This window comes from Temnothorax americanus, unplaced genomic scaffold (genome assembly GCF_048541705.1).
Source record: "Temnothorax americanus isolate GAGA-0224 unplaced genomic scaffold, ASM4854170v1 Scaffold8, whole genome shotgun sequence".
NCBI lineage: Eukaryota > Metazoa > Arthropoda > Insecta > Hymenoptera > Formicidae > Temnothorax > Temnothorax americanus.
This window is the reverse complement of record NW_027509802.1, coordinates 348,520-622,760: the sequence shown is the minus strand read 5'-3', so window position 1 is coordinate 622,760 and position 274,241 is coordinate 348,520. Positions and strand designations below refer to the sequence as shown.

The 274,241-nt window shown below is 39.8% G+C and overlaps 10 protein-coding genes across 18 annotated transcripts; 6 read left to right on the top strand and 4 right to left on the bottom strand.

Annotated features, from left to right (window-relative positions):
- Nucleotides 1-54,622: 54,622 nt before the first annotated feature.
- LOC143907359 (uncharacterized) lies at nucleotides 54,623-64,334 on the top strand. Its single transcript, XM_077424091.1, has 3 exons — nucleotides 54,623-54,815; nucleotides 54,922-54,987; nucleotides 63,704-64,334. Exons 1-3 carry the CDS (start codon nucleotides 54,720-54,722, stop codon nucleotides 63,794-63,796), a joined length of 255 nt encoding a protein of 84 aa, XP_077280217.1. The 5' UTR covers nucleotides 54,623-54,719; the 3' UTR covers nucleotides 63,797-64,334.
- On the bottom strand, nucleotides 54,995-58,446 carry LOC143907358 (uncharacterized). Its single transcript, XM_077424090.1, has 3 exons — nucleotides 56,312-58,446; nucleotides 55,575-55,786; nucleotides 54,995-55,475 (listed from the first exon to the last, which is right to left on the bottom strand). Exons 1-3 carry the CDS (start codon nucleotides 56,321-56,323, stop codon nucleotides 55,364-55,366), a joined length of 336 nt encoding a protein of 111 aa, XP_077280216.1. The 5' UTR covers nucleotides 56,324-58,446; the 3' UTR covers nucleotides 54,995-55,363.
- On the top strand, nucleotides 58,595-63,693 carry LOC143907353 (uncharacterized). The gene has a single exon (XM_077424080.1). The coding sequence runs from the start codon at nucleotides 59,703-59,705 to the stop codon at nucleotides 62,832-62,834; it is 3,132 nt and encodes a 1,043-aa protein (XP_077280206.1). The 5' UTR covers nucleotides 58,595-59,702; the 3' UTR covers nucleotides 62,835-63,693.
- A 656-nt stretch (nucleotides 64,335-64,990) lies between the features above and the next one.
- On the top strand, nucleotides 64,991-66,516 carry L(2)k10201 (zinc finger protein 511 lethal (2) k10201). 2 transcript variants are annotated; one of them, XM_077424088.1, is made up of 3 exons: nucleotides 64,991-65,278; nucleotides 65,575-65,782; nucleotides 65,847-66,516. In XM_077424088.1, exons 1-3 carry the CDS (start codon nucleotides 65,139-65,141, stop codon nucleotides 66,285-66,287), a joined length of 789 nt encoding a protein of 262 aa, XP_077280214.1. In that variant the 5' UTR covers nucleotides 64,991-65,138; the 3' UTR covers nucleotides 66,288-66,516. The 2 variants fall into 2 exon arrangements, with proteins under 2 accessions (XP_077280214.1, XP_077280215.1); XM_077424089.1 differs by having other exon boundaries at nucleotides 64,995-65,278; nucleotides 65,575-65,776.
- A 62-nt stretch (nucleotides 66,517-66,578) lies between these two features.
- LOC143907356 (small ribosomal subunit protein uS12m-like) lies at nucleotides 66,579-83,036 on the bottom strand. Of its 3 annotated transcripts, XR_013259834.1 has the most exons (7): nucleotides 82,879-83,036; nucleotides 82,644-82,685; nucleotides 82,534-82,581; nucleotides 78,118-78,342; nucleotides 77,821-77,994; nucleotides 75,067-75,326; nucleotides 71,239-73,354 (listed from the first exon to the last, which is right to left on the bottom strand). XR_013259834.1 is itself a non-coding variant. In XM_077424087.1 (6 exons), exons 1-5 carry the CDS (start codon nucleotides 82,940-82,942, stop codon nucleotides 77,870-77,872), a joined length of 504 nt encoding a protein of 167 aa, XP_077280213.1. In that variant the 5' UTR covers nucleotides 82,943-83,036; the 3' UTR covers nucleotides 71,239-73,354; nucleotides 77,821-77,869. The 3 variants fall into 3 exon arrangements, 2 of the variants coding, with proteins under 2 accessions (XP_077280212.1, XP_077280213.1); XM_077424087.1 differs by lacking the exon at nucleotides 75,067-75,326; XM_077424086.1 differs by lacking the exons at nucleotides 77,821-77,994; nucleotides 78,118-78,342; nucleotides 82,534-82,581; nucleotides 82,644-82,685; nucleotides 82,879-83,036 and adding an exon at nucleotides 66,579-68,374 and having other exon boundaries at nucleotides 69,782-72,987; nucleotides 73,184-73,354.
- Nucleotides 83,037-83,948: 912 nt separating this feature from the next.
- LOC143907153 (uncharacterized) lies at nucleotides 83,949-147,783 on the bottom strand. Of its 2 annotated transcripts, XM_077423704.1 has the most exons (6): nucleotides 147,655-147,783; nucleotides 146,855-146,956; nucleotides 137,805-137,891; nucleotides 115,657-115,942; nucleotides 84,555-84,705; nucleotides 83,949-84,465 (listed from the first exon to the last, which is right to left on the bottom strand). In XM_077423704.1, exons 4-6 carry the CDS (start codon nucleotides 115,906-115,908, stop codon nucleotides 84,104-84,106), a joined length of 765 nt encoding a protein of 254 aa, XP_077279830.1. In that variant the 5' UTR covers nucleotides 115,909-115,942; nucleotides 137,805-137,891; nucleotides 146,855-146,956; nucleotides 147,655-147,783; the 3' UTR covers nucleotides 83,949-84,103. The 2 variants fall into 2 exon arrangements, with proteins under 2 accessions (XP_077279830.1, XP_077279832.1); XM_077423706.1 differs by lacking the exons at nucleotides 115,657-115,942; nucleotides 137,805-137,891; nucleotides 146,855-146,956; nucleotides 147,655-147,783 and adding an exon at nucleotides 85,177-85,313.
- Nucleotides 88,774-94,899, top strand: LOC143907094 (mitochondrial genome maintenance exonuclease 1). Its single transcript, XM_077423615.1, has 5 exons — nucleotides 88,774-89,020; nucleotides 89,300-90,178; nucleotides 90,266-90,473; nucleotides 91,381-91,513; nucleotides 91,766-94,899. The coding sequence occupies exons 2-5, from the start codon at nucleotides 89,383-89,385 to the stop codon at nucleotides 91,943-91,945; spliced, it is 1,317 nt and encodes a 438-aa protein (XP_077279741.1). The 5' UTR covers nucleotides 88,774-89,020; nucleotides 89,300-89,382; the 3' UTR covers nucleotides 91,946-94,899.
- A 121-nt stretch (nucleotides 147,784-147,904) lies between the features above and the next one.
- Fas2 (neural cell adhesion molecule fasciclin 2) lies at nucleotides 147,905-238,858 on the top strand. 3 transcript variants are annotated; one of them, XM_077424196.1, is made up of 10 exons: nucleotides 147,906-148,247; nucleotides 214,860-215,031; nucleotides 217,993-218,162; nucleotides 218,641-218,906; nucleotides 219,257-220,322; nucleotides 220,725-221,177; nucleotides 231,422-231,553; nucleotides 232,055-232,124; nucleotides 232,670-232,795; nucleotides 234,774-238,858. In XM_077424196.1, exons 1-10 carry the CDS (start codon nucleotides 148,187-148,189, stop codon nucleotides 234,913-234,915), a joined length of 2,658 nt encoding a protein of 885 aa, XP_077280322.1. In that variant the 5' UTR covers nucleotides 147,906-148,186; the 3' UTR covers nucleotides 234,916-238,858. The 3 variants fall into 3 exon arrangements, with proteins under 3 accessions (XP_077280324.1, XP_077280322.1, XP_077280323.1); XM_077424197.1 differs by lacking the exon at nucleotides 232,670-232,795; XM_077424198.1 differs by lacking the exons at nucleotides 231,422-231,553; nucleotides 232,055-232,124; nucleotides 232,670-232,795; nucleotides 234,774-238,858 and adding an exon at nucleotides 222,082-229,810 and having other exon boundaries at nucleotides 147,905-148,247.
- A 657-nt stretch (nucleotides 238,859-239,515) lies between these two features.
- Nucleotides 239,516-241,954, bottom strand: Glcat-i (Glucuronyltransferase I). The gene is made up of 4 exons (XM_077424199.1): nucleotides 241,781-241,954; nucleotides 240,324-240,850; nucleotides 239,693-239,989; nucleotides 239,516-239,615 (listed from the first exon to the last, which is right to left on the bottom strand). Exons 1-4 carry the CDS (start codon nucleotides 241,905-241,907, stop codon nucleotides 239,517-239,519), a joined length of 1,050 nt encoding a protein of 349 aa, XP_077280325.1. The 5' UTR covers nucleotides 241,908-241,954; the 3' UTR covers nucleotide 239,516.
- A 1,012-nt stretch (nucleotides 241,955-242,966) lies between these two features.
- Nucleotides 242,967-269,760, top strand: LOC143907039 (protein FAM135A). Of its 3 annotated transcripts, XM_077423531.1 has the most exons (18): nucleotides 242,967-244,002; nucleotides 260,272-260,528; nucleotides 260,656-260,732; nucleotides 261,198-261,411; nucleotides 262,037-262,171; nucleotides 262,312-262,341; nucleotides 262,750-262,834; nucleotides 263,230-263,424; nucleotides 263,511-263,645; nucleotides 263,783-264,023; nucleotides 264,249-264,480; nucleotides 264,562-264,923; nucleotides 265,039-265,997; nucleotides 266,098-266,894; nucleotides 267,383-267,704; nucleotides 267,939-268,188; nucleotides 268,282-268,509; nucleotides 268,650-269,760. In XM_077423531.1, exons 2-18 carry the CDS (start codon nucleotides 260,452-260,454, stop codon nucleotides 268,853-268,855), a joined length of 4,545 nt encoding a protein of 1,514 aa, XP_077279657.1. In that variant the 5' UTR covers nucleotides 242,967-244,002; nucleotides 260,272-260,451; the 3' UTR covers nucleotides 268,856-269,760. The 3 variants fall into 3 exon arrangements, with proteins under 3 accessions (XP_077279657.1, XP_077279656.1, XP_077279658.1); XM_077423530.1 differs by having other exon boundaries at nucleotides 264,249-264,923; XM_077423532.1 differs by having other exon boundaries at nucleotides 242,968-244,002; nucleotides 264,249-264,923; nucleotides 267,503-267,704.
- Nucleotides 269,761-274,241: the final 4,481 nt, after the last annotated feature.

Here is a 274,241-nt window from a genome sequence, read left to right as displayed (position 1 = left end):
ATTGCATAATGTGTTTCGCAACAGTTTAAAGCTCGATTAAAATAAATTCGTCTCATCCGTGCTTGAAATTAAAAGTATTCGGGCATTTTTTATTTGTCACTACCACATAAATATAATTTAAATGTCCTAACATAGTAAGTCTACGCAGTGTGATCTGCAGTTTTTTTAGTTGGTCTCTTGATTTAAAATTTATAACAAATTCGCGATAAAAATAAAATGGACAGAAAATATAAATGTGACCACCCACATATTCATTAGCTGCAGTTTATTTATACCGTCGTTATTTCAGCCGTCGCTGAAAATCGTGTAACTGTTTAATAAGGAATCAATTGTGCCATCTAGCGTGGAACTGTAACGATGCAAACGAAATCTCAGGTGAGGACAATCATGCTGCATCTAAACGGGATGCTCTTGTATACCGGGTTGCTCGCACAAAGGCTCGCTTATAAGGGTAGTTCGCTTATATTTTACTCGTTTATTTGACTTAAAAAAAGTATAATAATACTTTGAAAATATTCTTCCTCTTCTCTTTTACTTTAATTTTATTATCAATAAAATTATTGTATAATTTATGGATTAATAATATTTCTTATGTATCTCTGCAATAGATAATTGCGATGTATATAATATCAAACAGAAAATTTTAATAAATGTCACACAAGAGAAAATTGATTAATTTCATAAAGTATACACAACATACTTAAAGACATTAGCATTAAGTTATTTTGTATGTACAAAATTGATTTGTAACTTCCGGAATTAAGTTCTTTTTTTCCAGTTTTTTTACTGAGAAAAAGAAAACATTTAATTTTCTTAAATTAATTTGTTAAATCATGTATTACACATTACTTCTTGAGTAAGAATAAGAAAACAAATTATTTAATAACACTTTTGTCTGTCAAATATAATCGTTTGTATCAATGTTTAATTTGAGGAAATCTTGAACAAAAGGAAATCTGAAAAAGCTTTTTTTATATTAACTTCTCATTTAAAAATAAGATAAAGAATCACTATCGCAATGTCTTCCATCCCCATTCATCCCCATTTCGCAGATAACATAAACTATGAAATATGCACATCGACTCAACATTATCGCTGTTTCTTATATTCCATCTTACTTTCGCCTGCTTCGCTTTCGCATTGAGATCGTTCCGCGAATTCCTCGAAAACCTCAAGCGAAATATAGATCACGAAGTCCGGGATCCACCGTCAACATCAGATTAATCTGCGCTCGGTAATCGAGAGAAAGAGAGAGGGAGGTGGAGGTGGAGAAGGAGGAGAAGGAGGAACAGCTTTCAAAGCTTTCTCGGTACACGTCTGCCGGTCTCAGTCCTTGTTTCGTGGCAATCGACTCGGCGGGAGCAAACAGCGGCATCCGAATGCAAAGTTAGGACAATGCCGTTAATTTTTGGTCGGCCCCCATTGTTCCCCGGGCATATTCATCTGTCAACTGGCGAACCGACTTCTGACACGTTCTGCAGTCGACGCATTCGCGCGATCGAGCCAGGAGGATGTTCCGCTCTAGCCGATCCCCGATTCCTGCTGCGAAACGTCCTCACTCATCTCGGTAATATCGGAAATTCCGCGTGCGCGAATGCGTATAAAAAGAAAAAAAAATCACGTTAATCTCAGGCGAGCCGAGAAACTCGACGGATTTTCACAGATGATCGCGGTCAATAGTTTCGCCGGGCTCTCCTCCGGGCCGTCTGAATGCGTGTTAACTATGGTGACGTCACTACAATGGCGGACACTAATCTGCACGTCAGAAACAGAGGTGCCCCTGCATTCACTCCCTTTGCCAACCCTTTCCCCCGCCGCTTTCGTCCCTGATCTGTCGGTTTCCCGGACAAAATATGTCAAACACTTACACCACCCCCCCGGAATTCCGTCACGACCATTTCCGCGTCGTAAATAGCAGGAAGTTATTCTTATCCTTGCGACTATCTTCTGCCTCGATAATAAACAAGTAGCAAAGGGTTGCCATCGTCTATCTCCACAAACAAATATTTCCACGAAAAAAAATATAAGAAATATTACTTATCAATATATTTTTGTACTCTCGTCTAATTGTAAGTGCAATTGTAAATCAGAGTATTTATAAACAAAAAAATTGCAATTGCAGAGAATTTATCACACCATTAGCAAGATAAGACCATTATGTTATTTAATATTATTAATTTGTATCAAAAGATTTGATATCACAATTATTAAAAGAATTCTTCACAAGCATAAAAGAATTCTCAAATATACTGCACTTTTCTATCTCTTTGTCAAAATATTTATTATCACATTTTATCATGCATATTAAAAAACCATGATGAAAAATTTAAATATAAATATTTGACGAAGATTATTTAGAAGATATGTTCTTATATCGTTCTTATATCTTCTTAGCTACTCGGAATTTAGTAGACAATTAAAACAGTTTTAAAGCAACGTAAAATGTTATTAATCATAAAAGATATCAATTATAAAAATTGTTCTGTCGCATCAGTGATTGTGAATACGTTTACGTTTACGAGACAGTTCCATCGATACGAATAATTTCTGATTCACGCGACAATACGTTATTGCTTGTGGTACCTCGCCATTCCTGTTTCTCGCACCCGAAGTACCCGAACTCGAAAAGCACCGGTGCAATACACGGTTGCCTGCTAATAGGAGGTACAGGGTACAGTCCAGTCAGTAAAACTATTTGCTGCAGCGAGCTTAGGGCAGGGTTGCTATACACCCTGCAGCGGAAGAGACCTTCAAGTGTCAGCGCTGAGGGTTACAACCCTGGCCTGCAACCACTGCACGCTGGATAATAACCGCTCGTCACGCACACTATACTTTTTACTACTACTATTGCTTACGACACGGAGTTAAATTTTTCTTTGCTTCGCATCCACGTACTAAAATTGTGTTAACGAGGCACAATGCATATTAAAATATTATTTCTAAAATTTTCAAAAGCATTTTATGTAAATTATATATGCAAATATAATTAAGGTAATGGGAAAAATTGTGTCATTTCTAAAAAGAAAGAGAACTTAATGAAATTTATGAATTTACCAATTACTCTTACAATTAAACCAATCTTTTTATGGTAATGCAAATTTGTTCTTATAGATACGGTTTAATTTCAACTTGGTGAAAAATTTAATTAAACATTTTTTATAAAAAATTTAATTTAATGTTAAATAACTGCTGTTTTATTTATTGCAACATTTTTTGTTGAGGAAATCTACACCGAAAGATATCTTAAATAAACAAATGAGTAATTAGACAGTTTATAGAATACTAAGATAATTTCATTAAACATAATGGCCCTTTATCGCGTGTTGCCGTGGTTGCGTTGTTACCTCGGTGTCCCCGTGTTGTTATCTCGTGGAATTTACAATTTTAATTCAGCAAGTCGCTCGCAGCTCGACAAAAAACTCACGGTAACGGAGGTTAAGTGCCTAGGGAGACCATGAAGCTCGAAGTTTGTTAGATCGCGGAATTAGTCGGCTGTTAAGCCAGATAAGCAGTCAACATGGACGAAAACAATTGCGCCGGATTAGCCAGGATACTCCAACGACGACGGCACCTCGTCCTCGGTCAAAAGATTAAGTAATGATCATTCATCTTCCGGTTAAAGAGGTCGTGTGCTTCGTGTATATCGCCTGGGTGGGGGGAGGAGGAGAAAAAGAAGCAGAAGAGAGCGAGACGAGAAGCCGTTTTATCTCGCGAGGCCCCGGCGAGATCTCGCGGAGTTACTCGAGCAAATTTGTCGAATTATCTTATCGTTGAACATCTCGTCGTGTCTCGGCACCGCGATGTCGAATTAATTTCAATCTCATTACGGCCGATACTCCACTCGCGATTCCGTCCCACTCGGTTTCCCGATAAAGAACCGGCGGGGAAGTATTGTCGAGCGGGATTCCCGATCTCGCGGCTTCTCTTGAATTGAACGGATTAAATTCCTAGATCAATTACACTCGGATATTCCTGGACGCGCGTTGCTTGCGATTGGGAAAATTTGGTCGTCGCGAACGTGGGATAATACTGTAATAATTGCCGTTATTACCGCTCAAATCGAATCGATAGTATTGAATTTATTTTACAACTATACACGTACATTCCACTGTTACAATTATTTGGACCTTTTCGATCGATTTTACACATTTCTCCAACGTAACATTGAACACTGCACCTTCCGGTGAAACGCAAAGACTGCGCTACAATTCTTCCGACGCACTATTTGCGTGGTTTATGAGTGTCACGTGCGATTCGCAGTCACGCGGGTAAATATTTTCAAACGACGCCAACGCGCCATGTGTTGCGTTGTTTTCCTTATTTTACTGCACAAGAGAGAGAGAGAGAGAGAGAGAGAGAGAGAGAGAGAGAGAGAGAGAGAGAGAGAGAGAGAGAGAGAGAGAGAGAAAGAGAGCTATATAATTCAATTCCCGCGAGTGTGCATCCTGTTAAGGTACAGATCAGCGATATTTCCTGACGACAGAACCACCCCCGAAGGGTCAGCATTCGTCTGAGAGAAGGGTGGATTTGACCAATCGGACGCGTGGGTTGGCCACCCCTCTACACTGACCAATCGAGATTCTGTACGACGTGCCTATTCGCACGGTTCATTCGCGCGTGCATGCTCTAACGAACTAACACCGCGACGACTTAAAAAAAGAAACCTGTACTTTAGGCTACGGGTGATTAGAAAAAAAAAAAATTTATCGTAGAAAAGCGAGACGAAATTGCGCTACAACGTCGAACAAACGTTATCCAACATTCGATATTTATGGAGATTCACGTAATGGATCTCTTCAAATATATATACCGTAAATGGGAATTTGATATTTAATATTCGCTAATTATTTGTTTTAAGATCAAACTCGATTCTTTCGGAATTAATAAGATCTTATTAAAATCATCGTTTTAAGAGTTCTGAATTTCGACGTGCTAGAAATACATATATTCTCACCCCTCTACGGAATTATATAAATACCTTTAATGTACATATGTCTATACTTAGGGTGAGTTACTAGATATTATTAACAGTAATTAAACGGCATCTTATATATATGCTGATGTGTGTGTGGGATTGATAGCAATCTCAATTAACCCTTGCTTTTGGAAATTTAATTAACAGTTACAATTAAATTTAGAAATCATAATTATCGCGATGGAGTCAGCGTAATCACAATAACAAAAATGGAACTAAATCGCGCTTCAAAAGTGGATGAGTAATTAACTGCAGTGCATACACTATTAACCAAAATTCTCTCGAATTTCCGTTTCAGTATTATCGTTAAAGGTGCGGGTGCCGTGCGGCTTTTGCAAAATTCAGACTCGGCGGTAGGAAGGTAGGTACACCAGGCCGGCGAGATAATAATGATGAAGTTCGGTGTCCGTGTAGCCGAGTGGCTGGCGCGACCGAGGAGGGTTGATGCTGGCGGAAGGAGAAAGGCAACTCCGTCCGGAGGGGGAGGAGGGGGGCGGCGGTGGGTTATACATTTGAGTACATAAATGTATGTAACTCCGAGTTTGTGTTGGAGTGGGCGTCGGCCATCTTGTCCGGTGGGTATTGACCGAGGCGACCGCCAGGCAGAGAGAGAGACATGCCATGGCGGACAAACCACCCTCTAGCTACTACCTCCGGCATTAATTGCTCTTATTAGTTAAATCCGCGCGCGTAGTCATCATTGTCGTCGTCGTCGTCGTCGTCGGTGCGGCGCGGCGCGGCAACATGCGACGGAAAAAATATCAGTCCCGTCAGAGGATTGTTCCTTGTCTGATACTCCTCGCGTGTGTTAATATTGGCGCGCGCGCGCGCGCGTGGCGAAGCCGGAAGGGTAGTTGAGGGCGATGTAAACACGTGTTATTTACGATGCAAAATTCATACGAGCGAAAGAATTGCTTTCGCTTACGAGAAAGGCGCGTGTACGTCGCGGCCGCGGAAGTACAGTTTGCCGCGTTCATTTTCTGAAGTCCTCGAGCTAAGTATAAAGAACCATTACCTATTATCGAAAGACTGGAAGCTATATTAAACTACAATTGTACGTCTTGGTTCAAGCGCCGTTGAAAGTATTAAAGCGACTATATATTGAAAATTTTATTACTGCTGTTCTTGTGGAAAATTTAACGGTATTACTTGAACTATCAATTTAGTATTTTCAATAATAATCTCGTTATGGCAATAACTTGGTAATAAATATATTATTTGCTGCATAAAATTGTGTTAGAGAAAATCTTTAAATTAATATTATAAAGAAAAAATATACGGTTATATCTCGTTATATTACGTAACTACGACTTTTATTCCTATGGATTATCAAGAGCGATAATAATCTGTCGCGTCGTGTTCAAATTTAGATTCCACTGTGATACCAAAAGTGGAGTTGTCCATCTCTCGAGCAGCGGCGATAAATACGAGATGAACACCGAGGATATTAGGTTCAAAATCTCCTTTATAAGGTGCAATTATTATACGAAATTAGCCGGGGTTAAACTCGCCGGCAACAAAACGCCTGACATGCCCCCGCAGCTGCATCCTTAAATAAAAGTTTTGCCCGTCGGAACTTTACCGATATAACGCTCAACCTTTCGCTCAACGTAATTTATCCTACCGTTGCGATTTTAAGGATGTGCTTATTAAAATGCTTAGTAAATTGCCAACTATAATTTAAAAATTACCTGTGTTCAGATATCCAATTGTTGATAATAAAACTGAGCAAGATTCCGTGAAGTTAATTCGTAATTAGAAAAAGTCAATATCTTATAATCAGTATATGTAAATTGATAGTAGTATACGTCTCTTTCTCTAAGATATACATATATAATAATTATGTAATATTATTTTTGCAGTAGATTAGCTGCAACGAGACACTTAATAGATTCTCTTAAACATTCATATACTAATTGCTATCAGTATTTCATCTATGTTATTTCTATTGGAGAAACCATTCGCCGACGATTATTGTATTTTCGATTTAACCTATATATTCCGGCCAAATCTCAATGCTTATCGGTCTTATGTTCTTGGAGACGTGTTAAAATTCACGGTACATCCTCGATTTCCACCGTGATCTATTCGTTTCGCCGCCTCTGATGTTTTTTTCTTTTTTTACGCCCCCGCGAATCGAGCGACGGCTAGATGTCTCTATATTTCTCGTTGAGAAAAATATTTTACAGCGCGAATGCAATGAAATTAGAATGCAATGAATTTAGAAACTCGATGTACTAAACAAGATGTTTAGTACATAGCAGAAATTTTGCTTTCCGTTCGAATTTAAATTTAACTCCTATTTGCATCTATGCTATTCGCGGCATCCTGATTGTATCTCCACTTGCAAGTCCTTTGCCTGGGTAAAAGATCTTAACATCGTGAAACTTCTCACGTCCGACTGACTTACGTCTTTTGAGTGTCCTGCTTCTCTCTCGTTTATTTTCAAGCAGGATTTCTAGACGGCTATTTATTCGTGGTGAACAGTGAAATTCGAAATCGCGAGATTTCATAATTATTTTCATGATCAACTGGCAATGTATTATCGTGTATTACCGCCGGGATGCAATAATGACCCTATTTTACACAATTTCTTATCGATTCATTAGTAGTTTTATATGCGTTTCAATTTTATATCAATAGATCGCACACGAATAGTGTAAAGATTTTCTATTACTTTAGATCATGTTACTCCCGACTAAAAATATTTTTGAAAGCGTGAAAGAGAGAAAGTAAAAACACCACAAAAAAAAACACCGCGTGATTTAAGAAACGAACTTGTACGCAACTTTTATGTAAAGCAAAAACAGAATTGCGTGTTAGCGAATTAAAAGTTGAGCCCGACGACAGCATCGGAAAGTCTCATTTAATCATCCCTTCCGTAATGACCGTCATGTCGCTCATCATCACATAACAACGCGATCGTCGAAATTCGGACCGGTACGTAACTGAGAGAAACAACGGGCCTTGCTTCGCGGCTTGCGAAAACTCCGAAGGTAAGTACGTCCCGTTCGTCCGTCGTTCACCTCGTCTCGCCTCGCCTCGCCTGGCCGCGTCTCGCATCGCTTCGCTTCGCCACGCCGGCGAAGAGAAAGCGTGTATACGCAGAAGCTCTAATTCACGCCCGGCATTTCGCGCGGCGTGTATTTTAAGGCTGGTCCCGGCTCTAAAATTCCACCCTTGCCCCTATCGCTCGTTCGCTTAACCCTCTCGCTCTCTCTGTCCCTTTCAACCTCTATCCTTCCTCTTCTCCTCGCTCCTCGTCGCTGTCGCGATCTCCGTTTCTCTCAAATGATCGCTCTCTTTGTCTCGCCCATGCTTTCTCACGGCATCACGTTCGTCTTTCTCTGTTCGTTCTGCTCGCTCACCCCTATATGTTCCGTACCTCCGTTTCTCTCCTTATCTTTCTCTTTCTCTCTCTCGCTCGATCGTTTCCCTCCCTTGTACGCGAGAATAACCCAAGCTAGGTAGTATGTACGTACTCGGTACTCGTCCGTAGTGGTAGGTATAGCGGCTGTGGATATAAAGGTTGTTCAGCGCCAAGGCACAGGCAGAGCGACTAGAGGGTGAGGTGACGGGACAGAGGAGGACGAGAGCGAGACAAATCGAGAGTCAGAGCGAGCGTGGAAAGCGCGACAGAGAGACAGTGTGTAGTGGCGAATGCGAACGGAAGGAGAGAGAATAACTGGGAGAAAAAGAGAGAGAGGTAGAGAGTGAGAGAGAGAGAGAGAGAAAGCCGGGGTTCTTGGACTCTGTGTAGTGGTGCAAGGGTTCGTTCGACCCTTAAGGGGTTGTGGCTAGCGTCAGTCCCCCGCTGCCCCGACGCTCAGCCACCACTGCGTCCCCTTTACCTACCGCTACCTCCACCTCTTCCTTCTCCTCCTCCTCCTCCGTCTCCTGCACCACCACTATCCCCTGCCCCCTTCCCATCTCCTCTTCTACCGCCACTCGTCGACCACCCAGTTAGCCACCCTCGTAGCCACCCTCCGGCGAGCAAAACTACCCTACCGCCGGCGGCCATTTTACTCTCCCCTCGCCCTGGACTCGCCAAATTGTAATCCGAGTCCCTGGAATTCCGGGCAGAGCAACCGTGGTCCGGCCTCAAAGGAGGCTTCCTTCGCCCTCTCGACATACCCCAGGATAATGATTAACGGAGTACTCCTCTTTCTAGCCCTCGCGACTCCACACTTCGTAGAACAAACAGAGACGTAGCCGCGTTGCCAAATAATGGCAGCGAGACGCGCGAAAATCCTTCATTTACCTCCGACACCGAGTCAAGGCGAATTCACGAGCCACGTTTTTACAAATACTAGCTTTGACATCGGAGAATTATGCGGTGCGAATTGTTATGTAAACTTCAAACTGCGTGTTTTTCTGTATCTTTGCATAAATATTAATAAAAGAGAAAGCTCGTGTTAATGGAACGGAAATTCTTTCAACGCGGTAAATTTTTTTTATACAAATTGCAAGTATTTATGTCCTGATATTCTGGTCATTCTTTTTTATGGTTAATTTATTTAGACGGTTGTGTGTGTGTGTGTGTGTGTGTGATTCTTTTCGGATATGTTATTTTTGTACTTCATTAATATGATTTGTTTAATTATGACTTTGTACTTCATTAATATGATTTGTTTTAATTATAATTTTGTACTTCATCATTAATATGCTTTGCTTCTTTTAGTGTTATTCCAAAGTTAGAGCATAATAAAGTCCACTTAAATTGATTGAATAATGAATTTAGCTTCTCGAAAACAGTTAATTCCCCAAAAATTAATTATTTTTCAGTGTAAGCGCCAGCTATAACACCCAACTTTCTGTCTAGACCACTCGCCAATCTGATCGCGCCAATCTGCCCTTAATTAACACTTATATTATAACATCCCGGCGTTATACGAGCCGAGAAATGCGAGGACAATAATTTCGTATCTCCACGTTCCGTCTTATCTGATTGGGCGAACGGGTATCGGCGGGAAATTCACGATTATCTGTTTATGGGACGGTTAACGAGGATCGTGCCAAGTCGCAACAGCTCGGGCTTCGCGTCTGCCCGACGTCGGCCAATAATATCGCACGTACTTACCTGACGGCGCCGCGGCGCACCTGCAGCTCGCTGCATGAAATTAATGTCCGAGGAAGCAGAAGGTAGGACGGAGCAACATGGGAGCGCGGGATGGGGCCGGAACGATTCCTGGGTGGGGCGTTCTCTCTCTCTTGTACGTTTATTTATCTCGCAACTCTCTGGGATTTGAGATTTGTGCATTCAAAATTTATAATCGTTATTCGCCATTGTGATTATGCGAAAATTTCGCGCCGAGATCAAATCGATCGACTATCTCATAGATTGTATAATTAATTAAATCTCGCATAACTTCGAATATCTTGATCGACGGAGAATTCTTTCTTCTTGACGAATCTTCTCGACGAATCGCCCAAACATTCATCGCTCGATTCTGCAACATAAAAGAGAAAAAAAATGTGAGATACAGTGAATTCGGTTAAGTTTGGTTCGTATCCGGAGCTTTGTACGGCGGCGTGTACGAAAAATTCTGGATGTAGGATAAACGAAACGGTTCTGTCACGGACTTATAAACGACGTGTCGCCTTCGAGCACTATTTATCTAAGTCCGAGGATAGATTTTATCGCCCTGGATATAATTTGTTGTGCAGCAACATTGGTGGTCGGCACAGCATTTGTCATTCCGTGCGCGCGCCTCTGTGTTGACAGCGCTCGCCTCGTTCCCGGGGTGAAGTTCACCGAAGAAACCGGAATAAAACTGGATCAACCGGTAGTCTGGAACACCCTGTGCAGATTGACCACAATCGCCCGTGTAGACAAATTTACGGCAGTGGTGATCAATTTGTTGAAGTCTTCACATGTATCATTCGCGTTCAATATTATATAATAATAATTACATTTACGTACACGCGTTTTATACGTATTGTTTCACATGGCAATGGAAACATATATTAGATAAAAATATTGTCTTTTTCATATCAGCTTCATCCTGTTTGAATCAATAGATATATTGATTTTAAGATTTCTGTCGAAACAAGAGAAGATTAAAACAAATAATTACGTTTCGTCGTGACAACTACAATTGGCAAATTCCGCAAATAAAATTAATCCTTTTAATCATAATCACGCACACACGTTCTGTAACTTTTACTTGAACCTCTTCATAATTTGATTCATATTCTATGATCTGACAATGACGAATGTTCTATGTACGTTCTATATTTAAAGAGAATAAGGCAATTCTATTCTCTCGCGTCTCAGTATTTATACATTTGCCAAAATGTATATGTATGCTTTTATAATGGAAGTGGAAAGACATTTTGTTAATAAAAGTATCGTACACTTCGTCGTCGCGAGCCACTCGAAATGTTTTACATCGCTTTTGCAACTATCGACCCGACCCCCGATTTATGGGATTCCAGCTGATCGTTCATTTGAAGAACGCTCGTCGGCAACAGTAGACGCGATCGCTCCGTCCAATTTTCCGGATTTCTCGTGCACGAACTTCCGCTCTAAAAACGAATGCGAATAGACGAGAAAGAGGAACATGCTCTCACGAAGGGAGGAAGGAAGCCGCTTCTCCCGTCGACGGCTTGCTCTCGAATACACGCGTGCACATATCAATATCGGCCATGCATGACAAGACGCCCGACTGGACACGCCGATAAAAACGAAGAGAAACTCCTCTCGCATTCTAACCGTGCCATTTTCAGATCCAAACCCGAAACCCAGACAAAGTCGTGCAATACTGCACACTTCTGTTCAACTTTGTACACAAATTAAAAAGAAAGATTTACTTGAAAGAAATTGCGACAAATAGTATGTTCCATTAAGACGATATAAATTAGTAATTTTTGTATTGATCAACGTAGAAAATTGCAGTAATAATTCTCTCTGATGTTAAGAGTAACAAAATCAATTACAATTAATATTTTTCTCATTAGTTTTAAATTGCTTTTTGATAAAAATTTAAAAGTAAATAATCCAACATTGATATATTGTTTCCATTAATGTTATTATGTCGAATAGTTTGGCTACATTTTCGACACTGTAATGGCAAATATAATCCCAAAGATATATAAGTAAGCCGCGAATATATGTAAACCGATTTTCGTATCGATACAAAGAGGGAGGGCTGCAGGGGTTGCGATTTTCATCTCGATTCGGTCTCCGTCGGCCTTTCGCGTCCGCCCGGCACCTCGGTAAGAAGGAAAAACGAGCCACCTTCTCTGGATACTGCGCCTCGTAAAGGAGGATAGTAATCGAAGCGCAGAAAAATGCAGACTCTGTATATGGACTCGTATGCGTTACGAGGGTTCGTGCCATGCGTTTCTTCTTTCAAGAACTCGGATCGATGCATCTTTATCAACGACAATACAGAGATCCAGCCATCCTTCCTCTTTCGGCATTCCATTACCTTTGCATTTTACTTGGTACTCGTTTGGCGCATTGGCGATTCTCGTAGAAATTTACAATCAATGAGTAATTGCATGATCGTTGAATACCGATCAAGATGTGAAAAACGTTTCATATATGTCAAGGGGGTAAGTAAACAATAACAATCATTATACTAGGGGCGTATTTCACGCTGCAATTTTTAACAACGTTTTGAACGACACTTTGGTTTTCCGTTTGGTGTTCGTCTATTTGCAGATAGCAGCATCGCTAGCTATCGATTCGCGTATAGTATCGCGCTAGCAAAGCCGCAGTTCTCGCGGGCGCGAAAATTCCCGCGGCGCGGCGATGCCGCGACGTGACTGTGCACTGTCGTGCTGTGTCGCGTTGACTCTCCTCGTGGAACGTCAAAGACGAAGGCGCTCACTGCGAAATTTGAAAACGAGCGCGAAAATCCGGCGAATTTCCAGAACAGTGCGTCGTATCGATTCGAGTTTCCGTGGGCGTTGCTATGAGATGGACCCTTGTACAACTCCGAGAGCAAGGTGGAGAGAAAGCAAGAGAGAGAGAGAGAGGAGAGAAAGAGAGAGAGAGAGAGAGAGAGAGAGAGAGAAAGAGAGAGAAGAGAGAAGACTTGAGTGTCGCCAAGCTACCCTCCACCTCCTTCACCTCTTCACCTTCGCGACGACTCACCACCCCCAGGGAGAGCCGCCCACCTTCGGTATCCCTCCGTGGAGAGGCCACCTCGTCCTCTACGCCCGTTATTACTTCTACAAATATACAAGATATCGTATTTCGTGATCGAACTCTCGAGGTCGTGGAAAACGCAAATTCGATGGAATCGCCCAGCTAATACCGTTTCAAAGAAGCAGCGCCGTCGTTCACCTTTGAGACCCGCGATCTCTCGCGAGGATCAGAGCCTCCCCTCCCCCCGCGAGTCCCTCTTTAACCGTCTTCGCCGGACCCTTATCTTCCCTTGGGCCTTCCACCTCTTGATCCTGGTTCCGCCTGCTTTGTTTCCTTTCATGTTGCGTGCTTGCGTGTCTCAAGTAGGAAATATAATGTGAAAGATCGGGGGAGGTACGCGAAGTGCGCGAGGATCGCCCGTATGGAAAACTGCCGTTCTCGCAACCTTTCGCAACTTGCTCCTGAAGGAGCCTCGAATCTGCCAAGACAAGGATATACGCCGTGCGAGATTTGGAGACGATCCAAAGGAATAATGATCCGCACGAGGCTTTTCTTCTGTTGCGAATCGCGAGTCTACGGGCGGTTGGCAGACGCGATCGAGATAGCGATGTACGCGGAAAACGTGAAACTTTGTTAAACGCGGATCTTGTATCGGAAGCGTCTTTATTAATGATCACCCGCGGCGTCAAGCGTTATTCGTAAGATTAACGACGCGAGTTCCTCGGACCCGTCGTGGTGAAGTACATAGCTTAATTAATGATGGAATTAAAATTTCCTTTAGTTTGACGAAGTAATATTTGTTGATAAAATTTGTGCAAATTTTGCATGTATAATATTTTATGTAAGTAAACTAATATATTTGTATCAAATTTTTTGATTAATCTTTATAGTAATGTTTCAAAACTGTCATTTTGGAGTTATTGTTGCGTTTGTATTAATAAAAGCTGCGAAGAATTTTTTTAATTTTATAGCTCAACAATAAAACCTTATCTGTCTGATTGCATGAATCTGAATATAATCTTCAACAAAATATTAATTGAAATTTTAATTACAGAAAAAAATCACCATAATAAATATTAAAATATAATAACGTAAATGTTTTTGTTAAAATTTAAAGAAAGTCTTATATATAATTGTCATTTAACAGCAATGTATTTTATAATAAATTTACTAAAGCGTATAATTTTATAACGGTTTTTGTTGGAAAATAAAAATATATCTTGAATGAGATACAAATAGGGCACCTGTTTTGTACATGGAATAAGAGGAGGTCCAGCATCCAGTCAGGTGAGATCAAAGATCATGGGTTAATCTGTGAGCATCTCGCCCATCCAGTTATGGACCAGACGTGTTCCATTCAGAGAAATGGTCGTGACTCCTACAGTAGCCGGTATCGCCGAGTAATAAATTAATTATCTAATTAAACTCGTATAACTACTGCATATAATATTATAATTTATCTATTCAGAAAATTAAATATAAAATATAGATAAATTTTAAGCATATTTTTCTCCCGACTGCTGCCAACCTTCAGTTGGCGAAGACGAGGGAGTATTTAATTTTCTCGACTCTATAAATGCTTACACGATAATACAAAATAATTTTACTACATGGCGAATGTATTAGATTACTATGCTACCTACATGTATATACGCAGTGTCTTTTTCGAGACCTAATTTTTTACCGGATATAAAATATTAACACAGTTAATTTTAACTATTTATAATTTTCTCAATGGTCCGCCAATTTTGTTTTCGAGTAGAATGGAAAAGATTAACGAGATCTGAACGCGGGGGCTTCTGTTAAAGAAGAAAGGGTGCGTACTGTGTACGGACTCCTACGGCCCTCTGAAAGGACTCAGGCGCGGTCCTTGGTCTTCTTCTTTCCGCCTCTTACGGTTTCCATGACGCGCGTACATCACGCTAGCCCAGACTCACTTAATTGGGTCCGCCATTTTCAGTGGCTCGACCCTTCGAAAAGCCTCGCCGCTTCTTCCCTCCAACCATCCCACCCCCTAGTCTTCCTCGTAAGGGAGAATTCAGAAGGGTTGCCCACCTACCCGGACCCAGCGAAGCCTTCGAACACGAGCCGAGTGGCTTTTGTTTTCACCCCCGGAGGAACCGCCATTTTGAATTTATGATACCGGGAGTCTACGGTGCTCGGACACTGAAAAACTTCGGTCGTTAGTGAAAGTTAAGGGCGGCCCTTGCCCGTCGGTGGCGGAGCATGCGGAGTCATTTTCCCTAATAAGCGATGGATATGCTCTTCGCGAATAGTCGCTTGACAAATGGTTATCAGGTATGATAAAACACGTGTGCCACGTAGCTATTTATTAGTATCGCAATGTGTAAATATATATTTAAACTTTAGATTAAAAGCTAGTATGAAACAGAAACGGATAAAATGCAATATAAATGAAAATTTCGATCAATTACAACTCAATAAATAAAATAGAAAAATTTCAATTCCTATTTTAAATAACACAACCTAAAGAAAATTTATTTTTCTACACCAAGATAAATAGGACAAAATTTTCACATATAACAAAAGTACAAAAAATATTTTTATTTTACACATATTTGTATATTTAATTATGTGTATATAATATTATATACCTATAATAGAAAATTCTTAACAACAGAACTATTTTAAAATAAAATCATCTGTGGAGGAAATAGCTGTATAAGATATAAATTAATCAATGTCTTAATTTTTAATATGAAATTCTGTTTTTTTTTATGTTATATAGATCTTCTAAATGTGCTGCATTTGTCAAAGGTTGCTCACATACAAACACCAAACGTTCAATTATGATAAATCTGATTTCCGACCGAAGATCGAGAGGAGGAGCCCGTCCTGTAGGCGGGAGCTTTTTCGATAGGCCGATAATCTGATATTCCGGTCGGCAGATAGTTTAGTTCAAATTCGATGTCCGGAGGAGAGAGAATGAGAGAGATAGAGACGGAGAGCGGTACACGGAAACAGTTCGGCGGAGATGTCGACTTAAAACAATTGAGGGTGCCGTAGCGGCATGCAATATCCTGACTCCTCTAATTCGATTAGGGAACTAGCTATGCAGCCCAGGAACCTGGAATTCCTTTAACCAGCCCGGAGACTTCCAGGTACGGATACAGCCGACTCGCGAGGAACGCGGACGAATTGCAGGGTGGATACAACCTTACAGATATACCGTGGGTAGAAGTAGTCACCGAATTATCGGACTCGATGGAAGAACCGGCTCAATTTACCAAATTAATCCGGCGTGCCTTTGGCAGCCAGTCTGCCAACCGAAGTTACGATATCGAACTTTTCAGCATAATGTTTGCCGAGTAAACATATAACTCAAACGCGAAACGAAAAAGTACAATTTTCAGGGAAAAATAATTTCTGTAGACGCACCTTCCGGTCTCTTGCAATTGTAATTATCAATCAAAAATATTTCAGAAACAAACATAAATAAACATAAATAACAAATATATAGGACATAAAGTAATTAATTAAAAAGTTCCTCTACTCAAGTAAGAATATAGTAAAAATAATGGTCATCGATACGTAAGAAATATATTTGTATATTTAAAATTCCGGTTGTAAAAATAATTATATATATTTTTTGAAATAGTCGCTAATAAAAGAATATAAGAGTATTAGAAAATTAGTTAACGATGTCTTTTAAGACGACTGCAGTTTCCAAATTAGTCAATCGAATATTTATATAATCTTATTTTCGAGGAGAGTAAATTCTAGCTGAATAAAAAATGAACCGAGAAACGTTGATGTCTTCTGAAATAAAAATCTGCAACTCCAAGAATATTTTTACAAGAAATGTAATTCTCGTTAAATAACAGATCACTAACAGAATGTTTTAGAAGTGCGGCTATTGTTAGTTTCAAAATTTACTCAACTTATAAGATCAAATTATTTTATGGCTGTATATTTTATTAGCGTGACTTTTCCAGAAATAAGTGTCTTTACAGTTTTGCTCTGATTAATACACCTTTCTATGAAATATGAAAATGCATATATGTATTTGACAAGATTAAATGCTTAAGCTAATTCATTATTTGCGTTCATTATTCTTTAATAAAAAAAACTTGATAAATTCAACATCCATGTATTTCTTCGATAAAAACAATTTTAAAATTTTATTAGAGTTGAAGTACGTATCAATAAGAGATCCATATTATTACTACACTCCCTACACTCTTTTATGGCTCTAAGTTGCCCCCTTAGCACCCCTAGATCAAACGTCCCTTTTCAAGAAGAGGGAGGCCCAAACTTTAGGCAACCCTCTACCCAAGGGTCCCCCCTCAAATAGAAACTAGATCTGGGAACTAGATTGGTCTATATTACCGACTATTCAGGAAGTCCTCAGACGTGTCTAGTTTGGCCAGGAACCATCGGCAGATGTCGGTACTGCTAGTTTAGTTACCCCTACAGCACCGTATACCGTCCAACACGGCCGTTTTACACTTGATAAACTCGGAAAATTCTGCCGAGGAAAGACCGCGCACGCATACATTACACCAGTCGAGATTTAAAAAAAAATTTATAAACTTTCCCACATCATTCGGACATTTATTTATATTCAACATTTAATTCTTGTCGCGACCACGACTCTATTTACCTACTACCCGATTTGCGCAATTAGTGACCTGTACGGGATAATTCAGAAACACGGGCTGGTGTGACCCGATTATAAATCCTTGATGATGCTTTCAGCGCGAGCAGCACGTCACATCAATTGATTCGGGCCGACGGAAATACGTGCGCGCCGAATTCGTTTGCCTGACAGGGTGGATGGGCAAGTTGGTCGGTCGGTCGGTCGGTCGGTCGATCGGCTGGCTGGTTACTTTAAGGGGTCGATTTAATTCTTACACGCTGTTCCGTCAGTAGAAATTTACACGGCGCATCGCGCGGAACGTACGGATCGACGGTGTGTACACAATGCGAGGAATATTTCGGCTCCGCTTGCTCGGCGCGGATCTGCCACGCCGGGAAAACGTGCCGGATTCTCGAAAACCACGTATAACGACATACGCGTGGCATACGCGTGGCAGCGATTGTTCGCCAGTAGACGAATGTTACTTCCGGCGTACATCTCACGCCCGGCCTGGCTCTTCTCGCCTCGCCCCGCCTCGCCCCGCCTCGCCGCGAAAAGGAAAGCGCGAAAGCTTGAGCCGTGAATGGTCTGACGTATCGCCGGCGCGTCTGTGTCTGACACCTCGGATTTTTCCATTAAATTTTCCCGACGCGAGAATCTATCACCGGTTACACCTCCCGGAAAAACTCGCTCCTCGCACTGCTCCACGAAGCGATTCCCATTACGATCGCCTCGAGATTCTGCGAAACGCGTATCGAACGGCGCGATAATGTTCGGTTGATATCTTTCTGGGTCAACAAATAAAACGACTGATCTGTTTTGATATACTTATTACATGAAAATTCTCCCCCGGCGAAAAAAAACAGAATAATATTCAAGAAAAAGACTTATGTAACGATAATGTGTAAAAAATAAGTGGCTATAAAAAGTTTTAACGAGTATCTATAATGTTTTAGAAATAATGAAATAAAATATACGCAGTATACATGCTAGCTGGTAGTTACACACTGTCTAAAAATATCTATTCGGGAAACTATTATTATGCTCGACGTCCAAATTAATATTCTAACGCTTACAGTTCACATCGATCCGATTTTACGATGACCGGATCAGCAGCGAATAAACAACAAGTAGCAAACAAGGGTAATAAAACAGATCGACTTCATATTTCTCGTGTGTGTCCAAGTTCTTAGTCCTTTGTATTGCGAGCCGCGTATAAGTCTTGGACCAATAGAGTGGCGTCGGCTTTGCGTAAATACGGATTTCGCGCGCCTCGTTCAAACAACGAACCTCTCAAATACAGATGGAGATCCCAGTATATTTGCCTTGGTAACGAGATTGATTAACTTATCAAGAAAAGAGATGTCCGATTCTTTATCTCCAAAGATCATCTCAAAAGTTTGCTGATGGAAACCGCGTTTCTCAAGCATTCGCTAAATGAATTCAATCAAGTCAGTCAGAGATCAATAATCATTGATAACTTTGATAAATTTCAATTTTAATAATAAATTGCTTCATAAATATAAAATCAATTTTTTTCGAAGAAATTTCTTTGCTTTGACGAAAACAATATCTTCGACAAAACAGAGATCCCAAACTCAAGATCTATACGAGTAACAGATATATAATTTCGCTACAATTTCTCGGAAAATGGGACAAGACGATCTTTCGTGAAACGTACTCCGGAAAACGGGATGGGGAAAAAAGTTCAGGAGCTTGTCCTAATACCACGTAGGGTATCTCACGAAAGGGACGCTCCAAGACGGGCAGCTTCATTTTTCACGGAATCTGCGGGAAAATGCAAATGCGCGGGGCATCTGGCAACAATGGCCGTGGTCTGCGGCCCCTATTTTAAGGGTTGGTTTTTCGGTCGAGGGAGAGAGGGCGGCTCGGCGAGGGTCGCGGCCAGGGGAGGTAGGGGGGCGAGGGATGGCGAGCTTTGCCGGCCATGCAAAGCAGCCAGAAGTACAGCAGTAGCAGCAGCGGCAACCCCCACGACCGACCTCGGCTATATACCGGCTCTCCCAACCCCCTGATAAGGGTGGACAGCCACGATCGATTAGAGGGCTACCCACCCACCAACCCACCTCTGCTCATCCATTCCCCTCCCTTCGGGGCCACCCACAACTCACCCATTCTCAACGGCGTCCTCGACGAGGAGCTCCTGGCCCGCACTTTGATTCGCAACATGCCTGACTAACGATCTCCGGCTTAAAAATGACGGTTTTTCTCCTAGCTTTTTTGTCCTCGATTCTCTCCGTTGTGCTCTTATTCTCGCTTAATTATAATCTCGGCGCGACGATCTACTTTCGCTCATTAGCTTTCTTCCACGGTCGGACGAGCGCTGGAGGATCTTGGAATCTTTCAACGGCGGGACTGAGGTCGCCGCTTTTACCCCGTTTCCACGCTTTTTATCCACGGCCGCGAAGCCTCGAGAGATACACCGCGACTCGCGACTCGACTGATTAACGATCCTTCGCGCAAAAAGCCTCGAGTTTTTACCGCGCTCTTTCTACCCTCGTCCCGCCAATTTCCAATTTCGATCTCTTGTCGTTGGGTCATTGCTATTTCTCTTTGCGTTTCGGTCTTGCTTTTTATTCATGAGCTGATCTCTGCTCTGTTACATTGTACCATCACATTTAAAGCACTTTGCAGAAATTTATCCTATGATAACTAAAACCTTTAATACATTTAGCGAAGTATCTGAGGTATATTACTGCTTACAACATATTATTTTTTTGACAGTAGTGATATTTCGACGGCGTTTTCTCTCAAACGGTCTCCTCAGAGCGGGACATTTCATCACAAATCGCGAATTTAATCCGCGGCGGCGTCGCATCGCAAAGTTAACACGTTTACCGTCGTGGTTGCCGTTGTCCAACGAAAGGCTAACAATAAGGAACGATCTTCAACTAGTTAAGTTAAGTTCCAGCTCGCTCGTTCTGCCGAAACTTCGTCGGCTGGTCGTTGTACTTCCGCAGGTACGTCGCACTCGCGCATATCGCACCGCTGAGTTCTAAAGTGCCTAAACTGCTAATACCCTGCTTTCCGGTAAATAGCATGCGAGACGCTGTTTTTCGCACGCCACTTCCGAACGTTTTCGAAGCACTTCAACGACAGATTTGTAGATGAAGAAACGCAATGTGCCTTGATCGCAATAAGGCATTCCATTGCCATCAGTATGAATAAATATCAAGAGAAAATGTATAGACCTTCCTTAAATGTCATGAATTGATTAATGCATTTATCTTATAAATTTTTATCATGTTTTTTTATAACTGTATTTTCATAATATTTTGGTATCCTTTATACCGTATTATAATTCCTGTAAAAATCATTTCGTTAAAAATAATACTTTTTATCAACACTAATTTTCGTTCTAAAAGTATAGCGTAAAAACAAAAATCGAAAAGGTAATTTCAATGTTGGCCATTCAATTGAAAGCCTGCGATTCCTATTAACCGAGTTTCAGTTATAGCTCGATTTAAAATACGCCAAGGTCAATGGTGTCGAAAGTTATTACTTTCTTCATGGACCAGCCTGACTTGAGAACTTTCCCAAACTTCTTCGTCCTTCTGTATCCAATTATCCTTCATCGTGCGAAATGTTTGCACTCGACGTACTTTTTGTACGCTCTACGCTGTCAAACGAATGTTCCGCCGCCGAATTGGAAATAAATCTAAAGCCTTTTTAGAGAAATTGCCAATAAATTCTCGCGTTAGTTCGGTCCGGTGGGCATTGCGAGCACCCCTCAATTTTAAAATTTCCTAATTCCCGGCAAAAAGGGGTGATGCTAGGAGCACGCCGTCCCTACGATGTGTCACAAGTTTCCTGGCAGACTCGAATGTTCGCGTTAGAATCGATACCGCGCGCGCGATGATATCATCCATTAGACATTTATACATTTCTGACAATTTCATTTTCTGATTTTATAACCACTGAAAAAATAACTAAATTATTTTTACAAACTATAAGTATTTTCTGTGAATTAAATATTTGCAAATTTGGTCGTTTTACAAAAATTAGAAATATTTTAAGAGAATAAATTTTGCGATAATTTTCGAATCACCGATTTTTCAACGTGGTAAAATCAACAATAAATATATTCACATTAGAAAATCTGTTCTTAAAATATTTCTCTGTAGGTCTCGGACACTATATTTTTAGTAGCAACGTATATTTATCGCAATCGATTTGTGCCCGTAGCATCTCCCTTTAATTATTGCATGATCCACGCTACAACGCGTGAGACTACAATAAATATCGCTGGTCGGAGCACGTCGGAGGCGGACGAGCACGTTCCAAGCTCTTGTCGCGAGATCAATATCTTTTAACCTTATTTGTCTGTTGGCGGCGGGTCTTGCCAAACAATAAGAGCACCCGGTAGAGAGTCTGTCGCCGTAAAGATGAAGATGCGCAGAGATGGAGGTGGAGAAGGCGAAGAGAACCGCGATATACGCGAAGCAAATGCAGAGGAAGGAGTGAAGAAAACAGACGTCGGAGGAAGCTGATATCCTTGGAATTTTCATATCGACACACAGAATGACAGTTTTTTAATATTAAATTCTTCCCGACCTTTTGATTTCCTTTTTTGCCCGCCGACAACGACGGCGCCCTCGACGAACTAACTTCGCGACCGTTCAACGAGCGAAAGGGAAACGGGAAAAGAGCAGGGAAAGCGGGCCGGCGAGACACGGAGTAAACGCTAATTTTCATTTCTTATTCATATAATTCTGCGAGTTTTCGATCACTACTATTATACTGACTACTATTCCGGCCATTAGCCAAATTTGCGGAGTCGTTTCGGGTGTACAAATCGATTAACGTTTGACATCGACAACATTTAATCGTATAAAGCAGTTTTTAAATACGTCGTTAATTTAATCGAGATACTTTGAAAATTAGCCATTAGCCAAAAACTAGCCGTTAGAAGAAAGAACAGAAGTATGAAGTATGAGATAACAATCCGATTAAACAATTAATAAATGCTATCCTTACCAAGAGAGTTTATGCTTTTATTTTTACTCTAGCAACGTAAATATGAATTGTACAAATTCTCATATATTTGAAATATAATTTTCTGAAATAATTATTTCATTGTTTATAATCTCCATTCTATCTCATATATCTATCCTTTCTTGCAATTGTTCAATTTCAATTTTTGAAGGCAAGATGTTACATAAAGGCACTATGAATTAACCCGATAAATCCGCTGTGCTGTAATAAATACAGAAGAAATGCGGGGGACGAAACAAGTATCGTGCGACAGCAATTACGCGGCCGGAACGGAACGGGACGAGACAATCTTCCCTTCCGGCTGTGCAAAACCGAAGCGCAGTAAATATCTAATAAATTTCTAGCCGGGTGGTCGCCGGAGTCACGTTTTCCCCGTTCCCCCGGCCGAGCCAGAAAGAAGAACGAGAAGCGGGAACGCGAGTAAAAAAAAGTGCCCCGAGATAAAAGGATGGTCGCGCTACAAAACCCAAAACAGTTTTCGGGACGATTGTCATTTATTTTGTTATTTATTTCCCAGTGAGAAGTGATGGATACAGAAACGGTAGGGGAAAGGGATGCAAGAAGCAGAAACGAGACAAACGTATTACGGTGTTATTGGGACACCATCCTTCTCGCTCGTTTTCATTCTTCTCATCTTCTTTTTTTTTTTTGGTAACGTATTGTCGAGTCGAGTGCAATTTTTTAACCCTTAAAATTTCGGGTTGGGGCGCACCGACCTTTCGGAGACAGACGGGGTGCAGAAGTCGACGCGAGCGCTCTGAGGGTTGGATGATGCGTAAAATGAAAGAGAGCGAGAGTGAGAGAGAAAAAGGGAGAAACAGAAAGAGAAAAAGAATGTACGCTCGTGTATGTGTGGGGCAAGCGAACGAGAGCGAAAAAAAAATCGCGGGCTGAAAGGAAGGATTACATCAGGGATTTTGGTTTGCGCGTTTCATCTGGACGAAAAGCCGATTTCCCGATTTTCCATCTTTCCCGCGACGAGGACCGGCACTCGAATTAGATGTCTATTGTGCGAGTACCAGAGACGAGAGCAAGAGAGATCGGTCCTACCTCCTCTCCCCCCCCCGGACTTCGTGACGTCGCATATTAAGTCGCGTTCGACCCTTTAATAGAGTCTACTGCCGATCCCCGAAATACGGGCGCGTTCCAATATTCCTGATAATATTCTTTCGCGTGACATCTTGGAATTTTGCTGAATTTTAAATACGACGGATAAAATTTGTTCTGGTCAGCTAAGTAGGGTACTATGCCATACACACACACACACACACACACAAATATAAAGTATTCCAAAATATCTCTCATAATTAAAATTAAAATTGAGGGATTCTATATAAATCGAACGTATCAACAAGCAAAGCGTATTAAAAGAAACTATACCATCTATAAATTGAATAAATGCATCTCGACGTTTCATTTTGCGCGAAATTTGGAAATAATTAAAAATATTTTAATTCGACTTTTTCCCTTCCCCTAGTTTTAGTTAACTCATCCTTTTGTCTCATAAAAATACAAAACTCATCTATATAACGATAGTCACGCGTTACGAGAAACTCGCATCGCAGTCATCTGTCGTCACGTTGCACAACCCATTTTCACCGTGAGTGCGCGAAACTGTCGCGCGATTCCTAAGTCACGCGCGATGGATATGTCCACGGGTGTGTTTGTTTGGACAACGACTTTTCTCGTGTCACCCGTTCGTTTCCGCCTCGTGGGAAAGCCGGGAGACACGATTCTCTTTCTCTCCGAGCTACGGTAGGTATCGATCAAAAATATATTAGTCCCCGATATGACAGTGCGGAGTGTTTTCTTTTCCGGGGTCGGGCGCAAGGAGGGGCGACGTAACGGGGTAGAAAGTAGCGGCGTTCTTTTTTTCTCTTATACACACTCTGAGAGGACGCACAAAAGGGGTGGTATACCTGCTCGGGAGAAAGGGGTTTCGTCTACCTGCGAAAAAAAAACCGGCCGGCCAAATTAATGATTTAGTGTCAGTTCCGATATCCGGGGTGACGGTTCTCCTCCTTTTTTTTACCGTCATCTCGATCGACGATCCCCTTTCCCTCCCCAACGCTACTCGATGTCTCTCGCAAACGGGGATCGCATAGCTGCGTTTTTTTCGCAACGGTTTTTTCTCCCCAGGCGAGGGAAGATATCCTGAGAGAGGAAGGACGACTTCTTCCTTGGGAAAACCCTTCCGCCAGGCGGATCGGAACGAGAGTAAAAGACGGATCGCATGCAGGGTCGCAGGACTTGCCGCCAGGCATCGGGATTTACGAGTGGTAGGAGAAGATGAAGAGACACGAGCGATATTATTCGAACTGAATGGAGAACGCCATTTTCGATAATTTGTTCATCGAGAGCAATGACGAAGACGGTTGAAAGATCAGGATGCTCATAGAGTCGTGCGAAGTTTTACGTTCGTTGTATCCGGATACATTTAGCGAGATTGCAATTTCCGACTACTATAGATAAAAGATTTTTACTACCGTTGCGGGAAAGCATGATTTTACAGCCTCGAGTCCTTGATTACTTATATGCACTATTTAAATCAAAAAGAATATCGTAAAAAAGTTATCGCGCGGCGTGTAACATATTTAGACAAACTGTCGCTAAACTGTCCTCTTGGCGACGATTCTTGTAAAATTATAGAATATTGTTAATAAATAGATATTATTTTTATATAATTTATATCTTAAATATTTGTTTTTTGCACTAGGAAAATTATTCACTTTTAAAATGCACATATCACTAACATATCTCATACGCGAAAAAGCAATAAATGTTATTTTATTTAGTTTAACAACGTTGACAAATCATAAGAGATAGAGATATAATAATTTTCCTAAAAACATCTGCATCGAAGATGTTTGTATCACTTAAACTTGAGATGCCCGGCTTAACTCCATCATGATTATTTCACACCGATCGTCGTCGATAGATAGAATATACACATGGCTCGCCCGTAAATAACTCGAAAATGGCGACCTATAGCGATGTACCTTTACGGGAGTTATTTGGAGTTTACCGTTCTGGGATAGAGTCGCCGTTACTCCGGATACATATATATACATGTATATACATATATATACATACGCGCCACGGGGAAAGTCTTCGCGTCGACGTCCCGCGGGATCTGTCTCCGGCCGATCCTGTTCAAAAATTGAAGAACGGCGAGACCGAAAACTGCATCCGACGGCTGACCAGGGCCGTCCCCCGGGGGTTTCCCGGGAGACGGGGACGTCACGTCAAAATTCGAAATTTAAATTCAAACACACACGCGACGTTCTCTCTTTCTTTTTGTCTGATCTCGCGCCCGCGTCATGAAATTGGTACATCGTTTTGATCTACGACGAGGTTGGCGCGCGGACAAACTCGCCGACGCCATGCCGATCTATATACGTGTGCGCGTGTATGTAGATGACCATGTGGAGAGAGAGTATAGTTATATATATTCGCCCCCGCCCTCGTATGATACGAAATTTCTATCAAATATAGAGAAAAAGAGAAAGAAAATAAAAGAGAAAAAAGTATATGAATTGGTTATCTTTTAAATGATTATGCAAGTATCTATCTATTTCATGTGTAACTGAATCATTGTTTTTATTGAATTACTCGTCTCTTAATTTGGAACTAATCGTTATGGATAAAAAGTACTATTGTTAAAAGACATCACGTTTCTTTGCTTAGTATATTCCAACAAAAATTCAATACCTATGATTAGAATCTATAAGCATGCGTTTATAAATTAATTTAAATATTGCAACACATCAATTAAAAAATAATTTAAAATTGCTTTAGAAGTTATCTCTTTTTATAATGAATATAGTTATCCTACTCGTTGGCCTGCATTGTAACTTCTCTATGTTACTTCAATCCCTTTTCCAAAGTTTCTTTATACGCGTACCAATGTCCGTGCTTTATTACCGAATCTTTTTTATGTAGCCGAGATCTGACCGAGTTGCCAAAGTACGAATTTATATTATGTGATCATTCTACACAAGTCGTGTTTAAGAACTTTACATGTTATTTTCATCTAATCAATTACTTACAAGAGATTTAGGGCGAATTGTGCAGTATCTTGTTTTATGATTCGAAGGGCAAGAAACTGATAAATTTAAAATGCATCGAACTCGATGTTATATTATCTTCGAGAGAGAGGGAGAAAAGTGTCCTTTCCAGGAGCGTCTTGTCAAGATGTGGACCAAATATACATTTTCAAAAGGGCTTTTGCGCGGATACCCGCAGCGGTAAGAGGTGGATGAGAAAGAGAAGACGCTCGCGTATCGATGTATCTGCGAGCCCTGATGTAGGTGCGAAAAGAAGGTCGTGTGTACATGTATAAGATCTGCCGCCGCGCGTCAGTGGAGGCTCCATTAGCGTGTTTGCGCTACGGGAGACGGGTTCCTCTAAGTGATGTTTTGTGCCGCACTATTTGAATCGTCCTTTATATACCGGGATCGTCCCTCGGACGGCGGGGGTGTGGGAACAAGAGAAAAAAAATTGAGAGGAGATTCACGCGAAGGTGCTACTATAACGACTCGCCTGTTCCTTTCGCTTTGGACCTCTCGTTATTCCTTTAGCGAGAAACTGTGTTATTCTTACTGGGAAACGTAAATCTCTATTTAGCTCTTTCATATCAAAATGCTGAGTCGTCGACATGCATATAAAAGAAAATCAAATTTTAATTGAGATGTTGCGTAGATGGTTCTCAAAATCTATCATGCAATAATTTTTCTCAATACATTCATTAAATGCGTTATACTAAAAGATATAAAAAACAATTATTTATTCACTACTAATAGTAATCATCTATATATTAAGCATTATTTACTATCTAAATAATTTTCTTCACATTCGCCACTCAGTCATGGATTCTGTTAAACATATCTTTATAATTTAGATGCTTGAGATTTTTTGAAAAACCGCACATATTTTAATAATCTTCTGCGTTAACGCTAAACAACCAATACATAGAAATGCAGAAGATATAGGAAGGAACGTTGGATTATTTTTCTAGCCACACAGTATGTTTCCAATGTATGCTCAAAGCAGGATAAGTCGGCACGTCGGAAGAAGGCGTTGGCACGTGGTCAAGAGACGTCAAAACTCGTTTCTCTGCCGCTTTTAAGGCACGTCTAAGGGGCTCTTAGAGGTCTACGGAGGTCAGCGCTGCCTTCGTGTTCGGCTTCCGGGTCAGAAACCGGACGGCACACGCCATTGCTACGGATGAAACTCGCGTGACTGAAGGCACGTGTTACTATATAAACGTCACAATGGAATTCCACTCTAATCGTGAAAATAAAATAGTAGAAATATTGAACAAAAATGACTAAATTAATTAAACTCTTACAATTTGAGAAGCTGTATTGTAAATACAGATCACAAATCTATTAAAAAAATTGTCTTTGTATAGGAAAAAGCTTTATATATAGGTATATAGATAGTAAACAATTGTAAAGACGCGGTTTATAAAATTACTTATATATAATTATATCTGTATAAATGGCAAATATATAGCGACAAGTATTTATTCTTGCATATGTCAGAAAGCTTAAAAAAGTAACTTGTCGTCAAATTTTGGCGCGCGCCCGCGCGCGTATTTGACAAATGCACTTTCTCTTATAATAAGTCTTTGATTAAATGGTAGATTAGAATCCCTTTGAGACCAGTTCACTTGAATCTCTCCCTTGATCTCTTCAAATCCGCCGTTACTTCGCTAACGAACGAATTTTCTCGGAATGGCCATCCACGCCTAAGAGAGCTGCTTGATTCTTTTTTTAGAACAAAGTTCCATTCGAATGCCAGCCACGAGCTCGGGGGAGAAGCGATAATCCGCGCGCGACTTTCGGAGGTTACTTTCGTTATTGGACTCTCATTTCACTAGAGAGTCGGTCGATCCATGCGCTCTCGGGCATGAATCGAAGACTTCGACCGGAAATAACGATGGCAGATAATACGGAGTGTCCCGCTATCTACAGAATCAAATCACCTTAAGGTTACCTCAACACCGGAACCTCTTACCCTAACAATTTCTATCTTTATCTATCTCCACCGTTCCTCGGGAATGCCCCGATGCTCGGCAACCGATCGCGGATAGGTCGATCAAAGAATCTCGCCGTCTCATCTCGTCCTGTGGATGAATCTCCTAGTTCCAGTACTTTATTTTTGCCCGAGCTATATACGACCCCTCGGCTGGCGGGAGTAGTCATGTAAATTCACTCAGGCAGGGAAAAATTCCGACCCCGACCGCGACACGTTTTGTCATTCGACGATGTCGACGATGTTGTTATTTAAGAATTTTATGAAACTTTTTAATACATTTTTCAAACGATCGGAGAGCTTGAAGAAGTTTACGGGAAATATGTAACGTCAACGTAGTGGGTTCACAAACATAGAATTAAGAATCTCTGTTGCGATATATTATATAAAAAAAGCAAGAACTGCACGTAAAAGATACACATAAAAAAATATTCTTCCAAAAAAAGCTTCAGCTTTGTTACATCGTATACCGTTTTATTACCATTGCTTCGGAAATAGCACTTTTTATAGTCGAAAACAGCCGACGCGCTCGCTTTATCCACCATTTTATTTCATCCCTCTTTGGTCCAAACTCCCCCAACCACCGTCGTACCGATGAAAAAGATTCTGCCTCGCCATTGGCTCGCTGGACCATAGGGTGACCTCACCCCTTGAGTGCTGACCAAGCACAAGCACCCACTAGAATCGCCCTTTCATGCGTATATGTTTGCGAACGTATATGTAAGATCGCGCGCACGTATCTGAACTGAGGCAAACGAGCATATACCCTCGACATTTTTTTCTCTCGTCGTGTTCTCTCTCTCTCTCTCTCTCTCTCTCTCTCTCTCTCTTGGTTTCTCGTGTCGCTTACTCGGCGCTCGTTGAATATTGATCAGCGTGGACGACATTTTGCATTGGGAGCAAACGGTCAATTAGTCGAACCGAGAGCTACGCCGGGAAGAGGTGGGCCGTTAATTAGACTCTCGTCAATCGTTGCATCAATATGTTTGATCACGTGTTCGCGCGGGTCACGGGGCTGTGTTGATTTCCGTTCGATCAAACGTCCCGCCGCAATTTCATTTCCGGCGAGAAGGCGACGGTTTCATTCGCGACGAAAATTCGCGCAAAGCCACCGGAAAATATAACCCATTTAATTTATTTCGTCATTTTTTAACATTTTACTCGGATGCCGTGCGGCAACTAAATGAATAAACCTAATTATCTAAATGCGTACTACTACCGCAATAATGGCCACGAGATTCGATTGCGTGAATAATACGATTGTTTTCCTAACTAACTTATTATACCATTTTATCCACTGCAGTTTTGCTGTTATTAATTTCTATACACTTTACTGCACAAGTTTCTACGTCGCACAACTCTATTACGAGAATTATAAGAGACGATAATATAATCGTTGCCGTTATATTGCACTTAGAAGTTATGCTTCGTAAGTTGCCACGAAATATAGCTATCGATGACATAGCACTTACCGCGTTCTCTCAACTGAAGCACCAGGCGATGATTCCACGATTAAGTGATGATCACATTTAAAAGAAAATGAATAATAAGTATCCGAAGATACGCCGTGAATGGTTCACTGCAGATCTTCAGATTGCATTATATAATATCGTTATGTGATCCGATGATCCGAGCTTCAACGTCAGATATATAATGATTTAAAATTAGAACTTCAAGAATATCGCTTCGTCTTTATGAACAAAGTATTATGAAATTTATATACCATCGAAATTATAGGTGACAAAAGTTGCCAATAGAATGAAAATTGATTTTCCATTTCCCGTTATATATGTACAAGAAAAAAAAATATCTGTGAAAATATTCAAAAAATAATATTTATACATGTATTGCTTAAAATGTAAATTCGCTATTAGGGAGAAAATTTGAATAATCAATGAAGCCAATTAATACTAAATAACATAAATCCAAATACGACTTCCGATAAAATGTGGATACAAGTTGATATGATTATTTTAATATACACTATCAAAATAAACAACTCAAATTTCCACAAAATGTTACGACAAAAAATCACGCGATAAAGTCATATCAAAAGACTTCCGATCGCAGAAGATCGCTTCTTCGCGGATCACAGGCGATCCCGTCGTGCGTGAGCTCGAAACGTGACTGGGCCCATCGAGAAGACCCGCGTATCTCGCAAGAGGTGTGATAGGACCCGAAAAATCTTACCTGAGGCAAGCTATACGTTTGGAGAGGGGATCAGGTAGTAAAAGGGTTTCGTGGTAGGACGCACCATTATGCAACAGCATTTTTTTCTCTCTTTTCTTTGCGCACGTGATCCATTCACGGATCCTGGATACACACACGCGTGTGTGCGTGAGGCTACCTGGGATGCAAATGTTAGCGAGACGCGCACGTGGGTTCGGATTATTACGTGCATATGTGCGACTACCTGGAAATGCAAATACGTCGAAGGTATATGCTCGCTATTGCGTGTGTAACAAGGGACTCACATGCGCGAGAGTCTGTCCGAGTCGAAAATTTGTCGCGCGCACTTTTATTTCATAATATAACATATATAATGTCCTTATGTTTTGCTACTACGTTATATTTAGAAAACCTCATCCATTTATGTATTTTTTATGCATTACAACATATAACGTAGAAAATTTTCTGAATTTTCCTCCTCTCCTATATTTAAATAATGACATATATTATTATAGGCTCTAAGCGCGTTGCGTAACGATATTTAAAAAAAATATTACAAATTATATTATTAATAATATAACAAAACAAACACAAGTTAGACGTATATATGAAAGCAGGCACAGCGACCGATTCTACATTAAGAAAAATTAATTTAATTCCACCCTGCTGCGAGGGTTTATAGAGGTACCGTTGACGCCATTTACGAACGGGCAGAGTAAAGGGTTGCGAGTAGCTCTCTCTCTCTCTCTCTCTCTCTCTCTCTCTCTCTCTCTCTCTCTCTCTCTCTCTCTCTCTCTCTCTCTCTCTCTCGGGTACCAGATGACGCTTTTTCCAATTTCCTGAGTGAAAAGCAAAATTGAACCACGTCGTTTCGTCACCTGGTACATTTTCTTTTTTCTCTTCTTTTTTTGAGACAATCTGTATAGCGTTGAGAAATGAGCGATCGCTAGGATCAGAACAGACGGAATTTGGAAGCGTCTCCCTTCTTTTATTTTTCATCCTTCATTCTTTGATCATTCATTCTCGCTATTACGCGGCTTCATGGGCATAATAGATAAGTAGATAGGACGAAAGATAAGCCTACCCCTAGTCTGCCAATAAACATTAATATTCGCAAGATACAAGTTATACTTGCAATTATGCAAAGCATAACGATCTCATAACGGCAATAAACGTAATTAAATTTTTTAGTTGAAACTTATCATTAAAAATAATTGCATCAGGCACGAATTATTACAATTGAATCTATCTGTATTTCGGCTATTATTCCCCCTATTTATAGAAAAATTCAGCAAGCGCACTTGATTTTCAAGTGCACCGCATTACAAGAGATTTATATTTTATTTGTGGAAGCGCTCACACATGTACCTGCAGTAACCAACCTGCCCTACGACAACAACGCTAAAGTCGAAATGCTCGAATCGTCCCCTCGTGCCGGATTACGCGCTTTTGAAAAAAAAAAGAAAGCGCGAGAGAGTGTCGAACGTACAATAGCTCAAGGGTGGTTTTGGGCGAAAAAACGTGAAAACCGACACCCAAAACAGGGCGGGAAGCGAGAAATTGACGACAAAGAGCTCAAATAATACCGCTAATGTAGAGATATCTGATGCGGAATCCATCCCGGACACGTAGAATTTTTTTCCGACACGTCAGGTTCAATCCGATTTTAATCGAACGATCCTTCAAACGCATGCGGATACAGGTTGTGCATTTATCAAGTGCTAATCTAACCCGTGGAATCGGAAAAAGAAGAACATTGTAATAGACATTTCCCTGATGCGTATATCATTAGTATGATAATTAATCTGAATTATATGTCCGCCTTTTGTAATAAATTTTACCAGTATTATTCCAATATTTATAAATAAAAGAATAATATAAATCGTTTTTATTTCGAAATATTGTGGTAGATGCATTCAGAAAGAATACTTCTAAAACAAATATAACAATGAATCCTGAAACAATTTCCCGTAACGCTTTAATAAACCTCCGTGTGAGATTTCATACCTATATACGTTCGCACATGCACGCGGCGAAGGATAACACGCACCCTTAAATACCCGAAACGCTTTGAATATCTTATCTCGGGCATCTCTAGAACCCTCGAGTCCGGTCGGACGCGTTCAAGAATTATCCAAAATCTCCAGCGCGATGCGTAATCGAGTCCGCGAAAGAGTGTTCTTGTAACCGATCGCAATCTTCATTGCAAGCGAAGAATCGGTGGATTTCTTTCGGGTTGACACACTTCGAGAGGGATAGCGAAATTGTTTCGAGTAGCATCATGTGGCATTTTATGGATGTCTCGAGAGGCGACCCTTATCAAACACTTAAAAAATTGTGACCGTTGGCCATTTCATCTGTTTTTTTTTTTATCTTAATAATAATTTGTCATTCCAGCCAATAATGGCAACAAAAATTTATTGTACAATTATCTGTCCATGATTTTCTTAATTTTTTCTTCGTCGTCTTTACTAAATTGTCTTTAGATCGAAATTAAATAACTTTCAAATATTATTTTTTGGACGTTGCGTCAAAGACTAATTCGTTGATCAAACACTAATCAATTGAAAACAGAATACAAAAGAATTTCGATTAAAATAGCTTATAATGATCCTTGTCCAAAACCTTCAGTTTATCGATTAGTCTGCGGTTTCTCCAAAGCGAACGTGGAAGAAAGGAAAGAAAGAGAGAGAGGGAGAAATAGAAAATAGTCTAGAGAAGAGGACAAGGGTGGCGCGGGGTCGTCGGCTTTAACCGAAATGAAAATGCAGAACCTATCGGCGCTCGCTCGCGTGTTCGACGCAAAATCGATAATGTAGTTCGGCGCATCCCTAATCCTCTTCACCGATTTTTTAACCCCATCTGTCGTTCTTTCGCTGCGCGCATCCCTACGGAGAGCACTGCGTGCGAACCGTTCGCGGCAATTCGACCTACTTCTACGAGGCAAAGGATTGAAAAGCTGCATAGAGGGAGAAAGAGAGAAAGAAAGAGAAAGAAAAAAAAGGATCCCGGCATAGGGTGTCCCTCCGGCGCGCGATCTACCTGGAAAACCGTACCACCCTTTAAGGATAATCCATTAACATAATTTTACATGGAGTGCGATAGAATGAGAGAGGTAGAGAGAGAAAAGGAGAAAGAACGGTGCGATGAGTTTTATATCTTGGCGCGAGGGAAACATTATATCGATGGATATACGCCAGATGCAAAGAAGGACGACCGAATAAAATAATGGCAGCCCGCAGGGCCCAGGTATATACGGTCTCGGGTAGACCTCGAACCCTGAAAGGGGTTAATTCAAATATTTAAAAATTCTCTCCCACTGATTTTTCGCGTATAACGGCTTCCGTTCCGCTGCTCCCTTCATACATCCCAAGCACGGCCCTCCCGGTCGTCTACCTGGAACTGGTAACTCTAGCGGGTGCCGATGAAATAGTAGCGCGACCCCCGACGACCTCGGAGTTCCGCTCGTCCTGCACTCGACGACGACAACCTCAAAGGGTTGGCATTATCGTCATGTAACCGAGACCGAAGTACTCGACGGATCGTGAATGCAATGCAGCGACTAACGAGCAGATTCTTTCTTTTTCATATGATAAACGAACTATCCACGGAATCGGAGCTTGCAAGTATATATCGGCGTACATATTATGCGTGCGAAAATTAGATAGTGAAGGTATAAAATTAATCTTGCGCAGAAATATAGATCTTAAAAGAAATATACGCTGTCGCGATTTGTAATCGCAGGACGATAATTGGCGCAGTTAGACTGCGAGGTTTCCAAAGAGATCAGGCCAGCGTGTAAAATTCAATAGCTTTGATATTTTCCGATATTTCCTCAATGTACAGAAATAAATAGCTAAATAAATTTAGTCTATTCAGATAATGATCATCAATCCATTCGAAGAATAACTAGATATTATAAATTATGACAATCTAATTATAAAATAAAATTGATAAAATTTAGCAATAATATCTTCTAAATATGTAATAGAGGTAGTATTTAAATGAGAAAAAATGTTCCTCGCGCATCGCAATTTGTACAAATAAAATAAAATAATATATATATACAACCAAAATGTAATAGCACACACACACACACACACACACACACACACACACACACACACACACACACACACACACACACACACACACACACACATGAAATATTTCACTGTAGTCAGCAAGATAGTTGCGCAACGCAATAACGGAATTCGCCACCAGATATTACACTTTCTGCTGCTACACGCTTCAGTAGGCTGTAGCAGCGCCACATTTTCAATTGCACTGACACTTTTTCAGAATTCTTGACGTGGTATTTAGATTTCTGATGCGTTACACACTTTCTGATTCTTTCAAAATCATGCTACTGATTTTCATTGCAAAAAAATTGTTAATGTAGTTAAATAGAGAAATATTATGTATCAGATATATATATATTCTTCTGGAGCTCAAAACTTATATTTTTCTGAATTTCTACATAGTCAATTACTTGTAACTGAAAAACTAAGGACGTCATTGTTTAGAAGTAACATTATAATTGTAAATTAATCGAAAAAGGAAAAATAAAAAGGTTTCTCCCTCTCAATGTAGTATAAGCTATACGTTTATAGATACTTTAATTATTAATCTTAAGTCGTCATTTCAATTTAAAGGATTTTTCTTACTCGGTTTTCCCGAGAAATGCGCGATGGTTAAGCGGATTATTCGTTTCGCGGCAAAACGAGAAGTCAAAACCGTAGCACGACGCCCTTGGTCCTTCTTGATCCTGAGCCTTGATTTACGAGAATCGTGACGGGCCATTTGTCGAGGAGCCCCTCGGACAACGCGATGCGTCCTCCTTATCAGCTCGCGGCAGCGGCCATTTTCAAAAGCGGCTGACTTTCCCACCTCCCCGCACAATGTGGTGTCGCACAATCAACCAACCTAATATGGAACGAGGGGGATCACAAGTTAAGGAAATGGAAAAAGCTACAGTCTTTATATAGATCTTTATATCCCTCCCGTTTCCGCCTCGACCACGATGAGACTCGTTTGTTACGCACAATTTTTATTTCTTCTTCTCAACGTTAAAATTTCCGTTCTTCGGAAATACCGTGGAGTTTAACGTGTTGAACAATCGCATAATAAAATTTAAAAACATATCACTTCCGTTCTCTCGTTCTCTATGTCTAAAATTCTTATTAACTTAATTAGGTAATAGTGAAATAAACAAAAGAATAATGATTCTCAAATGATAGAAAGGTAGTATTTGTTAAAATATTATTAAAAATAATATGTATTGATATAATAATCACACGTAACAAAAGGTAATTAAAAAATGACATTCATTAATTTTATGTTTGCAATGATCTTAAAATAAATTTAAAAGTCACCTGATTTGCGTAAACTACGCAATTACATCAAGTAAATTTTCATCAGCAATGCGCGTTATCAAATTTTCGACCAAATAAACCTAATGTACATCAACATCCTCACCTGTTCTCGACCGGTTGAAAAATTCAGGATTGCCCTTTGACGTGCAACTTTCGGTTCCTCGGACGGATGCCAAAAGAGTAGCGTCGAAAAAAAGAAACCCTGAAGTCAAAGGTCGCCAAGATACTCGGCTCTCTCTGGAAAGGACTGAATTCGACGCGAAATTAAGCCAACCCGAGCGACCAACTTCCTTTCGTCCACGAGGGAGAACGGAAAAAAGGGCGAGCGAGGAGAAAAGGAGGCAGAACGCGACACACGCGAGAGGGCGACGAAGGGATCGATATCGGCAACGGCGGCGGCTACATTTTTCAGAACATTGGGTACCTTCGTGGTAAGCCGGTCGTATGTATTCTTATGGACCGCCCTGTTTATGGCGCGCAATTTATTTCGAAATCGAAGGTAATGGCCGCCGGTTTACACCCGGTGGTGTTTCCTCCACCCTCCTGGTCCTCGACCACCCTCGACCGCCCTCAGCCGTACAGCCAAGTCCCGCGACCACATTAAAATTTCAAACGAATACAAAAATGGCCGGGTCCGACCCGGACATGTATTGCCCCCATTTTCCAGTATTCTCCGAACAATAAAAGAAGCGAAAGACATAACATCGTATATCAACTTCGTACGCTTCGATCAATAACGCGAAGATCTATTCTTCAAAAATGTCTGATTTCCAAATATAATAATTTTGACAATATAATAAAAAAATTAAAAGCCTTTCATCGCGACAGTTGTCTTTCGTTTTGCAGATAAAGATTTTAATTCTGATGAAATAAACGAAAAATAATCTTTATATAAATAGTATAAATTATCAATAAATTATATTTTACATCATGTCGATACTCGTGAAATGTTTTATCACAGATTATGCTATTTCTTTATGTTGGCGCACCGACGATAGGCGGGATAGACGACAAAACTTTCTCACCGCTCGTAGTGATATCATACACGGCATGGATTTGGAGAGGCTTTGCGGGTCTTTGGAAAATATTTCCCGTACGTTGCAAAGGAAATTTCCGCGTCCAGGTAAGTTTCCGCGCCGTCTCCGCCATAGTTGTTAGGATAAGAGAACCGGAGAAAGAGAGAGAGAGAAAGAGGATGCCTCGAATTTTTTTCCGCGTCGAGAGCGCCCGACGCAACGACGACGACGACGACGACGACGGCTCCTCGCGGAATAGAACGTACGGACATATTCGTTCGCGATGAATCATAATACCGGAACATCGTTGAAAATGGATTCCTCTGATATTAAATTCCCGTAGCGATGGATATTATTCACCGGTACACTCGTGTCGTCCCGCGAATCATAAGACCGTATAATAATTATTTCGCAAAGTCGCGAAATATTTTTATTAGCGATATAATAAAGCGATACAGAATGTCTCATCTCAAAGCTCTAATATCTTGGACAATTTTAACAGCGGCAACCAAAAAAATGCAAAATAAAGATTTGCTGGCCAGAAAAATACATTAAAGTATTAAAGAATATCAAGTCGATTAAACTCTATACCTCAGCACGAGAAACGAAGTAACTACGTTTGAGCATTTAAAGAATTGGTTGAGAACAATGAACATTATATGGTTTAGGAACATTAAGAGCGACCATTAAAAACCGGTCATGACTCACCCGGGAGCTCCATCCAGAAACGAACACGCGTGCGAGGCTCGATCCGCGAGAAAATCGTCGGGCCGACCCTATCTCGCGCTTTTTAGCCGCCGGATCATTTTTTGATCGGTCGCCGATGACTTGCCAGCTCGCCCTCTCTTTCTCGCCCTCTTATTCCTCGTCGCCTCGCCTCGCTCTAAGCCCGTCGTGCGCGTGTTATCGTCGGGATGGCGAAGGGGATGGACGAGGGACGAGTTTCCTCGCACGGTGTTATCCGAGGGATTTAAGGGACGAACGAAAATTCGGGCTCTTATTCCACGACGACGTGGCACGGGCATGGGCAGAAAGGGGACGCCTCCAGTCAATTTTTATCATATATCTGAGAGTTTCGTAGGATTGGCTTCTGCCTGACCTATGCCCAATGGGCCGCGCGAATTCTCGCGCTATCGCGCATGGCTATCGTCTCTCTTCGACCGAATCTTTTCCTATCCGAATCCCGAATTTCAAGGCGGGTTTTCTATCCAACTAACCATCCCACCTCCGAGACTTTTTTTCATCCCGATCACGTCGAACTGCCATATCGCCGGAAACGGGGAATCGTACCTTGTGCGATCGCAACGCGAAATTTCACGTTCGAGGTATACACGGATTTCCGATGTTATACCGAGAGAGCACAAAAACATATAAAGTCGGTGCTACACGGCGCTACCGAAAAGAGACGAGCTATAAATGAGAAAACTATATCGCAGAAAATATGTAAGAGATACTCTCTCTCTCTCTCTCTCTCTCTCTCTCTCTCTCTCTCTCTGAACTTAAATTCAACTTATCGTTAATGAATTAAAGCAATTAAAACTCTAAGTATATCAAATGTGATCGGAAAATTTCATTCACTATTAAATAGTACAAACCGCTATGTTGGATAGCACAAATATGAACGTAGAAATTATATATTCAGCGAAATAACGTTGCTCGGTCCCGCGCACAACGTAATCGATCGGAAAGCAATATCAAGATTTATCCTAAACTTACGGCTGCATTACAACGTTGTCGCTGGTATGCGAAGCTACAACTATTGTAACACTAACAGGCAAGCGGGAAGGGTACGGGGAGCGAGGAGGGGAAGTTGCATATACCTGGTGTTGTGCTTCCCGTGCGCACACGGACGCCACACGCACACAACGCGAGCCCTAACTTGCAACCGCGGAAAAGGCTTACCCCTTTCCTCCCCGGCGATGGGGTGCCAGTTTTGGACCAGACTTCGCACGCGGCGCATCAGGTAAGAGGCCTTTGTGTAATCTGATTTCGTTGCCCTCTCAGCACTTCACGCCGATCGATACAGATTCGGCGGCACTTTCCCTCGTTACTGCCTTTCAAGCACGTCATTCGCCTTCTCCTCTCCGCCTCTCTAAAGACGCGTTTCTTCCACAAATATTGAGCACCGTTTAGATTCCACTATATTTTCGACATCGTGTATAGAGTGTCAAAGCTATTGTTTTTCCAAACGCGTTTCTCTCTACATGTATTAAATGATAAATTTAGAAAAATGACGATTGTTGGAACGTTAAGATATATAGTTACGAAGATTTATTCGACACTGTTTTAATCTTGATGGTTTTTTCCGACGTCTTTATAGTTCTGGCGACTTGTTTGTTAGAAAAATATATCTTCGTATATAAACTCATCTTTCGATATATATATACATTACTATAAAGCTCATCTTTTATGCTACTGCGTAACGGCTCTGTGGTGTGTATCGTTGATCAAATCGTTGTGGCAAGTGTGGCGCGAGGATTCGTCAAATTTCCAACATCTATGACTGGCTTATCCACGTCTTGCCGGTGTTTCCAACTTCGGGGATATTTGAGAGTGTAGACGCCGAAGATATATATATATATATATATATATATATATATATATATATATATATATATAGAGAGAGAGAGAGAGGGGAGAGGAAGAGAGAACAGGAGAAAGAGGTGGACGGGCGTTCTGGAAGGTTTCCGAACAACCGAAGTCTGTGGAATAGTATCGATCTGGCTTGATATATTACTACGAAGGTCCACCCTGCCGCAGCCCCGGCAGGACCTCGAAATATGTTTTTTATGCGCCGCCTTCCTGCGGTGGATGTGCCCGCGTCTCGACACAAATACCACCCTCGAGTCGATGCTGAATTTCTTAGTTCAGGATGACGCCGGCTGGCGAGAAGCATTCGTTTCCACATAATGGTTCTGCTAGCGCCGCAACAAAAGATCCGTGTGCGAGCTGTCGTTTTCCCCCTTTATGAATTCTTTAACTCTGCACGGACCACAAGACGGAACGTGGCTCGCATGAAATCACGTTAATTAAATTCCCTCTCGCACCGTAAAATGTAGATTCCTTTTCTTCAAAGGAAAACACGTTACTTAAAGGGTATAATAAATGAATTCTTGTCGCCACGTCGCATCTTTGTATTTTCGTAATTATAAATCTAAATCTCTCTCCCTTATAAACTCATCCTATATACAAAATGTGTTGAAAAAAAGATCACGTATTACAACAAGTTAAATAACCTGCACAGTTCTCATGAATATCTCTCAAAGACCAGTCTGCTGTAGAACCAATAACTTGCGTGGAAAGTACCGTGCGTACCCGAGACTCTCCTGGAGAAAGAGAGACTCACGCGAGTCCGATTTCTGCATAACGTCCTAATTTTCCAAGTGGATGAAAACATATGAAAATCTGCGAGGCAAACGAGCAGACGTTATAGGGGGCGCCAAGTCAAAGCCAATAAAATTCTCTTTTCTCCCCCTTGACTCGCTCTTATTCTCTTCACCGCCCTTTTACTTCCTGCCAGCCAGCCGCTTTATCCGTTTCTGCCGCGCGAGATCTCGCGGGTGTACGTCTCCATATTTATATGTTCCCTTATCGCAACGCGAAAGAAAAAAAATCAGAGACGCGAGAAAAATTCTCAAGTGCTGCCAGTAGAAGTTTCGATCGTCGGAACGAACTCGGGTGGAGAGATTATTAGAAATCGGCGGACGTATAGATTTCGCGGCTTGTTTGCATTTCAATTGGCAGACAGTTGCTCGGAAGAGACATTAATCGGTAACCAAGAAGCTGGGAAAAATAATGAAATTATCGCGAATCAATATGCGGCACGGGGACCCACCTCGTCTTCGTGAAGCAAAGTGGACGTTCAACGCTAGGTACAGTTGCCCTCAAGACTTCGATCGTCTACAAATTTCGTATAGGAATATTATTCCGTCGAGTCCTGAACAGCCGACATATATAGACATATCGTCTTGATAAGTGTCATTTAAAATTCATAATCGGTTAATGCTACGTGATGGAGCAATACTTGTTAAAGTAAATATTTCTAAATAAATTGATCTAATAACAACTGAGACAACTTTTAAAAAAATGTATATATAGTATTTAATATTTAACAATTACTTTATTGCAAAAAGAAATACAAAACAATATCATTAACAGATGGTGTTGATAAGGTTATGCTGAACTACTGTAAACGTTAAGAAACCAAATATATGTGTAAGAATTTTCCGAGGCAAATATTAAATCGAAGTGTACATAGAGAAAGTGACATATTGCGGGGAAAAAATGATGCGCGAAGGGAGGAACGGCAACCTGCTTCCGTGTAAGGAAACACGTAAAATGACCCTATATTGTTCAGCGGTTGGTGCCTGGCCCCTTGGACAAACAGAAATATATGTCGGGAAAAGATGTCTTTCCACCCTAGAACTCCAGGCGTTCCTTTTTTAAACGACGGAACAGTTGCGACCACGAATCGATGGTAACTACGCCGACCGGACTACAGTACAGTCCGGCAAGAACGCAAACGTCGTTTCGCGAGTTTACATTAGCATACGGAAACCGGGACGACTCCTCTGACGAAAGCGTTTCATTGATATCGATTTTTCGAGGATGTCCGATGACGTCCCGGTTGACGATCCCTTGTGACAGCCGGTGACGTCAATCTCGGAAGAAATACTCGGGAGATCGTCGGAACGAAGGGGCAACTTTTCTCCGCGGGATGTACCGTGTTAGGATGCGCGGGGTGCTCCGGTCTTTTGCATACATTTTGAAACGTAGAACCTCCACCGCGCCGAATATGCTGGCCCAGCGAGAAAAAAAAAGAGAAAGAGAAAGAAAGAGGGAGAAAAAACGAAGGGAAACAAAAATACCTGTCTTTTTCTTTTACTCCAACGGAGGGAGAGAGAGAGAGAGGAAAAGAAGGGAAAAATGGATGGGTAAACGAGAAACACGGAAAATCAAGAGACGCGCGGAGAATGTCGAAATATACTGTGTATTAAAATCCCTTTGCCCTTTGAGTTCTCGAAATGTAATTTTGTTCCGCCGAGAGCTCACCTGTGCTGATTATTTTATTTAAAGTATGCTAAATTTTATTAGAGTTGTGATATCACTTACACACACAATATATCGATAATGTTAAATATATTAATTGTAAATAACAGATAAGTGGTTTATTATAAGATATAATACATACGTGATTAAATAACTTTTTAATATAGCAATATTTGAAAGTTGTCAAAAGTTACACGCAAAAATATGGAATCAGAAATAAAGAATATGGTTATCATTGTTGCGTTATTGTATTGTATGTTGCAGCGCATACAATCTTTCTTTCGTTTTTTACATATTATATATGTTATATATATATAATTATATAAATATTATATAGATTATATATTTTTTTATATTATAATCAATATAAAATTTCTACAGCAATATAAACATTTTTTAACTGCACTTCTCACAGTCTAGCAATATAACAAAATAGATATACAATTTGCTCGTGATACGACATTTGACGGTTTAAAATGCGGCTAAAATTCAAAATTGTGCAGTCGGGAAAAGAGGTAACAAAGGAGTCCGACGATGTGCCAAGGATTCGTACTTCGACTGGCGCGGTGGGTTATTTCAGCGCTATCGGAAAAATGTTATTTACGCAGGACAGCACCAAGCTACAGAAGCTCTGTCCTTATTTACATGTGGTAAGTCTCCTACGGGACCAAATCCCGGGCCGCGCTTGGAACCCTGATAATTCTTCCTTTGATCCCGTTCCCGTGGGCTCAACCACTCGCCCCTCCCGACCCTCCTATCCCCTGACCCTGTCTGCGTCAGAGAACGAGTGAGGACCGCCGGGAGGAGAAAAAAAAATAACCGGCGGAATACCTGTCGTGCTAAAAAAAATCGTGGCTTCCCTGCCGGGTGAATTGTGATTCCCGTTTCGGCAAAAAGAAGTCGTCATAAAAAATGTCTTTATCGCGGGAGAATGTATTTCGCTATATACGCTTGAGATAGGGTTTATCGATCACTATATACCATGTAAATACTTATACAGGGTGTTTGTCAATTGACGGTATACAAATAAACGCTTTATGATTTCGCAGTTGTAATTTTTTCTATAAACTTTAAATTTACAATCTGTACAGCTGCAATCTAGATCTAATCGAGATCGATAAAAGCGCGAGGACAGTTACCGCGGTGTTGCAAATATTTGAAAGAGAAGGCTATTAGCTATGCAACGATTTCCCTCCCTATATACACTGGCGTAGGAAGACGCGACTGAGCAGCGTAATAGCGAAGTTAGAAATCGAACCGAATTAACTCGCGATTTCATTTCCAACGGCCGTCAATGGCGGTCCGAAATTTCCGGCGGAGATGTCTCGCCGCGTCCGTTGATGGCCGGAGACGTTGCGGTCGCGAACTTTAAGGTGTCTTTAAGTTACCGGTCTTGATCGGTGTCTCGGTGACGTAGTCTCAAGTCACATCTGCTTTAGCAACGACGAAATCTAACAAAAAGCACGGGAGAACGACCGATATCATCTCAAGCAAACTAACGGTAGGACGACCGGCGCGCTGCTGGACGGATACGGGGTGTCCCATTATTACGCTGATAACATTGGTAAACACGCCGACGTACGTTTGCATCGACGACGGTATCCCGGCGTGACGGTTTCTATCCCGTGACGCGTCTAGCGGGTGACGCGGGAGGAAATGCCGAACTCTTCGAAAACGGACGTATCGCGATCTTCGCTTTCCCGCCGACGAGAAAATGAAAGCCTTTTCCGTTGCCCGATAAAATGTATCGCAAGTCGGGTAAAGATATTACTCCGGACGTTTATGCCGCGCGTATATGCGCCCACCACTTCGGAATGGATACTTTTAATATACTTTTTCGTGCTAATGTAATATAGCGATAAATATTTCTCGCTACTTAAACATTGGCAAAGCAGGTCGTATATTCGTTTGCCGATTTAAATGCTAATTGTTGTTATAAAATTATGGAGAGAGTCAACAACGTATATAAATTTCTATATTTCAAATAAACATTTCATTCGTAATTTTTACAAATCGACAAATTAAGATCAAAACGGGTCAACTACTTTCCCGTAAATATCCCGGGAATCAATTGCCACGAGGTTTCAATTTTCCACGCTATTCCGGCAAGCGCGAGAATAAACGGTACAGTATCCGAGACAGTAAATTCATTCTAATCCCTCATCAGAAATTCCTTTGCCGGATGAGACTGGGCGGTGAATTCCGAGGGCAGAAAATATCTCCGCGGAATCTCCGATATCGAGGGCACACCCGGTACGTAATCTCTCTCTCTCCTCTCCGGTTAGTTAGCGGATCTCGAGAAGATCCGGGGCCGAGAGCGAGAGAGTATCCTCGCCGGATAGAGTATCCCTCGGGAGGTTTTCGTCCAATCGCCTGGCTGGTCAGCCAGGGCGAATAGTGGGGGCCGGAGGCCGACCATTGGTCAGTCGAGGGGCGGCCTGGTATTGAGCGAGTCGCTCCGGGGGTTGAAAAAACCGCCCCGAACTGACCTCAAACGTCCTACCCTCGTCTCGTCGGGAAACCCAGCCTAATGTCGTCCCCTACCCCCCTTTACTCCGTTCGGTTTTGCAGCCCCCCCTCTCTCTCTCTCTCTCTTCTGCTGCCCTCTGCTTGCCCCATCGGCTACGTTTACCACTCAAGTACGTTTTCCCCTTATTACCGCGACCCCTTATTTCACTCACACGCCGGTACGACTTTCCTTCGGCTGCCTTCCGCGACGAGTGCGACGAGTCGTGTAACGTATGGAAATGTAAGCGTTAAGTAATAGCCAAGTAATAAGTACTGATTATTGATTGCTAAAAAATGGCTTAGTTATCAGGCGTTTTTATATATAATTATCGCAATAAATTTAATATTTTATAGCTACACAAAAAAATTATGTAACTTAGTTTTATCTAAATACAATAATTCTGGGACTAATTTTACTATTCAAATACAAAATCGTTTTCTAATTTATATAAAATTTAATTTTGTTACAAAGATAAAGATTCACCAGGATTTAATGATCACATAGCAATCAACTAAATTTAATCAAAACAGCTGTGTATGACAATTGAAAATGTGTTCGTAATTAGCCAAATGCGTTACGTTTCGCAACATCTCGGGAAGGGATACCTCATTGCGGCGTAAGGACTTTGTCTCACGAACGGCGACGTAAAACGAGCTGCGGTTCCCGATGATGGAATTTTTTAAGAGCGCGTGCACACGGAAGCGTTTGCTCGCTCCCTCGGAAAATACGACGGCAGTCTAAACTCGTGCCGCGCCAGCTCTAAAGTATATTCAGTCAGTCTAAGTCCAAAGGCTATTTGCATAGGCGATATTATACCTTCGACCCACCCTCACTTCGTACACTCTCTTTCTCCCTTGCCACCACCCTATGCCACCACCACTCTCTCCTTCGTCTATCCGCAGAGCGTCCCGACGGCTCTTTCTCTCGACCACCCCTCGGCCACCTCTCGCACACCCTGCACACCCTCGATTCACCTCGGAACGTCTCGAGATCTCTGGAATTGGATTAGTAGTGGTTCACCCGAGTAAGACTTGGACTATACTCAATTTGAACTAAGATCGCGCCGCCCGGGAATGGGCGAATTGCTAAATCAGTTTTACGTGATCACCTATTCAGAAAGTTGTCCGCGATCGAACGCGGATATCCCGCAACCTCGAAGGTGGACCGGCTAGTATAGCGAATTTAACAACGGTAGGAGGGAACGAAGTGCCCGCGTTTTGCTCGCCGTAGATTAATAGAGAATCCGATTAAAAATAACGATCTGGTCGATAATTTCTCGGAATAGAATTCGATCAATGCAGAAAACTGTTCTCTTATTGTGAACGCATTTTATTACTATCTAAATAACATAAATGATAAATTAAGTAAAATCCTAATGCAAACGTTTCTGTTGCGAAAAGTACGCTACTTTTGTATCATAAAAAGATCAGATATATTTATATTAATAGACGAAATAAATTATGTCACGTAACGTGTAATTAATATTTGCAGTTTTAAGGTTTGCCGTTGTGGCTTTTCGTAGTCGGTAAGAGTAAACCCATTTTTTCAGGTCTGGTACTTCGTCAACTCATAGTAAACGCTTTTACTCTCGGTCGCGCGCGGTGCTTCATCTCCTTCTCTTTAAAGAGTCTCGAACAAAGATTTTACAAGCATTAGTGATTCGATTAAGAAGCCGTCTCAGACGCTCGGCTTTAAAGTCTCGCCGCGTAAAACTTTCTTAGAGAAATCGTTACTTAAGTTTCCCGCGTTATGCACTTTCGCCTCTTTTCAAATAGTTCGCAAAGAAATTACTCCCATCCTAAAACACTCGTGTGCCATTAATAATTACCATAAACACCGCACGCGCGTTCAACTCTTCAAAATATAAAAAAAAACAAGTTATTTATAATTATATACTAGCAATAATTATTAATTGTTAGTTATAATAAATTTAACATATGTGTACATTTTTAATTTTCATCATTCCTCTTTTATTTTCATTTATCTTCCTTATTAATTCCATTAAATTAACCTAATTCTTAATCGTAATCAATTGTGACGACAATGATTTAGGATAAATCATCAAAGCGCAAAAACACGGAATTCGCCGAATGTAATACCGCCGTAAATCTGCCCGACGCACGTCTCCTATGGGGGGAATTACACGTGGTAAGTGGAGGAAAATGCGATGAAAAAAAAATCGAGGGTGAGGAACGACGATCGTTTCCGTCGCGAGATCCAGCGTAAAATGGCCGGTCGTAGGTCGAGGAAAGCGTAAAGAATTCCGGGGCCCCGGTCTAACGCAGTTAATTTAGCGAATGGGGCTGTCCCTCCACCCTGAACATGGCCACTGCCTTCGCATATACGAGCTCGTCCTACGTGTAACACGCGCGTACATTTATACACATACACAGAGGACACAAGCCTGCATACGCGCGCGCGATCGGGTATACCGGGTGATCCTGGCGGAGTCTAATAAAAAGCATCCCCGTGCGCTATGGGATGGTGGGGTCAGAAGTCCATTCGGAAAATGGAGGGACCCGCTCGTCCAACTAAATCTACCCGATAACGGACACCAATTGTCCGCGCTAGAAACGCTTCGAAAATTCATTCTGTCCATGTCGTATCGATTTAAGACACAAAATTCAGGACGTTGATCTGAGACGTCGTAATAGAAAACACGCCGTACAGAAGCGCTCGCTAAGTCGACGGGTAAATTTTACAGGATTTTTTTGGTCTCAGTTTCGACGACCAAACCTCTTCGGTCTGTTAGCAAGACGTATGGTAGACGGCTAGTCCTGGACAGGGTTCGGCTCGACTTCCGACTTTCCCTGCAGAAAACATTGAGTCTGAGGGGCGGCTCTGCCTCATCCTACCCACCCCCTTTCTATCCCGGTCCCATCGCAAAGACGCTATAAATTCTGGCCATCTCGACCCCCTCCTACCCTAGCGAGCACCCCCTTGTCGACGTCGCAGAATAGCGGCCGAAAGTAAGAAGTGTGGGTCTACCGATAGCCTAATTTACAATTCCCGTCCTTCGATAAGGAACGAGTCTTGTCAGCGCTCGCGCGCGTCGAGTCTCGTCGAAGATCAAATTAATCGTTCCGAATTAATCATTCATTCGACCAATTCGTTTTGACCTAGTTGTAGAAAACGGAGTGCCCGTTACATTATAGATGATTGTTATATAGGTTATTTGAGTATATTAAGAATTGAATTTTTAATCAAAGATACAAAAATACAAGTACTTTGCTTTGTACGTTACAAAAATTTATATAATGTTCTAAGTTTCTCATATTTTCCTTCTATCTATTATTTCAGCCACGATTCATATTTAATTTTTATATGTTTTATTATTACAATTTATAATAAAACTGTTCAAGCATTTGTTGTATCTTAACAGTAATTAAAAATATCATATTTTTAGACAAAACATATCGTTTTATTTAACTCTGAGTTTGATAAAATTTAATAATTTAATAAAATTTTATTTTTAGAGTAATTTCGAAATATATTTAAATGTTAAAAAAATGTAACAATGAATTATAACAGATATAATAATCGGTACGAAAGTATAAAATGTATATATGCTAATGTCATTTCGATTATTTTAAAGATAAATATAGTAAAATGTAAGAATAGGTGCGTAACTTTATAAATCAATTATTGAATCTTTTCCAAATCAATCAGTTATATACTTAGACATACTCTGCAACGCAAAATGATTTTACACGTCACGAGACAGTTATTTTTGTATTTCGCTGTGACTCTCTCCTCGACGACGAGTTCTATCCATGAATATTTCGGTTTCGATTCTCTGATTCAATCCCTAACTCGCGAGGCCACCTAGCAATAATTAACGAGTTTTACACGATTATCCGGTCAAAGACCACATCTTATATCAAAAATTTGAAATTCGCATTAGACCCGCGAATAGGGGATACTGTCTCATCTGACTTAACGTTAAATAAGTTATTAAATCATATTCAGCAATTAAAACTTTTAAAATCAAATTTCTCGTTAATATTTTTTTGCATAAGATATGATATTAATATTAAATTATTTTATAAGTCAAAAGCTAGATTTTTTTTATATTATACTATAATGCGATGTTTTCTTATATATTGCATTAATAACTGCACAAATAAATATAATTTTTATTGTCGGTAAATATTAATTACATCTAATATGACTCAAATATTATTAACCTACAGTAATTAATCAATAATGTGATATCATAAAGTTAGTATTATTATATTAAATTGTTGAAGCAGATTTTATATATTGCAGAATGTATAATATTTAAAACATCACATGTATTAAATATTATATATTCTCCAATATATAAAATCTGCTTCATAATCTGCTTTATAATATCACAGTATTAATTAATTACTATAGGTTAATAATATTTGAGTCTAGATGTAATTAATACTTACCGACAATAAAAATTATATTTATTTGTGCAGTTATTATTGGTTTACGAAGAAAATATATATCTGACTTGATCTGAGGATTGGCAGAGCGTGAAAAATCAGTAAAAAAAGCGTCAGCCCGATAGAAAATCGTGAACAAACCCGTCTTATCGATTCTTCCGGACAGGAAATCTGTGCCCGTCGCAAAACGCCGACCAATCGAATCTCACAGGGAATTTAACACCCTCCCGTGGACGGAAAAAAGGCAAAATTTCCAATTTAAACGAATCTCCGGTCGCTTGTCCTTTAAACAAATATTATTGCGGATTCGATCTGATCGGTTAGAAGTCCAAAACAATTCGCTTCGCGTCTCCTTACACACCGCTCTATCCGTTTAAAATTAGCACTACAAACAGTCACACGTCGTATATATACATATATATATATATATATATATATATATATTACTTTTTAATAAATAAATATAACAGGACGATATTGGCTCTCAATAAATGATAAAAGAAATTTTTATTTGGGCACCTCTCGAGACATCACGGATCGCGCTTTATTATGCAAGAAGCGGTTAAATCTACGCGATTCTTCCACGATTTTTTGCCAGAAATGTTATTGATCGTGGAGCGCCGATCAATATCATTTCTGACAGAAAATCGTGAAAGAATGGCTGGCAATTTCTCGAGTCCAACGCGATCGCGCCTCGTTGACGAATCGACACCTCGCTCCTACCCATTCTCGTTAACGACGAACGACGTAAGACGAACTCCGCTCTGACATTTCGTCGCGTCCTATCGACACGCGAGAATCGACGAGAACGGAGTAAGAAGAAGTGGGGAGAGCGCTGGATGAAGAAGATCCATCGGTGCAGGCTTGGCATCTGCGTGAACGACCTTATCGGAAAGACATAAACGCCTGAAATCCCGGCCGTAAATTAGGATCGGCATCAGAAATCGCCGGACTCTTCCTTTTGCTCCGTTTCTCTCGTCTTGCCGAGATAGTCTAAAGTCCGCAGTGTGACGACTGCGTGTGTCTGCACGACAATGTGCCGTTATCGAGAAATCAGACGCCCGCGCCGACCGAGATGACTCGAGGAGAGCCGATCGACCATTAAAGGAGATAACAATTTTACGAGGTAGAATAGTGAAAAGGAATGTTGCTTGTGGCTGTCAAGGGATTTAAAAGTACGCAGAATTGTCTAAAAAATAAAGAGTAAACATTACTTTTTTAAACAATCATACTAATAAAAAAGATATTGTAATAATGACGATAATTGAACTATATGCTATAATTGTATCTAAATCAAGTATAGTGTAACAATTACTATAATAAATAAATATATTTTCCAGTGATTTATTTTAGTACCGCAATTAGATTAGAAGGACTATTTTATTAGAGTAGCGAGTGCAGTGAGTTTTTCTTCACGAATCAGAAGAAGAATATCCCACTGTCTTTGCAGAAACATACTTCGTGTCCATTGCAGGGGTTAAAAATTTTTATAGTCTCATCGAAGAAAGGGATGAAGACAATCTTCCCGTTTTAATGCTGATCCTGACAGCGGCAAAGACTGTAAGATTAATGACGCGGTCTCAACGACTTTTTCTTATTAACGATTACAACGCCAAGTGCGAAAATGTATCTCTTAGATCTCCAGGTTTTTCGAAATAGATCTATTATCGTCATTATGTTATTATAACGTAGGAAGTGTTATAAAAGTTTACAGCTAGTTTTTGAAAATAATAAAAGATCTGTATACCTTAGTCTTAATATTTATTATTATAACCAAGTATCTTGTTGCAACGTATTCAGCAAACTTCGGCGAACACAGATGGATGTTTCTCGATTTCATAAACATCTTGTAAAGTATGTTTTGTATAGCGTACTTATATGCATATTGTAGAGACTACTACAGGAGTTAAGAATTTTTTACGATCGCGCGGGGGAGGACGCGGGGTGGCGGATCGACGACGATCCTTCTTATGATGGTTGCGGCGACGAGGAAAAGAGCCGGGTTTGATGGCGAGGTGAAGGAGCGAAGGGAACGACGGTGGAGAGTCTATGCCGTAACAAGGGTGGCACGATTTCAAGAATGCGGAGCACGTTCTCAACCAATGCCGGCAGCCAGGCAGTAAAACAAATACGCCCTCCCTATATACGGGGTGTCCCGGTAATACTACGCGCGCATCTATGACCCCCTCACCCTCCCCCCCCTTGTCCCGGAGGAAGAGTGCTATACGGAGTAAAGTCGACCTCGTTACCGATACGAATGGAGGTAATGTGCTGTGTAGGTAGCGAGACCCTTTCATGACCCCCCGCGGGAAACAGGTTCTCGTAGCCGAAGCTGAAATTAACTCGACAGAGAAAGTTTCCTTCGCTATTCTTTCTACCGCTCATATTTACCAGCCTCTCCTCCAACATCCCTCATTAAAACATGTCGCCATGTCAAACTTACGCATTCTTCAAATTCGTTCACCAACAAAAGCATTCATAGCTAAGCAAAAATGTGCAATGTTATATATTAAAATTAAAGTTTTTAAATCAATATAGTAAGTTATAAAGTATGTAATCTCTCTCTCTCTCTCTCTCGTTTAAATTGTAACAAATTGACTTTAATAAAGAGACTAGAGACCGGATATTTTTTGTCTCCAGTGTAATTTTTAATGCCCATCTTTTAATATTTCCACAAAAATTAAAATATCAATTGCTGCAGGTTGATAACGCGAAGACCGATTACAACCGAAGGTACAGCGGTGCAATTATTTCGTCTCCCACGTCAGATATGCATTCCCTACGACCGAACGCACGGTCGCCAATGAAGCGAACTGCCAACGGAGAAAAGCATGAAACGGCCGATAAAGGCGTACAATGGCTGGTACGAGCGCGGAAACGCAAATGTCCTCTTTCAGAAGCGTCCTCTTTAGAGGACAGGGAGTGATGGACAGATGAAAGAAGTGGCCAATGTGGGCTGGTTTCGACGTCTCATGTGACACACGCGTCATCGGCCTTTGTTTTCGCGTCCTTTTGATTGAGTGCTGCGTGTTCTTTGTCCCCAGACAAAGTACAATCCCTTTTATCGTATTCTTCATTTGACGCAGTGCTCTCTCTTCAAAAAATATAATACAAGATTCCGCGATGGCGGCTGCCATTAATATACGCAGGCCGTAAAAATTAGCGGTTCTGTCAGTAGTTACGTTTTTTTCAAAATTACGAGTTTATAAATTACTATTTAATTATTTATTAAAATGTATAAAAACGCTTTATATATTATTATCATTATTATTCCATTATTGTTGTAAACACGCGATTTTACTTTTATTCAATATAGTTAAATATATTTGTACGTTTATACGCGTTAAAATAAAGCGTTTAAGTAATTTAAATAATACGGTCATGGCACAATATAACGCTTTGCAAAAAAACATATTTTAATTAAATTTTCTAATTTAATTTACTCCTCTTTCAAAGTAAATAATATGTATTCAATAAGTAATTGTACGTTTTTTGCACTTCGTATTTTTATATGCCATTTAAATATCAATAAACGCAAGTTTGCGCACCGCCAAATCGATTACTTTCTAGCAAGTCTATTACATTAAGGTAAACAAGAAATCTTCCCGTACCACGTTTTCGCAGATCTAAATATTCCACCTGCTCTACATTTCCGATGCGCGGTTGAAGATCGTGATCCCGTTTATTCAGTGGAACCTGTTCCCATTCTCGTATTTGAAGCTCGTGGCTTTTCTTGAGAGTCTGATCTCTGATCTCGGCCAGATCGCACGTGGACGACACCGAGCTGCTGAACTGGGGACCCGAACTATATGGACCAGTTTACACTTGATACAGATCACGAGCTGTCTTTCCCCGACAAGCTGCGCTTCGTGGCCGCCCCGTTCGACGAAACCTGTTCGTTCGCGTAACGAGAGGTCCTGTTTCGGGTTATTCTGGCTCATCATCGCGGGCTCGTGCCCGTTCAGAAAACTGGTCCATCATCCGACGAGGGATGCTGCCCCCGGAACAATGACCACTGTCCACTCAAACGTATACAAACACCGTGCCACAAAACGCACCCAGTTAGCCTTTGACTCTTATTTTCGGATTTTTTACGGTCAGTTGCGGAGAATGAAAAACTGATCCATCCGGATGAGGGAGATGCTGCCGCTCTTCCCTCTTTCTGTCACTGTCCACAATGGAGCTAATAAACGCGCAACCGCAAAATATGCATCCAGTTGATCTTTGACTTTCGCGCGGTGAAGTTTGACTACGATCCCCTTTACTTTATAATATTTTAAAAGTGCAAACTGGCATTTTAAACAAGAGTATTATAACTAACTTGTTCTGAACAGATATTGATTTCCATTCTGACAAAGATTCGCTAGATATAACTGTTGTTAATAAAAAAAGATCTTGATTGTTTTTGTGTAATGCATCCTAACTCACATTTTTATCATGAGCAATTAAATTAAGTCATTATCAGTTTGAATATCTGTAATTGAATATTATGTTTGCGACATTTATATTATATCATTGCACCGGTGGCAGAATCATTTTTTAAATTAAGGAACACAAATAAAACTATCTTTCTTGACTCTTGTTATATTTTGCTAATTATATTAAATATGTATATAATCTTATTTTTATTATTCTTATTCTTTTTATATTTTTCTTAGCTTAGATTATATCTTGCTTCCATTTTTTTCTCGAATGTCTATAGCATTATTACTCAAAAGTGTATATACATATAAGTGTAAACGTATGTAAGTATTCGCAATATATCGAGGCTCGGGTCCGTGGGTTCGCTATAAGCCCAAATGACTGCGCGGATCAGTCATCCCTGCGGGAAAGTGGCAGAATCGATTTTATATAAGTTCTGGCTGCCCTCTAACAAAGAACAGAGAGACAAGTAGTAAGATGGATAACGCAGGAATCTATCATTGCGGTATTAGGCAAACTTTATAAATAAAATATTTTATTCATACAAATTTATTATTTATTCATATTTCGAACGTATATTCCTCCTCTCTTATCTTATTAAAAATCATAAAAATATAGCATATATTCGGATAAAATAAAGTACGGAAGAGAGATAACTTATCCACCGGGTAGAGTCAAGGGAATGTCAATACTCTCTCCCTGTAGATATAGATAATAACTGTGTAGATGGAAACTCTTAAATCGGTTGATGATATTTAATCGAATTATAAGTCAAAAAATAAATTAAAAAATTACAATTGTCGGACGCACGTAATAAAATTATTATTCGTCAGAATATAGAATGAGAAATTAAAATGTTAAATGTTCAATATTTTAATTGAAAACCGATAAGATATTTGTTGCTGTCTCGTTTCTAAGCAACCCTAGCTCTGCGTAGCTTGCGCACGAGGACACGTCCGTAGTATACTGCAGCAAACGAGTGACATGGACTTCTAAAACCATTAGCACCGTCAGACTGCCTGTCTCGCATCTTGAAATGTACGAATCTCACCGAATGTGCAACGTTCCACGGACCATCAATCAAGAGCAAGTCAAATTACAAAAGATTAAAGAATTGACGAACATATTAAAGGTCTATAGCGCAACAAATGTCTTGAAATTTTACTTTTCTTTGTTGCTTGTGAAACAAATGACCTTTTGACGATTTTAAGAAAGACTTTGTTTTTGATTTATTACAGGACACAGACAAGAATCTCACCATATGCGAAGAAATACTGGCGACTTATATAGAAAAACGACTAAAGGTATGCGTAAATTAACTTGGCCTTCTCTCTACGTGAGAATTCTTTATTTAGTTTCAATGTTTCCATCTTTTATGTGTGAGTGCGATCGAGTGTCTTATAATTAACACAAGATTATAACTAATTGGCACCACGAATATATAAAATTTTCATAACCACCTACTAACAATTATTATAAAATATAAATTTAAAATAAATGTAGATACGTGTCCTCTGTCACGTTGCTTTCTCCGACGTATTCACAAATAACTCAACAAAATATTATACGAATCATGCGATAACCGTGACATTTATAAGTTATCGAATGTTAAAAAAAGGTGCCAAGAAATCGATGCGTATATACTTTCCTAGCGACAGTCGCATACTTCAATCTCGAAATTTACCACCCTTTATACCAACCACCGCGCAAGTCACCGTACGACAACGGCCAGCCGCCCGGATTCCCACCGTAGCCGTACAATCCGTAGCTACTCAATCCGCCCAATCGATACCTGAGAAATCGAACGTATAAATCAACTGTCAGCGCCAAATTGCTGTCTCGAGATTTTTACATTCGCGCCGTTGACAAGATATTTATCTGTGCTATTTACCACGGCAACACGGGACCGTAAGTGCGTATGTAAGGCACGGAAAGCAAACTGTAGCTTCTCTTCCCCAGTTTCTTTTCCCCTATGACTTCCTGAGCGCTCGGTTGAGCTTGAAGAACAGTGGTCACTTGCGGCGATACGTCATTGCCGTCGGCTGTACTTTCGGCGAAGAGACTCTCGTCTCCGGAGACCAGAATGATCAACGACAACAAAAGCTAAAAACAATTACCGATAATCGTCGACAATGCGAATGTGAATCACCATAATTAGCGAACGACTGCGCGAGATATTCCAAACTGGACGATCGTTTCGTTAATTAAAACGTATCGCAATCAGTAATACAATAAATATAATGACATGACATGAACAATTCAAGCAAAGATATATAATATTTTCAACGTGATCGAAATTTCGTTAAAACTTGTTAAGAAGCAGATTTTCGAAATTAATTATAACGCACTATCTTTTGATAACACACAATGCAATTGCGCTCTTTGTAAATTTATATTTATATATCTAAGTACATGTAATAATCTCCGAAATATGCACATTTTAGTCATGTTTTTATATCTAAAAAAAGATATTTAAAAAAAAGATCTTCTCCGAGTACATAAAAAAAAGACCGATGACGGGATTGAGATAATATGATTAATTGAAGATGTTATCTCGCGCACAATCGAATTAACAAAAATTCACTAACTTTCAACCGTATATTGTACACGAATTCTTAAATGGCTTACCAGCAGCTTCATGTTAAGAATGTTGCGCACTAACTGATAGCGCTAAGGGGTTGACACTTCTTTTATAGGTACTAGATTTCTCACACAAGTCGTTTGCTAAATTTATGGTGAATTCTAGATCCACCGGTATGCGCGCACTACAACTAGCATCCCGACTAACAACTCGGCAAGACCACTCCCATCTAAGAATCGTTAAACGACGTAACGATTGCACGAAACAGTATCATACGATTTATTTCTTCAAATATACGATGTATGCAGGATAAAGCAGAAATTAGAGTATTATTTTGCCGCTTGTTTCTTACGATATAGAGAATATATTACAAAAAATATCCAAATATAATGCAAATAAAATTATGAGATAAAATTGCACGAATTATACTATTCTAAATACGATGTTGAAAGAGAGAATGTCCTCTTAATTATTGAAGTAAGGAATAAAAATGTTATACTTTCACACAACAACAAAGAATCGAGCAAAAAATATTGACGAGCTGTCACCGTTATATTGTGATCGTTCACTTTCGCGAGACGATCTCTGTGAAAAAAAAATAATACTGCAGAAAATTATGGTAAGATGAGATTTTAACGAAAATTTAAGAGAATTTTGCTTCGAAATCTTTTACAATATTACTCTTTAAGTAAAGAACATATTCATTATAGTAAAAGTTCCACATTTTTTAATTTACTTTTTATATAAATTCAGAATAAAATTAGTTAAAATCTATCACGAGAGATTTTAGAAAAATTCAATATGCAATTTTTTCAATTCATTATTAAAAATCAATATGCAACCGATATCATATAATGAATTGAATGAAAGCGTGCCGCCACGTAGTAAGATTACGATATAATGCCGTGAAATTTTTGCTTCATATGCAATATTCGCCTTCGCGATTGTTCGTGACCGTACTAATCGATTTCATTCAGCAACAGCTGAGTTTTCGCCACGTTGCCATATTAATTTATAACGTAATAGGTAAGAGTTACGAAAATAAGTGCATTCTCAATTTCACGCTTGAATATTTAAGAATTAAATGTCATTAAACGAGATAAATTAGCCGCGTCGCTCGCATTGCTGTTCAATTAAAGTAGCACTGCCCCGTTCGCATTGCATCGTTCATGAAGTATTCCGAGTCCATCCGAAGTCACGTAATATCGAGCGCGCTAAGAACGTTATGCAATCGCGCGAGCCCTTCCTTAAACGCGCGGCGCGAGTTTTTTATTTCTATCCCTCCCTCGCGGATCGTCGTCCTATAACGCGGTTTTGTCGTCACCACGTTAGGAAACGGCGACTTTCTCTGGTCAAGAAAACAGGTTGTATACTCCTGCCTACTTGCGAAAGCCTAAGATAGGAAACGTCCGACAAACGCAACGCGTTGTCATCCTCGTGAGTCGGTCATGTCGACGTTGACTGGACGCGACAAACGATACCTCGAATTGATATTTACTGTCATCAACCTTTCGCAATACCGTTGTAAATTCCCGTCTTTTTACTGTCACACAGTCGACTGTAGTCGCATGCAACGTCATTATTTTTGTGGAAATGCTCGCGTGAGTGAACACGCATATTTTATGTAATGTTCTGCTTATACGGATATTCATATTTAAATAAATTCTTTATTATAAAGATCAAATAGGTATCAAAAATTTTTGTTTAGATAAATACATCGCGTTCACATCGATACAAATTAATTTCTATAATATTATAAAACAGTTGAGGTTAAAATACAAGAACTTGCACGAATTCATACCCTTTTTCGAAGATAGATTATGTTGTGTGCGGAGACCACAGACTTTTGTATAACGCATAATGCGTATAAGCATAAGAAAATTGATTGATCCATATACATGTGCATAAGAAAATAGACCAACCAGTCTTCTTATGCTTATGCATTATGCGTTATGCAAAAGTCTGAGTTCTCCGTTTTACACTTCATTATTATTATTCCACAAGTTTAAAATGCAGAGAGCTCACTTCTTTCAAAATGTATAGTACTTTTAAAACAGAAAGCTCATATAAATTATATATATATGCATTGGCAAGTAAATTTTTAATTCATAGAAATCAATATCGGTTCTCTACCGATTAAATTCGAATAACGGTGGTGTTGCTTTTAATAATATTCGCTTTTTGTTTTAGATTCTAAAATTATAAGGTCGTCGACCTGGATGTAAAAAAGTTTGTTACGAGAACAATTATTTTTCTTCACATTGGCGATTCCCGACGAAACAAATAGGGATATTTTTGCATTTATTAGACAAGCTATCGTAAGTTGAGAATCCAAGATGCCGGTAGCAAATACAAATTAATTTTACGCTTGTACCACGCACCGGTGAATCTCCTTTCACTTAGGAAGCTATTATAATAAAAAAAATGCACAGATGAAAGCACGCACGACAAGTCTGTCATAATTTTAATAGTTGGTTTAGTCAGTTCAAACTTTCTTCTGGGGCATTATAAATAAAAAAAATATTCTTTATTTTTATGAACCAAATGTAATATTCATCCGTAGAATTAAAAACACCAGAATAGTAAACACGTGTCTCCTTAATAAGAAACTAAGAATAATAATTCGTTGCATCTCGCTACGGCTATTTCCAGAATAATAATTACATTATTAAGTAATTCGCTCCCCTTCCATTTCTTTTTGCAAACCAAACATAATTACCGATGGAAAGTTACGAGTCCAGTTTAGCCGTGCTGTTCTTTTGAAAATTGTGGAATGTTGCAACAGACGTATATCACGTCTCAGCGTGCAATTAAACCACGAGAAAATTTATCTGGAATCGCATGAGCGCGTCTACTTTTTTTGCGTTTATTTCTTTTCGCGACGGCGACACCAAAACTTATTCGCGCGCGATCCCGTACCTCGCTCGTTCCCGCGCGCTCATTGCGTTGTACCGCTTCAGTTGTCGCAAATCAACGAGTGGGCCCGTGCAATTCAAGAGAAACTCGGCATTTCTTTCCGATATTATGCAAAAATTTATCCCCGCCCGTCAAATCATTGTTTAATGACAGCTACGCAGCCGCAATCGGCCGGCAGTCCTCGTGGAGTTCTGGGACACGAAGGTTTAGTGCGATCTCTCTGGCTGCGCCATCGCGCAATAATCTTTTTCATGACCGAACTTTAAGTCATTTGTCTATGTAACTAATTATCGCTCATTTCCAAGTAAAAACAATATAATAGTGATTCGTAACGTAAGGCACTGTAAAATATAAATAGCGTATGTGAATTTTTCAAATTAAGACTCTGATTTTAAAAGAAGCTCATTTAATAAGTAAAGTGCGTCCGTTTTCATCGTTGAAAGTTGAAAGTGACTTAACACATAGCTTGATCTAATGTGCGATATGCGATTGTTTTCGAACGTCAACTAGGTGTCTTCCACAATGGATTATGCAAGAATATTTATCTTATGTCTACTGTGCGTCGCGCGCGCGTCCGAGATGCCACCGGAGGAAATCGCCGAATTAACAGCGGAACCCTTGACATACGAAGATCTATCGAGAATCTCTGTACAGGAAACCGATGGAATCGACGAACAATCCACGGAGAATCCTCGCGACAAGAGGGCTCTCGGTCTTCTGCTATCAGGACTGGCTCAGATTTTTGGATACACGGTGACTCCAATTCAATTCGCCTCACTGCCAAACCCGAACGTGACGAGTCCCGCCGCAATGTCCAATTCGTCCAAGACGAATGTCAATGTAAAACAGCAAACTGCACCTTCTCGGCCCGCGAAGAACACCACAATGCCGAAGCAGCAAGAAACCATCAGGTTCACCGGCGTGCTGAATTTCGGCAATAATTCGAACATCATAGGACATCTTCAGCGATACGAGCAGATCTTTCACGGTCGTGGAAATAGTACAGCGCCGACTATGATGACGACGCCGCGACCCCCGACGGCTCCTACAAAGATTCCGTTGGACCCGAGGACGAACACGCAGACGAGGCCGCCTCTGCTAGCGCCGTTCTTCGTCAAGATCCCGTTGCCGATCGCGCCCGAACTTCTGCCAGTCGGAACGCCTCTCGCCGAGGATCTCGGGTTATCACATCCCTCCCCGACGGTCTCCGTCACGAGCGGCACAAACGAGAATACAGAAACACCGGTTCGAAAAGAGCAAGAGACGGTATACAGGAATAATGAGAACACAGAACGATACACGGTGGAGGAAAAAGATATTTACGACGAGAAGGACGTGAAGAAACCGGTGGACAAACATAGTCATCAACTATTCGTCGATGAGCCCCGGCGGAACAAGCAGCAGAACGACAGGCGCAACGAACTGCAACGCAAACAAGAAGAGCGCGTCAAAAAGCTGGAGCAGCAGGAGGAAAAAAGAAATCGCGATAAAGCTGCTCACTACGACGAGGAAGAAATGAACGAGAGATACAGGAACCGCGAGCAGGCAATCGCTGGTCGAAATCGAGAGTACGCTCCTAAGCGTGTGTCAACGGAGGAGAGAAAACCAGCGCGTGACGAAGAGGAGGATGAAGGCTCCGCGGAGTATACCAGTCGGGAGAATCTCTCAAACGAGTCCTCGAAGCAATCGTCAAATGAGCAGAAAGAGAAAGAACAGAACGAGGACTATCCGAATTACGACGATCATTCCAACAGACACGTATACAAGCAACCTGAAGATATCGACAAATACCCGGAAGTGAGGTACAATCAGCAGTTGCCCATCGGCGACTACTTCCACGAAAATAATCCCGAAGTGATCCGCGACAGCTACGGTGAGGTGCTGGACAACAAGAAGCTGGAAGACGACAGAATCGCCGGTTACATAAGTATGTTCAAGCATCCGTACGTTCAAGCTGACGCGTACGATTCGCGAAGAGCTCACCCCGAGGACGCGTCGAGGGAAGAAAATGAGAGAGAGACATCTGCCGAGGATGGTTACGACGAGCACTTGACCAGGCTGCAAAAGCTCAGGGAGGAATACGCCCTGCCGGAGAATAAACACGAAGAATACGACTTGAATGACGAGGGTGAGGCGGACAGAAACGACAGAGAGAGCGAGAGAATCCAAAATCGTACGTCGACAAGATCGAGAGGACCTAAAACGGGACGGCTCCGCGATAAGGAAGATAATCGCGCGAGACGACCGACCGGACCGAATCGCGATGTCGCGAGATTAGAAAATGCAAAGTCGCGGGAAGAGGTCGATTTCGCGAGATACGTGCCTCTAGTCGTGCCCGTGCGCTACATCGACGCGAACGACAAGGCGCAGCAAGCAACCGCGCGACAGCTGAACTACAAAGAGGCGGATAAATCGACGGACAGCCGGTTTAGCGAAGATAACGTGGGTCCCACGCGAACGGTTCTCAAAGAGGACCTGACTCCGCAGATCGGTTTGCCCGAGAGACCACGGCAGTTGCACGAGGGCGAGCGCAAGGAGCTGCACGTGTGGCCGCCGCCTTTCGACTACGCCTTCGACAACACGGAACCCGCGAACGCTATCATCCCGCCAAATCCACGGAACTATTATCCACAGAACTACGCCCCGAATTATTACCAACGTGTCGCGAACCAGGTCGCGACGCAAGACGCGAACGACAAGTCTTCGGAGCAACCTTCCGGTTACATCGTAGTCGTTGGTAATCCGGCATATCCGTATCGATATCCCTACAATATTTATTATTTCTCCAACGAAGCTGTAAACTCGCGAAATCAAATTCCTCATCCGAACGCCGAGGTTACGCATCCGCGAAATCAAATCTACATTGCTCGGCAAAGCGCCAGTCGACAGATTATCCAAACGAAGCCTAATGTCACTGAATACAATCTGAACGAGACCACGAATAGCCCTCGCGACTATTACTATCAGCCTCGGGAAGTTCCAGCGAGCGTTCTCGATCGTTACAGATACATTTCGGGAGAACGCGCTTCTCAAGTCAAAGAACCGTTTAATATTGAGATAAGAAGTCAAATTCCTAACGTGGAAAACTGGTCGAACAGAATATATCGGCCGCAGGTGCCGAGTAACACGGCCGAGGAAGCTCCTCGACCGGTCTACGTACATTCGCAGAGTATTGCGTCTGCAAATCGAAACGCGCAAAGCGGACCGTCGGAAAGGCCGCGTCATTCACGACTGCTGAGGAAACGAAGGAGTGTGCGACCGCAGAACCGTCGCAAGGAAGATGAGAAGGCAACGACTCCGCAACCGAAGAACGAGCCTGAAGAATTCCCGAAGAGCAAACCGTTCGACGATCCCCAGAGCGCGCACGATTTCTTCGGCTTCGGCAAGGACGATTACAGCTTCGGAAGCGAAAGCAGCGATGCGACGAAAGTTGTCGAGGAGAATGGCAAAATTGCGGAGGAACCGCCGATCGCTTATCATCACGATGACGAAAGTATCGCGAAAGACGCCGATGCCGATGATCCGGAAAATAATCCGGAGAAAGCCAAAGTCACGGAATACCGGAACAAAGTGACGACCTTGAGGGTGTCGGAACGGAGGCAATTAATGCCAAACGGGCCGATCCACTACGTGGACTTTATACGCAAGCTCTGATTGTAATATGTTAGCTAATGTAGAAATAATTCGAGTAAATTATTGGTGTGCGACGAAACGTTGTTGATTTGTTAATTCGCGCAACTAATAAAACCTGTTTCACGGCACGGAAAATTCGTCACATATGTTTCATATAGCATCTGTTGCTGGCACGAAAATCTCGAGTTGTAGCTGACTTTAATTTTAACTTTTAACACAGTTCTCTTCTATTCTGTCATTCTCTTTCATAAGAATCACGTAAAATGTGTAATACAGAAAAGGAAGAAATGTATAATTCATTAAAATTGAGATATTATAAGTAAGCTTGTCATAATATAATATTAACAGTCTGTGCAGACTATTAGTGAAATAAAATCACGCACACAAATACACGCAAGCGAGTCTTTTTTATTTAAAAAAATAATAAAAAGATTTTTCGAGATTCGATACTTCGAACATTCTACATTTTAAATCATATAAATAATAAAAAGATTTTTTAAACTCAATATTTCAAATATTCTATAATTATCTCAAATTATTTATATCATAGAATAAACTTTAGATATTTCAATACACAACCAGAAATAATTGAATTTTATTTTAGAAACGCTCTTCAAAATATTTCTCACGAAATCGAATCTTCAGTCTAATTATTTAATATCATTTTTTTTTTAATCAAGATAAAAGTATGGTACGTGTGTGTGTGTGTGTGTGTGTGTGTGTGTGTGTGTGTGTGTGTGTGTGTGTGTGTGTGTGTCTAAAATAAAATATTTATTAAAAAATAATTCATAACCTCTCTAAAAAGATTTCTTGTAAGATTAAAAAATATTTTACGTCGCTCAACTCTTGTTTATACGTCAAAATATTCTTTCTCCGTACGTGTGTTACAGGAGAAAAGAGAAGAGATACAAAAAAGGAACGACCTAGAGAACAGGATGGCCGAAATATTGGAAAACCTGAAGACGCGATTATTGGTCGAATAATCAACAAGGAATTAATTTGGAGATTCGCGAATATGCATATTATTCACGACCTACGTATTTACGTATATCGACGTGTTTATCATTACGTCCTGTGGGGTTTCGTAACGAAATAAAAATTATAATGATGCCGGCGCAGCGCTTATTCGTCAATCTCTATATCGAACAATCGATAATGTTCGTATTCGAGTGTCTATTACGCGCAATAATGAACCTTAAGCTCATTCGCGAATAAGATTTTTTATCAAGTTTTTTTTCTTCGTACAAATATGGCATCGGGAATTAAAATTTTCGAAATTGCGTTGGTCTCAGGGGTGAAGGAGGAGCTACTTGACTCAGAAAATAAAGCAAAAGGTCGAAAAACCTTCCCCTGAAAATTGAAAAATACCCCCCTTCCATCTTGAAAATTTTATCAATTTTTTTTTTAACTGACTCAAATAGCCTTTATTACTTCCTACTGTCTGTATCTACGTCCAGTGTCGCTCGCAATTTACGCCCAACGCTGTATCCATATGCTAATAAAGTTATACATTACATCATACATTGAATAATTCGTTTCACCTACCTTGTCAGCCAATCTGCACGTCGAGACTCCGGCCCCGCTCCAGTCCCTCCGAATATCCAGAAGACACACCTCAGGATCGCACCTCGAATGATCATCCAAACGTCCAAACACACACACACATACACGCGCACGAATACTTTAGACGATACGCGGACGACGCGCGGACGCGAGGTACATAAGTGCACATCTTCGATCGCGATCGAAGCACGGCCATGATGGACCACCCCCTTGGATTCCGAAGGGTCATGCACAATTCGGAGCCGTCTTTGCCACCATGTCCGCGCGAGCGGCGAGCCACGACCGGCTGATGGAGTTCGTTGTCGCCGCCCGACACGCGTTACCGATTCTCACTCGCGGATGCGAACACGTTCCCGCGAAATTCCCTCGCGAAACATCGCGGACGTCGCGGAACGTAACACCGGGATCTCGTCACTCTCGTCATTTTTACGGCGGCGGGCGGAGGCGATTGCTCCGGCTCCGCGTTCAAATTTCGATTATCGAAAGTGGTGCCACCGAACGGGTAGCCAATCAAAGTCGAGGGATCGCGCCACGGCCCGCGAACGTCGTGAATGCAGCCGCACTTCGCTACGCGCTACACGCGGCGCCAGTGGCGCCACTCGGTGTGCGGTGTCAGCGGTGTGCATCGTTATAGGAATAATAAACATCGATTCGATATCTCGTGAACGTAATATAATAATTAATTAGATATAATTGCATCGGGTCCTCAAGGAAAACTCGCGCTGCATTTATCGTCTGTACGGTGTCTAATTTGTACGCGCTATGGAAGAGGTTCTCCAGCAGCTGGGGGTCGGAATTCGTCCTGTGAACGATCCCTTCTTCGAGGATTCCTACAAGGTCTGCAAGGTCTTCCGGAGAAAGGGCGTCACGATCGACGACGACGAGGAGCTCTGTCACGAAGCGTAAGTACGGACTTTTCTTCAAAAAGGTAGTGCCGACATAACCTCAAAGCTTATTTTCGTCCCGTAAACACCACATCTTCCACGCTTGCACGACGACTTCTCTTCTAAAGAATTCTACAAAGCCTACAAAGTATTGGAGACTTCGAGGAGACATTAAGAAGCTTTTAGTTATTTTTCTCTCGACTAAAAATTAATCTGAAAATTGTTTGATTTCTATTGCAATGGAAGAGGAGTGGTCGCGTGCGTATCCACTTGATTTAGAGCAGTGAAAAATAAAGTTGACATCTCGTTTCCAGGATCAAGGAATTCCCGTGTTACGTCCCAGGATGCGGGAACACTTTTCAAACGCTGCTCGATTACGAAATGCATTACGATAGCTCGCATCGATACGCTTGTACAGAGTGCAAGGTGTCCAGGCCGAATCCACGGCTGTTGGAGATTCATATTCAGGAGACGCACGATGCCTTCTTCAAAGTCTTGTCGGAGAAGCAAGCCATGGTACTTGTAAGATCTATCCTTCTGCGTGAGAATCAGTGTTATAACTGTATTTAATGTAATATTTTTTCAGTATCAATGTTATGACTCCGAATGTGACGTAAAATTCAACAATCCTATGGAAAGGAAGGAACATTGTATTAGAGTACATAAATTTCCAAAGAAATATCGATTTGACGATACGCCGTGTTGCAGCAAGGAAGATGAATCAAATAAAATGGATCTCGATATTGTTGGTAATAAAGGAAAGAAAAAATCTACTAAGGTAATCCTGAATAAAAATCAGAAAAGCAGAATGTTCGCGAAAAATACCACCGGTGCGGTCTGTAAAAATAATGATAGCGTAGAAACAATTTCATCATCTACTGTCAAAACTAAAACAACACCGTTAGCTTTTATTCCTAGGCAAGTACAAAAATCCTTTTCGAAGGTACTTACAAATGATCAAAGTAGGGAAAAGAATGTTCTCGAATCAGACACCATGATGGAACTTGCAGATACATTGCCTAATTGACGCTATACGAGATCTAATTTTTAATTTTATTGGCGAAATGTTCCGAAAAAATTTGTATGTAACTATTCTAAGAATTTTTATTTTATGGATAAATTAGGGAAATACTGCCTTATAACATATTTTAAATTATATTTGTAGGATATATATAAGAAAAAATTTTTGTACAAAGAAAATTATGCAAATTATATGTAATACAAATATATATTTTTAATATTTTAGTGTTACAAAACAGTAATTATACATATAAGACAAAATTTTTTTTTTTATGTAATATGTATAATACGTGTATAATAATGTTTACAAATTTCTTAACTCTTATTAAAGTACTAAACTTTGGTTAAAACTTATTTTAAGTCGATACACATTATTTAGCACATTTCAAATACTTTTGTTTGTACAAATAAATTGTTCTGGTAATTTTATATATTGTGAAAAAATTTTAATGTTTAAATTATATTGCAAAAGTAGGACGAAATTATATTTATATTTTTTATTAATATTGCGCGTTTTAATATTGCTCAAAATAGGGTCGATTATATAAATAAAGCATATATAAATTATCGCATAACTCCATACACATTCTCAGTTTTAATTTCTTATATGACGCAACTTATATTTTTTTATATCAGGACATCACATATGGTCGTATAGAGTTTACATGTAATAATTTTTATGAATACTTTAAATTAGTTTTTAAAGAAAAATATTGAAAGATATATTTACGCGAGAAATGAATAATCTGTCAAAAATTTCTTTTGTGAATATTTTCACGATACGGCGAAGAATTATGTTGGATAATAGCAATATACATACTCGTATGCATAACATTATACCACATATGCAGTACATATAAAATATAGTATCCGTACATACATACTATATATATAAAAAAACATATATATGTATGTACAAACTATATTTTATATAGTTTATAGTTACGTGCTAAATGTTAGATAAATATACAAAATATATATATACATGATATATTTATACTAAGCATTTAAATATATTCCTTGCAATCGAAAACCGTATCGTGATAAATTATGATATCATTGTCAGAGCTAAATTAAAATTAAATTATCGACAAACTATTATACAAATGTTTATACATAAGCTGGAGATTCTCCAGCTCGCGCCTCAGCTGCTGGTTCTCGTGTTCGAGGAAAGCCGCTCGGATTGCGAGGTCGTCCTCCTTGGCTCTCCGAGCCTCCCTGGAACGCTTCGCTGCTTCATTATTTTTCCTTCGCCTTTCCCAATATGCAGCGTCTTTCTCATCGACGGTACTAGTAGGCAATCCAGGACTCTTGGACACTTTGCGCGCTTTAGAATTCGACGGATTCGTTTGCATGCTCTCGAGCATTTTCTTACGGAACATCGCGTACCTCTCATCCGAGTTATGATCGTAGGGAAGGCGCGCGATGTGCGTTAAGTTCTTCTGATAGGCCTTGAAAGGTCTCGGCGCTTTCTTCCCCTGCGATGATGTTATCAATGCCACATCCGTAGACGTCGAGCACTCTGTGTGTGTTGGTGTGTGTGCTGGCAACGAAATTGTTCTTTCGGCTTCATTGTGCATCAGAAGTGGCACATACATTGGCATCGCTATTGGAATTTTCGCGGTTTCGTTCGGAAGTACAGGTTGCGATAGCTGCTGAAGTGTCGTCATCGTTACGCCCGGGGTATCGCACATATTTGTTAATGTCGCGTTATGTTTCAATTGGATACTATTTTCGTAGTAGTCCACAGATTCAGTCTTCGGAGAATTTGACTCGGAATATGGCGACAACATGCTACTACTACCACCCTCGACGGACAGTCCATCTCCTTCGTCTCTCTCACCCTGTTCATCCCTCTCCTTGACATTTATTTCGTCACATCGCAGTTTTTTATTTCTAGCCTGCGATAAGTCAATAGTTTGGTTCATTATTTCGCGTATGTCAGACGACACACGATTCACGTCGTTCTTCTTGCGTAGATCCATAGCAAACATGGTTAAGTCTAAGCCGTCCTTTTGCTCAGTCGAGTATGGATGCTTTCCGCAGTCTTGTTTATAATTGGTCATAATACCGTGAATCATTGTTTGTAATTAGCTACAAAAAGATTAGAAATTATTAATTATTAGTTCAGGTATTGCGTATATGTGTGCCGAATGAGAAAATTGTAAAAAATTGAAGGATGTACACTAAAAAATATTTGAAACTTTAAATGATCTGTTATATTAACATAAAGCTTGTCAAGCCATTTTCAATAAAATCCTAATCATTTCCGTAGTCATTCAAGTGCCAAATACAAATGCAACTGCTAATGCAAATAAAAAGAGTAATAATATATTTTATTCCACTGATGTATTCTTCATATTTCGCCAGCATAATAAAGTACAAATTATGCAACACTAAATATAAAAGCAGTTCAAACTATTAATTTTGTTCATACTTATTCGAAAATCCATACTGTTCAAATAATTCGAGAGAGAATTCTTTCTTTATATTTAAGATATAATAAAAATTAATGAATCGTCTGAGTAACTATTACCAATATAATTCCATGATTATAAATTTTCCGTGCAATATCTATTTATTAATTTTATTTTATTTACACGATATACACCGGTAAATTTATTGCTCGGAAATCTTGCGCGTGCCACGTATTGATGCGGCGTTTACACTCGACTTTTGTCGTCCTTCTTTAACGCCTCCTCGTCAAGTTGACCAATGATTCGAGGCCGTTTAAGAAGAAGGCGTGGCGGAGACTTGTGGAAGGGAATTCTTATCAAAATGCGTGCGACAGCGTCCCAGACATTGATAAATGACTGAACTTCTTCTCTTTTAATAAAGCTTTCGATCTATTCGTTACACGTGAAAAAAAAACCCTCGGAAATGTCTAAATAATTCACTAAATTCACGTTTCCCATATACTTATTCATAAAATGATATTAACGTGAGAGAATGCAGTCCAGATATGTATGACTTAAAAATGTACGAGCGATAACGAGAAAGCATATGTTGTAGATCACACACATAATTGTAAAGCATAATTAGGTCCGTTAGACAAGTTATTCCGTGTCAAATAAATTTATGTAAGATACTTTTTATTTTTTTCTTACATTATTAGAGACAGATTCGACTTACGACCGAAATGATTAGAATTCTATTGACTGCGGTTTAACACGTGAAGAAAGTACATCTCCTTCGAAAGAACAATTTAAAATAATATAAACGATTGAGAGAGTTATGTATAAAATATCAAAACCGTTTTTATTTATATATACACATTACATATCGTCGAATTTAACCATCAAACTGTGTTGAAAAAGATCTGTTGAAAAGTTAGAAACGATTTTGATATTTTATATACATAACTCTCTCAATTGTTTAAATTTTTTGATATACATATATATACATAAATAAGATCTTTGAAAATTCTATTTTTAAAGTTTAAAAAAGTGCAAAATTAATATCATTCGATGGAATTCCATTGCAATTTGTAAATACGCCTACCTAATAATCCAAGTTTAATCCAAGGTTACCACTGGTAGCACAACACTACCATAATGCCAATACGTTCGTTTCCTTATTGTTATACTCGATTATCGCGATCACGATTACTTTAATGTGAAACTTAGGAAAAGCGACGGGATTTTGAACCTCGACGTAAGATGTTTGCTAGGCAAATCTCTAACTCCGTCTAGTGTCGGTCGGGGTTGGAGAAGCTTTATATAGCTCACCCCTTGAGGCCCTAAGCGTGCTTCTTAGGAAAAGTAGTGGGGAAACTATACAACCTGTTGGTTAAATGTCACGTGCCTATTCTATCATAGGCAATTTCCAAAACGTTTGAAATAACACACGATAACGCTTACGAAGGGGCATTTCCACAGTCTTATTTTGCAATATGATTTATTTTATTTCCTAATATTTTCTTATATTTATAACACATATATTTATTTTGCAAAACCTATTAAAAATTTATATACTGAAAGAAAAGATTCCCTTCTGTCTTTGCTAGAGACAAATAAGTGTGTGTGCTGTTTTCTTATTTTCTTTTTTATAAATTATAAATATATAATATAATATAATAGATTATAATTAAAAAATCTAGTACCGCACACTTATGTTGTCCGCATGATTTGCTGCGTATACTATACCATGAAATATTAATGCGCGCAGAGGATTATCGATATTATATTTGGAAATCGATTAGACGATGCAACATGTTTATCAGAAACAATTGATTCAAGATGATAGCGACAATTGAAAGAAAATACTTCGAGAGAGAAACGAATGGAAGTTTATAATTAACTTCAAATTAAATTAAATATCCAGTCTAAGAAAAGAAAAAAATATATTATCTAAAAATATTAAATCTTTATAACTTGCTAAATAAAAATAAATTAATGTCATCTCCAGCGTGGAATTCACCGCAAAGTTGTTGAACACGGGCAACAAGACCCGGAGCACGTTCAGTCGCGGTCTTCACGGCGCACCGCCGTGGTGCGCCGTGGAATCGGAGATCGACGCGGCGACCGCGGCATGGAACGTGCACGCGACGAGGACGACGAGCAACATGGCTCTCCAAAGTGTCGTAGACCCGACATATTGTCGCACGTGTTGGTGGTGTGTATTCGCGCGATTTCGAACCCCCCAATTCCTCCTGAACTGTTTCAAACGTATATTAAAGAATATTATGTATCTTGTGTATATTTTGATTAATCTAATCGCACGACTTAGCTATGGCTAATGGAAACTAACGCATAAATTAAGCTTTTCAAGATATTAGCGTTTCTGAACATCGTATATCTGAACATCTAGATCTGAAGATAAGTATTCTTATCTAATATCTTTCCGTTCTTCTCTCTCTTCCCGAATTTCACACAAGAGTAGCGAGAGTTCACTATTATTTATATATCGTATATAACATCAGCTCTCTCCGATAAAATTAGTAAGAGTTTTTCTAAATATTCATTTTAAACTTGACGTTTTATTACAAATATTTCCGCAAAATATCGATACATTCAAATGTATTGGAGAATCGACACATATTTAAAAATATAAACATCCAGTTAAGAAGAAAGCTACCAGAGCTAAGGGAGCTTACGCAATATTTATTAAATTGAATTAGAAATACGTGGTTTGCTAAGGCAAAGAATTGTACCTAACAAAATTCACACGAATAATGTTATTAGTCAACTAAGTTCCAGTCCCCTGACCGTTTAACGGCGTTTTGCTTAATTTCATTGTATTTCATATACGGTCGTATCTCACTTATTTTTATATATTTTGTAGAAATATTTTTTTAAATATAAGTAAAAGTATATATTTTTTACCAGAGCTTGAAACAATATTCAGTTTTAATAAAATACGTAATTCAAGATATTTAATACATGCAATTTTCTCATGTTTCTGTTTGTCACGTGCATATGTAAATATTGTTTAAAATAACATTATAAAAATTTACATAGAATTAGCACATGTAGTACGCAAAAATAATGTTGCAAAATGATATAAAGTACAAGATGAAGATTTTGATTATTCTGAAACCAACATGATTTATGACCAAAAGAATTTCTGCTTGTCAACGTGATTGATGACCTGAAGGATTAACTTTGTGTATTTTACGCAAAAATTATCAAAGTTGACAAATAGGGTCGGCAGAGCTCAAAGGAAACTTTCAAAGGAAATTTTGAAATTTTTTCCCAAGGGAGCTATGAAAACGTAATTTCGTTATTATAGGTATTTTTCGTGAAAAAATTGTTTTGTTTCGTAATATCAAGTCCGTTTTTCATAGGATCTATTTTTCATAATTCTTTTACATTTTATGGATCGTAAATCATCACATTAGAAATTGATCCCTTTTACGTCCATAAACAACACGTCAATGTCAGAATATTTCAGAATATATTAAGAGAGAAGTAAATCACAGATCACAATGAAAGAAAAAATAAATTAGATAAAAAAAATTCTTTCATTTTGAAACATATTCTATCTAATACTGATTAGAACAAACAAGAATAACTACTTAAGAGACATTTTCAACATTAATAATAAGCAGTAAATTGAACCGAACAAAAATCAATAAAAGTTTCAAGTTGACAGCGCATATTCACATATCTCTCTCGTTGCAAGAAACAATCGCAGTTTCGTATTATAAAGTTAATGGTTTTAACACATCTATATATCGTTGATCTTTTATCCGCGATTTTCATTAATGTTAAAAAAAGAGGATTGATAGACAAATAAGAAAATGATAAATAAAAATCCTCAGTGAAGGAATACAGTTATTCTCAATACGACGACGGCGACGTCTCATTATGTCGATGTCTTGCGATCACGCCAAATTTAGTCGTCCATTCTAGGCTCCAGTCGAAGCTTGTCATTCTTATAAAGGCACCCCCGCGTTCAATTCACCGCACCGCCTCCTTTCTTATGTATACAAATTTTTGCTCTTTTGGCTGCATAACCCACATTTCTATGGTGCCCGTGAAACGGCCGCAACCCGTTATTTGCGATTTTTCCCGTGATCGCCGGTCCCGGCGACGGATGAATGCGTTCACCATTTGCATCTGTCGCACGCTTACAGGCGTACAGGCAAACGTAACGGTATCGGATGGACGCCGCATATCCATCCCATCGCTTTCCTCGAAACGTCTGGGTCGTGAATAGCCAGATGCACCGTTGACGCCGGTTGATAGTTTTCTCAGGATATCTTGCTGAAATGGACATCATACTTTCTTAGATCTTTTAATGCTGACGATGCTATCGCTAGCAAATAAATTGCGTCTATAAAAATACTTCAGCAATCTATGATGCATTAGATTTAGGCATTTTTATTCTTAATACTTTCAAGATAATCCGATAATTCTCGAATATTATAATGTACGTTGTATTGTATACTATATACTATACGTCGTATGTTATATTGTAACCAAATACAAATTCCATAAGATAACTGCGTGCTTCAGTCACGTAATGTTTACGTGATCCGTCGTTATCACTCGTTCATGGGCTGATCGACGCAATCGTGGCTCGCGATGTTGACTCATTTGTGTGTGATCCATTGTTGACTTTCTAATTAATCTGTAATATTATTTGACAGAAATGAATGACAGATCAAAATTTCAACCCAATATTCACATTTTTTAATTTGCATTCTATTTATCTTTTTAATCGAAGTTTTAAAATATAAATATTAATAAAAATTTACGTTGACACAAAAGACTTGTCTTTCTAATTCGTATCCAAATGATCAAAACTAAATAAGAGGCTTATATATCACATGTAGAGCGAGAAAATTATACAATACAAATTATATCTCTTTGTGCTTCGCACAAACATTCAACGTTGAAAGGGCTATCTACAGTTTTATCGGCCTTTTAATGCTAGTAAAGTGATTATCTTTGAGCTTGAATCGGTTCTTACGTAAAAGTAAAAATTAGATGTATCTCCATGTTTGCTTTTTTGATAATCTGAATTGTTTATATTTCAAGAGAAAAGTCGAACAAAAAATTTATACAATTAATTAGAGAAGATGCCATTTCCAGTCGAACTGGATCTTGGTAGCCTAATAATAATATTTTTGTGTGAAAATTTGTATAGAAGAGACGTGGGCTATATGGCTCTATAGGGATATATTGCTCATGTGCATTTTCTGGTATTTATCTTGAGAAGAATGATAGATAAAAAATCGCGAACTGATATTTTTAGAATCTAAAAGAACCATTTCGAGTTATTTTATCCACTAATCCTTTCAAAATAACCTTTTTCCAACTCGGTAAATTGCGTGCCGATTGTTGGTCTTAAAATTCAGTTTTTGTTGGAATACTAAATCCTAAGCTTAAATAAATAATCGATTTAATGAGGCATGCGAGACACATGCCTCAGTGGTCGAATTGATAAAGATGCTTATCACGAATTGTGGCGAGATGCCCATTCGAACCCTGGCTGGAATATTTTTCGCAATAAATTCTTTACAGTAAAGTAATTTAATTTAAGAAGGATACTTATACCAACATAAAAAATTAAATCGATTATCGATTTATGTGGATTTACGAAAACTACAGTGTTTAAAGACCGACAAATAATCTGCACGCAGTTTGCTGAGATGAAAAGAATTAACGAAATTTTAATATTTAGCTACCAAGATCTAGCCCGATCAAAAATGGCAACTTCTCTAATTCAAAATTCATATCGGTCCAGTTTCACTTATTAAAAAATTTATAATTTATAAATTCAATTTCTCAAATACAAATTAAGTCAAATTTGAAATGAATTATAGATTTACTACATTTTTTCCCTATATATCTTTCATTTATACGAATATTATTTATACGAATCTTGTTTATAATGATCACATAATTATCGTCGTTAATAAGTATAATGTTATACCAAAGCGCGAATATATAATTTTTGTTGTACTACTTCCTGTTTAATATTATTTATACGCAATATTTTGTTAAATTATTTTACTTAAAAGTAATTAAATTAGCGAGAACATTATATAGAAGTAACAATTTGTAACAATAATGCATACAATGCAAAAATACATTAATCGTTGAAGGCGTGGTCTCTCAGGTTGGTCATTATCCTCGCAGACTACTCTATCCTTTAGTGACCTTTAATATTTTTTTCTTTCATATTTAAATTAGTTTGTTTTTCGACTTTTCGGAACTTTTGAAAGAAGGAAACTGGCTCATTATCACAAAGAGTCACAGAAGGGGAAGGGGTGAATAGGTTATTTATTTTTTCGATTTATCTTTCTTGCTACCAAAACTTAGTTATTCAAGATTTACCTTACTTTCTCTCAATGGTGCTTTCATGCGTTTATTTTCCGAAAATTCTTTCGTTACTCATTTTCTTATTACATCTGGCGACACGCCCTTGCACTTTGAAGATGGACTTTACTTCTAAACATGCTCTTTGTTCGGTCGATGAAGATGGATCTCCGCGGCATGTGAATATTGGGCGTACCCGAAACGTTATACTCTCTTTAAGATGTACTTCGCGATATATTAGCACATATTGAGAATATTATTTACGTTGAGAGACCTGCCTAGAAATTTAAAGACTTATAAAAATTATTATACAATAACAGCGAATTTCATTTAATGCTTAATATAATTGATTTTACGATTTTTATATTGTCATCCATATTTTCATAAGCATGCCCGCAAAATTAAACTCGCCAATATTGATAGAAGTATTAATTTATGAATTAAATAATTTGACCAAAAATTATATGTATAAAATAGCGGGGCACAGCTGGGCATATGTGACATAAAAAGAAATACTTTTGATGTGAGGAAAAGGAAATAGTCGAATTGCAGAATTTTCGGAGGGCAAAGATTACCCGGTGTCAGGTTACTAAGCCGCGCGGCAAAGAGTTAAGGCACAATCGTACGACAGCATGGAAAATGTTTACTCCATTTGTTTGAGAGGCTTTTGAAAGCATCGTTGGTTATTTGAGGACTCGTGCATTATAAATTTTCTTTCGATTTTGTTGGATCAACACGACGATTTATCTCAAAGATTCTTTGTGCGCGCCCTTATTTGAAACATTTTCGTATTTCAAGGAGAACTTTTATCTCGAATACACACTCGCGCATTTATTTAGGATGCCTGTCTAATTATGCAGCATTTCGGATCTATTGTCACTAAATTCTAAATGAATCGCATTTTTCGATTCACATCAGTGATGAATATTGACCGACAGTGCTCGGAACAATAACGCAATTTTACTTGGTTGTGTGTAAATAGTTAAAAGTATTGCTAAGAAGTTAACTATTGTTAACAATCATTAATCACAGGTGACCATGTAATTTAGTCTTTTAAATATGTTCGTAAAATATCCAAATATCTTGTGCGATACTTAAACCTCAAGGGCAGTTATGAACTATTCTTAATAATGTATCGAAAGCCATTAAAAATGTATTAAAAATGTTTTAATTATACATGTATAATAATAATGCTCAGATTTTATATTCTTTTTCTTACTTTTACTATCATTATCTGCTGTTTAAATGTTTAAATTGACCAAGCGGCGTTTGTAGCCCTCAAATGTCAAAAGAAAAAAAGGAGTTCGCACATTTACTATTTGCGAATATGCACCGTCAGCAAATATTTAATTTGGCTGATTTTTACCTGACGATTCGATACACGTAAAAAGAGAATTATTATTATTATTATTTTTTTTTTCCCCAAAAGAAAGAAGTCGTTAGAATTCAGGCCAAAGTTAACGTTAGTTAGTGTAACTTGTAGTGCAACTAAAATATGTAAAGAACGTTTCAAACAATTTCGACAGTAAAAAAGGGATAATTAATAATACTGAATAGAAACCTTTTTTTATGCTGATATAAACTATAATAAAATATGAATAAAAAAAATATAAAGGGCTTGAGAAATGATTTTCATGATTAATTTAAAAAAATTGCGTTAGTTCAACGAATTCCTGCATAAATAACACACACACAATGACGTCAACTGTATTTTCCGCAAAATAGAAAGAACAGATATTACGGAAATGTAATGAAACATTCTGGTATATGTATGTCTCGTGGCGCTATTATTATCCCCTGGGATAGCCTCTCTTGGGATATTCTACAACAGGTTCTCATTTTCACATAATATATCTGATTAAAAATATCCCAATTAAAAGAAGAACGAATATAAAGAAAAATTTCTTTCAGACATTTTCTTTTAAATAATATCGATATTTAATATTATAGAAAAATCTGCGCATTTACAATACAAGAATTATTTTATGTATCTTTAAGTGTAATGTAAATTCGATTGGACGATCAAAATGCAACTTTCATGCATAGTACTTTAAACAAAATTTCTAAAGGTTTCAGGTTGAGAGCCGATCTTTTCCAAATATCAAGATATTGGTCAGCATGTCATATGGTTGTTGGTCGATGGCCGCGTGGGCGAAGGTTGCAGATGCGCGACGGCCAACCCCTCCGTAATAATGTTGGAAAAGCGGATGCTGTGTCACAACCCTTTTCTCATTCCCCATCCCGATAGCGGAGCCATTGTCCATCCACCGTTACAATAACGAGCCAGGTAACGGTAAATGCGCAGTGGGACTCCGAAAGTGTGTCAAAGGACCGCAATTTTCAGCACTAATCTCTAAACCGTGACGTCCCGAAAATTGCTTTCGACGTCGCGCTCACGCGGGTGACCTATGTTGATCGATTGTGCAAAATCGAAACATCTTGATCATCACACTCTCAACGATATCTTTAATACGCATTAAAAATTCGTACTTAAGATTCAGAAAATTCTCGTAAATATTATAGTCATTCCTTGATATACGATCAACATAATGCATTCCCATAAATTTATTATTAAATGTCAAATTTTCTAAATCGTAAAATTTTCAAGGAATAAGATAACTTCATATCGTATCTTATCAGGGATATACCCCGTCATTTCCGTGGCTGTTCAATGATTACGCAACGACGCATTTTCAAAATTAGAAACGCGGTTTTTGTGTCTGAAACTGATTTTTATGGTACAGTTGATGTATTTTTCTTTACAGAAATTACCTCAATTTTGCTAAACACAGTCAGACGCAGTGTTGGTGACAATTAATAATTATTTAGATACATGTGGCAAATCGTATTTTCCACGCACGCATTTTATCTTAACGCCAGGTGTATCTCGCAGTCGTCCATTCCTGCAGAGCACTATATTATGTTCCTGTAGATTGTGGCCCATTCCTGAAATAATTTAATCCATGTAAACTTTTTAACGCGAACTACGCGACGCCCCAAGTTTCTAAACGGTAATAACTCGCTTATATCGAATGCAGTATTGTTGCAAGCACGAATTATGAATCTTACCGGGAACATATGCCGTCATTTCTTTGCCGTTCGATAATCTCACAACGACGCATTTTCGATTTGCGGAGTTAGGCTTCTTTGGCTTTTTAATGACGGTTTTTAAAACTACGCCCTTCATAAATGGTTGGCCATCGAAAGGATTCTTCGACGGTTTGCGAGGTTTGTACGACCTACCTCTCCTATGCATTTGCCATAATGTGCTTCCAAATCTGATCTGTCCCAATCCTGTGGATCAGTATAAATAATCAACGCAATCGTAATCGGAGAGATGAAATATATAATTTAGGCAAAAAATAGACCGTATTGTGACTATCGAAAAATACTTCTACAATTGTTTTATGTCTGTTTTCATTTTCAAATATAAGCAATACTGATTTTAATAATTATTTCGCACAAATTTCCACAATTTTGAAATCATACAAAAACAGCACCGATTATTAATATATTGTTAGAAATGTAGATCAGTGATCACGCAGATTTTCGTGTCAATGACCCGTCGTTGTTAAGACGTGAGCGGCAAGGAGAGAATAACAGGCGTCGACACGAAAATCTGACCGAAAACTGCATCTGATGCCAACTTCCAATCTAGAAATCTAGATGATAAGCATAACTGTTTTCCCTTTGGAGAAATATTACGAGATGAATAAAATAATAATTAAATAACATCGAGAAATATTTCAGGTAGAACGATGCAACGAATTGCGAAATATCCAGATATTTTTTTAGAGTTATTATGAACAAAAAGATGAAAAAATGGAATTGGCAGTGGAATGCTAGAGAACCTAAACTTTTGCAAACAATCTAAGAACATGAGAAAGGAACAAAAAAGCCTTTTCTCTGATTACACTAAGAAATAATGAAGAATGAATATGCAATTATTTTCAATGGAACAGCTTTCTTTCAAACGTGCACACATGAAATAATATGATTATCTATATGGCAAATAGAAATCAGAAGGGACACAATTATCTTGACGTCTTTTATCATTTGTCACATTTTACAAAATTCGCTAAATAGCAAGATGCCAGTAAAAAATATCAGTAAAAATAAAAATAAAATTACTCGTGTATCATTATATAATTTTAATAACACTGTTATGTCAATTAAAGTCATGACAAATTTATTCGTGGTTCATAGTTGTTCTAATATAATTCTTGCAAATTTAATCCATGTGATTTTAAAAATTGATTTAACTTTCCAAAAAATGTGCATCAGGTTAACTTGAAAAACTTTATACAGAATATAATGAATCTTTAACTTTTATATAATCATATATAAACATATTTTTTTATAATTATTGATCTTTTTTTCATCGTTTTTTCTTTAATAAATTTAAGACATTTGCTTTTAGCGCGCAACATCATCGGTATGTTTGGACAAAATAAAATACCTTCGGAGAAAGAATATCGTGATATTTGTCAAATTCTCACGTATTCAAAAGATTACCTAAAACGAGTATCGTATGACAGCACACTTTGCAACAGGGATGCTCGTTACGAAGTGATCAGTTTTCGAAGATGAAAGCTCCGGAGGTGACGTGACAATTTTAGAGTTGCATTTACGGAGCCGTGACATCCCGCGATTAACCAAGGCCGAAAGAATGTTACCATTGTTGATCACTTCGACTGACCACCGTCCGTCAATACGACAGATGTCCGGCAGTCCATAGTGACTAATCCGTCCTAACTCCTCCTACGTTAGGAAAGGCTATTATGTTCGAAAGGCAAACCCTTTTCTCATAGATGAATGCGCAAGATTATATTGCGAAAGTTTTGGACGTCGGTTGCACTTTGTTGCATCGTTATAATGTCGCAAATCCTTCTCTTTTCCCCAAAAGATTGTCTTCTTACGATTTTGCGACTAAAGAAATGCGGACGGACACAAGAATTCGTCTCTTCATCTCTAGACGTAAGAATTATATCATAAAATTTGGAACTAATAATTAATATTTGTGGTACGGTGAATTAGTATTTGTTACATCAAATTAATTCGAATTGCGTTTGAAACCCAAAATTTGAATGCAAAGTATCTGTAAGGTCAACATAGGCGACATGCGACTTGAATTCTTCATTAAAAATTAATCTACCTCACGCAGTTTGAAGAAGAAAATATATATTATTTTTCTTTTTATTTGTGTAATTTCCTTTCTGCAAGATGTTTGTATACGATTAAGCATGAAATAATTCAATAGCACGAATAAAAAGTTGAGAAATAGAGAAAAATATTAAAAATAGTTGATTTTCGTAATGCAAAAGCTTCAAATGATTAAATTAACGAAACGCAGGATCTTTAATTCTGATAAGGCGTTGTTTGCGAACGCTCTCTCACGAATGCTCTCATGAATGGGTCATGGACCTAACTCGCCATTTGTAGGGTTGCGAGAAAAGCGGAAAGGGGGAAACCAGGCGAGCATCGGGTCCCACAGTGACAACTGGTCAACCGCAAATGGACACGTCACACCCCTCAATTCCCAGCGATTCTCGCTAGTGGTCACAAGGGCATCGTCTTTACGCAGCGCGAGCCCTTTCTTGCCAAGTGGACGAATAGAATCCCTTTTGGTATTTTGGAGATCTCTGTCCACGGGGATCAAAGAGGTGAGGGCTGCGCGTATTTTCGCAGCGCAGAAGAATGCCAGACGCGATGGGAAATCTAGCCAACTTCCTCGATATTCGACCACTTCTTTTGCAGAATCCAGATCCAAGCAGAAAATCGCGGAGATACGTATCTATAGGCGATTATAGATGGTTCGGAGAGGACCAATCTAGTCATAACGCATAAGAAATATATATACCTCTAACGTTTCACTCAATTTCACGTAAATAAGTCATCAAACTACTAATCTTGATTTTTATTTTCACGTCTTTTATGTGGATTAAGAGATTCAGGCGCGTTTAATTTAAATTCATACTTTTCATATAATTCAAAGCATACGTATTTAGTTTAACAAATAAAATACTAATTAATCTACTATGATAAACATTTAAAATATTACACATGATTTAAAAAAATCATAATTAGAAAAAATTTAAACAGATAGATATATCTTGTAATTATTCGAACAATAATTTTAAATAATCAAAAATAACGAATGTAATACTAAAACTAAATTTTTATGGAAAACGTTGTTGCAAAGTATTATCTAAAAACAAGAACGTGTGTTGTATACGCAGAAAAAAGAATATTCTTGATTTGAAAATATCTTTAGTTTCTGAAAAGTATATGAATGAGGTCATTTATATAGTTCAACCAAGAAGAAAATGTTGAAATAAAAAGTTGAAATTCTTATAAGAAGATTATAGATTGTTTCGTGTATAAGCAAGAGCACTGTAATCTTCTTATGAGAATTTCAGCATTTTTTCTTGGTTGAACTATATAAATGACTTTATTCAAGCAAGTTTTCTTCGTTTAACGCAATATAATTACATTTCAAGATTTCTACATTGAAACTGAAGATAATTTGAAATCAAGAATACTCTTTTTTTCTATATAGGCATAAAATAAACATTACATTTAGGGATGAGATTAGTAAAAAAAATGTTTAACATATGAAGAGTACAGGGGAAAACCAATCCAAGTCCTCTTTTTGTCGAAATCATGTTATCTTGTGGCATTTTCAAAGAACATGCCATGTGGCACTTTCATAATTCTCATCTGTTTAAACCACGAACAGTTACAATTTATCGGAAATAAGGCTGAAACATGTGCTGGGAAAAACGATTATAATCCACTCGCTTATGAGGAAGAGCCATAATATTAAACATACATTATAAACACTAATTGTAAGTAAACACCACACACATGCTGATATTCACTGCCACAGTATTATTTTTCAATTATCATTATTCAATAACTCCCCAGATTATATCTGGGGATATCAGATATCAGAAGATATCTGAGGCCCTGAAACTTAAAAAATTGCGTTTTTCTCAAATTACTCCAGATGGATATCGGTTGTTTTTCCCCTTGTACTCTTCATATAAGGGTCTTCATGCTTAACCCTACAAATGCTTTAAAGCATTCCTCTTCTCTTATCTTTCAGTGAAGAACGCTTTAAAGCATTTATAGTACAAATGGACTACAGCCATAACATATTTCTCTTTGACTACGGTCAACGTGACGCTACAAATGCTTCGAAGCATTCCTCTTCTCTCTTCCTTCAATGAAGAAAGAAAGAGAAGAAGAACGCTCCGTAGCCTCTGTCAACTGTCTTACAATTAAAGCTATTATTTCTCTCAATGTTAAACAATTTCCAGTAACACCAGAAGATGAAATAACAGTAAAAATTGACTGTTTATAATCAAAATATGTGAACATTGAAGTTACATTGAAAATACTTTCTGCTTAGAAGAGTTGAATTCCGTTATAAAATGAAAAACTATGATTATGACATACCTACATATTTAAAAATGTTATTACCTTGCAGCGCTGTGCTCAGACATGTCGTCGTGGCCCTAAGTACGTTTCCTGTTAATAGCAAGTAGATTTCAATTTATTGTTAAATAAACCGACATTATATGCAAGATTACCTTGGCTGTAGCTGTTCTCACAAAGCTTTGTTAGGCTACCACCTACAATTAATGAATAAAATGATCAGATTATATATAGCTAAAACTGAAACTGAAACGCTCTGATTATATATAAATAAAACTGAAAAATTTGAAAAAGATCCATTGCAACACAGTAACCCTCCTTTATTCAAAGTTTAAATTGGAGGTTAAGTAATCAAAGAAATGATTATATTGTATCGTGTAGTGATCATACCTTGGATGGAACTCGCTATGCAAGTCCTTGCTAGATTAATTACGCTCCTGGCTAGGAAATTCATGCCTAATGTAATAAATACACTTTTCCTACAGCAACTTAACCTCTGACCGAGTGTTGTTTAATCTATCTTTAACATACGATGATTCGCTATCGCCCTCTAGTGGCGAGGAAGCAACTATTACGTGAGCGAAAGTGTACATAAAGTAGGAATTTTATTTACCGATTTCAGATACATATTATGTATATGTAATTTTTTATTTTCACTTCTCGTTTCTGATATTTAATTCCATCTTATTTTGTTATATAAAAATATATTCTTTAACTGAATATTTATTTTTCCATATTACATGCTTGGATTCAAAAACTTTTATTAAAGCATTTATTTTTATAGTTTAATCATAACAAAAGATGCTTGATCGTTCGACAGAATTGATATTAGTCACTAGAATTGCCCGCATGTTGGACTTTGATCATAACATATACGCAAAAATATTATTAGGCATAAATAAAATATTATTATTAAAGGTCTAGTCCAACTGTTAAAAGGCGCATGTCACTATTTGTGTTATTTCATTTCACAAACGATCGAATTCCCAGACAGCACGCATGTCCAAAAGCGAGACATAAGACGTTTAAAAAACATCTTTTAAATGTTTTACGAAAAGAGGGCTAAAAGACGTCTTATGTCCCGATTTTGGGCATAATGCTGTCTGGGTTAGCTTATATCATACATTTATTATAAAAGCAAAAGTCTAAAAGAAAAAGAAGAAGAAAAATACGAAAATTTGATATTTTATTGTTATTGACGAAAAGACACATTTGACATAATAGTCATATATAGGTATAGAATTTTTCAGAAGCCAAAACAATCAATTTCATTTTTTTTTAATTTCTTAATTTTAGTATCTTAATTTGTTATTAATTTTAGAGCGCACAATTAGTTCATAATTCCGTTAATTTTATGTGCTTTTTATTTTACAAGTTGATTGATTTAATTTCCGAGAGGCTCACAGTTCACTCTCACTGTAATGAGAGAAAGGGAAGAGGTAAAAAAGGCACTGCGCGGGTTACTAAAAAATATAAAGTTTATTTAAAAGTCGCACGATATAAAGCTTGAGGGCGAGCCAATGTTCAGGGTAGGGCCAAGGTTGATAGAGGAAACTGAAGAATCATCGACGTTTTACGACGTCGCGTGCGTCGGGGTAATTGATCAGCCACGTCTTCACAATCCGTGGCCGTAACCGGCGCCGAGACCGGCGCCGAGACCGTGTCCTAGTCCTGCGCCGTATCCCAGACCAGCGCCGGCGCCGTAGCCGATTCCCGCACCGAGACCGCGGGCGCCGTATCCCGATCCGATACCGTAGGCTGGTCCTCCAACGGCTGCAACGCCGCCGTGTCCGAGTCCTCCCAGACTCGCGCCACCGTGTCCCAGACCGCCGGAGTAACCGATACGGTACAGAGGTGCGCTGGCGTATCCGTGGGACGCTACGGGCACGCTGTAGCCGTAGGCAGGTGCGGAAATGCCGTGGCCGTGACCCGAGGAGTAGGCCGGGGCAACGCCACCGAGATAACTCTGTCCGTAGCCTGAAATCGAAAGGGGCGTCTCGCGGGTGATCTCTGACAGAGATAAAATTATTCGCGCAGATCATCGAGCATCGGAAACCGATAGATACCTCCATAAGCCGGTCCCGCAATCAGAGCGTTTCCTAATCCTCCGTATCCTCCGTAACCCAGACCCAGCACGCCCCTCTTCTCCTGTTTCTTCTCTACCTGTGTCTCCTCACAATAAATTGGCATTGCCAGGCCGACAATGGCTAATACAAGCTGTAACGAATTCAAACACTGTATTAGGACGCAACGTTAAATACGCATTGTATTACACAGGTTTTATATTCTCTCACTATGTGGTCACGATTTCTTTCGGACGTAATCCGAAAAGAAAATATTTTCTTGTCCTCGGTTACCAACCTCTTATTATATATATATATATCTTTTAAAAGATATGAAAGATATAATATTTTTAAAAATATGCAAGACATAATGCACATGTAAAAAACCGTTGTACAATTTTGTCTACAATTCTGATGTCACACATCGTAGGGGAATTAACAAGCCGTATCAGAAATATATCTTGCAATCAATTCTATATCCGCGGGGCGCGTAATTAGAATCCGCCAATTACTCTTCCGAGGATATTCGGATACGTCTATATACAAGGTAGATCGGTACGAAACCCCTTTCGCGGACGTAACGTGACGATTCCGGTTACTCGGGGGAAAAATTAAAATTACTCACTATAGCGTTCATGGTGGCGATAATGATGTGGCGATGCGGAGATCACTACTAAAACTGATGCGGACCTCACGAGACACACCCCCTTTTATACCGGTGAAGTCTTTTCTCACAGCATTGCATCTCACCGAGACGAATTACACGTGTGTATCTTACATCTATACACGATACCCCGCTCACTCACACACATACGCACGTAAATAGAGATGTAGGATGTATAGGAGCAGTTAGCGGCGCAATAGTACCGCCGGCAAGAAGGTAGAGGTATACGCTATACGCGTGGCTAATACGCCTTTCTAAAACGATTTTTCTAGCGCACTCGTCACGAAAATTCTTTGTTAGAACCGCGCGATCGACTTGCGTCGGTGGGAATTAAAAATCGACCGATCAATCCCCCGAAGGAGGATCAATGCCGTTAGTCTGGATGTGATGTTTGCATTAACGTATAACCCCAAGAACGAGACGTTAGAGAGTTATCAGATTTCTCATAGAATTTCTTTCGTTGGATTGAATTAGAAGGGTTGAGAATTACAAGTAAGATAAGATCAAGCGAGCGATTTAATTATACTCAGTTTTCTAATTTCTTTTAATTCGTAGTACTGGATTCTTTCAGCAAAATAAAGTGGAAACTGGCATAAGTTTCATGATTTTCTCCGTATTAAGAAACTTAATCTTGTCATTTCTTTTTTTTTCAACTGGAAACTTTCGGCGAGTTTAATGAATTTTTACCGCATTGAAGATAATTAATCTTGTCATTTTAAAACTTCGAGATTTCATAAATCTTGGGACTTTCAAAGCGATCACCTTGATCACTTTGAAGGCAAAGCCAAGGTCAAATTTCTTGCTTGGTCAAATCCTTTTACTCCATTATGGACAAAATGATATTTCAAAAGAACAAGGAGTTACTTAACGCAGAACTCGAAGCCGAACTCGATACAATTAAACCCCATATGAATGCGAAAGAGATATTACATGACATCGCCGACATAACTATATTACTATATAATATGTATCTCTGGCGTATCTATTACATACATAGTATATAGGTATGTACATACTGTATATATAATTGTAATTTTCTCATTTTAAATATACGTATAACAATGTACGATCCATTAGTCTTCATTTTGACCCATTGCTACGATATGGCAACGTGCTTTTTCTGATCATCTTAAATTTCATACATGGCGAAACTTTCACCGTCGCACGACTCTGCGACGACGGTTTTCGGTTGCAGCGTTACGCAAAAACGTGGAGACATTTTTTCCGTCCAGTTCACCTCTTGCTGCAGTTCCTTTCTATGGCAACCTATATCGTATGTCACGTGATTGACGAAACAGGAAGAAGAGAGGGACGGGACGAGCAAAAAAAGTAACAAGGAAATTAGAACCGACCTTTGTTCTCAATTTAGAATCGACCTTTTTTGTCAGATTAAACAAAACATTGTCGAGAGATGAAAATAATATGAATGATATATTTCAATTATAATTATCTGCCTCTTTTAAGTCGTATAATATTGTTCGAAACAAATGACAAAAATTCCTTTTTGCGAGTAAATGGTGAAAAAAAAGAATTAATTGCTAAATAAACGGCGCCATACATCACTGTCCGCTGCAAGCGTTATCTTCCTGTTACTTCGACGGCACTTCGGATAATCGCCGTTTTACAAATGGTCTGCCATGAACTCGATTCGACAGCAGACCGTTATTAAATTAGCAGAAAAATTCTCGTTAATCATCATGGGAAATAGGGCAGGAAGTACACCCTCGAGCCTTCGAAAGGGCCATAAGTCCGGTAAGATCTTACGTCAGCGCGCACGATACCGCTCAGCGGGTTCGACGCACGTCATACAATAAAGCACGTCATATCGTTAATTTTCTACGGGGGGAGGAGAAGGGAGAAAGTTTGTACCGCATCAAAGGTCGCATGTGAACGATTGTTGCGTAAGCTAAGCACTATGAGAGGGTTGCACCGACACACCCCGTTTGACCAACGCTGGCCAGGCGAGAAATCGCGGCCATTGCGTCGGCAAGCCAGAGTTGGTCGGATCTGCACACAATGTATGTGCACTAGATGTAGGTGCTGATATTGATAAAAGTTTTGAATATATCTCTTGTTCTCTCCGCGCGTGCAACACCATATATCTGTTTTTTTTTTCTATGTTATGTTCTTGGATTTATAATGCCGTTGACTCAATTAATTCAATATCGCCTAAATGATGAAACATATTCTATTTTGTACAATACACCTCAACCGGAACCAATAAGAATTTCTAAATATACTAGCTAAGGAGCAAGAATATTTCTTGCTAAAAAAGATTGCGGATATTTTCTGTACATATTACATGACAAAAAATAATATTTTATTTTTTATAAAAGGCCCGAAATGCCCGCATTCTTCTTATCTATAAATTTTGATCGATTTACAGTATTCTCTCAGTGATATAGTTTGACGATTGCGTGTATCACATGATTCGCATATGAAAAGAGTGAACAGCGATTTCCTTAGAGAGTATACGAATGTTAGAATCCAATATCAATAAAAGATAAACTAAAACTTCTTTCAATAGTTACAAGATTCGAAGCAATAAAATGAAACGTACGGCCGAACGGCTGTTTCGGACTCAGAGAGAAACAGTCTTTTGCAGATTCTTATTGCGAAATGCACTCGGATCGCGTAATACCGATCGCGCGAATGCCGATAATGCGAAAATATGTCGACGATACAATATAAACGCGATGGCTGATAGTATATCAATGCATCTTATTACTACTCGCAACGGTAGTGTAAAATTAGATTTAATTGTTGGATATAAAAGGGCAATCAATGATCAGATCGTACAAAGTCCGGAATTTTTCATTCAGCAAAACCAACTGGGTGATTTGTTCATAGCAAGCGTGACTGACGTAATTTTCTGGTATTTATCAATAACATATATCTGCAACGCATTCATATATTGTATATGTGTGTACGTATAGTATACATATATTGCGTTACATTAATATTCATATATATTTACCAATTTCGAAAATATATTATAATATTATGTTATATTTCATAATTAACTACATTTAATTATTAATTAAATATATTAAATATAATTATATATGGTAATTAGTAAAAATAACACAAAATAATAGATAAAATGTAGTAACGCCATGTACCAAAAAATTCGATATTATATTCTTATCTTATCGAACAAAACAAAACACCAATAAAAATCAATTGGAAAAACCTGCAACTAATTGTATTAAAAATGTTATTTATAGAGTAATTAATTAATTTCTTATTATTACAATTACTATTTAAATATTATTTAGTTTACTATTTAATATAATGTTGTGTAGATAAGATTTTGCTTATTAGCGTTATAATAGCAAAAAAATCTGTCGTAATAATTCTTTCGTAATTAAACACTTTTTAAATTTTCTCTAAAATAATAAGTAATAATTTAACAAATATAAGCGATTGATAATTGAAAAGAAAAAAAAAATATATATGACATTTATACCAAATGTTGATAACAAAACGACATAGAAAGATTATGTAAGATTCATTTGTAGATGGCAGTAAAATGCCCCTGTGGTTGTTGGGTAAAGTTTATCACGTGTTGTATGTACATAACACATAACCTCTTTGATTGTTTTTGAACTATTATAGAGCACATTATATATTTTCTTAAATAGAATTTATCGATCAAACAAACATTAATTCCGTCGGTTTTCCAGTAATATCCTATCTGTAATTTATCGTCTTTTATTTTTATAATTAATTAAGTTTTTCTATACGGATAAATCATTTCACGAAGTACAAAATCTGTGCTAAGGATAAGAGGTTTTTTCCTCCGGTAAGTTTAGTTTTCATTTAGTTTTCATAATTAGATTCATAATTTTATCGTAATCGAAAGATTAAATATGCATTTGTATAAAATACTTTAAGGAATTTTTTCTGTACTGATATCTCTATGCAAAATCTTATATAAAGTACCCAAGTTATGATTTATTAAACATCAGTGTCTCTTAATATTTTAAAGAGAAACATTAGATATCAATATTTGTTAAAGTATTTTACAGAAAAAACAGAATATTATTGATTACTTATGGTATATTTAATTATTTGTTAATAGAACTGAAATCAGAGGGGAGTCTAGTTTACATAAAACAAGTAATACGCAGCTATACATTTTAATCTATAGCTAAAAATACAACTATGTTGGTTACTTCCAAATATGTTCTACATGTATCTTCTAATATACAAAGTATGTGTCGACCATTCATTAAAAAGTACTCCTCAAAGTCGGACAAAATTAAAAGATTGATGAAAGAATATAAATTGATATTCGGTCCGTTAGTTGAAACAAAATCCCAAAAGAAAAAAAGATTGAAATTAGAGAAGAAAGGGAGTATCCCCCGTGAAAAAACAAATATGATACATACAGAATTCTTGTGGGTTATGGAAAATGCTCGTGATAAGCTCACAAAGATTACAAAGCCTCAAAACGAGCAGTCAAATGATACAGATCAGAGTTCTATAAGAAAATTTAGCGAGATGGAATTTGATGGTTCAACTGATCAAAATACAAAAAATCTTTTACATTCCGAATCCAGTCAGACTGCTCAGGAAATAGACCTTAGATCTGACACCACATCTAATTTGTCAGCGAAGAATAGTAATAATCACGAAGTTGCATCGTCCAATTCAAATGTATCTGATAATGAAAATACAGTCACAAAATGTGTGTCTTCTAATTTTGAAAGATTGCCTGACATTATTATAAAAAATTTCCCAACTTTTCCAATTATGGGCAGCAAACAAGAACTTCCCACACAGTCAACAGAAATATTGTCTATATCTGTTAGAGATGATCTTGAAACAATAAGATTTCCCAGCGTAACTAAGATTCTTACACAAACCATGTCACCAGAGTCGAAGCTGGCTCTAGAGGCATGGAAGGAAAGAATGATAAAAAAGCTCGGGCAAGAAGGATTTGAAATGCATCAGAAAGGTATTTGATAGCTATTTGATGAACTGTTCCACGAGAAAGAGAAACTTTAATAAGCTCAATAAATAAATCTATTTGTTCCTGATACAGCATTGTTAGAGGATGGAGCATCTTTGCATTCGTGCATAGCACAGGACCTGCTCGGGAAAGAGTATGAGGTTCCTTCGAAGATCGAGCCAGTTTTTAAAAGTGTCCAGGGTGTTTTGAAGGACGTGCACCACGTGAGAGCGATCGAGACACACGTAGCTCACCCGAAATTGCGTTACAAAGGAGTAGTCGACTGTATAGCCTCTTATAGGTAAAACAGAGATTTTGCTTCACCATCACCAGGAAACTCTATTTCGAAACGAAACAGGCAAAACCAGAGGTCACTGCCTGGTTTCTAGTCAATTTTATATTTTATAATTTCCATTGTATAAAATAGCTGTAAGCTCTAAATATGGTTGGCCAATAAACTGATTTAACTAACTACCTTAATGTATAGTTTAAGTAAATGGAGCTTGATAATTTTAGGCTAATGATAATTTCAGTCTCTTTTATACTTTTTTACTAATAAATTATACTTAATAATTTAAAATAATTTTGTAATTAAAATTATTCAACATTTAAAAATTATTAATTTAAATTATATTTTAAAGTTGTACTTTATAATTTTACAGAAAATTGAAATTATTATCTCTCTTCTTTAAAGCCTGATATAAATAATAGAGAAATATAAATTTTAGAGATGTTTTTCCAAATGTTATATATTTATTAAAAGAAAAATGTTGAAAAAGGGTTATATCTTATTCACAATAAATCTTTTTCATAAAGATATGTTTCCCAATACTTTTCGCCTTGGTATATTTTTAACTTGTTTTTTTTTTGTTTTTCAATAAAGAGCTATTTTTGAGGATACAGCAATTATGATTTATGTAAAATCTTCGATTGAAATAATGAGTTATTGATAATATTATTGGACTTTTTCAGATATGGTCTGTTTATTAAATTATTTATTGTTTTTATACCCACGAATACTCAGGTTTCATTAATTGATCTGATTTTCTCTGTTGATCCATATCCGAAATAGTTTCCTGAAATTTTTATATATTTTTTGCTACAGAATGATTTTAAATTATATCGATCTTTATTTCTTCGAGTGATAAAGTTTAAAATCGTCCTGTATATAATCAGGATAGTCTTACACGTACGCACTATACTCGCAGGGGCGAAAACTACGTAATCGATTGGAAGAAATCAGACAGAAAGAAATTGGACTTGAAGGGAACATATGACGCGCCTGTACAACTCGCCGCGTACATCGGAGCTATCAATTTTTCCAATTTATATCCCTTTGTGGTAAATAACTCATCGTAATAAAAATCTAATTTAAAAGAGATACGCAAAGAAGTTTGTATTTCATTATGGAAAGTGATTCGTTTTCGATTACTGTCATTTTATTTGCTACAATTTGTTCGTCAAATACCGCGTGTAATAAAGAAAGCTATTATAATAAAGCAACTTTCTAAAAGTTGTTAATATTTTCTAAAAATAAAATTGGCAAGAGGTGCAGCCACTTTCCTAAAATGTCCGTGTTTCTCGATTCTACAGATAAAACGGGGATTACTCGTGATTGCTTACACGTGCGGCGCACCAGCAACCGTGTACGAAGTGTCCGACAACACGGTGCAGCAATACTGGACAGCATGGCTGCGCCGCCTGCAGAAATACTATGTCGAAACGACGAGCAGCGATGGCAACGAAAACATTTATGCCCCAATAAAGCGTTAATGTACCGCGTCGCATATATTCATTAACAGTTCCGCACGCAAAGCCAATTAAATGCTTATCCGTCAACCACAGGTAACTCCCGGCAGGAGTCGGCGGGAGAAGTTTTTAATTCCATCCTTTGCGCGTCAGAAGTTGCAATAATCTATAGTCTTCGGGGAGTAGTTGGGAAAAGCCCTCCCAGAGTCCGTAGGAAACCAGAGGACGCGGGATACAGCGAAAGAGAGAGAGAGAGAGGGGGGGGGAAACCGCGTCGATACGCCGACTTATTAAGCCCTGCGGTGGACTCGGCATTTATGATTTATAACAAACCTATTCGCATTTTCCGCGAGCAGCGCTCGGAGTAACGGTTATTAAGAAAATACGCAAACTTACTATCGCGACACTGTAATTTTGTATATACGATACATTTACGTTGTTATTAAAAGTATCGCAATTTATGTGAGCTGTATTTTTCTAAAGTTCATAAAACCTCAGAACTGGCGAAGATTAATGTTCCCTGATCGAGTTTGGAAAGTTCAACGATTAAAGCTTTTTCCGAAGAAGATACGTTTTTATACAAGTTCACAGATTCGAAGTAAACATATTAATTTTTATGCTTACATTATATCGTTATATCGCTCTTATCAAGATAATAAAGTGTTCCATTTTAGATTTTAATTTTAGATGCAATTTGATAATCAATACCGAGTTTGTTGAGAATTTGTTTCGCTTTTAAAAATAAACCTTTGACTTCACAGTCCCATATCGCAGGTGAATAATACTGTAATATTAAAAACGTAATGGTCGTGCCGGAAAAACGCGGTCATCCCGGTCGTCGAGTTAACGTACTACAATTATAACTTTCGCCGGCAGAACAGAGAAAGCCTGAAGGGGGTGCTACGTTACGCGGTTCCCCGTTACAGGACCTTATAAACATTGCGACCCCTCGTGCGCCCTTGGGGATCGTAAACTAATGGTGAAGCGGTGTAGCAGAATTATATCGTTCGTTGTTTCCGCATACCTGGCTCGCACACAGAAACCGGGAGTATCGCGTTAGGATATCAGATATTACGAACCGCATCCTTTACGTCCAAACGGTCTGGGACCATACATGGCAGTATCAAGTCGTAATAACATTGTCAGATATATTACCGTCATCATACAGCGCAATGTGTTAGATATTTTCACATTTTTGTTTTATATATATTTTTTTTTCATCACATTTCTTGTTGGCGAAAATACTTACGTGCCGTGAAATGTTCACCACTTCTTACTATATTTATATTTGGATACTAAATTTTGAATATAGATTCATGTTAGGATGTTTCGAGTAAATAAGTTTTGAGTAAATAAGAAAACAGCATATTAAAAAAAAAAGATAATGGAGCGTCCATATTTCTTTGCTTTTTGGTATATATTGTTAGATACAGGAGAAACATCACGTGATATTTAATATTAAAATCCAATTTTCTTTTCATCTGTTTATTACGTTACACAATGAACCGAAAGATGAAAAAGGCTATTTAATAGATAATTACGATGACAAAGGAAATCATGAAAATTCTAAATAAATCCTTAAAATATTGTGTGAAAAAATCTAGTTACGCTACTGAAATGTCAACTCGTTATTTCACTCGAGGCTTTCTTTTTCTTTTAGATATGTTTATTTCCGGTTATCCTATATTCCGCTAACAATACTTTCATACGCTCTCCTATGATATTCAGCTTTACAAGCCTCTGCAAGTGGGATGCGATTTCACATCAAAGAATTCTTTCATTAAAGTGCAAAGCAACTACGCAGTTACTGATCTTTTCGTTTTTTCGAGAAGCAGATATCGTTTGCGAAACAAATGTTGCAACATCTTGAAGCACCAGAAAAATAATAGCAGCAGTTTATCGTCTGTTTGTGCTGTTTTCATAATAACTAATTAAAAATTCCTTGAGAACGTTAATTCACTGATACATATTCCACTCGATTCAGTACATTTGTGTGTAATAATAAAATATTAAAGATCAAATAATAAAATATTAAAGATCATTTTGAGTGCAATGGGCTTTAAACATTAGTAAGAAAAGTTCAGCGATGACACAAACGCAAGCAATCGTGAGGTAATCGCAGAGTCATACCGCGGTAAAACAACGTTGACTCGGTGCAAGCACCGTTATGACACATTTCTTTCATTTCCTCGCCAAGGATTGCGGATCAAAAGAGGGAGAATCTACTATACCGCAATCCGTTTTACGTAATACAGTGCTAACGTTGCAAAGTGATATTTACTGCAAGGCCGCGGATTTATCCGCTGAGAATTCCGTTGTTCGCGCGCACGACATCCTGAGCAAAGACAACCATATTTCCGGATTAGACATTTAGCGAGCCCCCAGCCCCCATCAAATGAACCTAAATCTCCCGGCTAATCCCCGCTAATCCTCTCGTAACAGCGGCATATTTTCATCGGCCGGCCGCCGGTCCAGCCCCTTTGAGCGCGACGAGTTATGAAAAACGATAACTTCAACTCGCCGGACGAACCCTCGCTTCCTTCGGCCTCTGGCCCTCTTGGTCCCTCTTCACCCCTCGGACGCGCGAGAAAACTCGAGAAAATGTGCCGCTGGAACTATTGAGCTCGCAATTTATCGAAGACCCCTGAGCAGTGTGCCCTCCGAACGATTTCTTATATTGCTCGCCTTTAATGCAGCTACGAATAGCAGCGGATTTTTATTAAGTCCACTCTGCGATTCGATAAACCCCAGAAATTTCTCATTCTACCACAAATATTATACGAAAGCTCTCTTAACGTTCAATTATATTTTTTATCTCAAAACACGTTTCAAAAACTACAGAACAATTGCAAATACTAGATCTAAAATGTGATATTTTAATAAAGAAATGTTTAACATGAGGACTAAGACATGTAACAATTTCTTAATACGATTAATGATCATTTTAAAACTGTGTGCTATTAAAAAGGATAAAACTATATTTTTATGTATGTAATATTTAAAAAAATATATGGTATTTTTTGCATCATATAAAATATTATAAGCATATGCAGTCTATTCTTGAGACTATTGCTCCTTATTTTTTTACAGCTTTATATTTTTTACTGGAGTTGTAAAATTTGTCCAACCACGCCAGACGGCGCTATCGGGAGCATGCAATCGCGAAATTATTCTCCGCGATAGAATCGTATTTCTCTTATTAATATAGTCGGTCGCTCGAAGTACGCCGCACAAAACTTTTCGTCTCGACGCGTAACAGTCCCCGGGAGCGTGAGCGCGCGTCTGCAAGGGATCGCAATAGCTCGGTTAAAGTCATCAACGGGCAAACTGGAGCACGTCCGAAATTACCAAGTTTTCATCGTCCTGCCAACGTCGAGAAATCTCTCGACGTCAATATCCTTCAGTGAAGTTCTACCTGGCGGCGGCGTTGTCCGCGTCGCTCTTCCATCTAACCGTGGCGAGTGCTTCCAATAGCGAAAAGTTTATAAATACGAGGGGGTTTGACGCTCCGGCCGAGAGAAAATCGACGATCACGAAGGCACGGTGATAAAGGCAGAAGAGCGCCGTCGTCCGTCCGGAGTCTCGCTTGCCCGAATTAATCCTCTTCGGGTGCACGACGCGACGCGCGGCTCGTCGTGCATGAATTATCGATCGTTGCCGCGCGCAACGGTCACGCTACATTTGCCTTCCAATAATAATTAATAATCAAGCGAAGCGGAGCGCGCCAGGGCCAATCTACAAAGGACCGGATTACACGCGAGACGGAAAACGGCCACGCTGGTTAGCCGGTCTGAGCATAATATAGGATGCACCCTGCGCGACTTTACGCCGCGCCGTAACTTTGAGATCTGACTCCTGCATACTGCTCGAGAGAAATCAATAAATAATTGTTTACAATAAGTGAAATCTGTATTTTTTTTTCTTTTAGAAAAAGCTTGTGAACCAATGTAACGTATACCTATAATGTGTAGACGTTGCATTACTAAAATATATATACTAGATTTAGTTTTTTATACTAGATTTTAGACTAATATGTTGTACTATATCTAGTTTTTGATACTAGCGCGTGTAATACACTGTATGTAGTATAATACATGCATGCACACACATTTTTTGGAGATAAATATGATATTTATCTGCTCCTTCATTATTGACCAATTATAAACTAAATTGTTACCGGTGTCAGTCTATTTGACCTTTTAACTTTAAAAGGTATATTTATTTCACCGGTAAAAAGCGCCCTTCGTGGTAAAATCAAGTAAAATAAAGTGTCTTTATACGCTGTTATACGTACTAACAAGGGCAACTCTGTCGCTTCTATAAAATGATCGTCGTTTCGTAAACACTGCGCCAGCCGGCTTATGTGCACTTATACTGCACATTTCGCAACGTGGTTTCTCCTGGAGGACCTGCTCAGGTGCACACCTGTGGCCAATTAGCGAGCGCACATTAAAAGCTATTCAAACTGCGTTCTGAAGCGAACGTCGTGTAATTGTGTCCCGCTATTGTTGGCCTTTCCTGACCGCGGCGCGTGTGCGTATTACAATAATACGGCCGGCAACTTGCCGAAATCAATAAGATTCGTTCACTAGGTTTCGTTCGCGTGGCGCGTGCTCTTAATGAAATTAGTTTCATTTAAAACAGCTGCGATAATCACCGAGTTGCCTTGAAGTTCTTTATATATGTGTACTCAAAAATATAATATCATTTTTCACAGAATATCCTTTAATCTATGTAATCAAATAATTAATTTTCTTCTTAAATTAATTAGCGATTCCTGAAGAATCGCTTACAAAAAGGTAAAGAAACATGGATCTTGCCTGTTTTTGAAGAATTAATTTTTCGTGAGAAAAATCCGTCGAAAACTCTGGTCGTTAAAAAACAGCGGGCCGATTTAGCGAAATATTCTCTGCAGTATAACCAAAAAAGGGAACATAATTTTTTCGGTTTTTTTTTTTTAGAAACTAAATGCTGACTTTAGTACAATTCCGAAAAGCGCCGATTAAATACCGGAGCAAGCGGGGGATCAGGGAGCAAGTAGTTTTCCTCTATGTTGTCAAATTCGCATACCGTAGTGCTTTCGCAACCGGCTGGCTCGTATTGCAGAACTCTCGCTTATATACCCGGTGTGTTCGTCGTTGCGCAATACGTCATCGAGCCGCTCGCGAGCAATTTCACGGGGTGCTATATCTCACCGGGGGGAAAACTCCCCGGCTGTATATTGCGAAATCGGCGAGAGATCTGCCGCAAGCTTGAAAATATAACTCCGCGGCTATGTAGCGAGAGGACCGTACTCTCAGTTTCCCGATGCTCCTATTTCTCGGGTTCGCGCGCGCCAGATTTCAGTCGAAAACAACGCGAGGAATCAAATTGTCTCTTCCTCGTATATACGGCATGCTTTAGATGCACCAAAATAAATTTCCTGCCAGCGATCAGGTAATTATTTACCGTAACTTTTCAACGTTAAGTTTCTCGGCAACTAAAACTTAGATTAAATTTCTGTTGAAATTGTATTGAAACATTCAGCTGAAATTAATTTAATCTTCGTCGTTGAGTTGACCGATTTGAACTTCTAAGACATTAAATGATTTAAACTTCTAGTCTTTAAAATCTATTTAAATATTCTCAATAATTAAAATATTTCAAGATCTTTTATATCTTTATCTTTACTATATAATTATTTATAAACTACTTATAAATTATTGATTTATAATTATTTATTGGGATTTTATTTGTAGAACCCAATAACTGCTATATAAGAGCAGCCGCTATTATTAATTGCTCTTGAATATCCAGTGTTATAAAGAGCTCATGATAAATCTAAGCCATTTTCTTCGTGTCTTTAACTTAATAAATTCAAGTGTTCCGCGGGATGCTGCGAGTTTACGAGATGTTTGAAAATATTTCAATTTTCTTCGTCTCAACTTTTATGTTATGTTGGCATAAGCGTAACATAAAACGCAAGTAAAATGCGAGAGTTATGCATCCGTATTACATGCGCATAGAACGTCGCCGAATATTCTTCGAGTTTTAAAAAATGGCATAATTGTGCGAGGAGAGGAAGGCTCAATTTCCTGAAAGATAAACGAAGGGAAGCCGTGGAAGAGAGAGTCATGGCTACGGATTTTCAAGCGCGGCGTTCTGTTGGATAAATTTCCGCATTTTTCAAGCTTCTCTCCGAGTTGTCATTGAAAAGAACCGGGTCTGGGGAGGTTTCTTTGTCGACAAGTTATGGCCGATGGGTGGCACTTAGTCTTCTCGCAAAGAAAAATTCCGGGGAAACTCGGCGTCGCGCAGCACGGCAGCACCGACACCGCGAGTGCAATGCCGGAAGTGCATTACTTAATTAAACTTTAGCCGCGAAGTTATGCTGGCCGTAAAAAAGAGCCGCGGTATTTTCCGGATATAGAAATCATCCGGGTTACTCGAAGGAAGATTAAGAGCAACGACTCTGAGTTCGGCGGGGTTTTTCTTCTCTCTCTCTCTCTCTCTCTCTCTCTCTCTCTCTCTCTCTCTCTCTCTCTCTCTTTTTTCAAGCACGTAGTTAAGCAAACCGGGTCAACGAGATTTTGTACTCGCCGGAGTTATTTGCGCGAGTTAACGACAATTCTCGGCGAGTTCTGATTGTTGATTAGCATCCTCAAGAAGTCAAAGGATATACATCGTAGAATAAAGTTACATTTGCACTAGTAATTTCACACAAAGAAAGTTACGGCAAACATTCGGCGTTCAAAAACTCATTGTTTTTATTACAATAATGCTGGAATTAAATTATTTCTGTCCTTATGGCACGCCGTTTTGCTATTTAATACTATCATAAAAATTCTACAAATTAAATTGATACTCAAAGAAAAAAAATTATTTTATGTTTCGACATATTTATAATTCATCGAATTATTATTAAGCTAACATAATTGAAAATGCAGAATTAAAATTATGTCTAGACAAAATATTAGTTCTGAATTTATTTTTTGTTAATAACATAAAATTTTTTCGGGAATTAAAATTATGCACATAATTAACCACACACATATGTCCTTTTATAAAAGTCTCCAAATGATTAATCGTTTTCTAAATTAATTGTCCTTGACGAAGACGAAAGTTCAAGATTTATGTTGGTTCCGTTAGAACTGTTCCAATTAAGTTTTTGTAGAAAGCAGTCGAAAATGCCGAAAACTAAAGTTCAACAGGCAACAAAAAGCTGTCCAAGTCGACCTAACAAAAGATACAAAATTAATCGTCTATTGATAGATAGGTACTTGGCGATCCTTCAAGGATTGTCTAGGTAGTGTGACAAAAAGAACATTCTCTCTCAATCTCTATTCTTCGATCTTAAATGTCATTTACTTTATAGTAAAAAAAAAATCCAGTCTTTCTTTCACGGCAGAAAAAGGAGGTCAGCTGCAAATGCAAGACGAAATGCAGTTTGTAGCGACGCGGTCAGAATTGATGTTTCTCGCTCGAGTTCCATGCTGTGTCGATTGGGATGCCTGAGGAACCAAACCGAATTCCACAAGCGGCTTGGGGAGACGTAGTAGTTCGAGTGCGTCCGCAATTCCGCGGAAGAGGAGACCGGCGCGACGAAAGAGAAAGAAACGGGGAAAACGCTCGATTTCACAGCCATTGGCTCGAGAAAATGCGACTATATACGGGGTAGTCATGTGCGCCGGAACGTGCATACGCGCGGAAGCGCGGTCGGCGACGGTGGCAGAAGTGCCCCGTTACGTGTGCAAGGACATGCTGAATGCGGACACGTACGTGGGGTAAAGTTGCTAGGCGAAACGACGACGCGCCTGGTTTTCGCACGTGTACGCCGACGTGTGCGTGTGCTGCCATGCAAGAGCATCGCACAAGAATATACGAACGTTCGTATATTCTTCTTCCATCTCGTGGATACATATAGTTGCGCGTCTTGCGGCGGGAAGAAAAAAGAAATTACTATTTTTGTGTGACCTATCCAATTCTAGGGCTAAATTCTAAATTTGAAAAATAGTTCGTTTTCACGCACAAAGAACGTTTGATTGTATCGGGACATCTCGTTTTACAATCAATTTCGTTCTTTATCTCGATTGGAAATTTCATCACGAAAAAAAAGAAGAGAGTTGATTTTAAAATAAAAGCTGCGCTTTCGAAGTATAATAGCGCGTATTATTTTGCGGAACGTTGCACGTCCCTCGTTTTCATCCTACTGCTTTCGGGAATTTCCTAAATCTGCCGACCGTCAGAAAACGAACGTGGAAGAACGCGAAACGATTTTCGCCGTCCAACTTTCGGTCGAGTCCGGATCTTAAGCGTTCCTAGACTATATATAGCAGCCTATAGCATCCCCAAGGAGCTCGAAGGTGAAACTTGGAGCGGTTTGCGGCATCGGAGGGGTGGCAAAACCGCACGAAAAGGACAAGAAGACGAAGGGCGGGAGTATCGCACGCACAACGTGGCAGGAGCCTCCTCGGTTAAACGAGGCTAACTCTCCCTCCCTCTCTCGCCCTCTATTTCTCTCTCGTCCTTCGCCTCCTGCCGCCCCTTTTATCCCGTCATTCTCTCCCTCGCAGCCTCCTTTCCTACCCTCTCGCTCGAAGTCGAACTCTCGCCGTGTCGAGCTCACTGGGCGCGGCCCCGCACCGACCGAAATCGATTTTGGGAAGACGAAGAGAGCAAGGGGACGATGGTTGTGTAAAGGAGAAAGATGTGATACAGATTACGGACCAGCCGAGCTTCCCTCTGATCTCCTCTGTATGTGTATCGGGAGAGAGTTCCCTCTTTCTTTACTGTATAGGAGGTCGCGACTGGTATAAGCAGCTCTTCTCCCTAGCCAACTCCCCGGTCCATAGGAGGACCGCGCCAAGCCGCCAAAGCGCATTCTCGATGTGTCACGCACAACGATTTCCTAGCTCTCGACTTGTCCAAAACTGGGATCATAGGAATATCATAGTTCTTTTTTTTGACAGAGCGCGCATCAGAGAGGCGAGAGAGGGAAAGAGATAGAAATAGACCCGAGGATATATAAGGCGTCGCAGGAGTCATTTTCGCTTTGCGGACGTTGTCATCCGCAGCGATGACTACCCGTCGCGGTGTGTGACACCGTCCGTCACAAAACTAACTCCGCTGGCCTCTCGGTATACGGCGTGCGGAGAAAGCACTAAGAATAAGTGAAAAAATGTGTGTCTCCGTGCGCCGTGCACAGTGGTCTCCTGACTCGCATCAGGATCGCTTGAAATGGAAATGATAGAAATATACTCACTTACGTTATAGCTCCTTTAACAAATGCGCGTGAGATATCGGCGTATAGGAGAGGAACGGAAATGGAGGAAGCCAGTAGAGAAAAGAGTAATAAAGAAAAGAAAAATGAAACCAATTGTGGAAGGTCGATATCGGCAGAAAAGGGCAGAGTGGACGAAAGTATAAAAAGGAACAGGTAACAAAGACACGTGAATAGATAAAAAAGCATCCACGTGTTCTAGGAATTACAAATTGAGATGAAAACTGTCGACGGTTTGAACTGTTTAAAGAAGATGAAGGATATATATAAAGCGTTATAGGAATAATTTTTGCTTCATGATCATAGTGTAGAGGAAGTTACTTACAACCAGTGAAAGAATGCGCGTGTAACAAGCCAGAGACACCGGTGGTAGAAATTTCGCGAATAAAAGTCGCGTGTAAAACTGGGTAAACTGAGTTTGTGGAGATACACAAAAACCGAGATTTTGTTAAAGCGCAGCTCTCCCCATAACTGTGAATTTTTATCTTATAAAGTTACAGATTGTTGCATTCGTCTTGTACATGCACTTTTATTTTAATAATATACTCGTCGAATTTATAACCGATCAATTTTTAAATAAATTATTTTTGTACTATATAAAAAATTTAGTTATTAAATCTGATATTAATATCTCTCAAAAACTTATAAAGACATCAAAAGTGCAAATTTTATGCTATATCTTGCATTCTATTGATTGACTTGTTACCGTCGCATGTTTTCCTTCGTACAATTTCGGGAGAGGCATAGAGTTTTCGAAAGAGTGGCTTTTCGTTAACGAGATCATCAACTTCAATGTTGCGCGATCGCGATGATAGAAAAGACGTGATTCCATCGATTACGCCAGGGTACACGATGCAGATCACGCAGGATGTCGCACACTCCCGGATTTTTCCTGATCTGACATATCGAGAGGGTCGTACGGAGGGCTTGACCCTTCTCTCTCCTCTTTCGATAGAACGAGCTTAAGCCCATGATATACAGAACTCGTTTTACTGTTTCGCAAGTTGTCTCAAAACCTATCCTATGCGTACAAGCAAACTATGTGCAAGGCATGTGTTTAGAGCTTACAAAAAATTGTTTTTATTTGTTCCACGTCTCACATCAGTCTATTTTATCAATCTTACATATAGGTATACTATGGATTTTACAACAATTGTTATAAATTTAACGTAAAATTCAAAAAGTTATTAACAAAAATTTTCGTTTTTATTATTAATTTGTATATTTAAATATATGCTATACCGTGCGTCACAAACACTATATATTCGTATCGAGAAAGCACAGCATCTGTACATACATACTCGTATAACGAGCGTTGCTCGATGAGCGTTATGAGCGAGATGGGCCAATTGAATTTTACCCAGAAGGGTCCAGCCTGCGTTTGAAAATTAGATTTTAAGCTGGCGCTCGCATGTATCCGGTTATCGAACATTGAATTTTCCTCCCGCGGGGTGGCCGGATTTTTTTCTCCTTTGACGCAGATTCGCATTGAAGAGTGCGCGGCGTGTAACCGCCATCCAGGATTTTGATACAAACGATATTAATCAATGGAAAGTGAAATTGATTATTGCAATCGTTTGCATGATATTATTTGCTACGATTTACAACGTAACGATTTGTAACAGTATACATTTATGTCCAACAGTCTTTGTATAATAGTATATAAGTGTATTAAAGAAATTTGAGAAAATAAAGAATATGTTTGCGAAAATATATATAATCCTACATTTTCAATTATTTAAAGCTTGAAAGCGGGTTGTTCATTAAAGAGAAGAAATATAAATTTTAAATTGACACGAGGATGCCATTAAAATTGTCGAAGAAATATTATCTATAAGTAACGACTTATTGTTGACGTGAGATCGATAAGTACTTTCGCGCGAATATTGACGGGGAAAAAGAAGCTTAACGATCAGCTTCTTACGATCGCCGTTTGCCAGTGTTTTCCTTCAGGAATTTTCCGCGAGACGACGACGGTCCCATCGTGAAAGGGATCAATACCGCGACGTACCCAACGAAAGCTTCTTTTATCCCGTATCGGGACACATTCTCGTCTCCTTTCGGTTAGGCGTGAGTGCCACATCGCAGTCACGGGGCAACCCGGAATAAAAGCCGCGTGAGATCTTCTCTCGTTCGCGTAAGATGACGTTCCACCTTCGGCCTTCTAGTTTTTAGATATTTCACTAGATATCTCATTTAATATTCCCGAAATGTTCTACTGTACTTTAAAGTTAAACTCACGTTCGTATTCATAGTCAAATGAATCTTCTTGCGAACTAATTTAATTTAAAACCTTGTTTTCGTTGAGTAACTCGTTTACGAATCTAAGGAAAGGAAGATTAATTTTCTTTAACTAGTCTTTTTTTATAATAATTATTATAACTGACGTAATTAAAAAGAGGAAAGGAAATTTTAATTAAACTTTAATTTTGTTATATTCAATTTAATAGCATATTTTTTAATAGGATTTAAAATGGACTTTCCTAAAAATGAAAACGGATATTATTTTTCCCACATAAAGAACGGTATTATCTGTTTCAGATAGTTGAAGTGTAAAATATGTTAACGTTACTTTTGCAATTTATACATTGATCTCCCACTTGCAATTTTTATCTATACGTGAATTTATTGTTTCAACCACGAATTTCGATCAAACTTTCTCGATCTCGTCAATGAATCCTTGGAGAGCCGTTTCTAACTCCGGTGGACTAGATGCTCGTGGCGCGAGCAGGTGGCCTTTTTAAAAAATGCAAATGCCACGCTGAAGTACGTGCGGAAATCGTATCCGCGGGGGATGTTCGATGTGCTAACTACTAACTATGTTCCAAACGTAACGCGAGCTGATGGATATTCGAGGAAGTCAGAAGCGCAGTGGATGTAAAAGTAATAAGGTACGTCTCGTTGCGAAGGAGGATAAACTATAATGTATTCCTGGGAAAAATGAGAAAAGTGATGTTATAATTGACCGTAACTTTCTAGTTCTTTTTGCAACTTTGACATTTATATAAGTACTTCTTACTTCTCTTCTTAGAGTTTTTACTCATGTAATCGCGCGTAAGTAATTTCTCTTTAAACAACCTTATCTTTATACTTGTTTTATACGCTACATAGCTCTTCTTTCTCTCCTAAATATTAAAAATATTACGATTATGAAGCATATTATGAAGCATAATTGGACATAAAACATTTTATAAGAATTTTCATTTTCACTTTTGAGTCTTTAACTTGTTAACTGAGGTATTCATTAACTATAAAATTGCCTTCTATGTGTATGCTTACAAATCTGGAGAGTTAACTTTGTCTTATCCACTCTGGTCTGTTCAAATGACGAGTTAACTCGTCTAACTCAGTTAACACGTTAAAAATTTAGTCACCTTCACATAAACAAAAATCTCAAGGTAGTAGTTCAATGTATTACTTTTAAGAATTAAAATATGATAAAAAATATTGAAAGTAGAATGTTAAGAGATGGTGTCCAAGCAAACATTATCGAGGAAAAATCCATTTTAAATTGCTCAAAGATTTGTATGACGATAGGAAATGCGATAAACCAGGGACATTCTGCATGTTACATATCGCTAATTATTATAATACGTTAATAAATAATAAATAGACATTTTCACGGATAAGCCGCAGTTTGCGCGGTAATTCGAGTTTAGAAGTTTCATCGCTTTGAGAACACGCATTTACCTTACGCAGTAACCGTATAAATCATGGAAAATATAACAAACTTAGGTGCAGAATTAGGCTTCACGGCGCGACGCCGCGACGTACGTAAAGCGACGACGTTTCTCGTCTACGCGAGACTTCCGTTCGAAGTGCCGACGTCTCCGAGACGCAAAGTTAGCGCGCGCGGTAATCAGCCGGTTGCTGGGGGACCGTTATGAGAAACGTGTCTGGCATGGCGTATATCCGCCGGTAATTAAATTGTTGCGCCTACATATCCGTCTACGTAGCCGCTCGCTAAGTAACCTGTCGTCGGATTACACGGAGACATGTCCCGCTTCATTCAGAATCAATCCACGTCGCGCTACCCTAATTCGCTTCTCCCGACTCGTTTCGCGATACCCACCCCTTCATTTGGGGATACGTATCGATTTGCCTCTACTGCTGCATTTTCCAAATTCCAGCTGAAAAATGCACCAGAGCGATCGATATCTCGCGACTCCGCTTTTTACTGCAGAGATATTATTTTCGAAACCGTGACACACGAAATATGCGGATCAAAATATAATTCTCATATTCCGCACCGTTAAAAAAAAAAATGAAACTTTGTCGCGAGCGCGAACAGAATGCAGATTAAACATTGCAATTGATTTTGAAGTACATGACAAAATTTAGATATCGCATGCAGATTATATTACTTTGAGGACCGTAAATTCAAAATGCACTGATCGGTAACAATATTGTCGACATAAAATTTTCTATTTTTGGAATTTTCCCTGGCTTGCAATGAAAAAAAGATATGAAAAACTAAACGAACCCTACTTTTTTGCTGGCTTTTCTGTAGGTATGGTACCTACTTCGCAAGTGACCGACAATCGTGTCTGAATAATTTTTCATCCCAACTGGATTTATAAAGCAGCTTATAGTATCCGACAGAAACCTTGAAAATCCCAGTCGTAGCGTCGAGCATGTGTCGCAGGACACGCTTCAAACCTCTCGCGGCTTTTATTGGTCCGCGTCCAAAGAAAACGCAAGATCGATAGAGCCTCTCAATCTTCCTCTCTTTCCCGTAGTGCTCTCGCGGCGGCTAGCGAGAAAGAAAGAAAGAGACAGAGAGAGAGAGAAAGAGAGTAAGAATGTAAGAGAGAAAGAGAGAGAGGGTAAGAGAGAGAAACCGAGATGGTGCTGTAATTTGGCATGTTTCAGGATCAGGGATCAAGCCGTAAAGCACGCCGGGACGCAGCTATAAAATCACTCACAAAACCGCTGGTGCAGCGCGGCGCCATCGTAACGAAGGGTAACTCGACCGCTCGCGCTTCATTTCCTCGTTAATTTTATACGCATTTATAGGCACTGACATTTACTCACTTTATAGGTGCGATGTTTAGCTCGCGGACAGTATTCGTTTTCTGCCTTATCTAAAATTCGTGTGTAACACATGATCATTTTCAAAGTGGTGCACATCAGGCACGGTTTTAAACATTATAAATTTTAATGGGCAAGCCAATGTACGCTGATTGCGGTACATCGATTTTAGCAACGCGAAATTAAGTTACAAGCCGGATTAAATCAGTCGTTAAATCTTCGCAAAACAGGAGTGAGAGGAGTACAGATATCAAGTTTCGGACGAAGTAAGAAAATTCTACTCGGTATTATGTACACCATATATTACGTCGAGTCACAAAACGTATACGAAAAAGTTAACCGTCAGTACGCTGGCGGTGGCGATTTAAACTTGCCCTTCCGTGAAAAATTGCTAAATCGTGAGCTTAGAAATTTTTACTGATCACTTCAAAAGTTTTGAAGCAAGTATAGTGCCAAAGTTTGAGGAAGTTATATACTTTCACAATAATATTAGAAGGCAGTATATTCAATAAATAACGTTTACGTATAATATAGAGTTACGTTCAATATATAAAAAAAAAGTTTCTTGAAATATGTTAAACTTACCTTTCACTTTCGTCCGAAGTATTCCCCTCCTCCCCACCAAGTTTTGCTTTGCTTTGTACCGTTTTCAGAGATCCAATTAATTTCTTGACCGTACCATGTCGCCATGGTTTGTTACTCGGCATCGCCCCCGAAATAGGAGGTATCAGAAACAACGGATAGCATTGTTGCCCTGGAATGTCTTGAATTTCGTCAAACAGAACGCACGTCGCGGTGCCGATATTCGGAATTCCTACTGACGGTGATTGCATTATTCCGGGCACATCCTATCGCATGGCTGCCGCCGGCATGAGCTTTAACCCGATATGCAGCATTCGCAAACACCGACGGATCTGTTTCCTAATGGTCTTTATCGAGAGAGGGAAGATTTCGCGCACGAAATCATAGTAACATGCATTTATCGGAATACGCTCAATACTATGAATATTTTATGAGTAAACGTTTTAACGCATCTTCTAACACAACTTCTTTTAGTTAGCAAAAGTTATTACTACTTTCCCGGCGCATTTAAAAATATACGAGATGTGTAAAATAAGCAAAATGTATAATATAGTGCATATTAATTAAATTAAATTAAAAATATCTTGATATATTTTTGGAGACGCCAATGTCATTATTGATTAATCGCGCAATTAGGAATAAAACGCAAGTCGTGATGAAAAGTACCGTGTACTCGGTTTTTGTGAGGGTAATATCTGTCCTGAGGGACGTTACATCGTGCGAAAAAGGATCGACACCTTGTCGACGGCACTTCATTAATCACTCCCAAAGCTTACCGCATGTTTTTCTTTGATGTACACACACTTTTCCAGATATGTTCCTAAAAATTTTCATATATAATATATGCTCGTCATTACTGCTCAATGGAATATTTTTATAAAATTTTTTTCACAAGGTATGATAATTTTTAATATTAAATATTAAAAAATAAAGAACTCTTTTTAAAAATTTTCTGTAAAATCGCTAATCTGTCATTATAGAATTAAAATCAAAGATTTTAAGACATTGTGTATTCTTAATCTTTTTTTTCCCATAAAAATGCAATTAATTTATAATTAAAGTTTCCAAGTATGCGTATCATTTTATATATTTAATGTAAAACATTAATTTTTTTTATTACTAATGTTTTTCAACAAAGCGGATCTTAAGATACCCAAACTCAAGTAAACTCGAGCTTTCTCTGGCTGAGCCGAAGCTTCCTGTAATCTCGCAGTTGTTTTAGTGAAGGAGATAAAGCACAAAAGCGACAACCCTAAGAATTGTCCTCCGCGAGAAGCGCTCGTGAAACAATAATTAGATCGTCCCGTAGAAAGTGCGGAAGAAAGGGGTGGTCTGGTAGAGGCTTAATTAGGTGATTGGCCTGCCTATATCTAGAATCGATCGGTCCCTACGACAGTCGAACTAATGCCGTTTTAATCAACCGCCCGGTATGCGAGAGACCTTGTTAGGCTTCGGATGCCAAAGGAAAGTTCCGTATCCTTCGGCGGGTTCCGGCTATTACTCTTGTCCCTAATTTGATGATGGAATGAATAAATAAAAGTTCCCTCTTTTGTGGTACTTGAATCGGATTAAAAAAAAAGTTGGCTTTCTCTCTGTGTTCCTACGTGCTTTCATGAATAATGCTGATAAGTTGTTATCCAGCTTTTATTTAAATTGACATTAAGTTGAACTGACATTGATCGGTTAAATTACAACAAAAAACTGTAAGCACGAAAAATTTATACTGACAGTTAAAGCGTAGTTAAAATAATTATAAAGAGAAAAATGTTCCGGACGATTCATCGATTTTTCATCGCGATGATTCTGCGTTTATCACGCATATTAGAGTAAATATTTCATACCTTCGTTGAAAAATTAAATTTTTATTGTTCCTTTCTGAAAGAATGAGGATATATATATATAATGGAACATTTTATATTATAGTAAAATTTTGGAGCAAACACGATTAAATTTCACGCGACTCTGATCGATATTTTAAAGCATCTAGGACAGTAGGCCTTAATATGAAGTTATTCCCGATTCTATTCAAGTATACAGGAAAGTATCGCGATAAAGAGATGTTTTACGACCGCCATGAAAGCAAGAAGATCCTCGACGACTCTTTCGGCGTGTCGAGCGAACTGATGCACTTTAAAAGCGATACTCGTAGCCTTGTAACCGAGACATCTGAGACACGTGCACGTGTTATCGATACACCTACGTGCCTATATACGTATCGGAAGGTACGCGGAACAGACAGGAGATAGAGGAAGGAAGAGACAGCGGGTCTGAGCATCTAATCCGAGGTTTAACGTACGCGGATCGCCGGGTTCGAGCCCGCTAATGGAACGCTAAGCCAGCTGAGCCTGGGCTAACTTTGTACACCTTATCGAGCAAGGAGGGCCTGATCGAAAGCTCTCGTTTACCTCAGCGTCGCGACGCCTTGTTCTCGTCGATCAAACAGGTGTTTGTCTCGGGCAGACATTTACGACGACAACGACCCGTTTAAAAGGTCTCGCACGATCAAGGGATGCTTCCTTCAAACGTCGTTCTTGATTACGAAATATGCTGACATTGGCAAGCTAGTTCTGATAATTCTGACATGATATCGAGAAATCAAATTTCACAAGTTATAGAGCTGTATTGCGTATATAGTGACGCGTACGTCACGCGTATACGGATCAATAAGACTTGACTAATAATGATAATACAGAAGTTGATTAACAAGCGCGATAGCGTATAGTACAAAATCATTAAGCAATTAGGTTATAATGACACTAATTAATTATGCTAACTAAAGAATAATACTCTTATATTCTGTTGCGTGCGAACTTTTATCAGTAATGCGACGTCTAGTATATTTATAACATTCGTTACTTCTACTTTATCACTAACATTCGACATTCTTAAAAAAAAAAAAAAATATGCGCAGTATATTCTTCTTTAGAATAGACACAGCTGCAATCTGTTAATTAGCAGATCGATAAATCAATAGTTTGACGAGCAATTCCCTTGATATTGAAACTCGGACCATGCAGACGCAGAGACATTATCGAGCAACGCAATCTCTGCTGATAATAAATCGGGCCGCGCAAGTATTAGTAGCGTTATCAGACACATAAGTTCGTCTCTGGTGCAATTAAGTCGTAAAACTGTTTCGGTGGAGGTGTTTGCCTCGCGGCATCAGGCGATTACGAAACTACACAGGTGCTACCTCGCGATGTTTGCCTTTTGTGGAAGATGCGCGCTACGAAACGCTCGGATAAGATAAGACCGCCCGCGGTTCGCCGTTACGATCACAACGAAGTTTCCAGCTCGTCTTCCCCACGAATTCACCGCGAAAGAAGCGGAAAGCTCCGATATCGAGAGAGCAGCAAAATTGCATTCGTGCGATTAGCCTCGCGAAGTTTCGCGAACCGCTGAATTCGAATGGCGAAGTTAACACTTACAATTAGCTATATTCGCTGCAGCGGCTTAAAAGTGGACTGTCAGCTCTTTTGGTTCCTATCTCTTTTACCTATTATTACGATAAAACAAGTATGATACCAAAAGTGTTGAATGTCCCGCGAATTGCCAAGTGTGCGGAGAGCGAACTACATAATTAAAAGTAGCGATTATTCTAATAACACGGCGTCCACAATCGCGCTGATTAACATATGCTTTTCGTGAATAAAAGCTTGAATTATAACTGAATAAGTTATAGTAAAAATTCATTTTAGTTAATTTCTTCCACTTCAGCTTTGCGCCTACCTCTAGTTGCGCCATTCTTCTCTGCGCGAGCACTTGTACTTTGAGGGAGCATTAAATCGAATCGGATCTAAATCGCGCGTGAAAGTCGAAAAGCTCGAAAGCACAAGGCCCTGGTTTAGGAAGAGAGAAACTCAAGCTCGTACATTTATTTTACAAATTACAGCCACGAATGCGGGCAACGTTCGAGTACACCTGCAACTAAAGAAAACTTATAGCCTCGATCGAAGTCGTATATCGAGGTAGGAAGTATCGCGGGATAAGTGTCTTCACTTCGAAGAAAATCCGTTAAGCAACGGGGGGGAGATATCGGCTGTTTCCTGAACTACATCTTCCGTGCAACGACAAAGTTAGCCGAAAGATTGCGTTCTCTTTTCGTGAGCTCGAAAGATATATCTTAATCTTTGGAAATTGTTTTATGAAAATAATAATTTGCGTATCAAATTATGGTAAATAATATTATCGCAAAAATTTTACAAACTTATAGATAAACCATTCTATGCATAAAAGAAGAATTATATTAAGATTCAATAAAATTTGTTATTCAAATTCCAGATATTCTTTATAAACATTTCAAAACATTTAAATAATGAGAGTTGTACATTCAGTTATAGAAATCAATAAAACTAGAACTATATTTATAATGTCACCTGATTTTGAAATATTAAGCTTGTTCCATATGAACTTGTAATGTACCATTATCTCGAACCGCGTAATTTACGACAACATGAGAAATCAGACTTGTCAAGATTCTATAATACTTATTAACAGGACAATATTGAGTGGCAATTCACTAGCGAGCCTACCAAAGTTCCACGACGTCACTATCTTCTTATCAGTACGGAGAACCGTGAAAATCCTGTTATCTACTTAGTATGAATAAATTTCAAGCCCTCGTGCTCAGTACAGCGACGTCATTACCATAGAATTTACTAACTATAAAATATAGCTTCCACTGCCGAGGATCGTCGTTTTACGTGCTTAACGTGCTCAGATTTTTCCAAAGAGCGTGTCGCCGCCGAAGATTCTCGCCGAGAGGAAACTTTAAATAGCAAACGGCGAGTATCGATTTGCCGTTCGGAATCCTGTCGTGACAACGTCGTAGCTCGACAGAAATAGCGCAAATTGCGCGCATGAACCGATCAAGCGTAAACCAATTTGTACCGATCTTTTCGTAAAATAAACATTTTAGACAGGAACTTATAAGAAATCATGTTACATAGAAATAAAAGTGAGATTTGTAAAAAAAATAATATAGAGCTAAAATTAATTTTTCTTTAAAGCACATCGATTTGGAAAACTTTTAAAACTTTTATCAGTCAGTTTTATTTCCGATCATTAAGTAAAATTATTATTTTCGACCTAAAATACATAAACGTGTCTGAAAATTTTTGCTAAAAAGAAACTGATGGCTTAAAATTTATTCAAAATTCTTAGAATATTTTTTTCAATAGACATCTCGCTCACTGGAAAATTAGTTATAAAGTAGGATGCATAGTAGATCGTGTAGAAGCTTTTTGAAATGCATTCCTAATATACTAATCAAGATTACCGAGCTGGACTTCAAACACTTTGGAACTAAGGGGCTCACGTGTCGCTAAGAGCTTGTTCCGGTTCGTTTCTTTCGCGGATGCGTCATAGAGTGACGCAGAAGAAGAATGCGACGAAGGGAGAAGAAAAGACGAGAAGACGGACGTATACGCGTGGCACTTAATTTGTTTCCTAGGGTGTTGCACGACGATGCAGCCATGCATTAAGCGAGAATGGGCAAAGGCCCGATTTATGCCCGCCGAGATTATTCGACGGATAACCGGCAGCGGCCAGATAACCAACGGAATTTCGGTGGCTCCGCTTCCGTATATGGAGGACAGATCAAATTTATCACCATCGACCTACTTAACTACTATCGCACCGTGTTCTCGGAGAGCGGTTCCATAGGGCGCCCAAGTAAACGAAACTTTTGTAATTGTTCTATCGAATCCCCGGCGCGGTCCCTGCCTCCCCTTTGTTGTCCTTTAACGATCATCGAATACATTGTCTCGACTTGGGAACGAGCGGCGGGATGAAATTAGCGAAAGTCCGTCGAAATGTCGTCGTTGAACGATGGGGAAACGAATAATTGCGCGCGGGTGATAAATTTTACGAGCATTTTTCATAAAGTTGTAAAAGCATGGAAAATAACGGCAGACATTATACAAATTTAGAGAGCACACATTTGGTGCGCGCAGTGCATATATAATTGTTTGAATATTGATATGCGCTATTTAAAATTTCACGAAGTTTATGTATTTAAATTGAACTTGTAAATATACACTGATGGATTAATAACAGCGAGGTCTTATGTAGATTTTGATTATTTAAATGGATAAATAGAATGTGCGTATACAACAATGGATTATTGCGTATTAATTTGAAATGTATACGTTTCGCTAATTTGCGTATAATAATTCTTTTAAATCATGCCAATTAGTGGAATACATATAGAAATTATTATTGTGCAGATATGACTAAAATTTGAAGCAAACGCTTTTTTTGCTTATATTAGTATTCAGAATAAGAACTACACATCCTTTATTATCTGGACAATCCGATAATTTACTTTCAGAAAAAACGTTGGCGAAAGTGTCATAACGTTTGTAATTCAAAAAAGGTGAAATTAGTATAATTTTGTTGGGATCTGTTCTTTCTCTTAATCGTTCATTATACGACTATATGAATGCACAAGAATGTGCAGCAATGCAATATTAACTCAACACTAATTATGAAAACGCGTAAATTTCGGAAAACGTGCGAGTGCAAAATAAATTGCTAATTCCTTAAAATGCCTCACCGAGGCGAATAATTTCGCGTTATTAATGCAAATACGAGCGCGAAAGCGGAATGGAACCATTCCATTATCATCGCGAAACGTTATAAAATGTTAAAAGCATGTCGCGTCCTCTCTGTTCTAAAATGTTTGCGGGTCTCGGTTAATTTTCGCCGAAAAACTGAAAAATCTGTTGTTTTATTCAGGCACGATGTAAGGTGGTCTTTTCGTGAGAACAAGTATTAGATAAGTACCCCTAACGTTGATATATGTTAAATATACAGTAATAAGGGACATGTGTACGAAAAATCAAGTGAGGTTACCGACACTTTACAAGAAATAAGTCATTCTAACGGTGCGTTCGCGGAGCGTGCCATTGTCATTCTATCCTTGTTTACATTTAATAAACGAGAAAGATAGAACGATGCAAATCGCCACGGCCGAGGTTTTTAACGAATAATACATGTACTTAGCGATCAGCGGAATACCGTATTCATGTCTTAAAATATTCCCTGAAGTTTCCGGATTTCGTACATACCTTGAAAATAAGGGCTTGCCGAATGTTTTGCGCTCCGATATATAAGGTTAAATAAGTAGTGGATCCACGCGCATCCAGTCCTCATGACGGACTGTTACTTGACTAACTGGATCCGCGAAATGGGTCCGCGAAAGGACCACCTTAAAACTGTAACCGAGATTAAAAACCAGCGCGTCCGGCCCGAAGCCGTAATTCACGCCGCAAAACTTTCATAATTGTTCTATCGATTTCCTTTCATTTTGCCTTTCCCCTTCTTCCCTTCCTTGAAAAATAAATGCTCTCATCGTAGAGCTGATCGAACGCGCACAACTGCCCAAAATTAAATGATTAGGCGTCCTAAATTTCTCGTTATCATGAAATAAATTACCCACGTGAATTGTAGTGAAATCTTTTCATGATGTAAAACTCGCGGCCCATTGTCACGAGCGAATGCATTGCGTGGAAATTTTATCATGATGAATTTCCTGTATGGTAAATACGAGTTGGAATCAAAACAATTCAATAAAACTTTATTATAACACAAATTTCGTCCGCTCTGTAACGAAATTTTTCGTTTATTTTGCCGGTATACGATTCATCGATCGTCAATTGAAGCGAGTGCCACAAAAGTTCGCTGACACATAAGCCGCATCAGCGAATCATAAATTTCCAGACGGATCTTGCGTATACTGCAGCTCATGCGACAACGCGTCACCGGGTCGTTTTAATAAGGGCACCCACCCCCGTAACAGCAGAAGTCAGGGTATACTCGCTTCGTATTACTCCCGTTTTATATATATCCGTTGTGCGTATACAACCCGCTATCACATTACTAAAGCCCGGCGGGGATAGCGTAGAGACGAGGTTTCCCCGCGGCAACGAGTCGGCTGGTCGATTTTGGTCTAAACTAAATATAAACGTATTCACTAAACAAGTTGAACTACCATTACTACTTCACATAGATTTTGAATATGCTACAAAATTTCAAATATGAGAAAAATGATTGCTCTTATAAAATCTACAAATATATCCATGTATGTGTAAAAACCAATGCGATTTATAAGCTAGCTAAAAGAGGTTTTTCTATGGATATTTGAACAGTTAGAATTTGAGTAATTGCAATGTTGGAGTAATGTACCGTAATATTTTACATATTATATAGCTATCATAAATAAATTTACGACAACCATCAGATTTAGCGCCATAAAATCGTTCTTTTGACGCAATCGCCCTAATCGTCCCTAATAGCTTTACGCACATTTAGCAAATGACAGTGTGATACAGTATAGCGTGTTACTCGACTTGTTGGGCGTATAGTATTTTAGGCTGGTGGATCGCGTCGACGACGAGAGGCTGAAACCGGGGGGAGGGGAAAGCAGCGTATCACCTTTATACCGCTACTACTCGCGAGTTATTTATTTTTATGGGGTTTTCCTCCTTCTCCCGCACTCACTCCCGCGCGCGCCGTGGTCTTCCAGAACTTGAGGAACGGACGAGGAGAGGAACGAGTTCGGATAGTCGAACGGGAGCGAGGGAGGGTGACGGCGCGGGCGGTGTGTTACGGCCTTCTCTCGTCTCCTGCTCCTGCCGGAGATACCCTCCGCGCCGGGGAGAGAAACCCCGTGCCCGCTTAATGGCGTTACGGGGTTGCCATGGTTACGGGGAACCCCATGGAACCGACGCCACCACCGCGCCCAGCGGAAAGCCCATTTATTCTGGAAAAACATTATAAGAACGCGCGCGCGGCACAAGCCCCGCGCGCCAAGGTCGTTGCTCGCCGGAGCACTTGCATCCCTGCCCGTGCACGTACTCACCCTCTGTTGCGCACGGTGAGAGTGCAATTGGAGTAGTCGTGCGTTTTTCGAAGAGATGACTGCGGGAAGGTAACCCTCCGTAAGGTACAGATTGCCGGGCGCGTGAGAGCGATGAGAAAAGCAGCACGTGAAGTCAGAAATCACGAGTTTCCGCCCCGCGCTGGAGTTTTCTTGCGACTTTCGCAGGGGGGATCGATTCGGTTTATTATCTCGCGTCAGGCGAGAGGCTGACATACGCTTCCTCCGCTTCATCGTGCTCCTTTGATTAGCTTTGGCGACTCCCCTTCTGGAAATTTAAAATAGTGGAAGGATTAATTATAAAGTAACGCGGGAAGGGAGGAGAACGTTGCAAATTGTGAGCTATTTTATGAAAAAAGTCTCGATTTTATTTTTATATGTAATAATTATAACAAAATGGATATTTAAATTAATGATTACGGCGATTAAAATGAAAAGATTAATAAAGAAATGCAATCAGTGTGCTTGCATAAAATTTAGTTGTTTAAAAGGGAAGTTTGAATTCCAAACAATAATCAAGAGCAACAATTTATTACTTTATATCGATAGTATATTATGTTGAGAGAATTAATACACTGATTAGCATTTTTCCACCGACATGATATGAAAACTGTATACAGAGAACCTCATCGTTCAATCCCGGTTTTGATCCAATTTATCACCGTACATCAACCGAAAATAGCTTACACATATATAAATTTATCGAACGAAAGGGAATGGGAGGAAGAGAGACGCGCAATCTTCCGCGCAGTGCGTCAAAGCGGACGAGACGCATTAATTAAAACAACATAGAATTGCATTGCGCGTAAATACTGACCGCTTCTGTAAGCACGCATACGTCGCGGTATGATACAGTGTATCATGGTGATGATATTACCATCACAAACCTGATGAATTGGTGGACATATTAAACGTATTAATAAATCCGCTTACGTGCCGCGTTGCGAAATAATAATCCACTGAATAATTCGCGAAATATGTCACCGCAATCGACCATACACGACTGTTGGTATACATAAAGGCTATTTTAGAATTATCCAGCGGTAGTTTTAATAATAGATTTTCCGGTTAATTAGCAAACAATTTAAACAAAAATATTAAATATCGGTAAAATAAGACAGTTTTTTAATTGTATACAACTAGTAGTTGTCTTTAATAACAAACTAGACAAAATTATTGAGAACTTTTTTTACTTAAATTACATATACACAAAATCTTGATAATTGGATTACCAAAAATATTTTTATATCAACTATAAAAGTAGATTTAAAAAAATATATAATTAACTTTGAATGTAAAAAATTAAAAGTTTCTATACTCGAAATAATAATAATCATAAATCTAATAAGTGCTTAGTCCGAAAAAAGCAATCCCAAAACTCACGCTATATAATAAAAAATCTTTCAGTTTTGTAATCGATGTGTAACAGAATAATACAGATAAATTCTTACTTCTAAAAATTGGATGTTCTCGCTTTTGTCCATGCAAATTCTCGAGTTTGTGCAATCTCACGAAACGGCGGACAGCGAAATAGTTCGAGCACTTCGAGCTCGCCGCTAGTGACTGTGGCCAGCCATAAAAACCTTTTGCGGATAACTCGCGCGTCAAAACATCGGGCAATTAACCCTCGAGGGAATTTAAAAACGGGTACAAGAAGCGTCGCGTGACAGATAGAGAGGGGGAACAATGAGCACTTTTCCCGTTCATATGTCCCGAGAGGTGGGCATTCGCCAAGGGAGTTAGTAGTTAGTCCACGTCGTGAGTTCCTGCGCGACCGCAAGGGAATTACTAAGGATTACATGAAAATTCTATTATCGTCTTAACGTCGCGCCTCAGTGAGCCCCGACGAAATCGGACCTATGTTACATATCAATCCTCGTTTCAACGCGATGCGTCCCGATATATATAGATGCACCGGATGCACTTCAGTTGAGCTGTGCGCGACATGCTTTTATTCAGTTTGCAGCTGGCAGATCTTGACACGTATCACTATCAGTGTCGATATCAGTTATGGATATACAAACTCGTGGTTTTCCCATCCTATCTGTACAGGCATTTATCAGAAAGAGATAGGGACCAGAGATAGTGTGGTATCTGGTTTACTTTTTCCTAACCAGGATATGTCAAATGTCTGGTCGTGCAAGTTAATAGATCGCTCTATATTCTGCATCGAGCTTCACATATATATAGACTTGGATTTTATCGAGTTTGTGCTAGGAGGTTACTATTCTAAAACAGGAACTTATTGGTCCTGTTTTAAATGCCATGCAATTCCACTTTGAAAATTTGGTTATCGCTATATATATAAATCGACATCGACGCAAACAATATATCTTGAGATTTTTAGACATGTAATTAATTTATGAAAAAATAGTATTTCCTATTTACTTAATATTATTTTTAAAATATATATATATGAATAATATTTAAAAATTATTCATAAAATTTTTTATAATATCATTTTATATTAAATGAAAGTAAAGTAAATTCAAATATATATTATAGAGTTTAGAGATAAATTGAAGTGGAATGGCGAAATGCGTTCGTCGGATGCAATCAGATTTGACGATGACTAAAATTATACGAAAACTCAAATGCGATCCACTTAACGGCTCGCGCCGCATACATGAAAAACGAAGGCAGGCAAATCCCGTGTCCATTATCCAAAACGACCGGCCCCCGGCTAAGCGGTCTTATAACGTTATGTTTAATGTCGCTGACGCGTATGATGTGCGATCCGATAATACGAGGCGCGAAACGCCAAGCGATTGCTCGCGCAACTCGCGAAATTGGCGTCACGCAATAAATTGATGACCCGACGTTGTTCGTCATGTTGCCGGCAACGCCGGCATATACGCGGCGCCATGTATCCGGGCTTTATAAGGGGATGCGGTCCAGAGAGAGGGAGAATGTAGCCGGGACGCGAGCTCGCCACAGCCAATTACCGTTCCCTCATTAATCCGATTAATCATGAATTACACAAAAAGTCCGTTATCGCCTTAAAACGCGTGTCGCCGGCTCTTCAATAAAATCACACACACACACAACAAGTTCAACGTGTCATCGATCGCTCTCGTGTATATATTCTCTACGCCTCATTAACCGTCAGAGTGATGTTCTCCCGAAGAGAAGCAAGCGCGAGAGCCCTTAACCCTGAATATGAACAACGTTACGAAATTAGAGCTCCAAGTAACGCGGGAAAATATCACACTTCGGTCGGGTGAAATATGCTCGAATTCAGGAAGGAAGATAATTTCACGAATAAAAGCATCAGAATTAATTCTTGTTGGTTAAAATCGTGTTACATTAATATAATTCGCAACATTTTTAATGTTTTCAAACTAAAGATAATAGTAAACAAAAAAGATAGTACAAATACTCTACAATATCAGATACAAATTCAGTTTAGTATTCAATTGACAAGACCATTAGAAGTAATTTTATTTAAATTCTTTGTATTTGAAAATTCACGTTAATCATATTACTGCCTCTATCGCAATTGCAGCCATTAACATACGTAAAATAATAAAAACTTAATCGCATAAAAGATTACAATATAAACTAATTATCGTTACTCATTACTCATTTTTAATATTCCCTCATTTATAACTAATTGAACGTTGAAATGTTACTTTAACGTTAAGTGACTATTTTCGTATTAGAACGGAGAACCTGGCCGGCTCCAGCGTGCGTCCCTGACCTGGTGGGGGGTTGTCGCCACGTCATCGTATTTTCCGACAATTACCCTGTATACGCAGAGACAAATACGCGAGCTCTCTCTCTCTCTCTCTTTCTCTCTCATTCTGCGCGCGTGTCTCTCTCGCCCTCGCTTGCTCTCAAATTAAACGTGACGATCAGTGCCCAGGGCTAGCAAGTGTAGCGAACGATCGGCGGTGGCTGGTCGGCATGGGCGGCTCGCCGCAACCAATTACCACTCTCTCATTAACCCTGTAATAATCGCCGCGCCGTCTGCATCTCTCTTGCACCCCCCTCGCTTTAGATGCACACCTCGTGCACAACACGTGAGTATATAATCGCGTATGAAAAAGGGCGGACAGAAATAAACGCCGCGGAAACGAAATAATCAACGGCGGATGCGACAACCACCAGGATCGGATCTAACATAAGGCAGGCGCTTATAGAGATTCCCGTTTTTATAAAGTTTCGGAAATAAAGGCAAAAGTTTATAAACTCACTTGACTGTAGACTGAATATTCGAAATTGATATAACTGTGTATTTAAATATATAATATTTATTTTTAGATAACTAATCAAATTAGTGCTTGACTTCACAATGTTTAATTTTATCAATTTTTAACACATATTAGGATAATTAATATATTTAATATATTTAATATATGTGTGTAATTTTTTACATTTCATATATTTAATATATTAAAACATTTTCGGTAATTATATATATATATATATATATATATATATGAAACTTCTCTTTTTCCTTTTAATCGGATACCTTTTCCTTAATCAATTTTTTTAGCTTAGTCATTAAATTAACAATGAGATGAACAAAGAGATATATTTTTCAAGGATAACGCGTATTTATTCTTTGTCATACAAATTCGCGCAATGCCCCATTTGAGTCGTTCTATTTCAAGCTATGACGATAAGATATATTATATAGCACTGAGAGTCTAGCCGACGCGACATATGCATATATGCGCGATGTTTGTACCATAATCTTCGCTCGAAAGCCAGGGATTCTGATAGCAGTACACGTCCAAGTTCCGAGAATTATAGACATGAGAAAATGCATTTTAGGCCGATCCTATAGGATTTTGGCCGTCATGAATAAACATGAAGTCGTTTAATTTAGTGGATTCCGCCAGCCAACATCAATCAGTCCTAACTGCATTAACGAAATTGTCTTTCTCTATATCTGTATCGCAGATAAGCGCTACAATATCGAGCAACAAGATTAATATTTGCTAACTATATTCGATTAAACAATAAGGTTGTCGATAGAACTCACGTTTAGAGACTGTTCTTCGACGTGTTTCACGTCGAAATCTGAATCAATCGATGTTATATCGCTTTCGATTTACCCGCGCGGAACGCATAGAAAACGTATTTTTTATTTACACTCGCAATATCCGACGGTTTTGAGCATGAAAGAGCTACGACGAATCGCTCAAAGTCGCGCGATGGTCCGGACGATAGACTGATGTTAATTAAGAAAATTAAGCTACTTATTGCGAGGTCCGCCTGCTTCCTCTTTTCTTCTCTCCATCCTTCCTTATCTGATTCTCGTGTCTCATCGTTCTCCTTCTACTTCCTTCTCAATTCACGCACAAAGCAAACCTGACCCTTGCGCACCGCTCAGTGGTGCCAGTCCTTCTTAATGAGCGCGTAGCTAATTGGTCGGAACTTTATTAACGCCAGAAGCATCGAAATTGGCGGCGATATCGGAGAAGTTCGCGGATGAAGAACGGTGACTCGATTTTACGCGAGTACTCGAGTGCTCATTAAATACGACTGTTCCCGTGACGCAACCCCCGGGAACGATATTCTCGTATTGGAAAAATCGATCGGGCCGTAACGCGATGCGATTGCACCAGGGCGATGTTTCTCAATTCATAAATCTTACGAACGATTTCGCGAAAGACAATTCACTTATCTCGTTTTAAGTAAGATTATTTGTCCTTCTTCCCGTTCTTTTAGTTGATGAGAAGAAAAAAGCGATTAAACTATAAAATTCAATGATGTAAAAAATTATAGGACGAATCATTAATTCATCGTTATATGTATTTGCGAATTTTATAAACGGTGGATTCTACATATAATATTTCATAATAACGAATGTTAAACCCTTTCCGTATTTTTTATTATTATCGGATTGCGGGATATATTTTTATTTTTATATATAATAATTTTATAAAAATACGAATGAATTTATAATTTATTATTATTATATAAAGAAGTGTTCTATTCCGCGCGCATTGATTTTATTCGTCTGTTTAAAATAAGTAGATATTCAATAATTTATTCGTTTGTTTTAAATAAGAAGATATTCAATAAAATACAATTCCCAACAAAAACCTTTAATTCTTAAGTATATATAAAAACTTTCATAAAAAATTTAATTAATTAAAATCTCCAATTCTTATACAAAGAATTCAAAAATTATAAATCTTAAACGCGCATGAAATGTGCCACATGTGTGTGACTACCACGGGAATTAATTCCCCGCTCCAGATAATAAATAACAAATAAATAACTAGTTTTGCTTACTCTCTTCTCACGTTTCTTCGTTGCACTCACACACTGACAATAAATTATGATCGCGCGCGTACTAATCACATACGATAATCGTACGATACCTTACACGGACATTCGCGATGCGCACTTTATGACATTGTGACAGAAGAAAAATACGAGAAAAATAAAATCGTACGAAGCTATACGATTTGCTCGGAATATCTCCCGACGTCTCGAAAATAGATGAATCTCGGAAAGAGTAGAAAGTTTTGATAAATCACCGTAAATACAAATAAGAAATTTGTATGTACACGGCAAACATTAGAACGTGGAGTTAATTATGACTTATGTATTTACGCGTCGCGAGACCGCGCGACTCGAAGTTGATCCATTCCGCTCGGTCAATAAATTAAATTAATAACTAGCTAATTAAGAATTTTATATTCAACCACCCGTAAATCTATTACTGTCAAAATTAAATATTGCAATCTATTCTGAATATCGAAGCAGTAATTATCGCTCGTAATATCATGAAACAATCTGCAATTTCCATATTTCAATTCCTATCTTAATTAAACAAATAGTGCGACATATCAACTTCGACAAATTATGTATAGTTGGTGATAAGTTTACGAGACACTAATTGTAAGTATTAATTACTAATATAGACTAACAAATTAATTATTCATGCATTTCAGCATATAAGCGTGAGTATTTATCATGATGGCATCTCGAGCTGCTATTTAATTCAGTTTCATTAATTAACAATACTGAGCATGGCGGACTTGGTATATACCGTAATGTGCCACTATCAAATAAACAAAGGCAGTATACCAATCACTCGCTTTTAGAAAATACTTCATATTAGGGGTATTCAAATAAGTTAAACGGTTTGGCAGGTTATGTCGGGTTAAAGTCGGGTAAAAAGTTAATTTTTAAAATTTTAACCCAAAGATTAATGTGATAAGTTAATGAGTCACTTATGTATTTTGCATAACCTTAAAGAGTAGCGCGCCCAAAGTTAATTAATTAACTTTTTACTCGACTTTAACCCGACATAACCTGTCAAACCGTTAAACTTTAACTTATTTGAATACCCCTAATATGAAGTAATTATGTGTATGATAACATATTGCGAAATAACTATATACAACGGTCATACGTCGTGCAAAAATAAGTAGGTACCTCGCGTTGCATGCCTCTCTTTCTATGAAATATTTAACTTACTGTAAGATAAATGTATGCCAAAGATTCTGTTTTTTAGATTAATTATTAACAAACGGTCGTTCATTAGGTCGTTTCTCATTATTAGAATTACTCGAATGGCTCATGAATTGCTTCGTACTTTTAATTAAAAAGTATGCAAATTACACTTCAATGGGCGAAACGTCCAAAAGACGATACGAAATACACGTCGCGATGCGAGAATATATATAAACCGTAATTAACTCCGTATTTTAATATCTGTCCGCTGACTATACAAACTCGTTTGTACACACACATGGCGATTTTCATTAGAATCCTCTGCTTTTCGAGTTTATCTGTCACTCTAATTTTCGAAACGCGATGTCGAATCCAAATGTGATAAAAAAAGGAGAGAACTCTTCGCAATAAATGTCCCAGTAAATTACTTATAATTTATTACTTCCCATTCCTCTCTTACTTTCTTTCTGAAAAAGTAATTCGCGTGAATTATCTAATACTTTGAATAAGTATAGCCATCACTCACGAGTTATTAACCGCGGGCGGAAGTTAAATGATAGCACGTTGACAATTTAATTTTAATAATGATATGGAACAACAAAGTTTAGACGTTTCTAACAACTCATCGCAATCGCGTTTCGAAAGGTAGTAACGACGACGACACGCGGAGCTGGAGCGATCGACCCATGCTTGCTCGCTCGAGTCTCGCTACGCAAATGACAATACGGCGTGCGTGACGGCTGACGGCATTGTATATGAAGTTATGAAGCAGCGTGCAAACACAAATAATAAGGTTAAAGCTAACTAATCTCACCGTTATTTCATATTTGACATGTTAAATATATGACGGTATTAAATATGTGTCTTTTAAGTCGAATAAGACCGACGAATAACTTCAGAATAATTTTACGCCTCGTGAACTCATTACTGTAACATATTACTTGCTATGAGATAAGGATTATAATTTTGTGTTTGATTTATATAAAAAACTTAATAAAAAAAAGATATTAATCATAATTTAGTAAATATGTTGCAATACCAGGCATATAATACAAAATTTAATTGCTAATAAATAAAATTTGCTAAAATATATATGTTGATTGCTATATAGTATAGTGATATTTATATAAATATAACGACAGAAACAACATTTATTCTAAACTGATTTTGTATTCTGCAAGATTGTAACCAATGGAAAATTAAATTGACACTGTTAATATATTCCATCAAAATTGTATAATATAAACAGATTTTTATGAAATATATATAGCAACGATCTACGATGTCTGTGAGTAGACAGAAATCCCGGCACATTCTTCCTCGCACATTTTCGGCGTATTTTTTTTCATACCTCAGCCTATATGGATCTCTTTATTGCAACTGTTCTCGCGACTTAACGTCTGGTTGGTAAAATATTGCGCTTTTCGTTATAAGGTCTCGCTTATAAGAAAATGCGCTGTGTCGTAAAAAGGAGTGAAGTCGCAGCGAGATAACTTCAATTCCGTAGTAAAAAAAGTTGTGGAATTATATAGTTTCTAAAACATTAATTAATAACCAATAAAGCCTCATAAATCAAATATAGATATACATATATAAACAAGATTTTCTTTTCTATTTTATTAAGCGGCTTATCAGCGGATACTTGATTAGAATTTTAAGTCAAGCTGAATGAATGAAGATGATGTTTAATCAAATTTGTGACAGATTTTGCGGAATTAATATAGAAATTAAAAGACACATTCATGTCTCGCTCGAAATATCATTGTCACTCGTAGCAAGCAAAATGGATCGCATATTTATATATATACATTTCATATTTTTAGCTGAGAATATATCGTAAAAATTTGTACTTCCTTTCCCTGTCTGTTTTTGTGTCAAATTAATATCACAAGGAATGAATGAAAAATAGCACGTGCTTATTCACGCTCTGGAAAATGAAAAGAATGTAAGCTTATTTCGCGTATAACGTCCTATCATCTGACTAAGATATTCATAAAAGAGAAAAGAATGAAAATTTACGATAAAGATATTATAGATGATAAAAATGCCAAAGATTCCGCTTGATTCCTTCTTTCGTATCTCGCAGTAACCCACTTCGCTTTATTTCAACTTTTCCGCCTACTTTTGTGCCTCTCGGCCGGATATTGAAATTTTCGTCACATACGCCGGGACATAAGGGCCGCTCACACATACAGCCGCATGATAAAGGACACGCTGCTTATTGCAGAACGGAAAGTCATACACTAGGTGGAGATCGTTGTTTTCTCTTTATAGGGTGCGTGCAACTGCGAATAGAATATACATGAGCGGATCCGCGGCTAGGCATGCGAGGGGTACATTCAGCAGTTAGTGTTAGCGCATCCAGCACGTGAACTAGGAACCTTTCCAAGGAGATGCGCCCCGGGAGACCATATAGGAGCGTATCCCCTTTACCGAACATCTCGGGACGAGACCCTTAATTTTGTACTTACCATTGGCGCGACAGACTTTTGTCAGTTCCCCGTCCCGTGGGAATCTCGCAAAAAAAAGCGCACTATATCCGGGAATATGTAGTGCCTTTCTGCAATTTTATGTTATAGTAACTTAAAATGAAATTTTCTCATAAAAATAGCTTTATACGTAACGTAATTGGGACGGAAAAATATTATTCAATTGACTATTTCTATTTTAAGATCATCTTAAAAGATTTTCTTTGCCGTTAAATTTTTATATAATAGCATACTCATATATAACAGAGATGATAATTTTTATTTAAAATTTTTTTTTTCTAAAATTACCTTCTATCTACGTTTCTTTAGAAATATACTGAGATATATTTCGCGCTTTGTTACGCCACAGACGTGTTTTTATGGTCGTAAAAGCAAAAACATCCTGACACATTCGTTGCGCCACAGATCTATTTTTACACATTCCACACTCGTTACCGCGGCGTTCTGACGTTACTTTTATTATGTATCATGCAAGCCGAAATTTATCGCAGCACCCAGGGCGAGGGAAATACTGGCGAAGGCGACGCGGAATTTTCAGTCCCACCGGAAAGTTTATCGAAACGTCGTTAAGCAGTTAGCTCCGACACGGTCGATGGCGTCATTCGTTTTGTTACAACCGACGGTGCTGGAGAGCCACGTAAGTGTTTTCTGTGAGATGTTTAGGTTCGAAAAGGCGAAGCCGGTCACGTTTTCGATATCGGAGGCGTCGCCGCACTCAGTACACATACGAACCCTCCTTTCAACAGAGAATTAATAGGTCAACGAACTGACCGAGTATAAGTCTCACAAGAGGATTGCTGTGTTCTTCGGCATATCTTCACACTTTGAATTATGAATTTCAAATTTTTACTTGTTAAAGTAATATGTATAAAATATGTATAAATATTATGTTTTCTGCAAATAAAAATTATATATATTAATTGAACAAGTATTTTTAATTCTATTTGATAAATATTGCTTATTGTGTGTGTTTATGTGTGTGTGTGTGTATATATATGAGTAGAATAATAATTAATAAATTAGAACACGCAAAAATAATTAATGTTTATCTCAAAATTTTCTCTAATTAAAAACATTCTGTATAATCACACCGCTTTTCCTACAATATTTCTCACATATTTAGACATATACATACATGTCTTCGCTCTTTCTCTTTATCGATTTTCGCAAACCTAGTTTCTTTTTCCACTCCCTTCCCGTCTGATACCTGTATATTATGTGATTTAGTAACTTAACAATAATCTGATGTAATTGAGATCTTGAGTGATTATCTTGAAGCTGTCAATCTATTCTGGAAATTCTCTGCGCGTGCCACTTGAAAGTTTACGATGAAGAACAGACGAATAATTTCACGTCTTGATAAAGTCCCGAAATTGTGGACTGTCGAGAACATCTTAAACTTCGACCTGCGTCAAAGTCAATAAACTTTCCGAAATAAATTTGTCTGTTTCTATTAGCTCGTGATATTTTCGTAATCATCTTAATCGATTCCGTACATTTATTCCCGGTAAACATCTTCGATTTTCTCGACAAGTTGCGTGCCAAATTCGACTTTAAGTGAGATATTTAAGTCCTTCGATATGTTTCAATCGATATTTTATTTGAGACAATAACAAATGGGGATATTTGTTTAAAATTGTGAACGTGCCGACTTTAATAATATTTCAGATGCGCAATTCAAAATTCTTCAAAATTGTATTACTTTTAACATTAAATAATTTTGCAATTGTTCGTGTCTGAGATCCATCATTATCTTTCTTGCTTAATTTATTATAATATAATATTTACAGTTCACAAAATTTTCTGTATGATTTTAAAGATCTTCTATTTTTTCCGAATAACAGACTGTCATGAAATATAACAAAATCCTTCAATCTGAGAATACAATCTTGTTATGTATTCGGTTGACAAAAGCAGCGCTTGAATATTGGAAATACTCAAATATAAAGACTATTTGGCTCATATTGGCAGCGTAAAGTCTATCTAATAGATAATGAAAAGCATTTCCCCAAATTGTTCATGGCATAAGTTCTTATATTAGATATTCATATTAATGTCCACTTACTTGGCTGTGTGTGTGTGTGTGTGTGTGTGTGTATCCGTACTATATCTTTACCGCGGAAAGATCACCGCACGAATCCATTTGCGAGCGCATCTCCAAATAATCAACATATTTTGCAAATGATAAATACGCTTGACACTAGATTGCACGTCGCTATGATTAATCGTTTCTCTTCAACGCGACCCTTTGCATTTATGAATCGCGACGGTGCAAAGACGTAGGGAGACAGGGCGAGCCCTCTCCAAGTTCTTTATCAATATTCGCGCGAAATGCCGTTGTGCGTAAGTCACAGTACATCGGTATTAATATTCGTTTGTCGTCATCCCTTCATTTTCCCTGGTACATCTCCGTCCTAATGATGCTTTTTTCGCTCTCTTCCATTTTCCTGGCATACAAAGCATCTCCGGTAAATTATTTGCCCATTAAATAAGAAATATACGAGACTATTTGAGATCGCTTTTAAGTTCATGTGCTTATTAAAAATTCGTTTGATTTATTTCAATTATTAGAATTTCTCACATTTCCTTTTTACTGTTCTCTCAAACGCTTTAGGGCCCAAAGATATCTATATGTCATTCTGAATGTATCATCTCACATAGGCGCCCTTGGTATGAACAACATGGCAGCTTGATACACTGCACGGTGCTTCAATGTAACACTATCGCGCCTCTCATAGGCGAAGTTCGACCCCGAAGCCGCAGATTGATGCGTCGAATTATATTTGTCGCGCCGCACAGCTGCTGTCTAAATTATACGCTACATTTAGTCTCCGTTCCATCCGTTCCACGAACGTCCCTCGACCCCGTCGCGACTGTCCTCCCTCGCTTTATCGGCTTTGATGTACTCTCAGGATCATGGCAGTCGATGAATTTTATTCCGCACCTTTGCGGCCGTCGAGAACCGAATCTTGCAGCGCGATCAATACCGGATTACTATTAAGCTCTTTTTAACGAGGACCAAAACTCGTCATTATATATATATATTAGCGTATATCTCTCTCATCAGTCGATACAGCAGCCGAAAATGATCACGATCGAGACGAGAGAAAAATGTAACGGAGGATTGAAATATATTTATAATAAGTAACTATGGTATATTTATAATTCGTTATTTTAATAAAATTTAATGTCGCATGGAAAAACTTTGATAAAGTTCGATATAAAGGAAATTTTTTTTTTTTATTTTTATTTCTGGGGTACATTATATCTGATAGATCTTTTAAACGGATCACGTTGAAGCCGACAAGATCTTCAACCTGAGTCTGACGACGATCTAAAAATTTATTCATCCCATATCTTCCATTATTCAAAACAGGAGTCCCTCAAATCTGGGCAAGAAAAGACGTCGTCTATGCAAACATTACCACCATTTTTCTCGAAGACGTTTATTCCGAGTGATTTCGATAAAAGCAAAAAAAAAATATCGAAGGGATCGATCCGATAAAACTTCAGTTACAATAGGATTTCATTCGTCGGAAATTCTTTTGTCCACAAGAATTACGTAAAGCTCGACAAAGAAAAACCGTCACCACAATTCTCGTTCTAGAGATTACAACACTCATTCTAAACTCAGTTAAACTCACTTAATATTATTACTTTTTTCTGTAATCATAAATTATATTCTTATTCAGATCTTCCTTAAACATTTCTAACTATTTTCTTCTAAAATAAATACAATATATCCAGTAAAAAAATGGCTAATATTAAGTACAATAATTGTAAAAGCTTATATATAAAATAAATAAATGTATGTAATTTTAAATTTAACTTTTTGGTACTCAGACCACAATCATGCTGCATAAAGGTTTTTCCAACCATTAACCCTCATAGACCCTGTTCTACCAACTGTAAAACCCCGGCTTTCTGTATCGCTTCCAATGAATTCAACGCCTACGGCTAGGCAAGCTTGATAACAGCGGTAGACAGGTGGTAAACAGGGAAGTAACTAAAGAGAGTCTCAGTGTACGAGAGAGGAGCTGGTGTTAATTCTGTGAGACAAAATTTACGAAGCAAGCGCCGAGAACACGGAAGATGATCTTTTATAGTAGTTCATAATAGCCGGAAACGATAATGACCCATCTAACCTACTTCTCAAGCGAACAAGCCAAAAACTAACGTCGGCAAGCGTTGAAGTTAATACAATGTAACTTAATATCAAGAACGTCAGAAGACTTGTATAGAGTCATAAAATAGCTTTTAAAATAGGAACTAAGATATATCTAGGATACGTCTAATTACAGAATTAGTTAACATTAAATTGGTATATATTGATTCGTCCTAGTTAGTCCTAAAATCAATATATCTAGCCAACTAAAATTGTCCAACATATCATTTTTGATGAAATTATCGACAGATTGTGGATAATTATGTTACGCGTCACGCGCTATGACTTAAGATTAGTATGCTGCTAAATAATGGAGAAAATGTTCGTTTCAATTTAAATATATCTCACATAAGATAAAATAAATTTTCATGATTACGTAAAAAAAAAAAAAAACCACAATTGAAATAGCAAAAGCAAAAATGTGTGAACATAATCTCAGAGAGAAATGTTTATATTTTGAAAATCATGTCTAGCCTCCTACGATTTTCCGCATCGCGAGTGTGAAAAAGACGTATCACCGTATATAACAGTATAACTTGCATAATTCATCAGATTTCGCCGAAGACGTTGCGTTTCGCGTGATGACGCAATCGGTCGTGCGTTAAAGTCGATATCACACGTAGGAGGACTTGTCGATAGCGTGTCGACGATGAAGGGACACCATATTAGCGACACGCTGTTCGACGAAGATGCGGGTGACAGTGCCGGGTCTCGCCGAGTTGACAGACACATGTCACACGCGGAAAGTGAGCCGCGTCGTGGAACACGGCCCGTTCGTATCGTAACGAGCCGGCGATGCGTGCGTGCGTGTGCGCGCACATGCAGTTTCTCCCCGGCGCGGCGCATTTCCCCACGGATTCCGCATGGGCGGACAACGCGACGCCCGGCTGCCGGGGAAATTCGTCGACCTTTACCGTAATAACCTGAGAGCCGTCGGTCGTCGGGACGACGACGACGTCGCGATCGTTGTTGTCCCCCGGTCGGTTATCCTCTTTATTCGTCGACGTCGGGACCGTCGTGCCTCTCATACGTGACTCGCAAAAATGAAAGGCGAGACGAGACGATTGTGCGATAAAAACTGACGGAAATGCGGAAGGAAGCAGCACAATGCACCCTTTTATGCATGCGTCGCTGTACATGCGAGAGGAATTACTATGATCCTCAAGAATAACGATAAGTCCTGCGATATTTGAGGAAACGTATAAGGACAATTTTTTTAAGACCGTTACTCGTCGAGCGTTATTATTGTTATTATTTCGCAATCAATTTTTCGCTGGATATAATTTGCAAGCTTGCTGTTTTAATAATTCTATTTCTTAACGTGAGTCTCAAGATAATAAAATTTACGATAATATATATTAACAAAAAAAATTTATGCAATTTCAGATGACATCGTTTAAGAATATCTATACGTCGCGCGTCGTGGCAACTCTTCTTCGACATTTTATTGTCTCGATGCATTTAACCATTATCCGAGATTCGTTAAATCTCTTTGATAAGCACACAGAGTTAATGTCGTATCGTCTCCCGCATCCCGGTTGAACGCGGCAGTTCGATCGATAAAATTAATCCATTTAGATATTTCAAATGAACCCGGCGGGTGCGCCTGAACGCACCCCATCCGCCGGGGCTCACGGCGCTCCACATCGAGCATACAAATTCGAGTAGCGGCGAGTTTTCAAGTGGTCGATCGCGAGCCGAGGCTCGGATAGCGCTCGTCGCTCGTCCGCCGACCTTCGCGGAATATTGTACGCGGCACACGCCGGGGTTCCATGAATTATGCATATTTTCCGCGATATGAGTGCCTGAGTGATGGCTCGGCACATAGCTTTGACAGGCTGTAAATTAGAATGCCGGAAAACCGGCGGAGACGGCCGCGAGCATGCATCGCGATTTCGATCGAAGAAGCGACGAGGCACTCGAGTGGTTCTTGAGAATGTGGATATGTCAACTTTCTCGCCGACAATTTATTTTGGTGTCTCATTACCGTGTGCATATACCGCATGATAGAAAGATTTTCATATTTTCTCATTTTTACCTCTTTTTTACGTGTTTGCTTATATGTACTTTATGATTTTGTTCCGTTGTCCTGTTGTTTTTCACGCAAAAGTTGAATCAACGTTGAATTACAGTTAGTTAATATGAAGAATAAGTGTTTTTGCCAGCAGAATGATTAATTCCTAAATTAATGTTGATATTTCGCGATAAAATCTATCAAGACTATATTTTCACTGCATAAAGACATCAGCTTGAATAAATGTATAAATAAAGATAATTAAAAAACGATCGGATGTGTGAGAGGAACAATTGCATATTTTGCAATCTCCGTTCATTCCCGTTAGGATTGAAACGCGACTACCGTTAAGTTCACTCCGAGAGAGTGCTATACATTCCGGAATCGTCATGCGGTGCGCCAATCCGTCAGCTGCGCCCATGACATACGCGGGACAGGCATGAAGCGCATGTATCGGAAAACGCGACGGAAGGAAGTATATACCTACGTAAAATATGAATAAAAAGCGAATAGTACGCTTGTGTTTTTCGCCCGCAACAAACTGGTGAGATATATGTGGATGCGCCATACGACACGTGTATACCTCGCATATTACGATGTTTTGGAATTGATCCAAGCGAAAACTAGTCCTCGACCGTTTGTCACGGTTATTCGAACAGCGCCGGATCGTAATATACATTACGAGAGGTATAAGGTGACAAAGTAATAAAATCGCACCTTCGTTAACGCTTTTGAAGTAAAAATAATTTTATGCTTAATATGGTATAGTATCCTATAGAACACTCAATGTTGATTTTAATGAGAGATTTTTAACAAATATTGAGGTGTCAGTATCACGTTTTCGTTATACGAAATTTGTAATCGAACTTTGTGCATTCTATAGTATATAAAATAAATATAAATATTCCATTTCCATGTTACATGCTATCCTCGTGCAACTTCGTCCGCGTTAAAAAATACATGCAATACGATAGGTGCTGTCTGGCACACCAATAGTTTAGACACATATTATAAAATATAAAATTCTGTACAATATTCAAAGGTATAACGACACCGCAATTTCCATATGTATCACGAGTGTTGACGCTTTTTCCAACAGTTTTAATATCAATATTGGAATATTTTAATGCAATGATACTAAAATATTAACATAAAATTTTCGCAAGCTTCTTTTCGCGAGATAATTTTATATTTATATACTTTTGATGCTTTAAAAACAAAATATCAAAAAATATATAATGACATTTTTCACTACATAAAACATCCCCACACATTCTATACCTCTCTTCATCAAATTTTCCGTTGTTCGGTCCTTGTACTCCCGCTTTTTTCCCCTGATGTATTTTTATCATTTTATCGCATTTCGCACTTTGTCCTCTTATTCAATATATAAGGAAGGGATATACTTATAGGTTCTTACAATATTATGCGATACCCTCGTACTCTTCTCACGTTTGAGTAAGATAACATGGAAGCCAGTGTCATGAATATGATGGATATCTACGTACTATAGGTACAGAAAATGCAGTAATGCGCTAGACTTTTGATAGGTATGAGAAACTTTTGGAAAAGTTTGATTAAACCAAGAGATTTTCTAATATTTTGTAACTATTTTCATAGGAAAATTTTTTAGCAAGCAATATACAAAAATAATTAAATATTAGTTAAACTTAATAATAGACACAATTTGAATAAACTTTCGAAAATATTTTTGACAAGAAAAATCACAATATAATTGCTATAAAATTATTCTCTTTTCTATTCTTTTCTTGTCCCGTTTATTTTATGTATGCGGACCTCGAAGTGATGTATGTTCGCCCGTTTTATGATAATCCATTTAAAAACATACATTGAAAAGCCATTGCTGTTTAACAACGCATGACACACATACGCACAATAACGTATACGGCTTTCAATAGCAAATGAACACCGGTAACGTATGCGGATGCTATACGAGCGAGCGGAGAAGACACATCTCAATGATCGTTATTCCATTATTCAACGATCACTTGACCCTTTCGAAGCGTTAAAGAGCTATCGAGTGTTTCCAATTATACGCAAAGCTATACGGAATACCGCGCGTAAAAAACGTTTCCGTTCAACTTTAACATCGATCGCAATTCAATGACAGGCATCCATGAACTTTCCAAACGTGTCATTCAAATCTTTCTCCTCAAGCCGTCAACCGTGCACAGGCACAGCTGTTTTATTACGCGTGACGACAATGTCGCGAAAGTTAAAGATGTCCGTGAAAGTTTTGTAGAATAAAATACGGAATACGTCGTCGCTTAAAAAAAGCTCTGATAACGGCGCAGCCATAACGCGCGGCGGGCTATCCCGCCTAATCGATATCTTGGCTGCATCTGTCGAATTTACCCTTTCGCAGGTTGAACGCACCACAATTCCGCTTCGTGATCCACCCATGGTGCTTTTATGCCTCCAACCCTCCACCTCATTCCGCCCCTTTGATCCTACTTTCAATCTGCCCAGACAATACTGTAGCATATTGCCGCGTATTATATGAATCATTACGCAGGCACGGCATTAAGCGCATCGGCCTTGAACAAATATAATAAATATACCGGGTGGTCTCGTCCACCTAAGCGCATATACCGCACGGACGTGGGCACTGTGTGTGTTAACGCGCCAGACCTTATGGCATCGATGTTTCCGCTTACGCTACATTTGCAGTGACCCCGTCGACATGAATGCACTCGCCTGACAGAGGTACGTACGTATCTGGGTCGAAAGATAACGGTCTGAAATCTCGTAATACACGCGCTCGTCGCATACGTTGGGCTAACGCATGAATCGACTGAGGCGATGAGATCGATCATTCTCAGATCAATTACGAGAAACGTTGAAAACATTTCCGAACAATGACGATATAATGGTTTATTAAAGTGCAAAGTTCGCTCTAATGCGAAATACGTGGGGCGGCCTGCCGGGAGCGGCGTTAAAAATATAGTTGTTACGTGCGAGCTGTAGCAGCGAAAGGTCAGTGCAGCCACTTTGCAGTTTCGCGCAATAATTCGATATCCTTGGTACATATAATATGACTCAAAACTCGTTCCACGCAATCTATAATTCGCGCGTATTCGCGACAGAGTATTCCATAGTTTCTAACTAATGCTATAGCAATTAGCAATATATGAAATATCAGTGCCGACGTCGCGACGTTGCAATTCGCTACAGTAATCGAAGATTAATTTCATAGCTCGACTCGAATGTTGCCTTTCGATAGCAAAAGTCTTTCAAGCGTTCTTCCTGAAAAGTATGTAAACGCGATTGCACGTTCGTATATACATTTTCTAGACGTTGTAAGACGTCGTAAGACGTTGCATCCTATTTGCAATGTACCGCACGCCGCGTCGTCGTCCCGGGAGTAGCGGAAGGGTTGCGAACCGCCGCGCAATAACGTTTCGCCCGCCCACGATCGACGCATACATCGACCCGACCCGAAAAATTTGCAACGCGCTCACAGCTCTTTATTCGCTTTATTTCCCCGGGCTTTATCTCCTTCGGGATATCCCTTTACGGTAACATCGCCACAAACGGGTGAATCGATTCGCTGGCAACGGTGTAAGCTTCAAAGCCAATTCGTCAGGCGTGTCTCAGAAATACGGGACGGCGCGCGGCGGTGGCGTCGGCGTCGGCACGAATTCGGCGACGTTAACCCAGATCGTTGCCCTTGGAGGTGATCCAGCCGGCTGCTGGGTCGCCGGTTGCCAGGATACCCAAACTCCTGCGAGAGATCGCCGTGGAAAATACGCGACGGGGCGCTTTTTGCGCCACCCGCTCGGCCCGAAACGGGATTCAAGCCAGTCAGGCCAGCCTGACGGCTCGCCTGACGGTGTTAAAGAGATCGTCAGAGAGTTTTCATGCTTCGTAAACGGATAAAAGTACTACTGCCACTCGTAACACGAATGACAAGAGGGATGGGAGTTTTAATGAGAGACAAATTTGTTACCGACCGTTTTTAAATGTGCTTAACTTGATCCTTTCAGTGTCTATATTTGTCGAACAATCGTGGATACGATCTTTTTTTTTGTAATGGAGAAAAAATATAACGTAATATTCTATTAGAGAAAAAATAGAAAAGTTTTTTAATAAATTTTTTCAATGCTGAACATGTACGATAAAAAAATAAATAAAAATATAAATTTATTTTCTATACCATATCTGTTTTTGTAAATATTTGTCATATAATTTTGTAACATAGAAGTACTTTATTCGGTATTTTTATTTAGTAAACATTACTCTGGCCGAACTTCTATATATACTTCAGCATGCACATGCAATATCATTATATACTGAAAACAAACTCTCTGTTACGATACAATGAAAACTTTGTTAAAATACGTAAATACTTTACATAAATTGCGCTTGTTATTATTACCGCTCTCATCACGGTCAAAGTGCAAACTACAATTGCACTTCAACTGCAACACTATAACAACGGCGAGGATTTCATTGCACTTTGTACGCGTTATTGTGTGGCAAAGTGCACTTGAGAAATTTCCGTCAGGAATTGAGATTTTCCGTATTATTCCGCGTTCTATCCTGTCCTATTGCATTCGCAAACATTTCTGCGAGAGTAAAAGGAAAATGTTTATAAAGCAAATATAAAGTTTCGTCTATCGGAGTTATGTCTCTTATTATGGCGACAGCAAAATATATGTACTCGGAGATGTAAAAACTACATATTATTATTTCATTGCGAAATCTTTCATTTTTAACTTTCTATCAATAAAATTAATTTTAAAATAAGAATTTTTGACGGTACAAGAAATGTAGATGTGCAAAAGATATCAAATCAATTAGATAGATTTTAATACAGAAAAGAAAGTTCTTCGAAATGTGTTAAATTAGTATACATTAAATGCAAACGATATAAATTATTTACGAGCCTGTTCAAGCAAGCGGATAAAATAGCGAAACTTTCTCCAACTGTTTCTCTTGTCGCGGAAATTTAGGTGCATCTCTAGCATTAAATTCTTTCGCGCGAATAACACTTACACGTTTATCGATGTACACATGCGCGCGCGGCAACGTTCGCAAGTAAAAGGGAGATGAAAGGCGCACTTTGTACTTAAGGGAAGGTATATATCGAGTAAATGAGATATAAATTTCCTCTCCCGTTTCGTCGATCATTTATTCGACGGTTCTCGATCGGTCGCGGATGAAGGAGCACGGGCGAGTGCCAGGGGCGGCGTACACTTAAATAAAGGGTCGCCGCGTCGCTCATGGACGTCCTAAATAGATGGGCAACGGGTTCTTGAATTATGAGCATCCGTATCGAGTTGGCCTAATGCAATTATCTCTTTTAGAGTATATTGGCTCCATTTGTATATTAAAATTGAGCACGGCCGCGTATCCCATTGCACTCTCCTATCAGATTCGATGAAATGGACTTTAATTTGAGTAAAAGGCGAACGAAAGAAGCTAAGAAAAGTAGGTGTAGCTATTTCTAACCTTAGTAGCATTATGCATTCCTCGTTAATATGACAGATGCGATATTGGTTAAAAGAGAAGAACTGTTTCTTCTCTGGCATATTTATAAATAGCTTATGAAATAGTTTACAGAAAATTGTGGATAATTTAATTCATCCTTCATTTTAAATTGGTATAATTTTTTTAAACTAAAATCCGTTGTTAAAAATGCAAGAAATTAAAAATTGAACGTCGAAGTTATACCGATTTTAATTCTATACGGAGTAATTGTCAACTGAGATTGTCGTTTGAAAGAAAGGTGATATCGGAGAAAAAATACAAAATGCTAAAAGTGGTAAATTGAATATGTAGAATGTCGAGATATATCGTCTTGTATTCTGCATTGTAACTATAGTAAAGAACGGAAAAGCCAGTGTTCCGCAACGCCCGCGGCATCGCGTTGCAAACGAGAAAATGTGTTCGCAGCTAACGTACAAGGGGAGATCCAATTATGACAGCAAAGCATTTAGCAGATAGCCCAACGCAAAATATAGCTTCTCATCTTTATCATATTGTTATACGACGTTTGTGTAATATTTTATCTGCCTACCTTGTCAGATTCCGTCTGCAAACACACGATGATTTCGAAGTGGTTTTCGTTGTTCCCCGCAAACTCCATATCCGCTATTGAATTATTCTGAAAAAACATTTAAAAAGAGTATTAATAAAAATATTGAAAAGAATTGTTTATTTCAGTGCACTTGAAAAAATTCCGGAATAACATTACGAGTATCAATCGAGATATTTTTTAACGGGAAAATTATATATATAATATTAATTGCATATAAAAAATATAAAATAGATATAAAAGGACTTGTTTATGTTAAATTATTATTTACTGGTAGTTATCTTAATATTATTATTTGCTCAAATAAATCAATTTTTATTAAATCTTATTAATTTTTCAAATATTGACGCTTAAATTAACTGTTTAATATCTATGTAAAAAAATACGTATTATATATAATACATAAAAAACATTTTTGCACAGAAATATTTCTGTCTATAATATAAAACCATATACCGAGATGATCAGAAATAGCGTATGAGCAGCTTTCATGGTGTATCGAAAGTCGCACTTTTTATCGGAAAACGTAGGATATGCGGAAAACCTTCATCGAGGATTTACGCCGCGAGTTTTTCACGGTATAGCTATTGATAACCGCGCGTAAGGATGCGGCTCGAGATGCTTTTGTACATTTCATCCGGCCGCAACCAGTAAAGATAGCGGTTTCAGTATAGTGTCCGAGGGTGAGAGGGGTTTCGCTCGCGGTACAAATTCGAGGACTACGGTAATTCCGCAATACGAGCGGCAACGAGGGTAACGAGCTTTCCGCCAGATTATCTGGCCGACGCCGACGCCGGCGAGGGCGGAGGATTGTGTTGGCAACGCGTATCCTTCTACGCCGCTAGCCAGGGAACACATCGCAGAAAATATCGATCCTCGACTCCGGTCCGGCCTTCGCGGCGTTTAACGAGCGCATTACGTTAGCCCCTTTTAAAAGATCGCACTTCTGACTTCAATGGGCCGTGTAATCGGATCAGGATCGACACAATGCGCCTGTGCCGCGAATGTGTAACGTTCCGCGTCGAATCCATCTGCCCAAGTCTTGCTATCGAGCTATATCCGATATGCATATGTCCGGCCATTGCCGCATCACTGTGGCATCTTCGAAGCGAGAGCCGAAATGCGAGAAGATCTAAGAATGAAATGCGGCAGATATGGGATAATATTACAAACGAAATGATAACCGCGTAATCAATGGGCAGATGTGACCAAAAGCAGAATTTTTAGCTAGTTTTCCAGAATACCAGAACATATTAAAGTTTGTTAAAAATGTTTATTTAAAAAATCTAATATTTAAAAAATAAATCTACAAATTCTCTATTATTTCTTATAAAGAGATATTATCGTGATAAATTATATTATCTGGTTTAGTAATACGAAGCATGTAATAATAGGATATTGTAGTTGGTTAAGATCTAAATATATATCCTCATCAAAATATTGATTCGCGGCTCCTGATTCTCGCAATCCGCGCATAATACAGAAAATAAAGGATAGAATATTCGCATTACGAAATTGTTTGCTCCTAACAGAAGATTTATTGTCATTTGTCTCTCTCTCTCTCTCTCTCTCTCTCTCTCTCTCTCTCTCTCTCACGCTCTCTCTCTCTCTCTCTCTCTCTCACGCTCTCTCTCTCTCTCTCTCTGTCTCTGTTTCTGTCTCTGTCTGTCTCCCTTTCTCTTGGATATTCGTGATAAGCGAGCTAAATTGTGGACACTGAAATAAAGGCACATTATGCAGGTCGTAATTAATACGTTTTAAATACGCAATTATCATGTTTCAAATGCGCAATTCTCATCATAATTGTCAAGCCATGTCTTTTCCTCGTTTATGCACAAAATTAATTCGTTAGTCGTTGAATATTTCGTCGTCACGAACGATCCGTCAACGTCAGCTCGTGCGGCGGTTATGCGCGTTCGAATGAACTGTTAATTATCAGTTGCACGCTTCTCAGAACCATACATCAGCATCGGCCCTTGGCGTGTCTCGAGCGAAAGCACATTACTTCGTAACGATAATATTTACAGAATTCAGATCGCAGACTCGAGCCTGGTATCGTGAGCGTATTAAATTTGCGATAAACAACGAGCTGCATTGAATAACGTGTACACATACAGAGCATTTCGAATTTTTGTTATCAGCACTGAAAAAATATCCGGTAACGGTCGAGCCTTTGCGATACCATTATCGCTCACGCGTGATTACAAATACATTTGATAAAAGATGAGAAATCGAGCATTTGATACAGCAGTTTTATTTACCAAAAATAATCAAAATTTTTTGATCAAATGGGCCTCATTTTAATAATTGTTATTGAAAGCAAATTTCAATTTAACATTTCGTTATTGAGAATCAAACCAGATAAAAATATTATTAGATAAATTAGTAAAATATTATTAGAAAAATTTCCAATTAATCAAAGATTCGGATTACATGTAGCGTTATATGCAAATTGTATAGCTTATTCCGTATAAGATTATATTTCGTTTGTTTCGTTAAACTTCAATATACGCATGATTACTTCCTTCGATATTCAGGAAGAAAGAATTGTCTATCGTGAAAAGCCGTTGTGTATCTCGCTTGCTTCGTTTTCCTTATAAAATGCCGCATAAAATTCAATAGAGAGTGTTTACGTCGCTGGAAAAACACGAAAGGCGGTTATTCAAAATGAAACAAACGGGCGAACCCATTTTTAGGAAGCTGCGGCGGTAAAGCGCGGTCTTGGCGGTTAAATTATTCACGCCGTTTCATATTAACCAGCAGCTCGCCTTATTCTTTCGAACTTTCTCTTTTCATCCGCGAATTACCATAATTCGCTGGCCTGACAGTGTAATTTTTCGTTTAAACATTATGTGAAGCTTCATGTAAGGCGACGGTTTTAATCCACGAGTATTCCACGAACAGAGAGAAACGTCGCGGTCGTGCCGCGACTGCGAGAAGCTGGTGCGTTAAATAAGTGAGAGAGAGCGCGCCTTTTTCGTGTCCTAGAAGAAATTTTGCAGCAACCAAGCGAATTTGCGAGTCCGCTCCCGGTTCTCCCGGTAACCTGGCTTCGTATCCCGAGATCGGAGTGCGGTTCGTCAATCGGTAAGTTACGAGGGACATTCGGGCTTTACGGGCCCTCATACGTCTCCTTCGTCTTATCGGGGGTGTACGCGGAACGGACGAGAAATAAATCCATCTGTCCTTCTTTTTGCCAAACTCTCCTCCCGCTCTCGTGGCACCGTTCAAGACCAAACTTCTGCCTTCCGGCCGTCGCGAAGTGTTTATACTCTCGCCAGGAAGAAGAGAGAGGAGAGACAGAGCGATATCCCAAAGTGAAACGCGGACGAGAGAGGAATCAAGAGGCGTGGACACAATGCCGCTCTTTTACGGTAAGAAGCAGGCACCACCGTCGGCGTTTGAAAGTTTCCCCCTTGGAAAAATATCACCTTCCTGCTCAGGGGACCAAATAAATGTAACTCCGTTACCGCGAGGAGCTTGTCGCGCCTCGGCCTTTTCTTTGGAAACTCGGGCTCGATTTCTTCTTGCCTCTCATTTCCTCATGGGAATTCGCGGTAAAGATTGCACTCAGCCTTCACTTATCTAATGAAATCGAAACCGACATCCTCGGAATTCTAATGACGATAGCAGCTCCACATGTGTATGCGCGTATTGATACAAACAATTCTTCAAATATAAGTGAAGGAGGAAAATGTGTATCGCGATTAGTAAGATGTCGATTCGCAGATGTCGAAACTGACAATAAACACCAGCGATAAATCGATCGATTTGTTGGAGGTATTATTGGAGTGTAACATAATGCTACCTCACTTTGAAATATCGCACTGCGAAGTTTGATCGACGAAACGATTCGACCAACCAATAGAACGCTATCATAACCGCGCTGATGCAATTTATTTTCTACCTTACGGCGGTAACCGACAGAAAGCGATGTCGTTAGCGACATGTATGTAGGTTTCTATATAGCTGGAAATATTGGACATTTGATCGCAAATTGATTGCACGTTGTTCGTCTAATCGATCAAGGAGAATCTCATCAACTTAAATAAAGAATAAATATTTTTAAAGCGTTTTTTTAATATTTAGATAACAATAACGTATCATCACAAGAAGAGCAATACCAGAGGAAGTATAGCAAAACTCATGACCATGTAATTCCTAGTCAGAAATAAACGACCGCGAATTCCGCAATTACTAATCAATAATGTATTTTTGTCGATAATTGAAATTTCGACGATAGCGATATCGCGTGTTAATCTTTGCTGAACGATTGAACGGTAATCACGCTTATTTCGCGGTAAACACGTCGACATCAAACGAGTCCCCTTTGAAACGCACGCATCCACCTCTTTATTTCCAGCCGCGTTCTCCTCTCGTGTATTTACCTCTGTTGCGTTAACGAGTTTCGCGTACTTTGCCTAGCCTCCGGGCGCTTTTCATATCCCCGTGCGTGGTCCGCGGTATCAAAAAACAGCGCCGGGGACGCCCCATTCTCTCTTTCTTTCCGAGCAGTCGACCGGCCTTCCATCCAGACCAGGACGAGGACGTTGCCGGAGTGTCGTCTTCCAGGCTGTTGCCTCGCCACGATACGGTCTTCGAGGCGTACACCAACGGAGCAACCTCCTTCTAGGCTGCGCGCACCATCTCTCTTCCTCTCTCGCTTTCGTATCTCGGTGCGCTCGTTGCCCCGTATTATACGCCCTCGCTCGCGTTTTATCTGTCCCGCTCCGGCTCGCGGATGAACGGCGACGACAGACGCCGCGCCGCGCCGTTCTCGTCGGTGGAACGAGGCGAAACCCTTTCGAGCAACGGCGCCCGCCTGGCTGCCTGCTTTTCAGGCGCCGGCGAACCTGCTCCAACACGAACGCGCGTATACGTACGTACACGCGCAAACAAGCACACGAACACAAACATTCGCTGCATCGCGCTGGACGCGAAGGAACGAAAGAGAAGAGGATATAGAAGTGAGAATAGGGAAAGCGAGAAGAGGAAATGCGGACGAATAGGACCCCGGATTCATCATTCATTTTCCAAGTCGGCGCGACCTTCCCCTTTTCGCAAGCTCTTCTCCGCTATGAAATCCCTCCGTCCTATCAATGATCGACCGAATTACAATCAGCACGATAGCGTGCCTCGGTTGCAAAACGCGCACCTGTTGGCAGCTTAATCGTGTAACCGGGTTCAGCGGGATGAGATTGATCGACGCGAAATTGGTATTTGTATTTGAGAACAATTAATCGTCGTTAATCCAAACCGCTCGCGAATCGAGTTAGGTGGAAACACAGAGTGGTGTTTTTCGGCTTCTCAGAGAAATATACAGTTGCAATGTGACGCAAATGTCAAGCGAAACGTCGTTGCAACGAAGATATAAGCGCATCTTTAAATCGTCGTCGGCAGAATCCAAATTTTCCACGAGATAAAATTACAAGCTGCGCCTCTTCTGTCCTCCCCCCCCTCCATCTTTCTCTGTCTCTCGTAAAAGGTACTATTTCATCTACTTTCTTTCCAGTTGCCTTCCTGAAGATTGATACCGAGAATGATTCATCGCGACCATTCATTTCGCCCTTGCTTTCTTTCGTATTCCTATACTTCTTCCCCCCCTTCACCGTCAGAAGTTTTTCCTTTTTACACGGAAAAGCTTTGTCGTGTGTCGGTAATTGTATGTAAATATAATTTCATGTAAAGCGTAAATAAGCATTTTTGGGATATCATAACACATAATGTGTGTTATAATTAATTCGATATTTTGAAAAAAGATAATACTTGATACGTAGTACTTGGACAAGAGTATACATTTCTTGTGGAGTGTCAGGAAAAAAAAATAAGAACATTGCGAATCGAAAATCTGATTTAGATTAGAAGAACAGGGTACGGTGCCGTGAATCAGAATTCTGAATTTAATCATTTTATTCTGCAGATTCTTTTATCATCCTGAATCGGACTTCCAGCTCGGATATTAAGTCTCATTTCCGCAAACATCTTCGAATATCCATTAAGTTCGAAAATCTAATTTATATCTTTATATGCATTCTTATTTTTCTACTCTCCTGCAAGAAAATTTTGCCTTTTGTCACCTTTTTTTATCTGGCTCTTTTATAAATGTATCTGATATTCTACGTCTACATATAGTATATGTAAGTTGTGTCAACGCAAAGACTTTATTGCATATTAAAACTCGGGAAACGGTAAGCTCTTGGCATATCTCGACTCAGCAATGGCAATTGATGAATCGGTAACTCGATGAAACGAAATATTTCTATTTGTTTATCGTGAAGAGGCCGTCGTCGGCGAAAGATGGTGGAATAAATATTTAGTTTAGTAGCAATCGCTTTTGAAGAGGAACAGAAACGCCGCATCGCTCTCCTCTCCTCCTCTCCTCTTGTCCCTCATAAATTTATCTCTCGCATCTCCCATCTGCCTCTCCTCCCGCTTATTGTTCCTGCGGGCTTTCGGCATCGCTTTTTTACGCACCGAGGAAGATTTAAGTGTTTAATAACCAGCTCGCTCGCAAACCTAGTAGAGGGAAGATACAGGCGTTTCGAGGCGTTATTTAGCCCGGTTTTTCAGTCGTTCTGGTATCTTTCTCCGTCGCTCTTATTCATTTAGTCTCTGACATCTATTCTTTCGGCTAGCCCCCACTCTCCTATTCCCTATCTCGCTTTTGGTCCCAATGTATGCGAGAATTGTTGATCTAACAAGAGTATTTATTAGTCTCTGTTGTTGCAAAGCGCGGCAACAGAAGATTGCGAGTACAATTGAAAAGCAACGGAAACGTGACCGGATGATTTGTTGGCGAATTGATTTTAAAGAAAGCACATGGATTCATATCGATTCATTAAAAAATTTTTGCATATTTTTTTATATACTTTATAATAAAAGTAAATATATATATAAGGAATTTAAATTATAATTTCTTTCGCTGCAATTTTTTCACTAATTGAGTTATGCTTGGTTTAAAAACTTTAATGATTTTTCAATTAAAAAAAATGTATAGATAATAATACACAATAAAACTTTTAAAATAATTTGATATCGTTCACAGAAATTAGTAAAATCGTCTTTTATTCCTTTCTCTCAAGTCATATTTAAGATACTGGAAATAATTGTACCGCGAATATCTTGAATATCTTGAAGCTTCACGAATCATTAACAAAGTTATTGAGTCGCTACTCAGTTTTGTTATTAAAATAACGATGGCACGGAATATCCATCGTTACGGAAAGAGTTGCGCACTTTGGCGAAACGAGATCCACTTTCTCTGGTGCTTGCTAAGTCGTCAGAAAACCAGTGAATAGCGTAACGGATTATTTTCTAGGGCAGCTTTAAGACGAGATAAAACCTTACGCCCTGTTTTAGCAGGCGTCGCGCGAGAATTACGATCTATCATCTTAGCAGACGCGGCTCGTTTTATCCCGAACGAATTAGTCGCGCAAGAAGCACCTTCGCCTTCTTACTAATGAATCGTAAACAACGCTGGAGATACAAACTTTAAAATAATGGCGGATAATCGTGGACAACATTCAATTAATTCTGCACGACCTTTCGTGAATGCAAATTCACGCAAATGTTGCCGCGGCATTAAACGATAGATCCATAATTATGTCTTCCCTGTATATAATTACTCCAAAAACGAGAGCTTACGGCGCGCGATCATATTCGTAACACAACGATGCTTTTACGACAGCCCTATTTTCCCGCCCAGGAATTTAATAAAAACGTTCAATTTTCGACTCAACCGCGTCAATTGTCCCCTAACGAGCCAAGTCCTTTTTATTGCCAGGCGATCGATCAATATACGATGGACGTCACGAAAGGACAACGCGAAAAGACGCGAGAACATTCCCCGTCCGCAAGATTGTGGCACACTTCGCCTTCGGTGTAAATAGACCGCTGACAAATGATAAACAAGCGAGGCGTCTACACTGTCTGCACCTCTCTCGCTTTCTCCCCATCTCTCAGAATCATCGTCGGAAAACACAACTATATACGTTTCCTCGCGTCACGAAAGATCAACCAAGTATCCAACCCGGAAAGCACGCGAGGGTCGGCGAGTTTATTTGAAAAAGGACGGCCCTCTTGAGAGAAAGACGAGGTGAAGATCGTAACCGGTGATGAAGTTTGTATACTTCTCGAAATAAAAGGAGAGGGACACTCGAGAGGCTGCGTCGGAGCAGCGTCACCTTACGAGCTTCGGCTATGACACGTCACGTACCTACTTATAACGCGACGACGCGGCGGCCACTTCGCGTGGATCGATGTAGCACAATGTGAGATTAACGAATCCTTAGATCTGTTTTTTATAGCTGAACTGGTATACGCACTCTCTGTACTTGAAATAAATATCTGTTTGAAATTTGATGAAAGCGAAAAGGGACGTTCCAGTGCGCGGTCCAATGCAGCGATAAAAAACAAATCTATAATGACGTAGCAATAGCTTCGCTCTCGATAAATAGATTTCCGAACGAAATCTTTGTACGGTGATATTTTTGTGCTCGGTAGATATATGATACTTAAATGATATCAGACCTTTCCTCTCCGACAATGAGACGAGATTGTTCTTTCTCCAGCAGATTGTCGACTTTCCGCTTATTTCCATCAGGTGCGTATACGCGTGTAAGCTCGAAATAAGCCACACGCCGTTTGCGCGCCGTAAGCTTTCCAAGCAATTGCGATACACAAGAGTCGTAATTACGGGCCTATCATTAGCGCCGCGGCAATATTTGCGTGAATTTACGGCACGCGGTACAGATACGCTATCAATCTTCGAGATCTTAAACGAAGACGACGACGATCGTCGGGCGCGCGAGGAAAGCTTCTCACCGTGCGTGTCATAAATCTGGTGGGAAGAGATTCGTTAAATTACGACGTTTTAAGGCACGTGACATAATGGCGATGAAAGATCGAGGGGTGTATTCGCGCGCGCGTCGACTTCTCCGGCGATTAATTCGCGCAACGACGTTGTTAAGAGCCACAATCTAAATTGAATCAGCACTCAGATCTACATTACTATATTATACTTCATTTCTCACCTTGTTTAATCTTGTAATCTCACTTCAATTTACTTCATTTCTCCGGATCCGGAGTTAATAAGCCAACGGTTATTCGGTCTATCAATCTTGCTCCGCGTTGCCCTGCCAAACAGATTAGATATAGCGTTCATTTTTTATCACCAGAGTAGGTATATTGCATCGATATCTTGTGCCGTGTGCGTGCGTGTGCGTGTACATACACCGCGACTGGCTAAGCCGCTGCCATAAATCGCCGATTTTTGCATATGCGGGCGGGAACATAGAGCGAAACAAATTCCGAAAACAAGATTGCTGTATATATCCTATAAACAAAAATCCCTCGCCGCCGCGAGAGATTTATATTCGTTTGGGAAAGTGTTACGCCCGCGTGTTTACGAGCGTGCGATGCAACGACGTCCGTAGCGGGGAAGATAAATGGCCGATCTAGGAAAAAAGTCGATATATGGAGCCCGCGGTGGGTAACGCGTCCAATATTGGGCCCGTACGTGATGTGAGATATGTTCGCGTAACCAACGCGTACGGTTTAATCCCTAATCTTAAGTAACAAATTGCGTCGCTTCGCACGCTTCGCCCGCGATTCAATTCTCAATCGAACAATGCTCGAGGCACAAGGCACAAGGCACAAGTCGCCGCGTAGGTAAGCGGGGCGACAATTTCACGATTCGCCATTTTGCGTTGTCATACCGCCCGGAATTTTGGCGTCGCACGTCGCATCCGGAGTACGGAGTCATACTCGTCGGAATCATATGTATGTTCGTTCGCAGTTAGAAGGATCGAGAGGAACCGTGTAATCGACTTACATTCCGGGAATCCCGGTGTCGCAGAAATTCGGCGAAAAACAGGATATTCGAGCCACGAGCACGGCTGGAAGGTTGCGCGAGCGCGCGAAAACGGTCGTCGTCCGTCGTCTTCCCCTTCCCCTCTACCGCGGCTCGGCGTACGGCGTACATACCTGCCTGCCTGCGTGCCGAGTGCCGAGTGCCGACGCGTCACGTGAACGACCGGAGACGGCCGAGCGCGGCCGAAGGTCGTGCCGAGCGCGTACGCGCCGCTCCTCGGCACAGTTCGAGATAGGCCAGCGCGACGTCGCGACGTTCCATCGCAGCCGGTCGAAGAAATCGCTCGAATGCGTCGCGCCGCTTGATCGCCTCGATCACTCTGGTCGATCGTGAGTTCGGGGAACGCGATCCGCGATCCGCGTGTGGTGTCAGTGAACGGGAAACGAGGAGAGGAGCGGAAAGAACGAAGAACGGTGTGGTGAGGAACGAGAGAGAGAGAGACAGAGAGGACTGTCTTGCTGGGAGAGCGAAGATAGGCAGCGATCACGTCGCGATGGCAGCCCGTCGCGAACGTTCCACCTGCGTAGCGATCGTCGTTCTGCTGCAGCTAACGGGTAAGTGCGAAAGTATTCGCGATAATAAGCCGCGCCGACACCGGTGCCGAAAATCTCGTTCGTCGTATCGTTCGTGGAATCTCGCACATGGCTCGCTCGTGTAGCAGGTAACCGTCCGCCCGCACCTCGACGTGTAAAGCGCGAGAGAGAAAGGTAGAGACGGAGGGAGGGAGAGAGAAAGAGAGACGGTGACGGGCAAGCGAGTACTACGCTCAGCAGGTGGTTTAACCGTCGCGCGCCGCGTCGCCTCGTTCTGGAATTCGATGTGAAGTTCAGCGTCGCTCGCGAATTCGAATTTGAGTTGGAAATGGCGCGCGCGTCCCGTCACGTCGCGTTTGTTCGTTCGTTTCACGGCGGTGCGTCGCGTCGCGTCGCGTCGCGCGTTCGTTCGAATTCGAAACGGCCGCTGACCGTTGACCGTCGCGGCCGGTTTGGTTTCGTTCGCGTCCTTTTTTTCGTTCCGGCGCGGGCGAGGCCTATAGCGCGCCCATTCTCGCAGGATCCCGCGATCGACGCGGCGCGGTGGCTTTCCACGTTCACCGGAATGCCGTTTCTCGTGCAATTACGTTCGTTTACGCCGCGGCGAGCGGAAGCGTGCGAGAATTCGTCGGCGATGAATCATTAGCGTTGGCAAATTCGCGACGAACGTGAATCATATCTCGACAAGTTTGATCGCCTGAGATACTACTTTGAATGATACAAAGAAATCTGCAAGTGTTATCTTTGAATAGTTTCACGTACATACGGTAGATCAAAACAGTGTTTGCACACCCAGTTTTTTTTACGATAACTATTGGTCTGTTTTCTGTAGCTGCACTGCTAAACTAGTGCACACTGGTGCAATAAGTCAGAATGGGACAGGTATTTTGTTTTACTTTAACTCACTGCACCAGTCCAGTGTGCACTAGTTCAGCAGTGCAACAACAGAAAACAGACCTTTTTTATTCGAAGGAACAATGCATAAGCACGAATCGCGTCCATAAGCGATTTATTACGTAAAGTATATGTATTTGTACATATTTATACGTACGTATTTAATAGATACGGAATAAAGTTATTGTAAGGAACCTGGGTGTCCGAATACTTTTTTTTTTTTGATCCACTGTAAATATATTTTTTGTACTATCAAATTCGGACATACTTAGAATATATCGCATTTAATTGTCTATATTTTGAATTGTTCTACCGCGAAGTGACTCTCGATTTACGGTCGACGCAATTTCAATCTTTTAAATGAGGTTGAAATGTAGACGCGGTTTCTCAGCAGTAGACATTTTTGTCTTTAGTACTGCTTTTATCTTTCCCAGAATTTTTATCGCTTCCGTTTGGAAGCTGTCCAGTTAAGTAAGCTGTTCGTGTGTATCTCTTCGAGACTGTTAATTTTAAAAAGTTATTTGTCACCTCAAGAGAGGGAAGAAAGGAAAGAAAGAGAAAAGGAAACGATGAGATATTCAGCGATATCTAACATTTCGAACAACGTACGTCGTGGATCCATTTACTTCCCCCCCCAAAAAAAAAACTTGCGATTTTATTCGAGATACCTCGCGTGATTTTCATCGTACCTTTTGCGTCTGAACGGAAGAAATCTTGGCATTCTCGGTTCTCTTCTCTCGGCAACGAAATCGAGTAAGGCCCTCCGACGTCGCACCTGAACAAACGTCCGTTTCGCGCACCTGTTAAGCGCTCGGGAACATCCCAGGATGCGTCGCACCTGAGAAAGGGTCCTCCGCTAACAATATATCGTGGCCTTTGTGCGAGCCGCGGAAAAAGGGACTCGTGGAAAAGGGGTATACCTGTGTAAGTCAAGGACGATCCATCTCGTATCCACGAGATCACTTTTCTCAAAATTGCTCGCTCGACCTCGGCCAAACTTGGTCGGACTTCTACCTGTCCGCCGAGGATCTCGTACAAATTGCAGCGGAAGGAGAGAGAGCGCGAGAACCGCGTCTTCCTTCTCGAATATTCTCCCTTTCGTTTCGATCGTTCGTTCATGATCCGGCTCTCCGCGAGGTGGTCGTCGCGCGACGCGTCGCGTCGCGTCTCTCTTTCTTCCTTTCCGTCTTCTCCCGTTCCTTCTCACCGCGGTCCGGTTTCATCGAGTCGCGCACCGTCGTCGTTTCTCCGTCGTTTTTCTTTCTTTCCTTTCTTCTCTTCGCCCTGTCCTTCCACTTTACGCCGTCGCGTCCCGCTCACCGATATGATTTATAAAGTATGCCTGTGCGCGAGTGTGCGCGCGCGAAGAACAGAGAAAGGATGATAGGAAAGTACCGTTCCTCGAGACGTTTCGCTTTCCAGTCTCACACTTTAGTTGGACGATACCTGTTTCTTCTCGCGGACATGTCGTTTTCCTTTCTATGGTATAAACCCGGAGACTGAGTACGTGGATTTTAATCGATTTGCGCAACGTCCCAGTAATTTTCGCAACGATGACTAACGATACATGGATTAGTTTAACGCGTTGTAACTTTCGTTCATATTCTCTCATTAACAAATATTGAATAACGAATAATCACGAAATTTTCGAGAGTTCGAAAAGCAAACTCAAGGGCTACGGTCAACGCGACGCTACAAATGCTTCGAAGCATTCCTCTCCTCTTTTCTTTCAATGAAGAAAGAAGGAGAAGAAGAACGCTCCAAAGCATTTGTAGCGCCACGTTGACCGAGCCCCTAGGTATTCAAATTTCATGACATTGTTTTTATTTTGGGAAAGTTTCTAGGAAATAATTTAGTTTAGTTAGCAAATATATGGATGTATTTGGTTTTTTGTTTTTTTACGTGTTTTTTTTCGTTGAAAGGTCCAAATGCGACATTCATCGATTTTAAATTGCTTTCGCGCGAAGATGCGATGCGCACAATAGACCAGGTATATTGTTATACGTGAGCGGAGAAGCGACGAGAGCGATCGTTCTACGTTTTTTTAACAATGAAGACCTCGGGGTCAGTGAAGAAAAAAAAAAGTCGGGTGATGGCTCGACGGATAAAGAGTTCAGCGTGTCTTTCGCAGTTTCCATCGTAAATTACGACATGCCGTCACTCTCGATCGCGAGCTCTTCTTTTCGACAACGATGGATCGTCTTTCTCCCTCTTTTTTTTTTCGCGTCGTCTCATTGTCGCGGTCTGTCCGGCGCGCATATAAATTATGGTGGCTGATGTTACGTCTGCGTAATTGTACGGATCTTTTCGTCACGTCAGTCGGGTGCACGCTCGTCGTCGTCGAGCCTCCTGGGAAATATTTCTCTGGTACGTCACCGAGACTATGCTCGGCGCGATAGATGCGCGTGTCCACGGAAACTCCGGTCCATCCGTCATTGCTGAACTTCCTCTCTGGTTCTTCGACGAAAACGGTACCACGAAAACGGAAAGGGCAGTTTATTAAGCTCTCAAAACTTAATTTAATTAATATCGAGCAATAAATATATATATATATATATATATATATATATATATATATATATATAACTGGGGACTTATCGAAAAGCAAAGTGCGTTAAAGTTTCTGCTGTACGCCTAGTAGAAGCGTAATTATCAAGATGCTTTCAAAATGACCAAAGGGTAATTAAGTTATATCTTGCGTTTTTCGCTATATCCGTCTTTAGTAAGTACCTGTCGCAATATCTGTCCATCGCGGGATATTCTAGGATTGACGAATATACAGTCAACTTTTCCGTAGTAATACGTCATCAGTCGCAAATTGGGCGTTTCCCATTTTCGATATTTACTGAAATGAGATCATCCGGTGATAATCGTCTTGTTTGCTTCTCGTGATGTTTTCGACTTCTTAGTGTCGCACGGGAAACGATAAACTCGAACGGGGAGCGCGCCGGAAGTAACTTTCGCGAGGGGTTATCGCGTACACATCGTAGATTTTCCTGCCGCGGCCGGTCGCGTGTCGCAAAAAAACGAGAGATGAAAGGCGACGGGAAAACCGCCGCAACCGTACCGCCCGTCGCGTCAGCGGTCGGGGCAGTTTATCGCGTCGTTATTCGCGAGAGAGAGAAAGATATACGCGTTGATTACGGTTATTACGCTGTTCACGCGCGCGATCCCCGGAAAAATGTAACCGGCTACCGGCGCCAGTTAATGAGCCGCGGCGGTTTTTTAACGGACGCCCCGTCACCGTAAAAGAGCGAGTCGACGCGTTGCGTTAGGGACGACGACGGGGGCGAAAGGATTCTTAACGCGCGTTTCCATTGTCGATAATTAGCGATCCCTCTCTCTCCGGTGGGAAATTTTAGGCGGAAAACTCCGCGAAAATGACCGCTGAGCGTAAATGCGGATCCTTTTTTGGCGGTAAAAATGCCGGACGCGCAACAAACGTCTGCCTTCATTTATTGCTTCCGGAACCCGCAACGCGTATTTTAATTACGATTCTTGCACGATGTAATTTGTTTTACTTCACGGCGGATCTTTTTAATGGCAATGGTACCCACAGTCTGCTGTCCCTTTCCATTATTGTTATTTAGATGCATTCGATTATTATTTATAACTTTGTTTTAAACTAAATTTATAGGAAAATGCATTTTTTTTTTGTAGAAAAGATGGTAATATATTTTCTGTATTTTCTACAATATCCGTTCGCGATTTTAATTGAAAAAAGATACGCGATATGTTCTCGTTAATGAAAAAAAAATAGCAATTGCATACAATACTCCATTAATTTTCGGGCGAAGTTTTCATTAATACGCACCATTTGATATATCGATTCGATTGCAACGAGTACTGTTTGTCATCTCGATTTTATTTATCTCATATCTCATGTGATCATCACGTTGCAAGTATTTAGATTTCCTACCGTCGTTCGCGATGAGATTGCGCAATTGAATGCTGCATCGTGAATCGTCAGCAGGAAGTTTTGCCCCATTACGAAGCAACTTGCTTAACCAACAATGGCCAGAAGTCTTTTTCTTCGTCATCTTTTCGCGTTGAAAAAGTATTGTTCCAAAACTAGTCACAGGTTTCCGTTTTGTATCGTATCTCCAAGAAATCGCCCAGTCTAAAATATGTACTTGTCACTTGGTTTTGTCTCAAGTTTTATAGTTTGTCAGTCAGATGCATATTATTTTGTCGGGAGGAAAAAAGTTATTATCAAAATTAAATTGTATGTAGTAAATTAGAATATAGTATATAAACGAAACGGACAAAGGATACATGGAGAGAGTGGGGAAGGCATTGGATATACATTTATATTAACAAAGATTTTGAAAAATTTATTAAAATGTTTTTTAGTACCTATATATGTATGTGAAAAAACGGCGCACGCCTGGTTCAATAACAGTGGATATATTTAAAGAATAAAGAAGTGTGTTACAGAAGGGAACTGTTCGCCGTGAACGCCGTCCTATCTCTCTCGCCTATCTCCTCGCCGGCCTCTCTCACGCGCTCTCTCTATTCTACTTCGCCGAGTTTTCGCGAAAAGCCGCGACTGCCTGCCTCGACGCTCGTGTGTCCGAACGCGTCACGCGCTTGTCGGTACTCGTAACGGGTGTCCCTACATGTATTATATGACATATAACGTTATTATTTAATATTAATACTCTTCTATATATAACATTAATATAAAATTTTTGTTCCATATTTTTTTTGTAATGACTGGAACGTATCGTAATAACATAGCGTTGTCGAATCGGAAAAATTGTCGAATCCGCCGCCGGGAAGGGTTCGTTGTTCCGTGGAAGCGCGAATACTCCGTTAAATTGCTCTCGAACTCGCGTGAATTATCCTGCAGAACGAGAGCAGCAGTGGTTATCCTTGGCAGATAGCAAAGTGACGCAAGGCTTAATGAGGTAGTAAAACTCGAGCGCGTGGGCGTTTTTCAAGATAACAAAAGATCGTGTGCACGGCGCCGCAGTTTACCGTTGCAATTGCGCTCTTGCACATGTTTGAAGCATTACGAAAATTTCTTGCCAACATCAATTTTCTAATTTTTTTATCTAGGAGTCCGTTTAAACAGAGCGAGTTTTGATATCGTGTTATAAGTAAAAGTACAGGACTTATTGTTAGTACTAGTAAAGTTGTGTAAAAATGTCAAATATCAATTCTAGAAATGAGCATTTCCGTCCCGGGAATAAACTTTTAAAGACGTTGAAAACTTATCTCATAAACTACGAGATTTGTTATGTAACATTATTCGCGATTTGATATCTATACAGATCATAAAATGCCTACGTTTTGTACCGAATAGTTTAAGTTATAGTTATACCACGCTAATGTTATACCACGTGAAGTGCGCGTGATATTCTCGCGTAGACTCGCGCAACGAAGACGTTTACGCCTAATTGAATCACGCGTAATTGAAATACATGTTTTCAGTGCAAACGTTTGCTATATATCCCAACCGTCTATAAACAGAGTCCTCCTTTTTGTCATACAACGACGTGCGTCTGTAATATCGATTGCACGGTCGATATCGGCAAACACCGCCATAAGAAAAATAGCGTATACCACCTGCTCTCTCTCGTTTGCGTAGCGGGAGCAAACTCGTCGAACTCTCGTCTGCCCGAGTACCGTCGTGTCTGAAAATCCGTCTCGATATCTTATCACTAGTATCGCGACATCATCTCGCGACAAATGCGGCGTTATCGAAGACACTTCAGAATCAATGCTCGGGCGCGCGCACACAACTTGGGGAATTGTTTGAATAAAAATAACATCGATAAATCTCTTACAAAAATATATGAAATATATACATATATATATTTTTTTTGTATATATAATACTAATAACAATAAAAGATCCAAGTTAAACTTCAAAATAACTTTAAAATCCAGTTAAACTTGATATAAAAACGTTATATTTAAGGAAATTATAAATGTCTTTGTTTGTCGGTTATGATTCCAATAAAATAGTGTACGTAAAACAGTAATGCGCATATAATAGAATAACAAACAATATATAATTGTTTACTCATTTACCAAGTATAACAAATGTTTACTGTTAATTATTGCTATTGTATAATCGCGAATATACATCTCGCATAAATGCGCATACGCACACACGCGCATATACTTTATACATTGCTTCATTGCAATTACTAATTAGATAATTGAAATACATCGACGTTCGCCACATTTCGCCGTCACGGTCGTGCTCCTATTGCTCTCACGATCGTGGAAGTATATCTCACTGTGGGAGAGAAATACATCTCACTGCCGTTCTTCCTCTCTTCTTCTCTTTCTCCTCTTCTTACATGCACCTTATATGATGCTTATATTACTCAGATCATACCCGCTGCAATCTTTCCGCGCGCTGACTCGTATATAGTTGTCTCTTCTTATAGAAAGATCAGGTTTGATACTAATAGTGGTCCACATAATTTAATCACGAATTTAAACGAACATGAAGATGTCCTATATAGTTGACACATCTCTTTCCCTGCTCTTATCGTTATATTGCGAAACGCGAATGTCGATTTATTTCGATGACTAAACATTTAGGATTGCATCGTGTTATGCAATAACATAAATGACAGTAGGTGACGCTCGAAAGTCACGAACTGGAAGAATTTTAGTTTACGTAACGCTAGATAAAATAAAACAAAAAAATTAAAAAAATTACATCTCTTATGCATTCAAAATACTTAACCATTTGATGATACATTATTTAATTTTAGGTCGTATGATATACCTCAATATTAAGCATTTTGTCCTTATAGAAAAGAGATTGTTCTCTTTCTTCTCTCGCCCTCTCTTTTTAATAAGTTTGCAGTTACTTTTCTATTCATAACGGGCAGAAATTGAACATGCTCGCACAGTAGAATGCACGAATGAGATCTCGGGATGCTTCTTGTTCGGGCTTCTTCTATACAACGTCGAGATGAATGAAACGTTCTGTTGCATTGCGTATTCAACATGCGCGCAATCGAGGCACGAGACCAGTTAACGACTCAAAGGATTCGGTGACGTCACTAGGATTAACTAGCTAAATACGAAACGTGAATTAAACTCGTATGCCCACCACCCGCGCTTCGTCGTCGGTGAAGAAACGGCGAGCGCTAAACTTAAAATAACAGTCCGTGTTATTCAAATTTCGTTTCTTGAAAAAGAAAAATATTCTCTCTCGGTCTCGAGAGCACACAGTCGATTACAATCATTTGTAAGAATAATAGACACTGATATAATTGTACAGAAATATTTTCAGAACCGAAATAGGGATGCGTGCGTCGCTATTTTAACCGATCATCAGATAAGTCTATCTTTATTTAAAACTTGCCCGACGACTTCTCGTGTCTATATTCAGGAATGTAATTAAATTGATACCGAGATTAATTTATGTTGATACCAATGCTGCTCGATGTTCGACTGTGAGCTTTACGGGGGGTCTCGATTAAACTTTCATCCAGCCAAGGGTGAACTTTCGGTTTTGCATTGTCGTAAAATGCCGCATACGAATGCCCTTTTCGGTAGAATAATTCAGCGAGCGCAGCCCATGGCACCGTCGAGTCGCTTTTACGATCGGCCGTTCATAAAGGGGACAAATTACAATGCCGCGAGGCGTCGGCGTCGCATCGCGTCGCGTCCCGCCGCGGCTTTTCCCGTTTGCGGAATTATAAAAGTCGACGTTTTCGCAAAAAAGGAAAAGGCCAAGATAAAAACATATCGTGGAAATAGGGTTTAATTAAAGTATCTTGACCGTCCAGATGGCGGACCGTTTCGGCATGCGCTTATTAAAAAGAAAAACCGAGCGAGCTTCGTTTTACTCGGAAAAAAAAGTTCTCGAAAGAATGCTCGAGAATTAGCTGCGCGTCGTAATTCGATTTATCATGCGGATTTTCATTAACTAAACCATTTTTTTTCTTGAGGACCGTTGGTTATTAATGCTCAGGGATAGATTTTTTTTAAGGGGAAAGATTGCTTATTATCCGCTAATTGAAAAATAAGAAAATTATAAGCGTATGCAAAAATAAATATTTAACTTACGACTATGATTTATCATTATAATCGAGAATAAAATATTGATTACATTTCGTTAATTATTTCGGAATTATATCTCGTGATGAATTTTAAGATCAGTCGAGCGAATTTAGCTCCGTCGTTTGCGGCGTTTCCCAAACGTCGGGGAATCCGAAACTAATAATCGTCCTTGTTTCTGTGCTGGCGTTTCGAAACACACGTGTGCGTGCGACTGACCGATACAATCGGATTCGAAAAAGCTCATCAAAGCGGTGCTGCGTCGTAAAGCACTGTGATTACTAAGCGGAACAAAACCGACGTATATCACCTCCATTCGTTAAATATCGCCCAAGCTATGGAATCGAAGCAAATTTTTTCTTTAATTACAGTGTTTAATTAATTTTAACGCAATTATTAAATTGTTTTAAAGTGTACCAGTAAAATTCAAGCTTTTCCTTAAGTATAGATGTCACATATCTACAATATTACACAATTGATAAATCAACTCCAAGTCAACTCTAAGCTTTTAGAGTCTCTAAATGCTTAGGAAGTGTGAATATCTTTTATTTGCTCCATCATATGACATGTACGTGGGATTCGGTTAGAAATACGCGGAAAGGAAAGAACGAAAGAAACGGCGGTGCACGCGTGATATTTCCTTTGGATTGAGGGGGTAGGATCGAGGAAGAAAGGGAAGAGGGTAAAAAGAAGTGGTCCCTATACGTTGGCTGTTTTTATAAAAACCTGTTCTGGTGTTCTGCCTGCAACCTGCCTCATGCACCTGCGCGGACAAAGAAGACCTTCTTTCAACGTCTCAACGGACCACCTCGAGCCTCGAGCCTCCCCTTTGAGTCATCGCCTAACTACCGTTACATCGGGTGTCTCACAAATTACCAATCTCACGCATGAGTTAAAACTGCTTTAAAATTATATCGTAAAAGGAGGAAATGCCAGAAACTGTAGCAGTATATATTTACGGGATAGAATTATAAACTTTGACGAAACGTTCGCATCGACGAGTAAACCACTATAGAATTTGCACATAAACTCCGTGGCATTAGTAGGAATTAACAGATATTACGGAAATGGGAATTAGCGCATAAATATATTTGATACCAATGAATTATCTTTTCATTTTGCGGGAAAGATCGATTGGAACAATTTTCGCGTAAATGTATTTTACATAAATTATTTAAGAACTTCTCTTCTCTGTAAGCAACTGTCAGTTTAACGATGCATTATTTTGTGTAATATTCCCGTGAGTTACCGTTTGATACCTGGATGGTAACAGAAATTGGTACATAAATTTTTCGTTGGCAGTTAATCCGCTCGGTTTGACCCGACTCGTAAAACCGAACTCGTTAAACTCATGCATTTTACAAAACCGTAGAATCCGCCGAGAGCATGTTTGACACGAACGGAAGTCTCGAATCGCCCATTAGTGTGGAAGCCTTATTTTTCTCGCGATAGTGAATGGCTTTACAGTTATTTTACGGAAATCGAGATTTACCGCTAGCTACGGGGCTACGCGCTGGCTTTGTAATTTTTTGCACGAATCTGCTTTTAGTTTCCTGGCCAAGCGTCCTAGGCATTCTTGCTCTCTTCTTATTCTAGAGAGACTACGTGACGACGATCAGGGGGAAAGAGTATAGCTCTCATCGTCTTTGTGCCCGGCTATCCACCTTGCCACCCGACCCTCTAATGGGAGTTAGGGTCCGTCATTAAAGCGATAGGTCGGCCGTGACTCCCTATAGCTGCTTCGGCCGCGCTTCCGTTAGGTTCGTTTTCGCGTGAACTGGATTAGAACGAGCGTTCGAGCCGGGCCTGGCATCTCGGGATAACGATCCATGGGAATTGGACTAGCGGGTTAAGGTATGGTGTAGTGGCGATAACGATGACGCCGAATCCGATGATGCTGGGCGCTCGGATTTCGGGTTGACGTTTTTATTCCCCGCCGCTGCCGGTCGTTAAACTTGCTTGTTGTCACGTGAAATATACGGCATCGCAGGTTTACGCCGACTTGTACATTACCTGATGTTACCATATGTATGTACGAGATTCGTATATCAGATTCAACCGTCTCTCGTTCTACAGGATATCGTTATATTTAACGCGAAACAAGTATGATCAGTTCGTATCTTTTCATATCTTAATTCTTCCACATGATTCAATGTCTATCTTTAACAAATTTAAGAAGAATTGAATTAAATACTATTAATTGCATCTTTAAATACATTGTTAAAAGAATGTTTTATTAAAATGGATCATTTTATGGGAGACATATGACACAGTTTAAATAAAGAAAAAAAAATGTATAATAAATGTATAATAAATATAATTAAAAATTTATTTTTAACCAAGCAAATTTTTAATTTATATCAATTAACGATATAAAGATTATTTTTGGAATCATTTTTATATAAGTTTCGAAATTAATATAAAACAATTTGAAGAAATATTGTCATTGTATGATTAAAATAATATATTCATGTTATGAATTTCGCGGACACCCTGTGTAGCTTAGCAGCCGTATTGACGTCCCGGAAGGAAGTCCCGTCAGCCGTTACGTTTTTGCAAATATTTCAATCGATGCATCAACGCTGTTGGCTACATTTATTTTCGAGTTGAACCTCACGTTACGCATCACGGTTTGTCGCCTATAAATTATTTTACCATTGTTTTCAAATATCAATAACATCGAAATTTCATGATACAAGATTTGATTTACAGCTGAAATTACTGTATCATCTAGCTTAAAATTAAATGCATTTTTCTTATGCTTTGATCACGAAACCATGGAATTTTCCATAATAACCAATATAAAAGTGGATAGAAAAACCATAAGAAATATTTTATTTAATATGACATATAATAAATATTTAATTTAATATAGGTATCTAATTTTTAAGAAACATTTTATTTAATATAAATACGAAATATTTTATTTCATAAAATGACTGTTTATTAGTGACAAGATGTAGGCGTCGTGTTTCAATTCAACGGCGCATTGAATGAACGACGCGAGCATTTGTCTCACTTAACTTTCTCTTTCTCTCTCGTATTCTCCTCACATTTCACACTTTATATGCTTGATTATTGGCGCCATTAGCATTTGTAAATGTGACAGCATGCATGGTAATTCGAACCATCTTTACTCGAATAAGTGACATTTATTTAAATCCTTGACACTTCGCTATCATTATTAAGAGCAATTATCGAGAAAGCGTCTCGTCGAAGTGCACCGAAACCGGACGATTAATCAACCTTGAATCTCGCTGATTACTTGCACGCGTGCAGGACATTCCCGCGGTACACGTGTTCGTTCACTGCTGCATATTGCAATTCCGCGTTAATAACTCGTCGCTTCCGTGACGTATAGCAACGAGTGCAATTAACGTTTCGTTTTTCTCCATGTTCCGAAGAGCGTAAAATCGATCCGTATAACAATCCATATTGCAATTTCAGTAAACTATGGTCATCGAATGTATCGAACGCACAAATACAGAAACGTCATTTGTTACTTCGGTTTATGTCACATTGATCCTTTTACAGAGAATACGTATATAGCTCTTTTCTTTTTGCTCTCCAAATCGGAGCGTATGCGTCGAAGTGAGTTCGTCGGAGGATCCATGACGTCCGATAAATATTTATCCGTCGCCACGGGCTTTATTAGTGGCAAACATTTGTTCGTATTTACGGTGCCGCGAGCGACAAATAGTACCGATAGAGAGTAAAGGGGGACACAGCCAGCCCTCTCTTCTCTCGTATACGAATATCTCGCTCTGTGCCGCCCATATGCGGACTCGACCGAGCGAATAATTTATTACTCGCAACGAGCGTGGTGAGATTTGCATAAAACAGGGGTTTTCGCGCGCGAATCGATCGCGAATCAAGCACGACATTCGCTCGCGCGTATTCAGTACTTATGCACGCGCGCCGCGCTCCGTTACAATAAACGGTGTGTTTTCACGTGCGCTATATTCAGTATTTAGATTTCAACATTTAGACTGAGAAATTTTTTATACTATCTCTTTGGCAAACTTTCTATACTCGCCAAATAAAAATTAATTAATTACAGTGAAATTATTGAAATATTGCAACAATAATTGCAAGTTAAACCATTTTTATTTTTTCACAGCACATACAAATGGATTATTTCCTTGTATTTTGCGCTCGCGATCAAACAACATGGCAACGTTTTTATTTATAATACATGTGCAGAAAATTATTTTTGTAACCTTAAACGTTTATCCGCAAGCATGTTCCTCTGTCCGTACGGGGGAGCTAGGCGATATTTTCCCTCTAACTAATTGTATCTGCGGCCGCTTTAATATTGCATCCTTAAACAGCGCTGATTATGTGTATACGCGCCGCATCGATGCGCGCGATCGATGTGATTAATAAATTAGCGCGTCGCTGCGCCGCTCGAACGAATATCGCAATTATCGAAAACGCAGTAGCGCACACGGTGTTGCATTGTGAGCTTGTGAAAGCAGGTTGCATCGCGTGTGCGAATGATTAAGGGGATCATTTCCACCCTCTTCCTCCCTATCTCTTTCTCTCTTGCGTACAAGCGATTGACCGATTCATTCCGATTATCTTTGATCGCTACGCGTATCGACTTTCTGAAAAGTACGTTTGAAATGATAGCGATCGATCGTATTCGCGCAATCGGCACAATCGGACAAAAGTACCAGTGACGATGCGAGCACGATATAAAACGCATTTATCGTATTTTTAGTTAAAACCAACATCCGGCGTTACGCTTGGGAATACGCTTTTTCCTGAAATATATCCGGCACTATTCGAAGTACTTCACGATAGCTATTTTATTGACCACCTATCGAATAAATTTTTTTCTTGCGTCCCAACGTATTTTTCTTTTACGATCTACAATTCCATTTAAATCGTGTCTTTTTTTTACAAAACGCAGTCTCTTTGTAGGTCAATATATAGATAGTCAAAATTTCCTTAAAAAATATAATGTATTTATACAACAATTATATTTAACAATTATATAATTATTGGGCAAAATAATATTTTCACTATTTTTTTTTTAAACCTGTGCAATAAGATATGTTGTGCTATATTGCTTAAATTTACATAAGTATATAACCGTCAAAATATGTAGCTCTAATTTAATAATTTATTAATTTTTGATGCCTTATAATCTTAATCCGGATTATTTCATCAACAAGCTATTGTTCTGATGCCAAAAATTAATATATCCCCAAGCTATCACAAACTCTTGCATGACACATTAATTTCAAGTGTTATTTTTCGCTGCTTATCGCAGTAATTGCGTTTCCCCTCTGCGACGAGGGAGGTTTAATTTTTGTTTGAAAAACGATGTCATAATCTCGCATCGCACGCAATTAACAAATCGGATAAAACGAGTTAATACAATCCAACGTATTTTTTACGTGAATCCTTATATATATATTTTTTAAAGAAGATACTGTCACACAGTATTAAACTTTGATCCGAAGCACAGGTCCTTTTCGTGGATTAATGAGTTTACAAATAATCGGTAATTATCAAATTAGGCTTTCGGGCACATATTTTCCCACACATAATTCTCATTACGATACGGTTTTGCGAAAATCATGTCATTTCGTTATCATGTCTTAATTCCAAGTTGGACAGTCGACCGTGGTAAGGGAAGGGCAACGATCTATTTGATCTTGAGGGCAAACATTTGCCTTGGGTACGAGTGGACGCTCGATAGAGATAGGAGGGGATTTTTTCGTTGAAATCCCGTGGATGACGAGGTCGGCTTATTGTAATTAATAACCGCGGAGTGCGGCGGCCGAGTAAAACCGGCAGGCACAGAGTCATTTCGTTTGAATGGACCCGTAATTCAGCGTCGTTTCTTCTGAATAGGGCTTAATTCTGGACTTGCGCGTTACCTCGTGTCGCGTCTTCCTCAACGAGATTGGTGAGCGAGGCCCATATATAGAACGTTAAGGGTTGATTTTGATGGATTACCGCTGTCGTCCTCGTAGAATTTCAACGAATCCCTCGGGAGCGTCGTCGTGGATGCGTCGTCGTGTCGTCGATGACTTGACAGGGAAATGCACTCAAGCATGCCGCACGTGTGCTCTCTTTACTTTGGTTTTTTTTTCTTTTCTTTTTCTCGATAGTGTCGAATAGCGAACCCATTATCTTTTTGTAATGCGAAAGTTGCTTTTGCTTTTAACGAAGTCGTGTTATCACGGCGATCAAGAGGTAATTTTCTCGTCCGCTTAACCGCGTGAACACTTTTTAAGTTTAAATCGAGTTAAACGTCCAACACGATAGCTCACATTAAATCGACTTTATCATTCTATCACGTAGAAGATGGAAGCTGTTCATCTTTTCTCCTATAAAACTTTATCGAAGGATGAAATCTCATCGTTACATTTCGCCTGTCGATATTAAGCGAACTATTTTTACATGACATTTATACTTATTTTTTTCTTTTACCTTTTTTTCACGTTTGAACAAAGATAAATTTTTGACCGAAGTATTATAGAGAGAAAGAAAGAAAAAGAACATTTGAATGGAATTAATATACTGAATTAATATATTATTGAAATAATATTAGATAATTTTTCTTTATTAATATATCAAATTTTTTTAGAGCTATCAAACGTCATTTGATATTAAACTATGATAATACTATGATTTACAATCACGATTTATTATGATGACTAAAGTTTGAGTGCATGTAACCTATGTATGTTGCAGCTCATTATTAAGCAACTATTTAAACTCTCGGCAACTCATACCTTCTTGGCAATTTTTGAGGTACGGTAGCTTCACCGAGCCCATAAGTTTCCGAAGGATCGCGATATATGTTATAACATCGTTGCATGTCACCAATACACAGATTAGGGTAGCACATGCTCCTGTTTACCATATCCATGTATATTTATGCTTTCGCGGGCTGGCGAGTAGAGAACACGTGTTTCAGCACGACTCACGTAAAATCCAAAAGTTCGTAAAAGTCTAACAAGCGCCGTTTGTGCGGAGGCAAATTTTTAGGCGAACGTAAGAGGAATGGTGAAAGTTTTCCTTCTTAGAGGGAGAGTTACTGAGCACACATATATAACTGGTACAATTGTAAATTACACGGTCGGGATTGAAAGTCACAATATCTTTCTGTGGAAAAACGAAATAAAAGTTATTAGTCAGCAATTATATTACTGATTTTGTTAGGAGAATTTAAGAATGACGAAACAAGTGATAAGAGATTAATATTTATATCAGATTTGTAAATTTGTATTAATTTAATATTCAAATTTAATCAAACTTCAAAAAGGGCTGATTGCGGTACTATATAATCTGTTTTTATATGATGTATATTTGATACAATTTCTATTTCAATAGAGATAAAAGATAGGAAATTTTATTTAGGTATTTAATTGAATTTTTTAACATCTTATTTATAACATTGAGTTTAACTAGAATGTTAAATGGTCAGAACATAGGAACATTATAACAGATTCTGGTTGCGAAGCTGCAAGAAAAACTAACACGAAGCGCATCCACCTTCGTTGGCGATAATTTCGTGGGAACACATATGACGTACATGAAATACGAGTCTGCGCCAATTAAGTTGTTTGCGCGCGCGCTGGTTATAGCCTCGCGCAAATAATTCATTAACGAATGTCGGCGAGGTATCGCGCTCGGGTGGATGAACTGCTCGTCGGAGTCAGCAGGTGGTTTAAAGTCCGCGAGAGTCGACTTTGAGCTTCTTCCACCACGTGAGTCGCTCACGTAATACCATGTTGCGAGTTTTCAGGGCAGTTACTGTCGGCGAAATTCGTCTCTCGGCGCGCCTTCGCGTTCGCGCCCGGAATACTTACGGCGGATTTTCGAGCGCCGATACCTGGAAGCATCCACGGCGAGGGGTTGGGCAAATAATTGAATTTAGATTGAAGGGTTGTTTCACGATGGCGGCGTCTCCTTCCCCGCGCCGAAGTCGTCGTCTCGCTTCGTCGATTAATTTGCAGGGCTTCTCTCGCGTGTACTTTCAATCCTCTCTTCGCACAGAGGGTTCTTACTTACCGTGTCCTGTAAGTCTTCGACGCGCGGAAAAACACTGTTGGATAATTTCGCGCTGTGCTCTTCCGCTCTCGTCGTCACTGATCGTTTATCGCTCCCGTTTAAAAGTGTTCCACGCCGGAAAAGACATTTAATTTATGCAAAGCTGCGATTGCAGCCGGCGACGGAAAAGCGGATAGCAATTTTAAATGTTTTCACAGGTTCTCGGTATTTGGGTATTATTTGCGAACGTAAGACTTCGTTGATTGTTTCACTGATCGCGAATTCAGTATCGTCAGTATATATTAACGGGATTTTAGCGCGTGCTATTTTACGATCGTTAACACGCGAAATTTAGCAAAATATATAACGGAATCAAATATGTAGTGTCCAACTTTGATATACATATAAAGACTACATCGCTGCAGTTTTTAAATTTCAATGAGTACGATGACTCATTCGCATTTCGCGCAATCTCCCTAATGATTCCTTCGCGGTACATTACCGGCCGACTTTCATAAGAGGAGGAAGTCCATATGTTAAACATTACAGATGACGAGATGTGATACGCCGACGTGGTCGCGTATTTAATATGCGAGTTGCGCAATTTCGTATATACTTACTTGGTTCCTGTACGCGTCGCGTACAGGCGCGCGTGATGCATATAAAGAAAAAATGCGTTTCGAGGAAGACGACTTCTTCCTACTCGCAATTTTTCCCGCCTCGAAAACGCACATTCTTTGCGTCGCGATATAAAGGGGGGAGGAGGAGGAGGCGCCAGAGCTTTTCTGTTTCTTCTCCGTTTTTTATATTGCGAGCCGCGTTCGCGAGCGAGACTATACGGCATCGCGAGTATTTACAGAACCTGCGTGCGTTATGAATTATTAATGGCCCACTCGGTACAATCGTATACGCGCGTCCGTAGCACGTCGGGCTAAATAAAGCATTTTTCATATCGCGTAAATTACGCGCCCCCGCAGCAGCACCACGGCGCATTTGTGCGAGTGGAATACCTTACCATCGATGTAATTACAAAGCTGTTCGTTCGAAAATACGCGCGACGTAAACGAGAATTCGGCCCGTTATGCCATAGCCGCGCGAACTGAATTATTTCGAGTCTCGGTCGCTCGCTTTTTGAATTATTTAAACAGTTTCGACGGAACGATCTGGCGCAGTTGAAATGCTCTGCCCGTTTCTATCCAAACAGACTCTTGATAAAGAAATGCGAGCTTTGCCTTTCGTATCTGTAATGTAACTTCTCGCGTTCGTAATGAATTTTGGTATATATGCACCTCATATTAAGGGTGGTCGTATTTAACAGTTGCTCATCGGGATCGGAATTGTGGAAATCCGCGAAAATAATTCCCGCATTTTGCACCGCGTACAAATAATGAATTTACAAGCAGCGCGATCAGGAATACGTTGTGGGACTGTGGGATAATAAACAGTAAAGAATAGATTACATTTATGTTAATTCTATCGGAATCAATGTAATGAGATTCTAATAGACTGATAACACGGTCATAAAATTGTTAATTGACGCACAATTCAATTTACATTTTTATCTTTCGCGTATTACAAATCGGGTACGATTTATCATTTTTACTACAGATTTTATATCAACTTTTTTTATCGCGATTTCTCTGTCACTTTCAAATATTTTTCAATGTAAACGTTAATAGCATTCAAATAACATCACAAATTTTTTGAAAGTCTTCCATATTTTTTCTGTCGTTTCTCTTGTTCTACGGTAGGACAATATGATTAAATGTACTCAGGGTATAATAATGTAGAAGACGGATCGAGACATAGACTAATTAGCTAAAGTATATTTATCTTTTGTTTTGACATAAAGTTTATATTCCATTTTTCCATATATACGTAAAAATTTTTTATTTTTGTCAGCATTTTTAGCTGATGCAATGATATCTCAAATACGACGACGACATTTATTATTAGCCTATTACCCTATCGATGCACGATAAATTACCTCAGCAGAAATGTATTGCAATTAAAAACACTATCGAGCACCCCCTCATTCCCATCGACTGTGTGATTTATAGAGGCGTAATTGTACTTGCGAGCATCGAAGCCGAAAGCTCGCGCGTATCGCTCACATATAGCCGTGCAAATCGAGCCGAGTCAGGGGTCGGTTCGTCGAAATCCCCGAAGAGCAGCCAGGCGCAATTTTGTCGTGCGATTAATGACGGTCGCAATAATGGATCGCAGGTATTATTCAAGAGATAGCGTAGTTTCAAGGTGCACTGGACACGCGGTTTTTTCCCGTAAGTCATTCTTGGTGCGGACCAAAAAAGATCGATCACCTTCCGCAGAATATTTTTGCTCAATTACATTGTCTGCTGATAATGCATTTTATTATGACTATTTAAATAATAATATATATCCGTGTTTCTCCAATAGTCCTTAAACTCGAAAACAGTTAAATGCAATGCGATAATAATTATAAATTCAAGTACTTTATTATGATATTATATAGAATTATACGATACATTGCACGATTACCGGCACATCTTCGCATATAAGCAAAAATAATACGTCATCAGATGTTAACTTTTAACATTTCGAATTTGCACATCTTGGAACAAAAATTTTTCTTTTTTAATTCTCTAATGTAATAATTCACGGGGAAATGGCTAGTCGGAGAATTTCCGTACGCGCCCGTTTAGGGCAAGAAGGAGAAGGTGAGAGGCACAGCTGCGACGCGGTGCGTACACTTAAGATGCATAAATGGCACAATTGGCCCGCGGCGGTGGTGCCGGTTTGCCATAACATGACACTAACTACTTGGATTTAAAGCGAGACAAAGCGTGTAACTCGAGCAGCGCCAGGAAATCTCGCGATTCCAGTGTCTTTCTCAGTCCCTTCGTCGAGACTCAACCTACGCCAGTTACGACTACCTTCTTATTCTTTATCCTCCCACACCGCAGCATGCATGTGTGTGTGTGTGTGTGTGTATGTGTGTGTGTGTGTATGTGTGTGAACGACTATGGTACTGTTTCCGAGTGGCTGACTGGACAAATTAAAGTTTCAGCCACTTATCTGTCTGTTCGTGCTTGCCTTTGAAATTCTTGTTGAAATTCTCGTAACAGGCTGTCATGATGTGGAAATATATTTACATTTTTTCGACATTTTTTCGGTATCTCTCAAATTAATTAAAATTCCAACATAAGTATGTTAAAAATTTAATTAGATATCACTGCTCTAAAAATTTGATTAATTTATAAGTAACACATAAATATTTTCTATATATCTACCAATGTTCAGTTTTTTATTTAAAAAATTTATAAGTTATTTGCTTACAACTACTGTTTTTTTTTAAACAATTAATTCTAACAATGAATTTTATTTGTCTACTTATGTTCAACATTACTACGAAAATTTAAAAAATTACGTTTAGCACTATCTATATATGATGACAATAAGAAGCGTCACCTGGAACATCCTTTTTTATCTGACACCGCTAGCTAACTCTATTAATTTAACTTCGTGTACTCTTCGTGCCTTCAGGCGTCGTAACTTCGTTTTTCATGATACTTAATTTTCTCCGCTTTCTAGACGCAATTTCTCTCTTGCGTTTTTCGCGGAAAAGAAGCATCAGCGGAAATGCACGCGGAGAGCGCGCTCTTAGGCACATCTTCTTTGTGAATAATTCTCACGATTGACGACACTGTCATTTATTGAAGTGTTTTTTTTCTTTTGTTCGTATCGTCAGGTTAAAGAGGAAACGCAGTGACTATATAATTATCACCATCAGCTATCCAGGCGACGAAATAGCATGCAGCGAATGGATAAATTAAATTTTTCTTTTCCCAAGTATTTGACCCGAGATGCGTCTCTCTCGTCTTTTCCCCCATTGAACGAACATCACTACGTTTGATGTCTCTTTCTTTTCCTGTTTCACTTTTTGCCATCTTCCACGATGTCTGACCGTTCTTCCCGACTAGTCCCACGCCCGTAATTGCGATCGTTAAAAAAATTTACTTCCGGAGAAACGTAAATGCGACGTGCTTTCGTACCTTTGCCTAATTATAATAACTTTCTTTCGTTGAGATAGAGAGGAAAGGGAAAGAGTGGAAAGAGTGCGATTTTCAGGATTCTAAAGGAAGATTGCACCCTCTCTTAAGACAGCAGACCCCGGATGCCAAAAGATAAAATTTACTTTATGTGAGAAACTTGCCCGCGATAAAGGTTCCGTGCAACGTCCTCGCGCCTTCGCTTCCTCTTCTCCTTACGACTTTATAAAAGAGGGAATACGCTCGGTCGAGTGTTTACTCCCGGACAGAGTCAATGTTTGCCCGACTCGGCTCGGACTTCCACGAAAGACCACCTGCCAAAATTAGCGAGTCAGATCGAGGAAGCATTTCCCATAGGATCACACGTCCGTCCGAATTTCTTGGTCGAGTAGCGTGCAAAGTCAATCAGGAATTCTCAAGGGAAACTTTCCGCAAGCTGCTCAGACAAGCTGTTCAAACTTATTCTATGATCTTAAGAGAAGCGATATCTTCCTACGACGTGATTCTTACCGCCCTTCGACTTCGCTAATGCCGTCGTTACAACGGACGACGCTCACGGATTTCTCGATGGAAAGAACGCGAGAGAAGTGCCTCTGTGAGAAATATCGATCTGTCGCCCTGCATCATCCGTCAAAGGACCATACCCGGAAAACCTGGACATCATAAATCCTTCGGCGACCTCTCATCAAACCGTCCAATCATAACGCCCGCTTGTCATCGTCTGATTCTAATTGGAATGAAATCTGTTATCGTCACCAGTTGACGCGATTTTTATACCGTCGTTTCGATAAATTATTACTCAATTTGAGAATTTGATTAGTCTAGAGACAACCAAGAAGCTTAACATGAAATAGATATGTTTGAAACGGATAATTATAATGAATATATTCTGCATCTATATGTGATCTATTGCTTCGCATTCGATACATGTATTATAGTCTTCAGTGTTATAAAATAGAAATTACATTTTCGTACTTAACAAAGAAGAAGTCGGAATGTTTTTCTGACGGAATTTTTGAATTGACGGAATTATCAAAAATTCTGCCGCTTTTCCCTTGCCGTCATAAATTTCGTTCCCACGTGTTTTTGCGCGTCGTCTTTGTCCGTGTCTCTTGGGTTCTGTAGATGCAACCGAACCTGGCACAAAGCCCGAGATATCGTTGTCATAGACCCGGCCTTATCTGTCTACGGCTCAAATGCACGTTGCGTTAAAGGCAACACAAAAACAAACAAGTGCAAACCCGGCTGCACGTGTGTTTCGTCTACGTTGGCAATCGGAACGCTCGTGTGAACGCGACTTCCGCGCTTTCCCAAACGCAAATGGGGCCCCTTGATTAATCCTTATCCGGACATCCGGATGCTTTTATTTCTGCAAATGAAAGGGAAGCATCGGATTGATTTATTATTCGTTCACTTATTATTCTTAATTGTAAAGCACAAAGGATAGAATCGCAATTTCACAAAAGAAAAAAATTGACAATTGGTTTATCGGATCTTCGACATATCCGAAAATATATATTGGTCTTCAATTTCGTTAATTAATTAATAGCGGAAATCATTTTTTAATCAAATTTCCTTAATAGAAATAGCAAGTTGTAAATTATGCTACGATGTTAAATAATGACGAATTTTTTACGTCTGTTCCGAATCGGACTGTGAGATCCGCGAATACAAATGCCAACATTTAATTAATAAGAGATCGCTTAATTAATAGGAGGTGGTGGTATAATATACTTCCGCGAGAGACAATTTTCGACGGTCATAATATAATTCTGACAGAAGTAAACTTTCGTGGAATTAACGTCCTGTGTTTGACAAATTAAATGAGTATTTGAGTACTGGTCTATTAAGATAATTGAATCGTGTACGAATAATTCATATATATGTACGATTTTATCTACATACGTTTACATTCGCATTTTTATATTTTCATTATTTTTTAGGTAGTAATTTAAGTGATGTAATATATGCAACGCGCTCATTAAATGCATCAAATTTATATATTGATTGAAGTATTTTATATTTTTTGATTTTCCATTAGTAACAGCTTTCTTTATTTTTTTCATTATTTGCAAAATTGTATTTTAAGGAATTCTGACAAATCTATTTTTTTATACATTACATTTCTTCCCTTGACATGACGTTGTTATCTGATATCCTAATCAGTTTATTCGAGAAAGTTTCTTCGTGCCTTCTCGACGTTTCTCTAACTTAGGGGGAAAGAAAAGCGGTGGTCCGTGGCAAACTCGAGAGAAATTCGATCTTGCGAACGTAAGGACCCGTTACTTTTACGGTTTACCGCGCGTATTATCGGATCATCGGCCAATAAGGTCCCGGCAGCCTCCGCGACCTCGACGTTAATTACAGGCCGATAATCCTACTTTTCGGAGCACGGCCCGAGTGGGAAATCTCACGCGAGAGATCATTTCAAATCCGTGTATCCTTGGAAACGAGCGCGAATTAAGAATTAGGGAAACCTATCGCGCGAAAGGGCAATCTTGGATCCCGGCAGTGTTCCTTAGTGTGAGGGAAGGAAACTCCGTCTTTCTCCTCTGGTGGGAGGCATCTGTCGATCTTACCACTGAGCTTCTCGAATACAAATACTGAGATTAGATCAGACGAGATTAGATTCATTGCATATGTTTTATAAACAAGTATCTTGAAATTTTTATATACGTATATATTTTTATATTAAGTTGAGTAGTATTTCTGTTGACGAAGAAACATCAGAAATATTTTCAATAAGAAGTTTATTTGATATTTGATATTTGAGATTTGTAGATGTATTATCGGATGATAGTAGTTATCTGTGTTGGAACTAAATCAGATATCTGATGAAGAAAAAATTACGGGCAATTTTCACTTCGTTAAAAGGCCGAAGTCCGCCCTTCAGGTTTTTGCCCCCTTTCACTCTATAGTGCATCAAATCCCGGGGGATCGTGGGGCGCCTTTTCCATCCCTCTGGCACCGTGCGCTCGATCCCTCCCCCTGCCCCCTTCCTCTCATCCCTCTCTGTCTCTCTTTCGAATTATATCCTTTGAATCTACAATTATGGGGCGCCGCGGGCATGCGGGACACGTTTTCACGAAAGTTTGCGCGCCGAATACTAAAGCCGCGTGGCAAACAGGATCAATACATCGTGTCGCAGGAAGAAGGCACACGACGGTTTTGTCCGTGATATTCCGCTGTCCTTTGGTTGGCCGCCCGGTCGTTTTGTGTGCTTTCCTTCCGTTCTTCCTTCCTGCTTGCCGTCGCGTCACGGAGACGCGGCAGGACAACACCCTACGTCGTAAAGGACGAAGGGATATTGTGTCGTAGCGCGAAGGTCTTAAGGTTTGTAGAAAGGGATCTTCCTAGTGTTTCCCCTTTATGTGTTGTCGAGAAAACACCGTGCCGTAATATAATTACGTATTATGTTATTTAAACATAATTAGGGGAGCGCTATTTCTATTTCATATCGGTATTGAATGTAAATTAAGCAAATCAGTTTGTTTTAAGGAGTCCTAAAAAAATTTATTTTTTTTCCTATATTATACAGTTAGTAAAATTAATTTATTGTTAATTTTTTTTAGTCTTTATTACGCTTCTGTAATAATTTTTCTAAAACCGTTTCTCTCTTTTTTTATCTATCTATCTCTGTATCAAGATTTAAAAGTATACAGTTATAGTTAATCGACCTTAACTTAATTCGATAAAAGTGATCTTTAGAAAAAAAAAATATCAAATGAAACCAAGCTACCGCATATAGTGGTGAATGCGGTGCTAAAGGCGGGGTTACGTGGCTGATTCGCGTAAGATGTTGCACCTGGGACCTTGCACCGTATTGCGGGCACGTCGATCTCCGTGGTTTCGGTGGTACTTTAAGTGTCACGATGAATCGACCGTTTTCACTCCGGACGGGTGAACAAGCGAATATTGTTGGAGAGAACGCTACGAGTAAAGCGATTAAACGAGGATCGTATGTCGTGTAACACATACACCACACGTATGCCTGAGTATATCTTCTCGTGTCGCGCGTTACTACAACCGCGTAATGCGTATATTACCGTATTGGTTAGATAGACGATTGATATTGTTTATCTGGTGCATCGAATCTGGAATTACGTAATATTATACCGCGGCAAAGAGATAAAAAAATGAGAACATTTCTTCAGAGCGCTGCAGTTTGAGAATGCTTATATTTCTGAAATAATGTATTATTGTACGATAATATGAATGGACCTAGAGATCTTGGCAAGCTGGCTTAGTGTCCCTGACATCAGTCTCAGAAATGATTGAACGTTTGCCAACGGAAGTCCGTAAAGATTTTCAGGATCAAAGCGATTTCAAACTAGAACGATCTCGCGTTTTGAAGACCGCGGATGCAACGCAGATGGTTGCGACGCAAAATAAGAGAAAATACAATTACATAATGTTTTATTATCTCTGAGTTACTCATTTATTCAGGAAATAAAAAATCGCATTTTTTAAGAGGAACAATGGTCGCTTACCTGCAAAAAAAAAAATAATTTATTACAACATTGTTTAATCAGAAATTTTTTATGTTTAAAGTAACGAAAGTTATTTTCACACGATTTTTAGATCCATAGAATTTATCTTCGAGAAGTCTTAATCTGTGGCACCCAGTCGGATGTATTAATAGATAACATCATATCGATCGCGAAAGAATCTTGTTTACATCTACTCGTTATATCTTTCGCGGAAGATCACGCTCGATTACAACGTTGTCGCAAACATCCTAGATGTGGGAAGGGGTTAACGTTCGCGATAAAAAGCCTCGAGAAATTTTATGGGAAAAAAACACGTAAGACCAGATTGCGTCGTAGGAAAGGCAACTCTCATCGAAAAGAGCGATAAATATCTCAAGATGCTTCGAGACGACAAGTCGACGTTACTGATAGGAAAAAGATGTGGTGCAAGCGAAACGCTCTTGGGACCAAGGACAGTTATTTTTAACTCTGGCTTGTTATGGCTGGGGAAAATCTGGATGTAATATTGATATTGTGAAATCTGAAAAAGGATGTATTTAACTGCACTTCAATTGCATAATTATTTATCTCTATAAATTATTTGTAAATATTTTCGAAGATAGGTATCTAAGTTATATTTATATTTTATATTTAAAGAAAGAGAAAAAGAAATTTGTCCTTCGTGCATGTATATATACATACATACAGTACGATACATACATACATATACATGTATATTATATACATATATATATAATATATAATTTTTCTTTCATAAAAATAATCAATTTTTTAAAATATTTACATCACAGAGAAAGAAGCTTATTTCATAATCAAAACGGACTTATAGTTGTAATATTTTCAAGATATAATTTACTTCTGACATAATACGTAATTATATTAAAATAGTTTCTTATGTCTCGAAAGATTTAAGAAATACGATTGAAACGTATTAAACTGAACGACGCTTTTTGACAAAATCGACATTGAACGAGAGAATTTTTTCTACGAATTCTGCTCGACGGAAACAAGTTTAGTCGAATGCATCGACCGAAATTCGATATTGGTCGATCCCCCGTTATCGAAATCGACAGGAGGAGGATGTGTATGAGGGCACGAGGGAGGAAGAGGAAAGGAAGAGAGAGAGGAAGTAGAAGAAGAGGACGTTTCGAATTTCTCGATAAACTCCCTCCTCCACCCTCCTTATACGCATCTCTTCCCACGTGAAACAATGGTAGAGTGGCGTGGAAAGACGTCTCGAATTTCGCTGAATCAAAGGTGGTGCGGCTTGAGAGAGGAAGGGGAGAGAGTACGCACGAGGGATAGAGGATATCGGGGAAGCGTTTTGCGGCGTGGGCCAGAGGAGTGAAATCGATTTCGTCTACGGCCCTGCGTGCAGCCCATATTATCCCCCGTAGTTTTCTATAGTGTCATTGTTGGCGATGAAGCCGAAAGTGGGCGATAGAGAGAGAGAGAGAGAGAGAGAGAGAGAGAGAGAGAGAGAGAGAGAGAGAGAGAGAGAGGCGGAGAAACCGTGTTATAAGAAAAGGTCGAGAGTAAGGGGGTGGAAAGGAAGCGCCGCGCCGGTCTGAGTGGACTCGGCCGCACAAAGCGTCTATATTACGTTTCCACTCTTATTTTTCTAGTGTCTCCACCGGATCCGACGGCACGTCGCGTCGTCTCATTGCGGCTTGCGTTTCGCGGTGAAAAGGTTTTCTCCCTGCGCAGGGTGATGGAGAGCTCATGAATTTGAATACCCGGAGTCGCATCAGCAGAGTTTTTAATCAGAAGTTTCTTACAAACACGAAAGCACGATGTAAAATAAAAATAATAACGATACGAATCTGCGCGATGCGTAAACATAATTGACAAAGCGTTGATTTATACATTGGCCCCTCATTTTTATTATTTTATTCTTACAGGAGTATCTTCTGAAATAGCGCAGGCATTTTGTCTGATTGTATAATTAGATTCAGAATCGTGTTTATGGTGATATAATATTTTAATTTGGAATTATGTTAGGGATCGAATCTCGCAATGATATATATATATGACATGATATCGTGAGCCACCTTGTATAGTGAGTAAACTAGAGTTGAACGTGTCTGGGGGTCGTGAAATTCACGACGCGGCTTTGCAGTCGCGCGTAATGTGTTCTCCGAAAGTCGTGTTTCGCTTCACGTCAGGATCGCGTTACAAATTAAGCGCGGAAACGTATGTATCACACCAGGTTCTCTCGGGCTGACGCGTTTTCAACGTATGTACTGTGCTCGTTAGCATTCGTTGCGCACGTGAGCACAATTGTATTACGCAATACGAAACTAACCAACATTTAACACAAACCGAAATAATTGACTTGAAAATTAGAATATTACAGAATCTATATATTTTTCGGTGCCTGCTTAAAGTGCGCTAAAGCAGGTAATTAATGTTCTTCATATGCTACAACAGAACATTATTAAATTAAGCATTGTGTGTGTGTGTGTGTGCGTGCGTGCGTGCGTGCGTGCGTGCGTGCGTGCGTGCGTGCGTGCGTGCGTGCGTGCGTGCGTGCGTGCGTGCGTGTGTGTGTGTGTGTGTGTGTGTGTGTGTGTGTGTGTGTGTGTGTGTGTGTGTGTGTGTGTGTGTGTGTGTGTGTGTGTGTGTGTGTGTGTGTGTGTGTGTGTGTGAAATAATTAAGCTTAAAACTATTAAAGCGATTAATCTGCAAAGTAAATTAAAAATTAAATTTGGTTTTGTATTGCATAATAGATGAGTTGGAGAAGAATCTGGAAGAGGAAAATTAAAAATTCAACATTTCTCTTTATAATTCGCTGCTTATATCTATAACGCTGGTCGAGTTAGAGGAAAGAAGGTAAATCGCGGGCGATGGATTAACCTCGGACTAATCCGTTTTCGTTGTCGAGAAAAAAATACATTTCTCGCGAGCCGGAATATTAGAAAATATAGGTTACTAGACTTTCATGCGAGATATTGGTAATTATTCTTGCGCGCAAACAATATATTAACGCCACGCTACACCCATTTTCCTGTCACACGAGTGAAAGAGCGGCCTACATGTAGTAAACCGAAATAATTGAACTCCGGGTCAGTCAATTTGTCACGACAATATTGACGAATGCTAATTAGCAACAATAATAGTAAAGCAGCTTGTTAAATTTGTTCTCTTACCATTTTACTAGTATTATTATGATGAGAATTATTTTATAATTGTTATTAGAGATTGGATTTTTTTAATTATTTTGATCTATTCCGTGACGTCACGCACAGAGACTATTGTAATATCCATTCTACCGAGGTTCAACAAACTTCAGTATTTGAAGAAACCGGGAGTAATTTGCATATCCCTCTATATCCCTGTACACTGTGCTAAAGTACACAAACGTGCGAGATACCTTAAGGTGTGCATCGAGATTTATTTACTCTGCCTACGTGCTTTCTCTCGAGAGCAACGAGCAACGAGTGGCCGTTTCGCGAATCTCCCAATTGACGGTAGAAGAAAGGGAGAAATGTGTGGTATTTCTCCCGGGCCAGGCAACGGGGTGGGATTGCGGTTACCTTGAAAATTCAATCTGAAAACTCGGGTGTGCGCGAACCACTCGCTCGCGGGCGCGTCGAAGGATTAAAGGCGGCACGAATTGGATTAACATCCTGTACCGAGCGCTGCAGGCACAGGATGGATATACAACGGTCGGTTTTAAATTAAAGCGCCCTTGGGCGTGCCGTTGGCACGGATCTTCACGTATGTTTCTCTCATCCGACCTGAAGGTGCGGTTAATTTTTTTAATTGAAGTCCAGCCGGACGTAGAGACGTTCGCTGTTGCCTTTGACCGTACAAACCACTCGATATGTCAACGTGGAAAAGCTGTCACACTAATAATAGAAGGTTCTCTGATGTTTTTCACTTGTTCCGTCTTCGATACATCACATCAAAATTGTTTTAATTACGACTTTCACGAAGTTTAACTAAATTTAAAGTATCCTCTCCACTTCAAAAGATTCGTATGTTCTCTTTGCTTCAAAAGATTCGAAATCGTGTTTTCTTTTGTTTGTAAACTTCGAAATGTCTAACTCGACTCTCTCTATCGAATTTTCGTATCAATCCGCATCCCTTCCCTAGAGTTTCAATTTTCATTCTTGATAAATTGAACCCATCAGGATAAAGTTTATTTACCATGTACATATTTTTATTTCAATAATCTTTTTAGGGAATGTTATTTTGTACTTTATTTATTTAAAGAATACTCGGAAATTTTTTTATTTTTTTTATTTTATACAAACCATTTCATTGAATTTATATTTCCCAATGCTATAACGGCTGTTTCGAGAACTATATATGGGATTAAAGCAAACAGATTGGATAGATTAAACATAGACATCGATTGGAGAGTGATGTTTGACTTTCATGAATCGCTAATGCGGCCGTCGGTCTTTTTTTCTCGGGACTGGGCGCAGATGCAACTCTTCATGTTGAGGGGGGGAGGCTGACATACGCGATTTCCCTTCGAATTAGAGGTCCCCCGATCGAGTCCGCTTTCATAGCTCAATTCCATTGAGCTAAATGCACGTTACGCGGCCGAGGATACAATTAAGAAGTCTGGGAGGAAATTAAAGGTCGGTGGTCAAAGTTCAATCTAATCCTCCCTGTCAAAGCCTTGCGTTTCAAATTAAAGGGACTGTACGCTAGCATCGCGGATGATTCACAGATCTTGTCTCCTCTATAATAATCGTCTGAGAAAGTACAATCTTGTTATGAAATGGAAAATTTAATAATCGATAAAGAGTTTATATTATTTTTAAGCGTGAGACCGAAAGATTTGCAAAATATGCTAAATGTAGTTAAGCAATCACGATTTTTTTACACATTGGAATAAAATGTCACTCTAAAAAGGTTTTAATTTTTAATCCGTGAGAGTTTGTGGTACAAAATTTAATTTCCTCTGTTAAAATCTGGACAATTAAACTTGGAATCAAATTTTTATTACAATATTTGAAATGCTTTGTAATTAAACATGAATTATTCGTACTTTCGAAGCTTGATATTAACTATCTGTATAATTAGACTTAAAATTTAATATTTGCGAAGCAAATTTTGTATTTATCTAAATACATAGAGCTAAAAATACATAGAGCTAAAGGTGTTTCGATAGATCTTGGATTCTGCAAATATAGTTCCGGAATTACTTAATCCGGATATAACGTGGAATCGGGGAAGCCAGATAACCACGGTATTTTAAATGGAGAGGCAAGCTTTCGCCCAGCATCTCCCTCTCCCTCCCTCCCTCTGTCTGTCTTTCTCTGGTCCACGTGACCGCAGTAACCATCGTCGTTTATACCGACTAGTCGATCCGAATTAGCCGGTCGAGTTTACCTTGGCTTGCAAAATCCGGCTTGAAGCTTGCCGTCGCGTCGTGACGAACCCCTCGTTAACCTCGACGATCGACTTTGGCTCCGGTCGTTGTCCGGAGGTCTCCTTAATTACCGTGGACCGACACTTTACCATAGCTCTGATAAAGGAGACGCGTTGGCGATCAGCCGGCAAGAAGTGGAGCGTGAAAAGGATATTAGAAATTTAGGTGGAGAACAACGAGGCGCGAGATGCTCCGACTTTTCAACGAATAATATCGGTTTGTTCGCGACGGATGAATTGTCCGGAATAGCTATGAATCACGATTATCGCCTGAAAACGATGACTCCCGCGCAGGGCTCACCTCGTACTCCCCGACTTAGTAATCCTGATGCATAGGTAGATCCGATGCTGTGAATCCGTGTTAGGGTATCTTCAATAAAGCACTCCCGTGACATGCGCGAAAATTATGTGTCTATATCCTTCGGATCGAAAAAATCTTGCCTCGTTGGTATTAATGTTCGTTTCTATCTTCTAACTTGATTTATCTATAATTGCTACTACTTTTATTTAAGTGACGGTTACAATGAACCGTCGATATTCTGTTGGAAGAATGATTAATTAAAGTAGCATTGTGAAAATTAATTATGTTTAGAAACATTACAGTATTTTCTGCTCGCCGCAATTTTGATGTGGACATAAATATTTACTGATTACTTGAAAATGTGATATTTTGTTTATATAAATTATTTAAAATTTATTTAATTCTAAATCTATGTTATTGTCAAAACTATTTCCACAAAAAGAAATTTTTTAATAATAATTGTTTTATATCATAAAGTTAGAGCGAGATTTATCACACATAAATTCACGCGAAACAATAATAATTCACTCAGCATGGAACGCGATAAGAGTAATAATCAAAATGCGATAATGAATTCCGCAGGATGAAACGGTTTTCTAACACATACGAGTGTTATAAATTTTTTACATTATCATGCAAAAAAGCATGCATATATTTCACATGTACACGACACGAGAGATAGTATTAGATTTAGTGCTATTACTATAATATATTATGGGGGAGATAAAAGGTGCACATAATTTACGATAGATGTTAATGATGCATATGAGTTAGGGGTATATGCTTACATTGGATAACATCTTGAGTTATTATTTTGAGTTTAAATTTGCCAGGCAAATTTCTTCGTAATATGATTCTCAAAGTGAGATAGTTACAATTGATTAATTAATACGATCTTTTACTAATACTTGGGATTTTTTACGATATAATTTATCTGTTATTTACGTTTTATTTATTTTCTGCTTCTTTGAGAGACAGCTTTATAGCTTTCCCTTTTCATCATTAACCTTAATGTTAACGCTTCGTATATAAATCTCGAAGGGGCAAGAGTTCTACTCTTAATAACTTCAAAGCTGCAAACCGCGGTTTATCACGAGATTTAATATTTCACAATTGATTTTCAGGAAATTCTTATATTATTAAGAGCATTATACGGAAATATGAAGACACAGTAGAAAACGTATAAAATATTTTCGTTTCAATTCCCCGCAGGAAACTACAAGTTCCGCGATTCTCTCGTCTGAAATGTCTGAATTTTCTCTCTCTTTCCCTGCGGCATTAGCACGATTCCGCCTGACGGCCGCCGTTAAAAAATGACACTGTTTTATGCCAAACCTGATGCGCGCACAGTGAAATGCTCTTTCTCGTAAAAAAGGAAAGAGAAAAAGACGATAAACGGTGTGCCTGAAGCACCAAATAAGCCTCGTGGGTGGCGAGGATAATATATTTATCGATCTGCAAGGATACCGAGAGATGTCTCAATTGAACGAATGAGTTCGGTTGCAATCTACAAATTCATAAAATTCCTCTTAAAACGACGAATAGCCTCGCATCTTTCTCCACAGATCGCCTTTCCTCCTATACTGCACGGCGCGTTTTATTGCGAATTTTTAGAGCGCTTCGCCGACCACCCTTGGAAAAAGAAGAAAAACTGAACGCGCGGGGAAAACGGACGTGCCTCCTCGCCTGAACGTGTAGGAGGAGGGAACCGCGTAACTTCGTTGCGGAGGGTTGCACTTAAGTCTCTTCGGAGGTGGTTTGCCGTCGGAAAGATGAAAGTGATATTTTAGTTCGCAGCAAGCATAGAAATAGAGGAGAGGGAGCAGCGTGTTTCGTCGAGCAGGGAAACCTCGATTGAACGACACGCGTCAGTGGGATCTCCAGGTTGCGCGCAGAATATCTAAAGCGGTATTATAGAACCTGTGTGGGCTGCCTTGACCATGAAGCTAAATATGTTGTGCAACCCTTAGAAGTCAGTCCTTTAGAACGCAAAATTTATTTCTGGAGAATGTTACTATTTTATTAAAATATGATTTATTTTTATACGTAAAAAATTTCATTGAAATTTTATTTTGTCGTTGCAATCATCACAAATACTAATTTATCTACGAATTACCTTGATATTAGCATTTTAGAAATAACATATATATATCTGTGATAAAAAGTGATAGATGTACTTTTTTCATGTGATTGCAATTAGATCCCATTCAATGTTGGGGCTTGAATATTCTTGGATTTGAGTAAACGATTGTTATTTATGAGTTAGCGTTCACCACGCTGCCTGGCGTTTTATTTAATTTTCCACTAAAACGCGTATTATACTTGGCTTGGTGGGAGCTTGGCTTGCTCGAAGAGAGGCCGTGAACCACACGAGATACTATTTTTGTTCCATTTCCACGCGCGTAATTGCTATGAGCGTGCAAATGAGAGTATCCGCTATACACGACTTTGTCTGCGCGGTCATGTATACGGAATTTACGTAAACAAAATGTTACCGATCTTCATTTCTCGTGGATGGAATTAATTGTTTATGCACTTTGGGAAAATGATATTTACATGTAGAATTACAAAAATATGCGCGTGTTTAATGCACGCAGTCGTAACTATATATTTAATTATAACCTCAGTAAACATGTTATTACGTGTACAATATGGAAATATTAATTTTATTTCATTATTATACTTCCCGCTTTGACTTATTACCTATTTACTCTCTAAATTTCTTGGAGTGGGAATACTGCCACTCCAGTGAGATTTCACTCTCTAAAAGAGTGAAATCTTACTCCAAAAGAGTGAAATCTCACTGGAGTGGCAGTATTCCTACTCCAAGAAATTTAGAGAGTATGATTTTAGTGTCGAGTTATTATTTTGTCGTAAACAATTATTACATATTCTATCCAAAATGATTACCCTTAAGTAATTACGCGTGTACTAAATCGATACGTCTGTGCTACATACTATGTACTTAATATTTCGTACGGAAATATCCCTCGTAGGAGAAGCAAACATGAAGAAGATTGACGTGAGTTCGTTAAATATCCCGAGGAAACTAGGAACGTATCGTACGTGCGCGAGAATTAGCTCGAAAATGATATTTTGATTTACGAGTGGGAGGGGACTCTGCGTCAATGAGAGAGAAACCCTTCGATCGAACTTGCGTCAGCAAGGGCAGCCCGACTGCTCTCTGTGTTTTTCTTCATGTAACATAGTAGATACATTGCGCGATCATGGGGAGTTGGGGAGTGATGAAGGCGATGTGGATGGCTGATTGCCTTTGTCATCGAAAAAATAGAGATGACGTCATTTTCAATATTATAGATTAATCTCGAGTATTCTAATTATAGCGTAAAACGAATAAACATAAAAATACGTGATAGCGATGACATCAATTGAGATAAATTGACATTTATTTTTGATAGGAATGTAAAAAATAAGATTTAGCTTTAGGTTTAGTATAAAGCGCAGGTTTTTATCTAAACTTTGATAAAATTGAATTAAATCGCATCTCTAATCCTGACACAAGCATTAATATATATATATAAACTTGATTTCCTTTTCTCCCTAATGTTCTTCTGGTATTCTCAATTAGTAGGCGCACGAAAACTTCGCATCGCCTGTACGGTCGTTAAAATTCTCAGCCAGAACGAAGGGCGCGCGATACGCGAGCACGTATACGATACAAGGGGTATATACGTGTTCTCATATTCGCGCCCCCTCGAGAAAATCGTAGATCGTCATGTATATGCGGTACACGCACATGCGTGAACGTGTCCTCGCACTCGTATCCGGATAAAGAGAGGAAGCGAGGCATACGTACACGGAGCGACGGGGAAAATTTCCTCTTTCGCTGCTCTCCCCCGGGCGGGTGAAGTCGTTTTGTCACAATGGTGATAAAAGCGACCCTCTCGCGCGCTCTTCTCCGTTCTCCCCGAGCGACGTCGACGCTACGCTCGCGCGAACGCCCCCGCAATTACGCTGTTTATGTAAGGGCGTGGTTTCCTCGAGACTAATTCGAGGCCGCACAACGCGCATCTCTTCTGCAGCTCGAATATGTACACGGGGTATATACGTAAACAGAGCCGCGATCGAGCTATATCGCTTTGAAGATTGGCAGATTCGGCTTAACGGTCGAAGCTATGACCTAATCAAATTCGGTGCATACAGTAAATCATACGAAAAAGTAGGAATGCCAGATCCTCGAAAATAAGATATTTAATAACATGATAATAATATATGGATATATACTATGCTACTTGAATTTAAATATTTTCGAAACATCTGAGAATAGATACTGTTGTAGAGAAATATCTTTCTGTGACTTTTTTTTTTTACTGAATTTGTAAAACATATTCTGTAAAATATATTCGAAAGTTGTGTGTATTCCATTAAAATACGATCTCTCGTTAATAATTGCGGCTTTTATCTTGAAAAGGAAATTTCATATTTTTTTTTACATTTTAAATTAACGTTCTATGCAACGCGTTGTGCCGGCGGATATATGCAACGAAGCAAATAATCCATTATTATGTGACGCAACCATATGTAGAACAGGTTAAAACGACCAAATGAATGAGTCCGCAAATGGTTAGTAAAATTCAATAAACTCTTTTGTTAGCTTTCTCGTTGTGCTGTGCCAGATATTATATAGTATAGGAACATCAATCACAATCAAACTTAAACAGGTATTAACTAGATATATTACGTAACTTTTCTTTTTACGACTTGATGTTATACAAAACGGCAAACTTTACATTTTTCTTTAAAACTGCATTTCAGACTATTTTCATAAATTTTTTTATCTAATTGTAATCACGCGTAGACAAGTTAATTTCCTATTATAACCGTTTTTAAATAAAAGACTAGTAAAAGTTGAATAAAATCACTAGGTGTTTTGTCAGGATTTCGATCGATAAAATTACCGCGTTTATCGATTTTTTGCGTGCACTGTATACATGTGCGTTAAGCATCTGTAACCGCGAAGATCTCTTACCGTCGAGAGCAGCAAAAGAGCGTATTTTCGGCGTGGGAGGAAGCGCGTAACGATGATTGACCGTCTGTTATTATTACTGCATCGTCGCGAGAGAGAGAACACGCGCGACGAGAGAAAAATAAACCGATGATTCCAATGGCGTGGCGCAACGCATTCGAGGGGACGAAATCATCCGGCAGGACATTTATGATCGCCATATAGGCCCGCAGTTATTAATTATTGCCCCGCGCCGTTATATCCTCAAATATTTGTAGCGACTGTAACGTCCGAGCGTTTTTAATATCGGCGGCGCACAATGTAATATGAAGTAATAAGCGAATTTCACGCTGCGCGCTGCCATTATTATTGCAGAGAACTTACATTCGAAATTATTTCAGTTATACGCGTACATGGTTTTCCGACGGCAGAATTTATTTTCAAACTTGTTATTGCAAAACCGTAATTATCTTAGAATTTCAATTCTTAAAAACTTATTATCAGTTGCTGATTGATTCAAAGATGAGAATGAAACCCATAAGAAATAAAAAAGTAAGGCGAATACATCACAATAGTTATACTTACTATATGTATCGGTTCAAAAAATTCAAACGAACGAGTACGATTTAATGAGGAATACATCTGAAGAAGGAAGAAATTGTGTGCACCGCCAGAATCGAGATTGAAGTCGCGAACGGAATCACTCGCCATCGACAAATTTACCCTTCGATGCGGAACGGCATCTCGAACGCATTTTCACACGGAATTGCTTGGCCGGCAGCTCGCGAATCGATTTCCGGCCAGAAGAGTCGAGGAGCATTATGTCGAGCCGAGTCCGGCTCGAAGCGGATGCCGACATCCCGTTGCATCCCGGCGGAGTAATATTATATCGGGAAAACAGTTCCCGGAGCGTGGTTTCGTCCCTGCAACGTATTCGTCGATATATCAAAATTACTCGTCGCCGCGCCGATACGGTTTAGAGACTCTCCCCGCTCTTCTCGCCCCTTGTCCTAGTAGCCACCACAGGGTGGCCCTTCGACAGGGAACAAAACCCCACTCGCGTTAAATCCGTGCCTCCAAATTAGCAGGAACGAAGATGGCGGGGAAATTAGCGCGATGGTCCGAGGGTGATGGAAAAAATCCGTTACAATCTGCGTCGCAACGCGACGAACGTTGAGAAGAAACTGTCTCTCGTATATCCACGGTGACGTCATTGTTTGCCGAAGAATCATTCTCCGCTCGTAGAAAGGCGGACATATCAAATACGCGCTCATATATACACATACGTATGTGTATATACGCACGGTGCACAAACGTGGGCATCGATCGCGCTTCTGTTTACTCCGGCGATCAAATGTCGCTCCGACGAATTGTTCCCGGGCTGTCCCGCGTGATATGAATTTTCTCGCCACCCCATGATTGCATCTCTTTTTCTCTCCTCGCTTTTCTTTTGCTGCTGACATTTTGTTATCTATCGTCGTCTCCGGTGATTTCTTTCTCGCGTCGGTTATACCCTGGGGATAACTACCGGTTATATATGTAGGTGGATCAACATTGTGGGTGGATATCAGAAAAGGAATGTGTTTGTTGGCAAGAAGTCGAAATCGAATTTTCCTTAATGAAAATCTCAAGTGATATATTTGAGAAAATCAAATAATGTTGGATCAATTTTCAATATAAAATCGTGCGTTCTGTTCAACTTTAAAGTTACGACGATAATGCAACAAAACTTCCATGATTACCCATTTACCCGTATATCATTTTATAAACCGACAATAATGTTTAAAAAATATCACAGTAATGAAAAGATAAAATAGAGCAGTGAATTATGGACAAATTACTTAGCGTTTGGTAAAATAATTGTAGTGATTATTACGAATCACAGAAATGTAATTATTACGATTAAATTTAAATGCTATGGATTATTTTGACCTAAACAATAAAATTATATGCATTATAAATTTTATACTTTATAAGTTGATAAGCGGCATCACACAACTTTGTTTCTCACACTCGGCCTCACGAGTAGAAGAATTATTATGCATAAAATCGTGAAGACATTAAAAACAAAATATTATACATATAAATTTAGTGAAATCAAAGACAAATTGAACGGCATTACGATATATTTCATAGTTGATATATCGACGTTAATACAGAAAGGATGTTTTAACGTTCAATATTTCATCTTGTAACAGTTATTAATTTTCATCGGAGAGAATGCAAGCTATTCATATTGCATCGGTTCATTTCCAATTCTGATTGCAATATTGCACGTTGGTGGTAGTTGAATTCGTGAAAGTCTGTATATACACTTTGAAAAAAGGTTTCATTTTTTGCACGAAAAATTTATACAATATCCATAGCGATTTTATTATTATATGAAACAAACACTTTTTCAGTGTTTGCAAGCTTTATATAAAACTATATAAAAAAGTCCCTTATCCTTTCATAAAAATTCATGCAATTATAAATCAGAGCTGATTTGTCATACAAGAAAAATGATTGTTTGCGAGTGTTTAACTAGACGGTTGTTTATATAAATAATAACTTCTTTCTTAAAAGTACGGAACAAATTTTTTTCCTCCCCAAAAATATAATCTTGTAAAGTCGTTAATGTTAAAAAAATGCACAAAAGTTTCAATAGCGTCCATTAAATATATATTTTCGATACTAAGATTTTTCAATAATTAATCATAATTTTTAAGAATTTTATATTCACGGATTATTTAAGTACTGGTTTATAAATTTTTCAGAATGTATAATTATAAAGCTCATTTACATAAATTGTCGAAAATTGGCTAAAGGTAACGCGGTTTCAGCTTAAAAAAAAAACTGGTAAAACAATTTTCGTTTCATCACGCTCGAAGAAAATTAATAATAGTGCCGCCGAGTTGAGTTTCGCGCGAGCGCACAGTGCCGCGAAATTCCCATCGGTTCCGGAGGAATTAATTTAATTTCATGAGAACGAAATTAATAATGATGTTCCGAAAATTGTGCAATGTTACATTGTGAATACACCGTGAATAAGTGAGCAACGATATAAAGACGAAGGATTTATTTGAAGAAAATTTGAAAATTATTATGGTCTGTGAAGCAATTATCTGCCATTTTCATAAAATGCTTACAATAATATAATTGCATAATGCAATTTACATATTACGTATTTTTCAACAATTAAATATTGCGACAATTAGGCGTCACATTGAAATTCTGAAAAGATTTGCAGAAATAAATTCACAGAAATTTCTTAATTTTCTTAATTAAGTTATCGCGATTTCTTATATGACCAAAATAATGCAATATCCACTCACCACTGATAGTTTTCTGCGTGACGAGATAGGGCAAAGCGCTTGATGAAGTTTCCGAACGGCGACGGACCGACTTTGGGATTTCGTGCATCCAGCGGTTTCGTCCAGTTATCCCATAGAACCATTCAATCGCACAGTTACTCGATTAACGGCATGGAGTCCGGAAAATTTCCGCGCGGTTGAACTTCAAACTGGTAAGATGTAGTTTCATGGGGGCGTCGGCACTCGGATAGAAGCCCGACCGCGAAGTTAGTTCTCGACCGGGAAAGTTGCAGCTGGAGTTGCGTTCGTTAAGATACATATTACGAGCGCATCAGGTATCAACGCGAACCGCCCGCTTCCTTTACGTACAGCACCTTAGTCTCTCGGGTGTATATAGGTATACGTATCCGAGCGCGTTTGCATAAAATTTCGCGTGCCATTTCCACGACGAGTGCTGCGTTACGGTGTATCAGATATCCTACGTTGTTTTAAAGAGCAGAATACCTTTGAACGTTATTTCAATAAAATTGTTTTAATTTTTCAGGCAATATTTCGTCTCATACGATTAGCAATTATTATTTAATAATTAAGTTATCTAAGTCAGCATCTCTATAAGCAAATAATCTGTTTGAGAATTATTTCACTTCAGTTGATTAATTTTTACGTTTGAATATTTTTGTGTTGGAGTAAAGCTTTTTTTCCTCAAAGTATCTCTATATCATTTATATATTTTTTTTTAATGTTCAATGATTATCTCGTACCTAGCTATATAATCTTGCCTAAAATAATTATATCTTTTACATTTTTATTTAATAAAAATAATTTAGTGATAAAAAACATTGTTGCGGCACAATAAATAAAAGTTGCACATTGTAAATAAAATTTCTGATTTTTTCTAAATTATTTTCACAACATGGTAAAAGTATTTCAAGTATATTTTATTATACCAAATATTTCAATTCACTTTTTTATCTTCTATGCACACATACCTAACCAAATGTATGCTGAAGGATGTCGAGACTGTTCATGCTTTATCTTTGATCCTATGAATACGTACCGTTTTCAAAGATATGTTTCTTGAAACGACAAGGAGAAAACGCTTCGATCGCGACGACGATAATTTTCGACGTTGGAATAAAGATAGAGAAGATAGAGCTCTGCAATACTCTGCATCCTTCTCACGAGAAAATCCGCATTTCTAATAACGCCCGACTGAGTTAAGGTTTACGATAAATTTGCATAATATACTGCACCCCCGTTTTCATAACGAGAGTCGTAAAAGCGTACCGAATAACCCCGCATGGTTAACGTCGCGCATTTAGCTACATCTATATAAGTCAATTTTATTCACTGTTTTGTGAAGAACGTAACGAAGATGATTTGACCTGAGAAGTCTTCCCGTGTTTCATTATAGAGATTAGGCTGCAATTAGATCTGATTAAATAACCATAATTCTCGCACGGACGGCGCGAAATTGTTGCCACGTAATTTCGTTTATTCGGATTATTCGATCGCTTCGACACTTCGCTTCCTTCGGGGGAATTCTAAAAGCGGTATCGAATAACTTCGAAATAACTCCGGCTTCGCGAACTCGTAAGAAAACGATATAATACCTCGGAGAAATGAGAGGCTGAAAATCGGGGCACAAGTTTACGCCGAGGGATTAAACCAAGACTTATACCCGCGGGAATTTGAAAATAAACCAAGTTTCAATTTAACCGGAGCCACCGGAGATAGCGAGAGAGTACTCTTTATGGCGATAGACTTCAATGATCGTCAGTGATTGTCAGAGTTTATAGCCGCGAATATTCGCGGTTTTTAGTTTGTACAATTTTGATGTCGTAATATGTATAGATTATGCGCGACTCAACGTTAAATTTAGAAACTTGCAACATAATACAATCTATATATAAATGGTGGAAATATTCTAAATGTGGGAAACCAAATCAAATACATAGATAAAAGACATTAATGAAAACCATAATGTATTACATGTCTCTCAATATAAAATATATGGTATAAAATACTTCAAAGCTTAAAAATCATAAATTATATACAGCTTATGTGCAACATACTTAATGTTAAATTCAACGATTTTGTTCCACGTCCGTAACGTAGCGTGTTATCTTCATATTAGGGCAAGCAATCACGTTTAAGCTAAATACGGCCCTTTGGTTCTCTGCCAACAACGTCGAATGTGCAATGGTCATATTATGCAAACAGAAATCAGTACGTGGCCACAATGACGGCGTTATATATAACTATATATAATTGTCGAGTATCATGGAACTGAGTCTTTTTGTCAAGCTGTCCCTATAAATCGGTTGATAATTACGTTTAATTGATAATTTATAGAGTATCGAAATATTTTCACGAATAAACTAAATGCAATTGAACGTTGCATTCTACTTAAACAATGTAGAAATGCTTCAAAAGTAACAATATTAATGAGATTTTATCTTGTAGTTTGAAAATTAACATTCACTATTCGTGAAAATTGATTTTCTCTGCTCCTCTCGACAATTCAGCAGTTCTCACAATTAATTCTTAGGGCATCGAACTTCCTAATGAAATCACATTCATGGGACGTTCCCTTGATTCGTCACGATCTTCCTTAATCGTGACTCGCGGCGATAAAGCTACACCAGCCAGTCACGCGTTGTCTTTCGCCAAAGAGCTATCAACTCCGGAATGATATCCGAGAAAATGAGGGAAACGAGTGCCCCTGCAGTTCATTCTTAACGAAATATGACGTATATATCCGCTTGTTCGGGAGGGCGCGCCAATTGACCAATTCATCAAGATTTCGGCGCTTATCGCGCTGTAGCGACGACCCTTTCTGCGACCTCCCCCCTCTCCCCTCCTCACAGCGGAGAACCGCCTTTCCGATTTTTCATATTTTGACCCCTGCGATTCAGCAGCCCACCCTGTCTAATGCAGATCGCTGGTTTATACTCTCGATGGTCGACGACTCGCGATAAATCAGCCGCGTCGAATTGTCGAGGTGACATATGCCGCGCGGAAAATAAATTCCGTCTGCTTATCCGCGGACATATTTTTATTTTTTGGCAGAAAGGAGAGAAAACGTCGCCACGTGCCGTCACGTGCCGATTCGCGATGCTTATATTTGCTATCTAACACCCCGCCTGTTTATACGAATACATCGAGAGATCTCATTTTCGGGCGTTTCTGAGAGGGTGCGAATGACAAACGGAAATACTGTCGTTTACATATAGTATTGTATTATAAAAAAATCATTTGCGGTATATCAGACAGTTTCGGAGACATATTCTATCGATATTTAAAGTTATCTTTATAAAAATTTTTATAAATAATGCACCATAAACTTAAAACATTAATTTGATTTTCGTTAAAACTGCCAATTCATAATAATAATACATTGCAGAAAAGCAAAAAATCTTCTAAAACGATAGTTTTGCAGAGCGCAATTGACTGCAATTACTTTTAATTTGAAATTGAGAGTAATTGCAGTCAATGCTAAAAATGCATCAAGATAGTTAATGTCTAAATGTTACATCATTCTTTACGAAAATCATATTAGACAAGTTATCATGTTGTACCGTTATCCTTCGCAATCCTTCGTTACATTCGTTACGTATCGAGGGAAAATCAAATTCAATTGTTCAGATAAATCAATGAATGTACAGTCGTTTTTGACGTTTTACGCAAATACGCGTCGAAGCGCGACATCGTGCGTGGCATACAACATGCATTCCAGTCGATGCGGTGCGGATCGGCGAATATGCATTTTTTCCAGTGGCGAAAGTGGATACGCGCGCGTTGAAATTTAATTTGGCGGGGCCAATTTAACTCGCGCCTCCGATTAATGGACCGTAAACGGGCATTCGTCGAATGCAAAAACAATGTGGTGTTCTCGATAACGAAATATTTTAGCGTTTATTTATACCAAGTCTATCATGCGCGATGTAGTCTTTATTAAACTGTCTTTGTTATTTGTAACTCGAGCAAAATATCAAATGGTAATGTAATGGATACAGCCATTTATCGCATTGCTATTGCGAAACGCTGTATGCTGATGCTGGTGGAATTACTTTTAATCGAGATTCGGTGTAATGAACACCACGTTGCATTTTAACCCGCATATTCCATCACGTAGTTATGAAATTCCTCAATTTCTTAATATACTTTTCACTGAAAGATATTACATTATAGAAAAATAATGGAGATGCTTGTATAACTCTTTTGAGGCCGTTATTTAGAGATATCTTATACGCAACACATAATTCGGCAATAATGTAAATTAATAGCGTACATTTAATAACGCAACAATGTCAACAATAACACGCAACGTTATGGTATAATATAATGTTAGCTACAGCAATGGAATTATAGTATTGCATTTTCTACGAACAATCGATTGAACAAATATTCACATTTTACGAGCACCCGACGAAATAATTGCACGAAGCCGGTCGAGCAGACAGCAGCCGACGGTATTGAGGACCATCTCGTTGACGCGGAGACGTACGCCAGAGCAATCAAAGCACAGCACAGTGGATGATGAAGAGGGGTTGCCATTAAAGGATGTATCTACTTAATGACAATGGTGGTGCCATTTGCATCGTTCTCTTTAGCCCCGAGGAAGCGGATAAGTGCACCGTCGTCATTATCGTCGTCGTCGCGAGGAGATGAGCGCTCCTCGTGGGCGTGTCGGCGACGGGAGAGCGGGAGATCGTTGCACCGAACAATAATTGAGACAAACTTCTCTCCTTAAAGTTCAAACTGGTGCGGCTAGTTACCGGCCGCTTCGTCGTCGTCTCTGTAGGACATACATTATCGGTAATTATTCGGCGGCTTAATAATCGTCCCATCGGGGGGAGTGGGGTGGGAAGGAGGGGGTGCATTGTTACCAAGAAACTGGCGTAATTGCATCGCGTGGGCGTAGATTTACGTCCGGCCGATCGTTAAGGGCTAATTAAATCGAGATGATTCGACGAGGTCTCGTTACGACAACAATCAGTGCATCAGCGTTGTTAATCGCATGATTAATCGAACTTAAACCTCTCTTCTCGTTGAGAGCAAACGACGTACATTGTTGAATCACGAACCCGCCGTTTTTCCATTTCCGATTCGAACTACATCGCTCGAGAGATAACGATATATGACTCTCTTTGAATAAACAGAAATAATCGTAGCATGTCGTACGATAGCGAACACTCTTTTCCTCAAAATGAAAAGAAGGCAGTTGTCTAATATATTCGATACTTAAAAGTACAATATTATATTCCAATTTGCCAAGGAATTGTATTAAATAATCCTTACTGTTGCCATTCAACTTTTTAATTTTAAAATTTAATTAAACTTATAATTTATCGTGACTTGACTTACATTGATAAATATTTTATACTTTTTTTAATCAATTGTTTATAATCGGTTTCTATATTCTTTGACTCATTATTAATTTTTATTATATATTTGTCGCGTGGTTTGTGTTATTATACGGTTCACTCCAATTAATCCAGGATATCGCATAATAAATTTGATGTCCAAACCTCGGTCGTTACTACTGACATCGCGAAAAAAATTGCCGACTCTCGTAAAAACCGAACTAACGAAGGACGTAGCACCATCTCCGTCCGCAGTTACAGCGCGACGGGTGGAGTAGTACATTATATCTAATATACATCAATCTCACTAATGGACGTCCAACGTCAACTCGCAATGCATTTCGTTGCATCTATCGCATGACGCGTATTTCGACACTCGCTGGCGAGACTGGTCGCGAAACCTGATGCGCTTTTATCGGTTTCTGACCTCGGGAAAGAAACCCGAATAATTCGCCGAAGTGTGATTCCACATGGGAGCACTCCATCAGTCCGGCATTAATTATTTACAAAGTCTAGTACGTGAAATGAAATCCCACTTGACTTCTCTATCGTGACGTAATACCATAACGTAAGCCAGATTCCGCATCCAACTATTCCACTTTTCTCGTGGCAAAGCTTGCAGCTAGCATGTAATCGGAGAGATGTTTGATTGCGCTCCGCTGTACTGAGTTTAAGAGGGAAAGAGAAATAGGGGGCGAGAACAAGAACGACGTTGTCGTCATTCGAGTGCACGCGTATTATGACTGATCGCGGATTAGCTTCTTTTCATTAAATATAACAGCCACTCGGGGGAGAGCAGAGTAGAAACGGGCGTGACGGAGTCCTGACGGCTCTTTGGCAGACCCAGTGCTTTATAATTGACGTTTCTCAGGGGGGGTGGCCCGGTTTCCGTCTCTGGTGTTGGACCGCGTGCGGATCGCCCGTCTCTCTCTCGCTTTTCTCGCGGAGGGATGCGCACCCATCCGATGTGGGTAGAAGGGGGGAAATTGAGATTGACAGTTAATTTCGTTGTGCCGCACGTAGTCGGGGTGGTCCGAAATTTCGAAGCGCTGGGATTGACCTTCCGCTCCGTTGGAAATCCTACCATCACCCATCCAAGTATCGCGAGAACAGGAGATGTTCGAGGGATCTTCAGTCACGCGTATGTATCACGTGAACGCGCGGCATGCCGGATTAGACGCGGAAAGGGTCTATCCAGCTTCTGTGATTTTGTCAATATTTAACGATGACGTCGCTTTTGTGTTAGCCGTGTTTAATGCATAAGCATTGTTCGTCGTATCTCATGAGGGCGAGATATGTTTGATGAAAGTTGAACGCTAATGTGATTCCGATGTCATTACAACTTCGGATTTACTTACCCTTGGCTGAAGTTAGCACGGCTCGTTGAGTGAAAAACTCGTTAGAAAGATTCTAAGGACAGATTATCTTTATGACTAAACATAAAAATAACATATGTATTTGTGGCCTTTGTGAATACACGTGATTCATTTAGTCAAAGCTGGCAAGTTAAAAGGAGCAGAACAAAAATTCTTTATTTGAAACTATGCGTATAATAAAGGAAAAATAGAGGAAATGAACAACAGCTCTAAATTGTTTTGCATAGATCTAATTTATATAGCATATTAATATTCTTCCTCGACATTTTTTAACATCATAGTAAGTGCAATAATCACATATGTCATTTATAATTAGATTATAACGCTCGTCGTTATAACAAGACCGCCCACATAGAATATCGCGCTTAACAAAGGAAATCGGATCTTTCACATTTAATAACCGCGTCGATAGCGCCGGACAGATCGCAGCAAAAACATCAAAGCCTCCCTCGGTGCCGGCGCATGTTTTGTCACTGTGTCACACTTAAGCCCCGTCCACCGGCTTGCGCGACGAATTATTAATCTTCCGGTTTGCACGACGGCGACTAGCGTGGAAATTATTTGTGCGCTGCGGGACGGTTTAATCCCCGATACGCAGTGACGACGACGACGACGACGACAACGGGAACGAGTGCGGGAATTCGGTTGTAAGAACGTTGCGAGGCATCCCTTGAAAGCGGAAGCCCGGGATTACCGGCAGAAATCGAGTTTGCCATGGCGTTCAATTTGCGACGTTTCCTATATGCCTTCTTACCCAATTTTCACGTTAATAGGACCGTGCCGTGTACCGGATGGTGGATCATGTTCCCTCGACGTGAATTCTTTGAAGAGCTACTTCATTTTGACATTCAGTATCACGTCATAAAAACGTAAAAATATCATAAAGAGAAACCCATATTTATTTTTCATATTTATTCCTTGTTTTTGCTGTTTTATTTGAGAAAAAAAATTTTTCTATTTACTAAGCTTTAAGTTTCCTTCCGCACAAAGGAAATGGATTTAAATCTACGCGCATTGTATAGCTCCAAAAGTTAATACTGAACACACACCTGTGTTTCCTTGCTTCTCTAAGTCTACCTGACATTTCACTTATTATCGTTACAGCAGTCATTTCTTTTGCCGCCCAGTGATTAATAATCCCGCATTAATTTGCGCGTGCACGCGACCGAAAGTGATCGCGCGATATCCAGTTATACAATGCTATGCCGTTGCACGACCGTGCGCAGGCGATGATCGCGGGAATTTCGACAAGAACGATTTTCATTTCATCACTCGGTCCTGTGTGTTGTTTGTTCATGCATAGTGTGATGCGGTTGTACGGTATGTGCGCGGGAAATGCGTACTTGTTTGCGCAAAAGGATGCATTGTGACCGTAGCATTCGCCTCGTTCCCGCGGAATTGTATGCGCATCGCACTAATGTTAGCGCTTATCGACCGTACAATGCAGCGGTTATCCTTCTCTCTCTCCCCGGACGGTCTCCATTGTAACCCGCCCGCTTGTAATGAGGGCTTACATATAGTCGCATTAATTTAAACAAGATGGCACTTAAGCCGTGGCACAATAAAGCGTACTGAGAACAGCACAAGCTCGCTGGTCTTGTATTGCGGAGGGGTTATTACAAATATTTAATATTTTGCAGTGCGTTTTTAATTTATGCATTAATGAAATTACAGGTATTTAACGTGCCATTGTTAGGTTTCGTCTTGTAATTATATTGGTTATTTTATATGTTGATTATATTCTACGATATTATGATATAAACGTGATTGAAATTTCATTCACTCTGATTAGAGTGATAAAGTGAAGAGCTTTGTATGAATCATAGCTATAAGTATAGATTCGAGATCGTTATCGGAGCAATGTATTGAGAATAAAAAATGTATATATAATAAATGTTTTATAATAATTTTTCTTCTTTTTGAAGGGATTATTGTAACATCAGCCGTGAAGATTTTTCTTGGAGGAGAAAATTCTTTCCAGATAATTTCCCTTGACATTTTTACATGAGAATATACGCACTCGCATAATTATGAGCTACCTTTACTGAATAATACAATAGGATGTTTATACCGGTTGCAGCAAAAATGCGTATCTCGGAAAGAGCAATTTTTCGTGACATTGGACTTTATAGAAACAAAGAGCACAAATTTCAGTCACGTTCTCGTGTTCCGTGTTCCCTGGGAGTCGCATTAATGACGCGCTCGTCGAGACGAGACGAGGAGAATGAAAGAAGTTCTACTTGAGCGCGAAGAGAGAGATAGGGAGACAAGTCTCGGTGAGAAAATCGAATTTGATATTTTCGTCCGTTTTTCATTGGCAGCACGTGCGCGCGTGAAAATATCGGACGGCGTTCACCCTCCTTTGCGTCGCGTGCGAAACGAGAATTTCTTATCTGCACAAGCCTGGTCCCCGTACTCCCATGTTTCCACCCTTGATTCCACTCTCGAGGGTGAAAGGTGGTGGCATTAGGGGAACGAAGACGAAAACGTGAAGAACGGGAGAAATGCGAAATGGCAGCTGCGGCTAAGATCTCGGAGGTCGCCGCGCCGGCTCGGAGAAAGTTGTTGGAGGAGGTCTTGCAAGAAGGCCGCGACTGAATTATTTAACTTGTGGCCCGTCCAAAACCCCTCCCCCGCCATTTTTCCATGTGCCACCCTTTTATTCGCTGGGACGATTCTCTTGAGGAAATTTAATTTCACCCTCAGCGACTGAGAGAAGCGTTGAAGAAGAGCGCGGCCGTCTTTCGTACGACGAGCGGGCTCTTCTCCTCTTTCCTCCTTCTCTTACGGTCGAAGCGCTTTTAATTGGCCGTGGCCGGGCTCGTTAAAGGAGAATTTACGTCGAGGACCGGGGAGGAACGAGATTGGAAACGAAGAACGATGCGCTGGTCGTCGCTCACGAATTTAAGAAAGCGAACGTGGAAGTTGTGGAAATAATGGTTGAGAACGCAACGGAATCGATGAAAACGCCGACTATCACGTATACGGTCTACGGTCAATAGGATCGATACAAATCGAAAATGGAAAAATATAAAACGGACAGTCTCCCTATTGCCTGCAAATCAAGAATTTATTTGTGGACTTTGTTTATCACAGTATCGATTTTGTTTCAGCGATATTTTTGACGATTGAATATATTTTCTATATTTTTGTTTTATTTTCGGATATATATATTTCTACTATCGTTTAGGATATTTATTTCAAACTCGATTTTTTTCAAACTGGCGACAATCAACTCAATTTTTCGACAACAAATTTCGAATGTTTGCGCTGCTCGCAAATCTGATTGGCGTCGACCACGAAAAATCAGGGAGGGAACTACCGTGCGTTTATACATACGACGCTTTACTCTCTTTAGTTTCGATTCACGACCAACGATCACCACACCATCGACTTACTCTCCGATTGCGGTGGAAAAGAGAGGAACGCGGCGCGGCGACATGCCAGGAAAAGCCGTAGGGCAGAAGGAAAATGTAGAGCGAGGCGCAGCGATGCGTGGACGCAGTTTCCGCAAAATTCGATGGATACGGTGCGCTGAGCTCTTTTAATTCCCTGCGGACGCAGACCACCCTGTTTTTTTTTTCGCGAATTCGTCGGATAAGGGATTCCTTTTGCGCGCGTGTACCCAATATCAATGTATACGTATACGACATATCGAGCTTCCCACACTTCCTTTTATCCGCGTATTTGGTTTGACATTATCGTTATAGCTCGAAGTTTAAGCTTGTAATTAGTTACAGCACGGAAACTTCGGATATACGCTTCTCTATCAATATGTCACTTATGGACGTAAACTTGGAACGCTTTAACTACCGCGGAACTTATGCGCACGTCAAAAGGAACTATACCGTCAAATTCATAGCCTCGACTGCGGCTATATGAATTTCATTAGAGAAATGTAATTGATTCTTGTTTGAAGAGACTGTCGTCCTCGATGCTCCTCGATTTCAGAGCGCATAATGAATCGATCCGTCTATAAACACGACGCTGTAGACGGTAAAACTGTTATCACCGCTAGATATTTTGCCTGGAACTTGAATTTATCCAAAATGTTCCTTACAGAATTGCGAAGCTATCCGATTGTATATGTGGCATTTGACCGGACACCCCGTATATGTGTATACATTGCGTCGCCGACGATCGGTCTCGTTGCCGCCGGCTCGGAGAACACGCGAAATTAATTCACCGCGGCGTTTCCGCCCTCTCGTGCGGAACGCAACCCCCGCGGGGGCTGCGCGGCGGCCGCCGTTTGTCCAACTTTTTGCATCGTCGACCGGACGTCCAATTTATTGCCAGCCGCGGTATACTGCATCGCGCCGATATTTGCTCGTCGGGAAACGCGCGCGAGCGATCGTTCGCGGAAGGATCGACGTTTCTGCAATTGCAATCCCCGATACGCGCCATCCGCGTCGTATTTGACCCCGGCCGCGGCGGATGCATAAATCAACGACGCGGACTCGTATTATCTGGAGATCGCCATTTTACTATGCTTCTCTATTTGCCTTTCTCGCTCTTTCACTCTCACTCTTCGCTGCGCTTGTAAGATAGATAAGTACCGGTGGCCTCGTAAATTCTCGGACGAGTATGCGCGTGAGATTCTGCTTCCGTCGCAGGAAAATCCGCCTTTATATCTTGATATCGCATTATGAGGTGCAGATGAACTTTTTAAAACGCGCGAATTAATCATCGTAATATTAGACACTTGGTTCAGGAAGAGCTTGAAGAGGCGAGGTATATTTAATCCTTGACAAAGGCTTATTATATCGAGCGCATAAATGGGTCGCTTTGTGACTTTCCCTTTTTACTGCTAATTGCGTATATCTTCATCTTCAGTTTCCGTCATTTCCATCGTGTACCATGCCGGATGCGCAAAACGAGACGCGCTTTTGTGCTCGCTCTCGTATTTAATGAAAAGCGCATTTAATGTTGGTGAGGTATTATGGCAACCCTTTGTACATTTTACGCAATATATTTCTATACCGCGATGAATGCATATTTTGCTTTTTTTTATACTTGTGGTCATACAGCGCCAAATTGCACAATCGCTAATGCAATTGGAGTGCAATGTATTTACTTAAAAGTTGCTGTTTCCGAAACCCTCGGATGAGCTTTAATCTACGTTATTGTTAATTATGGCATAGTATTGTGAAATTATTAAATACTTATTACACAATTAGTTATAGAGAATAAGAACGAAATTTATCAATTTTTTTGTTGACAAAATATAAGGAATAGACACACATTGAAAATTGATAATTTGAAATATTTATCTTAATAAATTTTCGCTAAAGTTTAATAAAAATCAAAATGTATCTCTTGCTGATAAAATCGATAATTCCGGAATATGCTATCTTGAAAATTAATGCAGTGCACCGCTCCAGGTCATACTTATTCTAATTGGTACTAACTGATCTTTCTCTCATGTATATGTGTGCGCGCTTTTCATCTCGTTGGAAAGGATTGCGCGGCTGAAATGAAATTTGCCCGCGGCCCAAAAGTCTCGGCTTCGCATTGTCCTCAATCTAATTTACCTTCCGTCCGGCGTCAGGATTCCTCGGTTTTCGCGAATGTCGAAATTCTCCAGCCGGCCCATATCATGGCTTTCGAGACTGACGTTTAAACGGAAGTTGCCCGGCTTGCTGAATGCTCGAATAGGGAGTTGGCGTCTCGGAATTTTATCGGCTCGTAGTCGAATTCTGGATACGCTACAAGAGATTCGAGTACCTGCAGTAATTTATCTAACTACATAAAGGACTTTGTAAATGAACGAGACGAATAAACATTGATCGAACATCAATGTTTATTCCTGATGCGTGTAACATTTATCAAGACATTTCTGAATCCATTTCCAAAAATTCTAAACAACGATTCGGGCGAAATCGTTGAACAGAGAATAGCACCTCGACATTCGCGCCGACTGTCCGTGTCGTTTTATTACGGTTAATTCTTTCTGCCCACCAATCACTCTTTCTCCCGCGAATGCGCCGCACGAAAAAAGATTGCACGCGAACGCACATACACACACACATGTCGATGGAGACGACACGAGAGATGGGAAAGACAACGATAGAGAGCAAGAGGACGGACCGACAACGTCCGGAAAATTGATGGAAACCGGTGTGCGTGCGCGCGCGTGACACGTTGCGTATATATCCCGGGAAAGCTGCCGCCGCTGCTGTTGCTGCTGTTGCTGCTATTGCTGCCTGCTGCTCGTGAATTAGGGGAAGATAGCTTTTAGTTGAGGCACAGTGCCGTCACCAGGTGCGCGTCCGCCGACTCCACGGACTGCCGGTATATAGCCGAACCCTTTTACCGAAATTGCCGGATATCGTCCCCTGCTGCGGCAGATCTCTCTCTCCCGATTCCCCTGCCCTCCGTCCTCCGTCCTCATGGTTTATCCCGCAGCCCTCGGCAACCGGATTTTCCTTCCCTCTTCCTCCTCTTGGTCCCTCTGTCGTTCGGGTAAGCAGGTGTCGCGAAGTGCACGGACGAAAATTCTGCGGGGAAAATCCATCACGCACCTTTTCCGCCTTCGTTCTTCTCTGTCCATTTCTCGTTCTTCTCGATTGCCAGCAACGTTATGCACGAACGTTCGTTGCATTATACGTGTTTTGAAAATTTTATTTGCACATAAATGACTCGACGTGAAAAAAGTGGGATCATATTTCCGGAAAATTGTTTTTCGTTCGAGCGGAAGTTGGAAGTCGGCCAAGGTAATGCAGTATAAAAGACTGCAGATGTCATTTAAGAGGACGTTTGTGAGGTACGAAACGAATGTAGGACTCTTTTTTTATATATATGAAAAATCTATTATAAACGTTCTTTTTACTTTATTTCCAACTTGAAGCATCTTGGATTAACTGCATTCCGAATTAAAATTCTGCTCAAGTTCCCACGGAACTAACTGAAACATATCGTCTCTGAAACTTAATTCACTAAAACCATCTAACTTTATAATTGCTTATAATTATTTAAAAACTTTTATCTCTCGATTGCTATTTTCCACTTTGCTTCCAGCATAATTGGTGCGAGGCGATCGCTGTGAAGCGATTTCTGGGACGTTGCATGCATGTCGTGCATAAAGTATATAGCGATAGCAACGCGAACATTCTCGCCGTGTAGTACGCCGGCAGTGAAGCTCTCAGATAAATTTTTTGTTGCTCAACGCTGTCATAGTGCGCGTGCAACTGCAAATGCAGTTATGAAGTGAGATATCGTCCGTTCGATATTCTTTTCGTTCTAACCTTCAATTCGAAGCCAACGCGAAATACGCGTGTACGACACGAAAACGCTTTTTCCAGGATCGCTGTCGTGACGTTGGAAATACTTTCCGTGTCCCGTGTATATTTTTTCTATCCACAATCTCTAAGTGACATTCGATTACATCGAGGTACATACGATGTCGAAGCTACTTACAAGGCTTATCTATTCACATTATGCACATTCTGCTGCAAGTATACGATACACGATCCATATTTTTATGTCAGATAACAAGAAATATATGAAAAATATTTTAACTTTTAATATTTAAAGTAAAACATCTTGTAATTTTTCTTTAATTACTGTATATTCTATAATAATCAGAACTATAATAAACTAAAAAATTAGATTATTTTCGTAGATTATTATATCTTCTTTAAAGTCCGATAATTATTTCATTGTGTGTACTTTTAAAATTAATATAACATAAATTCGCAATATCGGAAATTAATAGTATGTGAATTTGCAATACGATGTCGGAGTTGTGTACTAACAGTGTTTGTAGATCGCGCTGACTAAATTTAAATTAATACATTAACAAGATACAAACGCAAGCAACGAAATTGATCGTAAATGAGGTTTGCATGAATTAACTCTAAAATTAACAATATTGTTTATTTGTAATTTTATATTTGCGCAATTAAAATGTTATAACATTTTAATTCTCATAACACTTATGTATAAAATCTTATTCGTTATATGATTGCAATACAATGTGATTTTACATTTACTACTTTAGCTATCCCTTAGCTTAGGATTAAGATAGCCGCTATCAAATTTAAGGTAGACAAAAAGACACTTCCGCGTGATATATTATACAAACAACACGGCGTATCCGCTCAATTTTCCCATCCCCGTTCAACAGCGGTGAATATATCGGGATGTATAAGCTATAACTAAGGCTACGGTGGCAGGACCGGAAGAGTTAACGTCCTGGATGCTTATCTTTCCCCGGCATTATGCAGAAACTGCATGGCTGCGCGCAGTCTACTTTATGCCACCGCGCTGAACGCCAAATAAACGAGAAATATTTACCTCGCGAGGTGGTGGCGATCTTTCAATACGACGCCCCAAGAAAATCGCAGAATTTTTCTTTGCAGAACTTTCCCCCTTTCCTCCTCTCCACCTGTTTCTCTTTTCCGATAGTACGTTTGCATATACACACAGAGGAACGCAATATTTAGATGATACTCCATTTAAATGATAAAATCGAGACGGCTGCGGACAGAGCGATCGCGCGCGATAAGCTTCTCTCTGGTACTCTCGAGGCTTGTTTATCTGCATTATAGAAGAGGTTTCTAGTGGGTCTTCAACTGTCCGCACCGAAGAATATCAATTATGCATCGACGGGATAAAGACCGCGCGAATAACGTTATTCGAAACATTACAACGTCGCAGGAATAGGTGATGGATGGAAAACTTTATCGGATAATCCGATTATTGTGGAAAATATTCTGTCAGTATTTGTCGATATTTTTAGATTATTAAAATATCTTGGCGAAAAAGAAACTAATATAAAATGCAGAGAATTGGAGCGTAATTAAGCTCGAAAAAACAAAAACTAATCATTTTTATTGAAAAATTTTAAAATCTTTTGTAAGATATTAATGAGATCTTCAAAGTTTGACTAAACGTCTCATATATTTATATAAAACGTCTGTTTTATTTTTCTCTTTGAAAGAAAAAAATTTACGAATTTACTGCCATTGTGTGATTTATTTTCGTTTCATCTGTTCTCTTTTAGCCTCAATTTTTTTTTGCGTTTCTCATTAGTATTTCCGCGGCGTCTTCTTTATCAGGATATATTGCGGGGTCCCCGGGTAGAGACGAGTTCGCGGTTTAACGTCTTTAAAGCTTAAACGGTGACTTTTACGAGCCGTTACGTCACGAGCGTTTCGCTCTACTTAGGGAGAACTGAGACAACCGCTCACGTGCGCCGACACGCGTGAGCTCCAACGCACGCGTATACGCGCGCGTGTTCGTGGATCGTGTAGCACGTGTGTAAACGCGTATAACGAGACGAAGCAGGTTCGCCTCTAACGAGCCCGGCCGCTTTTGAAGCACCGCCTTTTAGGGACGCGACTTCACGTACGTAAACAGTTTTGCCCGTGCGACAGATTACCCGATATCTCTTGTTATCGCTTGTTATATCGTGTCTTCAATTGCTCCGGATTGCGATCACGATGGACGTCGATTTGCATTCATCTCACTTGCGGCCATAATTACATGATTTTGCTTCTTATTTTCCCTATTTTTATTTAGTTCTCATCTAGTAGTCGCAAAATAGCAAAAAATGTAATAAAATATAAAGGAATGCAACGGTGATAATAAATATATATATATATATATATATATATATATATATATATATATATTTATATGTGTGTGTGTGTGTGTCCTGTGAAATCATTTTATTACTATAATTTTTCTTTTGAAGTTAAGATCGAACTATTTAATAAAATTTTCCAATTTATTAAGTGAATTTTGTCGAACAACATTTATAGCAATAATGAAGAACAAATTTAAACTCATTAGTACTCATTACAGTTATTTACACTCATTACAGATTTACAGTAAAACGCGAAATGCGCGAAAGGAAGCGCTTGTATGCGCGAATTATTTATCCCGCGAACAGTGTGAATAGCGGTAATTGAGTTAATTTGACTTAACTCATTCGCCAATACGTGTATCCGGCTAAATAACGGAATATGTTACCGAGAAACTTAAAGTTATGGAGGTTGCGTGCCTATACTACACGATGCTAATATTGAGTGCGAAACTGAGGAAGCCGGAAACTATTACACACGCGTACACGTATCTTTTGAAAACAACCTGTCGAATTCGCTATGCACGAACGTCCAATTTAATTTTCGTCAGACATAATTTGTATTTTCTTCTCTCGCTTTATTTCAATTTTGCTAATTTCTACCTTTTTCAGTTAGCTCTATTTTTGGTCGATTAAAATACTGTCACGCGTATTGGTTAAATACGCGTTTTACGTTCTCTGTTTTTGATATGCCACGTTTTATTTTCAATTTTAGATACCTATTTCAACTCTTGTAAGAGTGTAAAAATTATATCACACTTTTTTTGTCATAAAAATTGACGCTCGCGGCAGAGAAATATTTTAAATGGAGTACAAGTACTGAATAGTTTTCACGAGGGGGAAGGCAGAGCTATTATGTCGTTACACCTTGCTACTACTTGCAAATGACATTCCGGAATTTCATCCGATAACGAAAACCTTGTTATCCGCGCGGCGACTGAAGGTTCTTATTAATATCACGGCACGCTACCTTCAACGAAATCACATTACAAGAACTGATTTAATTTATCGTACAATTATACGCCAAGCAAATTACCATGGAGGTTTTCGTTCTATCTGACATCACTTGAAATTCTTTCGCGAAGGACACCATGGGTTCATTAAATAAAAGGTTATAAATAGTAATTGATTTTTTATTGAGAGAACGTCGCACAATTTCATTGCATAATTAATTTAATTTTTTTTTTTCAACTTTTTTTAAGACAATATTTTTTACTCAGTTTCGTGTTGCATAACACGCTCTCAACTGTCGTATATAATAATTTTTACAACGGTGGAGCAACAACTTGGCCGAGCACGCTATTCCGTTCCGTCTGAAACTTTCGTCGGCATCCCCATAAATTTCCAGCTCCCAGGTGTCAAAGGCACGCTTGTACTTCGACATATTTCATCACGCCGTAAGAGATCGGGGATTCTCAATCTATTCCCCTACGTCGCCGCGACATTCATAAACACCCAATGTCGCGTTCCATTCCTCAAACGCGGGTCCGCCCGCCTCGTCTCGACCATCCCTCCGGGGTGACTTGTTTGTCTCGGTGGAATCGCGTCGAAGCATCTGCAAAAATGTTCCTTTTGCCTATCTCCGTGACGATTCCATTCCATTTATTTGCACCATGGTTCGAAAATCTTCTTGCAGAGTCAGCTTATTTTTCTACCAAACTGAGAAAAATACGAAAGAGAGTGGAAGTGACGAAAACACGAGAAAGAGAAAGAGAGAATTTCACTCTTAGATATTGATCATGTTAATGATATTTATCATGATGTGAACGCGTGTTTTAAAACGGGAATACTGAATCGCCCCTAAACGATATACTGTGAACTAACTCGCGTTTACGTTGCATAATTCACGCATTGATTAACTAACTTGTTTTGGACAAGCAGCCGATATAAACTAAGCTCTATGCACACTGACAGCTTCCGACAACATTTCCTTTCCAGTATTAATTATACAGGAAGTTAACAGACGTACACAACACATAAAAGTTACTTAAACACTCATAAACATTTAATAGTAGGTATATGGAAATGAAGGCACAATATTGAGATATTGTGAAATTAGACGAAGATAATTATATTTAAAAATAAGTCTTTAGTTTTTTAATAAAGAATTTAGTGAGACGAGAGTCAATTTTATTATTTCGTGAAACAAACAATTCCTTTATATCCGAAACAAAAATGTTAAAAGATCTTTTTATACATTTTCGTCGCAAGTGGCGACAAAATAGGATAGTCGCTGGAAAACGCGATGTTAATCAAGACGAGGAGGAAGGGAAAGTGAAAGGGAATGTTAAAGCGCGGAAGGAAGGAGAGAGAGAGAGACTTTCGTTGAGCATTTAATTAGAGCGCCTATCTGCTGCTTCGGAGAAGCTGTGCTGGGAAAAGTTTTTATCGCGGCAGGTCTTTCCGCCCCCGAGGCTGTGTCCCCCGTCTGATTTATAAGGTTTCGCCGTTACACCTTTGCATGTATACATATATATAGACACATATATATTACATATATACGCAGCCTTTGACTGGTCGAAAGAGGCGTTCCTCCTCTGATTCCAAGATTTAAGGGATTCTCAGGTTTTGCAAAGTGAGGCAATGCAATGCAATGCAATGCAATGCAACGCGACGCGACGCGGCGCGGCGCCACGCCGACCGGTTTCAAGATTATCCCTCACGCGTTTTCCTTTGTGAAGCTATCCAGAGCCACTTTATAGCGCGGGGAAAAAGCCGCAGGTCGATTCGACGAGAGGAGTATCTCTTACGCGTCATTATTAACGCTTAATGGTCTTTATGTTAACGAAGATTTAGCTATTACTGCCACTAATGACGGTAACTCTTTTTTCTTTCTCTCTCTTTTTCTCTTTTGCATCGTGCTTTCTTCCATGCACTAAAATTGCGCGCAAGTGCAATTATGCGAACTTTGATCTTTTATTTCTCTTCGTCTCTTTCTCTCTATCTTTTAGTACCACGTTCTAAAAAAACTTACTACGTTCTCGCTGATTTTTAGAAAAACAGTAATATTTTAAAAGTATTTAAATTCGATAACACAAAGGTTGTACATTTATACCTCCTGAAATGTCCGAGACGTAAAATTTTACATTATTTATAATATTGCACACATTTTAATACACACTTTAATTTATTTTACAGATAATATATACAGTATTTATTTTAATATCTTACAATAATATATTTTATACGAATTTATGCACACAACTTTTGGATATAACTAAAATATTAGTTATCTTGATTCTTTTTACTACGACTTATTAATTTCAATTTGCTACACTTCGCAGATTGTCACGCAACGAACGAGGGGATGCACAGACACAACTCTCATTCCGTTATTATGTAATTCCGGTTTGATGACCGACGCACCCTTCGACCACTTCATTATCCTTCCGCGCGATACCGGGCTATTTAATCGCGTGAGTTTATCGACAAGATTACAGCGGCGCAATCTCTGCGACTAATCGCGCTCGCGTGAACTTTCGAAATTGCTCTGGGTCCACTAATATTTCCCCGTTCTGCACTCAATGTCGGTCCAATCTTGATCGCGGTTTCCTCTGTGCTTCTCTGTTGTCCCGATAAAATAACGTCTTTGCGCAATGAAAAGAAAGACGCGCGTAAATGCCCACTCGATTTTTATGGTTTATGGGCGCTTTCTTTTTATGAGAAACTACAATAGCCCTCTAGAGTAGCGCGCATCTTATGAATACTGACGATAGGTAATCATACATCTGTGCACACGGTGACCTATTTAAGGACTTGCAGTGTCTGTCGAGCATCTAAAATTACGATTTTAAAATGATATTTGCGATTTATATCCACATGAATAAATCTTCCCAAATAGAATATTTTAATTCGATGTGAAATCATTTTATAATACTCGAGAGATTGCAAATGATAACAATGATAATCTAGTTGTACGTCTGTTTCTTCAAGTTTTAAAAGTTAGTATTTTTGTTTTTCAAGTACAGTTTATTCGCAGAAGCCTCATCATGACACGTTGTAACGTTACCTTAATTAAATCGGTGCGTTCCTCGCCCCCTTAAACTTCGGGCTTCATTCGTAACAAGCTCTTAACAAAGCCTAGAGGGAGCGCACGATGTATTCACAGTTTCGTGCACGTTCCCCTCGCGCATCAAAATTCAAATGCTGCACTTTACTCTGCATTATGCTACGCGCCGTACTTCACATTGTTCGGCACTCATAAATCCCTCGTAATTCACTCGTAATTGCGAAAATTACTCGTACAAATCGGGTACATCTCTACTATAGACAACACGAACTGAACGATATAAATATATTTGTAGAAAATTTTCTTTGAATGAATAAACAATAATACACGATGATATCAAAGAACGGAAAAATAGCGAAATTGCAAAAATAAATATAGCGGTAAATGGAATAAATATTGTTAGCTAGCCTTTTTAATAAAAAAAATATAAGTAACGTAAGAGAGAGATAATAATGCAGGCTTGCACAGATAAAGAAAATATCCTGAAGGTAGGTAGCTGAACGACGGCGAAAAGGTCAGCAATATCGAATTTACCTTGTCGAGATTTCCCAGTTGGCTACATTTTTGGAAGATCCCTGCCGCCGCCGCAGCATCGTCGTTCCCTCTGCTCGACCTCTCATCCGATCTCGATTCTATATCGAGATCTGATCGAAACCCAGCACCCTTTCCACCTACCTACCTACTCAGTTAGCGTCACCCATGAGTTTGAGTTTCTCCCAACCCTCCTGAATCGAATTCTTCCAGCTCGAGTGACATGTCGTCGAAGTTTACTAGGAAGCACTATTTCGACCTCCTGTACACCGGGTGGCACGCGCGTAAGCAAACGGTGTACACACCGATCGCCTTTGAGTCGAGAGTATACGCGAGTCGGGCGTGGTTCTCGGGTGGATAGGCCCCGGGGGTTAGAGGAGGGTAGTTTTGTGGCGCGCGAGTGTAATGGCAAGATCCGGGTGGCCGGAATGCCGAGGAGGATCCCTCCTAGAATGTGTGCGTATGCGTCAACGGCGGGGGGTTGAAATGGGTGGCGGAGAGGCATTGAATAGCCCCTGGGGTGACTGCGCCAACAAACCCTAACTAACGTAAATAAGATGTCCTGGGAGAGGGGTGGGTATCCGCTCGCTCGCTCCTGAACTCCTTTCGTCTTCCTCTTGGCCCTTTCGCTCGACCTTTATCTTCCTACACCATTCACACACAGGTTCAACCAAAGCCGAAGCTGATGAGCTAACCTCTCGGGGCAATCACGGGATTTCTTCGCAGAGGAGTCCCTAGAAAAGACTTTCGAATTCCGCCCTATGCCGTGACGTTCTTATAGGAGGACACGCGCGCCGGAAAACGATGAATCTGTGAATTTCGGGGATAAAGTAGAACCGGTGTGTAACGCGATGGGATGTGACGCGAGATGATAACTCCTGAGTAAATAAGGATTTTACCATCTAAATAAGTTGGAAACGCAAACTTCATACAAATAAAACGATATTAGCTGAGAGATTGAGTAAAATTTTATTAAACGTTTAAGAAAATTGTAAACGTTATAGTTTTTTTTATTATTTAACGTTTTATATTATTTAACGTTATATATAATACAATAAAAGCAGTTTCATGTTTTATTCATAAAATGCTTAGTCTATAGTTACATCTGAAAGAATTCTCATTTGCGCGTATTCTCTTATTCTATATATTCTTATTCTTTATATGTATACATTTACTATATATTCTTTCATATATGTATATAGTCAGAAAACTACAATATATCATCAATATACCAATTTTGCGCGCCGACCAAATCCGGCTCCGATGAATCCAGTCAATTACGGAGTTTCTTCGCGAGAATCTTTGGGAAAAGTCCTGCCGCGTCCCTCATACAGCCTTCCCCCAGCACGGATGAACACGCGGTACGCGTCCCGGAAACGATGAATTTGCGAGTCTCAAGGGTGGATAATGGCTGATGCGGTACACCGTTGTAAACGCGGGGTGGCGAGAAGAAGCGGAGCGCGGTGACTCGGGCGAATTTGTGAAACGATTATAGAATCTGCCCGAGCGCATGCTCTCGGGGTAGGGGGGACAGGGGCGGAGGTGTAGGCCGAGGATGGGAATCCCCAGGAACAACCCTCCGTATTGTTGCTCTCTTCGGCGGTTCACGCCGAATGAGTTTCGTACGACGATATAATGGCGTATCGCGACGATGAACAGGCGGGTTTCCTCTCGCGCGTAATGACGGATGCATTTTGAATACGGCATTAACGAGCAATTAATGATAGTGTATCTTTCTGCGACAACAATGATCTGTCATGATGTCAGCGTTTTTTTTTTGTACGAAAGCGATTATTTCTGTTCGTCAAGTGCATGGCAGACAAACATGTTTTTGAGTATTTATCAAAGGAGCAATTAGGAAATTTCCATATGTATCTCTTTTTTTGTATTAAATTATTATAACAGAATTTATTTTATCCTATTAGAAAAGATGTTTTTAATTATTTATAATTTTTTTATTCATTTTTATAGTTTTATCTTTAATTGCTGTAACTTGTACCTTATATAAAAATATATATATATATATATATATATTATATATATATATATTTTTTTTAACCAAATAGCTGTGATATATATCATATAAATATGTAGAATAAATAGAAATGGGTAATTAAATTGTGTTTTAATTTAATCACAATCAATCTGTGATTTTAATACGGATCGATTTTTATACAACTACTACAATGTAAAAATCGCAGGAAATTATACATCTTTAAATATACCTAAGAGTATTTTTTGGAACAGCTGTATTTAAAGATTGTTTGTATTTAGCTATAATAATAACATGGGACGGATTATAATTACATATTGTGAACAAGTCTAATTCTCTGTCACAGCAATCTAATATCAAATGACATATAATTTGATCGGATACTTTCATCGTTGAGACTTAACTCAGCGTAGATAAAATCGAATATGTTCAGTCCGCCGGAAACATAATTGCGATTTATGTCTTGCCATTGTTCGAGGGGGACCGTCTGCTCACTTGCTCCCCCCTCTGTGAAATACATTTTCGCGATGCCCGAGTGACTGCGGGAAAATCTTTAATTCACCCCTAGTATGCCCGCGCCCACCACTCGCCTAAGCGGGCCGGAAATGATGAATTTGCGAGTCTTATCGCGAGGACGAAACGACGTTTCATGACGGTGCGAGAACGGCAAATAAATAAGCTGTCCTTACGAACGAGAGACAATGCTCTCGGGGACGCAATCCTTGGCGACTCGCCCTCTCTTGATTACGAAATCTCTTATCGGAAATAACGGGGCCGTGAGAGTAAAATTAGACCTACTATAAAGGATCCGCCATTGTGCATAGGCTACTGAAATGACAGCTGGGCCGAAATTATTATAATTCCCATTGTGTTTCGAGATAGTCCTGAGATCAAGGGCTCGATAGCAGAACGAAAGCATATTTTCGGGCTGCAAGTCGTGTCATTAATCAAAACGCCGCTTGATTGTGACTATTGTACGTAATGCACGGTCGGAGACAATTAGCGACGACCAGGAAGATTTAACACATTTCCCACCATTCACCCAGTTCGAAGTTTAAGCAAACTTTGTTTAAGCAAATGTCGGTGACGTTAAGCGAACGTTGCAAGTGTCTTATCGCGATATCTTTACCCTTGATATAGACTTCAGCTCGAACGTATCGTCGAAACTTATCGCAATTTGTATAAGCTTGACCTCTTACGTGTGAATTTTCGAGAAGGAGAAGTACTTCGCCCGTTATCGCACACGTTAAAGTTGGGATGTGAATATAGTTGCTTCTACAGCACAATTAAACAGTTTAATGAAATGGCCGTAGTTTAATTACAGTAAAAAGTATAGCGGATTGTTAACCGAATTTTGATAAATTTAATCAGATGTTTATTTCTATTTTTAATCGAAATAAATTCAACGAAGCGTGAAAACATTTCATATTTTTTGTTTATATAAAAAAAATGCTCTTTGATATTCGAGAAACTGTGTTACGAATTTACACTAACTGAAAAGATATTAAACTTGAAAAAGGATTTTAAAAGAGATTCTAGAATTTTAATAAGCAGCGCGAATTGAATGTTTTTTTTTTTTTTGCGAGGTACTTAAAATAATGCTCGCTTGATGATTGTCATACTTCATTAGGTAGTTAGATCTGATAAATCCGTTCCGGCTTATAGAAAGATGTCGTAAAAGCAGCTTAAAGTCCTCCTCGAGTTTGCTGGGGAGCAGGGCAAAGCGCGCCCAGGCGAGATCCTTTAATTGACCGCACGCAAGAACTCGTCCCGATGAGTCTTATAGGCCAATTAAGGAAGTTCCTCCGTTAGGAAGGTTTGTAACCTTTCCGCGTCCTCGCACGGGCTATTACAGAAATTAACGGTTCTCTCTCGGTTTCTCGGACGATGCATTTGCATTATTCGCGATGAAATGATCATCTCGCACAGATTTCGCCGGAGATATCTTTAACGAAGCCACAACGAAAAAGTAATTAAAATAAATGGTAAATTATTCAGAGATAATAAGCATCGGAAATAAAATAAGATTAATATTTATTTCATGATGTACATAGTACAGATCTTTCGTAAAAGCGAAGTAGCACAACACGGGGGATATTCTGTATTTATTTTTGCGATATGATTATTTTTTGAATAAATATATCTAGAAATATAAACTGAGAAAACTGAGCCGTCGAGAATAAATTTTATGGATGGTAGCTGAAAGAATTCTACCACGTTTTGTCCTTTTCGGGGCGCGGTACGTCTTTGAATTTTGTTCAAAATTTCTCTCTGTTATATTTTCATTCTTCTAATACCTACGACAAGAGTAGATTGTACGGAAATTTTTCGCGGGAACGGGAGAGTCGACTTTTTTTCGTTGGCAATTTTCGGCGGTTTTAATTTTCGTGCCATTGTCGATTACGTCAGACGCGATTTGCGTCACACGCGAGCTGCTCGCTCAGCGGCGTAGTCCGGTTCTCTATATTCTCTATCTCGAGCCCGCTTTTTTAATCCGTATTCAATTATTTTTGCAGCATCCACCGTTTCGCGGTTTCAGTATTTACGAGATCAACTGTTACACAGCGACGCGCTCTCGCATCCAGTGCAAAAAAAAAAGAATTATTTAGGCGAACTGGCCCCGATCCCGTATTTCGATTACACGGCTCACTCATCACATTGTGCTTGCATCGCGTACATATACTATATATATATATATATATATCTTTTTTTTTTTTTTTTTTTTCACTGACCGTTCGATCTCTCTCCCGTGAAACGCTCGCGCTGTCAATTTGACGATTAGTGATAGCACGCACGTGTGCGGGAAGCGATGTAACGCGAACGTAAATCCATTATCGTCCCACTTAATCCGCGCGAAACGGAAATCGACCGTCAGTTGGGATATGTGGGCACTCGTCGTGTTTTAAGCTCGATCACAGTTAACCGCGTGTAATCGCGAATCGACGCGCTTCTCCACGCAACTCGAGAAATTCCCACGGACTTAACGAGTGGTTCCATAGTTGCGGCCGCCGCGCCGGTACCCCGTAAATTCGATAATGATTCCCTCGTTGCGCCGTCATTTCCATTCGTCAGGTAGTTCGGGCTTTACGTGCGCGAAGTTAACGAGCTAATGAGCTTGCAAAGCTGGCGCCGCGAGAGAGAAAAGGAGAGAGGGAGGAAGAGAGATATAGAGAGAGCAGGCGAGCGAGCATCTATTCTGCATTACGCCGTTGATGCAGTTTACGTCCGGATGACGCGGGACGAGAAGAGGAAGAGAGGAGGAGGAGGAGGAGGTCACGGAGCGTTTCCCAGTTAGGGCAATTCCGCACTTTCGCTCGCCGCAATTAATTAGCTCAATTCCCGCTTCCTGTTATGCCTACCGCCACGCCGCGCCGAGCCGCGCCGACGGCGTCGGGGGCACCCGTCGCGCACGCCTGCATTCCGACGACGACGCTCGCATACCGTCGTCATAGTTCACGTACGCATCTCGGTCCCCGAAGTTGCTTTCCGTTGCGCGCCGCAAACCATGAACGCCGAGACGACGCCGATCTGCCTCTCCGTGTTGTGCATTTACGTGATGACGGCGCCGCCGCCACCCCCGCTGCCGGGGGCGATGTCGCCACGTCCCACTCGCGTGGGTAAGACTGCAACCGTGCGGGTTTAACTCTCCAGGGAGTTGCTTCACATTGCGTGATTTTAAGAGAAAAAAAAACAGGTTAATTTTTATCTACTCGTTAAAATTATAATGAATGATGAGATTTAACGCGACAAATTTAGGAAAGTATCTGGAAATAATAGTGAATCGTGTCTCCCTTATTGTCCTCTATATTTTAATTGAGATACATGTACATCTTTTTTTAAACAATGGGGTTGATATTCCTGAAAAAAAGGAATTGAAATTTTAGGGAAGCTCGTATATTCAAAATTTAGTACTCAAAATAATGATGAACTCGACGATATATCATCTACTTTAGCATAATCTTTTTAAAGCAAATATATATACAATAATTACAGTAATAAATTAAAATAGATATGCAAGTGTAAATTATAGACTTTAAAAATTTAAAAATGTTAAAGTTTTAGTAACAAAAAGTTGTAAATCTATAGGCACTTAAGATAAATGTCGTTGAAAATTACTGAAGATATACGAATGCAATTACTTGCACGCTTATCGTTCCTATACTTTTTGCATTTATGCAAAAATAAATGATGATTGTCACAATGCCCCGCTAATTATGTCATTATCGAAACCGGTGTTTTTCGCCGGTCTATGGCGACTACGATCATTTATGTTACACACGCAAACACATACATATACACACGCACGCACTTGTCTTTCTTGTCAGCATAATGACGCTCGTGATTTTCTTCTTGTTGCAGCTTACGCGAACGCGGCGGATCCGTACTTGGACATCCTGCCGAACGGCGAGACGCAGACGAAGCCGATCGGCTCCAGCATCATTCTTACGTGCAAACCGAAGGTAGATGATCCATCGCTCGTCAGCCAGATGCAATGGCTCGATCCGCTGAACCGCCCGATCGAGTTTCTCAAGTAAGTCGATTATCACAATCTTTTCTTCCTTTTTTTCCTTATAAATTAATATTTTCAAGATGACTCAAGAGCGTTTACGTCAACGGCGTTTCTCTATCTATATTATAATTAGCAATCGAGAAGATGACAGTTAATTAGTCGAAGATATAAGCTGTTAGTGTTACGATCCTTTTCTGAGGAGTTGTTACGTCCAAGCAATTATAAGAATGATGAATCTAGAGAGTCTTCCTTTTCCGTCGTTGATATTTACATACGAATTGCTGTATTAATCAATTACATTCAAGCGAATAATATATTTCACGTCAAGCTTCGTTAAAGTGCTTGCAAAATTTATTTTAATTGAGAAGTGAAATTTACTGAAGCAATGCACACAATGAATTATTGAAATAATTCTGAAATGGCGTTTCTTTTTATTAAGATCGCGAGTAAAATGTTAACATTCGATAATTATACACGTCGTGTTTTTAATAATTTTACAGAATGTAATTATAAATTTTTCAATCGTGATTATCGATAAGATTGTTAACTCTTCGCAGAACATGTGTAATTCTACTGTTTTTGTCGATCAAGTGGGTCTTTTACGCCAGTTAAGATTTTCAAGCTGTAATGGTGCCATAAAAAATCTGAAAAAATTCAAATATACTTTCAAAGACTTAAAGAATTTATATCGTTATATATGCTTAATTTTTGTTTAGAGTTTTTTTTTATGAGTCCGTAACATTTCCGTAAAATTCGAAATGGAAATATCGAGTGAGTCTTGAAAGCCCCATTTGTTCTGCGAAGGTTTAATAATCTGAGTCTTTATAAAAAGCACAAATTATTAAAAGTTTAACTCCAACAGAACTATATATACATATTTAAACACACAAACGGGAAAGCTTGTTGCGACACTAATTCAACAAATTTTTGTTATTTGTAAAGCATACTCACATATCGCCTTCTTACCGTTTGGAAAACGAGTATAAAACCCGTTGAATTGAAGATCTAACATGCAGCTAGTAGTAGTGCTCGTTCGTGTGCTGCTTCTCCATCTCTCTCACTTGGCGGATACACTCACCCGTCGCTTCACCCCGAGTTCGATACAATCATTTTCCCACGATGTAGCCACGTTTCCCGCAATCCGCGCCACGGAGCTCTTAATTGCTGCAACGCGAACCGATTGCAGTTCGCGAACCGGCTATTGCTCGTTAAGCCGGCTGGAAAAGTTTCGAACGTTCGCACCGGTGTACCTGACTTATTGAATGCCCTCACATGCCGAGAAAACTCGTTGACCGGAAAAAAAATGTATCGAACAACGAACGAATTTTTCGACGTTTATACGTTCATGCGCATATCGAGAACCTAGAATCATTGTTCTTTCAACGGGATCTGTTAATCATTCAAATTTGACTTTGTTTGTCGCGCGAGAGAGAGAGAGAGAGAGAGAGAGAGAGAGAGAGAGAGAGAGAGAGAGAGAGAGAGAGAGAGTAAGAGGGAGAGAGAAAGAGCGATTTCGATTATACGTAAATTTTTAGCATTGAGTACAATTATAAAGTTAATTCACTTAATTTTTTAACACGTGGTGTCAAAGTAAAATTTAAAACCTTTCAATTGTTTAAAAGATTTTTTTTTACATTTTTGAAATTTACTCGTACTCTTTAATTTTGAATTTTAACTAGTTTTATAATTAAAATACTCGAGGTCGCGGGATTAAAAATGAAACACGATCTTTCTTAGGGCACTGCGCATTTGTATGTATAGTATGGTGTATGCATCAGCAGTAATTGAGAGCAGCTCTGTATAATAGATAATAGCGCAGTTCTGTGCATACTCGCAAACATTATTTTACTTTCATCTGCAATATTTATTTCTTCATTCGTGCGAGTCTGTTTGATATTGCTAACAATTAATGTAATGTGTCGCTCCATATTGTGCGAAATATTTAATCCAACAACCAAATAATCTAACGAACGTTAACCCTGGTAACTGATTCGTCATGTCGCGTGTTTGCACGATTACTCGAACCCCGAGTACGATTTGAGTAATTAAGTACATTCGTCGTCAAGAGTGCCGCGTGTGACATTCCCGGATAAAATCGTCCCGTTTCAGGCTATTTTACGCCTCTCAATTATACGTTCTTCACAGCGTCATTACCCGAATACAGGCTGTTACGAAAATCGATACGTCGAGAACAAACTGAACCAGAAAAAAATTCACGTGCCATTTATTTAATATTTAAATAAAAACTCTTATAATATATATAAGAATTTTTGTCGGGATTTTTTGATTGTTTTATATACACGTAATTGACAGATTGTGATAACAGGGGCATTTTTTCCAATGATTTCGCATATCAATCATCATTATTACTTGTTCTATATTCGTGCATCGCGGTGATTGTCATAATACTCTGCTACTCCGCAATAACAAATTAATTTCTGGACGTTCACGGTATTTTCCGTATGATATTTTCCATATTGTTCGATATTTTCCATATTTTCTGTTCGAAATATTAAACTCGATGCGACGTATCTCCAATGATCATCCGTTATCTGAAGATGTAAACGCGGTCGCGGAGCAGCTGCGCTTCTGGCCCTATCACTTCCAACCACCTTCTTAATCCGCAAAATCCATATTCGTAACCTTCATCATCGACGTCACGCGATATTACATCCGGCATCTCGTCGCCCGATACACTATATGGAAATTGCTTGAATACATCATACCATCATATACCTCTGTACCTGTACTCGCATCATACGCCGATACGCCATGCCATATTGTGCAACGTTGAATAATACGAGGTCATGTGAATGCATCTCGTTGTCGTTTACACGTCATTCTCGCGTCGTCCACGAAGAACACGTATGCACGAGCGCAATATCACCATGCGATGTCATTGATCATTACCGTCAATTGGTGTGTGCTCTGACCGATGTTGCGAGTTGTTTCGTTTGCAAACTGTGACGTTATTCTCCACAGCACGTACGCGGGCACGACGAAGCCAACCATGTACACCGAATTGCATCAGGATAGCAGTCTGTCCCTGTTCTTTAATTCCCTTCAGGAGGACCAGGCCGGGAAGTACACGTGCAAGGGGAATTATGCGCGTAATGTGCAGTTGAGCAAGTCCGTGACAATCGATACTATTAGTGAGTATAGAATTTAAAATTCCGCGTCGCGTTTTAATTTTTAAGTGAAATTATTCCGATACGGAATAAAATATCTCCCAGCGCGAAGTATAACGAGCAGGATTTAATTAATTTAACGATGAAATGTGATTCAAAAGTTTATATAGCGCATATAAATTTATAACGATAGTAAAAATTTTTTTAATTAAAACTTTATTAGGAATTGTGTGTGCATAACTTTTTAACAAAGGCAGACATTATCAAATAAATGGGTATTTCATTTCAATTAATATTTTTGGCAGTCATATTAGAGACATATTCATTTTAAGTTAATGTTTTTTAGACATATCAGACATTTATTATATGTATAACAGTAAAAATCTCAGTTTTTAAATCTAAATGGACTTAAATTAGTTAAATAACATGCATATTTTTTTCCGGGAGATCGACGTGCGTCGCAACATTTTTCCAAACAGAATTTTCGATTTGTTATCATTAGTTGCGATCACGTGGGACAACGCGCCGCCAAATCAGTATCCCATTCTCGGGGAAGACTTTGATATTCAGTGTCAAGTACGCGCTAGGCCACCGCCTTCGGTTGATTGGCTTTACAACGGAGAACTGATCAAGACGAACGATCACTACGTTATAACCACTTACGCCTTGAAGATCAAGAAGGTTCAAGCGTCCGACGACGGCATATATACGTGTCGTGCATCGGTGCAGACCACAGGAGAATTGAAAGAGCGACCTATCCGCGTTGAGGTACTTTTTTTAGTGATTACATAGCACTAACTAAAAAGAATCACAAGTTATTTTAGAAACTGCATAAATATTTCCTGTGAACTGAATTCACTAAATAATTATTATTATCATTACGTTTTTTGTTACACTCATTAATTGTCGTACGTTAGCAGCTGCTTTATCACAACATTACAACTCGTGATTTTATTTTCATTAACGCACTATCAATTTGCTAATATGTTTTCTTTAATTTACTGTTAAGTTTTAGAGACAATTTATCCGAGAATTTAAATCAATCTGTGTGTCTATTTATTTTTAATTGTCTAATATAACTCTCTATATAAACAATTTTCTTCGTTAATTCTTACTAGGTACACATAAGACCTATGATCGAAGAGATCCTGAGCCCGGTAGACATCATCGAAGGCGAAAACGCAAACCTTAAGTGTGGCAACAAAGTTACTGGCAAGCCGCCACCAACGGTGCAATGGGTTAAATCTCTCACTCAACAGAACCTGTCTACCGCCGATCGCTTCCACGTCAATTCGGTCACAGGTGTGGTCACCGTCACAAATGTGAATCGCGAAGACGCGGGCGAGTATCAGTGCACCGCGCACAACGCCGCCGGCGATGCCAACGCCAACATCCTGGTGAACGTGATCGTCAAGCCGAAAATTATGGAATTCGTGAACAAGACCGTGGTGGAAGGCAAAGACGTAGATATTAAATGCAAAGCCTTCGGCCGACCACCGCCCGAGGTGACCTTCAGGAAGCTCACCGCTGACAAGCCGTACGAGACGGGCGCTCAGTCGCAAGATGACCGGATCAACGTGAAGAACGATGCGGACGACGTGTCCGGTGAGACTGTCGGCACCCTGTCGATATTTAACGCTCTCACCGACAACGACGGCCTGTACGAATGCGTGGCGAAAAATACCGGCGGTGTCGCCTACAAGAACGGTCATCTGACCGTGGAGTTCCCGCCCTCCTTCCGCAACATGCCGAACGCCACGGTTTGGTCCTGGGACGCCCGACCGGTGAATCTCACCTGCATCGCCGAGAGCATACCGAACGCGACGATACGCTGGACCTTACACGGGGATCAGAGGATCGAGAACGAGCAGAACATGGAGCAGATTGGTAACGGACCGAAGTCCATTCTCATGATAAGACCGTATGACCGGAGATATTACACTAATTATAAATGCATCGCTATGAATACTCACGGCACGCGGGAGCACTTGATCGAGCTGAGGGAAGCGAGCAGACCCGGACAGCTCTTGAACGTCAAGATGGCCGAGATCACTGCCACAACGATAAAATTCGATCTGATACCGCCTTTGCAACCAGATTTACCTATCATGACTATTTCCGTGCAGTACAAAGAACAAAACTGGCAGACCTGGCAAAACGCGATGAACAAGACGTGGTCTGTCGGTAAGTCTTACAATTAAATATGTTTTTTCAATTATAATGAATTTACATAAAAATAAGTAACCTTATTTAAATTAATAAATTAATTGATTTTTATTGGATATATTTGAGAACATTTATTGCAATATTTTACTTCTGGATACGTAAATAATTAAGAAACGCGAAACTTTAATTTTATTCGTGAGAATATAAAGTATAATACGAGGAAAAGTAGGAAGTTCAACTTAGAATCTGTGGTGGTATATATTTACAAATATAAAAATAATAAATTGAATATAATATAAAACATACGCGCATATATCTTTTTATGTTGTTTTCTTTTGATGTTTCACGTGATTTAACATACTTTTATCTCAGGTTTTTTAATTTATAATAGTTAAATGTCACGCGAACAATTCCCTTCAGGTTCCGTATATGTCATTGAGGGTTTGAAACCGCAGACGCCCTACGAGTTCCGATTCGCGGCGAGAAACCAGGTCGGCCTGGGTAACTGGGGTAACTTGCACATTGAAACCACACCCGGCAGGACGGTGCCGAAGGAGCCGAAGATCATGACGACGCCGGGCTCTGAATACGAGCTTTCTCCGTTCAGTCACCAGTACGAGCTTAGCTGGACAACGCCGCCGGATAACGGTGAACCCATAGACCTGTACGTGATCAAGTCCTGCCAGATAAGACGCGTCACCGGCGACTGGGAAGTATTGAGTGATACCTGCCGATCGTTGGAGGTTAATCCAGGCAGGACGAGGCAGTATATCAAGGATCTGAAATATGATACTTTCTACTCGGTCGAGTTGCAGGCTCACAACGTGATGGGCTACAGCAATTCCGGATACGCCAAGTTCAGGACGGCTAGAGGTAAGTTGGTGGTCCTTCGCAATTAATTCTCGGTGTTCCTACGATCCAACATAATTATTGCCATGACGTATCTACATTTCTCGTAATGATTTCCACTCGAGATATATAATTCCTTTTGAAATATATACATATATATATATATATATATATATATATATATGTGCACGAAGCTACTGCACTGAATTTTTTTTCTTCGCGATCTTCAAATCGTTTGTCAGTTTGTCGCCCCTATTTTTGTTTGTTCAACGGGGAGGGAAAAGGGTTATTTGAGGTCTTTTGTTTCTTCGCCTAGGAGGTTTCCACTCAGTTTAACTATCTTTTTTTTTTTTATTGATTTTCTCAGTAACTTTTTTAATTGGTTTTGTCGATGGCGAAACGATCTTGTAATCGCCAGAAAGCCCTAAATTTATTTTATAAGCCCGCTAAGCATTTTAATGTTATTTTTTAAGCAGTTTACGTGTTTTATAAATTCATTATTAATATTAGTGGAATGCAAGATGATAAAAAGAAAATATTTACATTGTAAGTGTATAATACTTTGCATTCTTATTTCTAGATATAATGTATATTTCATAGGATTTTTATATTAATACTCGTGATAATTTTCATACGACTTGATTTTTTATGCACGCTATATAGCTTGCCTTCTATTTTACGCAAAATAAAAAATGATTTTTATAAAAAAATAGCAAGCCCACGGCTCTTCTGGCGTTAATCAAGATTATAGGATTTGATGAAGTCCTCAGATCCCTTGACCCTTGACGCAAGACACCAACTAGCTAAAGCTACCCGGTGACCGTCGGCGGGCTTGTAAAAACGTTAAAGATATTTTACGCGACGACGACATCCGTACTTGGAGCAGAGAAGATCTTTTTTATTACACAAAGCCTTTTTATCCATTCAGAATCTACGGGCATCACTGTGGACTACAGTAATGCTGGTGATACTTGCAAGACCGGCGTCGCCATTACCGCAGCAGTAATGCTCCTATCTCTAGCCATTTAGAGTCGCCGTCAGGGATATTTGCTCCTCGCGCTCTAATCCTCCCTCCGTCGTGAACGCACGCGATAGGAAGCGAGGCGAATTCGCGAGGCCGACGGTACAAGCGAGACACCACGATGGACGAAAGTGACACACACACGCTCCACTAATATAACACACCCCTTTTCGTGATTTCCTGCGACTCGACGTGTTTCGTTCGAATCCCGAATCCGAATCGATTAACTTAGATGAATCTCGGATACGAAAGCGTTTTCCGTTTGACACGATTTCGTGCGAGACACGACGGCGAAAGTTAATCGCGGGACATTTGTACACGATTGTGTCGTTCATTTATACATCCATTTAGCAGTAAAACGATCGACAACGAAGAACTTGAGTAAATTGATACGTTCGCCGGTACATTCCGAGAGTAAAAGGAGTAGCGTTTAAGTGGGTTCTGTAAGAAGGAAGAACGTGAAAAGACGCGATGCGAATAAGTGTATTTATACGTATTATTTGTTAAATGCTCACTGCGTATTAGTATGAACTATGAACGTACTGGTACGTTTTCTATCATTTTTCCTTTTTCATACATAAGTTTAAGGCTGTACTTTGGTGACTTCTGTAAGAGACCGGGTGCCGCAGTGCGCAAAGATAATGTTCCCTCGCGCCGCCTTGGCGCGAGAGAATTCACGTAACCAAAACGAATAAACGTACCTACTGTACCAATTATTTCGCGCGTTACGACTTTCGTTTCTTAATTAGAGTCAGATTTATGCATTTTTTAACCGAGCTAAGGATACATAAGTCACGACTACGCTTCGTCAACTTTTGCAGTTTACGAACTTTTGTATGGTATGTTATATCGATAAGTAAAAAGAAGAATGTGCTTCCTTACACATAGGTTGGTTCGAGCATAAATTAACGATTTATGTCGGATGTGACTATATACGAGCGTGAGGTTATATAAAGGTAGTGACCGTAAGAGTGCTACTGCCCTGAATTGTCGACTACTCACGCGCGAAGTTTACGCGACGAAAAGGAAGGATATTATAATCGATATTAAGGGAACGAACAGCCGCGATTAGAATCACGGCTACTCGTAAATCACGCACGAATACGAATATAATAATTGTTGGCCCGTTGAATATTTACAATTGGAGCATTGGAGCTGTTGACTGAGTTTGCTAATTAATATACGTCGAAAGTATTTTTAGACAAAACTTTTTTCACGTCTTTTGCGATCTGATTTTTATAAAGAGAAATTAACGAATGTTTTTTAGATAAAGATTGATTGAAGAATAAAAAGGAGGGAAAAGAATAATGGAGCAATTAAGGAAACGCGATCGATAAAGTACTCGGAAAATCGCTAATCCGTCATAGCAGTCGGAAAAAAAAATCAATAAAGTTATACAACGCGTAGGAACGACGGGTGCTTACCTTTACGAAAAAAAAAAATCCGTTTTTATCGAGGCCTTGAGAGGTGGGACATTTTCCTCCTTTGTAAAAATCAACACTTATATCCATGGTTCGCGTTTGTGCTAGGTTCTTTTACGAGGCAAAGAATTTCACACGAGCGAGCGAAACTCCTCGCGAAGTCGCATCACGCACACAAGATCCTGGAACTTTAATCTTAGAACCCGACCTCTGCAACGTGAATAAAGATCTGACCATAAAGAGACAAATGAATAAAGAAATTATGTGATGCTGTAACGAATTATCGGTTTAATCTCGAAGACAATTCTTTTCGTATTTTTACACGATGCAGCAGTAAATTGCTTGCTGTGTTTTACGTGCAATTGATTTCTATGCATTTTTATATCACTTAATACGACAATATAAAATTATTACGGTATAAATTCTTCAAAAATTATTTATTTGGAGTGGAAATCTCATCGTAAATATTTATGGATTATAAAGTAATCTGTAATTCTACGGTCGGGTACTACGATTAATCGCGAGACAAAATCCGAAAGAATACGACGACTCACACGACTGCCATTTAATATTTTAATTTGATTAATTTTGTATGAAAATTGCGTCTGATTTTTCTCTCCTCTCTTGCCTTCGATTTGTTTATCTTTTTTCTTTTGTAATCTTTATTTTTTTGGGGGAATTTATTCAATCATTAGTTTCGCTTGACTAGTTTTGAGATACATGTTTAGTGTGCGCATGATCTGTGTGTTGCGATCATTACGATTTATACGATTCTTATTACATTTTACATTATAATTATAAATTTGTTATCGCCGTAGCTCTTACCGTATCCATAACCGCCGCCACCGGCAGTAGCCGCCATCACCGCCGCCGTAATTATCACTAGTAACTACTGTCGTGATTAATCACTAATCTCGGGCGATGAGATAAGGAATCGAGATCGGTTTAATTTTAACTAGTTTAGATTTCGATGTGAAAGATACGCAAACTGTTCTCCAATATCGAGCGGAGTAACTGGAACATTCAGTTAAATTGTTACAAACACAATATTCTACGATAAATGAAATTGCGAAATGACTTTCTAAGGATAGCAAATGAAAGTAGTTAAAATTATTTTAAAAAAAAACTAACTAGAAATTACAGAGATTAAAAGTCACTGTTGGAAATTAAAAGTTGCAGTTATTGTTAACTTTAACATTGGAAATTCGTTGAATTTTCTCATTTACTTCATTCCTCCATTTCGTAACGTAGTTATTCTGACGTAGTTATTCGGTGGAACCGCGCGACGATTGGTGTAAAGTGCATTTTCTTTTTCTGTTCTTTCACTCGAAAATTGAACTCGAAATTATACGGTTTCGATTCCTGGATAAGAGACTACAAAAGGAGCGCGGTTCGATCTCGAAGGCCTGGTCGTATCGGAACGCGGGCGGTCTTTTACCTCAAGTGCCTGTACATACACACGTACACCCCCACACACATATACACATACGCATTGATCGCCTCCCCGCAAAGCTCAACGCGAAAACACCGACGATCGATCTCGATGTGACGAGGTCTTCGACCTAAATCTTTTTACGTCTCTTTTATGTCTGTTCGCAATGCCTGGGTTCTTATAGATATTAATTCACAACGCATGGCATGCGCTTTGTTATCATTTCTCCCCTTCTTATTTTTTTTTTAACTTAGCGATGCGTCACGCCGAGCTTCATCGGCGATGTTCCCATTCCATACACGACGTTCCCGTTTCGATGAAGAACGCGGAGAACTCGTTCGCGAGTTCTCGGCATTTGATACGACGAGCTTATCGGATTTTGATGACGGATTTTTTAATAATCTCAAGACATTCTATGATAAGAATTTCAAAGACTGCGTAATTTTACGGGTCTATTATTAAACATTAAAATTGTTACGAATTAAGGCTCTCTCTAAATTAAACTCATATTCAAGACCCACTTCATATTTCTGTTTATTTCAAATTCAATTTCAGTAGAATTTTTATTTATTTTAAATTAAATGACTGACAATATTGGAAATTTAAAGGTCGTTGGGTAAAAAATTTTCGGTAATAAAAACTCGATACCATATGCATCCGCAAAAAATCTGTCATCAAAATTTAATGCGATAAAAGTGTGAAATGGACCATATACATAACCGAACACATAGCGTAAGAACAATACGATCTTAATTAACAATTATACCGAATATAATATTGCCAATTGGTAATATTGCAGTGACTCGAGATGGCCCTTAGTATTCGCACGGTGCAAACAAACCTTTATCCGAGACTGAGGTATGTAGGGCATACTATCGCGAATTTATGGGAACAAACGCGTCTGCAAATCTTACGAGAATGCCGGTTATAAGATCAGCAACTTTTCCCGCAAATGTATTCCCACGCCCCGGAACTAGAATAACCAATAACATTATATGTGTCTCGAGAGAAAAATGGAAGTAAGATATCGGATCCAAGAGCAGAAGTGAGCTTCGTCACACGGGTAGTCGAATGAATTTCTTCTTGTCCGATTTCTTTCGCCCGCCCTTCTGTGTTTCCGAGCGATAGAATGATATTGATTAATCTAGTTTCGAGGTATCGGCACTCATTATCGTCGGATCGATAATAAAACCGACACTCCGACACTGAGACTCTTAGCTACAAATATGATTAAATATCGTGATAGATGGACCCCGACACGGACAACAAGCTCCTTACTTCCATTTATATACAGTCGTAAAAGTACTCGACTGTATCCGATCGACGGGAAAATGACAACGTCCTTTACGCGCAAGTACGTTCCCGTGACAATAAACTCCCAGCGTAACTTCGGAAACGTTGCGAAGCGGAAGAAAGCGTGGCCACGCGAGCGAGCGCGCGCACGGACGAAGTTCGCTTTTCAGACGACGACGCTTCAAACCGGTGAAAGACGAGCGCGGAGACCGGGCGCGGGCGGAAGGCTTTAAACCGATGATAAAGACAATGTCGACGAGAGCAGCAGACGCGACGGCCAGAAGAAAACGATTCGAAGGGGACGATATAGTTGCCGAAATGGTTTCCCATCCGTCGCGAATCTTCCTCCGATGAGTTTTCCTCTTCTTTCTGGCGGAAATCACCGGGAGTTGCTCTCCTCCCGGAGAGCTCGAGAACGATTGTAACTGGAACTGGCCGGACGAAATCCCTCGAAATTCGCACTTTGTCTCGATAAAAGGATTCGCGAAATTGCAACGAACAGAGCCACGGTATCGATTTAGTCCGCCGCTTCGGTAAAGACACGATCTAACGTTATTCCATTTCATCGAACAGAGTCGCGCAGTTCTGTCAATGTCCAGTCCATTTTCGTCAATGTCGCGGGAGAGTATATCGGAAAGTCTATCACCCGCATTTAACCCGTATTTAATGATCCTCTACGCGCCACGTATTTCACGTTAAATTTCATTGTTCCATTTTTATTTCGTACGAACAAAATGGTCTCCGTGCTTTCAATTCATTTGCAATAATGTTCGAATATATTCTTCGTAGATATCTCAAAATTAGATGGGGAAATTCAGCGATGGTCGAATCGTTCGTGACGAGAATACGGACCATTGCAAGGACCATTATGTAGTTTCTTCGTATACCGAAAGGATACAGTAATTCCAGAAGCAGACGGCAATTTAACGTTAAATGGGGTTGCAGGGGCTACAGTCACGAACAAACGGCTCTTTATGCGCGATTGTTCGACGTGTCGCGATTCGCGCGGACTAATTACGCGAACGTGCATGATTCGTTCTCCTCTCCCGCTCTCTCCGCGGCAACACGGGCGCAGACGAGCGTGTTTGCGGAGAGCCTCAAACCATCAGAGACGCCACGCGACCAGCCCTCCGCAATCCGTAGGATATCCAATCGATCCTCGATTCTTGCGCCGTAGCCGGAATTGTCTCTGCCGGGAAATCAAGGCGGCTTTGTGTTTTGTGCTCGAAGGATCGATTCCCCCCCGCGCAAACTGCGCGCCGCACCGTGTCCGGATAAATTGCGAGCGTATAAATGCTCCATTCGGCGACGACGACTCATTGTTTGCGCGAGCGTTTGCTTTCACCCGGGACGCTTCCGAGCACCCGGCATCATCATCTCGAGGACGCGATTGCGGACGGAATCAATTAGCAGGGAATGCGGGATTATTCCGATTGACTCGCTTTGTAGGGCGATTGTATGGCGACTAAATAGAATTTATCTTGCGGGAAGGATTGCTGTCGTCTAGTCGAGTGAAGTAATTCGAAAGAAATTGAACGAATAATGACTTTTCATTGATAAAGTCAATGATCATTTTTTTTTATTTCGATCCGAAAAGCTTCTAAAGTTTGTTTCCTTATTTCAAATTTATTTGAGCCGCTAATTTTCTGACGCATTTTTCTTTGTCTTCGTTACTTATGTTACCACGATTGTTACTCTCAATGCTTTCAATGTTGTGGGATAGGTACCGCGTTTCTCAAAACGTTTCCCGAGGGACGCCGAAATAATACACGTCAAATGTGTATACACAATCCGGACGTGTCTATGTTCGAGCAAGAAGTTTCCCAGCAACAGCAGCTGGAGTGGTTCTCATTGCGGAGATAATCTCTCTGCGCGCCTACAAATGGATCGCTCGAGAGGAGGAGAGCCGTGTATTCGCGCTGTCTGATGCGCCGAGTCCATCCTCGAGTACTTATCCGCGCGCGACTTCGCAAGGGAGATAGAAACAAGGAAACGCGCAGAAGAGCCCGAATAGGTCTGCTCGCGAATGCGAATCCGTTCGTGGAACCTCCGATGGTGCCGGGCGTCGCGCCGCGCCGCGCCGCGTCGTTTTATAAATAGCCGCCGCGCGCTTAAAGAGAACCGCGTCGAGAGGATGAATCGGAGGGCTGGAACGACGAGAGGGCGAGAAACTCAGAAACATAAGCGCGATACTCTTCGCGATCTATTTCCGATGGGCATGCATGGTTTTCGCGCGATTTCGCAGTATCAGATCCTCGAATGCGCGCGGTGAAACGGCGCCAGCTTAACCCTTCCATTGGGGAAAAGAGCACCGAAATCACTTTGCAAAGTAATTCTTTTGGATTGTAATTGTTTGATAAATTTTTTTATTGTTATTTTATATCGCGAAATATTATTTAAATATTCAACGAGAAACTGCACGAAAATATTTTCATGAAATTAAATTTAACCATAATTTTATTACCTCTCGGTGGATAGAAGGGTTTATGTTTATGGTTCTAATATTGGAATATTGATAAAAAAGATGTCGAATGAGTGCCTGAAGGTTCACGTACAAAAACGCGTTTCGGTTAACAATAAACATCCGCCCGTATGCGGAAAAGCCTTCCGCCAGTGCATTGGTGCATTTTTTGCGACGCTCAATTTTTTTTCTATTCTGTTATCTTGTTTAAACATAATAAGGTACGGGTTTTAGAGATTTTCCAGCGCGTTAAACACAATGTCTGCAAACAGAATCACTTTTGCGTCGGAGAAAGAAAACGTTTAAACCGCTTACGGAGCGTTAATAAAAACACATTTTTTATATTTTTTTTTTCTAATGCGCTATTTTTTCGTAATCCGCACCGTTTTTTTCCCCGGGTAAAGGCAGAAAAAAAGGATACACATGCCGCTATGAGTTTACTTTAGGCGGTATATGGAGATTGTCCAGGTTTAAGAATCGCGCCGATGTGGTGCCTATAGGCACGTTACGACACGGACCGAAAATAGACCGGAATGCGAAATCGAATTTCAACGCGCGCGCGCGGCCGTTCGGTTCCCATTGCCGCTCCGGTTACTTTTACGATACGAGACGTTCGATGATCGCGCGTGGCGATCCCTTGTTCTTTTCTCCGTTCTTTCCTGTCTTTTTAAAATTTTTTATTACGGTGGTCTCCGCTCTCGTAGTTTCCGAAGGGTATATATTTACACGCTACAGATACACGTACACCCAAGACACATGATACACGTATATACGATATACACGTATATGTACAAACGTATATATAAAGAATATACATAGATAGATAGGTAGATAAAAACCATTTACATATACGTCTAAGGATATGTACTAGCCTAGTGCCTAACTATGTTCGTATTTATGAGGAGGATAAACTCGTATAACTCGTTCTTTCCTGTGCGAAAACATTCAATATATATTGTAAATACAACGGAACGACGTAAGAAAAATATATGTGAGTGTCTAAGGAGAAAAAAGAACAATACGGATGGACGAATCCGAGCCAGCGGAGAAGCCACCTTCAAATTGTATATCCCGTGCCAAAAAATTGTCGATTTTCCGAAACTTTCGAACGGAATGACGAGCGGAAGGAGGAAGGAGACGGGATGATGATCGTTCGACCGGGAAATCAGCCGAGATTTGCCCTTCCGGCCGCGCGTTTGCAATTTGAGATGGTTTCTTTTTCGGCGGTCTTGTTTATTTTTTCGCTTATCATACACATCGCCTCTCTCTTTTTCTTTCTCTTTACTTTATAATTATGATAAAAATAAACCCACCGGGAAGCGACGCGCGCCGCCGAAAACGGTAAATATCCCCTTAAAGTACAAGCAAGTGCAAGGTTGTGGCCGCTAATTAACGTAGTTGAGAGCTCTGTTAAGGATTGGCAGTGAGAGAATGAGGAAAGAAGTGTGAGAAAAAGGCTGAATGTGACAGAGAACGAATGAGCGAATGTAAGACGGAACCAAATGCGAGGCACTCACAGTTGGTGGAGGGGCTTTTTGTGTGGAGGTAGCACTTTTAGACTAGTGGCGCGTAGAGAACTAACATCCGGTTGTGGGAAGCTATAGTGAATGAGCTTTTTTCCCTTCCCCTCCTCCCTTCTCCCTTGAGCTTTTTAGCACAGCTCGTGTTGTGTGGTGTTGCGAGACCGAGACTCTTCTATCGCTTCTAACGCTCTTGCCAGTGCGCTAATTATCGCGATCCATTAACCGGCGTGTAACACACACGTACAACACGAAAAAAAAACACACATACATACACACTCATTTGCATACAGTCATACACGTACACTCTGTGTCTCCTTAACCGACAATCACCACTTGTATGTCTTTGCCGTTGTTGCCTTCTGGTTTTTGGTTTCCTCCTTTGATAAAGACGGATTTTTGCCGCATCTCCCTTACACAACCCCGCCGAGATCTTGTTTCTTTTCAGGAGACTAAAATATCATTGTACGCGTGGAACGTGTTTGGTGATGCGACACCGTGATGCGACCGCGCGGCACTCGAGAAGCAATTATCTTAATTACTGTAATCGACGTGAGAGAATTTTACCTCGCGCGCGTTTGAATTATATGTTTATCGAATAATATATTGACATTAACGATGTAATCGCTAATACTGTTAATAATACTGTTTAATATCTAATAGGTTATTAACGTAACAGTAATTATTTTAAATTAATTATCTGTAATTCTAGCTATATATATACAATCGTGCATTTCAACTATTTCAGCCCTAAAAAACGGGAGGATTATGAGATACGATTTGCTAAAATTGTAACCGTAATTACATAAATCGTAAAATTGATCGATAATCTTTTTGTATATCGATTGCTATTTATTAAATAATCCGTACGGATAACGGTGACTTTGTTAGATCAGAAAAACGTACCAGTACGTTTTCTCGAGCATGTCTTATCGCACCCTTTTTCGCAACCGCTTCCACGACGTGTATCACCAAGTACACGTTCGAATGCAACGATTGTTAACCATCACCAAACATCGTTCAGTATCGCTTTTGCACTAACGGACTTGCGATATACATATACACGCGTGCCACGGATGGATATATGTTTGAGAATGATATGCTTTTATCGTCTTTCAAGGTGTAGATACCAGCGTGCTGCAGCATCACGGCCCGTTGATATCGAGCGGAGCCATAATCGGCATTGTCCTCGCGACGATATTCGTCATCTTTATCATCATCGATGCCATCTGCTGCTGCGTGCGCAAGACAGGTGAGCCCGGCGTTAAATCATCGAGCGCTGCTTGAGCGGATCATTGATAAACTCCCTCGCGCGTTATACTGTACATACAATATAGTAGGAAGTATTGAAGTTCCGTTCGCGCGCGCGCGCGTTTGCATTATTGTTAATTACGTTCATCGGGCGATAGTTATCTGCCAATCATCACGTGTAGCTCAATAATGAAAGCTCCAGCTGGTTATTACTCATTACGGCTAATTATGTCACTCAATTTCGGCGGAATTTACATTTTGGAGTTTACCTATGAAAATGTGTAATTCTAAAAAGGAATTAATTGCATATTAATTAAAAACTGGTGAAAGCTTTTTGGTAACGCGTAAAAAAAATATTCCCAACGCGCGCGATGTCGAAAATTAAATGAGACAATTAGTGTTGTTTCGTAAATCTAGCAATATTAAAATATTGCGCGCTTCTCTGTTTTAACGGTTAATAACATTTCGCCGCAATAATGTTCGTCCACTTTTTCCGTTACAGGAATTATTAACTACATGCGCGAACGGTCTCGGCGGAAACCAGTCGACGAGGAAGACACGAAGCTCGGCAGGTGAGTCTCTCGTTGAATACTCCGAAACTCGCGGCGCAACGGTATTCTGAATATATATGTATTATGAGATACTCTTTTCTTGGATATACAATCTTACCGCATTTCTCTCGTTTATACACTTATTACATATGTATTCTACATTGTGCTTTGGCAAGTCTAGCGCTACTTTATCATGTTATCGAACTTTGCACCCGTCATTGAACTTTCGTTCACACGTTTGGAACGGTTTTTTTCTTTTGGTTCCTCTTCCGTCTTTATTCTCTCTCGACCGTCGAGTTCGCGTTACTTCTTTCTCTCGCCGACAATTTGATTAGAAACGCGAGTGCACCGGGATTTCTCCCGTATTACCTGCCCGCGCGCGATTCTGCGCGCGTTCGCGATTTGACCTCGCATAATCGCGTCTCGCGCGACAGAAGGGACGATAGTGGATGCGATGACGGTGGTGGAGTGACGATATTAAATGTTAGAGAGTAGCCCGTTGGCAGACACAGCGAACAACACTTTGACTCCTCTCGTATTTCTCTCTTTTTTGTCTTTACCGGTAGTCTTTACGGTTGGCGGTTTCCGTTGCCGTATTGCGACCAAAAAATGGCCAATGTCGCCGGGGTCACGGCCATCCAAGACTCGGGTAGTGGAAAAAATACCATTAGATTGGTCAAACACACTGCCATGTAAGAGAGAAAACGATGTATAAGCGAAATCAGTAAGAAGCATGGCCCCTCACGAAGGGGCTCCGACACGGCTTTCCACTTTGCATGATGTTTTTTCCACCTTTCTTTTTCCTCCCTCTTTCTTCTCTTTTCTTTCGAAGCTTTCGGAGACTATTCTCCTCCTTCTCTTTTTTTTATTTTGCGTACTTTTCTTGCCTGACTTCCCCAAGCGACGGCGCGGTACCCACCGCTGGACTCGTCCGACGCGACGGCTCGTTCGGGGGATGAACCGTCTCGGTAAGGGAAGTCGTCGATACGCATCGAAGAGAGCTCGATGAGCATGGAAGAAAACACGTTCGATCCGTTGGACGCATTTATTGTGCCGCCAACCATTCCTCGTTTTGCAACACATTTATTTTTTACACTTTTTTGTTGCGCCGGCATCTGTGTCCACTCGTGGCTACGCATAGGAGCGGCGCATTATATCTTCTCTCTCTCTTAACATCCGTCCAATGGATTATGGACAACTTCGACCAGACAGCATGGCACAATACATTTGTCCCCCCTTTTTTTAGCGAAATGCGAAAATATATGAATGCTCACGTATCAAGAAGAAAAAGAAGCAGTAAATTTGAAATTTTTCAGAATTATTTTATGATGTGTATACATATATTGTTGGAAATTTCAGTGAAATTACAGTCACAGAGATATAAGAAGATACAAGAAAAAATGTGTTTGTTTTATATGAAACGAACGGTTAAAAAAAAAGAGAATATTTCAGTTCCTTGTTTATAATTCGTGATTTTTGCTTATTCAATGGATTGTTAATTATAAAATCAACATTAGACTCGCTAAACTAAACTGTTCCGTCGGATGCCGCCTGCGAGTGGACACTTTTTAATATTATTTCGTTGTAACGCGCATAGAGCCGGTACTCGCTTGAGCTTTGGCCATGCCGCATGCACAATACACTTTGGGATAACGCTCACTTTGCCCATAATTCTCTCTAGTCCGTTCCGTTACCGCACAATGTTGCAACAAGTATGCGAGTCTTCTTCCCGACCTGCCAGTTTTGTGCTTTACGAAGCGCAAATAGCACTGCGAGTTAAACGCTGTAACAACTTGATATACCTTGAACGAAAGTGGTATGAATTGATAAAAAAAATGAGGAAATTATTAACTAGATGTTGTTCGGATAAATAAAAAAAAAGAAACAAAAATGTAAGATCGATTTTTTGGGTCCTAACGAAAATATGACGAAAATAGATTTACATAATTATTTCATTTTATTTCAACATTCTATTTAATTTCATATATTTTTTTATACATCTTTTCTAATGATCTCAGAGTAGCTAAATTAAATCCTCCGGAAATTCCTTATTTCTGAAAATAAGAAAAATATACTGTTCCGCTCGATGGTTCGTATGTTTAACGATGCTCACGGATTACATTCAATCGTTATTTGAATTTTATTTCCTCAAAAAACGCGGGCATCATGTACAAAGCACAAATTACCAAATATATATATATATATATATTAATAAAAAGTTTTATTTGAAGTATAAGAAACGCAGCATATATATGCTTTTAAATATTTATAATGGATTTATAAAAAATAGGCGGCAAATCCCTTTTTTCTATTCTTCTGCGTACTTTGTGCATGTGCACGCTCAGAAAATTGAATGCTGTTTCATCATGCTTGGAACAGCCCACGAAGCATCCCAAGAATCGTAATAAGCGCGGATCCCTCGGGATTTATCGATATCAAAAATGACATATAGAGAGACGCAGCGTTTCTCCGGAACCTCTCTCGCTGTGACAATTTTTTTACTTTGCGAGTGACAGCATGCCTGACGTGTATATTCGATGTCGCACCACGCGTCGCATATGGACATGCTTTCTTCTTTTTCTACTTTTTTTTCTGCCCGGTGTTAGAAGTTAACATGACATCGCGGAAATCACGGAAACCCCGACAAATGTTGTCTTGACGCTTTTGCAGAGACGAGAAGGAGCCGCTGAAGGAGGAGAAGAAGATCACGCCGATCATCGATTCCGGACTGCGCCGGGAGACCTCCATTACCTTCGACGGCAAGAGGTCCGTCTCCAAGACCGGCTTCGTCGGCAAGGACTCGGCCGTCTAGATATTCTTCCGGCGTACTAGATTGTAAATCGTTTCCGGAAACGCAGCGCGGTTTCCGGCTGAAAAGTGTTCTCGAAAAAAAAAAGAAGAAGAAACAAGGAAATGAAAAACAAGAAACGAAAAGTAGGACGCGCAGAGCGGATCATCATCTCGTACGTTCGCGAGCCCGCTTGCGGGAGGACGGGAGAGGATTCGGCGATCCGCCTCGCCGGAATTTTTCCGGGACGAAAGCCTTGACGCGGGTTGCTCTTTCGCCATTCAGCGCCGAGTCTCTCTCCGCCCGAGCCTCTGCTTTTCGTTTTGCTCTCAAACGTTACGCGCGGTTTCACGGTCGTACCGCCGCGCCGACCCGCCTTTCTTCCCTCTCGAAACCTCTTACCTCGTGTACTGCGATACCACTTGCCGCCTACACTTTCCCGTAGAATCCCCTGAAAGCGCTTCCTCGGTGAACTTATCGCCTATTACTTTGCCGCAAGGTTCTCGCTGCACGTCTGATTTCGCGTGTAAGGTAAGCTAACCGCTTAAGGAAGGAGCAAAACTTTGGAAACCTGACATATTCCTCCACCGCGCTTTTTTACCTGAATCATATTAAGATACAAAGTGAAAAGCGATTTGATCAGAATATTTTACTAGCTCTCTTAGACTACCGCAAGAATCGCTTAAAAATAACATCAAAAAGGTTGATCCAAGGTAATTTTTATCGGCGAATATGTCACGTTTGGAAGGTTTGTCCCTTGAGCATAAAAGCAGTCTTGAACTCTTTTTGCCCCCGTCAGTGTACTCGCCGAAGCATGCGAAGGAGCACGGATAATCGATAGCTTACGAAAACGAGAAGTACGAAGTAAGCGAAGCTTACTCGGTAGTTGCTCTTGGGAGGAAAATACGGATATAATTGTAACGTTATAACGCAAGGAAATGAGGAGTAGGTAGATCGCTTGCGCGAGAAGAAGATTAAGAAGCTGGCAAGAAGAATGTACAAAAATTCGTCGTGCAATTGGTAGAGGTCGACTGATCGATTTAGATGAACGCTTCGAGGCACCTTTTAGATTATCACAGTCTAGTACGCTGGGTAGTATCGCGTCCTTTGTCGCGCGCGGTTTCAAGAAGACCCGCGCGAAAAGTCGTACTCTGTTGCGCATGAAGGTAAAAAGAAGAGAGAAGAAAAACTTCATGTTCGTTCGGAAAGAAGATTGCATTTGTGGGATATAATCGCGCGAAAATGCAACGCTCGTATTCTTCGTGGTATGACATCCAGATAACTTCAATTCATCGTCATTGTGAAAAGATTGTTTTTAATACTCACTTAATATTGGATTAAAGAAAGACTGTTCGAGTTTCAAGGTTCTTTCGAAATCTTACAGGGAGTTCAATAAGACATATCTAAATTCCAGTAGTAGCGAAAGAATTGAGGTATTCTTGGACAAGATGAAAATGGAGAGCAAAATTTACAGTCGACTTCATCAGTCTTCGGCATTTCCTCTGTGAATGTAAAGTTTTTTTTTACCGATTTATTTATTAACCGATTGTTATGTTTATTTATAATGTTTATTTAGCATTAATTTTTTTTTAGCGCCATACAATTTTAATTGCGATAAAATTTAATTGTGACACTATATATTGCGCTCATTCAGCGCTCGTAAAAAAAAAAAAAAAAAAATTCGAGGCACCTTGGAGAAATCTCTTGTGTAAAAAGGCCGTTCTTCGTTTTCAGAATGTTTAAGAATGTGAGTGTTGCTTTCATATTCCTCAAGCGCCAACAGAGAAACTCTCTTTCTTCCCTTTTAAACGAGGTACGCGATTTTGCGGCAACCTTCGAAACTGTACATACACCTTGAACAATCTCTATTTCTCTTTCCCTCACGTTCATACCTCATCCTTCTCCACGTCTTTCGATTAGGAATGACTGTCAATCGAAAAACGTATACAGTAGGTAGGCTTTCACATACATACGCGATATGTATTTGACGCGCTTTTATTCTCATAAATTCCTTGACTCCGTGATCGTAATGTTCAATCCTTTTCACCGGTTTTTTTTTCTTAAATCCAAAGACTGATTCTTTTATATGTCGAACCAATGGAATCGTAACCGACTGTCGTTAAAGTAACCGGAGATATATATCGAACTGCATCGTTTAATCGCAGATCGCGTATTGTTCAATACGCACGTGTTCTTTGTCGAGTCTTACGATCATGCGTGTGACCACTATAGTTATGAGTGAATTACTACTTAAATCTCGCATATCCTTGTAGCGAGTTCGTTCGTTCTTCGTACATTTATATAATCATAACCGCCCTTGTATATTTATGCATTTACTTTTTACCTCGAGTGAGAAAGGCTCTCAATTTTTTTTTTAGTGATAATTTAACGTATATGTTTTATAATGTTACCTTGTCTATGAGACATAAGAGCGGCTTGTCTTTTATATATATATATATGTTGCTTTTTTAATTTTTATTATTAGTGAAATTCGCGCTTTTCTGTAAGAATAAAAAAATTTTTTATAGTCTTTAGAAATTGAGAAGAGAAGTAAAATGAAAATAGGGCGACTCTTGCGACACTGTGTATTTGTACCGACATTACAGAAGTCACTATAATTACGGTGATTAAATTGTGGTTGTTCGTATAGACAAAATCAAGTTGGAAAAAGAAACTCTACACTGGTAACATATAGACTGCAATATTAGGATGCAAGAATAATCGGTTAGCGCGAATTAATAATAGAATTTCTGATAAAATTTGGACGCGTTACCTTGACGCTAAAAGTCTCTTTGAACATGTATGTATAGTGTAATCAAAAGCAAATGGTATTTACCGTGACAAGTGTCAAGTCTTGCAGATACACGGAGCTTGCCAGTCGGATTTTCAGTCAGCGAATCGCGAGAGTATGACATCGGAAAAAGCTGCCATATAATTAATATATCCGAATATAGCGAGTAAAAGAAACCGTACCGCTCTTGCCCTAATGTCTAAGATGGCTTTTGCAGAAAGAAACGCAGTTAAAATGTGATAAGTTTTTGTAAATGCTTGTGAACGTTTTTTCTTAATTGTAAGACGTATCGAGGATAAATCTTAGAAGAGTTTTTGGTAGGTCTAGAGAAACCTGCACCAGCACGGAATGCGTGGGCGACTCACATCCGGAGGAGGAGAAATAACATTGTAACAGATAGTTGTATCGTCAGGTCAGTCAGGTGCAATGATAAATCCAGAGAACGGAAAGATTTCACGAACGTCGATTAGCTTCAAATGCAATTCGAGTGACGACTCTTTCTGGAACTGGAAAAGAATTGAATTATCACTGAATTAATTTTAAAATTGATTACGGCTAGTCATTAATTTTGTAAAGCGAAGATTATATACTTATGTACAGAACTGAAAAGGAACGGAAAAGAACAAAGTGTAGAAAATCTAGAACTAGCAGCGAGGACGTTCCCATCGGATATTATATCACTGCACCTGTTGATACATCGAAATCGAAAGTTGACACGCTTTCTCATATTCGCGAACACGCGTTCCGTGCAGATAGCTTTTTTACGTAAGACAGAGAATTTGCCAAATACCATAGTACTTATTAGCACGTAAGTCAATGAATACATATAAATATAAAATATATATATATTATACATGAAAGAAAAAAAATGATATATATGTACATGGAAAATATAAACAAGTCGCGGGACATTCGCGTGACGGATGTCGCGCGGTCACTTCGCATCGGCGAGCGAGACGCATCATCGTTTCTAGCACCCCTAGCTATTTTGTATCCGTTGCCAAAAGCCGTAAATCCTTGACAAGTAGCTTCCCACAAAAAGTATTACTGCGCATCTTCCGATTTGGAGATCATTACCGAGTATTAAAGTTCCGTAGATGTAAGGCGTATTTTTTATGTAATGCTTTTTCTGTACGCGACAAGAAATCGTGCTCTCGAATAAAAAGTGAAAAAATTTTCAAGGTGAGAAAGATGGATGGATAGACAGGGTTGAAAACCTACGCCTCTGTTTCTCTCAAAAATTTTATTACAATAGATACTTTTTTTTACAAAACGATATAACTGCGATATAAAATCATTTATACTTTTCATGAAAATGGCAAATGGTCACTGACTCGTCCCAACGAAACGATGTCGTGGGACATGCGGATTAATCCAAAGCACTGCATTATCACATAATTCTTCGAGATTGGGATAATGATTCGCTAGGGTTATTCGATAACTTTTGTTCTTTATCATCGCTATTACATCTAATTTACAGTAATTACTACAAGAAGCTATACAGGATGGCACTGTATTCGACATGTATATGCAACATATATATATATATATATATATATATATATATATATATATGTAGCTTATACGTGTATATATGCAGAACCCGATAAAAAGAACGTTGGTGCTCTTAGGTTCCCCATCTTTTCTATTCTTAAAAAAAATCGATGTCAACGAATTTATAATAATAATATCTATTAGATCACGAATTTATAATAATGATAATAATATCTATTGGATCACTGATTCACAAGGAATTAGAAGAATGCAGCAGCGTTGCGCAGAATGATGATAAACAACCTTTTCTCGTCGTAGAATGATGACGAGCAACCCTCGTTTATACCTCGATGCCGGCATTTGAACGCTTACCTTTCTTGATCAACAACTGCTCGACATTTAATTGCGGCGGTTCCGTTCGCGTATGCCACACGTACACCTAAAATACACAGAATTCAAAATTTCACGAACATTTTAAAAGATTATCAAGATTCCAGATAGGTCTTCCGATCTTACCTTCGTGCAGCAGTCCGCCAGTGGCTCCAATTGATCCTTCGTGACTAATTGTCTAAGTATCTCGCTCTCCTGATAGCCGCCTTGCACGTCGTATGAGAACCACGCGTCTTTATGCTCCAACAGTAATTCGAGATTAATAGCGAAGCCTGCCATGTCGAGTGGAAACGGCCGATCCGGTTTCCACGCCGCGTTAAAACCGATTACTTTATTAGTGGCGTTGTCGCAAATAGGCTTCTCTACCATTAGACCGCCGACTAGGCCGACCGGCCAAACGCCGACTTTTTGTATTTTCTCCATCTGGAAGCAATACATTTATAATTATTACATTTAAGTGAAACACGATACGTACACAGATGTACCGCGGTGAATCGTGATTCATTTTTCCTAACTTCATAATTATCTTTGAAATTGATATCAGATAGATTAATCGAGCCACTCTTCCGATCACAATTATTATGTAAAAAAACTTGAGAATACAGAACAGCGAGTAAACTGCTCCGAATTAAATCGCTTAGACCGAGTGAGAGAAAAACAAGGCAAAGGGTAAGAATTAATTGAAAAATCAAAAATGATTACGTCAACGTGATCTTTCTAAGGAAACCAGCGCGTCTCCAAAGTGAGCTTGCCTCACCTCGTGGAAAAGTTTAACAGAATAAGTATTATCGTCGTCGGCAAAGTATACGACGCCTTTGTCAGACGGCTCGAGGTTCTCCCTGAGCCATCTTAGCGCCGCGTTTCGTTGCTCAACCCCGCGCGGCTTTTTCCAATTCGGGTCGTTCCTGCCGAGCTTGTAATTCGGCGGGGTCGACACGGACAGATGGGTGTAGATCAGGCCGCTGGTCTCCAGGAATCGGGTGACCAGGGCGGTCTTCCGCGGCGCGTCCTCCACGAGGAGCCAGTGAAAATTGGGGACATGAAGGAACGTCTGCGCCAACCGGGTGAGCTCGGCCTTCTGCACGGGCCTGGCGAACGTAGGCGTGATCGCGTAGATCACCGGCCGGCTACCGTCGTCCCGCCCGCGGACGTTCTCGACGAAGAGGCCATGTGCCTCCAGCCTCTTCAGCAACCCGTACGTCAGCCCCTGCACGTCCCGTAGATCCGCTATCAGCGGGTCCAACCTGGACCTGATCTCCTGCCATTTCTTGTGCTCCTGATAATCTGCGTGAAACACAATCGGAGTTAATGTATAATCGCGGAACGACGACGTCGTTCACTAGTCGGGGATAATTACGCTTATAACTTATAATTCGATCTCGCTCGCGATAACGCACCGCCGATATACGGCGAACGTTATCGAAGGTAACCAGAGAGAATGGCGCGAGTCAGAGCGAAGATGTACATACGTGGCAGCGTACGTGGTATCGCCAACGACCGCGATTTCTCTTTTTTTTTTCTCTGCTTTCGAAACGAAGACTTCATTCAGCAGAATTAAAAGTACAGCAAATTTTCTCTTGACGGAACGACATTATGATTTTATCAAAAATTTCAAAGCTGTTAAGATCAATAGCGATTCGTATCTTTTCCATTTTTCTTGTTCGAAATATCTGTTTACAGATCACAATATTTGATAACGATCGCTCAAATTTTATCTCACAGGTTTAATCGTGTCTGGACAATGTCGATCCATTTAAGATATACTGATAATGAAATTCATACTGATAACAATATTCGTACGAAGTGCGCATTTCACAAGATACATTGGCATACTAACAATTATGACAATTCCACCATATAACGGTCTTTTTTCCTACGTTTCAATTTGTGTAATCTCGAGTAATTAACGTATATATTAACACGTTAACAATTACAATAATCTTACTACACCTCTTTTTTAATCTTTTAATTTCTATACGCAACTCTGTTAATTCACGTGAAAAAAAAAAAGTTAATAAAATTATCAACTCGACCCCGGCTCGAATATCGCGCCAAAAGCGCATCGCGCGCGCGCGCGCGCGCCAACTCGTGCCGCTCGCGCTGTCGCTGTCGCACGCGGCAGTCGCGGCACGCTTCGTGGACGTTGGACGTTGGACGCGTGGAGATGCGGGACGCGGGTTGCTCGCGGCAACGGAACGCGGGAGGAACACTCACATATGATGCTTTGGAAGACGATCACGTTTAGGAGGAACAGTATCACGAAAGCCCTGTTGCAGCGAAATCCGCCCCACATACTGGCCTTCGTGCTAGATTCGTCGACGAGGAACACACTCTCGGTCATCGTTGCCGCGCCATGACACCGTCCTGCCCGTTCTGCCTAACCGATCGCGCTCATCGCGCTGATATCGAAGGATCAAATCAAAGTATACCGTATACCCTGACCCTGAGGCGGCTGGAGGCATCGACTCGCTCGCGCGAGACTTTAAATTGTTATCTCGCAACACGATTAGTCGATAGCTCGAACGATTTGAATTTAAATTTATCTTATCGAGCTTATCTTATCTAGAATCTTTATTTTGCCTGCGTTCGCGTTTGGTTTCCCAATAGCTCCCAATGTGAATAAACGAACGCAGGCTTTATTTTGTTGAACATTTTGTAATAATTCGTAAACTTTTTTATATTAGACGATATCTTATCGCAAGTGATAAATTTTTACATTACTGGACGATGATAATCGTATCGTCAGGGTATCGTGAGAAGATACAAAGGCTGTTTTACATTATTTTCATGCAGGCAGTTACATTGCCGACATTTTAGGACGGCACCAAGCTTCTTTACGTTCGCGAAACTAGAGGCCTCTGGCCTCTCTCAGGTTTCTCTCTGGCGAAACAAGTTAGAGTTCTTTTATCGCACGGTAAATAGCATCTTTTTAATTATATAACTTAATTTAATTGCCCTGCAATTACTTTCTATTCGCAAAAGGAACTCAACGGGCATATATATATATACGGGAAATAATTTCCAGTTAGGTTCTGTTTCAGAAATCCGAGTTTAGAAACAAATTAAAAAAGAAGTACACTTCTGTAATATACTAATAAGTAACACGTTCAATAATTTTTCAGGTTTTTAATTCAATCTCTTATGCACGTGTATCATTTGGAGAAAGAGAGGAGAAACAGAAGAGGGCAGTTGTTCCCGGAGTCGGGTCGGGTCGCGGGTCGCGCGGATGCAGGCACAGCCACCCCGGAGTAATCCCAGATGACGCCATGGGTGTCCGCGACCGCGACCCGTGGGGCTCGCGCGGCGCGCGTCGAGGGCGCATCGGCGCATGCCGGGGCACGCGCGTGCCACGGTCACGCGTACGCGTCGCGTACGCTCTCTCCCTAGGACAGTCAGCGAGCGACCAGTCAGCAACTGGATCGGCATCCGGCGAGAGAGGAGAGCAGGGAGGATTGAGGAAGAAGAGGGGGAAAGGAGAGGAAGGGAGGCTGGTTTCGGCTGGTCCGGCGGCGCTTACCGCTGGCGAAGTAGCGAGGGTATATCGCGCCGCGCAGCCACACCGCCACGCCACACCGGCCACTGATGCGACGGTCGCGGCGGAACGTGCGCGTCGGCGTCGCTCCTCCGTTACCGTTACTCCTCCTGCCATCGTTCATCGTGCACCACCGTTCTTGCGCGCGAAACGGTACGCAAAACGGCGCCGCGATGTGAGGAGGCACACGGCCGCGCGAGAGCGGGACGAGATCCTGTGAGACAACGCGAGATCCGCCGGCGCGCGCGGCGAGCTACGATTTAATTGCCAACGGGGGTGAGTCGATAGCTCGCGCCCGACGAAAGGCGGGAAAGAGGGGAAGGGCATACTAGGGCGGTAGAGGGATTGAGGGAGAGGAACGTACGGGGAGCTCACGTGCGACACGCAAGGGGTGCGAAACTGTCTGACGGTGGTATGACTGACGTCTGTTACTACTGCCGTTAGTTGCCTGTCGTGGCTGTGCCAGCGACAACGACGGCGACAGCGGTGGCGGCGACGGCGGCGGCGGCAGTGGTGACGGCGGTTCACGGTGGCAGTGGTTGTGGTGGTTGTCGGCGACGACGACGAGGACGACGACGGAGGATAGCGTTCCTGCGCCCCTGCGATCAGCGACGGGACGGAAGGAAAGTGGTTACCTCTCTCTCCGAGGTTACGAGGCCAGGTGAGAAAGTGGGTGTTGTCTGAGAGCGCGCGACGACGACGACGACGACGACAACGGGAGGATCGCCCGGGTCCCGCGGGACATCCCCGTAAATTCGGAGTATCTCTCGGAGTAGCGAAGAGAGCGGGAAAGGCGAGAGAGGGTGAGGTGAGACGACCGGAAGGATGTCCCTCGGTCGTCGATCGTCATCCCGGAGTCGATGTCAACCCGCCGCTGGCCGCCTCATCGATGACCTCGTGCCTCGTGAGTAACCGATATCCTTATTTTCGCTTCGTTTACCCCGCGTATACATCTAGGCGAGGTTCGCCAGGTTTCATCGGGGATGAATCATCTCGAGTACTTGATATATTACAGGTCCTCGCCTCTAGAACGATATTCATCGTGCGTGCTGAACTCAATCGTTCGCGAACTCTCGAACGAGATCGTTTCGAATGTTGCCGACGCGCATAGGTACTTCCTGGAACGTCGTCCAGGACGACGCGAACGTCGGTTCGGGATGACGATGACGAGTTCGCGCGCGCAGCATCGCGCTTCGCCGCGAGGAAATAGAGGTCGGATGCAAATTACGAGCGTGGACGGCAGGCGTTGTGCGCGCCGGGCACGGTAATTGGGGCGAGGGAACGCCGCTTTACGCTGACAGTGAGGGCGACCAGGGGGGAAGGGGGGAGGAGGAGGAGGGGGAGGTCACCACGGAGGGATACCGCTGTCTCTCGTTTCCCTCGCGATTTCTCTCCCTCGCGGCCTCTCCCCGCGCCTCCCTCGATTCTCGGCCATCCGCGACCCCCGTCCCTTCGTATCTTCCTCGTATCTTTTTTCTCCCCTACCCCTTTCCCCTCGTTGCTTTTTGCAAACCGAAATCGTCGGTGCGTGAAGCGTCTCTCTGATCTCTCTCTTTCGCGAATACAAACGAGAATCCCGTACAAACAATGAGGAAAGGGGTTACTGTGCACGCGTACTCTGCTCCCTCCCTCCCTCCCTCTCTCTCTCTCTCTCTCTCTCTCTCTCTCTCTCTCTCTCTCTCTCTCTCTCTCTCTCTGCCCTCCTTCACGCAACCCTTCCATCGTCATACGTCACGAGTGTCGTACGTGAATACCAGAAATAATACTCGAGGCTTGTCGACCACCTGAGAGGGAATCTTTTCTCTCTCTCTCTCTCTCTCTCTCTCTCTCTCTCTCTCTCTCTCTCTCTCTCTCTCTCTCTCTCTCTCTTTCCCCCCATTATTTTTTTCCTCTTTATCACCGCATATGCATTAGTCTCGAGCCTCGCTAAAGAGAGATATTATATCAGATTACTCTTTTTATCTCCCTCTTCCATTTTCTCTGTCACCTTCTTTTTATCACTCATTTTTAGAGAGACGACAGAAAAGCCGCGCGCTAACTACGTCATCGTGCCCCATTGAGCCGCGGCTTTTAAATTGCCCCCCCCCCCTCTTTCTCGTCCACGTTCATCCTCTCCTGCTATTGCACGGAAGTAACCGCTATCTTGCCTCATCTATGTGCACGTGAATCGGAAAATGTCAATTTATTTAAATGCAGGTTCGTCGATCGGGTCACCGGGACAACTCGATGAAATTCTCTCTGACGCGCCTCAATCTCAACCTCAACGATTGTGATTGACTGGTTTTTTATCGTTATTCTCGGGCGAGAAGAGTCTCCACTCGATGTAAATCTGACATGTCTATCTCTAATCTTTAAACAGACAAAATGACTAGAAATCTAAGTTATTAATATTTGAAAATTAAATTACATTTAGCATGCAAGCGCATTTTCCACTGCAGTACTGAATCTTCCTTGAAGGAACTTGGAAGTAACTTTTGAGAGCGGTTTCCGTCTTTTTTTTCTCTTACTCCGTTGCTTCTCTGTCACACTTCCTTTTACTATACCTGCGTATGCATAGGTTCTTCAAATCTGCGTTTCGACGTCACGCCATCTCAATCCATCGATACGATTTCTGGCACGTCGATTTTATATGCGGGCCGGAAATGTACATATCCCGCGGAATTGCCCATGACTGCGGCATGGACGGCGCGGCGCGGCGTCTAGCATGGTCGTTCAATAATTTAGCAAGGTTACGGATGCTGCCGACACCACCGTCTCGGTATAACCACCGTCGCGGTAAAGCTCGTAAGAAGTGATCGATCAATGTTCCCTCTCGATACTTTGCGACACCGCGTCGGCTCGTCGATCCTTTTCTCGCGTGCGTGCCGCTATCACACTTGAAGGGATTATAGTCGCGCTATTCTGAGTATCTGCCAAGTAAATAGCATACTCGTGTCTAGCTGGGGAAGTTTCTAAACGTTGGTGAAGTTATGACAGCGCGTATAAACTCAAATATATAGCTTTAATAACCTTTCTATTTCAATCGTTTAACAATTGGATCGTTCTTCGATCTTTTTATATATTTTCGAAAAAATTTTTAAACTCGAATTAAATTATACATTTCGAATTTTTGAATAGAGTAATTTTTTTTATGAGAAATAAGGGAAGAACGTAATGAAAATAACTTCTTTTGAGCGGGTTTGAAATCGACATTAATATTGACGTGATTTTGTAGAAAATCTTTTGTTTATTACGATTATATCAAGTATTATCTATCATTTCGCAAAACGCGCGATGTTTCCCATGATCGTGAAAAAAAAACTACTGCAAATCTGCAACAATTGCGCGGGATTGCAAAGCGATCGTGAAAGCGGCAAGTGGATTTACGCTGATGGCTACGTAACTTGGCTGGGTAGAATTTAATTTTGCAGTCTACTTGGGTTTTTAATATTGTTATCGCGTGGGAGTTTGTTTAGTTACGCAACATGATATGAGTCGTGCACCGCGTTTAATGTAGCGTTAACTTCGTCGGGATCGGAAGTTCGGCCCCCGTAAAATCTCCCCGTAAAGTCAGCGAATGCGTGTACAACGGTATAACATTCAACGTGCGTAGTCATGCACTGCAGAGTCGAGTCACGAAGCTTCATTTACTTTCTCTTTGTGCGCGGCCTGCATAGGGTGGTAACTGTATATCTTATTTAGAGGCCTTCGAACGAAAATAAAATAAATCGAAATGTCAATAATGCAACGACATAATACATCAAACATCGATATATGTATATATTTTTAACTGTAATCGAAAGTAATAGACTCGTATCAACAGATTTCACTGTTCGCAGCATGATCACAGCTATGTGGGTAATTTAATAAGCCCGCCATTCAGTAAATCAATTCTCGTAGAAATGAATGGAATCTAAAATCGGTCGCTCGATTAGCTATTATTAAACAAACGCGCCTTTATTTTGCGCCCTCGACCGCAATATGTTCCGGTATACCATGCATTATTCCGTTATCGATTATACCTACTGTCTGTCTAGTAGTCGCATTCGATTAGTTGAGGCGAACGAGATAAAGGGCATGGAACCAATTCCTAGGAAAATTCCATCCCATCCGCCTCCTACGAGCGACCCCGGCCACCGCCGCGCCGCGCCGCCGCGCAGTACGATGACTTCAATAGCGTAACAGATGTATATAGCCCAAAGTTCACAGCCGCAGAGAGATAGTAATACCCTGACATTTCTGAGGCGTGACCGATTTCAGAAAAGGTCAACCGATATGGAGCAGCGTTCGAGTTGAGGGATCGCGTACACAGGCTGGTACGAGTTCCCCAGCGGAAATAATTCGCTCTTTTCCTCGCCCTCTTCGCCACCCCCAGAGTTCTCTCCTGGCAAAAAATAATGCACACCGCGAAATACCTAAACTGAATACTAACAATGGGGAGCCTATATGACGAACCGACGAAAGTGTACGATGGCTCTGATATCCCATTGATGGAATTCGAGAAAATATTGCTAGATATTTAAGGGATTGAAAACGATGCTGATTAAAACTTGATTAATTTATTTTATTTAAAGACTGGCTCTTTGTGGCATAAGTCTATAAAATATTTTAGAACTTTCTAATTACATTGACGAATATTTTAACAAATTATTTGTTGCAATTTACATACAATAACATACAATATTAAATATCCTGAGACTCACATATTAGAATTATGAAAAAATTCAATTGTTTTTAATTTAAGCGATAAAGATTTGTTATTTTTGTTTTGCAAGTTAAAAATCTAATTCTTGATTATTTGTAACTCGAAAACTACAGTACCTAAACACCTCGTATACACGTATCATTCTCAGTTTTATTTCAAAAATAAATTTTGCTCGCCGAGGCAAGCCGTCCTCTCTTTTCATACTCCGACAGGTATTCTGATGCCAACGCGCTCTCGTATTGTTGCCAAAAACTTATTTCTCGGTCGCTACCCTGGCCATTTTCTTTTCCTGAAACCGCGCACTCGTGAATTATAACTTTCCTGCGGGCCTCTTATTGTCTTGACCTACTTCCGGTCTTAATAGCAATCAGCCGGAGTGCTCTATTCGACCTGAAACCTTATCGCGAAGAGAAAAAGCCGGGTGGTTGTGTCATTTTCAATCTTTGATCGGGATGGTCATTGAACCGACGTATATAGTATATATAATATATATGTATATACGTGCTCGAAAGAATATCAGAATGCAAGGATGCCAGAGTGTATATATACTATGTAGGGCGTGTTATACTATAGCTGTATACATAAAACAGACTGTACGGCAGTTGGAGCGTATCGATATATATATACATCGTACGTGTACTTTTATTCGCGTTACGTCAGAGCCTCGTAATACCTTGTAACAAGAGTTTCGTAAGCGATTGTTTGTTCTGTTAAGTAATGAACGTGAAATGTATTATTTTATTGCATAAGAAATATCGCAATTACTATGACCATTGAAACACATTGTCCAACGAGTTTTAAAAAGGTTACTGAAACGATTTGATTCTGTTGATGAATAATAGATGAGACTCTTCGACTCTTAAATGCGATTGTTAAAACTAGCAACTTATTACTCCCCTTCTTGTTTTTCATCGGTATTATTACGGGAAAAATAAAACGGGTAAAATATGCTGGTAACTTTTATCATTAGGCTTTTCTTTTCAATAATTAAGATGCGGCAGTTTCGTTTTGAGAACATAAACGTAATTACGACTGTAGACGATTAGCGGACCAAATGGGATTTACTTAGCCACGATTTAAGTCAGATGTCGATAGATCGCGATGTGTCAGCAGATCGAAGTGGCCCGCGATCTGCTCGAGAAGCAGCTCGAGAAATAATGAGTGGCAATGCGGTTAGAAGTTCCGGGCCACGGTATAGTAAATTCTTGGCTCGTTCCACCGTGGTGATTAGCGGGCGAATTGCTCAGCACGAAACGAACAATTCCGCTTCAAAATGAGATCTAGACGTGCGCGAGGTGGCGGGAACAAAAGAAGAATCGGTTCGACTATTTATTTGATATACTTGCCAATTTGTGTGTACTTGCAATCTCCTTGTACTGTGCATTGTGCATTGTGTTTATACAAGAGAACTAAGGACCTACTAAATTTTAATCACGGAATCTTTGAGATCAATTTTTCAGACTACTATTTGTTACCAGCTTTCTGGTATTCGATACTAAATATTTTGTTAATTTTACGTCAGATTAAACGTGTGAAATAATGTAATCTAGTTCAATTTAAGTAACATTATGTGGCTTTTATTTGATGACATTCCAAAAATTTTAATTGCAAGAAGCAATAATTTCGATTTCGAGAAATCTTGATGCTTCGACGTGTTTTAATCGGGAAGACTCACAATTCTAGACCGGACGGAAATTTTCAGGAAAGCTCGAAACTCACCGTACTGCAGCTTCGCATTGCGAGACGCCGCGTAATTTATAAAGTCCGGATACAAATTTAGAAATTACGACCTTGATTATTAAAACGGATTATACGAGATAGGCCGGCTGGTCGCCGGGAGACCGCGCGAAAATTTATCACCTCCCGTTATCGTTGCACCGCTTGTAAAGATATACGAAAAAAAAATCGGTGCTCGCGTGCAGAAAACACACCCCGATTATTATCGAAGATCTTTCGCGGAACGGTGAGAAGAAAAGGATTGTGGGTATGCGTGTTCATATCTCCCGCAATAAAGGCCGTTTTATCGTCCAAGGGGTGAAACTTCTCAAGCTCACGCTCGCGTGGTTGTTGAACTACCGCCGGTTTATCGGTTCAAGGAGAAAACACGTGCGCAGAAACATGAGCGCGTGTTGCATTCGGTCAGACTCTAAATCATATCGTATAAAATTTAATTTTACATTTTATATATCGCTAAAGTTACGATGATTTATTTTTACTATAAATTTACCTGTGGATTTTTAAGATTGATGTTTCCAATTTAATTAAATTTGTGTGTGTGTGTGTGTGTGCGCGCGATTTCTCTTCATCTTTAATTTTTATAAATTCATCTTTAATTATTAAAAACAAGTTTTAAGTGTTTTTTCCATTTTTTTTTAACATGCTTGAGACGCACCTCAAACGTTTAACATCTTTATATAGAATTATATTAAATAATATCTAACGAAAAAATTTGCCAATGCCATAAGACATACATATTAAAGATTGCTTATGTATTGATGAGCGCTCTGTATCGTTTCTCTAACGGTTACCGGAGATTTCTGGCGATAATTTGCGCGCATTTATTCCAGAGAAACGAGAGAAGCGCAAAAAGAATATTCTTCGAATGGCTCGGACGAAATGAGAAAAAAAGGATCCTTCGAGCTTGAGAAGGTTCAAAGGGATTCTGTTGTTCAGCCTTTCAATTTTTTAATACATTCGAATAAATGATTGAACGACGGAGCCAATAATATAATACCAAAAAATTATTTATTTGTATTATTTATATACAAAAAAATAAGAAAACGTATATAATATAAAATATAGCAATTCCTACTGTTTATATCAGTAATAGCTTCATGGAGCTTACATGTATTAAAAAAGATCGTAAATTTTTTATAACAATTATATACTTCATAAAATTATTATAATATTTTTAGCTTATGTGGCTTTGGCTCTTTGGCTTCGGCTCTAATTAATTTAAGCTGCCATTTATTAAAGTGCTCCAGATTTTTGGGCGAGGCTGCATTTCACTGGAGAAATACGCGATGATGAAATCTCTTTCCACGCCGCGCCGAGTAATGGGATTTAACATTTATCGCACTATCAGCACAATCCGAATTTTTGTACGCGCGGCAAACCGGCAGAGATGACGCAGTTGTTACTAATAAAGATTTCTTGTGACATCATGTCTCGGATATGGTAGACGCTAAAATCACGTTTACACAGCGAACACTAATGTAAATCCAAGATGCAAATGAGAAGGTTTTTGCGATACCGTACGACGAAAACGGTAGACGCGAATGTTCCATGAGCGAAACAGCCAGCAATTTGCATCTTGAATTTACATTACATTGAATAACGACGTTTTTGCAGTAGGATTTGAACAAGATGCTTTTTATAGGACCCAGCGTTGATTTCACATATGTTCCTTTTATCTTATCACGCAATCATTCGTGTGACGATCAATTTTGTTATGACAATACTATATACGTCAAACTGATGTGAGACAATTTTGATCAAGTCAGTGAATATTAAATGTTCAGAAACTGCTAAATAAAAATTTTATATATGCTAAAAAAAGAATTGATATAATTTTACTGCTTATCTTAATTACGATAATCATGCTTATTTGAAATTTTCGGTAGAATAAAAAAAAATAATTTTTAAGATAATAGCAACAGTAGTTTTTCCGTCGTTCTATTTAAGGCATAGAATTCTTTTTGTTGCGTTTCTGTCAATGATCCTGTTTCTTATATAAGATTATTATTCTTTTATAATTCTATTATATATTTCTATATTATAGAATCCGTGATTAAAGAAAATCAAAATCTTTATTAGTGATATAAAATATCTAGTATTATATTGTATCTACACTGTCAATGCAATCTCATGTTTGTCGCGTTCAAAGGACGCCGAGAAATCCCAGTGAATTGAACCCATGAAGTGTCGAGTAAATCGTCGCGATCGGTTGGTAGCCTCGTTGCGAAGTTACCAGCTCACTCTTTTTCCCGACGGAGCACCGGGTCCTCTCGATATATTTATTACGGTAATAAGCGGTAACGCAGGAAGCCGGGCGGTATAGACCTCGAGATTACCTCGAGGTTCGATCCGATGTCGCGAGGCGCCACGTACGATGCCTCGAAGATAAGAAATACTTTTGATTACGCGTTACACGGTGACGCCGCCGCCGTTTCATCGGATAGAAACCGTCTAGACGTCTGCCCAAACACGCACGCAACTCCTGTGAGTAAAAATGAGGGTCATTGAGTCCGAAGAAGCTTCAAAGGAAATTGTCTTTCGATCAAGGATTAATGTCTTCTTTTTACATCACGTCACATTGTACGGATTTTTATTAAAACAATTTTCACAGTATAAACTTTTTAAATTTGAATTCTTTAAACAAAAATTCTTAATTTTTCTATGTAGTGTATTTAAACAAGTTTTGGAAACTTTGGACAGACTTTAGAAACAGAGAAATTACGAATAAAATCATTATATACTTTACATATAACATTTCTTTGTTTTTAATACTTATCTATTACGTCATAAATTAGTTTACTACTATTTCTCTTTTTTTCTTTGCAGTAAGAGCTTAGCGACAATAACGAGTAATGTTTCCATATTACTTCAACATTCGACTTAAAAGTTTCGAAAGTTATCATGCTGACAAGTCAATTACGATATATTTTTAAAAAGCACAATGAATACACTTTCCAAAAAGTCGAGGTCAAAGACCTCCTTTGCATATATTCGCGTACTCTCTTTTCCGTTAAGTTTGCTGATGCAATCCGAGTCAATCTTTAAATTTGCAACATTTATATACGCCGTGGGCAAGAAGTTTCATCAAATATCCAGGCCTCCCCTCGAAAGCGTTCGAGGGCGAGAGTCAAAGGCGAAACGCGTGAATATCCGCCGCCGGAAGGAATTTCGAAGGATTGATCGAAAAAAGAGCGACAGATTACGATTTAATATATCTTAAAAGCGAGCGCGCATGGCAGCAAATCTAGCGCGATACTGCCGCTATTTTAAGAGCGGAACGAGAATATAATAAAAAATTTACCGGCACAAGAGTATAGACGTGCTTTCAAGTCTTTGCAGATCGAACTGCACGTCGAAGTTACTTTTGATCGGGGGATATAAATATCGATTTTCGTATAAAAATACGCGTGCGGCGTGCTTTTGAATAGGACACAAATTTATTTAAATAATAGCTTCTGCTTGAGAGAGAGAAGATTTATACATTGTAGAATCACAAACAGTTCATTATTATAAGAACAGTCAACTTGATAATTGATTAAATCAACGATCAATGTTGTTTGAACAATTCTTGGGTGAGTTTTACATTGTCGATGTGATGATTCAGTTAAATAAATAAATGAAAATAATTGAATGAAAGTGATAATTTACATAAATAATGACACACATTCACGCAAGGTTGCTTTAATCTGAAAGCAATTCCGAGAATGGATCAAAGAGCTAATGTAAATGCATTGTAAGATAAGCTCGAAATTGCGTTCTTGTCCAAAAGCTCCGGGATTACTTATATTCGCCTTTTCGCTTTGAAGTCCATCGCGGAAGCGACTTTCGAAGCCTGGATTCGAAAACGCTTCTCCGGAAGGCACGAATCTACCGGGAAATGTGTTTTAATATTACAAAGCATACGAGGTCTAAACTAAATACGAGCGACTGAACCGAAAAAGGTCGGGGGTTAAATGCTCCGAGGGAAACGACCGAGGGAAAGGGTCAAAGACGCGGGAGATTGGGAAGCGTTCCGCGCAGGGAAAGGCACGCAAAACCGAGTACGTTCCCTCGTTCGATCTCTTTTTTTTTCCCCGCGACAAAATGATTAATTTCCCATTTTCCGCGCGCGGTCATGAAACTCGGTGAATCTCTCCGTTACATTTTTACGATCGAGTCCCGGGCGCCTCGTAAGCCGGAAGCCCGAGTTGGCGATCAATCGCGCGTAGACTGTACAGCGAGATTACGACAGATGAAACATTTTAGGGATCCCTGAATAAGTAAAATGGATAAATAGCCAAGAAGAAACATTGCGCTAGATCGTACATTTTTTGCCAGGAAGAAGCTGGTAAATCGCTCGAGAAATACGAGCCGCAAATCTTATTGAACTGTTTTCGAGATTTAAGATTCTTTGCAGACGTCGCGCAAACGTTTCTCGAATTTTATTTCTCAAAATTATACATACAATAATTATCCTAGCAAATAATTTAATTCTTTTTTCATTGTTAATAATTATGCCTTTGTATGCATATAGTGGCAAAATGCGAGGTGGAAAATATATATATTGGCCTGTCTGGCCAAAAGGGCGGCGGTCGGCCGATAGGTAGACGACCTGGGGGGTGGATCGACGCGGCATGGAAATTCGTCGCGGAACGACGCGCTAATCGATACGAAATTTCAATTTTCCTTGTTAGTGCCTGTTTCCTCTGTCACTATACTACAAAGGGGCGACTCTGATGGACGATTGACGTTTCCGTCTCTTTCATTTGGCGACCGCGCATGCGATTTTATAATCGATGGGATAACTGGCGAAGCTAATAAGTCCCCGATAGCACTTCAATGTCTGTTGGTCGTTCAGGAGCGGAACCGTTAAGCTTTTTCCATTATTTCGCTGAGTGCAAAGAGCGATTACTTCACAGACAATCACACGAAATTTTAGATATAACGTTGCTAGGAAATAAAATTTGGGATATCGGAAAACTGCACGCTTTAGTTATGTGTAATTAAATTATTTATTTTTTAATAAGGCAAAATAAAATGTTTGAAAAGGTTGCAATTTGCGACAAAGCTCATTCACAATGTAATGATAATAGATTATATATATATATCAACTGATATTATATTTTTCGTACAAAATTGCATATAAATTATATTTGAAATATATACAAATAAATATAATTATGACACATTTCGTGTCTCGAAAATTCATTTGCGTCGGCTTCAAAATAAACTGCTCAATTATGCTTCGCTATTCACGTTTTCTGCGAAGTCGCGCAATGACGACTCGATGATTACACACTGGCAGAAAAAGCCGCTTTGATATCCATCTGCTGAAAGGTTGTTGACGAAGTGAATTTGAAGATAGCTATGGCGCTCTAAAAATAAATAAAAATGAGGGAAAGTACAGAGAAACGCCTCTAGTAAGGAGAAAGATATAGACCTCTATGCTACGTGCATGTTATGACAGAGTAATTTTCTAAATTACTCAAACGAGACGACAAAGTTTCCCGACTTACGCGACTAAATTAAAACTTGCGAAATTTTTTTTGTAGATTTCTCAGCTTTTATTATCGCGTAGGAACGTTGTTTTATAATTCTCCGTTTCTCACGCGGTCACAAAACGAACCTTTGGTACATAAGAAGTAATCCTCCATCCGGTATATTTATAGTTCCGTATATTTAATTTAACCTACAAAGTCTATCGGGAAGAAAATCAATTTTATAGAAAGGAGATTACACTCCGGCAAAATGTTACACGTTACACAATAATCCCCTGCTAACGCTCAACCAGGAAGTTTTTTATTCTATTTTGTGGATGTACCGCGACACCGAAGCTATACATTTTCAGGCTCTATTTTCAGCGGCCAGTTTTGCCGTTTTTTGTTGTGTCATTTAAAAACTAACTTTACGAAGAATTCAGGCGCGAATATCATAAAATTATAAGTTGCGCTCCCCGTAAATCCGAGAGCAGCCATAAACGTACGAAGAATGAAATTTTCAGTAGTTTAAGCTTTCAGCCGCGAACTTTCGAATTTGCAGTCTTTGACTTTCAAAATCTCTTCGAGAAGATTATTATTTGGAAATAGTTATTTGTGTAACAAGCGTCGTAAGATGAAAATTCCCGGGTGCGGAGTTTACGCACGAGCCGAAGGCTCGAATTTTCATCTTTACACACGACTTACACTCCCTATTTTATGTTGCAAGTGCCTGGAAAGTGGTCTATCACGCACGCGTAGCGTGCGTAATGGGGCACTTTCCATGCACGTGTTGCATAAAAGAATTTTACTTTTACAGGATCGCAGGATGTTAAAGTCCATTTACTCTAACAATACATTCTTTGGACAAAGTTGGAATCCCCTTTCTCCTGTAATAAAGTTTCGAGAAGAATTTTTCATTTCTCGTAATTTGATATACCTATAATACGCGAGCGCAATAAATGAATCGCTCGTATTTGCCTCAGCCGTGGAAATGCCTTCGAAAGTGCGAAATGCGATGAATCCAGTGCCAGCCGAAGGGATGCTCCGTAGCGAGCGTGAAACGAAATAATAATGGATCGTTACATCGTTCGAATTCCGTCGCGGAAGTAAACGGAAATATGTGATAAACCGGAACTGCAAAGAAGAGTCGTCGCGCGATACCCAGAATATTCAAATCTTCTCTCACGTGCACTGCATTTCGGTCGCGCCGTGTGCATCGCGCGCTTTTTATCTCGCTCGCGTTTTCGCGCGCACACGGGAGTAAAAAGCGCGCTTCGGTCGTCGTGTATCGTCATACGTAAATACGCACGTCGTCGGTCGATGTAGGCCGGTATCGCCGAGAGGCGTTAATCTGGGCCACACGGTGCGTCGGCCTCGGGGCTAGAAATATCGTGTGAGCAGCGCACACACGAGGCGGGAGAGCGCTCGAGCACGATTAACCCTCGTGCGACTGAAATGCGCTTGACGTACACGAGAGCGTGACTTCGTCCCATCGCAAACTATTGCGAGGAACTTGAAGCGATGATGCATTTTTTTTTTTTTTTTTTTTTTGCATAAACGCGGTAACGCCTCGCGAGTCCTTCGTTAAAAATTTACTCGTTAGTGTGAATTTTAAAAAAAATTCGTTGAAAATTTGTTCAGAACGCAGACTCGGACACACCCTTTATATACGCGCGTTGTCACGTTACAAAATATTCTGAAATATTCTAACGGTTAATAGTTAATAATATTAATAATAATTGTTGGAATAATGTTTCAAATACCAAACGTTTCGTTACATTTTGGAAACATTTACCTATTTCTATGAGAATCGAGATAGAAAGAAGATAAATATGTGACAAACAATTAAATTCTTCTAGATCACTTTTCCCGTGAAAAGTCTTGCAATCTGTAATCTTAAATATACTCATTTATTATAAGTTAATGGATAAACGCAACTGTGTGACAGTTGAGGACGTAAAGGATTGTGCATACAAATCGAATAGAACATGTATAACTTATAAGACATATCAAAGCGATGGACTCGAAGCTCTCGCGTTTGCATAGAGATCGAAGTATGGCACGTTGGTAATGCAAAAAGCATCAAAGGATGACGTTAATAACACGGGATATGGATATTTTTTCATCAAATTTATATAGGAACTCGTTTTTTCTCTATAATATGATTTAAGTTTTATACAAAAAAATGCTGTTGCATAATAAATATAAAACTATGTTTTGGAAATACAGGAAGAACATAAAAAACATAACAATAACATTTTATCTTTCTGGAGTAATCCTTTAAGAATAAACTATTCAAAAAATAATAATTACAATATACCAAATTAAAGAAGATATATCTAAATATAATTTATAAATTTTTATTTGTACATATGTAACATTTATGAAGAAACGCATTCTGTGTGTAAGAAGCATCATTAATTTCGAGACCGTTTTTGGCATTACCGAAAGAAAGACGTCACTAAAGGCGGAATTCAGAAGTATCTCAGGAATTCACGCAATGTCGCCCGGCTATTTTTCATCGGTTACACACATGCACACGTAACTGGATTACGTGGCCAAGCTAAAAGTGGCAGAGCACAGCTGTCTGCTAGCAGCAGCCGCGCGTTCGTTTCTCTCCTCTTCCTCTGCCTCTTGTCGCGACTTAGGGAAAATCCGACCCTTTAAATTATTGGGCGGACTTTATTTCGACGGCGAAGCTTAGAAATAACCCGCGCGAACTTTTGTGGTTTACGGGGAAGAGGAAAAGCGAAATTTTCCGCGTTTCAGCGTAGCTAGCGCGGATGATGGATCTGGAGCCGAATTTCTTCTGCCGCAAGAGGATTATGCAGTTTTAGATGCGGCCATTGAGAACTCACATTTTTTTCATTATAATTCTTTTACAATTAATTAGGTAATATTTTCTTCTAACTCTAACGCGCAACTCCAGATATCGTTTCACGAATTAAACACACCAAGAGTAAGTTCTAATACAATTTATACGATAATTCGGAGCTACAAATTCCCCTTGGATGAAGGAAGACAAGTCACCGTCGCGGTGACGCCTTTCTCATGCCTTCCACTCTGAAAATCAGAGTCGTTGATCTTCGCACTCGGGTACCGGGTGAATAAATGTGCTGGGAAAGAAGCCCCTTCCGGGCTGTATCTTCGAGCCGTGGAACGATGATGAAATGTCAAGATCGCAAAGCTGTCCTTATTTACGTCTGTTAATTTAAATAACATGGTCCTTCTTTCAATTTTACAAATTGGTAACGTAAAGTTCTCTTAATCTTTTTAAAAACATTTATTTATGCGAGGAATCTATGTCACTGTACCTTTCTCCTGTTGCGTAAAAAAAAGGACTTGCGGAAAAAAGAGCTGCCAGTGCGTCGACATGCTGAGAGGGTGTCGCCCATCTTCTTATTTTAAAACGGAGAGAGGCGCGGCCGAGTGTACGCGGCCTTTGAGCAGCCTTGGCAATGGAGTGCGTTCGCCAAGAAACACTTTCCGGCATCGTGAGCACCGTCGTGCACGTCGAGAAAATACATCGGCCTTGGGAATATCGATGAGCGTAAATTAAGAAAGTTTCCCCCTGAGCGCAGTTCAGAACGGCTTCCCGTGCCGGAGATTGTCGCGTTGAAACAATCGCTCACGCCATAATCCATATCGATAAAGAGTCGTAAAGGTATATGACATTCATAATGGAACGCTCAGATTATATGAATCTATCGGGATCGTTTAGCTTATCGGCGATTACCCTGCCGATATCTTCATTTATTTATCCAAATCTTATGCAAATGATATTTCAATATCGCTATTGGCATTCCTCATAATAATTAATTAACTTGGACTAGTGAAAGAGAGAAGGCGAGGGATTAATCCATTGACACGTAGTGTCTGTTATTGTATGTAATTAAATTAATCTGTTATGTAATAAATTAATCGCTTTTTAATTTTTTATACATAGTAGTTTTGGCAGTATATCACCAAAGGCAATAAATTACAGCGTATTTTTATATTGAGTGAAAAAGCGAAATAACGAAAAACGGGGATAAACGTCAAGAGTTTACGTTGCAGTAAACTATAACTCTAAAAACAAAATATATATAATATAATGGATAATGCGAAACATTTAGGAATTATATCCAAAGTTTTAATGAATTTTTAAGTTTAATATTTTAATAAAAGAGCGTAAAATGAAGGGCCATTTTCGGCAACATTTTAATCCTTGACACAAAATATTTTGACAAACCTGAAATGAGCTTTTTATGAAAAATTAGGATTGATTTGGAGTCATGAAGAAGTTCTAGGTATATTTTGTATAACTTCTTAATTCCTGAAGAATTCCTTTAATTTCTTCAATGTAAAATATATCATCGGAGTTAGAGGTCTTATATTAAATTTTTGTCCATACATTATTGCTTCTTTATTGAGCGTACCTTAGAAAAACTGAATTATACGTAACCATTAATCTCTCTCTTTCTTTCCCCCAGGAACGAAGTAGGAAACTATACAAGGATAATTGCATTCGCGTGCGCGCTTTTAAACGTCCTTGGCAGTGAAATGCGGATCACTGTGAAATACTTTCCACGCTATAAACATTACGTATACATCAAAGCGAATAGACTATACATCGGTCTTCGGTATATCGATTTGCACACGCAAAAAGAAAAGTTTATTGAAACCCTGTCCCTCTCCGCGCCATCGCATTGTCGGATCACGTCTACACGTCCGGTCGTTGTTCTTCCACCGACCACCGACATTCATTACAAGCCGGGCTTCAATATAGCTAAGTAACGATAGTCCGCTTAGAAATTAATTGGCCCGGGCGGCTAAGTATATTCCGAGCTAAATTTGGCCATCGCTAAGTTAGATGTCGCCGATTTATTTATAGCACACGCAAACGTGGGCATGCCACTCTTCATGTTTTTATCGCCGTGGAACGACGAATATCGTGAAATTTTAACGAGATGGTTATGGCTCCTACTCGACGTAACATCTTGAAATATGAAAAGCGCTTATACCGGCTTGTCCTTAAGCGTCCTTAACAATGAGAAACTATTAAATATTTTGCGATACCACGTTGTTACTAATATTAAAGCATCTCTCGAACGTTGAATTGTTATATTGATCGAACTATCAAACTAGCAAAATATATTTTACTTCGATTGTCACATTAATACAATAGCAACTTGAATTATAACATAATTGCTTTTATTTACTTTATACAATTATTATTTTATACAATATTCCAACATAGACTCTGTAAATTTCCTTTTTTTTTATATTTTTGAGCACTCGAATATTTCTATTTCAGAGGACCTTTGGCGCTGAGATTCCTCCTCAGGATGGCTGGAGCGGACCGAGAGGTTCGGCAAGGCCCTGAAAATTTCGTGCTTGCAAGTCATCGCGTTGGGCAAAGCCGGTCTTGGTGCGATTAGGGGCTGTGCCAGGGTAGCACGGGACGGGGGTGGTTCTCTCCATCGCGAGGATCGAGATGAGCGATCTACAGGCCACCCTCGAGTTCTCCCTCGAGCTCTGCAAGTTCTACAATGTCGATCTCTTCCAGCGCGGGTAAGATTATCGCTCGTATTTCTCGCAATATGACGCCGGCACCGTATCTTCGTACAATATCGCGGCTGCTTGCCAAGACCGGTTTGAACGTCCTTTAGAAGAATTTTATGCTTTTTTTTTATTGCAGATATTACCAGATCCGAACTGCTCTTAGAGTATCGCCAAAGTTGCCAGTCAAAGTGGAGGTCAATCAACCACGAAACCGTAAGCATTTCAATGATCAAAAGTCAAATTAGTTTCTGTGATACAGGCATTTTATTTTGCATGCTATATCAAACACACGTACAGTCACTAATACATTTTATGTCTTACAATAAGATTTCTTCTCCCTTTTTTCCCCTCTGCCCTTCAATAATTATTCAAAATAAATATGATACAAATATCTCGATATATAATATTTTTTTGCCGAATTTTTATTCATGAAAAGTCTTCCACAGTCATGTATTTTAAGACATTTCTCTCTATCTCTTTATGTATCGATATTTCTATTTCTTACGTGGGCATCGCGTGAGTCCCGCGATCATTTCTCGGACCGCCCGAAATTCTCTTCAGTCATATCACGCGAATGTTATACTCTCTCGCTGAATCCGTTCACCCCCGATCGATCGATCTATCCCCGAGGCGAGCGACGTCGAATTCGATGGAGAGGCACGCACCGTTGTGTTGCAGACTCCCTGGAGGCGCCGGGCACGAGTAAGCGCTTTCAGATCCTCTACAGGAACGAGGAGGTGACACTCGGCACTTCCGTACTATTCCGGGCGCATGTGCTCGTGCACAGTCACAAGATTGAGGAGGCCCTGTCGCGCACCCACTTTAATCTAGGCGTCGAGCTATGGTTCAGCGAGCCGACGCAGCCGGGCAACATGGCTTGCGTGTCGTCGAGGTAAGCGTCTTGCCGTCTGACACGAAACGCCGACGTATTCCGTTTCCCGGCGACAGCAGGGACACGCAAAGGGTTGGATCGCGAGCGACCTGAGCAATCAGGCCGGCCGCGCAATTCTTATCTCTTGTTTGCGAACTTTCTCGAACACGGTACAAGAACTTACGAGAGAATAAATTAGTGACAAGATGGATAAATCTGGAAATGAAAGGAGTAAAATGAGTCAAGAGTTTTATACCATTCGTTTACTTCAGTTACTTCACAACTTTACCGTTGGACAATTATGCAATGAGATAGTATCAAAACACGGAAGGAATTTTTGTTAATAAAAATACAATTTGTACGATACATTATAATGGCGTTCCTAAGTTTTTTTTCGCGAAGATATTAAATAAATTTAACGTGGATTTATAGTAACGACAAAAATTGTTCCGAGCAATTTCTGGCGCTCGTATAAAGACCTCTAAAAGATGTAATATGTCAAATGTATTTTAGACAGATCTATCAGACATCTGTTGGATATTTGTTTGCAAACTATTTGGAATTGGGCCGAACTGATCGATGATAGTTTCGACTGAGAGCCGCCATATATCGTGTCACCCGTGATCGATAGGACGTTCTTTTTCAGGGCGTTGCAATTGAACTTCACACCCACGAAGGGCCTTCACTATCATCTGCCGGTGCTCTTCGATTACTTTCATCTTGCCGCGGTGTCCATTACGATCCACGCCTGCCTCGTGGCACTTCATCAGCCCTACATCAAGTCAGTATCGCACGAGATCGCGCTCTCGCATTTCGTAATTTTTTCCAAATACCACTCGGTAGACGTAATCGACGTTGTCCCTCACGAGAGTTCCTTTTTCTGTTTTATGGCCGCGTGCTTTCATCCCCTGGCGAATGTAGGAAGAGCATACTGCACGTAGTGCAGAGTTGGTGAGTTCTTGACACTTTTGAAAGAAGCTCAGAACTGGCTGAACTTTCCTCGCGAATACCTACTTGCACATTTATTATTTCTTCCTCAACTTCTGAATTTCTAAACCCAACTAACTTTATCTCGAATTTGAATTTACAAGGCAGTGATTATATTGACTCCTGCGCAAATTTTTAAGCTTGATACTGATGAAAATATTGCGGTACGAACATGATCGCTATGTTATTTGAAAAATATTTAACCGGATAATAAATATGCGCGCGCGTATAGCCTATTTTTTGCTTTTATTTTTTGTTATTACTTCTATAGAAGTAAATGAATTTTTGATAAATACGACCGATTACACTTGTCATAAAAATTAATTTTCTCTGGATAAATACGCACTGCAATATATCGAATTATGATTGCAGTGCCCCGCGAAGCGGCAAGCCCTGGCTGCAATTTAAGCAATCCGCGGCGAACGGCGACAGCGGTGCGACGACCTTCGGAAACATCGTGAGTTTATTTGAAGTGATCTTCAAGTCAACAATATAATAATGTTACCAAATGGATATTGAATGTATTCATGAATGTTATTCAATACAGAAAAAAAGAATATTCTTGATTTGAAAATATCATCTCTAGTTTTAACGTGGGAATCTTGAAATGAGATTATATCGCACAATTTAGATTATATTAAACAAAGAACACTTGCTTAAATAAAACTATTTCATATAATTTAATCAAGAAAAAAATTTGATATAAAAAGTTGAAATTCTTGTAAGATTATAGATTATTGTATATATGAAACAATAAACGCGTTAATTTGAGTATGTAAGTTTTGATTTGACACTTCTTTTTTTTCGCGTAAAATCTAATAATAAATTATAGTAATAAGTAAATCGTTTCAGGAGACCACTACGAGGTGCGTCGGATCGACGACGAGGATACAGCACGCGAGATTGGTCCAGCAAGAAGTCACGAGACTGCTCCTAGCCGCGAGGGAGTCGTTACTGAACGATTTGTCCGACTTGGCACGGCTCCTCCCTTCTTGGCAACAAAGGGCACTCGAGCTCGCACAAAACACGCACAAAGAAATCACAAAGGTTTGTGTTTTTTTTTTTTTTTTTTTTTTTATTATACCGTGTTTTTTTAATTTTTAGCAGATGCTTTTTAAATCCATCCTTTATAGTTGATGGACACCGAGGAGGCTGATATAGCCCAACTCTGCGCACAAAATATCGTTCTTTGGCAGCATTTCCTGGAAGCGTTTTCCGGCCGAGAAGCGGTTCATCAGCATTTAGCACGAGTCCATCATCAATTAAGAGTAAGGGAAACTCACGAATTATTAAGATTAAAAATATAATACTAACGTTCAATATCGATACTAAATTTTTTTTAATATTTATTATAAACGTGTTTATATATTCTGTGGCTTATTTGCAATTAATTATTAAATTGCAGGTGAAGCGATTCGCGGAGGGTTTCTTCGTATTAGAAAACCCGAGAACATCGGCAGCGGGCTGTTACGACGCAAATTATCAGTCTTATCAAGCGGTAAGCGAGGCTGCTCGAAGATCGCGTTATCTCGCGTCGTTGCCACCGCTACCTGTCCATTGTCCGGAAATGGACGGCGATCTTCACTCGTTGCCTTTGATTTTCGAGGATCAGTACGCTGACATGCAGCAGAGACACAGAAACAGCGGTAAGTATATGTAGAATGATATTTGCTGTATATATATATATATAATACCGATTTAAGATTATATTATGATATTTGTATAGCAGACTACAAGTAAAAGCAGAAATATTATAGCACAATTTTTTTTATTTTCTAAAATAATATATAATTAATTTAAATTATTCTTATAATAATTCTAGAATACCTGTATAAATTTTTTGGATGGGTTACACGAAATATTTCTTTTAGTTCCCAGCATGGACGACTGTAGCTGCGGCATAGCGGCGATTTTGGAGTCGCGCACCATGGGTATCTGGTCGCCCAGGAGCGAAGGCGCAGCTCAGGACATCGGATCGATCCAGGCTCGCCTCATACTGACGCCTTCCACGCTTCCAGCGAGGCACAGCAAGTCGCTCGATCAGCTGGGTCCCGAGCTGGCGGCACCTCTGCAGTCCAGGACATCGCCAAAGACTCTGCCCAGGTCTGTGTCGACTCAATTGTTCTCGCGGGGGCTGCGTGGCGGCGGTCGAATTGTCACGCCACCCGCGACGGTTCCTTCCAGGGGGAAATCCAGGTCGACAGTGCCGTCCATTAGCACCCTCTTCCCGCCCTCGGGTCAGCAGGCTTCTTCCGCGCCGAACCCATCTCTCGGCTCCACGCCGGTGATACCCCTGCCTCGGGCCAAGTCCACGCAGTTGCTGGTACCGAACCCTCAGCAGCAGTCCGACTATCAATCCTCTTCCATTAGCTCACTGCTGGCGGTGATGTTTCCCGAATTGCCGCCCGGTGGGCATCTGCCCGGTTATCGACCTTCGTCGAAATCTTGCGACCAGAATCTAACTGTGCCAACGTACATAGGCGCTTTGGACCTTAGTCAATTGCCAGATTGCTTGACGGAAAGCAAGTCGGCAAATACGATGGAAGGTACGATAAAATATTCAAGGATTTAAGATAAAATAAAATAATGTTGACAAAATAATATTGATAAATTAATATGAAAAAAATCTTGGAAACAAACTGATAAATTTATTTCGTATAGATTATCATTCTCTCGATACTAGAAGAATACGACTAGAGCCACGAAGTCATCGTTTAGGAACTCGCCAACCGCTACCGACGACCACAAACGACCAAAGTAGCTTTCTATCCAAGGCGAATGTAAATGGCGATTTTTTACCGGATCCACAGCCGCTGCACACAGCGACGTTGGATAGAGTCACTTACCGAGGAAACTCCAGGAAATCTGGACATCAAACAGGTGCCAAGTACAATCAAACGAACGGCGTCGAGAGTCGCAGATATCATACACTCGGCAAAACGTCGATGACGCAAAAGAACCGCCCAGAGATACCGGAGTGCATGAATGGCAGCGCATTAACAAGTAGCCATTTGCATCTGGCGGATCCTGCGAGCAAGAGATCCAATTATTACGCGACCACGGACTCATTTTTCTATCGCACAAACGGCAGCACCAGCGGGAGGACTCGCGACGAGATGGACAAGCCGAAGAGGCCGAAGAGCACGGACCGGCTGCTCGACGACGTGCGCAACGAATGCTGCGACTTTCGGCGAGATCGACCGATTCGAAGAAGAGCGGAACGATCGGCCAAATCGTCTCGCAACGGCGTAGCCCAGAATTACAACGAGGAGAAGCAACGACGCGGTCAAACCGAGAAGAAAAACGCGGACGCGATTCAGGAGCCGATTTACGAAGTAATAGCCCCGAAACCGGAATCGAAGAAGGAGTCTCGCGAGAGAAGGAAAGATAAGCACAACAGAAGACCGCACTCAGCGCCCGTCCTCGATACGGACCACCCGATAGAGGAGAGCAATCACAAAAGTGATAGAAAGTGCGGTCATAAAAACAGAAAACCAGCACCGCCACCCCCGGCATATCAAGATCCCGCTGTCGCCCCCTTGCCCAAGTACCGTCATCCCTCTTCGACGCCAGCGACGAGCGTCCTTGAAGTAGAGAACAACAATAAAATTATTCTGAAGGTAAGAATTAATGGCAAAAATATAATACAAAAATGTATATTCAATTTATTTTTAAACGTAATTTAATTTTTATTTTAATATTCTCTGCGTCTTCGCTTAGATGGAACCCATAAAATCGCCCATGGAGGTACCGACGGCCAACGGCACGACGCCTTTGGACACGCCAAGTTTCGGAGTGCCGCCGACGAATGTAAAGAGACTGCGATGCGCCAGCGTGCCGGTGACTCAGAACAAAGTGGTGGTGCCACGCAGCGCGGTCTCTCTGCCCTGCATGCCAATACGCGACAGCAAGGACAGTCTGACTAATAACCTGCCGATCATACCGCATCTTCTCAGTCCGCCGTCCACCAGGCCCAGCAGCCCCACGCCGAGCTCGAGCTCGAGCAACCTGACGTCCGAGTGTTCGGGTTGGGTCAGCAGCGGCGACACCTCCAGCTCGGAGCAGCGTCGCAATCAAGCGAAGCTTTCGAGCGAGCAGCTGCGGCAGAAGCTGTCGAAAATTGTGCCGCGCAAAGATCGTCCGCTCGTCACGAAGGAGAGCGTGGAGGAGCACTCGTACGAGGAGGTGCGGCTACCGCCGCCGAAGATGTTCCAAGACGAGCCGCCGCCTCCCGAGGAATTCCGCGATCCCCCGGCGCCGATCGACAATCCGCTCTACCATGTGTACGAGACGGTGAAACAGACCAGGAGCCCGAAGCAGAACAAAACAGCGCCTTGCAGCCCGCAACGAAACCGGGATCGAGACAGGGAGAGTGTCTACGGCGCCAGGGACATCTGCCTGGATTGTTATCAGGAGGGCAAGAAGTTGTTGCAGTCCACGCAGGACGATTTCATCAACTTTAAGAAATGCAAGGAGGAGTTTAAGAGGCAGATGAACTTCTCCGGCAAGATCTACAGGTGCGCCGAGTTTTTACGCATAATAACGATCAGCCCACTCAATTAGAACCGCTTCCTTAAACCTAATGTCCATGGAACAAGATTCGAAGCTGTTGCGAGCCAAACGAGTCCCCGAATAATCCGTGAAGCTTAGATTAACCCAATTTAATATTGCTGATTTTTTTTTCATTAACCAAACTGAAGAATTCAAACAATACGCTTGGAAAATGGAACATAAAGTCTTAAAAATCTGGCAACTAATCAATCAACAACTTCGAGTTACGCTTATTGTAGGTATTTAGGTACGGGATTTAGTCCGGTTTTTCTTTCTTATTGTTTCTCAGCGCGATACAAACGCGATACAAATGCTTCTTGAGATCTCGCTTTCGCCTCCTTAAGAGTGCTATAACAGTAAATGCCGTTTGCATTTCGCTTTCGCGTTGTTTCGCAAGGTACCGTCTGTCTTTCGTAGTTAAGTTCTCTTCTCTATCCACCTTATCCCCCTCTAGAGAACGCGAGGAAGCACAGTTGCATTCACATAAACGTGCCCATTCCCTCGGATACGGTGACCTTCTGAATTCCTCGCCGTCGGCGTCGGTTCAACCATTAAGATCCCATGTGCCTCTTAGTGACTACCCGACCATGGCCTCGACCCTGCCGTACTTCCATATCAGCGACGAGTATCGGCTCTTCTCGCCGGAAGGTGCGCACCTTATCATATGCGTCCACGGTCTCGACGGTAATGCCGCCGATCTCCGTCTCGTCAAGACGTATTTGGAGTTGGGTCTACCTGGGGCGCATTTGGATTTCCTGATGTCCGAGAGAAATCAGGTAAATTACATTCAAGCAACAAATTATTAGAACATTAATTCTCAGAGTTAATCGCAGGAAAATTAATTGTGCCAGTTTTTCCTGTGTTGCAAACGAATTTTAACTTTTTCAACTCAATGCATGTATTAATAAATTATATAACAACGATTAATTAGAACTTTTGAAATATTAGAACTTTCCAAAGATTCTAGAATTCCTTAATAAACTGTCATATGTGTTGCTTGTATACGAAAGGGAGACACCTTTTCCGACTTCGAAACAATGACCGACCGATTAGTGTCCGAAATTCTCTACCATATTGAAACGTCGGGTCTGAATCCGAGGAAGGTGAGTTTTATCGGGCATTCACTTGGGACCATAATCATCCGGAGCGCTCTGACGCGACCGCAGCTGCGTCCGCTTCTTCCTCGTCTACACACCTTCCTCAGCTTGAGCGGACCACACTTGGGCACTCTTTACAACACGAGCGGCTTGGTGAACGCAGGTAAGCCTAATAAGTATCCGAAACAACATCGACTAATATTGCAAGAGCATCGGTCTCGAATATAATTTTCATTTTGTCGCCAATTTGCATTAGGTATGTGGTTCATGCAGAAGTGGAAGAAGTCCGGATCTTTATTACAACTGGCCATGAAGGACTCGCCGGACGTGAGGCGCTCCTTCATGTTCCGTTTGAGCCAGAAGAGCAATCTGCAGAAGTTCAAACACGTCTTGCTGTGCGGCAGCGCCCAGGATCGATACGTGCCCTTGCATTCTGCTCGAATCGAACTTTGCAAGGCTGCCGTACGCGATCCGACGGATCAAGGTATCACATTTAAGTATTGACAATTTTGTTTTTGTGATTTTTTTTAATTGTAAGATGAATAAATTGAGTAAAGTCATTTAATTGATTAATAATGAAAGACTCTAACTCTAAATGAGTTGACTTCCGTCTGATTCTTCCAGGTGCCGCGTACCGCGAGATGGTGCACAACATTCTGTACCCCGTGATGTCGGCGCCCGGTGTTAGTCTCGTCAGGTACGACGTGCATCACGCTCTACCACCGACGGCGAACGCTCTGATAGGCCGAGCCGCGCATATCGCCGTCCTCGACTCCGAGCTTTTCATCGAGAAGTTCCTGCTGGTCGCGGGACTGAAATATTTCAGATAAGAAAAGAACAGTCTAGCGCACATGAAAAAAAGAATTAATCGTAGTTTAATTATAAAAAAAAATAATAATAAACAAGGACTCTCGAGCGCGCGGATTCGGAAAGCGTCGCGTTCTTTGCGACAACTTCGACCATCCCGTGATTAGCGTATATTATAGACGTCCTGTCCAGCGTTGCCTCGCTTTTTCTCTTCGTTTAGCTGTCTTCTTCCAAAGGAACAAACGGGATACCGAAGCGAGGCAATCCGATCTTTTTTACACGAAAATACGCGGCGCGCGCCGTCGATCGTCGATTTTAGTATCGAACATTCGTTAGATTTTCACGTGCCATCATGATACCGATCATAATCACGGACGTGGTAAGGTCGCGCGCATTTGTCATGACGATCGAATTTCGGATTCATTCCCGTAACGCTTCATTGAGAGTTCGAATCGAATGGACTTGTAGCTCGCCGTGAAACGGACCTACTCTCTAGTGATGGTAGTGGTGGTGGTAGTAGTAGTAGTGATACCGACCAAGAAGGTGAGGGAGAAGAAGAGACAAGGAAACACGGAAAAGGTGCAAGATAGTACGAAAATTAAATATAATATGCTCGGAAAATTCCAGCGTGTCGTGCACGCCGTCGCTATGAGTGATGCGACGTGCATGAATGTGATCCAACGTACTTCAAAATTTCACATACTCGAAGAAAAATGGAAACGAAACCTGATCAGCGCGTTTGGCGGCCTAGCGTAAATGAAGCAATCACGAGAGGACACGATGCGGTCGTCAGGCGCATCAGCTTTATCAACATCGTCGCGAAAAACGGATCGCGTAAGTAGAAGAAAAGGGGACGAAAATTATTCATCGACACAACCGATAGTTGAATTCGAGGACGTACTTAAAAAAAAAAAAAAAAAAAAGGAAACGAGACTCCAGCGAGCAAGGGCTCTGTCGCATGGTTCAATTCTCCACGATGTACAGCTACGCATTAAAAGAAGAAATATAATAATATATTAATAATGCAAATAAAATAAATAAAAGTATAAGACAATGCAACGACACATTGTCTAGTCGTATAGGAAAGTTACGAAACGTATGTCAATTGTTAACCTCAGATAAGTGTGAATGCTGAATGCGATGAGTGCGAAGAGCGGATGGATGAGAGCCGAGTACGATGCTGAGAGAAAGAGAGAGAGAGAGAAAGAGAAATATCTGAAAGAGAAAATGATTAGGCAAAAAGAGATAAAAATGTAGAGTAAAGAAATTGAAGATGAAGGAACATTGGCGAGGACGTGGGATGTTAAACAGCTATCTACGTCAACGAGGGGACTCGAGAGAGAGAGAGAGAGAGAGAGAGAGAGAGAGAGAGACGGATCTCATCAGCGTTTCGAACGATGATCGAACGGGTCTCCCAGTGCAGTCTCACGATCAGTGAAACGAGGACTCGCGCCCTGAAACGCGGCAGAGGAGGGTATATCCAGGGTGTGCGAAACGGACGCGATGACGCGACGAGAGTGACTATAACGTTTCAGGTATATGAAATCCCTCCAATGCTAGATCTCAATTGCTCAGAACAATCTATCGAAGAAAAACTGCAAAAAAAAAGATGAAAAGAAAATTATATTAATCGTAATCGAACGGTGACAAACGCGAAGCGTCGCGTCCGCGAGTGCTGTCGCTGTCGAGATCAAATCGTCGTGTGATCCAAGCGAGCTCGACCTTTGTCACTTTAAAATCTACAGGGCGTTCTGGAACCGCTGACCTTAATTTTAATAATAAATTCGCCCGAAATGAATGTTTTCCTGATCGTGATTGTATAGTACAGAAGTAGAGAGACATCAGTAATTTTTTACTTATTGAATACGAAGGATTGTTTTTTTTTTTTTGAGAACTTGAATTACTCTACCATGTAATTAAAAAAGGCAAATCTTAATCTGATTTGTTTGTTTGTAATCTTATTTCAAACCTTGTTTTGACTTAATCTTATATTGTATCTATTCATTTTTACTTATATCAAAATTTTTATTTATCCAATTATATTAGATGTTTAATATAAAATATTAAAATGTGATAAATGATAGCTAAATTTATTAAAGATTTTATCATTAAAATTCAAGGGTAAGTTTCTGACGCTCTGTGTACCAAGTACGTATGATTGTAGCACTTTAACGCGAAAATGGCGCCTCGTACTTCGACGATTACGGAAACATTTTTTGTGGGAGAATAGGAATTCCGAGAAATCAAACGGATATATGTTAGATGTTTGTATTGTGTATTATACAAATATGCATTTAACATTTTTAACGAACACGATATGTCCATTATATGTCCCTATTTGTGAAACGATGTAAAATAGTATTAATAAGCCGATATTCTGTAAACGATAATCGCAAATGTGTATATATATACATATGTACTATATGTATCCACAAAATACACTGCAGCTGTTATAAACTAAGGGTTGAAGTACGAGGCATCCATTTTATCGCATATTAACAATTATGGAGTGGAAAGTCATAAGAGCTATTATATTTCAGCGGCTATTATTTTCCAAAATGAGAGATTAGAGACTTTTCGCGAGCCTTCGAGCAACGTCGTCGCGCATCATTCTTGCTATTTCTGAAATTTCGTTTCTAGTTGCAAACGTGCGTTTTGCCGTTTTTATTTTATAGAGCACGTGTTTGCGGAGATAAACGCATGTATATGACGGATAGCCCTTTATAATCTTCCACTCCACAATTCTCGCGCAACAATTCTCTGAGCGCACACACACGTACACACACTGTCCCGAGCGCAAACAAGCGCTCTAGAAAATAATAATTTTTACAGCAATTCTATCGCAACATATGTGTTAAAAATGGATTATATGGATCATACATCGGCTCTCAATATGCGAGTAATATCGTATCGCAAGGAAATCCGTATCACTCGTTATCATCCAGTGTAAGCCATTTACATGCGTAAGAAACGTTTACGTGTATTGTCATGAAACGATTACCTATAACCACCGTTAACATGTATACTACAATCATATATGTTGTTGCTACCGTTCTAGCCTGGTAATCGTGGTTATATGAAAATGATATGGTTATACGAACAAGTGCAACTTTGCATCAGACTAAAAGAAATTTTATGGAATATGTGCGAAAAAAAATCGTACACCTAATTCTCTCTGTCTAAACTAAAATAAATTATTTTTCTGGACGTTTCACTAATCTTGTCCTCTTAATATCGAGATAATAGCAAACAGATTTTGAAAATCGTCTGTACTTTCTTCTTATTTTTGTAAAAATATTAAAAATTGCGGAATAAAATAATAATAATTTATAAATATATAATTGTTTATTATCTATAAGAAGATTACTTTTTACAAGATGTTTTTTAAGAAATTGAGATTTTATATTGTATCTCAAGTGTATTTTTATTATAATTTTTTTTTAGTGTGATGTAAAATTATACTTGCTGATGCAAATTTTTTTATGGTATGCCGTATATAATCGTGTATTATTTTATTAATTCAATCGTTAATAACGATCTTTTTTACGAATTTTTACGAGTAATTATTCTGAGTATTTCGAATATAATACGTTTCAGAATGTTATCGTACCTTCAACGGAGGGTCTCAGAAAAAGAAATATATCGATATACATATTAAGTGCTTCGGTCTCGAAGCACTTAATATGCCTACCGAAATATTTTCCCATAATTTATCGCGTAAGATTTATTTGACGTAGGAAATCTCAAATTGAAATTAAATAACCGTGCAATATTAATCACAATTCACAGAATTGGGAGTTACGTTCGTCTACATTTGCCAGTCTCTGTCTTCGGAGATTTACTTATGACGTTCGTGTGCCATCAATGAGCGTGACGAATGCGCATAAAATGAGTAAAAATTTCACGTTTCTAACTGTCTCTTTAATCAAAGTTTCACTCCACAGCGACACGTTTATCAGGTAAATCGTCGCATATATGTTGTTCCCTCAAGTGCGAATAAATCTCGCCGATGACGTTTACGCGCGTCATGTATCGATTGCGAGAGAGAGACATCAGGGGCATCTCCTCTCTTTGTCCGTTATCAATAACGCGTTGCAAATCGTGCGCGAAAAGGAGATTACGAACGAATGGAAAATGGGAAAACGGAGGTTCGGAGATCCGTAAAGCTTTTCGATTTGCTCCTTCGCGAGGAACACGGATCAAAAGGTATTTTCATTGTTATTCTATTATTTGCTCAATTATATCGTCGTTTTACATTGTAATCGACTCTGTAACGCACTCTAGCCGCGGTAATTACAACTTTGTACTATTGTCATGTAAAGTTAAGTTTTTAACTTACCACCTAAGGCAACAATTTTCTAGAGATTTATCGAGGAACGATGGGAACGCGATCGGGATCGATGATGGTCGGGATCGCGATCGAACAAACAATTTCCACGTTCCGTTTCTCGACATATTTTAGAGAGATTTTCTCCGGACCGAAAAAAAACTATTTCAGGGACATAAAATCGTTGTTGCATTTTTGGTGGGTATGTCCTTGCGTAATTTACTATTCGTACTGTATTCATTCCTTTCCTCCATCCCAGCTGCGCGGTTGAGTACATAGCGAGATTTCTTTAATAAATTATAATGAATTATAACGGCCTCTGGAGAGAATTAACGAACACAATTGACGAATGAAATCTTAAGCGTCGGGCAATTCTGCTCTTATCGGACTAGCCAAGCATTCTTCGGGGGCCCACGGGAAATTAAAATAAAGATACGTAAAAATTAAAGATTAGTAGATATAGAAATATAAATTAATACGAAGCAGAAAACTCACATGCAAGACATTTATTATGTGTCTTTGAAAATTATTACGTATAACATTTAATTATATTTTTGCTTAGTATGCATATAAGATTTATATTTCAAACTCTCTCTTTCTTCATTTTCTGAGAGATAATACGAATTATATAAATTATATAATTTTAATATTTATATTTTTTTGCAGATTGGAAAGTTAAATTTATTTCTCGAATTTCTGCTCTTTTATATTTAGCTTCTCTAATAAAATAAGAGGAATCGAAGAGCCATAAATTTCAGAGTGGCGAGAGGTTTCAAAGTGATTTTTGAAAGTCAAGTGCCAAGGCAGTGCCAAAAGCAGAAATTGCCAGTCCGACAACGATACCCTTTTTCCACTTTGAAGCGTGCATCGAAGCATTCATCGACACTCGGAAAAAAAGAGAGCTCGCTATTGTATTTCGTTCGTGTCACGATTATTAAGCGTGTCATACAGCTGGGGTCGACAAAAAAGCGTCAGCATGTAATCCTCAATCGAATCACTTGCGAGAAAGAAAAAATGTAAGAGAGAGAGAGAGAGAGAGGGAGAGAAAGAGAGAGTGAGAGAGGGAGAGAAAGAGAGAGTGA

Excerpts from the sequence above, each read along its gene's own strand:
- LOC143907358 (XM_077424090.1), bottom strand. Across the intron at positions 55,476-55,574 it reads TACGGTCCCGTGTTGCCGTG|GTATCGATTGGGCGGATTGA; the intron begins GTAAATAGCACA and ends TCGATTTCTCAG.
- Fas2 (XM_077424196.1), top strand. The coding sequence starts at position 148,187 with ATGGCAGCCCGTCGCGAACGTTCCACCTGCGTAGCGATCGTCGTTCTG. Across the intron at positions 220,323-220,724 it reads GAACAAGACGTGGTCTGTCG|GTTCCGTATATGTCATTGAG; the intron begins GTAAGTCTTACA and ends AATTCCCTTCAG. Across the intron at positions 232,796-234,773 it reads TTGGTCAAACACACTGCCAT|AGACGAGAAGGAGCCGCTGA; the intron begins GTAAGAGAGAAA and ends ACGCTTTTGCAG.
- LOC143907359 (XM_077424091.1), top strand. The coding sequence starts at position 54,720 with ATGTACGAATCTCACCGAATGTGCAACGTTCCACGGACCATCAATCAA. Across the intron at positions 54,816-54,921 it reads AATTGACGAACATATTAAAG|GACACAGACAAGAATCTCAC; the intron begins GTCTATAGCGCA and ends GATTTATTACAG. Across the intron at positions 54,988-63,703 it reads ATATAGAAAAACGACTAAAG|GAGAAAAGAGAAGAGATACA; the intron begins GTATGCGTAAAT and ends CGTGTGTTACAG.
- LOC143907153 (XM_077423704.1), bottom strand. The coding sequence starts at position 115,908 with ATGAAGCGGAGGAAGCGTATGTCAGCCTCTCGCCTGACGCGAGATAAT. Across the intron at positions 84,706-115,656 it reads CTCACCGTGCGCAACAGAGG|CTTGTATTAGCCATTGTCGG; the intron begins GTGAGTACGTGC and ends AATTCGTTACAG. Across the intron at positions 84,466-84,554 it reads TGCGGGACCGGCTTATGGAG|GCTACGGACAGAGTTATCTC; the intron begins GTATCTATCGGT and ends TTTCGATTTCAG.
- LOC143907094 (XM_077423615.1), top strand. The coding sequence starts at position 89,383 with ATGTTGGTTACTTCCAAATATGTTCTACATGTATCTTCTAATATACAA. Across the intron at positions 90,179-90,265 it reads ATTTGAAATGCATCAGAAAG|CATTGTTAGAGGATGGAGCA; the intron begins GTATTTGATAGC and ends TTCCTGATACAG. Across the intron at positions 90,474-91,380 it reads GACTGTATAGCCTCTTATAG|GGGCGAAAACTACGTAATCG; the intron begins GTAAAACAGAGA and ends CTATACTCGCAG.
- Glcat-i (XM_077424199.1), bottom strand. The coding sequence starts at position 241,907 with ATGACCGAGAGTGTGTTCCTCGTCGACGAATCTAGCACGAAGGCCAGT. Across the intron at positions 239,990-240,323 it reads CTGTTAAACTTTTCCACGAG|ATGGAGAAAATACAAAAAGT; the intron begins GTGAGGCAAGCT and ends TATTGCTTCCAG. Across the intron at positions 239,616-239,692 it reads TGGCGGACTGCTGCACGAAG|GTGTACGTGTGGCATACGCG; the intron begins GTAAGATCGGAA and ends TGTGTATTTTAG.
- LOC143907039 (XM_077423530.1), top strand. The coding sequence starts at position 260,452 with ATGAGCGATCTACAGGCCACCCTCGAGTTCTCCCTCGAGCTCTGCAAG. Across the intron at positions 265,998-266,097 it reads ACAATAAAATTATTCTGAAG|ATGGAACCCATAAAATCGCC; the intron begins GTAAGAATTAAT and ends GTCTTCGCTTAG. Across the intron at positions 267,705-267,938 it reads TGATGTCCGAGAGAAATCAG|GGAGACACCTTTTCCGACTT; the intron begins GTAAATTACATT and ends TGTATACGAAAG.
- LOC143907356 (XM_077424086.1), bottom strand. The coding sequence starts at position 68,361 with ATGATTCACGGTATTATGACCAATTATAAACAAGACTGCGGAAAGCAT.
- LOC143907353 (XM_077424080.1), top strand. The coding sequence starts at position 59,703 with ATGGATTATGCAAGAATATTTATCTTATGTCTACTGTGCGTCGCGCGC.